Source organism: Myotis daubentonii, chromosome 5, assembly GCF_963259705.1.
Source record: "Myotis daubentonii chromosome 5, mMyoDau2.1, whole genome shotgun sequence".
Taxonomy (NCBI): domain Eukaryota; kingdom Metazoa; phylum Chordata; class Mammalia; order Chiroptera; family Vespertilionidae; genus Myotis; species Myotis daubentonii.
This window is the reverse complement of record NC_081844.1, coordinates 38000162-38288519: the sequence shown is the minus strand read 5'-3', so window position 1 is coordinate 38288519 and position 288358 is coordinate 38000162. Positions and strand designations below refer to the sequence as shown.

The following is a 288358-nucleotide window of genomic DNA, read 5'->3' as shown; positions in this document are numbered from 1 at the left end:
GGGACCCCTCAGGGGATGACCACCTGCTGGTTGAGGCCTGCTCACCAGGGCATTGGGCCTAAGATGGCAATCAGACATCCCTCTGGCAGCCTGGCAGCCCTCGGGGGATGTCCACTTGCCAGCGGGGAGCAGACTTAAGCTGCAGTCGGACATCCTAGCGCTGTTGAGGAGGCAGGAGAGGCTCCCACCACCACCGCTGTACAGGTCGCCATCAGCCTGGCTTGTGGCTGAGTAGAGCTCCCCCATGTGGGAGCACACTGACCACCAGGGGCAGCTCCTGCATTGAGTGTCTGCCCCCTGGTGGTCAGTGTGTGTCATAGTGACCAGTCATTCCCAGTCCTTATGCTGTTAGGGTCAGTTTGCATATTACCCTTTTACTATATAGGATAGAGGCCTGGTGCACAGGTGGGGGCTGGCTGGTTTGCCCTGAATGGTGTCCCAGATCAGGGTGGGCGTCCCCACTAGGGTGCCTGGCCAGCCTGGATGAGGGGCTGATGGCTGTTTTCAGGCTGCCCGCACCCCCTTAGGGTGGGGGTCCCCACTGGGGTGCCTGGTCAGCCTGGATGAGGGGCTGAGGGTTGTTTTCAGGCTGCCTGCACCCCCTTAGGGTGGGGGTCCCCACTGGGGTGCCTGGCCAGCCTGGATGAGGGGCTGAGGGCTGTTTCCAGGCAGGCCAAGCCTGCAACTGAAGCTCTCAGTCTCTTTTTTCTTTATTTCTTTTTTTATTCTGGGATTTATTTACCTTCTGTAATTGAAACTTTGTTGCGGCTCCAGCTCCGAGGCCGGCTGGCTGAAAGCAGGTATCTGGGGTTTGTTTAACTTCTATAATTGCAACATTGTTGCTTAGATTGGAGCTCAGAGCCGGACTGTGGCAGGCGGGGAACCTTGGCTTCCTCCATCACTGGAGCAAGCAAGCCCCTGTTCGTTTCAGCTGCGTGGCTGCCGGCTGCCATCTTTGTTGGCAGTTAATTTGCATATCGCCCTGATTAGCCAATGGGAAGCGTAGCGGAGGTATGGTTAAGTACCATCTTTGTCTATTATTAGATAGGATTGCTATTCAGAGGCCTGATGAAACTCATATTTCACAGAAGGCTATTAAGTTAGAAAAATTAACTCTAGCCTATTTTAATCTACTCTACTCCACAAATGCTTATAGGCCAAATGAGCCTACAACAGCAAACACTAAAAACAGAAGAAAATAAAGTACCCTGTTTATTGACTGTAGTAGGAAAGAGCCACCTGTACTCTACCTGAGCAGGACATACTCAGGATGGATGTAGAGGATAGCAGGAGTCACGTTAATGATGCTGAAACATGACTTTGCTGTGTATAGGACCACCTTTTTCCTTTTCCTAGAAGAGCTTAAGGAGGCTAGTTCAGTGTTAGGATGTAATCTGCACAGGATGGATGCTTCAGCCATCACAGCAGCCAGCTCCAGACTGAGATAGTGCCCCCTCCCAGGAATTGCTCATCAGTAGCTAACTGATTCTTTCTCTCTCGTTGGCTTAATTTCTCCTAAAACCTGTTTTAAAAAGAAGAGGCTGAGTCGTTATTAACTTGAATGATTTATCTTGCTTATGATGATGAAATGCAACAATAGTTAAGAATTGAAAAATCTTTATGGCCTAGTAAACAATACCAAATTTCTCTGTATGCTGTAAACTGCAGCATGCACCATATTTAAAATTATATATTTTCAACATGAATTTTACTTTATAATTGCCAATGTCAAATAATGAGTGTTCCTTCAGAGGTTCCCAAGTGGGAAAAGTTAGACAATTCAATGGAAAAATATATATAAATCAATAAACATATGAAAAGGTGCTCAATTCTATTGGTCATCAGTGAAATGCAAATTAAACCACCATAGGTCATCACTATAGGTCCCCTACCCCCAGGAGGGATAAAAGAAGCAGAAAATACTAATTGTGGGAAAGGATGTAAGCAACAAGAACTCTCAAGAAGTATGGGTGGGAATACAAATTGGTCCCACCAATGGAAGACAATTTGGCAATATCTACTGAAACTGAGTATACACATGGCCTGTGGCTATCAATGTCACACCTGGCTAAATACCCACAGAAATGCTTGCATAGAAACCTCAAAGATATGTACAAAATTGTTCATCGTAGCACTATTCACAAGAGCCCCAAACTGAAAACTACACAGACAACCATCTACACTAGAATATTCAAAGAAATCGTGATGTATGCCCCAATATCATACTATACAACATTGAGAATGAATAAACTACAATTACTAGTACATCAAAAATATAAATGTCATAAAAATAATGCAGGTTAGAAGAAGCCAGATGCAAAAGTGTACCTACTGTACAATTCATTTATATAAAATTTTAAAACAGGTCCCAGGGATTTAAGGTATTAGAATCCAGGCCTTTGTGGTCCTGACTGGGATATAGGAATATTCCTTTCTTCACCTGAGTGCAGCAGGTTCCATGGGTGTGTTATATTTGTGAAATTCATGAATTTGTTCCCTGATGATTTGTACACTTTTCTGATTGTTTAGTAAACTTCAAAAAAGGTTTTAGGACATTTTAATAAGGAATAAATTAACAACAAGAAAAGTACTGAAGACAGGGAATTTAACTAAGAGATTATTTCCATAGGAGACACAATGAATGCCCCTAAAGAGAAACACAGCAGACACAGAAACATGAAGAGGCTAAGGCATTGTTTTAATGGGATGATGCAGCTGAGAAGGATCTGGGTCTCCAGAGGAAATCAGGGAGAACCTCAGATACAACTATTTCCCAACTATAACAGGTAAAAATTTTGGGTTTACACAACACAGAAAATGACTATCACAAAAAATGTGATATTGTTCTTTTTTGCGACATGTCCTTCTGCAAGAACCTTTCCTTCGCCAGCATGAAGAAAAGAGGCTTCTTACATATGCATTCACTCCACTTCTAACTGCCAACAGAAACAAAGGTAAATAAATGCACAGTGTCCTGTAGGGTCGTGGTATCGTGGATAAATTAGATTGTAGGCTATACTTTAGAACTTTCTCACGGTGGGGGGGGGGGGCCGAAGGGAGGGGTAAGAGATCAACCGAAGGACTTACATGCATGCATATAAGTATAACCAATGGACACAGACACTGGGGGGTAGGGGAGGCCAGGGGATTGTCAAGGGTGGGGGGGGGGGAGGAAACATATGTAATACCCTATGTAATACTTTAAGCAATAAAACTAAACAAAAAACAAAAAACATCCCAGTCATGTTATAGCTGGATGCTGCTTTTTCAGTTGCTTTGGAGTTATTTTCCAGAGACCCTGTCACAAGTCTTTAGTTCCCATGCTCCCCACTTACATGTGCAGGTCACAGAGCCCAGCAGATTCAGCTTGGGACAAATTGCAATGGAAAGACCACTGTGGCCCTGGCCCGGTAGCCAGTTGGTTAGAGCATCGTCCTGATACAGCAAAGTTTCAGGTTTGATCCCCAGTCCGGGCACATACAAGAAGCAACCAATGAATGAATAAATAAATGACACAACTTCTCTCTCTCTCTCTCTCTCTCTCTCTCTCTCTCTCTCTCTCTCCTTTCCTCTCTAAAAATCAATAAAATAATTAAAAAAAAAAAAAGATCATTGTGACCTAGAAGAATTTCCAGGAGTTTTCAAGAGGCCCTAATGCAGGAGGCATGCAGGGTCTGAGACAGTGCCAGGCAGTTTGAGATTGTCACAGTGTTCGTTTGAAGAAGGAATGGTCACTGACCCAGAGTTAAGGAAATCCGTGGTTCTGGCCCTGCATTCCTAATAACATTTTCTGAGACTTTTTGTCAAGTGCCTTACTGTCTGCCTTGGCTGAATCTCAGGGTACGTGAAAATGTCGCAAGGGATAATGAGTGTGAAGTGGTCTGAATACCAAAACACATATCTAAATCTTTTGCTCATACTTTTCCTAACCTTAAGACCTGGGTGCCTCTGCAAGCTGAGGAGTAGGGGAGGAAGGCAGTTTAAGAAGGTCCCCTACTGAATTATCCACTCTGTGTGCTAAGCCTTAGTCTCTCCACCCAGCTGGTCCATGGACTTTGTAGGGTGAGGATAATCAATTTGCTTATGACCACAGGCCATTTGCAAACAAATTTTCCCTTTAGTCCCAGGGGATAAAGGAGTCCAGGGGAGGCACAATGCAAAGTGTCTGGAGGTCCTGCCATCCAGACAGCAGCGCAACAGCAGCAATCTCAATGCCATCCTCGTCTGTGCCTGTCTTTGGAGTACTTCGCGTTTGGCCCTTGGTGCAACCTTTTGAATATGCAGGTTTAGGGCCGCGGGTAAAAGCTGCAGACCCCAGCAAACCAGAAGCAAAACAGCTTTGGAGAACCTCCACTTTAGTGACTTAAATGGACCCTTCTCCATACTGTCAAGTGGCTGGCTTCTGTCCAGAGAACATAAATGCTGACCCTTCTAACTGATGTTCCATAGGATCCCATTATGCTGTAAGTGCATTTGAACAACCAGCTCTGTATGCTGATTCCACTCAGTATCAAATTTGCCTTCATTTCTAAGATGGTGAGAAATCATGCGGGTAACTGACTTTGGAGAGCAAATTCTAAGAGTCCTAAAGAAACAGCCTCTCCCCCCACCCACCCCGGCCCCCAAAATTCTACATGACCTCTAAAGGTCTCATGCTTTTGCACTGCTCCACTTCTGCCAATACCATCAGTCCAACTTTCCCCCTCTAACTTTACAAACTCCACAGACCAAAGTCCAGAACTCATTTCTCCTCTGAAGAGATCCACCTCTTATTTTGTGTCCTTAGCATCTTCTCTCCGTTCCCTGGAACAGCCCAGAGCACCCATCTCTGCTCACATCCCTCTCTGCTCCTGCTTTTTTCATCCAAGTCCTGCTTTTCTTCTCATCCTTCTAGAACCTCACATCCTCTTTCCCTTCACTATTTACAATCCCACATGGAGGGGATTCCATTTTACCTGGTGGAACATAGGAGAGCAAGACAAGGACCACAAGGACCAAGATTAAGCTCCTCATGGCGGAAGCAGTCAGCAAAGGGACAGCTGAGAGGCAAGGGACAGTCACTCCATATGTAGCTCCTGAGAGATGGGGGGCTGCCTGGCTAGTGAACCTTTCAAGAACAAGAACACCTGCTTGCTCCACTGAGCAGGCCAATAAACTAAAGGTCTGACTTTGAACATGACGTCCCCTCAATTAAAATACACTTCCTGAGCGCCACTTACTTGCTGCCAACTGAATTCACACTGTGTCAACAGCTCCATTCTAAGCCCTAGTAGGATGCTGTGTAGGTATCTTTGTATCTTCATTTTACATCCACTTAATGCCTATCATATGCAAAGAACCATAAGGTTACCTTATATAATTTACAAAGTGTTCTCAATCTCACACACAGAAAAAAACAAAACAGGTAGATATTATTCTCCCATTTTAAAAGCAAATAACATCAGGCTCAAGTGTGATAAATGACTTTCCCAAGTTGCCATGAATTGTAAATGGAAGCAACATGACTTACACACACATTTTCCTTACCTCCTGAACACAGGGTTAAAGTATGGCCCAGCCCAATTCTACTTCAGCTTTGATCTATTTAGAGATATAAGAGTTTTCCAAAGAGCATGGAAAAATCTCTATATCATCACCAACAAAAGTCTGGGGAGCACACTGAGCCTTACAGGTCCCAACTGGACATCCTATCTAATAAAAGAGAAACATGGTAATTAGTGTACAACCGCTACCCTTCCCATTGGCTAATCCGGGCAATATGCAAATTAACTCCCGGCCAAGATGGCGGCCGGCAGCCAGGCAGCTTAAAGCGAACATGAGGCTTGCTTGCTTCAGTGACGGAGGACTCCAACGTTCCCCGCCTGCCACTGCAGGCCTCTGAGCTGCAACTCTAAGCAACTATGTTACAAATATAGAAACTAAACAAAACCCCAGAAACCTGCTTTAGTCCGCTGGGCTTCAGCCAGCAGGATTGCAACATTGTTTAAAATACAGAAGGTAAACAAAGGCCAGACCTGCTTTCAGCAGTGGAGGCCTAAGAGCTGGAGCCAAGCCTCAAAGCTAAAGCTGGCCCAGAATAAAAAAAATAAAAAAAAGAAAGAAAAAAAGGAGCGGTTGGGAGCTTCAGTCACCCTTCAGCCTGAAAACAGCCCTCAGCCCCTCACCCAGACGGGCCAGGCACCCCAGTGGGGACCCCCACCATGAAGGATGTGTGACCAGCTGCAAACAGCCATCATCCCCTCACCCAGGCTGGCCAGGCACCCCAGAGGGGACCCCCACCCTGATCCAGGACACCCTTCAGGGCAAACCAGCCAGCCCCACCCATGCACCAGGCCTCTATCCTATGTAGTAAAAGGGTAATATGCCTCCCAGCACCGGGATCAGTGTGACAGGGGGCGGGGCCACAACCTCCCTATCCGCCCTGCTCTGTTCGTGACAGGGGAAGGCACCCCAACCCCCTGACCAGCCCTGCTCTGTGCCTGATAGGGGGGAGCTCCCCAACCCCCTGATTGCCCTGCAGTTCTGTGTGTGACAGGGGGCGGCGCCCCAACCCCCTGATCGGCCCTGCTCTGTGGGTGATAGAGGGCGTCGCCCCAACCCCCCCTCCCCCCACGGGCCCCGCTCTGTGTGTGATGGGGTAGAGCCATAACCTCCCCATCAGCCCTGCTCTGAGTGTGACAGTGGCGGTGCCCCAATGCCCTGATCGGCCGTGCTCTGTGGGTGATAGAAGGCAGCGCCCCAACCCTCTGATCCGCCCTGCTCTGTGTGTGACAGGGGGCGGGGCCCCACTCCCCTATCGGCCCTACTCTGTGAGTGACAGGGGGGAGCTCCCCAACCCCCTGATGGGCCCTGCTCTGTGCGTGACAGGGTACGGAGCCCCAACCCCCTTGATGGGCCCTGCTCTGTGCGTGACAGGGGGCAGTGCCCCAACCCCCAGATTGGCCCTGCTCTGTGCATGGTAGGGGGTGGCACCGCAACCTCCCCATCGACCCTGCTCTGTGCGTGACAGGGGCCGGCGCCCCAACTCCCCAATCGGCCCTGCTCTGAGCCCAACCAGGGACTGCACCTAGGGATTGGGCCTGCCCTCTGCCACCCAGGAGCAGGCCTAAGCCAGCAGGTCGTTATCTCCTGAGGGATCCCAGACTGCGAGAGGGCACAGGCCTGGCTGAGGGATCCCCCTTCCCCCCCCCCCCCCGAGTGCACAAATTTTTGTGCACCGGGCCTCTAGTATGTTATATGCTGAGTAATGTGAGATATACAGGAATTTATGACAGAACTCTTGCTTTGGGGAACTAAACATCAACAGTTTGATAGTTTACAAAGTATTTTAACCATCTGATATGTATAAAGACTATAGAACCCAGAGTCAGACAACTGACTTCTGATCTGGACTCAGCTTGATAGGGTTTTTTATGAGAACCTGACTTCACCTCTCTAAATGTCAGCTTTCTGTCCTGTGAAATTGGTTGTATACCCTCAGTGCCACCCATCACCAAAGCTTGTGTTGAGGTCAAATAAAATAACTCTTGTAAAAAGTCCTTTAGCCTGACCGGTGTGGCTCAGTGGTTGAGCATTGACCTATGAACCAGGACAGTGGTCGGCAAACCGCGGCTCACAAGCCACATGCGGCTCTTTGGCCCCTTGAGTCTGGCTCTTCCACAAAATACCACGTGCGGGCACACATGTACAGTGCGGCTGAAACTTCGTGGCCCATGCGCAAAAGTCGGTTTTCGGCCTGAGCAATTCTATTTTGAAGAAGTGGCATTAGAAGAAGTGGGGGTATGTTCACTGAGGTCGACCCCTCAGATTGAGGACATTTTTAGCAAAGGCCAGCTTAGGAGTACCCTAATTAAGTTAATAACAATGTACCTACCTATATAGTTGAAGTTTAAAAAATTTGGCTCTCAAAAGAAATTTCAATCATTGTACTGTTGATATTTGGCTCTGTTGACTAATGAGTTTGCCGACCACTGAACCAGGAGATCATGGTTCAATTCCCAGTCAGAGCACATGCCCAGGTTTCAGGCTCAATCCCTAGTAGGGAGCATGCAGGAGGCAGCCAGTCGATGATTCTCTCTCATCATTGATGTTTCCATTTCTCTCTCTCTCTCTCTCTCTCTCTCTCTCTCTCTCTCTCTCTCTCTCTCCCTTCCTTTCTCTGAAATCAATAAAAACATTTCTTAAAGTCCTTTTATAATGTACATATAAGGATCTGTTAGACACATATAACAGAAGAAGACATCTAAAACTAGAGATGGGCCCAGCAGGCATGGCTCAGTAGTTGAGCATTGAGGAGGTCATGGTTTGATTCCTGGTCAGGGCACATACCCGGGTTGCAGGCTCCATCTCCTGTGAGGGTCATGCAGGAAACAGCCAATCAATGATTCTATCTCTTCAGTGATGTTTCTATCTCTCTCTTCCTCTCAGAAATCAATAAAATATATTTTTTAAATAAATAAATAATAAAACTAGAGATTATACAGATAGGACTCTAACTGGAGGTGGAAGGGCTAGGACAGGAACCAATTTTTTCATCACTCTGTCCCATGTGTTTTTCACCACATTCAATATATATGTATATATTAACATATGTAATTATATAATTTAATCACTTTAGTGGAGTCTTGTTTTCTAACTTCAGGAAATCTGTGATGTGATTGGGATTACACATGTGAGAAGACTCATAAGAGAACTTCAATAAAAAAAAAATCACAAATCACTAAGTTGAAAAAGAATAGAAGACATGAGTTTGGAGGACCCCAAAGGGAAATGACCGAGTGAGTGCAAGTGTGCTAAGTAGTCCTGAGGACCACTCTCTAAGCTGGAGCACTAGGAACAACCAGATCTTCATTCTCTCAGTGTTCTGATCCCCTCTGGCTCTGATTCCCTCTTCTCCAACCAACCTTCTTGGCCTCCAGCTCTGCTCATACCACTGTGCCTTCCAGAACGCCAATTTCTTCTACTTCACATCTTCTCATCAAACTTTTCTACCTCTGAGTCCCAGTGAAATTCAGGGTAATCCTCTGAGGATACTGCTTCCTAGTAGCCTTTGCTGATTGAACACTATTCATCTGCTGGGGCTCCACACACCATGGGACACGCAAGCAGCATTTCACAATCTCTTAGCAGCCTCATACTGTTTCCAGAACAATACCAGACATGATCCTGACATGATCTTTTCCTCTACTCCACCTGCACCGAATTGATCATTAAATCTTACCAATTCTGCCTCCAACCTATAGCTCAGCCCCATCCATATCTCTTCATCTCCACTTTCACCATGCAATTCAAGGCATCGCCATCTGTCACCAATTAAATGGCTTCCTAACTGACCTCCCATATCATCTACTTATATAAAAACCATGGGTAGTGTTCATCACATCCAGAAGAACAGCCTCGACCAAGCAGAAGGAAGTCAGTCCTGCAGGGGTTGTCTTGGCAATGGCTGTGCCCTCCCCCAAGCTGTTTCCCAGAGCTGTTTCCTGTAAGGGTGGGGTTTGAGGCAGGAACCCACCCTGGGAGCGTGGAAGCCAGGGGTGAACCTGAGTGGGAGCAGCTGAAAGGCTTACAAAAGACAGACAAGAGAATGAAAGTTGGGTCTTGGTGGGACGCTGCTTCTCTGAGAGACAGCAACCACGTCCACAGCCATGCCTTTATTTTATAGCAGATGCTATGAGGCAAAGTAAGGGCATGACCAAGATGTTCACAAAACATTCTGCTGGGTTTCAATCCTACTCAACTACATGCACCTGAACTCTATCAAGCCTACATCACTCAGACACGTGGGGCCACATGTTCGGAACATAGCTTCAAGCTTACAACTACAGCTGTTGGCTATAATTGTGCTGGGAGGGCCCTGCCCTCCAAGCTGGGACTTGCATATGGCAATGAGAGGACTGTGCCCTCTCATCAGTCCAAGGCTTGAACTTGTCCAAAACACTGTAGTGTCTCCCCACAATAAAGTTTTAATTCTGTTTCTTTGTTACTAATGTTGTGGCCCCACCCCATAACAAAGAAACAATTTCTGGAGGATGAGGCCCAGGAATCAGGATTTTAAAAAGATTCCAGGTGATTCTAATGTGCAGCCAAGGTTGAGAACCACTGCTATAGATAATATTAAAAATATATCTAAACATGCAATTCTTTGTCCAAAAAATGAGCATGTTCAAAAATTAAATGAAGAAAATTTGGATATACTCGATGGAGATTTTCACACATATTTGAGTGATGATTCCATTGATTCCACGGATGATGCTGAAAAGGAAAACTTTCCCATCGAATTTCTTAATAGCATTACTCCTTCGGAAATGCTGTGTCATAAATTAAAATTGAAAATGGGTGCAATCATCATGCTATTGAGAAATCTCAATAGTAAATGGGGTCTTTGTAAAGGTACCAGATTTATTACCAAAAGATTACGACCTAACATTATCAAAGCTGAAGTATTAACAGGATCTGCAGAGGGAGAGGCTGTTTTGATTCCAAGAATTAATTTGTCCCCATCTGACACTGGCCTCCCATTTAAATTGATTTGACGACGGTTTCCCGCGATGCCAGCATTTGTGATGACTATTAATAAATCACAAAGACAAACTCTAGACAGAGTAGGCATATTCCTACCTGAACCCATGTATTTTTGCACATGGTCAGTTATATGTTGCTTTCTCTCGAGTTTGAAGAGCATGTGATGTTACAGTTAAAGTTCTAAGTACTTCATCACAAGGGAAATTAGTCAAGCACTCTGAAAGTGTTTTCAGTCTTAATGTGGTATACAGGGAGATATTAGAATAAGTTTAATCACTTTATTAGTCGTTGTTTGCATCACTGTTGTTTTCATATCATGTTTTTGCTGTTTTCATATCATGTTTTTGTCGTTTTTATATCATGCCTCTGTTGTTGTTATATCCTTTTGTTACTGTTTATTTATTAATAAATTTATATATGATTTTCATATACATTTTACTAATTTCCTTTCATCTCTCACACTTTTATTATAGAGAAAGGGCAAATAGCAATATTAAAATATCGCTGCTAATTAATTCCCTTTTTTAAAAAATATATATTTTATTGATTTTTTACAGAGAGGAAGGGAGAGGGATAGAGAGTTAAAAACATCAATGAGAGAGAAACATCGATCAGCTGCCTCCTGCACACTACCCACTGTGGATGTGCCCGCAACCAAGGTACATGCCCTTGACCAGAATTGAACCTGGGACCCTTGAGTCCACAGGCCGATGCTCTATCCACTGGGCCAAACCGGTTAGGGCAATTAATTCCCTTTTAATGTGCACGAATTTCATGCACCAGGCTACTAGTTTTTAAATATTTAACATTCATCCTTTATGCAGTAACCAAAATGAGCTTTATAAAATAAAATTGGATCATGCATTTGCCCTTTATAAAACTTTTCACTGGCTTCCTACTGGGCTAATGTAGAAAACTGCTTATGTCAGTAACAAGACCCAGGCTTATCTGACACCTGATTGCCTCTCCCAGCCCAACTCCTCTCATACATCCATTCCCTCACTGTATTCTATGCTACTTGACTTTATTTTTCTCAAACATGCCCAAAGCTTACACACATGGTATTCACACATCCGGGAAATCTGCATCACCCACCCACCCCAAGTCTTCACTTAACATTTATTCATTAAAGAGATGGTTTCAGTCTCTTCTGTAGCATAAATTTTCTTGAACACTTTCCACCCAAATTATATTCTCCCTTGTTCATTTCTCTCATGGAATACTTTTCATTGTTAGCATATAACGTATTAAAATTCTATATTCATGCCCTGGCTGGTGTGGCTCAGTTGGTTGGGTGTCATCGGTGCACCAAAAGGTTGCAAGTTCAATTCCCGGTCAGGGCACATGCCCACATTGCAAGCTCAGTTGCCTATAGAAGGCGTGCAGGAGGCAGCCAATCAATGTTTCTTTCTCCCTCTCTCTCATTCCATTCCTTTTTCCCTAAAAACCAATAAAGCCCTAGCCTGTTTGGCTCAGTGGATAGAGTGTCAGCCTGGAGACTGAAGCGTTCCGGGTTCAATTCTGTCAAGGGCACATGTTCGAGTTGCAAGCTCAATCCCTGGTAGGGGGCATGCAAGAGGCAGCCGATCAATGATTCTCTCTCATCATTGATGATCCTATCTCTCTCTCCTTCTCCCTTCCTCTCTGAAATCAATAAAAGATATATTTTAAAAAATAAATAAAAATCTTTTTAAATAATACTATATTTGTGTGTTTTCCTTGATTTAATATTTGCTTCCTCCCTTGACTCACTTATATCATAGTAGAGGCCCAGTGAACAAAATTTTGTGCACTCAGTGTGGGGGCAGGGGGTACCTCAGCCAAGCCTGTTCCCTCTTGCAGTCTGGGACCCCTTGGGGGATGTCCACCTGCTGGCTTAGGCCTGTTCCCTGGGGGATTGGGCCTAAACTGGCAGTCAGACATCACTCTGGCAGCCCGAAAGCCCTCGGGGGATGTCTTCTTGCCAGTGAGGAGCAGGCCTAAATGCAGTTGGACATCCTTAGCACTGCTGAGGAGGGAGGAGAGGCTCCCACCACCACCGTTGTGCTGGCAGCCATCAACCTGGCTTGTGGCTGAGCAGAGCTCCTCCTGTGGGAGCACACTAACCACCATGGGCAGCTCCTGCGTTGAGTGTCTGCCCCCTGGTGGTCAGTGTGTGTCATAGTGACCAGTCATTCCCAGTTGTTCTGTTGTTAAGGTCAATTTGCATATTACCATTTTATTATATAGGATAGAAGCCTGGTGCATGGGTGGGGCCGGCTGATTTTGCCCTGAAGGGTGTCCCGCTGGGGTGGGGTTCCTGCTAGGGTGCCTGGCCAGCCTGGGTGAGGGGCTGAGGGCCATTTTCAGGCTGGCCAAGCCCCCAGCGGGGACCCTCACCCCATGGGGGTGTGGCCAGCCTGGGTGAGGGGCTGAGAACTGTTTTCAGGCTGGCCATGCCCCACAGCGACCCAAGCTCCCAGCCTCTTCTTTTTTTCTTTATTTTTTTTTTCAGTGCCTCCTTGAGTGGAGGCTATGGCGGGCTGGAAGCTGGTATCTGGGATTTATTTATCTTCTATAATTGAAACTTTGTAGCCTTGAACAGAGCCCAGGGATGACCAGGGCAGGCAGGAAGCTAGGCTTCCTCCATTGCTGGGGGCAACCCAAGCCTCCTGCTCACTCCAGCTCCATGGCTACCACCATCTTAGTTGGGTTAATTTGCATACTCGCTCCTGATTGGCTGGTGGGCATGGCTTGTGGGTGTAGTGGAGTGGTGGAGTGATGGAGTGATGGTTAATTTGCATCTTTCTCTTTTATTAGGGTAGATATACATGACATCATAGCAATCAAATCCAATTTATTTTTCTAGGATACTGTATTTGTTTCCTAAGTCTGCCATAATAAAATGCTACAAACTGGGTGGCGTAAACAACAGAAATGTATTATCTCACAGTTCTAGAGACTACCAGTAGGTATCTGAAATCAAGGTGACTGAAAAGTGGTCCTTCTGAGGGCTTTGAGGGAAGATTTTGTTATGTGTCTCTCTCCTAGCTTCTGGTAGCCTCGGGCATTCCATAGCTTGAAGATGGTGTTCTCTCTCTATGTTCTTCACATCACCTTCCCTCTGTATGTTTCTGTATCTATGTCTAATTTTGCCCTTCTTATAATATGGTACATTGCTTTGTCATTAATTTCTTTAAATATATATATATATACTAGAGGCCCAGTGCACAAAAATTTGTGCACTCGGGGGGGAGGGGGGTCCCTCAGCCAGGCCTGTGCCCTCTCGCAGTCTGGGACCCCTCGGGAGATAACGACCTGCTGGCTTAGGCCTGCTCCTGGGGGGCAGAGGGCAGGCCCAATCCCTAGGTGCAGCCCCTGGTCTGGCTCAGAGCAGGGCCGATTGGGGAGTTGGGGCACCATCCCCTGTCACACTCAAGTCAGGGTCGATGGGGAGGTTGCGGCGCCACCCCCTGTCATGCACAGAGCAGGGCCCATCAGGGGGTTGGGGCACCGCCCTCTATCACCCACAGAGCAGGGCGGATCAGGGGGTTGGGGTGCGGCCACTCTCACACTCAGGGCAGGGCCGATGGGGAGGTTATGGCTCTACCCCATCACACACAGAGCAGGGCCCGTGGGGGGGTGTTGGGGAGCTCCCCCCTATCAGGCACAGAGCAGGGCTGCTCAGGGGGTTGGGGCCCCGGCCCCTGTCACACACAGAGCCGCAGGGCGATCAGGGGGTTTGGGCGCTGCCCCCTGTCACGCTGATCCCGGTGCCGGGAGGCATATTACCCTTTTACTATATAGGGTAGAGGCCTGGTGCATGGGTGGGGCCAGCTGGTTTGCCCTGAAGGGTGTCCTGGATCAGGGTGGGGGTCCCCACTGGGATGCCTGGCCAGTCTGGGTGAGGGGATGATGGCTGTTTTCAGGCTGGGAGTGACTGAAGTTCCCAACAGCTCCTTTTTTTCTTTTTTTTTTTATTCTGGGCCAGCTTTACCTTGAGGCTTGGCTCCAGCTCTTAGGCCTCCATGGCTGAAAGTAGGTTTCTGGCCTTTGCTTACAATGTTGTAAATCTGCTGGCTGAAGTCCAGCAGTATTTGTTACAATGTTTCTTAAACTGCCCGCTCAGAGGCCTGCAGCCGCAGGCGGGGAAAGTTGGTTTCCTCCAACGATCCTCCGTCACTGAGGCAAGCAAGCCTCATGAGAGTTTCAAGCTGCCTGGCTGCCGACCACCATCTTGGCTGACAGTTAATTTGCTTATCTCGCTGATTAGCCAATGAGAAAAGGGTAGCGGTCGTACGCCAATTACCATGTTTCTCTTTTATTAGTGTAGATATATATATATATAATATATATATATTACATATATATATATATATATATAACTTTTTTGTAAAATATATAACACAGAATAGTCACAGAGATGTAAATTACAGCATAGGAAACATATTCAGTAATATTATAATAATTATATATGGGATCAGGAGAGATCACTGTATGGTACATGATTGTCTAACCACTATGCGGTGCATCTGAAACTAATACAGAATAATACTGAATGTAAAGTGCAATTGAAAAGTAAAAAGAAAGAAAGAAAAAATGTGGACATCTGAAAGAACAGTCAAAAATGAAACTCTTTGAAAAAATAAAGTATATGTTTGTGCTCTTAAAACATAAAATTAAATATATAACACACATACAAAAACACACACACAAAATAAATGTAGAGCTTCATAAATCATTCTAAGGTTAACCCCATAGTAAACACCACCCAGATCATGAAATAGAACTATGCAGCCACCCCAAAAACCCTTCCATATACCCCCATCACAATCATAATTCCTCCAAGTTACCACTACCCTGACTTGTATTGGAAGCATGTCCTTAAATTTCTTATACTTTTATCTCCCAATTGTGCATCCTTACTAACTAACATTTCATCTTGCCTATTTTTATTGGATATGTTTTTTTGGTCTCTTTTTATCTATTTGTTCTCCCTCCTGCTCTCCTACAATTCATCTGTTGAAGAACTTGGGACACTTGATCTGCAAAATTACCCACAACCTGAATTTTGCTGATTGTATACTCACTCATGGTACAGTTTAACCTGTACCTCTGTCCTCATATTTCCTGAAAATTGGCAGCCAGATTCAAACACTTGATCAGATGAAATTACTATCCTGAAGAGATATCTGCACTCTCATGGCCTTTGCAGTGTCATGCAAGAGTAACAAATAAGATTCAAGACAATCCCCATTAAAATACCAATGGTGTATTTCACAGACCTAGAACAAACTCTCCAAATATTTACGTGGAATAAAAAACGACCCCAAATAGCTGCAGCAATCCTGAGAAAGAAGAACAGAGTTGGAGGGATAAGAATACCAGGTATCAATCTATACTACAAAGCTGTTCTCAACACTGCCTGGTACTGGCACAAGAACAGACATATAGACCAATGGAACAGGACAGAAAACCCAGAAATTGACCCAAGCCATTATGCTCAATTAATATTTGACAAAGGAGGCAAGAGCGTACAATGGAGTCAAGTCAATCTCTTCAATAAATGGTGTTGGGAAAATTGGACAGGTATATGCAAACAAATGAAACACCAACTTACACCATACATTCAAAATGGATAAAAGACTTAAATGTAAGACAGAAAACCATAAAAATCTCAGAGGAATCCATAGGCAGCAAACTATCAGACATATCTCATAGCAATGTTTTTTGATACATCTCCTAGGACAATGGAAACTAAGGAGAAAATAAACAAATGGGACTACATCAAAATAAAAAGCTTCTGCACAGCAAAAAGAAACCATCAACAAAATAACAAGAGAGCCCACTGCATGGGAGAACATATTTGCCCATGTTATATCCAATAAGGGTTTAATCTTCAAAATTTATAGGGAACTCTACAACTTAACAAAAGGAAGATAATCCAATCAAAAAATGGGCAAAGGACCTAATTAGATATTTTTCTAAAGTGGACGTACAGAAGGCCAAGAGGTATATGAAAACATGCTCAAAGTCACTAATCATCCAAAAGATGCAAATCAAAACAACAATGAGGTACCATCTCACACCTGTCAGAATGGCTATCATCAACAAATCCACAAACAACAAGTGCCAGAAAGGATGTGGAGAAAAGGGAACCCTTATGCACTGCTGGTGGGAATGCAGACTGGTGCAGCCACTGTGGAGAACAGTACGGAGTTTCCTCAAAAAACTAAAAATGGAACTTCCATTTGACCCAGTGATCCCACTCCTAGGAATATACTCCAAGAAATCAGAAACACCAATCAGAAAGAATACATGCACCCTATGTTCATAGCAGCACAATTTACAATAGCTAAGATTTGGAAACAGCCTAAGTGCCCATTAGCAGATGAGTGGATTAAAACACTGCAGTACATCTACACAATGGAATACTACACTGCTATAAAAAAGAAAAGAACTCTTACCATTTGCAACAGCATGGATGGAACTGGACAGCATTATGCTAAATGAAATAAGCCAGTCAGAGAAAGATAAATATCACATGGTCTCACTTATTTGTGGAATATAATGAACAACATAGACTGATGAAAAAAAATAGATCCAGAGATAGAGAAGCATCGAACAGGCCGTCAACCCTCAGAGGTAAGGCAGGGGAGGCTGGGAGGAGGCGTAAGAGATCAACCAGAGGACTTGCATGCATGCATATAAGCATAACCAATGAACACAGACAGTAGGAGGGTGAGGGCATGTGCTGGGGGAAAGGGAGCAAGTGGGAAGAGGTCAGTGGGGGGAAAAGGAGACATATGTAATACTTTCAACAAAAAAGAATTTAAATGAATGAATGAATGAAACGGGGGGGAAGAATTTTTAAAAAGAGTACACAAATAGGTATAAATCAGTGATTCCCAAAGTGGGCGCTACCGCCCCCTGGTGGGCGCTGCAGCGATCCAGGGGGGCGGTGATGGCCACAGGTGCATTTGGGGGCATATATCTTTCTGTTTAATGGCTATTAAAATTTTAAAAAATTAATTTCCAGGGGCCGCTGAGTAATATTTTTTCTGGAAAGGGGGCGGTAGGCCAAATAAGTTTGGGAACCACTGGTATAAATTATCAGATTTCGATAATCTGAATCTTGTTATATGTCCCTGTTTCTTATCATTATGTACTAATCCTCTTTTGTCTTTTTGCTCATAAACAGTTATTTTTCTTGTCTTAAATGCTCCTTTTGCTAATGTTCATGCAGCTTCACCAGATTTCTATTGAATACAATTTACCTGTGGTGGTAATTAGGATGTGATGTGATATAAATAATGAGAAACCCCTAAATAAGTGGGACTTACATAAGATAGGAGTTTTATTCCTCTCATATGAAGGAGACTTAAAAAGGAAGTTGAAATGGCTACCATATTGAGTAGCTGAAAACACTACATAGTAAAACCTTTTATCTGTGACACCATCGGCATCTGCACAGCTCAGCCTGGGGGGACACCATCTGCCTCCCACAGCGTCCTCTGTCAACAAACGGTTCAGCGCAGTGAGGAGCCGTCCCGTCTTCAAGCATGACAACATATAAGGTACGGAAGTGGATTCCATCCAGCAGATAAGTCTCAACATTAATATTATTTTCACTTTGGGAAGCATGTATTAAGATACAAACCAAGGAAAATCAATGTAAGATGTGTGGACTTTGAACCCATTTCAATAAAAAACATTCTCCTCTGGCCAAATCCTCATTAAGGAAATGGTGAGTATAAAATACTCCAACTGTGTCTATCCTCCAGCAAGGTGGGAGGGCTCATGCAAAGTACCCTTGCTATGGCCCAGCTGACATAAGAATGTTCCTACCACATGATAAATGTTTCTCATCATAAATTAATAAATTGTGATTCTTCATGTGTAGATCAATCTTAGGAGCCTGGTTTATGTGACCCTGGGAGATGGATATGCTTTGGGGGAGTGGAAAACCAAGAGATAAACCCTAGGTTATGGTAAATGCACAAATGTAATTGGTACCCCAGAGTAGAACCACTCTTCTTTCAGAAATTGACATTACCTCTCCTCTCAACCTCTTCATAGGTATTGCTCCTACAATATCACATTCTTATTAATAATTTTACTAGAGACCCGGTGCACAAAATTTGTGCATGGTGGAGAGGGTGCAGGTCCTTCAGCCCAGCCTGCACCCTCTCGTAATCCGGGACCACTTGGGGGATGTCTGACTGCTGGTTTAGGCCCGATCCCGGCAGTCAGACATCCCTCCTGCAATACAGGACCACTCGCCTGCCTGCCTGACTGATAGCCCCTAACCACTCTGCCTGCCTGTCTCATTGCTCCTAACCACTCACCTCCCTGCCTCATCACCCCTAACCACTTGCCTGCCAGCTTCATCACCCCTAACCACTCGCCTGCCTGCCTCATTGCCCCTAACCTCCTCTGCCTGCCTGCCTGATCTCCCCTTACCACTCTGCCTGCCTGCCTGATGCCCCTAACTGCTCGCCTGACTGCCTGATCACCCTTAACCACCTCTGCCTGCCTGCCTGCCTGATCACCCCTAACTGCCTCTGCCTCAGCCCCCCACCGTCATGGCCTTGTCCAGGAAGATATCTGGAATGACATCTGGAAGGTCGTTCAACTGTCTGGTCTAATTAGCACATTATGCTTTTATTATTATAGATAGTGGACACTCACTTGAGCAATGTTTAAGTGAAAGGGGAAAGTGAACAAAGGCATTGCTTAAAGAGCTGACTGAACAGTTGAAAAAGCCTTCTAACTTCCTGAACACTAATCTTGCCCCTTAAATTTATCCTGCACAGAACCGCTCAATGAATCTATCCAAGAGGCAAACCAGATCTTATCACTTCCTTGCACTCCACTTGACAGTGTCTCTTTAACACTTTCAGTTTACAGTTGCGAAAATTTCACTCCTGGCCCTTTGTAATGGCTCTACCTCCCTCTCCAGCCTCATCCCAAGTTCTAGTGATACATAGATCTGTGTTCATACCTGCACACACCAGACTCTTCTACACCTTTGTGCCCAGATCCTGTGGATTTATTGCATTTCCCTGAAACCCCCTTTCCTGTCCTTCCTGGCTAACTCCTACTTAGCCTTAAAGATTCTACTCCAGGGCATCATTTCCTCCAGGAACACTTCCTTGCTTGCCCCAAAGCTCAATTTGGTGCCCCAAGCTTCTGTAGCATTCTGTGCATAAAATTATTGTAGCTCTTACCTCATCATATTAAAATTAATGAAGTATCTGACTGTGAGGGCAGGAATCTTCTCTATTCTCTACATCCTTGAAGCCAGCACAAAGCCTGGCATGGAGTGCCACAAATGTTGGCCACATTGAACTGAACTGGGTGTGCCCGTCTTCTGCTCTCCAGAGCTCTCTATTTCCATACCCCATGCTGGATTTTTCCTCCACACCCACAGTGACCCCAGCCCTTGCATGTCTTCCCACATTGGATCTGTGCCTCGCTTCTTACAGTATGAATCTGAAGAGGGGAAGGGTGGATTGCTGATCTGTTCACAGTTGTAAATAAGGCTGAATATTTGTCATGAGTCAGACTCATGGCCAGTGTTGCAAAACCTCCTTTCTCTGCAGAAATTCAGGTAAAGAACAGCCCAATTTGCTACAATTGTGCTAAGAAATTTGAGGAGGGCAAAGAGACTTAAATGCCCAAAGGAAAAAATGATGTTGTGTAGATGATCTGGCAGACACTAAGAAAGAATGCAGACTAGACCTGGGGACTTCTGGGCACTGGTCCCAATGGCATGAGGGCGTCCAACCTTAAAAGCAAGCACTGAGGCCTGTCTTCCTTGTGCGTGACCAGTGACTAGCTCTAAGCCAGTATCTCCTCACAGAATGTCCTCAGACTCACAAATAATCAAATCTTGCTAAACATAATTAATCGATTCACCTGATTACACAGTTCCTCCAAGCAGATATGTCTCTTGATCACTGGGGACAACCAGATCTCACTGTCCTTTCTGAACGTCTCCAGGTGCAGGGAGCGATTTACTCTCCTGGTTTTGAAGTACGTGTTATGTATAATCAATCAGCTGGATTCTTCCTGCTTGGGTTTGGGCTTGAGTTTTGGTAAACTCTCAGAGCTTGTAGGGTCTCAGAGTGACTGGAACTATAATCTTAACCATCACTCTAAGCCCTGCCCCAATATATAGTTAGAGAAACACGGTGAAAGTGTGGCGGGGAGGGCGGTTCTGGACCATGTCCTAGGAAACCCAGGATTTAAGTCAGCTTTTGCCAGTAATCAGATAGTTGTGCTCAGCCCTTCATCCCTCTGGTCTGCAATGCCCCAGTTGCTAAGGAGCAGGCAGCAATATACTCTCACCTTCTAGCTTCCATGGGTTCTCCCATCAGTTCTACACGGCAGAATGGGGCCATACTTCAACCATCCACCCCAGGTTGAAGAAGGGGGTCTCCCTTTCTCCTACGGGCATTCTAACTCTGGGATCCCTTCATCAGACATGAGTGTCTATCTCCTTGTATTGACGCTGATCTTCCTTTTGACGTGTGTGCTTCCAGCTAAGGGGATGGATTCGAATGAAGCTGGGCCTTGGGAGTGTGTTCCAGGCCTCCCTGGCTGACTCCAAGGATTCTCTAGAGACGAGCTGAATGAGGGGACAAAGATCCTACAGGAGGAGACTGGCCTAGACACATGCATGAGCCCTCTTTAAACCTTATGATCCTCTCTTCTGTTGTGAAACCTTGGGGTCCTGGTCAGAACCTCAGGATTCTCCACTCCCAGGTTCCCTAAACTCCAGAGATGAGCCAGGGAAGTTAAGGGGTGGAAGTTCTGTGTGCCCGTTGGTGTCTCCTGGGATTAATGAGATGGGGGACAGGTCCCAGGAATTTTCACTGTATTATGGGAAGCAGAATCTCTTCCCAACACTATTTTGGATAAAGTGTTCATTATACCCTGAATATACTGAGCATTGTCCATGAAGGCAGGTGTACAGCAGGTTATACATCACACAAAAAGAACAGTTAAGGTTGTAACAGCATAAATATTCTGCTGTTGAAAGAGGGACAGAATCTCTTGGGGAACGTTGGCAAAGCAGCACTCCCAGAAGACACACCTGGGAAAGCTATTTCTTGAGCACCCATACCTTACCCTTATTTGAAAGTTTTCCAAAGATAAAAACTGTGTCTGGGAGCATAACCAGATTTGTAGTTATCCCATCTGAGAAGAGGAGTCTAGACGGGTGTTGGAAAGAGAAGAAATTGGCAGAGGGGCCCAAGTTCTGCAAGTCTTACCAGTATTAAAGAACCACAGTGCATTAGGGAAGTGCCAGCTTGCCAAAGTCTACCCTGTTCTTTTCCTAGCCCTCTCGCCTCATAATTCTTTTTATTTATAGGATTATACAAAAAAGGTCAAGCCAGTTTCCACTCCTTTTTACTCTTTTCCAGCAGTTGTCATCAGTTTGGCTCAAATAAACTCATAAAAATTCTTACAGGTTTGGACGTTTCTTACATTGCACCGGGTAACTCAGTTGATTAAAGTGATACCCCAAGGTTGCAGGTTTGATCCCCAGTCAGGACACATATAAGAATCAACCAATGAATGCATAAATAATTGGAACAATAAATCAGTGTTCCTCTCTCTCACTTTCTCTCTCTTTCTCTCTAATTTCTCAAATCAATATATTTTTTAAAGAAAAAGAACAAAAGAAAGAAAGAAAGAAAGAAAGAAAGAAAGAAAGAAAGAAAGAAAGAAAGAAAGAAAGAAAGAAAGAAAGAAAGAAAGAAAGAAAGAAAGAAAGAAAGAAAGAAAGAAAAGATGGAGGTGTAAGACATCTGAGCTAGGAATGAAGTAATATACCTGGGGTTTTCAAAAGGTCATTGCATCCTGGTGTGGCTCAGTTGGTAGAGTGCCGTCCCATGCACCAAAAGGTCCCTGGTTCGATTCCCAGTCAGGGCACATGCCCAGGTTGCTAGCTCAATCCCCAGTAAAGGGCATGCAGGAGACAGCCAACTGATGTTTCTCTCTCTCCTCTCCCTTCTTCTCTCTCTAAAAATCAATTAAAAAAACATATCTTTTTAAAGTCACTCTGAGATATTAAGAACATTTTCTTTGCCCTGTCCTATAGGTAGGTCAAAAGAAGTTATCTCTGATAATCTTTTATTATGGTCAAGGCCCCTGATTCAAGTTCTTTCTCTAGGTACTTAAGGGAGGGGCAGAAGTTTCTTTTGAGCCCATGGCTGAAGTCACATTTAGCTCAAAACAGTCTGCAAAGCACATCTTGGGGTGACTTGGCCTGAACCTCCACAGTTGACATAATAAAGAGCTGAGAATGCTAGGAAACAAAGATAAAGGAAGAAAACACCAACAGAGCACCACCAAAGGAAGAGAAAGAAGCCATTGTGCTCTCTGGCAGTTTTGCCCAAGAAGACCTCAGGCAAGAAACAGGGACACTCAGCACAACTGGAGGAGTTCCTGCCCAAAGGTTGGAATGGTGATTTAATCAGGACATGCGTGGGCAGAAAGGAAAGGGTCCATCCTGAACACATACTGTCTCGACATGCATTTTAGATCTGATTTTTAGAATTGTGTACAGGAGGGGCTCAGAAATATTTGGAAAATGTGGGGTTCATAACTCCCATGTTCCTGAATGCACGCTTGAACAATTTAAAATATATGGAGAACAGCGTTCCAGATCAAGAATCAAAAGAACTGAATATTTGATGGCAGCATAGCCAGAGCTTCTTTCCTTTGTGCAGCCCATTCATCAACCTGAGCCTTGTTTTCTCCATCTCTAAAGAATGAGGTGGTACCACTGAGCCTGTGCTATGTCCTTGGTGGCAGATGGTCAGGATAGGGCTTGCGCTCTAGGGGGTGGAATCACATGCCCAGTGCAGGGGGTCCTGGAAGCCTTCCATGGAGTCATGCAAGGGAATCCTCAGCCCTGATTTAGAACCGGTCTACCTACTTCTAGTCCAGTGGTTCTCAACCTTCCTAATGCCGCAACCCTTTAATACAGTTCCTCATGTTGTGGTGACCCCCAATCATAAAATTATTTTCGTTGCTACTTCATAACTGTAATTTTGCTACTGTTATGAATCGCAATGTAAATATCTGATATGCAGGATGTATTTAGGCGACCCCTGTGAAAGGGTCATTCGACCCCCAAAGGGGTCGCGACCCACAGGTTGAGAACCACTGTAAATCTAGTCTGTTACTCCACCCTCTCTCCCCATAGCAGGGCTCTCAGCTCTATACCCATTGTGGGAACTCCGAATTAAACTCTCCCAGTGATGTTTGACATTCACTAAGAAGTCTCTTAGAGAGGTTCTGAAAAAAAGAAAGCAACAGCCTGGCTGTGGTGGCTCAACGGTTGAGCGTCAACCTATGAACCAAGAGGTCATGGTTCGATTCCCAGTCAAGGTGCATGCCTGAGTTGCAGGGTTGATCCCTATTGGGGGGCATGCAGGAGGCAGACGATCAATGGTTCTTCTCATCCTTGATGTTTCTATCTCTCCCTCCCTCTCCCTTTTTCTCTGTAATCAATAAAAACTACTTTTTAAAAAAAAAAAGGGAAAGCAACACAGCTATACTGATGGAATTTAATAATAATTATGAAGGAGGTGGAGAAGGAGGAATTAATCTATACCAGGATGAGTTCAATGCATTTTGCAAGTTTTATCTCATTTCATCCTTTAAAAAACCCTCTGACCGTGCACGTTCTGAGAAGAGGAAGCTGAAGAAGTTCAGGGATGCTAAATAATCTACCCAAGGGCCTGTGACTGCAAAACAGAGTGTAACCAATAAAACCATGCTCTACTGCCCCTGCACAGACTCCAAATTCTACGGCCATGGGCCCCTTGACCCATGGTAAGAGACAAGCCTGCCTCCAGGCGCAAGAATAAAACCAATGTTAGTGTCTTCTCAACTCTCGGTCCCTCTCCACCACTTTAGCGGGGACAGACCTACTGACCCTTCCCCAGAGCTGCATCCCTATAGCTCCGGGGAAGCACTATCCTGCTTCACTCCTGACACAGGGCATCTGACCTTGAACATAGCACTGAACTGGCTCTTCCTGTGAGATACCAAGAGGGTTCCAACCCACTCACTCCAAAAAGACAACTTGTCCCAGAACTCTCCAAGTTCCCAGATTCTAGCCACCTTTTCAAACCAGCCATTTGAAAAATACAGCCTGGCCTTAGCCAGTTTGGCTCAGTGGATGGAATGTCGGTCCGAGGAGTGAAGGGTACTGAGTTCGATTCTGGTCAGGGATGCATATCTGGGCTGCAGGCTCGATCCCCAGTGGGAGTTCAGGAGGCAACCAATTGATATGTCTCTCTCACATTGATGTTTCTCTCTCTCTGTCTCTCCCCTCTCCCTTCCACTTTCTCTAAAAATCAATGGAAAAATATCCTCAGGTGAGAATTAACAAAACAAAAGAAGAGGAAAGGAAAGGAAAGGAAAGGAAAGGAAAGGAAAGGAAAGGAAAGGAAAGGGAAGGGAAGGGAAGGGAAGGGAAGGGAAGGGAAGGGAAGGGAAGGGAAGGGAAGGGAAGGGAAGGGAAGGGAAGGGAAGGGAAGGGAAGGGAAGGGAAGGGAAGGGAAGGGAAGGGAAGGAAAAATGCAGCCCGTTGGTGGAGTTTTCTAGGGAATGCGTTCCTGTAGCATGTGCGTCCAGCCCTGTGACCAAATCCGTCCCCCACAGAGAAGACTGTCTTTCTCCGCTATGCCTGAGCATCTACCTAAATCCTGGTCAGGCCAGTGGTTGACACCTTGAGCTCCTTTGTTTCTCGCAACACTTCAAGTTCTTGCTCACATCCTTTGTGGCCCTAAATGAAGCCTGTGTTTCATAAGGTCACTGCTCCGGGCCCCTGTGTTGTCAGTGGAACTCAGAAGGAAAGGAGAGACAAAGTTGACACTTTCCCTGCCCTGTTCCCTTCAGTATCCATTTGAAGTCACGGGGAAAGTGTTAGGGCCTGGGCAGGAGACAGCCCCTGGTCTCTGCTCCTGTTCTGCCTTGACTGTGTCCTGTGTCCCACGATTTGTAGAAGAGAACGTAGCATGGAATGGCCCACAGACTCTGTCCTCTAACCCTGAGTAAGCCTGTCTGCCTGGGTGCTCTTCCAGGTAGAATGAGGCCAGCCCCACCCAGGCTAGCCCATTTCTATAAAGGAGCCTCCCAGGCAGCCGCCCCCAGGAGGTGCCAGCTCTGTGTCCTCCTCAGCAATGAGGCTCCATCTCTCTGGGTTGCTCTTCCTCCTGGTGATCTCATTGCCTTCAGGTAAGACTGTGGGTACAGGTCTGACTGTGAAAGTGGGATTCTTTCAGGGACTGTGGTACTGAAAACCCCTGTGGCTATAAGCCCAGCAGGGGGACACCAATATCAGATGGACCCTCAGGCTGGGGATGGGGTTGGGTTAGTGGTCTTTGGTCCCTGCCCTTTTCCTCTGTGACTACATCCTGAAGGTCTACCAGAGCTTGAGCGGGGAGCCCATTTCATCCCATGCATATCACCGTTCAGCCATCCAAATTCCTCTTTCCCCTCACCTTCCCCTAATAAGCCTCAGACTAGGAGGCCCTCACTGTAATGAAGTAGGAGATGAGAGGACAGGGTCCCGAAAGTTAATCACAAAATAATACAGCATCCACCAGGAAGAGAAGACAGGCCTAGGATTTCACCCAACCTCTTGAAGCCTGACTTTTCTTTTTCGTGTTTTTTGTTTGTTTGTTTGTTTTTTTGTCCTTCAGGGAATGGTTTGATTGGAAATAATGGAGTAGAAGTTCGTTCCTGCACGGTCGTTGGTGGCAAATGTTTCTTTGGCTGTAAACCAGGATGGAAATGGATGACGTATTGTTTCAGCGTATTTTCTTGTTGCAAAGAACTGAATCTAAATCTCAAACCCCCCCAGGCCTTTGAGAACTGACTCTTGCTTTCTGAGTCCAATTAAAAGGATATGTGAATGGCTAAAAGGCCAACGTCTGCTATCTGTGTGTGAGCATCTTTAATAAGGCATGGGTAGCCAAACAGGCTCAGACTCTGATCAATTTACTGGCAAAATTTCAGAAGCAGGGTTTTTTTGTTTGTTTTTTTAAAATATATTTTTATTGATTTCAGAGAGGAAGGGAGAGGGAGAGAGAGATAGAAACATCAGTGATGAGAGAGAATCATTGATCAACTGTCTCCTGCACATCCCTAATGGGGATCAAGCCCGCAACCTGGTCATGTGCCCTTGACCGGAATCGAACCTGGGACCTTTCAGTCCACAGGCTGATGTTCTATCCACTGAGCCAAACCAGCCAGGGCTCAGAAGCAGTTTTGTAAAGGGGCAGGCTCTACGATGAAAGGCATCTCCTATTCTTTTCTCTGCCGGCCCATCTCCATTACTAATTCCTATTTCAAGTTCAAATTCAATTGATTAATACATATATGATGACAGGCCTAAGAATATAACACCAGGTGAGCCTAATAGCAATAGCTTATTATGTGGCAGTTACATTTTAATTGAATCACTTCATTTTCACAACAAAATCTATTATTTCTCCCATTTTACAGATGAAGAAACTTTCCAAGGTCACAGAGTAGTAAGAGTTAGTTAGCGCTGGGTTTGAACCCAGATAATCTTTCTTTTTTAAAGTCTTCATCCAAGGATATTTTTTCTATTGTTTTTTGTTTGTTTGTTTGTTTTTTAGACAGAGAATGGGAGGGAGGAAGGTTGGGGGAGAGAATGAGAGAAAGAGAAACATCCACATGAGAGAAACACATCGATTGGTTGCCTCTTGCACATGCCCAGACCCCGGGCCAGGGATCAAACCTGCAACCCTTCGGTGGGTGGGCGGACACTCTAACCATTTAGCAACACCATCCAGGGCCATATACCCAGATAACCTTTTTTTAATATATTTTATTGATTTTTTACAGAGAGGAAGGGAGAGGGATAGAGAGTTAGAAACATCGATAAGAGAGAAACATCGATCAGTTGCCTCCTGCACACTACACGCGCCCCCCTCAACTGGGGATGTGCCCACAACCAAGGTACATGCCCTTGACCGGAATCGAACCTGGGACCTTTCAGTCCGCAGGCCAATGCTCTATCCACTGAGCCAAACCAATTAGGGCGAACCCAGATAATCTTGATCCAGTGTCTTCACTGTTGAGCTAAACCCCCTCTCAACTATGAAGTATAGGAATCCAGCTGGAAATAATGGTTGTAGTTTGTAGTGATTGTACATTGCAGTCCAATGAGGAGTCAAGAATTCAGTAGATCCATGAAACACCAAGGCCCTCAAAACTCTTCCCCTGGCTTAAAGCTATAATGCTCCTGGTGGCTAAGTTGCTTTTGAGACTCTGCTTAGGGACTCTGATGATCCAAGCCCAGTGTTGCCTGACTGCTGCAGGGGTAGCAATGGCCCACACAGAACCATATAAAACAAAATGTCTCAGGGTCTGCAGCATTGTTAGCATTGTTCCTACCTCACTTCCTCACCAGCCCTACAGTGTCCTCAACCAGAGGCAGAGATCACAGATCTTCATCAAGACCCTGGTCATTATCTTCTCAGAAAAAAACCCAGTAGCTGAGTTTGGGGTTTTTCTTCTCCAACAATGTGCCTGAAGGAAGCACCTCCATTCTCCGGGAAGATCTACCTGCTCAGCCCCCTCCTTACTGCCAATCCTCAACATTCCAGCAAAAGAAGAAGAAGGAAGAAGAAGAAGAAGAAGAAGAAGAAGAAGAAGAAGAAGAAGAAGAAGAAGAAGAAGAAGAAGAAGAAGAAGAAGAAGAAGAAGAAGAAGAAGAAGAAGAAGGAGAAGAAGAAGAAAAAGAAGAAGAAGAAGAAAAGAAAAAGAAGAGAGAGAGAGAGAGAGAGAGAGAGAGAGAGAGAGAGAGAGAGAGAGAGAGAAGGAAGGAAGGAAGGAAGGAAGGAAGGAAGGAAGGAAGGAAGGAAGGAAGGAAGGAAGGAAGGAAGGAAGGAAGGAAAGAAGAAAGACAGAAAGAAAGAAAGAAAGAAAGAAAGAAAGAAAGAAAGAAAGAAAGAAAGAAAGAAAGAAAGAAAGAAAGAAAGAAAGAAAGAAAGAAAGAAAGGAAGGAAGGAAGGAAGGAAGGAAGAAAGAGGCTCTAGTTGGTTTCACTCAGTGGATAGAGCATTGGTCTATGGATTGAAGGGTCCCAGGTTCGATTCTGGTCAAGGGCACATGCCTGGGTTTCGGGCTTGATCCCCAGTAAGGGGCATGCAGGAGGCAGCCAATCAATGATTCTCTCTCATCATTAATGTTTCCATCTCTCATCTCTCTCTCCCTCTCCCTTCCTTTTGTAAACATTAAAAAAAAAAATCATCACTGGTCCACAGAGCTAGCCTCCTAGGGCATCTATTTGGGGTTATGTCTAGAGAGATTTTTATGACGTCAGGTACCTGTATTAGCTCATTTAAATCAGCCCTTAACCAAAAGAAAGGGAGAAGTGGTGCAAAAGCTCACAAAAGTAATATCAATGCAATGAGATTAAATAATAATAATAATAATAATAATAATAATAATAATAATAATAAAACAGAAAATAAGCAGAGAAAACCAGGGGATGGAAAATAGCAAATATTCTTCACCAGATGTCAAAAGGATTCACAATCCCGAAAATATGCTAAAAATCCTTACCCTTTTCTTGTGTTCCTCAGCCCACAATTATACCAGCCTGGGGTGTGATGTTGCTCTAACTTTGACAGTGAGATGCAAGAAGAGACAGTATGTGGCCTTTGATTTCCGTCAGCACAGCTTAGATAAGACTGGAACATTCCAAGTCATTCTTGCTGAAAACTCACTCTTATGTGAAGTAAATAAGAACGCTGAGTCATCATACATAGAAGCCATTATGTATTCACCTTGTAGCTCCAAGAGTGTAAGCTCAGAGGTAGTGGCCACCCCCTCTGAGGAAGTAGAGGACCCAATCTTTGCTCCCCATACCCCAGAGCAGTCATGGGGAAGGCCCATGGCTTAGGCTTAGGCTTAGGCTTAGCAAATCAGATGTCTGTCCCCAGGAACTGGACTTGAATGAATAATATCACTGCATTGGTGCCACTGGAGCATGCTTTGTACTAATGCAGCAGACGATTTCAGAACCATCACCCAGCCGTGTGGACCTTCAGGGCTTCTTCGTTTATGGCTCTATTCCAAGCCTGTTCATTGAGGTCCAGCTATCTTTCTAGTACATTCTCCTTCGGCTTAGAAAATGTGCGTAATTATTGTCAGTTACTGGAAACCGAGAAATCTGAATGATACTGAGAACTCTTACCGAGACCTCATCATTCAGTCATTTCAGGATTAGATAAGGCAATATATTAGATTATGTGTGTAACTTGCTTGGCACTTTGTCATCGGGCTTCAATATCCTGACATCGTGTTAGCTAGGTTCCAGTACCTAACAGAAGAATTGTGCCGCCCTTGGGGAAAGGCATTGAAGATGAGAAGCACCCCTAAACCCTAAACCCCAGCCACTATGAAGCCAGTGCAATGGTGTCAGAACAGGCACCTACAGATGCAAAGGCAAGGCAGATCTCAGGGAAAGAACCAAACACAGCCCCCCAGCATCACCATCTATACTATACAATTCAGTCTCAATGCTAAACCTATTATTGGTATTCAGTCTCAATTCTTTCTTCGGAATCAAACACAGAGGTTTCAAGTTTTGGCTATGTATTGGATTCCTGGTCTGCCCTAACAAATGACCACAAAACTGGGTGGGTTATAACTACAGACATTTATTCTCTCACAGAGCATGACCGTTTATAGAGAAACGGCTCAGAGTGGTCAAGCTGTCCTCTTAGCCACACAGCAAGTGGGAGTCAGAGCCCACATAAAAATTCAAGCCAAGGGTGACAGCAATTAGTGTCCTAACCATGGGCTGGTGGAGTGGTCGCAGTCTGGGCCAGGGTGTACCAAGGACACACACACCTCTATGCTGCTGGGTCGGACCAGGTGAGGCACTAGCTAGCCTGGAGAACCTGCTGCCCAAGGCAGCTCCCTCGTCTGAAACACACAGGCGCGCGCACACACACACACGCGCGCGCGCACACACACACGCGCACACACACACACCGATGCCTGCATCTGAAAAGACCCTTAGAAATCATCTCTAGATTGGAAAACTGAGGCCTGGTGTGGGAGGGAGTGGAAGTGCGGGAGTGGACTTGCCCAAGACCATTACTAGTGAGGCCAGGAACCAGCAACGGCCCAAGATCCTCTGAGAGGCAGCCCAGTGCTCCATGCTCCACACCATGTGTATTTAAGGAAGAGAGGAGCCAAAATGATTGGCCACAACTAACATTTTTTAAGTCTTTTTCAAGCTTGTCTATTTTGGAAAATGGATACTTGCCAAATTGGACCAAAATTAAATGCCATCCGATAATGGTACAAAGGAACTCAAGTCATGGAAAAGTTTCTTAGAGCCTTGGGAAGCTCCTGTCTAGCTCTTCTCACTGGTCCACGCTGAATGAAATAGCCGGCAGGTGAGAATGACACTGGAAACAAAGGCCAAACCAAGTGCTTAAGAGACTGGTAGGTAGAGTTCCTGTGTTTACCACTAGGGGGCGGGGCCTGCCTGTTTTTCCAGTTTGAACAGGCGATGAAATTGTCTACTGTTCTCCCATCTTGTTGGTATTTCCTGGGCCAAGAAGCACACTCACCACATTTTTCCACTTATAAGCGGAAACTTTAACAACTTTTGAAAGAGTGGGAGAGAAAACTGGCAAAGTGTGAGCTTGTATACAAACCTCACATCACACAGTAGGAGCGAGAGAGATGAACCTGTACATGGTTGGGGGAGAGGGGGGGGGGCAGCACAGGAGAGGGGCAGAGCATATTTATCCCAGTTTTGTAAAGGAAATCTATTTCTGTCTGTTTAGGAGGTGGAAATCATTAGCAAAGGTAAGTTGATGAAATGTATAGATTGGAAGTGTGGGGTTTTTAAATTGTACATTAAAATGTCTATAAAAGAAAAGAAACTGCCCGGCGAGTGTGGCTCAGTGGCTGAGCATGGACCTATGAACCAGGAGGTCACTGCTAGATTCCCGGTCAGAGCACATGCGGGGGGTTGAAGACTCGATCCCCAGTAGGGGGTGTGCAGGAGGCTGCGGATCAATAATTCTCATCATTGATGTTTTTATCTCTCTCTCCCTCTCCCTTCCTCTCTAAAATCGATAAAAATATATTTTTTTTTAAAAAGTGAGAATCTCATTGGAAATTCTGAAGAAGTGAAATACTGACAAATAGCCCTTCTGGATGTTAAAACCTATTACCGGTATTCAGCCTCAATAATTAAAACAGTGTGATAATGGCATATGACTAGAAAGATCACTAGACAATAATTAAAACAGTGTAATAATGGCATATGACTAGACAGATCACTAGACAATAATTAAAACAGTGTTATAATGGCATATGACTAGACCGGTATAGACCCAATACAAATGCGCATCTAGAAATGACAAAGAGGCCATATAACTAAGTATTATTCAGTAAATGGTGTCAGGAAAACTAAAGAGGCATCTGGAAATATTGTAAAGTTGGAACCTTACCTGTTATAGTTGGATAAATTCCAAATGGATCAAAGATGTAAAGATAAGAAGAAGAATTCATACAGCACTAGAGAAAAGTATAGGGCAGTAGTCGGTAAACTCATTAGTCAACAGAGCCAAATATCAACAGTATTTCTTCAAAATAGACTCGCCCAGGCCGAAAAAGCGACTTCTGCGCATGGGCCACGAAGTTTCAGTCGCACTGTATGTGCACACCCGCACGTGGTATTTTGTGGAAGAGCCACACTCAAGGGGCCAAAGAGCCGCATGTGGCTCCCGAGCCGCAGTTTGCCGACCACGGGTATAGGGTAATTATTTTATACCTGTCTACCTGAAATAAAGCACAGGTACTACTAGAGACTGAATGCTTGGGTCCCTCCCAAGTTTATGTGTTGAAATCCTAACCCCCAATGCAATGGCTTAGGAGACGGGGTCTTTGGGAAAATTATTAGGACATGAGAGTGAAGTTCTCATGCATGGGATTAGTGCTCTCAAGAGAGCCATGAGAGAGCTTGCTTCCTCTCTCTGCTCTCTGCCTGGTGAATACACAAGGAGAAGACAACCATCTACAAACCATGAAGTGGCCATCAACAGGCACCAGAGCTGCCGGCACCTTGATCTTGGACTTCCCAGTCTCCAGTCTCTTTATTATTTATCTAATAAATATTTGCTGTGTAAGCCACCCAGTCTATGGTATTCTGTGATAGCAGCCCAAACTAAGGCATCATTTTAAAGATAGTAAATAGACTACCCAAAACCAGTCACCTCTGCATGTAAAAGTCAAATAATTAAGTACAAGCTGGGAACATAGTTAGGAAATATAAAAAGCATGATATTTTTAGAAGTTGGAATAAAACTTGCAATTAAATTCTTTCAAATTTTTAATAAGACCTTTGAACTTATTTCTGAATATATATTCTTCATACCCGTTTCTATAGTTCCTCAAATTTTTAATAGTTACCATTTATGAGAAACCCTGTTCACACAAGTAAGTGATAAAAGCCAACTTAGTCCTAACCGGTTTGGCTCAGTCAATAGAGTGTCGGCCTGCGGACTGAAGGGTCCCAGGTTCGATTCTGGTCAGGGGCATGTGCCTTGGTTACAGGCACATCCCCAATAGGGGGTGTGCAGGAGGCAGCTGATCGATGTTTCTCTCTCATTGATGTTTCTAACTTTCTATCCCTCTCCCTTCCTCTCTGTAAAAAAATCAATAAAATGTGTGTGTTTTTTAAAATCAACTTAAACCATTTTTATAGCCACTCAAAAATTTGCAACAATCATATTCACCAATGATACATCTGATAAGGGGTTAATTTCCAAAATATATGAAAAACTCATACAATTCAACAAAAGGAAGACAAATTATTCAATTTAAAAAATGGGCCAAACACCTGAATAGACACTTCTCCAAAGAGAACATACAGATGGCCAATAGACATATGAAAAAATGCTCAAGGTCACCAATCATCAGGGAGATTCAAATTAAAACTACAATGAGGTATCCCCTCACACCTGTCAGAATGGCTACCATCAACAAACAACAAGTGTTGGCGACCATGTGGAGAAAAGGGAACCCTAGTGCACTGCTGGTGGGAATGCAGCCTGGTGTAGCCATAATGGAAAACAGTATGGTGATTTCTCAAAAAATTAAAAATGCAAACTGCCATTTGACCCAGTGATCCCTCTTCTGGGAATATATCCCAAGACTCCTAAAACACCAATCAGAAAGAATATATGACTTCTATGCTCATAGCAGCATTATTTACAATAGCTAAGATCTGGAAACAGCCCAAGTGCCATCAGTAGATGAGTGGATAAAAATGCTGTGGTACATTTATGCAATGGAATACTATGCAGCTATAATAAAGAAAGATCTCTTACCCTTTGAGACAACATGGATGAGCCTGGATATTATTATGCTAAGCAAAATAAGCCAGTCAGAGAAAGACAAATATCACATGATCTTACTCATATGTGGAATATAATAAACAAAATAAACTGACGAACACAATAGATCCAGAGACATGGAAGCATGGAACAGACTGACAGATATCAGAGGGAAGTGGGGCTGGGTGTGGGTATTTCTCTGTTTTTCCCCTCTACCACTGAGTGAGCATTGACCCATGACAGAGGTCATCAGTTCGATTCCCAGTCAGGGCCCATGCCCAGGCTTCAGGTTCAATCCCCAGCCGGGGGCACGTAGGAGGCAGCCAATCGATGTTGATGTTTCTCATCTATGTTTCTATCGCTCTCCCTCTCCCTTCCTCTCTTTCTAAAATTAATAAAAACTTTTTTTTAAGCCGATGGAAAATGTAAAGACAGATCTAGAGCCACTCCCTAGAGCAGCACCCCACCAGCAGCCTTCACCGAAAGTTTTACCTTCTCCCCTTAGCAGGGCACCTGGCACTTGGGCACCAGGAACACTACCTCCTTCAGCAGCCCCATGGTCCCTGGCCTTTCATGGGCAAGCCAGGCTCTGCAGTGGCCTCAGGTGAGTATCCAGGGTGGGAGAAGGACAGATGATTAGGCAGAACCAGAGGATTTTTAGGGAAGTGAAAATACTCTATATGGATACCAGCTTGGTGGCTGCCAGAGGGAAGGGGGAGGTTAGTAAAGGGTAAAGGGCATCAAATATATGGTGACGGAAGATGATTTGACTTTAGGTGGTGAGAAAACAATGCAATATACAGAGCATGTATCATAGAAATGATCCTATTAACCTGTATGATCCCATTAATCTATGTCACCCCAATACATTTAGTTAAAAAATAAATAAACACAACACAAGAAGAGACTCTGTATGATACTATAATGATGTCTACATATCATTAAACATTTGTCTAAATCCATAGAATTCACCCAGAGTGAGCCCTCATAGAAACTGTGAACTTTGGGTGATAATAAGCCAATGTGGGTTCATCCAGTGTCACAGTGTACCACTCTGGTGGGGATGTTGATGGGGAATGCTGTGAGTGTAGGAGGTAGCGGGGAATGGGAAATGTCTGTACCTTCTGCTCAAACTTTGCTGTGAACCTAAAACTGCTCTGGAAAAACAAAGTCTAGCCCTGGCCAGTGTTGCTCAGTGGATAGTGCATCGGCCTACGGACTGAAGGGTTCCGGGTTCAATTCCAGTCAAGGGCATGTACCTTGGTGGCGGGCACATCCCCAGTAGGGGGTGTGCAGGAGGCAGCTGATCAATGTTTCTCTCTCATCGATGTTTCTAACTCTCTATCCCTCCTCCTTCCTCTCTGTAACAAATCAATAAAATATATATATTTTTTTAAAAGTCTATTAAAGAAGGAAAAAAGAAAAAAGACTGAACTTCTGCTACTCATACAATACAAGCAAAGGGTGAGTCCCTCAGACATTAAGGTGAGGAAGGGACCCAGATACAGAAGAGCAAAGCCATGTGCTTCCATTGACATGAATTTCCAGGCCACACAAAACTATGACAGAAGCCGTGGGTGTAACTGGGTGGACAATGACAGGGAAGGAGCACAGATAAAGATAACCAGGTCTACGTCTGGATCTAAGCGGCATTTACACGGGTAGATCCATTTGTAAAAGCGCATCAATCTGCCAAAACCGGTTTGGCTCAGTGGATGGAACGTCGGCCTGCGGACTGAAAGGTCCCAGGTTTGATTCCGGTCAAGGGCATGTGCCTGGGTTGCGGGCACATCCCCAGTAGGAGATGTGCAGGAGGCAGCTGATCGATTTTTCTCTCTCATCGATGTTTCTGGCTCTCTATCCCTCTCCTTTCCTCTCTGTAAAAAATCAATAAAAATATTTTTTTTAAAAAAGCGCATCGATCTGTCCACATAAGATCTGCACACTCTACACCAGGAAGCGTGCTCACATCTCTCTTCATAAAAATGGATCTGAAATGCAAGCTTTGCTGAGGGACACAGAGGGAACTTGTGAACCTCATGGGGCTCCCTTAACAACAGTGACAAATGACAGAAGTGCCTAAAGAGCAAGGCAAAGAGTTTACAGTATAGACTGTCCTCAGGGTTCTTCTCTTCTTCTGTAGAAGGGCATATGGTCAAAAGGAGTGATCAGATCAAGAACTGATCATTCACAGTATCAGCGAGACAAAATTGGCAAGAGACCTGCAGACTCCTCCATCCCTGGCATTTCAACCAAACTCTCATTTTCTTTTCTTTTTTAAAATATATTTATTTATTGATTTCACAGAGGAAGAGAAAAGGAGAGAGAGAGAGAAACATCAACGATGAGAGAGAATCATTGATCGGCTGCCTCCTGCACGCCCCCAACTGGGGATGGAGCCAAAATCCAGGCATGTGCCCCTGGCCGGAATCAAACCTGGGACCCTTCAGTCCGCAGGCTGACACTCTATCCACTGAGCCAAACCGGCCAGGGCCAAACTCTCATTTTCTCTCCCTGACTTGCTAACAAAGCACAGACACTCCCCTCTAGTCCCCTGCCCCCTAGAGCCCGCACCCCACCCCCCACAATGGGCACTCCCCAGATAAGACGCAGGCTTTTCAACCTGTGGCGCCAGCCTGGGAAAAGCAGACAGAGCATGGGCCCTGTGGCCCCTCCGCCTGCTGCCCCCAGCCCTTCCCTTCCCTGGCACCAAAACAGATGACTTCATCTGTGGGTCCCAGCTCCTATCAGCTGCCGGCCTCCCTGGGACCGGAGCGGGGGAAGGAGCCTGGAGGCAGAGGCTGGCTGGAGCTCTGGTTACTTTGGCACAGGCTGGGGCTCTGTGGAGTGTCAGCCACAGCCTTCAAATCAGAAGAGCCCGGCCTTGTTCTGGGGGTTCCTGCCGACTGCACGTGGCCACCTCTCACAGCTTGGCCTCCACGCTCCTCTGAGCTGAACTTGGGTATGAGACCGCTGCAACTGGCAGCCACCACTTGGCCAGGCGCAGGACACAGGAGGCTCCCATTGTCCCATGAAATAAGAGTCCCGGCCCGGCCAAGGTGGCTCAGGGGTTGACCATCAACCAATGAACCAGGAGGTCACAGTTCAATTCCCAGTCACATGGGCTGCGGGCTCAATCCCCAGTAGGGGGTGTGCAGGAGACAGCCGATCAATGGTTCTGTCTCATCATTAATGTTTCCATCTCTCTTTCCCTCTTCCTCCCTCTCTGAAATCAATAAAAACATATTTTTTTAGAAAGAGTCCCGACACCACGATAGCAGACACCTTTATGTTTGCCCATGTTACTGTCTCAGGCCAGCCCAGAGCATAGTCCAGCTCAGGAATCAAAGTCCCCGTCACTGTCACGTTCAGTGTTCATGCTCCTGCTCCTCCACCCACCTCCTTAACAATGTCCAATGTGACCTCAGGGGGACCTGTGGGGAGCTCAGGAGAGACCTGCCCATGCAGGCCACATGCGGGGAAGCAGCTGTGTCCGGCAGGTCATGTCACTGCGCTGGTGACTTTGCTGCTGGTACCATTTCCCAGTCTGGCCCAGGGCTTCGGGGGTGCTGGTTATGCCCTGGCCAAGGTGGGGCTCCTGTCACCCGCAGAGGATGGGCTCTGGAGCCGGGCCACTGGCTTCCCATAGCCATGTGATCTTGAGCAAAGTTAGTTACCTCGTCTCTCCAGACCCCAGTGCCTCATCTGTAAATTGGGGATATGTGTTACTCTCTCAGACCACTGTTGCAGGGATCAAGTAGATGAATGAAGTAGTACTTCATGTCCAGCAGTAGCAAACACTCAACATGAGTGTTCCTTTTATTGCCTGGGTCAGTGGTCTCTGAGATAGCAGGTCCTGAGGAGGTTCTTAGGCGCCCAGGCATTCCCAGTGGCCGTCAGAGCCTAGCACACGGCAGGCCCTCAGGAGGCATTAGCAGGAGGCTCTTTTGCCTATCTCCCTCCACCCCCGTAAGTGGGGCTCTCTCATGCTGGATCCCAGGACTCACAGGGACCCTCTGCTCCCTGGGCCGCTGGTCTCTCCTTCCAGCCAGCACACATTGCGATTCCTGGGCCCAGGCACCTGCACCACCTACTGACTCCAGAAATCACTATTCGGAGAAGCACTTTGTCTAGCGGACATTTTTCAAATATCAGGGGCGAGTTGCATTGTGTCCCTTCCCCACCCCAGAGGGGAGGGTGCTAGTGGGTGAGGAATGTGTCATCTTAGCAGCTCCCCAAATACATAGTCTCCCCAGGCCCTCTCTCTCACTTTCTGCCCTCTGCCTTTCCAGAAAGCACCAGGCCAGTTCACTCCCTAGAACTGCTGTGCAGACTCAACCATGAGCCATGTCCAAGGAAGACCCTGCACTTCCCTCTTAGAGGTTGAATGGGAGACAGGTGGTCAGAGAGCAGGAAGGGCCTGGACAGTATCACCCCCTATGCTACTCTGATTTCACATTCTTACCCACCTCCTTCTAAGCACCTTTAGCAGCTACCTGCATTTTTTAAAATATATTTTATTGATTTTTTACAGAGAGCAAGGGAGAAGGTTAGAGAGTTAGAAACATCGATGAGAGAGAAACATCGATCAGCTGCCTCCTGCACACCCTCTACTGGGGATATGCCTGCAACCAGGGTACATGCCCTTGACCGGAATCGAACCTGGGACCCTTCAGTCTGCAGGCCAACACTCTATCCACTGAGCCAAACCAGTTAGGGCTCTACTTGCATTTTTATGAGGCTTCATCCTTCTGCATCCTGACGTTAGCATGCCTCATCTCCCCGACAGCAGCTCCGTATGTTGGAAGGGCAGTTTTAGATCTCCATCTTACGTTCATGAACACTGAGAAAGGAGAGAGCCAATGACTGGCCCAAGGTCACACAGCTTATTCCAGACTAGGATCTGGACCTTCTGCTTCTGGTTCTGGTTCTGTAGAGCCCTGTGTGTGTCCGGCTACTTCAAGAAAGGAGGCTTGCTCCCTCCTTTACGGACAGCGGGGCAGGGGCACATAGGCCTGTTGCACCTCTGCCTCAAGCTGAACCACTCTGCCAACACGCTTTCAGGCCACAGGAATACCTTGGGGTCCTGTGGTCACTCTAATTATTCTGATCTGCTGTCGTCAAACCCAGGTGATTCCCCAGCAATCATGGGTTAACCCCTCCTCCCAAGTCAGCATGACTCATCTTTCCCACTGACCTTCTCAGAGCTGTTCACCTGTCCCTGTCCTGGGCACAGCCACAGGCTGCAGACCCCAGACCCCAGCCCGATGGCCCAGGCTTCACCGAGGACCCGGGCTGGGGCTGCAGAGAAGCTGTCAGGCTGTGGTATTATTGTCCAGATCTGCGAGGCCACTTATCTGGAACGCCCACACGGGGAAGTGAGATAGTCCAGCAGCACTTTTCCCACCAATATCCTTATCTTGACGGGAAAGAAGGCTGTGTTTGTGTGTGAAGACGTGTGTGTGTGATTTTTACAAACTCCTGTGTGTGTGTGTCTACTTGAGTGTTTTCCACTCCATGACTTCTGAGCATATGGATAATGTTTGCGCAATTTTATGACTTGACTATGAGTCTATGAAGTATGTCCAAATCTTGTGTTGGAAGAAAAATAGATGGCAAGAAGGGAGAGAGGGATGGGAGATACAAAAGAGAAAACAGCATCAGGGGAGACATTTTAAAAAGATTGTACACAACTGGTTTCGGTGAAAGGATGAAGAAATGGTTATTTTTCTACATTGACTAGGAAAGTCGTGCAATGTTGAAAAGTTAAAAGTATCTTCACCTGTAAGTCTACTTTCCAGATCTACCCAAGAGATAGTACCCATGTACACAGAGATGTACAAGAATGTTCATTACGGAGTTATCGGAGCAGCAAAAATTATAAACAATCTAAATGTTAATTGATAGGGGAGTGGTTAAATATATTCAGTATAGCATACTATCAGTCAGAAAGAACAAAAAGAAATCTTTATACTAAAATGGAAAGATTCCCCCAAATGTGTGAGTTTAAAAAATACCAAATCACAGAATTTATATGGATTATGCTATATAAGAAACAAAAATATATATTTTTATAGAGATACAGATACATATCTATACTTACCTATATCTATAGCCATATGTATACAGATATACATACAGAGGGAGAGAGAAAGGCCTGGAAGGTGTACACTAAAATGACAGCAGTGGTTGCCTCTAAAGGAGAGAGTTGGAATTACAGGTGCATTATTTGCCCAGCTCGTGTGGCTCCATGGTTGAGCAACGTTATGAACCAGAAGGTCACAGTTTGATTCCCAGTCAGGGCACACACCCAGGATGCAGCCTCTATCCCCTGTGCAGGAGGCAGCCAATTGATGATTCTCTCTCATCATTGATGTTTCTATCTCTCTCTCCCTCTTTTTTCCTCTCTGAAATCAATAAAAAATATATTTTTTTAAATAAATAAATAAAGGTGTATTATCTAAATAGACCGACCATAGGTGTAAGTTTCTGTATAATTTGTTTAATTATAAACACTTTATAACTTTTTAAAGAAATCAGAAACACTAGAATCCACTCAATGTAGACCCTATGATCCAAACAAAAATTGGGCCCTAGATGTTTTGTTCAGTGAATAGAGCATCAGCCTATGGACCAAAGGGTCCCAGGTTCGATTCTGGTCAAGGTCACATACCTTGGTTGCAAGCTCCTCCCCAGCCCAGGCCCTAGTCAGGGTTCATGCAAGGAGCAACCAAGAGATGTGTTTCTCTCACATTGGTGGTTCTCTCTCTGTCTTTCCCTCTCTCTTCCACTCTCTAAAAATCAATGAAAAAATATCCTCCAGTGAGGATTAACAACAACAACAAAAAATTGGGAAAGGAAATCAATATCTTGTTTTCTGTGGCAAACCTGTGATTCAGCTGGTTCTCATCCTCCTGGTGAGAGGGAGGAGGGAGCAGGAGCAAACTGGAAGAAAGGCACCTTGGTCACCACACATCCTGCCCGAGTGTCCCTCGGGGAGGAATAGGCTTGTTTTTACCTGTGTTGTTCTTAAAAGTAGCTACCAAGGTAGAGTACCCAGGGAGGGTGGCTGAGGGTTTTCCCTATAGAGTTAGATCCAGAAAAAGGCTCCATTTGGGCAAATCTTCTTTTCTTTATTTTACCAATTAGGAAACTGAGGCCTGAAGAAGTAGAGCAAAGTAAAAATTAATTATTATGAGTCTACAATTAATTCTCTTCCTCTTTCTGGGCAGTGAAGGAGAGGAGGGCATTCAATCCACAGACATCAATAAAGATGTTCACTCCCCCACATGAGGGGAAATTCTGGCAAAGCTCCTGAACTTGAGCAAACCCATAGATTCTGCTGGAATAATCCCATGACCTGGGGAACGAGGACCAGGGATCCTAGGATCAAAAGGTGAAGACTGAAGCTCTCAGGCTCTACAGGCCAAATCGTCCCCCAACTCCCTTTGCCCAAGGTGCAACCTCTATTCATGAGGCAGGTGTCAAGGCCAAGCAAAACTAGTAAAGAACAGCCCAAGGCAGCATGGTTCCATTGGTTCAAGCATCGTCCTCTACACCAAACAGCTGCAGGTTTGATTCCTGATCAGGGCACCTACCCCAGTTACAGGATCGATCCCCTATTGAGGAGAGGCAATGGATCAATGTTTCTCTCTACATGGATGTTTCTCTCTCTCTCTCTCTCTCTCTCTCTCTCTCTCTCTCTCTCTCTAAAAATCAATAAAAGCTTATCCTTGGGTGAGGATTAAAAATGTATGTATTATCTAATCTAAGAATAGACAAACATGGTAATTGACCATACCTTTGCTACGCTTCCCATTGGCTAATCAGGGTGATATGCAAGTTAACTCCAACAAAGATGGCGGTTAATTTGCATATGTAGGCTGCAATGATGCGAGGCGGAAGGACGGAAGAGTGGTGATCAGAAACCCAGGCGGCAGGCAAGAGCCGGATGGCAGAGCAAAGGCAGCCCTGGGGGCCGCCTTTGCCCTGCCCCCAGCCCTGGATCAGAGAACCGGGGCTGCCCTTGCCCGCCCCCCAGCCAGTGATCGGAGAAGCCGGAGGGGGGCAGGAAAGAGGCAGATGCCAGCGGCCGCCTCTTCCCTGTCCCCCCGCCCCTGGCCGGTGATCAGTGACCGGCGAAGCCGGGCAGGGCAGGGAAGAGGCGGCCGCCAGCGAAAGCCTGCGTGCACTTCCTGGAGACAAGCCTGGAAGCCAAGAACGCCTGTGTCCTGCTGTTGCAGAGCCGACTGTTTGAGGAGCCCGAGCTGACCCAGTGCTGCTGGGAGGTCATTGACACGCAGGCGGAGATGGCCCTGCAGTCTGAGGGCTTCTGCGAGATCGACTGGCAGACCCTGGAGGTTGTCATCCCCTGGGAGGCCCTCAACACCAAGGAGGCAGTGGTCTTCGAGGCCATGCCCAACTGGGCCAAGGCCGAGTGCAAGCGGCAGGGCCTGCCCACCACCCCGCGCAACAAGAGGCACATCCTGGGGCCGGCCCTCTACCTGGTCCACATTGCGACCATGACCCTGGAGGAGTTTCCAACGGCGCTGCCCAGTCGGACATCCTGACGCTGGAGGAGACCCACAACATCTTCCTGTGGTACATGGCAGCCAACAAGCCCCCACTCGACTTCCCGCTGACCAAGAGGCGGGGCCTGGCCCAGCAAAGGTGCCACCGCTTCCAGTCCTCGGCCTACCGCAGCAGCCAGTGGTGCTATGGGGGGCGCTGCGGCAGCATCCAGTTTGCAGCGGACAGGAGGGTGTTTGTGGCGGGGCTGGGCCTGTACTGGTCCAGCTCCAGGAAAGCCGAGTACAGTGTGAAGATTGAGCTCAAGCACCTGGCGGTGGTCCTCGCCCAGAACCTGACCAGGTTCGTGTCCAACGGCTCCAGCAGCACCTTCCTGGTCTGGTTCGAGCACCCGGTGCAGGTGTAGCAGGACACCTTCTACACGGCCAGCACCATGCTGGACGGCAGCGAGCTCAGCTACTTCGGGCAGGAGGGCCTGACGGAGGTGCAGTGCAGGAAGGTGACCTTCCAGTTCCAGTGCTCCTCCGACAGCATCAACGGCACCGGGGTGCAGGGCGGGCAGATCCCCGAGCTCATCTTCTATGCCTGAGGCCGTGGACATGCGGGTGCTGGGGGACAGAGGGCCGCACCCTTTCCCCTCGGCAGGACAGGCTTCAGGACTCCTAACCGTTTGTGCACGGCCGGCTGTAGCCAGAGGTATAAATGAGACGTTTCTACACGGCCAGAGCCCGGTTCTGAATCCAGGGGGCTGTGCCTCATCACATGTCCTGCACATTGGGGTGCACACTCAGGTGGAGGGCGGATTTAGGGACAGAGGGCAGCCCGGACCCCATCAGAGGTACCCACGCCTCCTGCTTTGTGGCCTTGGCCGTCCCTCCCATCCTCCTAGATTTTGTTCTGAGTTGTTCTAAGCTTAAGACCTTCCCCCCAAATCTAAAACCTGGGAAAAGTCATTTTTAAAAAAATGTCAAGAAATTATTAAAAATACAGGTACTTTGAAAAAAGAAAAATACAGGTACTTCTCTGAACACTGGCCAGGGGTGGGGGGGTTGGGGGGGGGGGCAGGGAAGAGGCGGCTGCTGGCCAGGGGCAGGGCAAAGGCGGCCCTGGGTTTCCAATCACCATTCTTCCGTCCTTCTGCCTCCCATCATTGCGGCCTACATATGCAATTTAACCGCCATCTTTGTTGGCAGTTAATTGCATATCACCCTGATTAGCCAATGGGAAGCATAGTGAAGGTATGGTCAATTACCATGTTTGTCTATTATTAGATTAGATAGAGGCCTGGTGCATGGGTGGGGGCCGGCTAGTTTGCCCTGAAGGGTGTCCCGGATCAGGGTGGGGGTCCCACTGGGGTACCGGGACAGCCTGGGTATGGGGCTAAGGGCCATTTTCAGACTGGCCACACCCCCTTCAGGGTGGGGGTCCCCGCTGGAGTGCCTGGCCAGCCTGGGTGAGGGGCTGAGGGCTGTTTGCAGGCTGGCCACACCCCCTTCCGGGAGGGGGGTCCTGCTGGGGTGCCTGGCCAGCCTGGATGAGGGGCTGATGGCTGTTTGCAGGCTGGCCACAGCCCCTTCAGTGTGGGGGTCCCCACTGGGGTGTCTGGCCAGCCTGGGTGAGGGGTTGAGGGCTGTTTTCAGGCTGACCACACCTCCTTCGGGGTGGGGGGTCCTGCTGGGGTGCCTGGCCGGTCTGGGTGAGTGGCTGATGGCTGTTTTTAGGCTGGCCAAGCCCCCCAGTGGGGACCCTCACCCCATGAGGGTGTGGCCATCCTGGGTGAGGGGCTGATGGCTGTTTGCAGGCTGGCCACGGCCCCCAGCCACCCAAGCTCCCAGTGGAGTCTGGCTGGAAGCAGGTATCTGGGATTTATTTATCTTCTATAATTGAAACTTGTTGCCTTGAGCAGAGGCCACAGCCAAGCCAGGGCAGGCGGGAAGCTTGGCTTCCTCCATGGCTGGGGCAACCAAGCCTCCTGCTTGCTCCAGCTCCATGGCTGCTGACTGCCATCTTAGTTGGGTTAATTTGCATATAGTCGCTCTGATTGGCTGGTCGGCGTGGCTTGGGGTGTAGCAAAGATGTGGTCAATTTGCATGTTTCTCTTTTATTAGATTAGATTATAAACTATTTTAAACAAAGAGGTATGTGCAGAAAAACAGGTCACAATATTACCACCTCCAAGATTTAATAGATGTTAATATTTTGTCATATTGGCCTTAGATCTCTTTAAAGGAAAAATAATTATAGTGAAAACCCTTACTATGCTCTCCATTCCTCCCCTCCCCAGAGTAACTACTGTCTTAACATTGTGTTTATAATTTGCAAGAATATTTTACAGTTTTTCCACATGTGCATATATTCATTAATAACATATGGAATTGCATGCATTTGAAATTTTTACCTAAATTAAATGGCATTGGAATGAAAGGAATGACTGGTTAAGCCTCACACATACAGTGTCTGCCCATTCCAGTAGGTGTCACTAGTATTCCAGTCTTGAAGGGATATGGATTTCTGTTCTCAGGGTTTTCTTCTGTGGAAGTTTTAACTCATTTGCACTTTGAGATTATCCATATGCTTTATTTTTCACAACTTAAAAGCAGCACAGTTGCCCTAGCTGGTATGGCTCAGTGGATAGAGGTCAGCCTGTGGACTGAAGGGTCCGGGTTCAATTCCGGTCAAGGACACATGACTGGGTTGCAGGTTCGATCCCTAGTGGGGGGAGCATGCAGGAGGCAGCTGATCAATGATTTTCTCTCATCATTGATGTTTCTCTCTTTCTCCCTCTCCCGTCCTCTCTGAAATCAATAAAAACATATTAAACAGGGGGGGGGGGGGGGGAGGCAGCACGGTATGCAATGAGACCTCAGATTTTTTTTTAAGATTTTTTTTTATTGATTTTTTTACAGAGAGGAAGGGAGAGGGATAGAGAGTTAGAAACATCGATTAGAGAGAAACATCGATCAGCTGCCCCCTGCACACTCTCCACTGGGGATGTGCCCGCAACCAAGGTACATGCCCTCGACTGGAATCGAACCCGGGACCCTTGAGTCCGCAGGCCAACGCTCTATCCGCTGAGCCAAACCGGTCAGGGCTCAGACTCTTTTTTTTTTAATTCTTTCCCTAGAGGGAAGGCCAATGAGGTGTGGAGAAAGACACTGAGCAGAAAGGTGGGCGATACCACTGGTGTTCCCTCTCTGGTCCTGGTACACCCCCACTCCCACCCAGAATAAGGGAGGTGTACACATTCCAGGATAGAATATCCTTGCCTTTCCCACAAGGGCTCTGGTCCTTTGAGAGTGTCTTCCTGGGAGATGCTCTGGGCAGAGAAAGAAAAGGTTCCATAATCCACACTCAGTAGAGGGACTTTCAGCGAGCATGCCCAATGTGTGCCATCCCCAGAGGAGACAAGCCCTTCAAGTCCCTCCCAGCTCTAAACCACCTCCCATCCTCCCCTCGTGGCCTTGAAGCAGCCACAGCGATTTGCTGGCCTGGGGCCATGACCCTCGTTTTTTAATTTTAATTTTTTTGTTAATCCTCATCTGAGGATCTTTTTCCTACTGATTTTTAGAAAGAGTGGAAGCAAGGAGGGGAGACAGAGAGAAACATTGATATGAGAGAGACACATCAATTAGTTACCTCCAGCATGCGCCCCGACCAGGGACAGAAAAATAAGCCTGCAACCGAGGTACATGCCCTTGACCGGAATCGCACCCGGGACCCTTCAGGCCACAAGCCAACACTCTATCCAGAGCCAAATGCTAGGGCATGACCATCTTGATTACACACAGATTTCATTTTTTTCTTTTTTCTTTTTAAAGTGGGTGTGGCTTATTTTAAGTACCAGAAAGCTTAGTGAGATGGCCAATTCAGGATCAGAAACACAGAAGAAACTGGACTTCGATCAGACCTTGGTTTTTCCTGAAACCACAGAGCAGATTAACCCGGCCCCACCCACCCCTGCACAGCAGAGCCCAGAATGCTCACATCTCCTACATCCCCCCTCACTGAAATTAGTCAACAGATGCAGCAGATTTGACTCAACAAACAAACTCCAAAGAAGGAAGTGCTATCAGTTTGACATTTTTCTAGGGGTTCCTGCTGGTCAGTGACTTCCCATTAGACATCGGTCCTAACTGTTAGGCTTAGAGGCAGGAGCAAGGACAAACCGCGTGGGCCTTGAGCCTCAGGAGGTCTGGGTCCCTCTGTGGCAGTTTCCAGAGGACTCAGAGCAAACTCCTGGGCCACACTCCTCCCACTGGCCCCTCCCTGACCTGCCCTCTCTCTGGCCCTGGGGCCCTGGGGGAGGCCTGTGGAGGCCATGGGAGTTTGGCTACCATTATCCGGCCCTTATCTGAGCCCACTTAGTTCAATGACTAGGAGCCGACCTGAGGGTCACGCCTGTCTCCAGAGAGCCAGTGCTATCTTGGTGACCTGCAGCAACCTTGGCATGAGCTCATGTTTTCTGACGACAGAGAGGACCCCTGCCATATCTCGGCCCCACGGCCCCACCCCCAGCGTCTGGCAAGAGCTGGGTGAAGGCTCCACCATTACTCACTGAAATAGCAACGCTGATAACTGCAGCAGACAGAAATACATTGATGAATTTCCATTCAGAAAAAGGCCTCCTCCCACCCTCCCCTGTCTGCATGCGGTCCCACTCAGATGGACACTCAGGCACACAGGCTGGGCCTTTCTCAGACACAGCCTGGGAACCATCACTTCCAACTGTGGGGGTTCAGAGCAAGCCACCCCAAGCTGTGCCTTAGCGGTATGCAGATGACTTTGAGCTAAAGGCAACTTTAGCTGCAGGCTCAAGAGCATATTCTGCTCCTCCCTTTAACTACCTACAAGAATTTAAATTAGGGGCCTTGCCCATAAGAGATTATCACAGATAACTTCTTTTGACCTACCTATAGGGCAGGGCAAACTTCTATTTACTAACCTTCTGCTCTTCTTATCACCCTGCAATGACCCTTTGAAGCCCCCAAGGCACCTTACCTCATCCCTAGCTCAAGATGTCTTATGTGCCTGATCCCTCTTCTATCTTGGAACCTCTTCAGCATGTGGGGTCTCAGACTGTCTGTGTGTGCAGGGTTTTCATAAGTATTACTATTTTTCAAATTTTTATTATTGAAACTATTACAGATGCCCCCTTTTTTCCCCATTGACCTCTTCTAGCCCACCCTGGTCCCCCACCCCAGGCCTTCACTACACTATTGTCTGTGTCCACAGGTTATGCATATATTATTTAGTTGATCTATTCCCACCCACCCACCCTCTCCTTCCCTCTGAGACTCAACAGTCTGTTGAATAAGTATTATTAAATGTTGTGTTCTCTTGCTAATCTGTCTCATATCTATTTGATTATTAAACCAGCCAGAAGAACTTTGAAAGTTTGTTCCTTCCAAACACTCCCCATAAGGACATGGTGGACCTTAAACTTCTGAGAAGTATATAAACAAGAATTCATGCTAAAACATACTTTCTCCTCATTTAGGAAAACACAGTAAGGACAGAAACCCTGTTTTCCCATCTAGATGTTCCAAAGTCTGACACCGCCCAGCAAACAGTAAGCTGCTCAATATCAATGGACCGGTTGAGCTGCATGGGGTGGGGTTGACAGGACACAGGACTAGGAAACAGGTCCACAGAGAATTACTTCAGACATCTTAAAATCTGTCAGGAGCATTCAGTGCATTTACATTTAATGTAATTGCTGACGTATTACTGAGTATAAATTTACCACTTTTTTTTTTTATTGCTTTCTATTTGTCCTGGCTGCTCTACACTTGTACTTTCTCATCTTGCCTTTCTCATTACTTGACTTGGTCTTGACTTGGTCCATTTCATCATTCAGTGTTTCCGCTCTATTACCTTGGACATTATAAACCCTGTTTTTATCATGATTTTCTTAGAAATTACAATACGCAGAGCTAATTTCTTACCAAACTGAAGTTGAGCAATATGTTTAACCCACACCCAGACAATAGCACAACCTTAGTGGGTGAGCGTCGACTTATAAAACAGGTTTGATTGCCAGTCAGGGCACATACCCAGGTTGCGGGCTCAATTGCCAGTGGGGGACGTGCAGGAAGCAGCCAATCAATGGTTAGCTCTCATCATTGATGTATCTATCCCTCTCTCCCTCTCCCTTCCTCTCTGAAATTAATAAAGTACAACTAAAAAACAACAATAAATAATGAAATAAATAAATAACTGCCTTTCTCCAAAAAGGATTTTGCTTGCTTCTGTCACATTTCTCGGGGCTCTGTACCTCCAGCGCTACCTTAAACCAAGTTCAAACCTTAAGTTCCTTACCCATTCAGGCAATGAGGACCCCAATTGCTAACTCAACCAGGACTGATATATATCTGGTTCACCATTACTCCAGGAATATAGTCCTTTGTGATGACAGCATCTTGTGGGGAAATGTTTCTGTTAGACTTTCCAACATACATGGGCTTGGACTTTTATTTCCATTTCCCATCATCCAATCCATAAGGCTGCCAAAGGAAAGTCCAAATTTGTCAGGATCCGTAAATGTCCTCAAGGCAGAACTGGTTTTATAACCAAACCACCTGTCACTAGTTGAGCCAATTAAGCAGTGTTTATTCCAATACTGCCAGCAGTATGGGAGAGCAGCAGGTCATCCACAAAAATCTTCTCTGCACCCGCCATACACCAGCTGCTTATAAAGATTACATGGGTAAGTAGGGATTTCAGGCATGGGGAAGTAGGCAATTCAGGCTGGGGCCTGACTCCATAGTTTGGGCAACAAAGTTGTTAATCTTTCCAAAATAATAGGCAGTTCTTGAATGAGAATGGATCACATCCCAAGGTTGACTGCTAGGTCCAAGGTTGACTCCCAGCCAGATTAGAATGACCTTTTTTTAATCAGAGCAAAAACAATCACTGTTAACAGAACATGATTAATATTTATTGTAACTATAGCTAGTCCCCAATATTCTATTTTTGCTCCTAATAGTTTCCAGATTCTGCTTACATCTCTATGTACTTGTTTGCAGTTCAATATTGACCTGATAACTTGTTATGTCCATACCTAAATGCTTTTTTGGGGGAGAGGAGGGGGGAGTCTTTTTTTTATTTATTCCAGAAGATGTTGTTTTCAGAAAGAGGTAGTTTGTCCAAATAACCTAAATTGCCATGGCCAGATCCACTGAGCTTATTTAACATGTATTTACCTAATGGTTTGGTGGCTTTCCTCAACCAAAGACCATTCTGTCTCAGAGAAAGATTTAAAGACAGAAAACTGCATGCAGTTTCAAAAGGACGGTTTTTGTAACTTCTACCAAGATGTTTAAAACTAAAAGTATGTGTCTGAATCTTTAATTTACCTAGATAATATAACTCCCATAGTGTTTCATATTATTGTGGGGTACATCTGTATTTGCTACTTATTGCCACATCACAATCATCACAGACTTAAGGATTTAAACAACACATGTCTAGTATGTCCCAGTTTTTCTAGGTTGGAATCCAGGAATGGCTTACCTGAGTCATCTGCTTGGGGTTCTCTCCAAAGGCTGAGGTTGTTTCAGTCTGGGCTGGGGGCTCATCTGAAGGCTCGGCTGGGAAAGGATCTGTTTCCAAGCTCACTTGTTCCTTTGGGGATGGTCGACTGAAGACTGCAGTCCCAGCTGACTGTGGATAAAGGCTGCCCTCATTGCCTTGCTATGTGAGTCTCCCAAACTTGTTTCATCACAGTCAGAGAAAAAGAACAGAGCCTGCTAACAAGACAGAAGTCAAAACCTTTTGCAATCTAATCATGGAAGTGACATCCCCTGGTGTTGAGGCATTCAATTCATGAAAGCAAGTTATTCAAAGGGAGAGGATTAGGCAGGTGTGAATAACAGGAGGCAGAGATCATTGGGACCACCTAGGAAGTTGCCTACTGCAACATCTTCTGGGCAGGCCTCCGTGTATGGACAAGGGCACAGCCCCAGGAAGTGCTCAGTGCGATGCCTCCTCTCCACTGAGGGGACAGTTTGCTCCAAAGTCAATCATAGGTAAGAGTTCTAACTCTATCAAGTAACAGTTGAATGAACTTGAACAAATTATATAACCTCCCTGGACTTTAATTTCCTAACCTGTAAACTGGAACAAAAAATATCCTCCAAGGGCTCACGCCATCTAATATTCAGCCAGCAGGACAAGTTCTTAGAATACTTGTCTCCCTGAGCCTCCTGGAGGTTCCTTAGCCACCACAGTGCCCCTGATCCTTCCCCCTCAAGACCTTTCTGCACCACACGCAACCCAGCAAGTACAGGAATAATGTCTGGCACAACATTTCCCATCCTGTCCCATCCTGAATGTAAAATGTTTTATTTTTTTTAAATATGTTTTTATTGATTTTTAGATAGACAAGAAGGGAGAGGGAGAGAAAGATAGAAACATCGATGAGAGAGACACATTGATCAGCTGCCTCCTGCACACCCCCTACTGGGGATGGAGCCTGAAACTCAGGCATATGCCCTGACTGGGAATCAAACCCAGAACCTCTTGGTCCACACTCAATCCACTAGGCCACACTAGCTGGACCTAAGTGTAAAATATTTTTAGTATCGCCCTTGGTTGTTGGTATTGTATAAATGTTGAGGTCTCTAAGAGCACACGCAATAAACAGAACCTCACTCTCCTTCCTGCATTCTGAAACCTTTTGAGAAGTAAAATGTACAAGCCAAGATGGAGAGCCTGCTCTGAATCTACTCACCAAACACAGGCCTATTCGTGGAACCCCAAGTGAGACGGTCTCACCTCTCCGATCTCAGCAGTGGACCAGGGCAGTGGACTGGAGGCCACTTAGAGAAAGCCTCTCCTTGTGGAAATCAGGTGTGAAAAACAACATTCTTGCTTCTCAAGACCATGCAGGTAAACTGTCCGGCACGATTCATGGCATGACGTAGGAAAAGGCTTTTGCATTTGCATTTGGAGAAGAGGGTCTGTACCCCAGCTCTGGCTCTAGCCGGTGGTGCCGAATCTGAGTGCCTAGACTCAAATCCTCACCCCACCAGTAACTAACCATGTGACTTGGTCAGGGGTTTTCAGTGAGAGTTCTCTTGGGTCAGACTGCCTGGTTTGAATCCCAGCTCTGCTCCTTCCATGCTCTGGCCTTACGTAACGTGTGAATCCTCTCTCAGCCCCCACTTCCTCATCAGAGTTACCTCGTAGGGTTTGTGCGGAGACCCAATGAGTTCATGCATGGACAGAATTTAAAACAGTGTCTGCACATAGTAAGTATTCATTAAGTGTAAGCTGCTATTATTAAATACATAATCCAAATAAAGAACTTGGCACTTCATAAGCATCTACACTAATAAAAGAGAAACATGGTAATTGGCATACGACCGCTACACTTCCCATTGGCTAATCAGCGAGATATGCAAATTAACTGTCAGCCAAGATGGCGGCCGGCAGCCAGGCAGCTTGAAACTAACATGAGGCTTGCTTGCTTCAGTGACGGAGGAAACCAACGTTCCCTGCCTGCCTTGCCGGCCTCTGAGCCTGCAGTTTCAAACATTGTAACAAATATAGACGCTAAAAAAAAAAACACCCAGAAACCAGCTTTCAGTGAGCTGGGATCTCAGAGCTGGAGTTATACATTGTTTCGAACCGAAACAAACCAGATACCTGCTTTCAGGAGCGGAGGCCTAAGAGCTGGAACCTCAGAGCTAAAGCTGGCCCAGAATTTAAAAAAAAAAAAAAAAAAAGGAGCAGTTGGGAGCTTCAGTCCCAGCCTGAAAACAGCCCTCAGCCCCTCACCCAGACTGGCCAGGCACCCCAGTGGGGACCCCCACCCTGAAGGGTGTGTGACCAGCTGCAAACAGCCACCATCCCCTCATCCAGGCTGGCCAGGCACCCCAGTGGGGACCCCCATCCTAATCCAGGACACCCTTCAGGGCAAACCAGCCAGCCCCACCCATGCACCAGGCCTCTACCCTATATAGTAAAAGGGTAATAGGCCTCCCAGCACCGGGATCAGCATGACAGGGGGCAGCGCCCAAACCCCCTGATCGCCCTGTAGCTCTGTGTGTGACAGGGTGCGGGACCCCAACCCCCCCACACACGGGCCCTGCTCTGTGTGTGACAAGGGGCGGGGCCACAACCTCCCTATCCGCCCTGCTCTGTTCCTGACAGGGGAAGGCGCCCCAACCTCCTGATCAGCCCTGCTCTGTGCCTGACACAGGGGAGCTCCCAAACCTCTGATCGCCCTGCGGCTCTGTGTGTGACAGGGTGTGGTGCCCCAACCTGCTCCCCCCTCCCCACGGGCCCTGCTCTGTGTGTGACAGGGTAGAGCCATAACCTCCCCATCGGCCCTGCCCTGAGTGTGAGAGTGGCAGCGCCCCAACCCCCTGATCCGCCCTGCTCTGTGTGTGACAGGGGGCGGCGCCCCAACTCCCCTATCGGCCCTACTCTCTGAGTGACAGGGGGGAGCTCCTCAACCCCCTGATTGGCCCTGCTCTGTGCGTGACAGGGGGGAGCTCCCCAACCCCCCGATGGGCCCTGCTCTGTGCGTGACGGGGGGAGCTCCCCAACCCCCTGATCGACCCTGCTCCGTGCGTGACAGGGTACGGAGCCCCAACTCCCCTGATGGGCCCTGTTCTGTGTGTGACAGGGGGGAGCTCCCCACCCCCTGATGGGCCCTGCTCTGTGTGTGACAGGGGGCAGCGCCCCAACCCCCGGATTGGCCCTGCTCTGTGCGTGACAGGGGGTGGCGCCACAACCTCCCCATCGACCCTGCCTTGAGTGTGACAGAGGGCAGTGCCCCAACCCCCCAATCAGCCCTACCCTGAGTGTGACTGGGAGTGGCATCGCAACCTCCCAATCCGCCCTGCTCTGTGCATGACAGGGGGCGGCGCCCCAACACCCCAATCCGCCCTGCTCTGAGCCCGACCAGGGGCTGCACCTAGGGATTGTGCCTGCCCTCTGCCACCCGGGAGCAGGCCTAAGCCAGCAGGGCGTTATCTCCCGAGGGGTCCCAGACTGTGAGAGGGCACAGGCTAGGCTGAGGGACCCCCCTTCCCCCCGAGTGCACAAATTTTTGTGCACTGGGCCTCTAGTCCTGTATAATAAAAGCCTAATGAGCAAATCAACCAAAAGGCGGAATGACCAGTGGAACACCAGTCGCTATATGTGCACTGACCACCAGGGGGCAGATGCTCAGTGCAGGAGTTGCCCACAGGCCCCAGGCCAGCCAAGGTGGGTGCCAGCGGGGGGGCCCCTCTGATCACCCCACCAGTCTCTCCACAGATCAGCCGTGATTGCCGGCCAGGCCTGGGGACACTACCCATGCACGAATTTCATGCATGGAGCCTCTAGTCTGATTATAATTATTTATTTTACCTCAGTTGACTCACCTACAAAGTGGGAATAACAATATGTATTTCCCAGTGTATGAGAAAATGCTGAGTGAAATGCTACAGGCGAGTTAGTCCATTTCATTTAAATGTCTCATTTTACAAACATCAGTTATCCTTTTCCCAGGTGATGCTGTGTTGCAGTGATGAGGCTGGTTACAAATCTGAACAACCTGCCAAGAATGGGGCCCAGGAGATGAGGGAGTGGCGGGGGTGGGAGCTAACTCTGTTTCTTCCTGACACCACCTCCTGGCAGCCCACCCAGCTCTGCCACACTGGCTCTTTCAATAGAGCCCTTTCAAGAGCAGATCTGAAAAGTGTGCTTTTTACAAGTCCCCTGAAGAGGTCAGAGACTTTGACCACAGAGCTACAAGAGGCTGTGAGAGCACCTGTTCTGCACGCAGCAGGCTGGTGCCGTTTTGGAAGGGACCAGCTGACACACATCCCGAGTGCTCCCTGCACCAGCTGTGCTGACATCGCCTCGCAGGAGGAAGCGGTACAGACAGAGAGGCTGCAAAAAGTCATGAATGGGGCCTCGGGAATACCCAGACGGGGCAAGGTCCTGGCCTTGCCTTTATATACGTAGGCATCTTGAGTGAATCAAGTCACCCCTCTGAACCTTAATTTCTCCATCTGTAATGGGCATAAGGTCATTGCCCTGCCTACCTCCCAAGTGGACTGGACCTCCTACTAGATGGTAAATTTAAATGCTTGGTGTCTGAAGTATTTCACAAACTTGGGTCAAGTGCTCCCCCAGCTCTCAGGCTCCTCCCTGCCTACTCAAGCAGTAGGCACGACCCACCTTGGCCTCCAGAGCCTGCATGGAAAATGCTGGCCAATCCCAAGTCCTGCCGCCATTGTCATCCCAACAAGTGCCCCCTCTCACTGCACCCCGCTCCACCATTAGATGCCTCCTCAGACATACTAAATTGTCCCAGGAGCGTATTTCAGGGTTCACTTCCTACCCATTCATTCACGAAACTAACAGTGTGAACAGCTACTGCATGTGTCCAGCCCCATGCTGGCTCTGAGGACATAGAATAAAAATGGCCTCCTCCAAAAATTAAAAAATAAAAATAAAAAAGGCCTCCACCACCAAGGGAAGACAGTCAGCTCACCAGACCAAGAGTGGTCAGGGCAACAAAACAAAGTGGGTCTCTAGAACCATGGGGAGGGTACACCATCTGGCCTCAAAGGCCAGGACAGGCTGCCCAGAGGAGGAAGGCCCACACAGAGTTCTCAAGATGAGCGGTGCTGCCCAGCAAAGGAGGGCGGAAGGGCATGCCAAGAGGAACAGCCTGTGCGAAGAGAGGCAGGAGAGGGGGGAGACCAGGGTGGGGGGAAATGTCTCCCTGTCTCTGAGTGGGGAGGGTGGAGGGGGGCGGCCTCCGTTCAGAGGATGGGGAGCATGTCCATCTCCAGGGACTGAAGATAGAAGGTGCTCAGAGCAGGGGCAGCGAAACTGAGAAGCCACCTGCTGAAAATCTGGCACCCGGGCTCCATGTCGGGTCAAAACTTCAGGACCTGTCCCCAGAATAAGGCTCTCTTGTCCGGCCAGTGTGGCCCAGTGGTTGAGCATCACCTGGTTGCAGGCTTGATCCCCAGTGGGGGGTGTGCAGGAGGCAGCTGATTAATGATTCTCTCTCATCATTGATATTTCTCTCTCTCTCTCTCTCTCCCTTCCTCTCTAAAATCAATTTTAAAAATACATTTTTTTCAATAAGGCTCTTTTTTTTTTTTTTCCTTTGCCTCTGATCTTTGTAAATACCCTCACACATCCTCTCAGCCTCCAACCTCTGAGTCTTTCCTTCCTCAGGGCTCACCCCGGTCCTCTCAGTCAGGGATCCCTGGTTCCCCACCTCTACACACACATCGCTGCCCCCCACTCTCAGCTCTGTGTCTGCAGCCACATCGGAGACACGGCGTCTCTGAGAACAGGCAGATGTGTGGGGAAACCATGGGGAAACCAAGGGTTCGGGCAGGAAAGAAAAACAGGAAAGTAGAGGTGATAAGGAAAGAATTCCGAAGGAACTGGAGTAAGTTTTTTAAAACAGCAAGTTTGGGAAATCCTGGCCTGAAGAGCAAGCAGTCTCTGGTCGTCAGGGTGAGAGCAGAACTGGCCCAGGAATGCCCTCTGACCCAGGGCAGGGAAGGAAGACGCCTGTGTGTGCGGCTGGGAGGGACTCCTCCAGGAGGCGGGCCCATTCATTCATTGCATTCGGCATTCATGGAGGGCCTGTTTCTTTTATGTTTTGCACAGTTTCAAATCTGGCAGGTCCCCGAGGGCGAGGTGGCTGGGGAGCAGCCAGGCACACTCCTGCCTCAGGGCCTTTGTGGTACTTGCTTTTCTCTCCGCCTGAAATGCTCTTCCACAATATCTGCATCACTTCTTTCCTCATCTTCTTTGGGTCTTTAGTCACATGTCACCTTCTCCATGATGCCTTTCCTGACCATCCTATTTAAAATTACAGTGACAGCCTGAACCGGTTGGGCTCCGTGGATAGAGAGTTGGTCCTTGGATTGAAGGGTCCCAGGTTTGATTCCTGTCAAGGGCTTGTATCTCAGTTGCAGCCTCGATCTCCAGTAGGGGGCGTGCAAGAGGCAGCTGATCAATGTTTCTCATTTATGTTTCTGACTATATCTCTTCCTATCTCTCTGTAAAATCAATAAAAATATTTTTTTTGCCCTAACCGGTTTAGCTCAGTGGATAGAGCGTCGGCCTGTGGACTGAAAGTTCCCAGGTTCGATTCCGGTCAAGGGCATGTACCTTGGTTGTGGGCACATCCCCAGGAGGGAGTGTGCAGGAGGCGGCTGATCGATGTTTCTCTCTCATCGATGTTTTGAACTCTCTATTCCTCTCCCTTCCTCTCTGTGAAAAATCAATGAAATATATTTAAAAATAAAAATATTTTTTTTAAATAAAATAAAATTACAGTAAGAGCCACCGCCCGCCCCCTCAAAAGCCCTTATCATTATCTTCCCAGGCCAGCCCCTAACATTTATAGAGCTTGGAGCAAGAGTAAAAATGGTAGTTTCCAAAGTATTGCCCACCACCTTTCTCTTCCCACCACTATTTCTACCTGGCACCTCAAGGAGCTTCATACATACATGTGAACATCCCAGCACGGAATGTTCACATTCCCTGCAAGTATGAACACCTCAGGCTTAGGGTCCATACGCCTGTGCTGTGCTGCATTCCACTCCCTAAGGCAGTGGTTCTCAACCTTCTGGCCCTTTAAATACAGTTCCTCATGTTGTGACCCAACCATAAAATTATTTTCGTTGCTACTTCATAACTGTAATGTTGCTACTGTTATGAATCGTAATGTAAATATCTGATATGCAGGATGGTCTTAGGCGACCCCTGTGAAAGGGTCGTTCGACCACAGGTTGAGAACCGCTGCCCTAAGGTCAGACCCAGGGGAAACCCATACAAGCCCTGGATGTGGACTCAGCCTTTGGGCAGGAACGTTTGAAGTCCTGGGTAACCAGAGAGTGGTCTAGGAAAGGTGGTTCAGGCTCCCAGGTTCACATCCCCTTGGCCTGGCCAAACCCTCATGGTGGAGGAGGACCGGGGTGGGTCTGAGAGCAAGGGTTCCTCCTGCCCAGGTCTAAGGATGGGGCTGTCCCTTCTCTATTTTTCTCCATCTGATGGACTATGCATCTTACTAATTTATTTGGGTTATTGTCTTATTCCCGCCAGTAAAATGTAAACCTCAAAGATGGCAAGGATTTGTTATATTCTCTGCACTTATAACAGTGCCTACCACATAGAAAGTGCTCAATAAATATTTATAAAATAAATAATAGATTTGAGAGGTTTGAGATGCCAGGTAGAACCCAGGCTGTGGATCCCTTGTCTTCACAAAACGTCTTTGTTGTACAAAGGGCTTCTGGCAGCAAGAATGGTTGACATGGTGCCAGACTCCTTCTCAAGTCTACAAACCCTAGAGAAAAACTGAGTGTTACTCCTTTAGAATATAGCTAAAGCCTGGCCGGTGTGGCTCAGTGGTTGAATGTCCACCTATGAACCAGGTCAGGGGGGTTCCATTCCTGGTCAGGGCACATGCCTAGGTTACAAGCTTGATCCCCTGCAGGGGGACTGCAGGAGGCAGCTAATCAAGGATTCTCTCTCATCATTCATGTTTCTCTTTCCCCTTCCCTCTCTGAAATCAATAAAAATATATTTTAAAAAATAGAATATAGCTAAAAATACAATAATGTGTTTTAAGTATGTGCATAATATTTATTTCCATATGCAGGGTTGAGCAAAAATAGGTTTACAGTTGTTCATATGTATGGAAAATAACATAATAATTCATAAATAATAATACAAGAATAAACGGTGTTTTGCATAGTCACAACTGTATACCTACTTTTGCCCCACCCTGTACACAGATTCAGGGAATATGTATGCGACCAAGACGCTCTCCTTGACTGAACTTTAGACTCCTCTGAGCCCTCCTCTTGACTAGGCCTAGACCCCGGGCCCATTATGTCTTCAGGCCCTTAACCCAGTTTTAGGAACAATCCTGCTAAGTCAGTATAGGGCGAATCCCCTACCCTTGATATTCGGTCACCTGGACAAGTGATCACCCCGGATATCTGATCTATCTGATCAAGGTCCTCACACTTAGCCCTCATATCTAAGCCTTTGCTTGCCCTGCCTGAAGAACCCTGTTGGATCAGTTTAGCAAGAATTCCCTCTCCCTTATTGTTCTCTCTCTCTCTCTCTCTCTCTCTCTCTCTCTCTCTCTCTCTCTCTCTCTCTCTCTCTTGTTAATCCTCACCTGAGGATATTTTTCCATTGATTTTTAGAGAGAGTGGAAGGAAGTGGTAAGAGACAGACAGAGAGAAATATCAATGTGAGAGAGACACATCGATTGGTTGCCTCCCGCACGCACCTCAACCAGGGCTTGGGATCAAGCCTGCAACCAGAATTGAACCCATGACCCTTCGGTCTGCAGGCTGACGCTCTATCCATTGAGCAATGCTGGCTGGGCTATTGTCTTCTCTTAGTCATTTTTCATCCACTGACCTCCACCTGATCCTTGGCTGTAAATCCCCACTTGCCTTTGCTGTATTTGGTGCTGAGCCTGACCTCTCTCCCCTCCTGCTATGGTCGTGACCCCATTGCATTATTCTTGAATAAGACATTTTAACAAGTGGCAGAATAATTTCTCTCCAACAGTTAGGAAAACAGAAATCTATCAGGCAGAGTCCCCATCCTCAAAGAGTTCCAGTCAAGTGGGAACGTCAGATGCATAAACCAATAGCCAAATGCAAGATAAGTACTGTTATAAAACTATAGTCAAGGTGTTATCAACACCCACTGAGAGCAGCTATGACCGCCTGTGTGAATCAGAGAGTCCTGGGGCGGGGCGGGGGGGTGACATGGTTTGGGCTTTGAAGGGTGAGTAGGACTTCCTGCTTTCTGAAAGCTTAATAACCAGCTGCAGAAGCATAACTTTTGCACATTGAAGATGGTTAATATACATGATCTTATGTTTGTAAAGTACGTGAATTTGCACAGAAAAACACTAAGTCTAGAGCAGCGATTCTCAACCTGTGGATCGCGACCCCTTTGGCGGTCGAACAACCTTTTTATTATTATTATTATTATTATTAGTTAAGGTATTACAAATGTGTCCTCATCCCCCCTATTAACCCCCAACCACCCCCCCCCACCCCGCCCCGCACACTCATGCTCCCATCCCCCTGTTGTCCATGTCCATTGGTTTGGCTTATATACATGTATACAAGTCCTTCGGTTGATCTCTTCCCCTTACCCCCGCCCTCCCCTACTTTCCTTCTGGGGATTGGGTCGAACAACCTTTTAACAGAGGTCACCTAAGACCATCCTGCATATTAGATATTTACATTATGATTCATAACAGTAGCAACATTGCAGTTATGAAGTAGCAACAAAAATAATTTTATGGTTGGGTCACAACATGAGGAACTGTATTTAAAGGGCCAGAAGGTTGAGAACCACTGGTCTAGACTAGAGGAATATAATAATTAAAATTAAGTTAGAAATAGTAGTAGTTATATCAGAGAAGTAAAATAAAGGATGATGAATCTTTAAGTTTTCTTTTTTTTTTTTTTCTAAAACAGCACATATATTGATTGACCTTTTAGTTAGAAAACATTAAGATAATTAACAGACCAAATCCACACATTCAGCCTGAGCTTTTGGTCCTGGAGCCTGGGTGGCAGATGTCCTGGGAAGCTTGGGAAGTGAGCAGATTTAGGCCCAGTGAGCTGGGGGAGAGTGAGCTGGGGGAGAGTGGGCTGGGGGAGAGTGGGAAGATCCTTTCCATGCCAAGGGAATGACACCACAAATGGTGTGGAGGTGGGAAATCAATTGTGGGAAGGTTTTGGGGGACACCTGTCAGGGTAAGCCTGGAAGAGTAGGCTGAGGCCGTCCTATGGGATCTGGAATTGCAGGCACAGGTCTTTGTCCTCTAGCCTAGAGGGTCAGGGGCCCCACAGCAGGGCTTGGAGAATGCAGCCCATCAAGGAGGCTCTGTTTTCAGGGGTGAGACTTCTCTTCCCCGGTACAAATGATAGGATGCTCACATGTGACACATTTGTGTCTGGATCCCAAGTCTCTAGACTGCATACATTGGTTATTCAGCAGCCAGACAAACACCTGGGTGTCCAAAAAACTGAGGAGTTTAATGACAGAGGAGGAGGAGAAGGAGAGAGGGGGGAGGAGGACAAGGGAGAGGGAAAAAAGGAATAGGAGGAGGAGGAGGCAGGAATGACCAGGGAAGCCTGGAGGGAAGAAGAGGGAATCCTCACGCCTGATCTGTGAATGAGTTGCAAGCGCCGAAGGGAGGGTTCCAGACTGACCTCAGGACGGGGTTCCCCCAGGCACAGCCCTGGGCATGAATCCCACTCCAAGGGCGACGGGGGAACAGGAGAAAAGCTTAGGTCACAACAGCAGAAGCCTCCAGCTGGCACGCCAGTCGCCTTCGTCCTCCTGGGGGAGAAGGCCCCGCCCTGCCTAGCATGGTTTCCACCCAATAGGACCGGATCCGGCTGCTCCGCACCCAGAGCATCCCTCACTTACTCTTGGGCATGGCTACTGTTCTCCAGGTTGGCCGCAGGGCGGCGCTGCCGGCATTAACAGAGGGTACCACTGGGTTCCGCCGTCGCTGGAAGGGAAGGGTGAGCTAAGAAGTGCGGTAGATCCAGGTCCGGGAGCTTGGCGGGGCTGGTTCACGGAAGACCAAAGACCAAGGTTCGTGGTGACTGCAAGGACCCACCCGCAGGCCTGGGTTAGAAGCAAACACAAACTCTGGGCGCCCGCTCTTGCTGGTTTCAGGGAAGAATCTGCATAAAATGATAGGGCAGGAATGAGGGCTGCCGATTTCATAGTCCAGGAAACTGGTCCCTTGAAATTACAGGAATCACTCAAGTTTATTTAGCATCAAAGCCCAGTAAACACAATCGTTTCTCTTTTTTGTTGTTTATTGCACAAGCATGCACTGTCCACAAAAAATAAAAATGGGAAGGAGATTAGCAGGAAAAAGAGAGAAGACAGGCCTGAACCATATTGTCAGAGGTATGTGGGGGCTCACAAGGAGGTGATGCTAGAGCTTGCTCTGGGATTCACCCCGCTGAGGTCTGGCTGGACTGGAGAAGGGGCCCTGGCTGTATTACTCCCAACCCGTCAGAACATCAGTTGTTTTGCTGTGAAATGGGAACACTGACCAATGCCTTGCCCATCTCAAAGGGAAGGAATATAATAAGCAAGGACATGCTTTTAAACTGTTGCATGCTCAATCAGTGTAAAGAATTATTAATATCCTAATTACTGCAAAGTCATGGCCCAGGGATCCACAAAACTCTTTGAGGTGGCAGAGCAAAGGCCACCAAACCCACACTCCTGGCTGCTGCTACTTTACACAGACATCAGTTTGGAGATGGGATTAATCTGTGCTGTTTACCCTTCGCAGACACATTTCCTGGGAATTGATATGTCTGTAATTTGAGGGCATTTCAATCTGGAGCCATAGGAGGGCTGGAATCAAAGAGTAGAAAGAGGTGGCCAGACTCAGGGCATTCCCAGTCTCATGGGCCTTATTTCAGAAGTTATGATGCCGTAAGATGCCTGCCAACTTCATTTCCCCCCACTCTGCTGCCAGGTAACCCTCTTGACTGCATTTCCCACGTCCTGACAGTGCCCCACCACCGTCACCACCAGACTTATGGCCATGACAGGAGCAGCGGGCCATAGAAGTCAGAGGAAAACTAGACAGGGCTCACTGTCCCGGTGTGGATAACTCACATGTTTGTAACCTCTCTATACTTTGCATTTCACTCGCTCAGAAAATATATAGCCCAATTTCAACAATGAGCAAAGGGCTGGAGTAAACATTTTACAAAAGAAGATATATGAATGATCAATAAGCACATGAAAAGATGCTCAACACCATTACTCATCAGGGAAATGTAAATTAAAATCACAATGAGATGCCACTGCACACCCATTGGGATAATGTGGGAACAACTGGAACTGTCACCTACATATGACCTAGCCATTCCACTCTTAGGTATTCACCAAAGAGAAATTAAACTGTTCATTCCCACAAAGACTTGCACTTGGATGTTCATATCACCTTTCTTTATATTAGCCAAGAGATGGAAATACAAAATTGCATTGGCAGTGGATAAACAAACTGTGGTCTATCTATTTAATAGAATGCTATTTAGCAATTAAAAACTAAATAAATAAAAAAAGACTGGCCTGGATGGTGTTGCTCAGTGGTTGAGTGTCAACCTATGAACCAGGAGGTCATGGTTCAATTCTCAGTCAGGGCACATGCCTGCGTTGCAGGCTCCATCCCCAGTAGGGGGCCTGCAGGAGGCAGCCAATACAAAATTATCTCTCATCATTGATGTTTCTCTCTCTCTCTCCCTCTCCCTTCCCCTCTTTGAAATCAACAAAAACATATATATTTTTTAAAAAGGAACAGTCTGGATGGCATGGCTCAGTGGTTGAGCATCACCTATGAACCAGGAGGTCATGGTTTGATTCCCTGTCTGGGCACATGCCCAGGTTGTGAGCTTGATCCCCAGTGTGGGGTGTGCAGGAGGCAGCTGATCAATGATTCCCTCTCATCATTGATGTTTCTATCTCTCTCTCCCTCGCCATTTCTCTCTGAAATCAATAAAAAAATATATATATATATATTTTTTAATATATATTTCATTGATTTTTACAGAGAGGAAGGGAGAGGGATAGAGAGTTAGAAACATCGGTGAGAGAGAAACATCGATCAGCTGCCTCCTGCACACCTCCTACTGGGGATGTGCCCGCAACCAAGGTACATGCCCTTGACCGGAATCGAACCTGGGACCTTTCAGTCCGCAGGCCGACGCTCTATCCACTGAGCCAAACCAGTTAGGGCTAAAAATATATTTTTTAAAAAAACTAACCCTTAGGGAAAAAAAGGAACAAACTATTGATACACCGTGAAACAGCCACTCATAAACTAGAATGCACCACACAGTTCCATAATATAAAATTATTGAAAATGGAAACTAAAACTTAATAACAGACATCATATCAGTGATTTCCTGGGTACAAAGGAATAAGTAAGGATGGATTTACAAAGGGATGTAAGGAACCTTTTGAGGGTGATGGGAATTTATCTTCATTATGGTGATGTTTTCATTGATGTAGGCATATGTCAAAAGTTATCAAATTACACTACACATATATGTAGTTTCCAAAAGTCAGTTATACTTGAAGTAGTTATTTTAAAATGCATTAGAACATCAAAACTTATGAATGTAGTTGCTTGAAACACATTAAATCAAGAAAAATCCACAAGTTTAATAATAATGATCAAGAAAGAGAAATAAATCCAAGGCAATAAAAAACCACATTCATTTGTTACTATTTGAGGTGACTATTAAAACCAACCTCTTACTTTGAAAATTAATCATTGAAAGGGGAGGAATTAACATTTACTTTACTTTTCCATTGCAAACTATATTTTAGTTGATGATGAAGCTCTACTTTTTTTAAAAAATGCCAGCTAATTATTAAACCTAAAGGATTGATTGGATTGGAAAATTATTATTTTCCTATCTTAATAAGCTTGCTGATTCCATCACAGATTTTTCCTTAATGTTGAAACTATGAAATAAAATATAAGGGGGAAACTGGGCATATGTGAAATATCAAAGTAACACACAAACATAACTTGTAGCTACAAGGAGAGTAAGAGACCTGCCCAAGAGAATGGCCAGCTGTCAACTCCTAATCCAGGAGTTAATGTCAACACTGAAAGAGAACTGTTTCTCTACTCCCAACACCTCTGACACCAAATGGGAAGCGTTTTTACCTACACCAACCAGTTCCCCAATTGTCTGTGGACACCAACTGGGGTCCCACAATTTAATTCAGAACCCACAGGTTGGGAGCTCAGTCCCAGAGGACCACCCCCCCAACCCCCCACCCCTCGCCTACTTCAGATGCAAATTGCAAGTCCAGACCTCCTGTACTTCTGACCAACCAATTACAAATCAGGGGTTCCCCTCCTTAGGTTTCCTAATTTGCTAGAATGACTCACAAGACTCAGGGAAAGATTTGGTTACATTTTCTGGTGTAATACTGTGATTGAGTATATTGGGAAATGTTCTTTTAAAAAATGTATACACTAAATGTTTTACATGTTTAATTCATCAAATACCCGTCTCCCCGCCCCCCAATTACTATCTATATTTATGTTGATCCTTTCCAATGTTCACATTGTCAGTGAGAAAATCTCAAATCCCATTTTTACTATAAAATGATGAACACCTAAAAACTTTATGCTTTAAGAGTCTGGAACCCAGTTAACAATATGCTATCTCTGTATTAGGTTTTTTAGCAGCCAGCACCAACATTCCACATTGTTGGGTAAGTGTAATGTGGTACTCTGCCAGAAGCCAGTTCCAGCATGTCAGCAGGGATGAATCATCTGGAGATGGCAGAGGGCATTTCCCCAAACCTGAAAAGGATGCATGGATGATTGCTTGCTGCCAGGCAGCTGAGGGCATCTCAATCTACATGTTCTTGCCTCCTGCTGGCCAAACACCTGAACAGCCTAGGCAAATTCCCCCAATCTAACAATGCCCACCGTATACCTAACCCTACCCTTTGAAGTGTATATCTACCTTGCCTTAGGATAATTTGTATTAATAAATAGCAAGGGGTCCTGAGACAAGAACTTGGTTTCTTTAGCCAAGCTCCTCTGGCCCCCCCAAATGCCTTTCAAAATTATGTTTCGTCTCTGGACTCTTGGTTAATTTACACACAGTGCTTCTCCAGATTCCTGAACGCTTCTAGATGCTGGATTAAGACCACCGGCAGTACTCATCGTCAAAAATGGCCCCAAATAATTCTGCCTCCCAGTTTTCACTGGCTATCATACCCTCCCATATTGAATAGGGCTGGTGTTGCAACCAATGGGATGCTGCAGAAATTATGATATGGCTTCTGAGGCAGAGTCATAAAGGACATTGCAGCTTCTGTCTTGCTCTCTCATGAGTCACTCACTCAGGGAAGCCGGCTGTTATGTTGTGAGGACACTCAAGCAGCTGAGGCCTCCTGCCAACAGCCAGCACCAACTTGCCTGCCGTGTGAGTCAGCCACCTTGGAAGTAGATCTCCAGCCTCAGTCGAGTCCTCAGATGTCAGCAGCCCCCAGCCAACATTTTTTTTAAATATTTTTTAATTGATTTCAGAGAGAGAGGGAGAGAGAGAGAAACATCAATGATGAGGGAGAATCACCGATCGGCTGCCTTCTGCACGCCCCACACTGGATCAAGCCCACAACCCAGGCATGTGCCCTGACCAGGAATTGAACTGTGACTTCTTGGTTCATAGGTCGACACTCAACCACTGAGCCATGCCGGCTGGGCCCCAGCCAACTACTTCAGTGGGATTCCCTGAGAGACCTAGAGCCAGAACAGCCCAACTACCACTGCTCCCAAATTCCTAATCCATAGAAACTGTGAGGTTGTAAATTGTTGTCATTGTTTCAAACTACTGAGCTTTGGGTAATCAGCTGCTCACCAAAAAGTAGCAAATATAGGTAGTAGGCAAAAGCACTACACATGAGACAAAACTGAGTTTCAGTTCCTGCCCTTCTGTTTATTGCTGTGTCACTTGACTCTTTAAACCTAGTTTTCGCCTTCGTCAGCTTGGGCGGCTTAAGCAAAACACATTTGTTTCTTAAGCAAAACACATTTGTTTCTCACAGCCCCGGAGTCTGGGAAGTCCAAGATCAGGGTGCCGCTGACGCAGAGTCTGGTGAGAGCCCGCTTCCTGACTGGGGGAGCCACCTTCTCACTGTGTCCTCACATGGCAGAGCGCACCGGTCCCTTTCTCTTCTAATACGAACACTAATCCCATTATCAGGGAAAGAATTTCCAAGCCTAAGGAAAGGTTTCAAGAGTGTCTTATGAGCCAAGGGTTTAGGGATTAGTCCCGGAAGTCAAATCTCAAGGGGCGGAGATCATGCTCCGGGAAAACAGCAGTTTTGCAGCTTATTTGAAACATTAGAATCAAAGGAGTTACCTAAGGAAGGTTACATGAAACCCATCAGTGGAGGCTTAAGGAGGCGGGAGAAAGCAAAGCCGGGAAATCTCGGGGATTGGATAAAAGTAAAATAGAGAGCTACATACTTCTTTTACATCGATGGGTGCAGAACAGTTCACATTTCCCATGCATAGTGTACAGAAGCACCCGGGTAAAAGATAACAAGGAGAAATGTTGGGGCTGTCTCGCCCCAAACCAGGGTCTGGAGAAGAGATTATCTGGCATTTTAAGTATGTTATTCTAGAATCTAGATGGATAGGGCTTGTTTGGGGTAGCGATTAATCTCTCAGATAGGCCTTGGGTCATGACTTCTCACCACAACTTGCTCAGTTAAGATTTTTTTTTTTTTTTTTTTTTTATGATGGAAGCTTCCCCTGTGACTACTTTTAGTGCTTGAGCCTGTCAGGCTTGCCAAGTCGCCCTTTTTGTCACACCATCATGGGGCCCCACTCGTATGACCTCATATAAACTTAGTCATCTTCCAAAGACCCCACTTCCTTTAGCATCCGTTAGGCTTTCGGGCTTCAACACAGGAATTTGGAGGCGAAAATAAACATGCAGTTCATATCAATTATCTCTTTTAAAAATAATAGCTTGAAAATATGACTTGCTTCAAGTTTGTTCAAAGGATCAAGGTGAATGAAGCACCTGGTGCAGGGCTGGGCCCAGGGAAGAGGCTCACGAAATGCTGGTTGTCTTCTCTAACCACACTTTCTCATCCTCCCACTTAGCAATCAGTGCACCTTCTCCTGTCACATGAACTCTGAACGCCTACCTCCCAGGGGACTCAGATGGGAGCATGTGTTTGCAGAGACTTCGGAAACTCAACTCCTCCCCAGGTGCTGTGATGAGCAGTTAAGGGCTTGTCTCAGGAGACAGGTGGCTTCCTCTATCAGAGGGTCAAGTCGGGGGTCCACGGGGAGTCATTGGGATCATGTGGCTGTGGATGGAAAGCCACAGAGAGACTTCTCCTCGCTGCTGACATCAGGCCCACCCTCCAGCTATTGCCAAAGAGCTGGGGCATGATAAAGCTCAAACTCCAAAGTACAGGAAGGCATGTGATTCCACAGTCAGGAGACACTGAGTGGGGCTGAGAGCCAGAGAGGAAGCAAAAATCCAAGAATAGCGATGGCTCTGAGGAAACACGAGGAGTTTCACTGAGCTGTGAAGTCTGTGGCTGGCACTGAGCAGTCCAGCGCCCCCCACCCCCATCCATACCCTCAGACTCCCCTGAAATAGGAACTGAAGCATCCATCGTATATAAAAACTGCTGTTTGAAATGTTAACCCTGCATTTTGGCTTCTGTAATGCTTGCTGGCTTAAATAATAAGGAAAATAAGACTACTCCCGTTTCAGAGAGGCCATTAACCCTTCTCCAGACAAAGTTATCAGTGCTGGTGTCAGGCCAAGCCTTTGGTTGAGGTCTCAAAGTCCCAGCACATAGGGCCCTTTAAGAGCTTGCAAAGAGAACCAGAGAAACCCCATATTTGGGAGACAAAGAAGGTAAAATGGTATAAATACAGGAAAGTTTCCCTGTGATTTTGCCCAGAATTTGAGAGACATTTTCCTCTGGGCCCGAGAGTAATAATAATAATAAATGTAACTCCATCTCTCTAAGCGTTGCTTGGTTCATCTCCGGTTTTCTGTAACAGAACAGGCATCGAGGTGCTCAGACAAATCACGCCCTCATGGCAGGTGGGGAAACAGGCAAACTGGGGAAGAGAGAGAGAAAACAACCATGACTTAGTCAAAGGATGCTTGTAAGTCCCTATTTGTGAAAGTTTTGTCCTAAAAATTTTGCCTCAAAATCTAGATTTCTCCCCCCACCCTCACTCCTTTATTACAAAATACCTAAATAAAGCCATGAATGAATACACTTAAAAAAATGTATTGATTTCAGAGAGGAAGGGAGAGGGAAAGAGAGATTAAAAACATCAATGATAAGAGAGAATGATTGATTGGCTGCCTCCTGCATGCCTTCCACTGAGGATCGAGCCAGCAACCCAGGTATGTGCCCTGACTGGGAATCAAATGGTGACCTCCTGGTTCATAGGTTGACACTCAATCACTGAGCCACTCTGGCCAGGCTGAACGAATACATTTTAAAGAGCAGGCTATACATCAGTGTCAGCAAATAAGGTACACATATATAAATCAGCATGTGAGAATATTAGGTATATGATATTGAATCAAACTAGGAAACATGAGCATTCTAATAGGCCTCTAAATAAATAGAACCACACAATTGTCATGTGCAGCTTCATTATTAACATCATACTATATTTAAAAAGCAAAATAGTGATACAGAATAGTCAGTTTTGAATAGTTGTTATCTCCAAGAGGGAGGGGACAGCTCGGGGAAAAGTATTACAGTTGCTGTACTGGATAATATTATTCTTCTTATGTTGGGTAGTGAGGTCACAACCATTCCATAACCTGCATGTGTCTCACATTCTCCCTTAGAACCTGGATTTCTTTTCCTCAGTTTCCTATCACCATTTCCATACACGTGACAATAAACCCATGAAGAACTTGTGAGTAATTTAAAGGGAGAAAACCCTGCACAGTCCTACCATGCTATTTGTATTTCAGGCTTCCTTTTCCCTATGCAGAAGGTTCCTTCTTAACCTAGCTACAATCATACTGTACATGCTTCTGCTTTCAGCTCTTAACATTGTGTCATAGGTGGTTTTCCAAATGATCTAATATCTTCAGAAGCATCCTTCTTCATGGCCACATTATGAAATATCTATAATTTTCTGTACAGTATATATGAGCTTAAAAGAAAATAAACATGCTGTTGCATTCATCTTCTAGGGCTGCCATAACAAATTACCACAAACTGCATGGCTTAAAAAAAATAGAAATGTATTCTCTCATAGTTTTGGAGGTCCGAAGTCCAAAATCAAGGTGACAGCAGGACCTCCCTCCCTTCAAAGGATCCAGGAAAGAAGTCTTCTCACCTCTCTCCCAGCTTGTTGTGACTCCTGGCAATCCTTGGGTTCCTCAGCTTGTAGCTGATTGCTCTAATCTCTGCCTCTGCCTTCACATCTCCTTCCCTGTGTGTCTCTGTATGTCCTCCCCTCTTCTTATAAGGACATTAACTGTTGGATTTAGAGGCCACCGTAACCCAGTCCGATCTCAACCTAATTACATCGGCAAAGATTCCTAATAAGGTCACACTCTGAGGTTCTGGATGGACGTGGATTTTAGGGAGATACTCTAGGTGCCTTCTGCAAAAATTTTCTAAAACACCAAAAACTGACTTTTAAAGAAGATATCAATGGGCTGCCACAAGCCAACCAATGCAGATGTACTGGTTGTGGGCTCTTAATCCATATATTGTAGAAAAATTGCACTGAAAGAAATCTTGGGGATCTTTCCAAACTTCTCATGTCATCAGTAAGGAGTTTGTGAGGGCGGCATTGGTATCCCAAAAGACTCAAATTTTCAGTTATATCCAAAGAGTCCACCTCAGGCCGATGCTAATTGGGCCCAAGATAAGCTTCGGTCTACAGCTCAAAGAGTGCCGGGGTCCAACCCCAGCAGGTCCAGGGGTTCCCAAAGGTGTGGACGGAGTCGGCGAAGAAGGAATGACACGGAGACAGCGTTCAGTTGATCAGCAGCCTAGCCAGGATCTCCAGCCAGGATCTCCAGCCAAGTTCTGGTCTGGATCTCCAGAGAGGTTCTGCTTCGGATCTCCAGCCAGGTTCTGTGGCCATGTTCCCTCGCTAGATTCTCCAGCCAGGTTCAGTCACCAGGTTCTAGTCAGGTTCTCTTGCCAATTTCTGTAGTCAGGTTCAGTCCAGGATCTTTTGCCATGTTCTCTCCAGCGAAGTTCTTCTGTCTGTAGGTTCTGTGTAGGTTCTGTCTTCTTGGCTCTGTCTTCTAAGTCCTGTCTCCTAAGTTCTGTGTTCTAAGTTCTGTCTCTTTCTGTCTTGTTACATCTGTATTTATACCAGTTGATTCAATCCTATCAATCTCTATTACAAAGGTTAGGGCGTTTCTTATCTCCATTCCAGGGAGTAAAGATTATGTAGCTTAAGCATGATTGTCTAGGCTGCTGATCAACTGAACACTGTCTCCGTGTCCTTCGTTCTTCGCCGACTCAGTCTATGCCTTTGGGAACCCCTGGACCTGCTGGGGTTGGACCCCGGCAAAAGAGCTTTTCAGTATTGTACTATTTATCCACTGCTGAGTAAAAATCAGCACATACTTAGCGGCTTAAAATAACACACATCTATATCACACAATTCCCATGGGCCAGGAATCTGGACATAGCTTTGCTGCATCTTCCGCTCAGGGCCTGTCTCAAGGCATTGGCCAAGGTTAAGGTCTTATCTGAAGTGTTCAGCTGGGGAAGGATCCTCCTCCAAGTTCACCTACATGGTTGTCAGCAAGATTCAGTTCCCTTTGGGCTACTGGACTGGAGGGCCTTCGTTCCCAGCTGGTTTTGGAGGAGAAGCCATCCTCAGTTCCTTGCATTGTGGACGGAGCTCCCCACAGACTGGGTGACCGAAACAATGGAAACTTATTTTCTCACAGTTCTGGAGGCTGGAAATCTGAAATCAAGGTGTGGGAAATGTTGGTTTCTTCTGAGGCCTCTCTCCTTGGCTTGCAGATGGCTGCCTTCTCACTGTGTCCTCTCACCGGGTCTTTTCCCCTCGTGTGAGTGCTTTTCTGGTACCTACACTTCCTCTTCTCGTAAGAACACCAGTCAGATCGGATTAGGGCCCACCCTAAAGACCTCATTTTAACTCAGTCACCCCTTTCAAGATCCTATCTCCAAATACAGTCACACTCTGAGATACTGGGAGAGTAGGGTTTCAACACAGAAATTTGGAGGGTGGGGGAACACAGTTCAGCCCACAGCAGGGACCTAATCCCATTTCAGCAGCCCTTGTTCTCCTTACTATTCAGACTGCAGCCCCTGAGTCCACCTGACTGAGGAGAGTTCATCGGCAGCCTCAGAGCTCTTGGGAGACCCTTATTGTGGGGGAGAATCCAGGGGCCAGGGGGTTACTGCATTCCTGTGTCATGCCATCGCTCTGGTCTTTTTTATTCTGCAGATCAACCCACCACTGGGGTCCACAAGGGATACCTCTGGACAGCTGTTTTCCCTACTCCACAAATTCCCACTCACTCCTCAGGACCCTCTCCCCGACACCCTGGCCCTCCCTGAATGGCTCCTCAATCCCTGTTCCTAAATGCTGCCTCACAGCTCAGCTTCACCCCCTGGCCTCCCAGTGACCTTCAACTCAGCAGATCTGAGGGCAGATCCAATCAGGCACAAACCAGTGACTGTAGATCTCTCTGAGACAGTGTTCTTCACTGGAATTGCATGAGGAGACGCCCTCCTGTTTGTACTCCTCTCCTAGCAGCTTCTTACTGATTCCTCCTTGTATCCCTGACCTCTTAAGCTTGGAAAGCCTTCAGTTTCACTTCCAAGACTTGGTTTTTGGCTATTCTCCATACTTTGGTGAGCTCACTGGGTCTCGTGGCATTAGATACCATCTATGCACTGATTACTTACAAATCTCTATCTCCAGTTCGGCTGCTGTGAACTCCAGGCTCAGCTCTCATTCAATATCTCAGCTTGAATGTTCAATAAACTGTCTCATTCTGGACATGTTCAAAACTAAACTCCTGGTCCGCCCCCCCCCCACCCCAAAAAAACCCCACATCCTCCTCTGAAGTCGTTCACACCAAACTTTATGGTGTGGATGAAAAATGGGGTTCTATGAAAAATAACCTCACGGAATGATCTGATCACAAATTCCTTACTAGACAGGTCATGGCAGGTAGTCACCATGACCTGTCATATGAATTTTTTAGTAAAAGGTCTGTCTTTGCCCTAAGCAAGCCCTGCCCATTGTTTCTATGCATCTAGGTTATCGCATATTTGAAATAAGGGTGATAACCCTCAAGAGAGCACATAACCTTAACTATCCTGTAATCCAATCCCTGCCTTGCTTTCTCCCACCTTTAGGTAAATTTCCTTATATTCTGTCCTTAACTCCAAATGCATAAAAGAACTGCAAATCTGTTATTCTCTGGAACATTTGAAATCTTGCTCCCAGTATATGCCGTCTGTTTTGATTCAAATAAACTTATAAAAATTCTTTACAGGTTTGGCAACTCTATTCTTCCAGTTGCTTAGGCCAAAAAATCTTGGAGTCATCATTGATTTTCTGCTTTCTCTCTCTCATAGCTCACATCAAATTCATTGACAAGTCTTCTTGGCCCTGCCTTCAGAATCTTCCCATTTCTCACCACCACCTCCACCCCATCCCCCTTCCCCTCTCTGCAACCGCCCTGATCCAAGTCACCATCTTCTCTCACCCAGGTTATTACAGCAGCTTCCTAACTAGCCTCTCTGCTACTGCCCCTACTCTTCCTTTTTTATTTTATTTTGTAATATATTTTTATTATTGATTTCAGAGAGGAAGGGAGAGGGAGAGAGAGAGAGAGAAACATCAATGATGAGAGAGAATCATTGATCGGCTGCCTCCTGCATGCCCCCTACTGGGAATGGAACCAATAATCCTGGCATGTGCCCTGATCTGGAATCGAACCGTGACCTCCTGGTTCATAGATGGACGCTCAACTACTGAGCCACACTGGCCAGGCACCTCCTACTCTTCTCCTCGTCATTGTCAACACAGCAGCCAGAAGACATCTATTAAAACCTAAGTCAAATCACAGCACTTTTTTTGTTCAAAACCCACCAGTAGCTCCCACAGAGCTCAAAGTAAAAAACCCAGGCTCAGAAAGTAGGAGGGTAATGACCAGGGGCTGGAGGAAAGGGAGGGAAATTTAGTGTTTAAGGAGTGAAGGGTTTTAGTTTGGGAAAATGAAAAAGTTCTAGAGGTGGGTGATGGTGATGGTTGCACAATGATGCAAATGTATTTATTACCATTGAACTTACACAAAAATGGTTGAGAAGGTCAATTTTATGTTTCCACAATAAAAATAAGTAAATAGATAGGTAGCTAAACAGATTTTTTTTTTTAAACCAAGGTCGAATGCACTCTAACTCCCTTTTGTTTCCCTGGCTTCATCTCCTACCATTCCCCATCTTACTCATTCCCCTTCATTTTACACATTCCCCTTCAGTCATGCAGACCTTCTTACTGTTCTTCACACAAACTAGGCATTCAGGGCTTTTGCATTTGTTAATCTCTCAGTTGAATTGAAACGATCCTCCCCAAGTATCTGAATGGCTCAATAGCTCACTCTCTGGGGGGTGAAAGGCCTTCTCATGCCATGGTATCTAAAATTGCAAACCATACCATACACATTGTGTTTTATTTTTTCCTACAGCTTATATCACCTGACACAACATATTATTGTTTATGCATCTTTTTTTTTAAAATATATTTTATTGATTTTTTTACAGAGAGGAAGGGAAAGAGATAGAAAGTTAGAAACATCAACCAGCTGCCTCCTGCACACCCCCCACCGGGGATGTGCCCGCAACCAAGGTACGTGCCCTTGACCAGAATCGAACCTGGGACCTTTCAGTCCGCAGGCCGATGCTCTATCCACTGAGCCAAACTGGTCAGGGCTGATTATGCATCTTTATTATTGTTTGTCTCCTACCACTGCCAGGTGAGTTGAGATTTTTATCTGCTTTAGTTACTGCTGCATTTCCAGTTCCTAGAACAGGGTCTAGCCACACCATAGATACCAAACAAAATTTTTGAATTAGTATTTATTGTGGCAGTGGTGATTTTTTTTCCAACTAGAAATATTATCAATTCATGACAAATCTGCGAACAGTAAAAAAAGAAAAAGAAAAAAAGTGAGATCATGCAAATGGCTGTCGCACCCTCGTGCCCTCACGCCCTCACGCCCTCATGCCAGGGCTGGAGGATCTCAGGCTGCACCCCCCTACCCGGGTGCCAGAGTCAGGGGACCTGAGGCTGCACCCACCGCCCTGTGGGGCTTGATGGGGGTGGGCCTGGCTGGGTCTGGGTCTTGTGCGATTTAGAGGCACATGCAGGTGGACAGGGACTTGACTCTGGGTCCCATGGCACTCCTCAGACTCTGATAGGAGGGATATTTTCATATACATGTTACTAATTTTCTTTCATCTCTGACACTTTTATTATAGAGAAAGGGCAAATAGCAATATTAAAATATTTCTTCTAATTAATTACCTTTTAATGTGCACAAATTTCGTGCACCAGGCCACTAGTCTATATATATATAAAAGCTTAAGTGACTGTTCGACCATTCTACCATTCGACCAGTAACTATGACATGTACTGACCACCGGGGGCAGACGCTCAGTGCACAAGCATGGAAACATGGAACAGGCTCATGAATCTCAGAGGAAAGGGGGTGGGGGAAGGGCAGGAGGAGATTAACTAAAGATCTTATATGCATACTAGAGGCCCGGTGCACTAGTGGGGTCCCTTGGTCTGGCCTGAAACCAGCCCAGTGCACGGATCCTCCCTGTGAGGATCGGGTCAAAACTGGCAGTCCAACATCCCCCAAGGGGTCCTGGATTGTGAGAGGGTGCAGGTCAGGCCGAGGGATCCCACCAGTGCACGAATCCATGCACCAGGCCTCTAGTATAAAAATAAAGGGAAATGTTTACAATCAAAGTGGAGGTGGCTATGTACATTATTATTGCAAGGGCCTAAAATATTTATTCATGTGGACAAGAATGGAAAGAAATGTACAAAATGAGAATAGTTAGGATAACCAGAGTATATTTTGTCTTAGAAATAAATTATTGTTGTTTTTTTTAAGCTTTAATTTTTTTCAATTACAGTTGACATACAATATTATATTAGTTTTAGTGTACACCCCAGTGATTAAACATTATGTATAACTTACTAAGTGATCACATTGATAATTCTTGTACCCATCTGACACTGTACAGTTATTAGAATATTATTGACTATATTCCCTATGCTATACTTTACATCCCCATGACTATTCTGTTACTACCAATTTGTACTTCTAAATCTCTTCACCATTTTCACCCAACCCCTCAACCAGCCTTCCATCTGGTAACCTTCAAACTGTTTTCTGTATCTATGAGACTCTGTTTTGCACACTGGGGCCAGATGCTCCTTGTTGGAGAGATTTTAGGAAAGTAGGAAGCATGACCCAATATAGGCCATTTGTATTAAAATGCCACTGGAAACATCTTGGGTGGATCTGTAAGTCAATGGGGTGGGGTATCAAGGAATCACCAGGGGAGGGGTGAACAGTGTGAGACAGGTTGAGTGAGACTCAGATATGGCACCTGCCAGTCAGCTCTGTGCAAGAAGGGCTCAAAAAAGGAACAATGGCCTCTGCCTGTAACTGAAATCCAGATTTGGCTGCCTTCCACCACAGAAACCCAACTCATGAGACCTCAGTGTAGGCAGAGGATTTTAAAAGAAGGGAGAGGGAAAGCAGAACAAAGAGATCAAGGGAGAGGGGGTTGAAAATTTCTCTACGTGCAGACCAGCACAGTCCATTCCAATAAGGATCTCGAAATAGATCAAATGGTCTGCTGTGCATCATCCTGGTCTTTGTCATTCTGGTTCTACGTCATCCTGGTTCTATGATTGAAGGTCAGCAAATCTCCTGGAACTGGGATGACTGAAGATCAGAATCTGTATCTTCTGGTTAATCCCTAAAATTTTTATACAAACACTAGAGGCCCGGTGCACAAAATTTGTGTACGGGGGGGGGGGGGGTAGAAGGGCCCCTCAGCCTGGCCTGCACCCTAACACAATCTAGGACCCCTTGGGGAATGTCTGACTGCCGAGGGATCGGGCCTGAACTAGCAGTCAGGCATCCCTCTCGCAATCCGGGACCACTGGCTCCTAACCACTCACCTGCCTGCCTGCCTGATCAACCCTAACCACCTCTGCCTGCCTGCCTAATCACCCCTAACCACTCGCCTGCCTGCCTGATCACCCCTAACCACCTCTGCCTCAGCCCCCACTGCTGCGGCTTCATCTGGAAGGATGTCTGAGATGATGTCCAGAAGGCCATTTGTCTGTCCGGTCTAATTAGCACATTACGCTTTTATTATTATAGATTATTATTATAGATGCTATTTATCTACAAGCTTCATATTAGTCAGAGTCAGCATTTGTAGAAACAATGTCAAAAGAATTGTAGGGTGGGCTATAATTCCCATTGTCTGGGAGAAAGCTGCCCACTTCATTTCCTCCCTATACGTCCCTGGTGCTTTTTGAGCTGCTACCCCAGCGCTAGAATTCAGAAGGAGTGAGTCTGAGTAAGTTTGAGTATGGGCACTTTAAGAGGAACTGCCTGGGACTCCAACAGCCCTTCGTCTCACTCAGCTGCAATCCCCGCTGGTTTTTACAGCAATTTTCTTCATCACTCCTGTGAATGGTGCCTCCTAGAGTAGTGCAGTGAGCAATTTGCACAGCTGTTCAGTGCATTCTGAAGGCACAAGAAAGATACAGAACCATGAGAGCAGGGTGGGCAGGCTATGGCCCCACATGGGACCAGCAGGGCACACTAAGGCCAACAAAACCAGAAGAAGATGAATGAGGAAGGCTGGGATTGTGATGTCAGACCACAGGAGAAAATGAATGCACTTAATTCTTCCTGCTTTCATTTTCAGCAGAGCACGTGGTTCTCAAAAGGGAGAGGGCAAGCACACATCAGGAGGCCTCTGAAACCCAAGGTTAGCGATTTGCACCTTGCCCTTGTTGGCACTGGCTGGAAGCTGGGGCTTGCAGAGGAGTCTGGACTCAGGAGCATAGAGGCCAAACTGGCCTCACTGGGTCAGGCCCCACCTTGATGTTTTCCATCATAGTAAAGAGGAAGCTATGAGACAGAAACCAGACACAATGTTCTGTGTTCCCTTTATTTCCTGACCACCAGGCTCTCCCTTGGCCACAGGGTGGATCTTGATGGGTGCCTGGGTCTTGCAGCCAAGCTCCAGGGGTCCTAGAGCTAGTAGCTTCAAGCCTTTTTTCCCTTTCCCTTGGTCAGAAAGGGGACTCATGAAGTCATGCTGTCATAATTTCAAGACCACATTTGTAATAATGAAGGGCAAGTGCTTGTCTTTTTAACTGTCCAACTGAAACATTAAAAAGCAAATCCAGCCAGCATGGCCCAGTGGTTGAGCGTCAACCCATGAACCAGGAGGTCGAGGTTCAATTCCCAGTCAGGGCACATGCCTGGGTTCCAGGCTCAATCCCATGTGAGGCATGCAGGAGGCAGCTGATTGATGATTCTCTCTCATCATTTTTTAAAATATATATATATTATTGATTTTTTACAGAGAGGAAGGGAGAGGGATAGAGAGTTAAAAACATCAATCAGCTGCCTCCTGCACACTCCCCACTGGGGACATGCCAGCAACCAAGGTACATGCCCTTGACCAGAATCAAACCTGGGACCCTTGAGTCCGCAGGCCAACGTTCTATCCACTGAGCCAAACTGGTCAGGGCCATTTTTTAAAAAATATACTTCTAGAAACATCAATGATGAGAAAGAATTATCGATTGGCTGCCTCCTGCATACCCCCGACTGGGGATCGAGACCAAAACCCAAGCATGTGTCCTTGGCCGGAATTGAACCCGGGACCCTTCAGTTCACAGGCTGACGCTCTATCCACTGAGCCAAGCTGACTAGGGCTCTCTCTCATCATTGATGTTTCTGCCTCTCTCTCCCTCTCCCTTCCTCTCTGAAAGCAATAAAAATATATGTGTTGTGTGTTTTTTGTAAGGCTATTTTGTAGACTCAGATGGGCTTCTGCAAGAGATTCTGCAGGCAGGAGGCTTCCTCCTTTCTTTGCCTGGTATATTTTCTGGGAAAGTGAATACCAGCCCTGATGAGCGGGTCTCAAGACCAGACAGCAGTCACAGCTTAGTCCTACCTACTCCCCAGCGAATAATGAATGTGTTGCACAGTGAGCACCAAAGCCTTTTGGGCTCATGGGAGATTGGCAGAGGGGCTCCCATGGCAAGTTCAGGGACTGATTTAGCAGCAGGGGGCTGGGAAGGCTGGGCTGGGAAAGGAAGCAGGATCAGCACTGGGTGCCCACGTGCAGGGCCAGAAACACGCAGTGGACAGAAGCAGGGCCTCATCTCTCCCTCCCAGGGTTCCCCAGGGCACAGGGGCTCAAACAACCGCAAGGGGACTGGTAAAGTGACCACTGAGAAGCTAGCCCAGCAGCCTCAGAGAGGGAGAGTGCACTTCCTGTCACAGGGATCAATAACCTCTTCAGAGAAGAAATGCATTTATTCTTAGCCTGGAACTCTGAGCTGGAAATGGAGAGGGAAGAGCATTTGAAGTCAAGGGCACAGCAAAAACAAATTTCAAAGGTGTGGCTGTGAGAGAGTCTATGTGGAAATTGTTCTCTTACCCGTGTCCCTTCCCCATGTTGATCCCCCTCCCCCAGGTCCCACAGGCTGGCCACACACCCAGCCTCTTCAGGGATGTGCCATGCCCTGTCCCTCCCCTGAAATTTGTTCATGCTGTTTCCTGGCCTGGAAGGATCTTTGGCATTTACTCCCATGGCTCCTCCTCCTGGGGAAATTCTACTGTCTTTTGAAGAGTTGGAAGTCTATTTGGACACCCTTCCCTGCTTCTCCCAGTCAGAATCTGAAGGGCAACTCATCTGGTTTCCCAACCAGAGCACCACCTGGCACCACGCGTCTGGGGCTCTGCTTTCTGTCCCCCTGGCCTGTGTGCTCCCTGGCACTTGGCTCAAAAACGGCCCTTGGTTGGTCTTAGACCTGCTCCCGACTGACTGCTGAATCCCAGCGCATGAGCTCAGTCCATGTCCTGGCTTTACTACTAACCAACTCTGGACCCATTAGCTCACTCTCTGTGCCTCAGTTTCCCCAGCTGTTAAAAGGAGTTACAGGGTTGGTGTAAATACTGGAGGGTATTATTCATTGAAAGTTCATATTGGCTATTGTTGTCATTTATGTTTACTTACTATGTATACAGCACATATATTTTAAAAATCTGTCTTTGAGAATCCCAAAGTCCTTTTCACCTTTAACCCAGAGATAAGAATTTATTTCAATGAGCAAAAGATACTGACCTGTCTTCGGGCTTACATTGACCTGGGATGATTCTGGAAAGACAAAGGAATTCCTGTCATTCTCTTTACAGGTCAAAGCACAGATCTGGTTTTTTAAAGTCATAAATAGTTAGAATAGGGCCTTTGTACATCAGACCTTTCGTCGCTGGTCAACATTTTTATCAGTAAATGAAAAGTTATTATCCACGATAATAAAAAGGATGTGAGAAATGTGGCTTCATTATGCCACCCTAATGCGGAGAAGAAAGAGCTGAAATGACCTAATGGAGTGTCTGAACATTAGAAATTTCAGGGAAAAAAGACTCTTGCTTTTAGAAAAACTACCCATGAGCCCTACTGGCATGGCTCAGTGGTTGAGCATCCAGCTATGAACCAAGAGGTCATGGGTGGATTCCCAGTCAGGGTACATGCCGGGCTTTTGTGCTTGATCCTACGTGGGTCATGCAGGAGGCAGCTGATCAGTGATTCTCTCTCATTATTGATGTTTCTATCTCTCTCTCCCTCTTCCTTCCTCTCTGAAACCAATACAAATACATTTTCTTAAAAAGAAAACTATCCATGAGCTCTCTGCTTCTGGAGGAGGAAGCACCTGGGTCTCAGTGGGGAGCACTGACCACCCCCCCCTCCACCCCACGGCTGCACATTCTGGAGGCCATGCTTTCTGGCAGGCAGTGGCCAATGGTGAAACAATAATGAGGATTGGTCAGGTCTGGGAACCATGTCCCAAGAGTATGAGCCAATGGAACCAGGGCCACTGGGCCCTCGCTGGGTAGAAAGCGATATTTGTATTGGGGAGTGGGGTGGGGCGGGTAGGACAGAGACCCAACTTTTATCAGGAAATTCAGAAACCAGAGAGGCCTCCTGAGGTAATGTGCATCCCAGCACCACAATGGTTCAAACACAGGGCAGGGACCACAGCCAGGGTTCGCAGTATGTGTAGAAAATGCTGCTGCCTTGCAAACCTTTGACAAGAGTGAGGGATGTTGTGGAATGTTGACTTCCTTCAGAGCAGAGAGCCTGCCAGGGCCCTCCCCGTATCCCCAGTGTTCAGTCCAGTATCTGCCCTCAATCATGTGTGAGGTGACTGTCAATTTTAAGGTCACTTAGATTCTTTCAAGGACTATAACATAAATAACAATGCCAGTGAGAGAGACCTTCTCAGCAAAGAGAGTCCACTTATGCGGCTTTATAAACAACTGCTAAATACCCTTTCTCACTCATGCAGCGAAGAACTGACCACAAATGGTGTAAGAGGTGGGCTGTAACCACAGCGTGCTTTTGACCTGATTGCAACACACAGTCCAGACCCAGCAGGTCATTTCTCAGTAAGAACAGCCCAGGAGAAGCCCCTGAGGGCAGACTCTGCTTGGAGGGTGATACTGAGCAGGCTTTTCACATTCCTCTCTTCCTGCCATTAATTGGCTTTTACTACTAAACTCTGTAAAAAATATCAGTATCACCCCCTGTAGAATTACCAACTCCCAAACCACAAAAACAGTCCAGAATTAAGAGCAGGAAGAAAGGCTGGGGAAAGAAATGATGGGCTATCAAAATAATGAGCCCCTATGAGGACCACTACTTGGCTAGCTTTACCTGGTGTCATAGGAGGCATTGTGCCCCCTCAAACTTCTCAGTTGAAGCCCTAATCCCTACCTGTGAATGTGACTATGTTTGGAGGTAGATAGAGCCTTTAAAGATGTGATGAAGTTAAAATGAGGCCTTGCCTTCAGGGTGGGCCTTCATTTAATCTTAGAGGAGATTTGAACACTTAGAGATGCCAGTGATGCTCAAGCACAGAGGAATGATCATGTGAGGGCAGAGAGAGAAGGTGGCTGTCTGCAAGCCAAGGAGAGAGGCCTCCTCAGAAACCAAACCTGCTGACACCTTGATTTTGGACTTGCAGCCTCCAAAACTATGAGAAAATTCATCTCTATGGTTTAAGCCCCCTGTCTGTTGTCATGGCCGCCCTAGCAAACTCTTGTACCTGGGATACTCCATTTCATCTTTATAAATCCTCCCATTGGTTTCCGTATTCTGCAGAAGAAATCGAGATGTCAGTTAATTTGCCCCAGTTCTCACAACGGGTGAGCGGTAGAGCCAGGAGGATTTGATATCTGGTCTGAGGGTTGCAAAACCCATATTCTTTCTATTACACCAAGTTGCTTAGTCAATCTAATCTCCTGGACATGCTTCACCACCACCCACAGCAGTGTCATCTGGACCAGGAGACCTGATAGCAACCTGAAGGGAGAAGCCCCATCAAGTCCTCACATGGTATTAGAACAGTGATGGCGAACCTATGACACGCGTGTTAGAGGTGACACACAAACTCATTTTTTTGGTTGATTTTTCTTTGTTAAATGGCATTTAAATATATAAAATAAATATCAAAAATATAAGTCTTTGTTTTACTATGGTTGCAAATATCAAAAAATTTCTATATGTGACACGGCACCAGAGTTAAGTTAGGGTTTTTCAAAATGCTGACATGCCGAGCTCAAAAGGTTCACCATCAATGTATTAGAACCACACTTAGTCCAATAAGCTCTGGCAGGAAGCAGTTGGGGGCGGGAAGGGGACAGGCATTCTTTTTTTAAAATATATTTTTATTGATTTCAGAGAGGAAGGGAGAGAGATAGAAACATCAATGACGAGAGGGAATCATTGATTGGCTGCCTCCTGTGCAACCCCTACTGAGGATCAAGCCCACAACCTGGCATCTGCCCTTGACTGGAATCAAACCCAGGACCCTTCAGTCCGCAGGCCGATGCTCTAGCCACTGAGCCAAACCAGCTAGGACGGGACAGGCATTCTTTGCACTCTCTGATGGAGACACTATTATATAAGACTGATCTCAGCCCCTAGCCTCATGAATATCAGAGAATGGGGCCCCTTACTTAACAATTATGATGCTAACCATTATCTACAACTTCCGTCTACCACACACTATGCTTAGGCACTTTCTAATCTCGATATCTATCATGTGAGGTAAATACTGCCCCCGAGTCACAGATGGCACAGGATGAAACTGAGGCTTTAGAAAAGCTGAGTGGCTTGCTCAAGGACACACCAACTAGCAAGACACAGAGCCCGAATTCCTGCTCCCCCAAACCTGTCCTTCCTCTACACCACCCTGCTTCACACAGAGAAATCAGAGGACATACTGAGACACTCCTGTGCAGCTCACTAGTGCTGCTCCAAAGACCCTAAAAAGACCCCAAAGCAGCTGATCAATGAGTCTCTCTCATCATTGATGTTTCTATCTCTCTCTCTCCCTATCCCTTCCTCTCTGAAATCAATAAAAGTATATTTTAGAAGAAAAAAAAAAGACCCCCAAGAGGTTTACATGGGGGGACTACTACTACAGGAGCAAGGACACCTCCAGAGATAGCAACCTCATTGTCCATGTCATTAAAGCAGGAGCACAGCCAGGAGTAGATCAAAGACGGCTTACAGACTGCACATTCCTGCCCAGCCATCTCGCTGGCTCCTAGTACCCTGCTTCTTTCAGCCCCAAGCCCTTGGCCCACACTCCAGCAGGCAGCCAAGAAATTAGGGAAGCAGCCAGCAGCTACCCTATGACCTTGGCTTTTGTTAAGGCTGGCCCTGGGAACCCCAGCTGGATGATGGTCCCTGTCAAGTGATTGCCTGGGCTATGTTTGTGGGCACACATAGCATGGGGTGGTATCCGTTATCTGAGTGTGCCTCAAAGGACAGGCAGCATGGGCAGAGGATTCAGATGCATATGCCTAATCCAGGAACCTGGGCCCTGGTAGTGTTAACGTAAGAAAACATTCAAATCTGTAAAGAATCTTTGTGAGTTTATTTGAGTCAAACTGCCAATAATTGCCAGGAAGCAGAATCTCAACACACTGGGATAATGCTCTGTAGAGTGATGGTTTTTTTCCACCTTGTTTTGTACATTACAATCAAAGGAGGAGACCTAAGTGGGTTACATGAAATCCATTGGTGATAGGTTAAGGAGGCGGGAGAAAGCAAAGCAGAGAAACCTCTGGAATCAGATAAAAAGTAAAATGATAGACACATGCTTCTTTTACTTAGGTGGGTACAGGATAATGAACACTCAAAATTACAATGAAGGAATTTGTGGTCTCTTTCCCAGCGCCTTGCAGCATTGGTTGTGCCCGGAAGGAGTCAGGGAAAAGGTAGGTTACAAGTCACCCCGACATTCCAATGAGATGTTATCACAGATGCAAAAGACAACAGACAGGCTTAGTTAAGGTAAAGACTGAGTTTTGTCAGGGAAGAATCTAGCCTAGGACGTGACTACCTGCCATAAACTGCTTTTAGTTAAAAAGTTTTCATTTCAGACCATCCTTTGTGGTGGTTACTTTAGGTCTCTAGAGTTTGCAAGGCTGTCACACAGGCCTTCCTTGAGCTTGTCAGGTCATCATGTGGCCCTTTTCGTCCACATTAGTTTGAATAAGTTAGTTGTATGTCCAAGTTATTTTTCTAGGACTCAGCCTCCTCAATTCTTTATTAAAGGATGGTCTGAAATTAAAACTTCAACTAAATGCAGTTATGGTGGGTAGTCACATCCTACGCCGGTATCTTCCCTGACAAAGGTCAATCTTTACCATAACTGAGTCTTTAAAATGTCAGGGTGTACACGGTAGAAATTAAGGTCTAAGCCTGGGGTGACGCGGAGGTCACGTTGCGATGCCACCGCCCGTGAGTGAAGTCTGGTCTGGGGAGCCCAGGGCGGCTCGTGGACGCCCGCTGTGGGGGTGGGAGCCCGGCCGCCTGCCCTCGGGAGGGGGACCCTGTGGCTGGCCGGCCTGCCTTTCCATTTCTAATGGGATACAGTACTTTTTTAATAAGGAGCCATACTTTTTTTTTTTAATTTGAGAAATGAATGTGATTTCTAATTGTATCAGACATGAATGTTTGAAAGCTGTAACAAAGTTTAAAATGTCTACATTTTGTTTTTCATTTATTGTAACTGTTCTTTTATCTATTAAATTGTATGTGAGTGGGGAAGTTCTGTATCTCCTCTTAGCATTTGTTTCTATAACCCAGTGGTTCTCAACCTTCCTAATGCCACGACCCTTTAATACAGCTCCTCATGTTGTGGTGACCCCCCAACCATAAAATTATTTTCGTTGCTACTTCAGAACTGTAATTTTGCTACTGTTATGAATTGTAATGTAAATATCTGATATGCAGGATGTATTTTCAGGGGCCATGACCCACAGGTATATACGGTATAACCAGAAATAAAGTTATATATAAAATAAAATAAAATATAATGTTAGGGTAACTTGTAACTTACCTTTTTCATCACCCCTCAGGGCACAACCAAATGCCCTCGGCACCAGGACTGATACCCCAAATTCCTTCACTGTGACCATGTTAATTGTGACTGTTAACTCCCTGTACCCACCTAAGCAAAAGAAGCATGTGCCTACTATTTTACTTTTTATCCAATCCCAGAGGTTTCCCTGCTTTTCTTTCTCCTGCCTCCCTAATCCATCACCATTGAGTTTCATGTAACCCACTTACATTTCCCCCTTTAGTTGAAAACTGCCATTCTCTGGAGCATTATCTCAAATCCGTTGAGATTCTGCTTCCTGGCAATTGTCGACAGTTTGGCTCAAATAAACTCACAACAATTCTTTATAGGTTTGAATGTTGTTGTTTTTAGAGGCAACAAGCATTTATTTGTGAATAATAAATATAGCTATTCTGGATGCACTGATTCAGGCAGAAGCCCAAATACTGTCCCCATTAGAAGACAAAGGAAAAGGATATTTATGAGAAAGGGAAGGGGAACAATTATATCAATAGAAGGAAGGCATTTCTATTTGTGCATATAATATAACATAGTGATATGAATTCTAAAGAATGTTCTTAATTTGGGGTTCACTAGTCATCAATCCAGTAGCCATAACTGCTTTCTTGTTATGTTTGCACACGGTTCACAGTAACTGCCCTAGGCCCAGTCCAAAGGTTATTTTGCTCTGTTTTAACACCCCAAAGTTTTAAGGCATATGACATGCTAAGTTTCTCTGGCATGGCAGTTCTGGGTCCATTTTAAAGTGGCTCTATTTATTTATTATTTTTTGCATTTTCCTTCTTTTAAAAAAATTCTTTGTTGTTTAAAGTATTACATATGTCTCCCCCCCCCCCCCCCCCCCCCCGCCATTGACCTCTCCCTAGCCACTCCCACCCCCAGGTTTGAATGTTTTTACATTAACAGAGGGTTAAGCTCAATCATCTTTGAAGATCTTTAGAGCATTGGTGTTTTGGATCCAATCCCCAGATTGCATCACTAACCCAGAGTGGCTGCACCAAGTTTCTTATAATAGGCAGGGTTCTCCAGAGACACAGAACCAATAGGATGTATCTATATCTCTATCTGCATATCTATCGAGAGAGTGAGAGAGAGAGAGAGAGAGAGAGAGAGAGAGAGAGAGAGGAGGAGATTTATTACAGGAATTGGCTCACATGGCTATGGAGGCTGAGGAGTCCCATGACCTGCAGTCTGCAAGCTGGAGACCCAGGAAAAGTTGATAGTATAGTTCATATTCAAAGGCCTGAGGACCAGAGGGAGCTGAAGGTGTAAGTCCCAGTCTTAGGTCAAAGGCCTGAGAACCAGAACGTCACTGGTGTTGAGAGGATTTTAGAGACAAGAGAGGCAGTTAGGGGAAGGAAGGTCCATGAGAGAAGAATGCATACTTACCAGGCAGAGACAGCTCCAAGCCACCAGATTGTTAACCCTATATACACAGAGGACAGAAAAGATAAGGGGAAGAAGAGGGGGGCACCAGGTTCAACTGACACCATGCAGGGAAAGGGGGAACGTGCCAATTAGGAAAAGCACGGGAGGACATAAAATGGGGAAGGTTCCAGTTAGGAGGTAGCAGGTACGAAGAAGCTGCCAGCATTTTTAAACCCTTAGACAAAGAGACTCACAGGTTTCTCCCTATTTGGAGAGAGAGCAGGTTTTTCCCATTTTGGGAACCCCTCCATAGGGGGTCTCCCATTTGGGGATCCCTCCCCACATGGGAGTTTGTGTATGCTTGCAATAAACTTCCACACTTTTGCTTAAAATCCTTTGTCCTTGAAATTTATTCTTCAAACTTCATGAGACAAGAACCCACACTAGAGTTCCAGCCTGCCGTTCGGAGTATCAGTGTCAGTCGTAAAGTCCAAACACCTGAAAAGCAGGAGTTCCAATGTCTGAGCGGCAGAAGATGGTACCCACGCAAGAGAAGAGAAAGACTGTCCTTCCTTTGCCTTTTTGTTCCATTCAGGCCCCCAATGGACTGGATGATGCCCACCTACATTGGTGAGGGGATCCTCTTGACTCAGTCGATTGGATCAAATGCTAATCTCTTCCAGAAACACCCTCACAGATACACACAGAAATAACGCTTACCAGCTACCTGCTTCTCCCCCCTCCCTCCCGTTAGGAGAGTCAAGTTTACACATAACTGACAATCAAACTCCAAGTCAAACTTGATAGATCAGACACTTACCACCTCACTCGGTCATTCACACTATGTCTACTCAGTGTCTGCAGTGTGAGCCAAATCTTGGTAAAGCCACAGAGCGTCCTGAAAGGGTCAGAGAGCTCCTAACAGCCCTGCTTACCAGACCCATGAAGGGATGCAGCCTCCAGAGAAACCTCATGGCCGTGGTGTTTTCAGTGGTTGGACTGGCTGCTTACCATTCGTCTGTCCACCTGGATCCTAACTTCCGTATCAGTCATGCTTACCACTCAATTCCCGAAGCTTGGTATAGAGCCTGGCACAGAGGTAGGCGGAAGAATACACTATTGTTATGTTAATACAACCATGATTGCATTATGAGTGAAAGTCAAGCTTCACATTCAATTTTTAAAAATATATATTTATTTTTATTGATTTCAGAGAGAAAGGGAGAGGGAGAGAGAGAAACATCAATGATGAGAGAGAATCATGGATCGGCTGCCTCCTGAACACCCCACACTGGGGATTGAGCTCTCAACCCTGTGCCCTGACCGGGAATCGAACCGTGACCTCCTGGTTCATAGGTCGACACTCAACCACTGAGCCACACAGGCCGAGTCACATTCATTTTTAAGATGAAAACTTTGGGGCAGACATGAGGGAGGGATGAGTAATTGGAGCCCAGAGGACTTTTAGAGCAATAAAACTACTCTGTATAGTTGGTCAAGATGGTTGCACAGGTAAACACGGCACTGGCAGCCTCCCACACACACATCAAAATTACAACTAAAAAGGACAACCATCACTCAGAACCATCTGAAATCTGGCTGAATAGTCATAGGCATGTAAAGTTCAGCATGAGGGACATAGTCAATAATACTCTCATAACTGTCTGAGGCAGCGGTTCCCCACCTTCCCAATGCCGCGGCCCTGTAATACAGCTCCTCATGTGTGGTGACCACCAATTTCATTGTTACAAATGGAACATAATTAAAGCATAGTGATTCATCACAAAAACAATACGTAATTATATGTGTGTTTTCCAATGGTCTTAGGCGACCCCTGTGAAAGGGTCGTTCGACCGCCAAAGGGGTCGCGACCCACAGGTTAGAAGTGCTGATCTAAGGTGTAAGATGGGTACTAAATTTATCAGTGTGATCACTTGGTAAGTTATATAATGTCTAATTACAGGGGTGTACACCTGAAACTGATATAATATTGTATGTCAACTGAAACTGAAAAATGCAAAATGATTTAAATTTTAAAAATACTCTGTATAATACTTCATATTGGTGAATACATGTCCTTATTCATTTGTCCAAACCCATAGAATGTACAACACCAAGAGTGAACCCTAATTTAAACTGCAGACTTTGGGTGATAATGATGTGTCAATATTGGTTCATCAATTGTAACAAATGTACTGCTCTGGTGGGAGATATAGATCATGGGGAAGGTTGCCGAGGGAGCAGGGGATAAATGGAACATTTCTGTACCTTCCTCTCAATTTTGCTGTGAACCTAAAACTACTCTAAAAAGTAAAATCTATTTAAACACACGAGCGCGCGCGCGTGCACACACACACACACACACACACACACACACACAAATAAGCCAGGCCAGTGTGGTTCATTGGTTGACCTATGAACCAGGAGGTTAGGGCACATGCACTGGTTTTGAGCTTGATCCCCAGTAGGGGGCATGCAGGAGGCAATTGATCAATGATTCTCATCACCGATGTTTCTATCTCTCTCTCCCTCTCCCTTTCTCTCTGGAATCAATGAAAATATATTTTAAAAAACACACCAACAAATAAAAAACTTCAGGGCAAGTTTTCTTTCTGGGTACATGTGTCTAGACCAGGGGTGGGCAAACTTTTTGACTCGAGGGCCACAATGGGTTCTTAAACTGGACCGGAGGGCCGGAACAAAAGCATGGATGGAGTGTTTGTGTGAACTAATATAAATTCAAAGTAAACATCATTACATAAAAGGGTACGGTCTTTTTTTTTTTTTAGTTTTATTCATTTCAAATGGGCCGGATCCGGCCCGTGGGCCGTAGTTTGCCCACGGCTGGTCTAGACTCTAGTATATGTTCCCTCTCCTGGGGGAGCTTCTGAAACACCCCACACCTAACACCTACGCCAGCTGTGGGGTTCCCCTGCTGGCGGGCTCATCTGCCTTCCATGGGCACAGCCCAGCACTGGGGAGGCCAGGACAAGGTCGGGTCTCCAGGCATGTGCAACCAGCAGTCCTCATAGGGGTATGAGGATAGAATCAAAATGTGATTTTTGGCCCTAGCCAGTTTGGCTCAGTGGTTAGAGTGTCAGCCTGTGGACCAAAAGGTCCTGGGTTTGATTCCGGCCAAGGGCACTTACCTTGGTTGCAGGTTCCTCCCTGGCCCAGCACATGCGTCATTGTCATGGTTCTTTCTCTCTGCCCTTCCCTCTCTCTTCCACTCTCCCTAAAAATCAGTGGAAAAATATTTTTGGATGAGGATTACCAACAACAACAAATATATACATATGATTTTTGTTTTTCCCCTCTTTCCTTTCTGTTTCTTACCTTTCCCTCTCTTTTCACTAACAGAATATGTACTTGATTAATTACCTACATATGTTTAACCGTATGTTCAGGCTAAGACTTGCTGCAGTTTCCAGTTGACCAGGCAAGAACACAGAGGCTTTTAACTCAGCCCTGAACTTGCATGCCCGGCCACCAGGAATGCGGAGGGTGATCAATTAGAGGAGGGTGATCGATTAGATCTCAGAAACATCGGGATGAGGCACACTGCCTGACCGGTTTCAGAACGCTGACCATCCTGTTCCGGGGACCAGTAAGGAAGACATTCATCAAGACCCAAGACTCCCACAGGGACTCAAATTCCAGGCCGCAAATCACCAAAACCCCCTTGTAGGAATTACCCACATTCCTTTTCCCGGGTTCCCTGAATAAGCTTTCTCCAATCGACTTTAAGGGGAGTGTGGATGTTAGGGTGTTTTTATTGTTTCCTATCACCTTCCCAGATTTCTGGCACCTGGTATTATTAAACAACACTTATAATCCAATCCCCGTCTCAACTCCCTGGCTGGGTGGTGACAGGTAGCACAAGCCCCGGACTCGGTTGACTTCTGGTTTCATCCTGACCCCCTCAATTCAGCTGAGTAAGGTTGAAATTTCCAAAAGGAAATTTCTAGGGAAGTGAAATTTAAAAGAGAAAGCACAGCTGGCCCCTAACTGGGCTTGAACGTTCAATGCGGGCCAGGTCCAGCCTGAATCCGAGCTCAGTTTAATGCCTTTCATTCAACCAGAAAGTGGCCTTCGATTTTGGAAGGGGTCCTTCAGGGAGTTACGAACTGGGACGGGGACTATATTTAGCCTGGAGAGGTGAGGTCGGGGTAAATGAGACCTCCCGGGATGATGTCAGCAGCAACTCAGACTTCAGAGAAGGGGGAGATGGGGAAGGACTGGGCTGTTTTGCCACTGAAAGGGAAGGGGAGAGATATGTGGAGGGGGGAGGGGCCCCAAAGATGGAGAGATCGGGACTAAATGAAATCCAGCCCGGGGAATTCACCAAAGAACGTGTTCTGAAAGGAGATGCTCTGCGCTCTGAGCGTATTTTTGCAAGGTAAAATCCGCCCCCACCTCTTGGCCACCCCCCGCCCATCCTCACTGCCTACTCCCAAACCTCCAGGAGGGTCAACCACACTCAGGGGGATTTGTGTGAGCTTCAGTTGCGATGCCTTAGGAAATCAAGCAAGGGACGGAGTTTTATGTGTGCAGAAAGCAAACACTCCCTCCTCCCCCAGCACTCCTCCGGCACCTGAGATTTGCAAACATCTTAGGGAAAGCTTTAAAAAGGAAGGTCTCCATCTACGCTATCTGGATCTCAAGGGAGGGGAAGCCCCAACTGAAAACCTAAAGTGCATGCAAGAAAATAGAACATGTGAATAAAGATAAACAGTGACCAGAGCACAGATACTTTGTAAAAAATGTTTTATTGATTTCAGAGAAAGGGAGAGGGAGAAAGAGATAGAAACATCAATGAGAATCATTTGATTGGCTGCCTCCTGCACACCCCACAATGGGGATCGAACCTGCACCCTTGATATGTGCTCTGACCAGGAATTGAACTGTGACCTCCTGTTTCATAGGTCGATGCTCAACCACTGAGCCATGCCAATCGGGCAGTGCAGATATTTTTGCTTTAATGAATTCAGGTTGTCTTAGGCACACAGACCCTGGTTCTCCTGCCCCTGATCCTGAGATCATGCACTCGTTTATCACCAAACCTGGCCACAGGCTTAAGTAAATATTCCTCCTTGGCTTTCTGACCTGTATCTGGCTCAGTGGTAATAGCAGACTCTGGTGACAGGCCTGCTCATGCTAGAACCCTGCCTCCCATACATCATCTCCCTCTGTTGGCAAGAAGCTACATTCTTTTACAGGTTCACGAGCCCGTAACTCCCTGAAGGACCCCTTCCAAAATCGAAGGCCACTTTCTGGTTGAATGAAAGGCAGTAAACTGAGCTCGAATTCAGGCTGGACCTGGCCCTCATTGAACGTTCAAGCCCTTATCAGCTCTTGTTGCAAAATTCACCAACTTCCCACACCTGTTCCCTGAGGACGGCTCCATGGCTTCCCTTCACACAAATAAGATGATTAACAGTCGAAAAATGCTTTATACAATCAGTCACAGACACACATACCAAGTAGAGGAGGGCCTCTCACCTACACAGAACCCGGGGCAAACAAATAAGGATGGAAGCTCACGCAGGTAAACATCTGGAGGAAGCCTGGGAGTTCATGTCTCACGATGGGTTTCTGAAATCCGAAGTCATCCTCAAGCAGAAGCAGAATGCACAAAGCATTTACAGCATGAGTCTTTGAAGGTCAACTGATTTTTGAAAATTACTTGCTGGCCACCAGTAGCCAATGAGCCAACGTTCCCAAAATCAATAGAGATATTAGTTCATGCTCCACGGCTGATCTACTGCGATGTAAAACGCGTCAAAGCAATGGTTATGCAATTTAAACGGGAACAGTTTACTCTTTCCCATTCCTTGGCCAAAAGAATCTCAGATGCAGGAACTATTTCTGCGGGCATATAGTATTAAACTTTTCTCCCTTTTGGACCACAGACTGGGCCAGGAGTGATGGAGAAATCCTGAGTTGGGGTACTTTCCTACCATCACTCCTGACAGCTTTGCTGACGGGATGCTCAGCATTCACCGCTGATGGCAGGGAGCTGCTTTTGCACAGAAAGCTAAGTCCATAGGTCTGTCCCCTGAGGAAATTTAGTACCTGGGACTAAAATACTCTGAAACATTCCATGACACCTTAAAATATGGGGCCCGAAATAGACTCCCCGGTTCTCTGTAACTCAGGCCCTTTTTACACGCTCCTCAGCTGCCTTGGAGTGGGTCCAGAGGCCCACACTGTGCTAAAGGTGATGAGTGTGAGCTCAGGAAAGGAGACGGGAAGCACACTGGACCGAGTCAGGAGGCTGAGCTGCTTAAGTGCACGTGACTTTGGTGAATTGCCCGGCCTCTTCTCAGTTTTCTCATCTGGAAAAAGCCTCCCTCATGGGGAGGTTAAGAGGCTCCCAGTAGAAAGGTTTATGAGGGTGAGAGAGTCTTGTAAACTCTCAGGAGCTAGATGAGTGCAAACATGCTCACATGTATTGTCAGGACTTCTGATTTGGAGCAGGCAGAATGATAGAGCATGTTTGTTGAGCTCGCTCTGTGCTGGGCCCTTGGTGCCTCACATGTATTACCTCCCGGCCACGGACTGAATTGCGTTCCCCCAATCTCATAGGTTAACACCCTACCCCCAATGAATGGTATTTGGAGATGGGGTTTTGGGGAAGTAATTAGGCTTATTTATTTATTTATTTTTAAGTCATGAGAGTGCCCTAATAAGAAAGAGACACCAAAGAGCGCTCTTTCTCTCTCTCTTTCTCTCTCTCTCCCTCTCACCACCCCCCTCCATGGAGGAAAGACCATGTACAGGCACAGCCACAGCCAAAAGGTGGCCATTTGCAACCCAAAGGGAGAGCTTTCATCAGACACCAAGCCTGCAGGCACCTTGAGTTTAGACTTCCAGCCTCCAGGACTGTGAGAACTGAAGTCCTGTTGTTAAGCCACTCAGTCTAGAGTATTTTATTACTGAAGTCTGAGCTGACTAAGACACTCCCTTGATCTCCTACCATCTCTATAAGATCAGCCCTGTCATTACTGCCCTTCTACAGATGAGAAAAAAGAAGCCCATAGAGTTTAATGAACTTGCCCAAGCGGTGGAACCAGGATTATGAATGCACAGCAGAGACCAGCCAGAGCTCACCTAACCATTTCTTATTTCCGGGCAAAGAGCTAAACCTTGTTTCCCAGCTGTTACATCCAGAGAGTTTTCTTCAGTGGAATGCATGTGAAAGTTTTCTATACCGCTCGTAGGATAGGGAGGGGAAGAGAACATGGACAGTTTCCCCATTCTCTTGGCGGGGACCATGTGTAGAAGACGGCAGCACAAGGAGGGAGCAGTTTGAGTCCCTCAGTGACGTTGTGAAGCAGGGCTCCTCCTTCCAACCAACCCCCACTGGTCTCCAATTTTAATAATAAGAAATGAACTGTTGCCCTGGCTGGTTTGGCTCAAATGATAGAACGACGGCCAGTGCATAGAAGGGCCCCGGGGTTCAATTCCCGTCAAGGGCGCATGCCCTGGTTGCAGGCTCAATCTCCCATAGGGGGTGTGCAGGAGACAACTGATCAATGATTCTCATCATTGATGTTTCTATTTCTCTCTCCCTCTCCCTTCCTCTCTGAAATCAATAAAAATATTTTTTAATCATACATAGCATTTAGTGTTGTCACTGTTTCCAATAAGACCAGATCTTTTATACTATATCTGCCTCTGGGCGTTAGAAAACGGGAAGGGCTTTGCCATCACTGTCATCAGTAAGCATGTATTGCACTGCGGTTGGTGCGCACTATGCAGAAGCTACTGTGAATTTATTCCTCATAACATGTTTGGAGGCTGGGAGAGGTGACATAACTGGGGAACTAGGATTCAAACCCAGGTTTTTCTGGCTCAATTTTCTTTTCACCTTGGCTAAGACTAGTGAAACCAGATGGTGTTGAGAAGGGAGATTCCTGTGCAAGGGAGTGTAGTCAACCTTTTCCCATTGGTCAGAGCCCTCCAGGAAGCTTAGAAGATTCTGGTTCATGGGCGAATCTAGGGTTTCTGGCTCTGTAGGTTTTTTTATTTTATTTTATTTTATTATTTATTTTATTTTATTTTTGGCCCTGTAGGTTTAGCTGAATTGGGGCAGGGGGTGGAAGAAAGGTAAAAGAGAAGAAATTCTTCTCTAAACACTTGTTTCCTTTGACCTGATAGAGGTGAAGGAGATTAAGCTGTCAGGCTTATAAAAGGAACGAAGGGAGAATGAGGGGCCCAAGGAGACCTTCAAAAGGTCTTATCTGCTGCTCTAAGCCTTCGAGGGAAGGAGGGAAGGAACCTCTGGGGCTAAGGGGGACTAGTTGCAACTCAAATCTCAATACAGTTCTGCTTGGCTTGAGTAACAGGAGCAGTTTCATCCAAAGAGAGCGGAATCTGTCCCGGGAGAGCACCCGGATTTATCTGAGCGACTGTGTCAGGGCTAGGATTTGGGATACAAAAGGAGAACAGAATGGATGGAGTCCTGTCCGTTTAGTGCTCACAACTGTATGAGGTAAATACAACATCTTCATTCATCAGATGAGTATCTGAAGAAGAGAGGGTTTAAGTCATTTATCCAAAGACACACAGTTCCAAACTCTGTCCACCTCCTGGTGGAAAAGAGTGATTGATGCAGGGTCTGGAGAAGCACAGGCAGCGATGGCAAACCTATGACACGCGTGTCAGAGGTGACATGCGAACTCATTTTTTTGGTTGATTTTTCTTTGATAAATGGCATTTAAATATATAAAATAAATATTAAAAATATGTCTTTGTTTTACTATGGTTGCAAATATCAGAAAATTTCTATATGTGACACGGCACCAGAGTTAAGTTAGGGTTTTTCAAAATGCTGACCCGCCAAGCTCAAAGGGTTCGCCATCACTGGAGGAGCTGGATGCTGAGACTTCTGCTCCTAAGGTCCTTCTCTGTAGAAATCCTGACGCAGATCCTGCAATTAGTGCTCAATGGTATTAACTACCGCTTTCGTTATATTAACGTTAAATAAGCCTTTTAAAGCTCTTCTGGTAGTCCTGCTGTCTTGATACCCCCAACACTGATTTCTTAATGAATGAAATAGCGGACAATAATCCCCTCCCCCAAGCAGGGATCTGTGGGGTTTGAATGCGCTGCGTCCAGGCTGCGGCGGCTCCTGGGTAATTTTGCTAGGCTGGGCGGAGGCACGTAAGGACACCCCCAGTTCCATTGTGCTCCCCGCAGGACCCAATCCGCAGGGTTAGAGGCCGGCGGAGCTCAGGGCCCCTCTTCCCTGGCCGGCGCGCCCACCCACAAGGGGATCGCCAGAAGCTCAGGCGGGCGCGGGGCGCGCGGGGGAGACGCGGATGGGGTGGCGGTGCGGCCAGCAGGAGGAGGCGGTGGGTAGGGGTGCCGGGCTCAACGGGGAACCGGGGGTGGGGATGGTGTGCAGCCAGCCGGAAGGGCAGGGGGAGGGGTGCGGGGGTACCGGGCTGGTTGGGCCGGGGGTGGGGCCGCGCGGCCACAGCGGTCACGTGAGGAATCAGCCGGGCACGGGGTGGGGCCCGGCTCGGGGCGGGGCCGGGGCGGTAAAAAGGAGCGAGGGCGGCCGCGGGGGAAGCTACCGACGGCGGCTGCTCGGGCACAGACAGGGCACCGACAGGGCACCTTGCCGGCTGCAGGCCCAGGCTCTCGGCGGTGGAGCTAGGTGAGCTGGCGGGGGGGCGGCGGGCCGGGCGTGGGCGCATCGCCACGCGGTGGGATGACCTTGGCGGGGGGAGAGGAGGCTGGGGCCCTGTGCGCCCCCGCCAGGCCCTGGAGGCGTCTCGGGGGACCGGCGGGTTGGGGGGACTCTCTGGCCGTCACTGCCGGCCGCGGGGGTGGCCGGCGCACACTCCTAAGACGTCGCCCTGGTTAAGGAAAGCAGTAAACAACCCGCGCGCGGGCAGCCGGGCTCCCTGCCCCCATTGGGCTCGCGCCCGCCGGTTCCTCCTCCAGGGCTGTGTCCCGGGCCGGGTCATCCCGACCCTGTAACCCGCCCGTCCCTGGGGCTGGCCGGGGAGACGGCCCAGGCGGAGCCGGGCAGTTTGCTGGGGTGAACCTAGGGAGGAGCCTGCGAGGAAAGGCTTGGCCCAGAGCCCGGTGACTTTCGGTTAGATTCTGGCTCCCGGGCCCTGCGTCGATTTCTGGGCTTCGGTGTCCGCAGCAAACTGCTGGAATAACAGTATCTACCTGCATAGATTTGAGGTGTTTTCTTATTCCAGGGAGTTTGCCTGGGCAGCTTTCTGCACCCAGTCACACACAATTCCAGGAACCCCCGAAGACAGAAATGAGGAAACAGGAACCTGGGGCTGGGTGGATTCAGCTGGAACCCACCGAAAAAGTTAAATGCACAGCAGGGAAGGAAAACGAAACAGCGAGGGAGACGGTGCCTCAGGCCCAGGGTGGTGTGGGAAGGGGGACAGCAGGGCGGAGTCCTGGGGCATCACCTCTTCCCTCAGTTAATGACCCCGAGGGCCTGGGAGAGGGAGCAGGTAGGGAGCAGTGTGGGGTAACTGGGTTTGTAGGGCTCAGCCGCAGGCAGTCCAGATAGCTGTGAGCTGGATTTGCCCCTTTAGTGGGCTCAGGCCAACCCCCTTCCCTGGCCACTGAGGAAACCAGCGGGCACTGGGAGGAGGACAATAGCCCAGTCCCCACATAGTGCCTGGCCCAGTAGAAACCCTCACCCAGTGGAGGGTAGGTGGTGGGTTCAAAGGGAGGCCTAGCACCTTTTATTACCTTGGAAAACCTGATCCCCAAGTGCCTCCACTCCCAGGTGAGTGCAGCTGAGATTCATTCATCTAGAATCCAGATGAATCTGTCAGTGCAGAGTGAGGGAGGAGACAGGAAAGGCTGAAGGAGGGCTTGGGCTTGGCCAAGGCTACTTTCCTTTTCTTCCATAGAGTCCTTTCCTTAACGGAGAATTGTTTTCTGTTGGCACTGGTGACGGTGACCAAGGGTCCTTGAGCATAGAAAAAGAGGCTGGGCCCTAGCTGGTTGCTCAGTGGTTAGAGCATCAGCCCACAAATGAAGGGTCGCGGGTTCAATTCCTGTGAAGGGCATGTACCTCCATGGCAGGCTCAATCCCTGGTTGGGGCATATGCGGGAGGCATCCAATCAATGTGTGTCTCACATCCATGTTTCTCCCCCGCCCTTCCACTCTCTAGAAAAATCAATGGGAAAAATATCCTCAGGGCAGGATTAACAAAATAAATAGATAAATTTTTTTTTTTTTTTTTTTAAGAAAGAGGCCCTAGCCAGTTTTGCTCAGTGGATAGAGCATCGGCCTGCTAACTGAAAGGTCCCAGGTTCGATTCCAGTCAAGGGCACGTGTCCGGGTTGTGGGCCCGATCCCCAGTGGGGGACTTGGAGGAGGCAGCTGATCTATGATTCTCTCTCATCATGGATGTTTCTATCTCTCTCTCCCTCTTCCTTCCTCTCTGAAATCAATAAAAATATTTTTTAAAAAATAATAAAAAAAAGAAAGAGGCTGAGTTGTTCCCGCCCTGTGTGGCTTTCCCAAAGAGAGTTGAACGTTCCTGGAGAGAGGTTCTACACAAACCTTTTTTGGGCATTTGTCCCAGAACTGGGTACTGCCCAGTGAAGAGGTACAGATCTCTCACCTGGGGTCTTCTCAGGCCCAGAGGGTGGCAACACAGGCCTGACACAGCCTGGCTCCAGTAGCTTCCTTGATATTCGGTCTGGACAGCCCTATTTCCCAACTGGTCAGAAGGTGAGAGTGGAAGCTTTTTGGCTCCAGGAAAAGCCTGTCCCTGTGCTGCTGACTCAGCATCTGACACTGAGGCCTGGTTCTTCCTTTCTCCACGTGCTAAACTAGGGAGTCGGAGTAGGAAGTTGCTCACATCTTAGGGCGGGGCATGGCGGGGGGGGGGGGGGGGGGAGGTATTTTGTGTTACTATGGGCCGGCCGCTGGATTGAGAAGTAAAAGCGGGGAGAGCGTATGTCAGAGGAGCCTTGAAATGTCTGTTGAGTGACTTTCTTAAATGTGAGTGGTGGCTGTGTAGATTCCCTGCCATTGGGAGAAAAGGACTGAAATATTTGGGGATGAAGACTCACCATGTCTGCCTCCTGTTGGTGAGAGTTTGGCATAAGGAAAGTATTAGAGATATGTGAGGTTGAACTGGATGAAATGGGACATTGTGGACGTCAAGGATGGAAATTGGGCATTTCATAGGGTCCAACCTCATGTGTGGAGAGATGATGGGGTTGAGAGTAAGTTGACCCATCAGGTTGAGGCACATACAGATGTGATTGTACTCACTGGATATTAGGAGGCAGTCAGCAGTCTGGTCCCATATCATCATCTCTTTGGTTTAAGTTCCCTACACATACTCCAGGAGCTGCCTAAGAGAGGGAGATGAATCCTGAGTCCTTCCTTGGTTGTTAATGTTGATATTCCACCCTAGTTTGGCTAGGGAGGGAGGTTTAGGGATCAAACACCATTACATATCTAGACTTTAACTGGTCTCATTTTTTAAAAAAATATATTGATTTTTTACAGAGAGGAGGGGAGAGGGATAGAGAGTTAGAAACATCGATAAGAGAGAAACATCGATCAGCTGCCTCTTGCACGCCCCTACTGGGGATGTGCCCGCAACCAAGGTACATGCCCTTGACCGGAATCGAACCTGGGACCCTTGAGTCCGCAGGCTGATGCTCTAGCCACTGAGCCAAACCGGTTAGGGCTAACTGGTCCCATTTTAATCTGAAGCCTCATCCCACTCCCTTTCCACAGCACCTAGGCCTCCAAGTCTTAGCTCCCCTTTGCAGGGAGCATGTTTCACTTTCTTTGACCTGCAAATCATTACCACTTGGTTCTGATCTTCCTGAGGGACAGTGTAGCTCCTTTCTGCTTTTCTCTGTATAGTTCTCCCATACTTTCTTTCCCTACATTTAATCCATGAACGGTTCTTAAAATTGACAGAAGTGCCTTGACCGGTTTGGCTCAGTGGATAGAGCGTCGGCCTGCGGACTGAAGGGTCCCTGGTTCGATTCCGGTCAAGGGCATGTACCTTAGTTGCGGGCACATCCCCAGTAGGGGGCGTGCAGGAGGCAGCTGATCGATGTTTCTCTCTCATCGATGTTTCTAACTCTCTATCCTTCTCCCTTCCTCTCTGTAAAAAAAATCAATAAAATATATATATTTTTAAAAATTGACAGAAGTTTAATTGTAATGCAGGTACCCTTTCCCACTGGTGTTTGTGAGTTATTTATGTTGATACATACAATTCTAGTTCATTCATCTTAATCTACAGTATATTTATCTACTGAGGGACAGTTAGGTTGTTACTGATTCTTCAGTGTTGCTCACGGGGCTACTAAATATCTTTGGATCTCTCACTTTGCAAGAGTTTCTCTAGGACAAAGGCAGAAGTTAAATGAATTGCTGGGTCATGAGGTGTGTGCATCTTCTATGTGGCTAGATTCAGAGTGCTTGGAGGTAAAGTGAGGTTTTACCTACCTGTACTCCCAGCAGCGAGGAGGGTTTCTGTTCCTCGTGTTTCCCAACGCTAGATGTTATCAGACTTCGATTTTTCTCAAGCACCACTTTCCCTCACCTGTAAAACATAAGCTCACACAAGACTTTTCCAGGGTTGCTGTTTGATGAGTGCTGGGTGCCGGGAAGAAGGCATTTCTGCATTCCTGACTGTGTTACCTGTCTCTGCCAGGCCAGTAACTCATTTAGCCTGGTCATCAAGATAACCTAGAGTTAGCAGCAAGGACGGGGAGAAGAGGATGGGGCAGATACCACCAAGATAGTACACTGGCTCAGTACGGAGCAGTCTGGAAACACCTAGATATTCTGCCAAGAGACCCCGCAGGCGCTGGGCTTTCTCTATGACCCTCTGACCGGCTGACCTGGACTCTGGGCAGAATGTGCTCACACACACCAGAGTCACATGGCTTCTGGGCTTGCACAAGACCTGGGAAGGTGGTGCCAGCTAAGGGCTCTGTCACTCCAAGACTGAGGCATTCATTGTCCCACGTCAGCTGGGAGCCATCTGCCACCCATTCTCGAGCCGCTTCACCCTGCGGGTGTTCGGGAGGTACTTGGTTCTGGTGTTCAAGATAGCAGAACAAACCATCGTTTGAGTACTTGTCACTATAGTTGGGAGGATCCTAATTTTTCATCCACACTGGGGTACTTCGGAGAATAAAAAGAATTACCCCGAGACGTCAACTGGCCTGTGGGCAGGGAGAGGCATAGCACTGCACTAGTGAGCGAGAGACTGTTTCCTAGTGGCAGTTCATTGTAAGGGCTGCTGCTCAGAGACAAGCAGCATGAAAGGCTTTTGGGAAAAGAGCATCTTCTGTCTCCCCACAGCCTGGTGAGGTGAGTATCTTTTCCTGGGGCCCCAGGAGAGGAAACCAAGACCAAGCCAGAGAGACGAAGCCTTTCTGTTACTCACTTCTGTGGTTTCCAGCATCTCGGCCACGCGGGCACCCATCCGGCAGGGAGATGTAATTTAGCCTGTGATTGAATTAGGGAGCCGAGTGCTCCTGCCAGCCGGGGAAGCATGGGGCACTAATCTCATCCACATCCCTAAGGATTTTTATAAAGTAGTTGCAAGGTCCTTCAGAGTCCTGGCAGTATGCCCATTTTCGGAACTGAGACATGGGGATGCTGAGCCCCATGCAGCATCTCAGGCAGTCCACATCAGTTGGTGAGCAAAAGCTTCCAGAACTTTCCAGAACTTTGTCCGAACTGTGTCTTGTTTCTCAACAATATAAACTTTTTCGACTCATTGGGACCTTCCTGGGGTTCACTGTTTTAAGCGTAAGGTAGTCATTTGCTCCTGTGTGCAACATGTGGGCTGTTGTGGCTGATCTTAAGCAATGTTCCATTTGTGGGTTCTGTAGCCCCGTGGTTTGCAGGCAACATGGTGGGAGTTAGTCACTTATTTTGGAGAGATGACTGGAGGTGGGCAGCAGGGGAAGTGGCCAAGGCAAGCGGGGCCTGCTCACAGGCTCTCCTGGTTCCCTTGGAACCTGCAGGGCTGATGAGGCGCGATGCTGGCGGCCACCTGCAGTGGGTGCCTTTTTCTGGGTCACACAGCAATTGCTTTGGGGGGGGGAGGGCGCGGGGAGACACATTTCAGCTGCAGGGAGTCAGGTTCTAGGGGATGGATAGCCAACCTGGTGCCTCTTCATCCTCACACACAGCGTTTGAGACAGGTAACAACTAGGAGCCCTTTATGTTTTTTGTTTTTAAAGATTATAAGCCAAGAAGCAGTTAACCAAGTTTGCCTTAGAAGCAAAGCCATAAAACAGAAAAGACCAGATCAAAGGCTGAGATTCTGAGTCAACAAGGAAAGGCCTGGGGTTTCCTTCAGGTCGAGCAGAGCCTATTGGCGCTTGTCACCACAGTGCCGCCCGACATTGAGGTGTAGCTGGGCAAACTGAAGTTTAGGGGAAATGAAGGTCCGCCTCCTTTTGTTTGTATGAAAGTGGTCAAAAGTTTAGGAATAACTGCCAACAACAGCCAGAGGCAAGACAAGTCTTTGTGGAAGAGAAAGAAATGTACAGAGTTCTTTAGCAAGTCACACTCAACCTTCACACCCCTCCTGCCTTCCCACCTACAAATATATAGTGTGTGTAGGTGGAAAGGCAGCCGTGTGTGTGTGTGTGTGTGTGTGTGTGTGTGTGTGTGTGTGTGTGTACAGATAAATATGGCACAACTTTAATTTGTGACTATTGGCAGCATGCAGGCACTCGATTTTTTTATTCTTTAGAGCCAGCTGTGAAAGAGGTGAGCAGTGGATGGGCAGCAGCAGTGGACATGGAAGAGCAAACTACCGGGTGTGAAAGACTTGCTGGACATTCATTCATCTTTTTTCTGTGTTAGCCAGGAGATGGCAGCTGGCTTACTTGGAAAGTTCAAGTATATATGTCCTGTCTCATCAGATTCAATACAGATTTGGATTCCAGTCTTACCCGAGGGCTCCATAAACACCTTTTTGAAAAAAATCAAGGCTGGTGGCAGCCAAAACTGATTCTGTGTCTTTAGGGATGTCAGGGTTTGAAGTCTCTCAGGCGTCAGCGCCTCTCCTTCTGTGTTCATTCAATCTCTTTCCAGAGTCCCAAGGTCCTTGTTAGTCCCAGGAATGGCTTCAGGGTAGTCTGGAGACCGGTTCTGCAGTGAGGGGAGGGGGAGGCAGAGGTAGGAGTACCTGGCCACAGGCCCTTTATTTTCACATGATATTCTCAGAACTGCAGTGGGATGTACTTTCATATAAACCAGGAAGTGCTATAGGGATATGGAGAACAAAGAAATGAGAGAACGCCCCCTTTCCCCCCCCCCCCCCCATTTTTTAGCTAGATATTAGCTTGGAAAGGGGGAAGGAGGGTGTAGTGGAATCTACTCAGGCGGTCCAGCTGACTAGGACAGAACAAACATCTGCCCAGCACACTTCCTTCCACCAGCCCACACCCTGAAAGGCAGGTGGTGACTCCAAGCATTCTTACCCTGTTGGGTCCCTCTCCCTCGTGAAATCAGCACTTTCTGTTCATTCTGTCTTGTAATCAAGGAAGGGAATGCACAGAATTGAGAGATGAAAGGGAAGTGTTTGCCAAAAAGAGGGGAAGTGAAAGCTGTGGTTTCGTGCTAAGGCCACAGGACCCAGGACAAACAGCACAGCCTGTTGCTTTAACCATCTGTGTGTAGTTGGTCCAGTGTTCACGATTCCTGTGGAGGTGGGGAGAAAGAAAGCTGTCTGGTGCTCACTCAATGACATCACCACTGCTCTGGGGATCTCTGTTTTCCCTCTGGGAGGAGAAACTTCATACTCTTTGGGCTCAACAGTCCCAGGACCCTCAGAATGAAAGACTATTTGGAGGTTGATTGAGGCGAAAGCCCCAATTTTAATTCAGACTCTTCTTTGCGATGTGGAGGTATTGTGGACGGGTTTGGAGTGGACTGGGATTCTCTGGCACAGGCCATAGGTGGAGGAAAGAAGAAAGAGGGAGGGAAGGCAGAGGGTGGTGCGTCGGACCTGGGAACTGAATGTGCCCGAAGGAGCAGCCCTGCGTTGCCTTCTCACCGTAGGGCAGCCACTGTGCCAGGGGCCTTGGCCCACCTCATTACACTCTGGACTTGCACCCGGAGAAATTAGTGGCCATGAGCTCCATGCTACAGGTGGTGAAGCTGAGGCTCAGTGAAGGTTGGTGCTCCAGGCTGCACAGCTAGTGAGTGGAAAAGCCAGGTTCGGAATCCAGGTCCCCTGACGCCAAGCTCATGCCCACCCTCACTGCTGGTGATGGTGGCTGTTGACCAATGGATCCCAGCCCAGACTCTCTCCTCAATGCCTTGGCACTGGGCTGGGAGTCGGTGGTCAGAGGCCCTTGGTTCACGGGAGGGGACCCTGGTTCTCCACTGAGGTTATAAGGGAGGAGAATAGAGTTGACAGGAAATATAGAACCAAGGGACTAAGCAGGGTGAGTGCTTGAAAGACATGTGGTGCAGGAGCTCTCGGGGCCTGGCAGGACTCCCTCAGGACTCCCGACTCAGGCTGGGGGACGGCCATGGCAGTTGTCAGTGCAGGAGCTGAGAACCATCTGGAAGGTGGGAGGTGCCTCCTACCACAGACACGGGAGAAACAGTGCTTTAAAATCTGAGTTGCCATGGAAGTGCTCCCATTCTCCCCCTGCTTATGAGTTAACATCTCTGCAGATGTCTGATCCCTCAGGGGGCACCTGGGGACACCCCCATTGTCATTTAGGGAGCCTTCCACTGGGACCACCTCCTGCACTGGGTTCTCCTCTAACCGACTGCCTTGCTCCCCAAATTGCTCTTTGCCCCCTTCGCCATGTGAGGCCACAGCGAGACATTTACCTAACAGTTTGGAGGTTGTGTGGGTCCCTGACATGTGGTCATGTGAGTGGCAGCCTCCCCATGAGTCACCAAAAATGGGAAAGTCAAGTGTTTTGAGCAGGAAGTCCCTAGGGAGGAAGCCTCATTGGTGTCTGCGGAGATGATTGTACGTGCACCTGGGGGCTCATTGAGACCGTGTTCTTGCCCTGGCTGGGGTGGCTCCGTTGGCTGAGCCTCAGTCTATGCACTGAGAGGTCCCCAGTTTGTTTCCCGGTCCGGGCACATGTCCAGGTTGCGGGCTCAGTCCCCAGTAGGGGACATGCAGGAAGCAGCCAATCAGTGATTCTCCTCATCACTGATGTTTCTATTTCTCTCTCCCTCTCCCTTCCTCTCTGAAATCAATTAAAAATATCGATTTAAAAAATAAGTAAGTGTTCTTTCCTCAGCTTGGTGGCATGGGGTCTTTGGTCGCCCTAACCATTCTTCCTAAAAGAGCAAAGTTTCAACCTTCTGGGCCTTTAAATACAGTTCCTCATGTTGTGACCCAACCATAAAATTATTTTCGTTGCTACTCCATAACTGTAATGTTGCGACTGTTATGAATCGTAATGTAAATATCTGATATGCAGGATGGTCTTAGGCAACCCCTGTGAAAGGGTTGTTCGACCGCCAAAGGGGTCACGACCCACAGGTTGAGAACCGCTGATTTAAAGGATGTATAATGAAAAGTAAGTTCCCCTTTTGCAGTTAGTTATACTGTTGTGTGTGTTTCTTGATGTTTAACATGTAGTGGCAGGAATCTACTTGGACATTGCTTAGTGGGTTCGTGCGCGTACATTACCATGACTCACCTGCGGTGTGTGTCTTGGCCATATTTACTTTATCGGTATAGTATGATTCACTTCAACTAATCCATCTCTTAAAGGCTGCTTTGTATTCTATTATTTCACTATTTACTGTAACTTAACACGTACTCTGTTATACCACCCTTGCTTGGTTTCTGGTCTTCTGCTAATACAAAGAATATGTAGGAAGCATCTATATACCTGTACCTTTGCGTTTTGAGGCCGGTATAAATCTAAATGTCAGATTGCTGAGTCAGAGGGCATGCAGGTGATAGAGACGGTCCCTGCCACGGGCAGTGTGACATCTCTGCTTCCCCACATCTAACACACACATCCTGCCCCCGTCGAGAACTATTAGACTGTCCCGCCTTTGCCACTCTGGTTGAAGGCAAGTATCTCCCTAAGTTTATCTGTAGCTGCCTGTGGTTGAGCATTTTTTAATACGTGTTGGCCATTCGTAGTTCTTTACTTTTTAAAAAAATATATGTTTTATTGATTTCAGAGGGGAAGGGAGAGGGAGAGAGAGAGATGGAAACATCAATGATGAGAGAGAATCGTTGATCGGCTGCCTCCTGCATGCCCCACACTGGGGATTGAGCCCACAACCTGGTTATGTGCCCTGACCGGGAATCGAACCATGACCTCCTGGTTCATAGGTCGACACTCAACCACTGAGCCACACCGGCCAGGCTGTAGTTCTTTTTCTATAAATTCACTGTGTGTGTTCTTCTACCATTTCTCTATTACATTGTTTCTGTTCTGATTTTAAGAGCCCTTTGGATAATAAGAAAACAAAGCGTTAAGTATATGTAAGCACTAATTTATGTTTGCTTGCCACTTTTTGTTTTTCTAGAAGAATATTTTCATGTAATTAAACATCCCCCCCCCCTTTTTAAAAAAATATTTTCCCTTTTAAGGTTCTGTTTTATGTCAATCTTAGGCATTCCTCACTCCACTATTACATTTTTTCAAGTGCATTTATTTTCTTCCTACAGCTTCAGTGCTTTTATTCAATGCCTTTGTTCCATGTAGCACTTTACATGTGCAAGAAATCAAGTGTAAAGATTCAGCCTTACACTTTTTTTTTTTTCTCAAAGTGCGTAGGCAGTTGTATAAGCATCATCTACTGAGATAAGCAATTTTCTCACTCTACCACATGCACGAAATTCTCACACAGGATATGCTTCTGAATGGTCTGTCAGTTTTGTTGATCAGATTGGTCCTGGGCCAGCATCACCTGGAGGTTATAATACATTTACTCCCACGAGGGCCACGCCTTCATTCTTGCTTTTTCCCCCCACAAATGTCATGCTATCCTCTCCCCCCCCCCCCCCACCCCGCAGCTATTCTTACGCATTTATTCTTCCAGATGAATTGTTGCTTAAGCAACAGTTAGGTTTAAATATTCCCTCAAATACAACTCACTGTGTGGGTGGCTGTCACCCAAGACATGTCATCTTCATGTAACCCTCACAGGGACTGTGACCTGTGAGGACAGGAAATCCCCCAGCACACACACAAACACACTCAGTCCCCGCTGTGTGGGCATCTCACAGGCCTGGAGGTGGTGCGGCATCAGGATGCGTTTCTTGTTTTCATGGATCTGCTGGCCTGACGGCATGCTTCAGAGGCTGAGCTGGAAATCGCTGTCCCCTGACTCACTGGCCGGTCCCAGGTCCGAGGGCCGGGCCGAGGGTGAGGTGTGGAGGATTCCCTCCCTGGAAGCCCATCTCTGGCACCGGAAGCAGAGGCCTTGGCTGGCTAGAAAAACCGGAGAGAATCCCAGGAGACTGGTGCCGCTGGCCAAACCAGCCCTGCTTCCCCGGTTCTCCGGAGATTGGCACACGCCCGCCATAGCTTGGCTTATGTTTTGCTTGTTTTGTATCCAAATGGTGGCTCATGAAATTTGTTTTGTTTTGCTTTTTTTTTTTTTATCCACTTGTGACATAACCCACACGGACAGACTATTTACTCTTTCAGAGCACTAACTTGGGAAAAGTCTCAACTTTGTCCTGCAGATCCATGGCGAGACAGCAGGGCGGGCACTGGACTCAATTTAGCCTGAAGATGTGGCTGTCTTCATTCGTGTAGGACAGGCTTGATCCTGCTTGTTGCCGGGGTCCTGGGGTTTGACAGAGCAGCAGGTCAGCCCTGGTCCTCACAGCTCACAAGATGTCTGGGCCACAGACCATCCAGTGAACAGCATTTCAGACTGGGAGCTTGGTCCTTGCAGTAACTGATCGCCCTAGAGACCCAAGCAGCACACGTCCCAGCCCTCAGCTGCCCAGGAGCCTCCCTGCAGGCATCACCACCCTCCGCTTTCCCTGTCCTGGCTCCAGCCACCTGGAGGAGAAGCGCACGTGGTCTGTCTTAGCCCATTCAGGCTGCGCCAACAGAAGACAGACTGGGTGACTTCTAAACAGACATTTATTCCTCACAGTCTGAAGGCTGAAAGTCCAAGTTCAGGGCACCAGCATGGTTACGAGGGCACGCGTCCCAGTCACAGACTTCTCGCTGTGTCTTCACAGCAGAAGGAGCAAAGGCTCTCTCTGGGGTCTCTCTTATAAAGGCACTGAGCCCATGTATGAGGGCTCCACACTCGTGACCTAATGGCCTACCAAAGGCCCCATGTCCTGATACCACCACATAGGGGGCTGGCATTTGGGGGTGACACAAACAGACCAGAGCGCGGTCTTGTGTGCTACAGGCACAGGTTGGGACTTTGAGACTAGACCCGGGAGCCCACAGGCACTGTGGGTCCTAGAGTGTTCTCTGCTGCTCCACCCCGCCCCCCCCCCCCGCCCCCTAACCCCCCCCCCCCCCCCCGGCTTGACGAGGAAACAGGAACAGAAGGGGACAAGCGGAAAAACATGGGTCTTTTATCCACTGGGGTATTCCTGGCCCCAGAACCTCGTTGTGTGTGGACCTGAGTGGAGGAGGAGCAGCCTCTGATGTCTTGTGTCCTTTCCTTTCTAGGTGAGTCTAGGATCCAGCTTCCAAAATGTGGCGGCTCTTGGCCACCCTCAGCTGCCTGGTGGTGCTGACCAGTGCGCGGAGCAGACCCAGTCTCCAGCCCCTGTCAGATGAGCTGGTCCACTATCTTAATAAGAAGAACTCTACATGGAAGGTGAGCTGTGGGGGCCGCTTCCTGCACGTGTCCCTCCCGAGGGTGGTCGGTCTGGGCACCCTGACTCCCAGCAGAGGTGGCCCACAGTACAGTTGAAAATCGGATTCAGAGTCATGGCCGCTCAAGACCATGCCCACCTCCTCCCTGCCCCCTTCTGTGTGTGTTGGGGGATGGGGGCGGGGGGGGGAGCGTGCATATGTGAGCGTGTTGGAGGTGCATGGGAAGGTAAATAGCTTTGGAAGTGTTCCTAACTGAGCTCCATTGTGGTAGGTGTTGTGGCTCATCAATACTAGCAGCTCCTTGGTTCTGCCCAGCCCTGAGGCCTGGGACTTCGGGAACAAAGAAATGAGGAACAGGTCATGTTCAGGGCTGTGGGGGTCTCTCTTGACATGAGCTGAAAAGAGGAGACCCCCACTGGTCTGAGAGCTGCACGCTGCCCACGGGGTCCCTCTGAACTGGTCCTGGCTTGCTCTGCAGGGAGCCCATCTTAGACTATTCAGGCTGCTACAAAATGCCACATATTAGGTGGCTTATAAACAAATCCATCATTCATAGTTCTGGAGGCTAGAAGTACAGGATCCAGGTGCCAGCAGCGTCAGGTTCTAGTGAGGGCCCTCCTCCAGCTTGTAGATGGCTGGCTCCTCTCGGTACCCTCACGTGGTGGGCGGGGCAGGGGAGCTCTCTGGCGGTTCCTTTATCTGGGCACTAATCCCCTGCATAAGGACTCCATCCTCATGACCTGAGCACCTTTCAGAGTCTCTTCCAGATATCAGCACATTGCAGGTTGGTTTCAGCATGAATTTGGGGGAAATTTGTTGGTCTATAGCAGTAGAGCAGCCCCCATCCTCTGCTGAGTTGGGAGGGACCCCTGGCCTTGTCCGGCCTTGAATGTGAGCAGCGTCCTAGTCTCATCCCCACCCTGTCCCCGGAAACACCCCCTCTGTTGGTGGGTGACTGTTGGGATGGGCTGTCTTCCAGGCCGGACACAACTTCCGCAACGTGGACATGAGCTATGTGAGGACTCTGTGTGGCACCAAACTGGGTGGGCCCAAGCTGCCCGAGAAGTGAGTATCTGCTCCCTGGGGCATGAGTAGCAGGCGTTGGTTTGGGAGAGTGGGAAAGAGGGAAGAGAGAAGGCCTCCCTGGTGTCTGCAAGTCTCACTTCTCCCAGAGACTCTACTTGAGGGCAGGGCTCAGCCCCAAAAGCCAGTGTTTCCCACATGCTTCTCCGGGGGGGAAAGGCCCCAAGTCTGGGTCTCCACAAGCTAGGTGGGCCCAATCTTGAATAAGGAAATTCTGGGAAAAGCCATGTGATCTGCCCTTGATGTTTGACTTTTCTAGAAAATTCTGGACAGTTTCATGTAGGCATTATTACTCTTGTAGGAAGCAGTAAATCAATCTTGACCGTGAGGGTGGGTTAGCGAAATTATAGGACATCACACAGTGGCAAAGATATTAAAAATGATGATGTGAGGAGCCAGGGCAGATGTATGATTGGGAGTGGGGCGGGGGAAGCAAGAAACACAATTATCTGGACCCTGTGGCTAAAACTCGTGAAAAACATCCACAAAATAAGTCGAGAAAGAAGGCTGTGGGGTGGTAAGTTGTGTTAAGCAGCAGAATCAGGTTTTGTTTTCTAAACTTCCAAGAGGACATCCGTCTTCTGTATGTTGTGTGCCTCACTCCCTTCCTCGGGGACGGCCCGCAGGCAGCTGGCCTTTGCAGGGATGGGGTAGGATGAGCAGCACAGGTGGTAAGATGCAAGTTTATAATGGAGATCTTCCTTTATCCAGAGTGTGGCTTGCTGAGGACATAACTCTGCCTGAAAACTTCGATGCCCGGGAAAACTGGCCAAACTGCCCAACCATCAAGGAGATCAGAGACCAGGGTTCCTGTGGCTCCTGCTGGGTGAGGCCCTGCTGTTGGGAATGGCTAGAACAGGGAGGGGGTAGTGGAGGGGGGTCCTGGGAGTGACCAGGGGATTGGAGTTGGACCAGCTGTGACTGGGTACATTACATAACTTTCCTGAGTCTCAATCTCCAGCAGTACAAACAATCAAAACCCCTGTGATCCTGAGTTATTACAGAGGCTAGGTGGAAGAAAGGAATGTATAGCCCAGCCTGTGTGGCTCAGTGGTTGAGTGTTAACCTATGAACCAGGAGGTCTCAGTTCAATTCCTAGTCAGGGTATATGCCTAGGTTGACCCCCAGTAGGGGGCGTGCAGGAGGCAGCCAATCAAATGATTCTCATCATTGATGTTTCTATCTTTCCCTCTCCCTTCCTCTCTGAAATCAATAAAAAAATATATTTTTTAAAAAGTGTATAAAGCCCTGTGCACAGGCCACGGCCATGTGTGGGTTGTGAAGTGTTTTTATTTCTGTTTGACATGCTGTCTTGAGCCATCAGCAATACCCTTAGTTTTGACCTCCACTGTGTGTCATGAAGACTCAGTGACTGTCTTAATTTTGTTTTTTAACTGTGGTAAAATACACAATATAAATGTAACCATCTTAATCATTTTTTTTTTAATATATATTGATTTCAGAGAGGAAGGGGGGAGGGAGAGAGAGAGAGAGATATCAGTGATGAGAGAGAATCATTGATTGGCTGCCTCCTGCACGCCCCCACTTGGGATCAAGCCTGCAACACGAGCATGTGCCCTTGACCGGTTTGGAACCTGGAACCCTTCAGTCTGCAGGCTGATGCTCTATCCACTGAGCCAAACCAGCTTGGACTTTTTTTTAATCCTCACCCGTGGACATGCTTAGAGAGAAGCAACATCAATGTGAGAAACATCCATCAATTGCTCCCGCACTCGCCCTGGCCAGGGATTGAAGCCGCAACGTGGGTTTGTGCCCTGACTGGGAATCGAACCTGCCACCTCTTGATGCATGGGACGATGCTTCAAACAGCTGAGCCACACAGGCCAGGGCTTAATCATTGGGTTTTTTTTTAAAGAAGCCTTATTTTATTTTATTGATTTTTTTTTTTTTACAGAGAGGAAGGGGAGGGATAGAGAGAGAGAAACATCGATCAGTTGCCTTCTGCACACTACCTACTGGGTATGTGCCCGCAACCAAGGTATATGCCCTTGACCGGAATCGAACCTGGGACCCTTGAGTCTGCAGGTCAACGCTCTATCCACTGAGCCAAACCGGTTAGGGAATCATCATTCTTAAGTATATAGTTCAGTGGCATTAAGTATGTTCACATTGTGTGGCCATCACCACCATCCATCCACACAGCTCTTGTCATCTTGTAAAACTGAAACTCTGTCCCCATTAAACACTAACAACCCCATCCGCTCTCCCCTTTGCCCTCAGCAACCACCTTTCTATTTTGTACTTTCTACTATGATTATGACTAGTCTGGATACCTCATAGAAGTGAAATCAGAATGTTTGACCTTTGAGCTGTGTTTATTTATTTATTATTTTTTACTTAAATCTTTGTGGTTGAAACTATTGCATGTGTCCCCACACCCACCCCCCGCCTGAGGCCTCCACCACTCTTATTGTCTGTGTCCATGGGCTATGCATATGTGCATACAAGTTCTTTGGTTGATCTCTTCCCACCTACCCACTGAGCCCCACCTTCCATCTGAGATCTGATAGTCTGTTCCATGCTTCTGTGTCTCTGGATCTTCTTTGTTCAGCAGTTTACTTTGTTCATTAGATTCCACATATGAGTGAGATCATGTGGTACTTGTCTTTCTCTGACTGGCTTATTTTGCTTAGCATAATACTTTCCAGGTCCCTCCATGCTGTCTCAAAAGGTTAAGAGATTCTTTTTTACTGCTGCATAGTACTCCATGGTATAAATGTACCATAGCTTTTTTTAACCACTCACCTCCTGATGGGCACTTGAGCTGTTTCCAGATCTTAGCTGTTATAAATTGCACTGCTATGAACATAGGGGTGCATACATTCCTTCTGATTGGTGTTTTGGGTTTCTTAGGGTATTCCTAGAAGTGGGATTACTGGGTCAAATGGCAGTTCTATATTTAATTTTTTTAGGAAACTCCATACTATTTTCCATAATTGCTGCACGATTCTGCATTCCCATCAGCAGTGTACTAGGGTTCCTTTTCTCCACATCCTTGACAGCACTTGTCATTTGTTGATTTGTGGATGGTAGCCATTCTGACAGGTGTGAGGTGAAACCTCATTGTGGATGATCAGTGACTTGAGCATTTTTTATATGACTCTTGGCCATCTCTACATCCCCTTTGGAAAAGTGTCTATTTAGGTCCTTTACCCATTTTTTAATTGGATTGTTTGTCTTCCTTTTGTTAAGTAGTGTGAGTTCCTTATATATTTTGGATATTAACCCTTTATCACATGTATCCTTGTCAAAAATGTTCTCCCATACAGTGGGCTCCCTTTTCATTTTGTTGATGGTTTCTTTTGCTGTGCAGAAGCGTTTTGCTTTGATGTAGTCCCATTTGGTTATTTTCTTCCTAGTTTCCTTTGCCTTAGGAGATGTATCTGCAAACATATTGCTACGGAGAGATTTTGCTGCTTATTGTTCTAGGGTTTTTATGGTTTCCTGTCTTACGTTTAAGTCTTTTATCCATTTTGAGTTTATTTTTGAGTATGGTGTAAGTTGGTGGTCTAGTTTCTTTTTTTTTTTCTTTTTTGCATGTATCTGTTCAATTTTCCCAACAACATTTGTTGAAGAGACTATCTTGACTCCATTGTATGCTTTTGCCTCCTTTGTCAAATATTAATTGAGCATAATGGCTTGGGTTGATTTCTGAGGTCTTTGTTCAATTCCATTGATCTATATATGTCTGTTCTTGTGCCAGGTACCAGGCTATTTTGATTATAGTGGTTTTGTAGTATAACCTAACATCTGATCTGGTATTGTGATTCCTCCAACTTTGTTTTTTCTCAAGATTGCTGCGACTGTTCAGTATCTTTTTAGGTTCCATATAAATTTTGGAGTATTTGTTCTAGATCTGTGAAATAATGCTGTGGGTAATTTTATATATATATATATATATTTTATTTATTGATTTTTTTACAGAGAGGAAGGGAGAGAGATAGAGAGTTAGAAACATCGATGAGAGAGAAACATCGATCAGCTGCCTCCTGCACACCTCCCACCGGGGATATGCCCGCAACCCAGGTATATGCCCTTGACCGGAATCGAACCTGAGACCCTTCAGTCCGCAGGCCGACGCTCTATCCACTGAGCCAAACCGGTTTCGGCTGCTGTGGGTAATTTAATAGGGATTGCATTGGATCTATAGATTGCTTTGGGTAGTATGGACATTTTAATGATGTTGATTCTAGCAATCCATGAACATGGTATATTCTTCCACTTGTTTATATCTTCCTCTGTCTCTTTTTTCAACATCTTATAGTTTCCAGAGTACAAATCTTTTACATCTTTGGTTACATTTATTCCTAGATACCTTAATTTTTTTTTTGTTGCTATGGTAAATGGGATTGTTTAGTTTCTCTTTTGAGAATTCCTTATTGGTATATAAAAATGCCATAGATTTTTCAATGTTAATTTTTTGTACCCTGCTACATTGCTGAATTGCTTTATTATATCTACTAGTATTTTGGTGGAGTCTTTAGGGTTTCCTATATACAATATCATGTCATCTGTGAATAATGAGAGTTTTGCTTCCTCCTTTTCAATTTGGATGCCCTTTATTTTTTCTTCTTGTCTGATCGCTGTGGCTAGGACTTGCAATGCTATCAACACTAATAAAAGAGAAAAATGGTAATTGGCGTACGAGCTACCCTTTTCATTGGCCAATCAGGGCTATATGCAAATTAACTGCCAACTAAGATTGGCAGTTAACTGCCAACTAAGATTGGCAGTTAACTGCCAACAAGATGGTGGTTAATTTGCATACGTAGGCACAATGCAGGGAGGCGAAAGGGAAAGCAGGAAGAAGCCCCCTGCCACTGACAGTGATCGGAAACCCAGGGGGGGAGCTAAGAGCTGGGGGGCAGGGCAAAGGCGGCCCTAGGGCCGCCTTTGCCCTGCCCCCCAGCCATGATCGGAGAATCAGGTGCCTTTTCCGCCCTGGCCAGTGATAGCAGGAAGTAGGGGTGGAGCCAGCGATGGGAGCTGGGCACGGTCAAAGCTGGCAGTCCCAGGAGCTAGGGGTCCCTTGCCTGGGCCTAAAGCGAAGCCCACAATCATGGGGCCGCTGCAGCTGTGGGTCCCCACTGCCCGGGCCGGACGCCTAGGCTAGAGGCGTCAGGCCTGGGCAAGGGGCCGATCCTGCGATTGGAGGGTGATGGGGGTCAACGCCTGAGGGCTCCCAGTATGTGAGAGGGGGCAGGCTGGGCTGAGGGACACTCCCCACACACACACACACACACACCCAGTGCACGAATTTCGTGCACCGGGCCCCTAGTCTATAATAATAAAAGCATAATATGCTAATTAGACTGGATGTCCTTCCAAATGAAGCCGGGGCTATGAGGGCCGAGGCAAGCAGCAGTGGCTGCAGTCAACCAGCAGGCTGTGGTGGGTGGGCGGGGCCTCCCTCTGTGAGTGAAGCCCTGGTCTCGGAGGGAAGCCAGTGCCAGCAGCCAGAGGAAGGAAGGCCTACTCTTGCAAGAATTTTGTGCATCGGGCCTCTAGTTTGAATAAGAGTGGTGAAAGTGGACACCCCTGTTTTGTTCCTGTCTTAGGGGAAATGGTTTTAGTTTTCACCCATTGAATATGATGTTGGTTGTAAGTTTATCATATATGGCCTTTATTATATTGAGGTATGATCCCTCTATTCCCACATTGCTGAGAGTTCTTTTATCAAAATGGGTGTTGGATTTTGTCAAATGCTTTTTCTATGTCTATTGATATGGTCATGTGATTTTTCTTTCAGTTTGTTTATGTGATGTATCACGTTTATTGATTGCAAATATCGCTGGAATAAATCTCACTTGGTCATGGTGTATGATCTTTTTAATATGTTGTTGGATCTGATTTGCTAGAATTTTGTTGAGGATTTTAGCATCTATATTCATCAGGGATATTGGCCTGTCGTTCTCTTTCTTTGTAGTGTCTTTCTCTGGTTTTGGAATTAGGATAATGCTGGCTTCAAAAAAGAGCTTGGACGTGTTCCTTCCTCTTGAATTTTTTGGAATAGTTTGAGGAGAATAGGTGTTAGTTGTTTTTTTTTTTTAATGTTTGGCAAAACTCCTCTGTGAAGCTGTCCAGACCAGGACTTTTGTTTGATGGAGTTTATTATTATTATTATTATTATTATTATTATTATTATTATTACTATTACTATTATTATTACTGCTTCTATTTCATCAGCTGCTATGGCCTAGTCAGGTTTTCTGATTATTCCTAATTCAGTTTGGAAGATTGTATTTTTCTAGGAATTTGTCCATTTCACCCACATTGTCCAGCTTGTTGGCATATAGTTACTCATAGCATTTTCTTACAATTCTTTCTATTTCTGTGGTGTCAGTGGTTACTTCTCCACTTTTATTTCTGATTTTATTTATTTGGGTCCTTTCTCTTTGTTTCTTACTGAGTCTGGCTAACAGTTCATCAATCTTATTTATCTTTTCAAAGAACCAGATGCTCGTTTCATTGATCTTTCGTATTGTTTTTTAAGTCTCTGTGTCATTTATTTCTGCTCTCCTTTATTGTTTCCTTCCTTCTACTTACTCTGAGCTTTTCTTGTTCTCTTTTTAATTCTTTAAGTTGTTGGATTAAATAGTTTATTATTAATTTTTCTTGTTTTTTGAGGTAGGCCTGTAGTACTATGAACTTCCCTCTCAGAACTGCTTTTGCTGTGTCCCAGAGATTTTGGGTTATTTTGTGTTCATTTTCATTTGTTTCCAGGAATTTTTTTTAAAATTTCTTTATTGATCTCATTGGTAGCCCATTCATTGTTTAATAACATGCTATTTAGTCTCCATATGTTTGAATGTTTTTGAGTGTTTATACTGTAGTTGATTTCTTTAAAATATATATATTTTTATTGATTTCAGAGAGGAAGGGAGAAGGAGGGAGAGATAGAAACATCTTTGATCAGAGAGAATCACTGATTGGCTGCCTTCTGCATGCCTCCTCCTGGGGGTTGAGGCCGCAACCTGGACATGTGTCCTGACCAGGAATTGAACTGTGACCTCCTGGTCATAGGTCGATGCTCAACCACTGACCCATACCAGCCGGGCTATAGTTAATTTCTAATTTCATTCCATTACAATCTGAGAATATGCTTAATATGATTTCAGTCTTCTGGAACTTGTAGAGACTTGTTTTGTGTTCTAACATGTGACCTATCTTTGAGAATAACCCAAGTTCACTTGAAGGTATATTCTGCAGCTTTGGGGTGAAATGTTCTATAAATGTCAATTAAATCCATCTGATCCAGTGTGTCATTTAGTGTCATTGTTTCCTTGTTTTTGTCTGGAAGATCTATCCAGTGAAGTTAGCGGGGTGTTAAAGTCTCCTACTATGACTATATTGCTGTCAATCTCTCTTAAAGTCCTCCAGAAGTTTTAATATATTTAGGTGCTCATATACTGGGTACATATATGTTGACCATTGTTATATCCTCTTGTTGCATCAACCCCTTTAGTATTATGTAGTGACCTTTATTGTCTCTTGTGATGGCCTTCATTTTGAAGCCTATTTTGTCAGGTATGAGTATTGCCACTCCGGCTTTTTTTTATTTCCGTTTGCATGGAAATTTTTTTCCATCCCTTCACTCTCATCCTTTGTGTCTTTTTTCTGAGGTCTCTTGTGGACAGCATATATTTGGGCCATGTTTTTGTATCCATTCAACTACCCTATGTCTATTGATTGGAGCATTTAATCCATTTACATTTAAGGTTTTTATTGATAGGTACTTATTTATTGCCATTTTCTTTCTTTATGCCTGTATTTCTCTCTGTTTCTTTTTCTCATTACAGCAGTTCCTTTAGCATTTCTTGCAATGCTGGTTTGGTGGTGACAAACTCCTTTAGCCTTTTTTTGTCTGGGAAGATCTTTATTTCCCCATCTTGAGATAGCCTTGCTTTATTTTTAAAAAAGATAATAATATGGATTATTATTTTTAAAAATATTTTTTAATTGACTTTAGAGAGGAAGGGAAAGGGAGATAGAGATAGAAACATCAGTGAGGAGAGAGCATCATCGATCGGCTGCCTACTTCATGCCCCCTACTGAGAATTGAGTCCACAACCTGGACATGTGCCCTGACCTGGAATCGAACCGTGATCTCCTGGTTCATAGGTCAATGCTCAACCACTAAGCCACACCACCTGGGCAAATGTGAGCTGTTTTTTTTTTATGTTAAAAATCAAAGCTACATATTTCAGAAATGAACTGAGTACCCAGGTAGAGGATTAAAGATTAAACGAACTTTAAAGCTAAGTTTGAGTGCCAGGACCCTCGCCTGACACTGAAAAAGACTAGTTACCAAGGAAGTCTGAGGTGCCCACTGCGGCCTTCCAAGGTCCAGGGGTGGGGCTTACCTGGGTAGGGACTATTTCTGCAGGCGTTTGGAGCTGTGGAGGCCATTTCTGACCGGATCTGCATCCTTACCAATGGGCATGTCAACGTGGAGGTGTCTGCCGAGGACCTGCTCACCTGCTGTGGCTTCCAGTGTGGAGAAGGGTGAGTCTGAGGCAGCACCTTCCATGAGGGAATGGCACCTGGGAGACCTGGGCTGAGGCCTCCTCAGGTGGAGGGTGACTGAGGCTCCCTGGGGTGGGAGTGACATTGAGGACAGATGTGGTCGAGGCACTGTGGGAATCTGGGGAATCTGGAAGCAGGCCCTAGTATGGCTGCTGCTTTCTGGAAGGCTCCTAAACCCAGGCTGGCCCCACAGGGCTGGCTGTGGGTGGTGGGGTCTGGGCTCAGGATTCGTGGTTAAATTTCTGATCTCAGATCTGATTTTTCTGCTCAAGGCAATGTTATAGCCTCAGGACCTGTTTCCTTATCTGTAGTTAATAATGGTTCTCCAGATTGGTCACACTGCCTCGTGTGCTGCCCTCTAAAAAGAAAAAGGTGTGTCCACCGGTTAAGTTTGAATTTCTGGCACTGGTGTTTTGGTTAGTACCCTGGGGAATTCGGTGTGCTCCCTCATTGAGAACCCCTGTTCTAGAAAGGACACAACCTGGTTTGGTGTAGACAGGAATCCGAGTGTCCTTCTGTCTTCTCGAGGGTCTTGGTGGGTGGGGTGGAGAGCTTGGGTGATTCCCTGGAAGGGACAATCCAGGGGAGGATGAATTGGGAGTCTGTTGGGACCTGGGAAAACTGTTGGGCCACTTGCTGAAGGCAGTGGTGGCTCCACCAGGCAGTGGTCTGGGAGCAGCTAGCACCTCTCTCACGATGACTTTTAATGAATGGCTCTTTTCTTAGCTGTAATGGGGGCTTTCCCTCTGGTGCTTGGAACTTCTGGACAAAAAAAGGCCTGGTGTCTGGTGGCCTCTATGACTCCCATGTAGGTGAGTGTCTGCCCTGAGTCCCTATCTAGCCAGATGGATTTTATAAGCAGTAACTAATGATGGTCTCATTTTCTACTCTAAAGAAGATTGAGGGTTGAGGGTGAGAGTACTGGGCTGGAAAACAGGGTAGAAGACAAGCCAATCCTCTCAATGGCAAAATTAGCAATGGGGGGAGAACAGACCCAGGCTGCAGACTTGGGGGTATCTACTGTTCCTGTGAGTCATCATCCTAATTCTTTCTGGCCTCAAAAAGTCTCTGTAGGGGCTGTTGGCCAAGACCTTCCTTTCTACTTGGTCCCTACAGGTTGCAGACCCTACTCCATCCCTCCCTGTGAGCACCACGTGAATGGCTCTCGGCCCTCATGTACAGGGGAAGGCGGGGAAACCCCGCAGTGTAGCAAGATCTGTGAGCCGGGCTACACCCCATCCTACAAAGAAGATAAACACTACGGTAAGCACACTGGGCCTGAGACCCGCTGACAGCCTTCCCAAGCCAAAGGAAGAGGCCAGGGCAGCTGAGTCTTGAGTCAGGAACACGGGATGGAGCAAGGAAGGGCACTAATGCCTCTTGCCTGCCTGCTGTGTTTTCTGTCTCCACCCCGAATTCCATCTCAGGGATGTGGTCTTAGGAGTCAGACCCTCAGAGTTGGAGGGGACCAAACCCCTTGTACAGGGGAGTGACCTGGTTCAGTCCTGGTCCAGTCCCACTCTGCCCTCAGGGCCACATTCTCCCACTTCTCAACTTCCAGATCCAGTCCAATCACTCCTCCCTCGGGGTTCCTGGGCACCACCACCCCTCCCGTCCCCCCCTCCCCCTCCCCAGACTGGGCAAGTCCCCTGGATGCTCAGTCTTCACTTGGTGGCTCCCCGTAAATCAGTGAACTGGCTGGTGGAGCCTCTGGAGGCACGTCTCACCCCACCTGCTGGTTTTTTGCTAGGATGCAAGTCATACAGCGTCCCCAGTAGCGAGAAGGAGATCATGGCAGAGATCTACAAAAATGGCCCAGTGGAGGCAGCATTCTCCGTGTATTCAGACTTCCTGATGTACAAGTCTGGTGTGTATTGGCCCCAGATGGCCACGGCAGGGGGGGTGGGGGTGGGGGGGGGTCTGGGTTCAGGTGGGCCAACAGGACCTGATCAAAGGGGGAAGGCAGGGTATCCAGAAGGGCAGTGCCAGGCCTCCCCTCACCGGGCTCTACAGACCCCTCAGCAGCTGCCTATGCTCTGCTTTCTTGCACCTGTTTGCCTCTTCTGCACATGCTGTTCGGATCCCGCTGCAATGTTTTTATATGGCTAGTTCCTGCTCATTCCATTCATCCCTGAATAGCCAGCTCAAAGATCTCCCAGGGTAGTCTTTTCCCCCTCCCTGGAGCCTCTGGCTCCCGCCTCCATTCTCCTCCATTGCTCTGTCAACATATCCATCACCTTATAACTGCAGATTTTGTGTCTGGGTTGAGTGACCTTCTTTATTCATCTTTTCTTGGCAAAGCCCTAGCCTTATGCCTACCACCCCCATGGACAAGGAAACAGGGACTTGGCCAGTCCTTGGCCCGAGAGCTGTCTTAGAAACCCCTCACCCCCGATGAACAGTCTGTGCTGACCACTTCTGTCTCATGTACTTGCTGCTAAATTGAAAACTCCACAGCTCTCAACTCTTAGAAAGGATTAGACCAGTGGTTCTCAACCTTCCTAATGCCGCGACCACCTCATGTTGTGGTGACCCCCAATTTCATTGTTACAAATTGAACATAATTAAAGCATAGTGATTAATCACAAAAACAATATGTAATTATATATGTGTTTTCCGATGGTCTTAGGCGACCCCTGTGAAAGGGTCGTTTGATCCCCAAAGGGGTCTCGACCTACAGGTTGAGAACTGCTGGATTAGATAAAAGAAGATGATTCTGACAAGGAAAAATACTATAAAGCTGGTAATTAAAAAAAAAAAATACATATATATATCTTTATTGATTTGAGAGAGGGAGAGAGAGAAACATCAATGATGAGATCCATTGATTGGTGCCTCCTGCACACCCCCTACTGGGGATCGAGCTTGTAACTCAGGCATGTGCCCTGGACCTGAATCGAAATTGGTACCCTTCAGTCTGCAGGCTCACGCTCTATCCCCTGAGCCAAACCAGCTAGCGCTAAAGTTGGTAGTTCTTAGCACAACCCCCATGTTAGTTAAGAATACATTTCCAGCAAAGTGACTCACTAGGGTACAGCTGGCTGGCCAGCTCCCTGAGCACTTTTTCTCTCCCATTGATTGACACTGGCTCTACCAGCTCAGTTCTTTTCTGCATCTCCTCTCTGGTGACCCCAGAGCAGCAGGTGAACTCTCCGCCACACACTGCTTTCGACAAATCATTACATGGAGTCCTAGTATGTAAAACAGACCATTGGTATTTAAACGTTAAATTTTAAATTCTAATTTATAACTTTAGTTTTAAAGGCAACCAACAGGCATGTTTCATTGGACTCCCATTTTAATGGTTACTCAACATAATTGTGTGTTGGGCTTTCAAAAATATATTCAAATAACTACCGAATAGAGAACCCCTGTTTGAAGACAACAGTAGGCCTTCTGGGTCCCGATTATCCTGCCTGGGGAGCCGGCTGACGTGGAGGGGTGCTGTGAGGGATGGGCAGTGGCTGGGTCTCAGCCTGACTGGTGTTTTCCTCTCTCAGGCGTGTACCAACATGTCACTGGAGAAATGGTGGGAGGCCATGCAGTCCGCATTCTGGGCTGGGGGGTAGAGAATGACACCCCCTACTGGCTGGTAGGCAACTCCTGGAACACCGACTGGGGTGACAATGGTGAGTGCCGCTCCCTTCCTGCTAAGAATATAGTGTTACGAGCCAGAACACAGTTGTCATCTTATCTTCCTCTGCTCTACCCACTGCACAGCTCCAAACCCTAGGCTTAACCGTGACCTTCCAGGTGCTAGTGGGCTAGTATTTCCCAAGGGCAGCTTCTGATCCTGGGAGAGGGTGGTAGGGAGCAGGGCCCAGCTTCAGATCGCCGTGCCTCCCATCCCCTTGGACCAGGTGCAGGGACAGGTGACATGGGGTTGATGTGGAGCGGGGTTGCTGTACAAACAGTGGAAGCTGATAAAGCACTCTGATGCTGGTTTGGTGTCTGGTGACTTTCGCTCCTGGGTCTTTCAGGGATGAGTCTGAATATGTTGGCAAGGCCCCAAACCCAAGGCACACTTTAAAGGCATCTTACTTTTGCTTTCCAGGCTTCTTTAAAATCCTCAGAGGACAGGATCACTGTGGAATTGAGTCGGAGATCGTGGCTGGACTCCCCTGCACGGACCAGTACTGGAAAAGGATCTAACCTGCTGTGGGCCCTTCCAGCCAGCCCTGGGGCAGTGTTTCCTGAAATATAGCCAGTGGGGCTGGGGTGACATGAGGGATAGGAATGTCTTTTATTCTTTGAGTACAAATGGGTTTTAGACAGGGCCTAAAGGACTGGATTGGGCCAAACCTTGTGTCTACCATGAGAGCAGTCTTCCAAGGAGACACAGCCAAGGCCTGGCTACCTCCCAGGCCACTCAGTGGACTGTTGTCACAATGCATTTAAACCACTGCTACACGCAACGCAAGTCCTTCCCCCTTAGACTAGTGTTGCTCGGCTCTTCCTGCAACCCCTCCACATCCTTCGTCCTCCATCTGTGCATCACCAGGGAGCATGATAGGCCAACAGGGTTCGCATTTTTTTCAAAGGAACGAAAGGTGGATTTCCTAATCGTAGCTTCCCATGCATCCCACCATCAGCGGTACCTCTGAGCAAGCAGCTTTCTAATTTGGAAATAGGTTGAGAAGAGAAATAGTGGGGCAGCCCTTTGGAAAAAGCCACTCTCCTGGGGCTCCTGCATCTGTCGAGCTTTGCAGTGTTGCTAACCTGCTCTGATCTTGGCATGATTTTTAAATAGAAGTTTTATTTTTGTGTGCACCTCAGCTGATCATGAGAATGAGGTAGTCTAATGTTGGAAGAGCTGTACTAGTTTTACCAACTGTCTCCTTAAAACAAACTGGGTGGTCTTGATTTGACTGACTGACTGACTGACCTCTTAATACAATGAAAATAGAGAGAAACCAGCCTTTATTGTTTAAAAATCACTGCTATACCCTATTAAAGAAGGAATACTGTGCCAATAAAAGGTTTCTCCTTCAATGTCAGGTCTGTTCTGGTGGGACCTCGAAGATCATTTGTAGATTCGTGGCTGCTGTCTATCCTTATCCCACAGACAGAAACATGGGCTCATGGGTCTGGGTGCTCTTTACACTCTAAGCAGGGCGTCAGTCGAGGGGAACAAAGTAAATACCTAATTTTAGCTTCTCTCCACTCCAGCATCCGTTCAGACCACAGCTTCTCTCTTTTTAGTCCCTGTCACAGCCCATGTCCTACTGGAGGACCAGCTTTCCCTGGCGCCTCCCACTGCTGGAATGGGGTGGAGGCAGAGCCTGGTGCGCTCCTTTGCAAGCTCCCTGTGACTTTAATTTACTGCTGGTTAAGAAAGATTCCTTTGGATAGGCCTAGCTAAGAATCATAAGCCACGAGGTACACCAGTTCTTGAGGGGAACAGAGGCAACCTGAAGAATCAATACCCATCCCACTGGCCTGTCAGTGTCTTATTTCCCTTCCCCACCTGAGAGTTGGACTAGCTCTTCCCAAAATCGTGAAGTTTGACTTCTGATGTGACTCGGAAGAATCAGAAGCTCCTAAGATAACTTCTTAAACACCCAGTGAACACTAGGAAAAATCTGTGAAACCCAGCATAGCATTTACCAAAGCTATAAATTCATAACATTTTATTAACATTTAGATGAGAATATATTCATAACCTCAATGAAGTTATTTACCTACTCCCACACTGAGTTGAATAATTCCATTTTCACGCACTTTCTCCTACCTCCACAGTGTTCCCTGCAACTCCATCCTCATCCCAGAAGCCAGGAGCGATGTGCAAAATGATGTAATATGATGGTCATCTTCACATTTGGCTTAAGGAGTTTTTGTTAGAAAAAAATAGGGATCAGCATCAATAAACCTCAAGTTATCGCCATTGATCATTACCTCAGCTACCACTGTGAGGAGGAATCAGGTAGACTGAATGCCAGGAATGCCATACATTTTATTAATTACATTAAAGTGTGGTATAAAGGGCGGGGTTGCCAGGTTCAGCAAATAAAGATACAGGATGCTCAATTTGATTTGAATTTCAGACAATGTTTTTAGTATGTGTGCTGCAAAAGCGAACAATTTTTTATATAAATATATCTCATGCGATATTTGGGATATAATTATACTTAAATTTATCCGAGTTTTAACTGGGTTTCATCCTGCATTTCATCTGGCAGTTTTAGTAGAAAAACATTTAAAAGGAAACATCTGAAGTCTCAAGAGGTCTAAGACCTCTACCCAAGTCAGTGACGTAAAAATTCCACCGCTTTCCAGCTGGGAGGGGCCTAAGGTCACCAAACCACACAAGCTGGCAAGTCACACAGGTCGTGGCTGAGCCACAGGAGAAGCTTCTGGGGTGTCCACCTCAGACCAAGGCTCTGTCCACCATGAACTTCAGAGCTCACCTTAGACTTCACACAAATTCTTAACCCGTCCTGGAATCTCAAACCAAGTTGTTTTTTTTAAAATATATTTTATTGATTTTTTACAGAGGAAGGGAGAGGGATATAGAGTTAGAAACATTGATGAGAGAGAAACATCGATCAGCTGCCTCCTGCACACCCCCTACTGGGGATGTGCCTGCAACCAAGGTACATGCCCTTGACCGGAATCGAACCTGGGACCTTTGAGTCCGCAGGCTGACGCTCTATCCAGTGAGCCAAACCAGCCAGGGCTCAAACCAAGTTTTGATGCTTTAAACCTCTTGGAAGATTACTATTGAGTCTGCTTCACAGCTGAATGGTGGATACATGGCAAGTCAGCAGTTTCTCCAGGGCTGAGCCTCAAATGAACCAATTATCTGAAGCTTCCCTGGACCAAAAAACTAAGCCAATTGTCCGGTGGCGGCTGTCACAGGAGGAAAATCAGTGTGGGCATGTGTACAACAATGCAAATCCAACACCATTGCTGGAAAAACCTCAAATTCACCAAGTCACACTTCATAAAGGACTGCAGCAAAGAGTAGGATATATGCTATATGCGCCCAGAGAGCACTACTGGCTTCTAGGAAGCACTGGGCCGCGCCCTCCCCGCGATTCTCAGCCTGAGGGGCTTCAGGCTCCCCTAGTGCGGCTGGGTCCCTCCCTCGTCCAAGCTGAGATCTCAGCGCGTCACTGGGTGAGAGTACATCACAAAACGGCTGTGCTGGGAAGGAGGAAGGTGAACAGGGCGCTAGAATTGGGCTGCGCACCATTCAGCTTTCAAGCCAATCACCTGAACATGGCTTTTGCCTTTCTTGAGGCTTCAGTGTATAAACTGGTAACGAAAAGAAAGGAAAGCTGAGTTTAAAACCCTGGAAAGCAGCTAAGGGAACTGGCCAAAAGCAGAGAAGGCTGGCAGCTAATCAGGCTACCGGCTGGAGCAGCGCAGCGGCTGCCATGGGCCCCTTCCCAGCTCCCAGTGGGCCATCATGCAGGGGCCAGGCAGCTGTGTCCTTATTGGTACTGCACCAGGTGGCATCATGGTGCCATCCGTCCCTCAAGCACTAATTCCACCCTTGAGTTCCTTTATCTGCCACACTCACCCAAGCTTTCAAGTGATCTGCATTTGACCACTGCAGAGTAATTCATTATTTTACAAAATCAAAAACGGCCTTAACAAGACCAATCTTCAACAATGGGGCTTAGGCAATCTTTCTGAAAGGTAACCTCATCAAAGAAGAAAATGCTACCAGACACCATGAAGTTAATTCCCAGCCTTCATGTGCAGAACATGGTCTGTATTCGTAGGAAACGGAAAAATTACCCAGAGGTGTAAACTTCACAGCTATTACCTTCAAATCAACTGAAGAAAAAAATGAGAGAAACGAACATGAAGAAAATTCAGTTCACTTTTCTACTAGGATAAGAGATCAAAGGTTCCTTTAAATTAAACACATTTAATTATAACTAATCAGGATGCACACAGATCTGTCAGGAGTCCCAGGGCAACCACTTCCCGACCTGCACCACCGAGTGCACCGTCAGCCACCATGTGCAGGTGAGCACAACCCACAGGTACCAGGTGCTGAGGGTGAGGGATCCTCTTTTATTCTCTTCTCAGCTGCACCTCAGTTTCTCAGGGTCCAAGCCCACAGAATTACAGGATTAAAGCAGGAGGGGAGAAAAGGGGAAGCCAATATCCCTCTTTGAAAAAAAAGGTCAGTCTACTTCATGGTGAACAGATCAATGTTCTCCGGTCTGGACATAGTCTTCTGTGACCTGAGATAGGGTACTCACATACTGCCAGCTCAGGGCAGCCAGGAGCATGAGAAACGACAGGTAAATGGGGGAGTAGTGGCTTCGGGAGGTCAGCTGACAGCTGGGAAGATTCTGTGTTCTGATGGTGGAGATGATCTGCCTGGTTTTACTGGAAGATGAATCTGAGTTGGGGATTCTGTGATAGATCTGTTAACAAAAGGAAAAGACAGTAAGTGCTACTACTTACTGAGTCCTAGGACCTATACAAACGTAGTGTGTTGACTTCTTACAACTCCAAACAGGTAGGGATTTTATGCCCATTTTACCAAACAGAACATGAAGTAATAACCCCAAGTCACTCCACCAATAGGGCAGGCTATCAACCGAGGCCTGTGTAATCCCAAAGCCTGCCTTCCGGAGCAAGCAGGGAGGCCTGAGCCATGCTGCACCGGGAGCTACTGGTCCTCAATGATCATCCATCCCCACACCTCCCACAGCCAGGAGCACAGTAGGTGCTTGGTAATGTCAGCATAGTTTCTAGGCTGAAGCAGCATACGACGAAGGGGAAACAATACCAGAAAGACTAGCAGACACAGCTTAGGCCAAGACTGAATCTGTGGGATGGGCAACAGACTGGATGAAGAAAGGCAAGAACAGAAACAGGTCACCTGAGTCATCCAAAAGTCCTCCCTGCACCGCCACACCTACCTCCTCTGCAAACCTCCGAAACATCTGCTGAGCCCACTCCTCCACATGCCTCCAATTACTGCCTCTGGTTAGGCCCCCAATGACTCTCCCCAGTGACTCTCCGCCTCTAAATTGAGCTCCTGCCTCTATGCTGGACTAACAAAATCCACTCGTCCGTTCTCCACGTTGTCAGAGACCTAAAACCTCCACTGACAACCTCAGCGGCTCCCGACTGCCAGCTGAGGAAGGTCTGAGCCCCTGACGTAGAGCGCAAGGCCGCAATGACCGGGGCCGCCATACCTCCCTTCTTCACACTCGAGAAACAAAGGCCTGTGTTGTTTTACACGTGCTACTGCTGCACACTGTTCCTTTCTTTGCTCACACCACTCCCTCTGCTGGAATGCCGTTCCCACACTCCTTTACCCAGCTCTTACCTATCGCCCAAGACTTAAGTTTGCCATTATGTCTTCTAGAACAGCCGCTGCCAACTGGTGGTCCGTGAGGTCCGAAAGGTTGGCGACCACTGTTCTAGAAAACTTGCCTTGACCCCCCGGTTGGGCCTAGTGTCACTCTCCTGTACATAGTCCTACCTTACCTCTTACACTGAAATCATCTAGCTGCTCCCTAACTAGACTGCAAGCTCAAAGGCACTTCCTCTAATTCATCTTCTTACCTCCAACCTAGCACTGTGCCTGGCACACAGGAGGCCTCCATAAATGTTTACTGACTCAAACTGACAAACCAGTTAGGAGGTTAATAAGATGGGAAGTGACAATGATCTGAGCTGAGGGGCAGGCAGTGGTTGAAGAGCACAGAGCAGGATTTTTTAAAAAATAATTGTTTTCCAAACTTTACATTACGTAATGGGTATTTTTTCTCACAAATATTTATTCTTGCCGTCTTCCTTCTTCCCCACCCAAAAGCACAGCTGCAATTTCATATAACGAAGAAATAAAAGAATATGCTTACAGGAATATGCTAGTTTTGTCTAATATCTAATATTATGTTATAAAGGACATCTATAGAGAGAAAACAGAGATAGGGATGAAACTACAATTCTTCAAAACAAAATTTAGATGGAATTATGCCTATAAGAACAAGGAATACAAAAGTAAAATAAAAGGTCAAAATCCCCTTACATTCCCTCCTCAGCCACGGGCTAGTATAGTTACTTTTACACCTACTCTCGTTATACCTTTATAAGCCTCTATATGTTAGAATGCATAAAATGTCATATATGTTAACAATACTCAGACACATTACTTTAAAAAAATAAGTGATTGCCGAAACCGGTTTGGCTCAGTGGATAGAGCGTCAGCCTGCGGACTGAAAGGTCCCAGGTTCGGTTCCGGTCAAGGGCATGTACCTGGGTTGCGGGCATATCCCCAGTAGGAGATGTGCAGGAGGCAGCTGATCGATGTTTCTCTCTCATCGATGTTTCTAACTCTCTATCTCTCTCCCTTCCTCTCTGTAAAAAATCAATAAAATATATTAAAAAAAAAAAAAAGTGATGCCCAAAATCAGAGGCCAGCAAATTTTTTCTTAAAGAACCAAAAACTATTTGCCCTGCTGCAGCTACTCCATTCTGCCACTGTGTTACCAGCAGCGGACAATATGTAAAGCAACAGGTGTGGCTTTATTCTAATAAAAAGTTATTTACAAAAATGAGGTCAGCCAGCCATGGCTGGCCCACTTTTACCAACTGTGAATAACACCTAGAATTTCATTCCAATAGTTAAGGAAAACACCAAATAAAGTAAAATTTTAATATAGAATAGCCTACAGTATTTTAAGAAAAGGTTTTCTAAAATCAGTGATAAATAAAACTGTGAAACTAAAACATTCCCTGAACTTTGTACTACAGAAAATGTTTGTAATTCATATAAAATGAAGAAATAGTGCCAGAATGAATTACAGTCATCCCTTGGTATATGCAGTAGGTTGGTTCCAGGACCCTGCAAAGAGACCAAATTCCAAGGACATTCAAGTCCCTTATATAAAACTAGAGGCCTGGTGCACGAAATTTGTTTACTCAGTGGTGGTGGTGGTGGGGGGGGGTCCCCCACTCAGCCCAGCCTGTGCCCTCTTGCAGTCCAGAGCCCTTGGAGGGTGTCTGACTGCTCCCCGCAGGGAGCGGCCTAAGCTGGCAGCTGGACATCCTTAGTGCCACCGCGGAGGCAGGAGAGGCTCTCGCCACCGCCTCTGCTCTCGCCAGCCGTGAGCCTGGCTTCTGGCTGAGCAGCACTCTCCCTGTGGGAGCACGCTGACCACCGAGGGGCAGCTCCTGTGTTGAGCATCTGCCCTGGTCAGTGAGCATCATAGCAACCGGTCATTCTGTGGTTTGGTCTATTTGCATATTAGCCTTTCATTATATAGGATGCCATAGTATTTGCACATAACCTAAGCACATCCTCTTGTGTATACTTAAAATCATCTCTAGATTAATTATAACATCTAATATAATGTAAATGTCATGTAAATAGTTGTTAGGGAATTGTTTAGGTAATAATGAGAAAAAGTCTGCACATCTTCAATATAGACACACCCACCACAGATTTAACTATACTGTACATGTCAGCAACAACCTAACTTTTTTCCCTAATTACTTTTTTAAAAAAATATATTTTTGATTCAGAGAGGAAGGGAGAGAGAGAGAAAGAAACATCAATGATGAGAGAGAATCACTGATGAGCTGCCTCCTGCACATCCCCTATTGGGGACCAAGCCTGCAACCCAGGCATGTGCCCTTGACCATAATTGAACCCAGGACCCTTCAGTCCACAGGCCGATGCTCTATTCACCAAGCCAAACCAGCTAGGGCCCTAATTACTTTTGACCTGTGGTTGGTTAAATCCCAGATGTGGAAACAGAATACGGAGGGCCAACTGTATCCAGTGTCAAAAGGTTAATTCAACCCCTTAGCATCATGAACATCATGAACAGAATAGGTTCTGAAGTCAGGAAGACCTGGGCCCAAATTATGGCTCCAGTGGGCTCAGGGCCTCAAGTTTCCTTCACCTTAATAGTATCAATCTATTCAGTTGCTATGCCAGGCACATAGTAAGCCCCAAGTGCTGCTGGACTGTCCCAAGTATTGTCGGCAGCAATATTTTGGTCAATGGCTGAACACTCATCCAGTCACTAAAAGAATTTTAGGATTTTAAAAAAATTTGGTCATCTCTTGTACCTTCTACAGGTGCCTCTGGTATAAATACTGGGGTCCAAAACTTGACATAAAAAAAAAGAGCGGAAATACAAGGAGTATGTGCAATGTGCAATAGACATCAGAAGAAATAATAGTTTGCAGAATTCTGTTTTGGATGATCCCGCTGTTATAAATCACATCCCTGTAAAGGCATAACCAGGGGACCGGAAGGATGTGGAAAACTATTGAGAGAGGTGATCTCTGGGAAGGGAGGAATGAAATGGGTCATTTCATGTTTTCAAATACTTCTGTAGTATTTCAATCTTCAAAAGAACAGATTAAGGCCTCCACTCTCCAGCTGGCAGTGGCCACCCCGGCTCAGTTGACAATCAGAAATGTCTCCAGATATTGCCAAAGGTCCCCTCATGGAAGCAAAACCACTCCATCTGAGGACCACCATTCTAGGGCCTCGTGATGAGAGTTTTAGCCTCAAAAAAAAAAAAAAAAAGTTCTTTTGAACCTAGTTATATTTTATTAGAGATTTGACTTAAACCAGCATTTGTTTTATGGTTTTGGCATTTGAAATGGCATTTGTGTTAGAAAACTTAGAAATAATTACAACTTGATGGTTTTCCTTTGCCAAAATTTCCTACCGTGGTTTTTCAATTGAGGCCCATGATGTAATGGCAATTACGGAGGGGTGTCAGGAAATAAGGTCTGTGGTCCAAGAACCACTCAGTCAGACAATGCATTAGCATACACAAGCCTCAGCTTCACACACCTCACCTGTAAACCAGAACTTTGACTGACCTCTAACATCATCTCCTAGCTCAAAAAACAGGATTGAAAAACAGGATTCTTCATAGGAGTCCCAGCAGGATTCTACATAGGAGTCCCAGCCTTGCTTCATTTAACTCCTCTCACCGGAGTCAACAACCAGCTCCCTCCCTGTGTGCACCCCCGCTCCCGCTAAAGGCCACCAACTCCTACCTCTTTACTACATAACACAGTGAGTTATTAGGGTCATCTAATACCCAAATGACATGGTTAAAGTGAACACTATTTAAATCATAAAAATAGCTACAAATTATCCAGGTAGCTCAATAGCCCACCTCTTCCATATATTGGTATATTATAGCTTTGACAGCTGGCATGTTGGTGGCATCCATCATCAGGGTTACTGCTTGTCCTTTTCGAATCTTCACTACCCCTTTGAACACCTGCTGATTATTGTAACAGGCAGCCAAAGTAGCAATGGCCATTACCTAAAGACAATACACAGAGGACAAAAACACTAATTAATTCATTTCATTTCATTTCATAAAACAAAGGAAAGAAGTGGCTCTGTAGGCCATTTCTTCATCATCATGAGAAGGTAAGAAAATCTTCTACAGAATGAGAAAGAGCTGCCAAAGAGCTAAGATGTAACTAATAACTAACAAAGAAAAATTTCTCATAAAGAAAGCATGTCCAGACTTTTACCTTTCTCACTCCCCCTTTCTCAACAACACACAGAATAATCAGTGGCCTTTGCAGTCTTAAAGGATTCCATAGTTTAGTCATGAAAGTCCTCTTTTTATTGGGAAAAAAACCAAATACAAACCAATGTAACATTTTCCATGCTAGTTATTAGATCTGAAAAATAATCTCCAAAAAAAATCTAGTAAGATTTTTCTTTTTCTTTTTTTTCTGTTTTTCCTACAGTGAACATAATCATTATATGTTTAAAAATATCATAATGGGGGGAGGGAGACAAAAGAAAACCAAAGGTAGTTTCCCATGCTCAAAAGTAAATTTTAGGATAAATGAAAACCTAAATCAGGCACACAGGTCTTAGTTCCAAGAACCATTCAAGCTTGGCTATCAGAACAAGAGTAAAGCAAGTTTCCAAATCAGTGAAATCCTCTTTCTTCACTTAGTTCAGTTAAAAACTGAAACTGCCCTGGCCTGTTGCTCGGTGGTTAGAGCACTGGCCCATGGACTGAAGGGTCGTAGGTTCCATTCCCATTCAAGGGCACATTGGCGGGCTCCCGGGAGGCAATCAATTGATCTCATATCAATATTTCTCTCTCCCTCTCTCTTGATCTCATATTGATGTCTCTCTCTCTCTCTCTCTCTCTCTCTCTCTCTCTCTCTCTCTCTCCCCTCCTGCCCTCCCCCCCTCCTCTTCCACTCTGTCTGAAAATCAATGGAGAAACATCCTCAAGTGAGGATTAAAAATAAATAAATAAATAAATAAACTGGTAAAGGCATTTTTCTTAATTGATTTCAGAGAGGGAGAGAGACAAACATCAATGAGAGACACATTGATCAACTGCCTCCTGCACGCCCACATCCCCTACTGGATGGAGCCTGAAACCTGGGCATGTGCCCTGACCGGGAATCAAATCCAAGACCTCTTGGTCTATGGGATGACGCTCAATCCATTGAGCCACGCCAGCCGGGCTGGTAAAGGCATTTTCACTGTAAGCTCCTAAAACATCAAGGGGCTAGATCCATAGGATCAGTTTCTGTTAGCCTGAGTCTTAAAAATAGGACAGCAAATTTTAGGTGCTTAATTAAGACTTTTCATGATAATAGCTTCACCTACTCAGCATTCCCCATAAATCTAGGGAAGGAGCAGACTTCACCTTGAAGCTTAGTTGAGTGTGGTGGTTGTAAGGCACAGGGGAGGTGTTGTGAAACACTGCCTGCCCCCCAGCCAAAGAAAATAAACTAGAGTCATCTTTTTAAAGAACCATATTCCTGAATATAGCAGACCAAAATAGTAGATGCATTCTACCCACCCCCATCACTACCACCATCCCACTCCCTTTAACCTCTACCTCCCATATACAACAAGCATAGCCCTATTCCATACCTGAGGAATAGCGCAAAAGTTAAACACACTTTGGTTTCTAAGTCTGGAAAGGTAGGTGATGACATCTGGAATGTGATGTAGAGCATTGGTTATAAGTTCATTCAGACACTGTACGGCCAAGTCAATATTCTCCGGCTTAGCAAAATCACCCAACTTCTTAACATACTTGCTCCAAACCTAGACAGATAAAAAGATCAAATACAAATCAAGATGTGCATAGAGGAAAAATGTACAAGCAATATGAAAGGATCTTTGTGAATAAGAACTATTGGTACACAGCTGAATCTTCTTTAGCTGCTGCCTCATCTTTCACCAAGATTTAGGCTCTTTTAAGCTACACCCAATGGCTATTTATAACTACAAGTGAAGGACTAATCACAACCTAAGAGTACATAAAGTACTTGGGAAAGTGTCCCTTTGGGACAATTAGTGCAGCATGTACTAAGCCAGTGGTTCTCAACCTTGGCTGCACATTAGAATCACCTGGGAATCTTTTTAAAATCCTGATTTCTGGGCCTCATCCTTCGGAAATTCTGTTTCTTTGTTACTAATGTTGTGGCCCCACCCCATAACAAAGAAACAGAATTTCCAGAGGATGAGGCCCAGAAATCAGGATTTTAAAAAGATTCCCAGGTGATTCTAATGTACAGCTAAAGTTGAGAACCACTGGTCTAACCACTATGCTATACAGCTGAAACTATTACAAAATGAAATTGAATGTAGCCACAACCGGTTTGGGTCAGTGGAGAGAGCATCAGCCTAAGGACTGAAGGTCCCAGGTTTGATTCCGATCAAGGGCACATGCCCAGGTTGCAGGCTCGATCCCCAGTAGGAGGCGTGCAGGAGGCAGCCAATTAATGATTCTCTCTTATCATTGATGTTTCTATCTCTCTCTTCCTCTCCCTTCCTCTCTGAAGTCAATAAAAGTACATTTTTAAAAAATTGCCCTAGCCGGCTTGGCTCAGTGGATAGAGAGTCAGCCTGCGGACTGAGGGGTCCCAGGTTCGATTCCGGCCAAGGGCACATGCCTGGGTTGTGGGCTCGTTCCCCAGTGGGGGGTGTGCAGGAGGCAGCCAATCAATGATTCTCTCTCATCATTGATGTTTCTATCTCTCTCTCTCCTTCTCCCTTCCTCTCTGAAATCAATAAAGAAATATATTTTTTTTAAAAAATACATTTTTAAAAAATTGAATGTAAAATATAATTGAAAAATAAAAGTAAATAAATAAAAGTACTTCGTCTTAGGAAACTACTTTATGGAAAGCAAAAGGTAAATGCTGGAATAAAATCAGCAAATAGTTATAAAATTGTCTAGCTTTCCTTCTGAATAAAAATCAATTTGTCAAAGCCTTCCCTTTTCCCGTCTACTTTTTAATTGTTAAAGATCAACTCTTATCTGTTAAATGAGCATCTGTAGTTTTTGCCTATCTAGCATACTTTCCCTCTATTTTTTTAAATAAATCTTTATTGTTTAAAGTATTACAAATGTCCCCCCCCTTTCCCCTATTGACCCGCTCCATCTCAGCCCCGCCCCCGCCCCAGGCCTTCAGCACCCTATTATCTGTGTCCATCTTTCCCTCTTCTTGCCCTAGAACCCTTCTGGCTTAGGGGGGGTGGAGGCGGGCAGGAATCCATTCTGTGTGTGTTGGGAAGATATAATCCGAGTCTGGATAGAGTACTCAGCCCTCTGGTTCTAGTAACTGGTTGAGGGAATCATGCCCTGTGAATCAGACCTCCCTAAGAACTTTTTTTAAGCTAGTAGGTTGTGAGTCATGGGTCGTTATAGCCACCACTTGGAGAATGCCTGCCAAGAGAAAGGACACAGAGCCTGATTACATAGTCTGAATCCCTGGATTCAGCCAATCTACTTACAAGAAGCAAACAACATCTTAACCTACTTTATACATTCTCTTATGTTGCTTAGAGACTTTAATTTGCATTTCTGTCACTTGCAACCAAAAGGGTTTAATGGGGTTTGTTTTCAGAAAGTGTTTTAAATTATTTTCCCCCAAGTCCCCTGAATTTGTTACCTCTTGAGGCCAGAACTCTCTTCCATCTTGCTGATCTTCCAGATAATCACGAATGATGTTTGTTTTCTGCAGAAACAGGCCCATGGAGTTGGCACACTCTATGTCTTCACCAACTAATGGGTCTTCTAACTCTGAGGCCGAGAACAGACGAGAAAGGCCAATTCCCACCAGCCCGGCAACATAGTGGCAGTACTGTAAAAGATTAGTTTTCAAGTACTTTAATAATAAATATTTTACTAAAATGAAAATGCTAGAGATCATTAGCTACAAAAGTACAGGCTCCAAACAGTATGTGTAAGATCTCATTTTGATTAAAAAACACAAATATACACTATGGACATGTAAGGACATCCAAGAAGGATTGCACAAAAGATTTAACAAAAGTAACCTCTGGCTGGCGTTTTCTTTTTTTATTACTTGCATTTTCTTTATTTCTAGAATAAAAGGTTATTTAAAAAATAAACTAGTAAACTTTTTATATCAAAAAGTGGGAGTGAAGGCAATGAGGAAATAAAATATATTCTAATAGAAACTTGAGTACGGAGTCTAATCTTGAAGGCATTTCAAGATTATGCAGTATCTCAAAATCCTCATTATACAGAAAAACAAAGTACTACCAGGATGTTCTTGAAACTGTTTTAAGCACTCTGTACAGGGTGGGGCAAAAGTGAGTTTACTGTTTTGAATACTCAAAACACAGAGTATTATTTATTAATTATTGTATTATTTCCATACAAACTGTAGACCCTACTTTTGCCCCATCCTGTATATACAATCCTCACAAACACTGTATGCAGTACATACTATTATCACCCTTTTACAGACGTGGAAACGGACGCAAAGAAGTTGATTAACTTCTCCAAGATTACTCATCTGGGAAGTTAAGGCCACACATCTGGGAAGGCAGAAGCCAAGGATTCAAAGCCAAGTAGTCTGGCTTAAGAGACAGGCTTAACAACCTTGCTAAAACGGCTAGTCTCTAAAGCAGCGGTTCTCAACCTGTGGGTCGCAACCCCTTTGGGGATCGAAGGACCCTTTCACAGGGGTGGCCTAAGACCATCGGAAAACACATATATAATTACATATTGTTTTTGTGATTAATCACTATGCTTTAATTCAATTTGTAACAATGAAATTGGGGGTCACCACACATGAGGAACTGTATTAAAAGGTCTCGGCATTAGGAAGGTTGAGAACCATGGTTCTAAAGGGGTTTTAGTAAGCTAATAATTATCCAAGTATTTACCTATAAAAGTCGTTTGTCAAAGCTATCCTCCCCTGAAAAGAGTATTCTCCAAAGCAACTTAATGCAATGCTTTTCTAAAAGGAATGTCCACTACACAATCAGAAGTGAAGAGTAGTTAAAGAAGGTACCCTCTGGAGAGGAGTTACGCAAAGAATAAAGTATCTCTGGTTGAAAGTAATACAAAGCCAGGTACTAGTCAAGGACCCACTGACATGGCAAGGAGAAAGCACTTGAAATATGTTCCAGCAGAGGAAGCTATGCAGGAATTAGAGAGCAAGAAATGAGCTGTGAGCAACTATAAAAATTTTTAAAAGAATTACTAGAAATTAAAAACATTAGTACATCCATAGTGTTGTCCAAGGAGAAGTATATTTTATTTTAAGGTACTAGTTCTTTGAAAAGAAATACTCCTAGAATGGAAGTATTCATTGTTCTCCAAAACTGAAGGAAAAAATAAAATCCTTTTAAAGTACTCAATTTTATCTGATCAGAACTTCTATTTAACAACCTATAATTGAGTTTCCTGACAGATCTGCACAGCAGAAAAGGAAATTACTGTGCAGATAACCAGTGCTGATTCTTGGCCAGAAGTTTTAACTTTAACTTTAAATTCATAAACTGATATTCCAGCAGCAATCACCCACGCTTGCTAACTTGGGAAGCATCGACCTACAGTTTCAAAGATGTTGACATCGAGTTCTGAAGCTTGAAAATTAAGATGGCAGACCTTGGATTTGTACTCACTCAATGAATATGTAGTAGCATCTATTTGTGATCCTAAATGTTTGAAACGTCTTTGCTTCCAATGAGGTGATGAATTAAGTCTCACAAGCACCACTCCATGAACAATGGGCAAGCCCCCTTCCTCCTACCTTGTGTTTTGATAGTTAAGTCACTTTGTCTAGGTAAGCACTCTCTCAGCCCCTAACTCCTGCCCTGGTCAACATCCTTCACAGCTCTGCGTTCCAACACATATTTGCTTATAACCACAATACAAATTGCGGGATGTCAAGAAACCTGGAACATCTCATATTGTCATATTTCTGTAAGGAGATGGTAGGAAAGGAAGAAGTACTAGAGAGGTGCTCACCCCTTAGCATCTATAATCCAAAGTCAATACCTGTGAATTTACATGAACTACTTTTATTTCTAAGGAAAAATATATAATCTAACAGTTTAGAAGTAATCTTGTATTAAGATGGAACTTGAAATGACTCAGATACTAAGATATATATATACACACACACAGTCCATAATGGAAAGAATAACAAAAAATACATTTTTAAGATCTGAATACTAGTATCTCTATACTACATGAAGTAATCTGGCCATTTACCTAAAATTTCACAGCAAGTCAGAGACACTTTTGTAAGCTTAATGTCTGTACCTCTGAGATGAGTTATATCTACTTTGGCCTAATTTAATGGTAAACTCTCTATAGCATGAATTATTTCAAGTATTAGACTATATGCTCTTATTAAGTGTTTATGATGAGACAGTCTAGCTAAACAGACAGGTTGTGGCCCTGGCCGGGTTGCTCATTTGGTTAGAGCGGTTAGAGCATTGTTCTGATGCACCAAGATTGTGGGTTCAATGCCCGGTCAGGGCACATACAGGAATTAACCAAGAAATCTATATACTAGTATATACTTATATATATAAAAGCCTAAGTGACTAGCCGACCCACCAATAGCTATGATGTGCACTGACCACCAGGGGACAGACACTCAAGGCAGGAGCAGAAACCACAGGCATGGAAACGTGGAACAGACTGATGAATCTCAGAGAGAAAGGGGGAGGGTGGGAAGAGATTAACCAAAGATCTTATATGCATACTAGAGACTCAGTGCATGAATTTGTGCACCAGTGGGGTCCCTTGGCCTGGTCTGTGGGGATCCGGCCAAAACCGGCTCTCCAACATGCCCCAGGGGGACCCAGATTGCGAGAGGGTGCAGCACAGGCCAGGCCTCTAGTACATAAATAAGTGGAACAACAAATTAATGTCTCTCTCTCTCTTACTAATTATCAGTAAGTAAATTTTTTTTAAAATATCAAAAAATGAACTGATGGATTGTAAAACCAGAAAACCTGGAACGAGTGGACCACTTTCTCCTTCTGAACTTCATGATGAGGACTGCCAGCCTGTCTTATGCCCCCCACACTGCTTTATAGGGACACTAACCTTGTCCCACTCCTCTTCAGAGGTCACGTGCTTATCCAAAAACTCGGCCATCCCAAATCCCATTTTCCGGCAAATGTCGACAATCACTGTTTGATATTTCATAGCCAGATTTCTGAATTCGAGGGAGATCTGAAAGGGAGATATAAAAAACAGAAAATGTGTATTTACAGTGGGAACCAACATGGATGGTACCTATAGATCATAAAGCAAAGCAATAGTAAATTTATAAAGATGCCCAAATGATTCATCTATAAGCCTAACATCTAGATTATGCCTAACTAACATCAGCATTTGTACATATTGAATAATAAACCCAGCAAATTTAAAAAATATTAAAATAGAAGGGTCTAAAAATGCTAGTTTCTAGACTCAAAAGAAGATTCAAAGTCTCACTATACACTCATCTTTCTAATATTTAATACATGAAATGCTTCAACATAAAACTGAGCATAAATATAAGAATTTTAGGAAGAATGCCTCATTTCAGAAAAACCTCATAATAATGAAAATTCATTTGTGCTAATGTATTTAGTATTTCCTATGTAATAAGCACTGTCTAGACATGGGACAAGCAGCCAGAAATTAACAGAAACTCATTATCCTGCAGAGTTTATATTCCAGTGATCAGTCGACCATATTCTATCATCAGCTCCCAAATTTCTATCACAAAGCTAGTGTCTCCTCCACTATAAGGCCACACTTTTTAACTTTTACACAACTCAATTTGGTTCATTCTGAGACATGCTACCCAAAATTTTTTTCCATAGTACTTATGTAGAAAAGTACTATTGATGTTTTTAAAATTCATTGCTACTGCATAAATACCTTAAGTTAAAGGAAGTGTTTATAAGTTACTTTACTCTGCATCAAAAGTGAGAAATACCTGGTCTATGTTTACAGAAAGGTTAGAAAAACTTCCTCAGGCAACTCCAAAATTTAAGGACCTGGGGGAAAACCAGCTGGTTGCAGGGCACCAAAGGGATTCAGAAGCCTAAAATACTTTAGGATTATTCTATGAGCTTCAACTTACATTCCCGCCCCGCCCCCACCCCCCACCCCCCCACCCCCGCCCCTAAATCCATAAAAAATCAACCCACTCTCTCCAGAACTTTCTTTCCAGAACAGCTGTTCCAAGCAAAACCAAAGGTAATTCCTGTTGTGGACTGAAACAAATGAGCAAGTCTACCAAAGGTTATTTGGATCCCTGAATCTCCCTAAGACCGGTTCTTTCAACAGATCTTTGGCCAGGCCAGTTCTATTTATAAGAGAGGAAAGGCCAGTGGGGTGGGGGAGGAGCAGCAGCTCAGACTTAAAAACAAACACTCCAAAATAAACATTTCACTGCTGAATTTGAGCCATCCCCTCCAACAACTCTTTGGTACTTGTTACATAATTATATACATTCCAAAAATGAAAACAAAAATATCTAGGAAAGAGTGGCAATGAGGAGCTTTGTGTTTTCCCAGAAACTTGAGGGAAGGAGAAAGCATTGCTGACTCGCTCCAAATTCAGTAATAAGTTATGCCTAATGAAGTGAGCCAAGACCTATTTTCTTTTTACCCTCCCAGGTGATTCTGTTTCACAATTACTACAGATTCCCAGGTCCTTGGGGTGATCCCAAGTGCATGAAGAAAGGATACTAGGTAAGCCCACTAGTATAACCGAGAAAGGTGTGAGCTCTAATTCCTCACCTAATTATTTCTCAGATTCTTTTCCTTTCTTCTTCTTTTATATTGTATTGCACTGTATCAACTCTCATTATTTTTAAGACTTTTTTCTTATATTTTGTATAGTATTTTTGGCTATGACACTGAAGACATGATATCAGTAATCTGAACCAGCCCTTGCTCCAAAGGAGTCTTTCTCAAACATTCTTTTGTAATGGTGGAGTCTTCCCCTCTCCACTCAGGAATATAGATTTCTTTCAACAGCAAGAGCCACGTAAGAAGCATTTTTCCCTAAAAATTCTGGCAACTATGTACATACAGAAGGGCTTCTTTGGGCTATTAGGGAACATGAGACTTTGCTAAATCAAAACTTTGTAAAATATGAGAGAATCACTTATTTACGTAGGTACGCAGGCTAGTGACATTGCATCATGCAAACCCAGAAAAGCAGGGCCTTAACCCACTTTACTCCAACAGAATGGACCGAACACCTAATATTTCCAGAATACTCAGTATGTGCCAGGGACTATTCTAAGTACTTTAGACACATGAGCTTATTCAATCCTTGCAGCTTTAACGTTACAAATGAGAAAACTGAGACACCAAGAAGGAACTTGTGCAGCACCACACAGCTATAAGCCACAGAGGAGCTCTTGCTTCTCAATCCTCACCCCAGCTGCTGCGAGTCTGCTCCCTACACCACAGCTGCTACCCATCTTGAGCAGCACGCCCATGCCATCAGGCTTAGAGTACCCAAGCCAGTAGCGCCACATATGTAGACTGCATTTGGCGAACAGGTTTTGTGGGTTAGCTTGAGCATCCATCCTTTATGACACTGGAACTGGAATGCATCTTTCCACAGGAGTAAACATGGGACTTCCAAACAGTCTACCAATAATAATAGTAGCTAACAGCATTCTAAGAGCTTTATTGATATTAACTCTTTTCATCTTCACAATACTATGAAGTAGGTACTATTATTATCTCTCTGTTACAGATTTTAAAAAGTGAGGCCCAGACAGGCTCTGTAACTAAGCACCAGTTAGTAAGTGGGAGAGTTGGGGCTCTAACCCAGGCAGTCTAGCTTAGCAATCACATTCTATTATGTTGCCCTCTGATTGCTTATTTAACCGTCTCTATAGGTACGCAGGCTAGTGACATTGTGTCAATAATAAACATGACCACAGGCAGAAGAGATCTGTGATTCCACTACCGTTGGGAAGTCCTCCAGCACTTGTCGATGCTTCTCCTTGCTCTCCATGAACCGCCAGTCAGGTTCGTAAAGGTAAGAGTGAAAGTTGTGTAACAGTGGGACTTTTTTTTCTATACTGATGGTCATGTCATCTTCCAGAGTGTCCAGAGCTCGGAGAACCAGATAAAATATACAGACTGCATTGCTGTAAAAAAGGAAGAACTATTAATGTATTGGAACAAACTCCCAAATATATTTATTTTGAAATAACATCTCATTTATACCAGGCCATTTTCTAAACCCTTAACTCTACAGAACTTGGAAAGAATATCCAGCCTTTCATACTTGAGATATCTTAGCTTTCTTTTCTTAGATGGCAGCAATGGACTTCTGTAGTTTATTTATAAAAATAAAATAAAATAAACTTATCAGCTGGATGTCATTACTACTCCCAGAATGAGTTACAATTAACTAATGTAGAATTGTACAAAGGCCAAAAGACCAAATGTTTAGATGGAACTAATATTTTTCAGATAAAAAATTAAGTCAAAAGACACAACTTCTTAATATAAATACTATCATACATAAAGGCAATTGGCTTAAATTCATGTACATATGTAATATGCACAGAGGCAACTTGTGAAGAATTAACCCGGCAAACTAGAAATATAGAGAAGCCTAAGTGAAGCCAAGAAAAATGCATGGCCTGCTCAGAGACAAGTTTGCTCGCTAGGGCTAAGAAAAGTTAATAAACACCCCTCCTCCCCCCTGAAAGAGCTGGGCCTGCATGAATAATATTAGATGGCAAGGTGCCTGGAAGGGCAGCCTAAAGTAAACACATGGGCACTTCGACAGGGAACATTTCCTTTATTCAAGTGGCACAAAGTATGCTTAACCAACCACCAACACACAGTGCAATGCTAGTGGCGATCTATGTCAACAAGTTGCTTGTAAGGACGCTAAGCCCTCTGGAAAGCTTTCCTTCCCAAGTCAACAGGGGCTACCCCCGCTACTCACCGCATTTCTTCATCCAGCGCCTGGATAACGGCTGCGAAACTGCGACTGGTCTGATGCAGGTACTTGTAACAAGTCTTCAAGCTGCTGCTGAGCGAGTCCTGCGGGCAGAGAAGACAGACGGAGGTAGCAGTTGTCGAGGAGCAGGAGTGGGACTGGGGCAGGAAGCCGGCAGCCGCTGGACGCCGTAGCCGAGCGCAGACGCCCTCTCCCCGAGTCCAGTCCTTGGAAGGCCAGGGACAACAGCGCGAGGGGGTGCCCGCGCCCTTAGGCGCCGCGGCGGGGCTCAGCACCAAGGTCCGCTTGAAGAGGGACATGGCCTTGGTGCCGCAGGCGGCTGCGGCCATCAGAATTGTGCGGCTTGCGCCAAGTTTTCCTCCATAGACCCAAGCGGAGCTGGGAGGCGCCCACCGAGGGGGCGGGGCGGGCTCTCCCTCCACCCCAATAGGCTGGGGGCTGGCCGAGCTGGGAGCAGGCGTTCGCGTGCCCCGCCCCGCCGCCCCCCAAACGCGAATCCCGCCGCGCGCCCCGAGGCCGGCCACGCCCCACGGTTGGCCAGGCCCCTCTGCATTCCCCTTCTCCCCAGAACCCACAGGCTGCTAATGAAACAAGTCCACTTTAAGCAGCTTGCTTTTTCCTCCCTGACAGCATCTCTCCGTGGGCAAACTTTAGTCAGACTCCTTTGAATCCTCCACATTTCCACTTGTGTGTCTATCTTTGCATCGCCCAATTTTAGCAAAAATCCTGCTAAACTGCTTTGACCAAACTTACCAAATCTGGGCACCAGATCAGCCTCGGTCTGATCGGGCTCCTCCCCCGCCATCCCCCAGCAAGAAACCCATTAAGTCCTTGTGCCTGAAAGCCCTTGTCCCAGATGTTTCCTCTTAGAAATTTTCTCTCCATCGTCCCTTCCACTCTGCCTGCTCCTTGACTATAAATGTCCACTTTTTCTTTTATTCAGAATTGAGCCCAGTTCTATACGGAGGTTTCTTTCCCCTATTGCACTAGCTTTTTTGAATAAAATCTGTTTTCACCACTTTAACTACTTGTTCAGCTGTTTTTTCTTGAACACTTGGTAAACGTATACCATTCTCTGAAAAACTAGTTATTCCTTTTAAGATTTCTAATCGTCTTTTCCCTTTCAAATCAGTGAGCTGTAACGAGCTGCTTCGTGAATTTTATTCTTTCTTAGAGAAAACAAGTACTGTTTTTCCAGAACAAAACAAAAAACACAACAAACCATATTCTGATATGCAAGCATAAAAAAGAAAGAACTGCTGTGTATGTGTGTGTTTTATAGAGACTCTATATTTTAGAGTAGTTTTATTATTATAGGAAAATTGAATTGAAAGTGTAGAGTTCCCATGTACATTCCTATATGCCCACAATCTCCCCCACTCTCTTTTTTTTTAAAAATGAGAAATGGAAAATATTTGAAGTATCTAACAGGAGAGGTTAAAAAAATACATATGGCATATCCACTTGGATATCCCATAGTCACTTTGGAATGTTAACAACAAACACTAGACCCTGGTGGGGTCTAGGTCAGCTATGTTCTTATTTGTATACTAGAGGCCTGGTACATGAGATTCGTGCACTAGGGATGGGGGGTGTCCCTCAGCCCAGCCTGCACCCTTTCACAGTCCTGGAGCCCTCAGGGGATGTCCCCATAGCGCTGCTGGGGAGGCGGGAGAGCCACTGCTGCTGTGCTTGCCAGCCATGAGCCTGGCTTCTGGATGAGCAGCGTTTGTGGGAGTGCACTGACTCCATGGGGCAGCTCCTCCATTGAGTGTCTGCCCCCTGGTGGTCAGTGTGCATCGTGACCAGTTGTTCCACCGTTTGGTCAATTTGCATATTAGCCTTTTATTATATAAGGTATTTCCTAGAATGGATGCATATTATTAAAGAGTAAAGCTTTTTAAAAAATCACACAACCACCCTAACCGGTTTGGCTCAGTGGATAGAGCGTCAGCCTGCGGACTCAAGGGTCCCAGGTTCGATTCCGGTCAAGGGCATGTACCTTGGTTGCGGGCACATCCCCAGTGGGGAGTGTGCAGGAGGCGGCTGATCGATGTTTCTCTCTCATCAATGTTTCTGGTTCTCTATCCCTCTCCCTTCCTCTCTGTGAAAAATCAATAAAATATATTTTAAAAAGTGTTAAAAAAAAATCACACAACCAGGAGTATTTAATTTTATTGCCATGGTCAATAAAAAGATATTATTAAAGCCCTGGCTGGTGTTCTGAGTGATTAGAGCGTGGGCCCTGCCCTAGGGCGCTTGCTGGAGAGGGAAGCAACAAATCGATGTGTCTTTTTCTTTTCTTCCCTCCCCCCCCCCCAATGTGTCTCTTTCACATGGGTGTTTTTCTCTCTCTCCCTCCCTCCCACTCTAAAAATCTATGGAAAAAATATCATCCAGTGATAATTAACAACAACAACACAATTATTAGTAAAAATTATATACTGAGCACCTTATATTAGTAAAATCAAATACACAGTGAAGGTTTGATTAGTAAATAAATACATTCATAGAATATTTAAAAATGATTCACAAACTCCTTCCCAAGACTTCATAGTAAAAGAGGAGGAAGAGCTACTTACTAAGCTCCATGCCAGTTCTTCACGTAAATTGCTGTTATCAGGCTGCAATGATTTCCTTCTGCATTGCCAGATGTTTAATCCTCTGTTAAATCTAATGGTTTGGGGCTGATGTCTAAACTCGAGCTTCAATAAACACAATGTTGCAGTCGCACTGGTTCTGAAGAGCAACTCTCTTAAAGAACACACTACACCTCCTTTCCAACACACCTCCTGCACTCTCAAAATTGAAGAATGTGAACTAGCTGGTTTGGCTCAGTGGATAGAACATCGGCCTGCAGACTGAAGGGTCCCGGGTTAGATTCTGGCCAAGAGCACATGCCCAGGTTGCAGGCTCGATCCCCAGTAGGGGGCGAGCAGGAGGAAGCCAATCAATGATTCTCTCTCCTCATTGATGTTTCTCTCTCTGCCTCTCCCTTCCTCTCTGAAATCAACTAAAATATTTTTTTGAAAAATGAGAGAATAGATCTTAAACAAGTATAATTAGGGATCTGGACTGACCACAATTCTAAGTCCACAAGATGAAGCAAATACAGCAAAAAAAACTTAATATAGCCGTAGCTGGTTTGGCTCAGTGGATAGAGCATTGGCCTGGGGACTGAAGGATCCCAGGTTCGATTCCAGTCAAGGGCACATGCCTGGGTTGCAGGCTCAATCCCCAGTGGGGGGTGTGCAGGAGGCAGGTGATCAATGATTCTCATCATTGATGTTTCTATCTCTCTCCCTCTCCCTTCCTCTCTGAAATCAATAAAAATATATTTTAAAAAAACTTTATAGTTAATCTTGAGAGACACCAGTGGTTTGTTGTAGTATTTTTAATACTTTCCTATTTGTTGGAAATATTTTATAATTAAACACATTTTTAAAGTTAAAGCAATCTTAACTTATGTTAATTAGAAATAAAACATCCAAGGCTGCCTGTATATATTTTGTTGTTGTTAATCCTCATCCAAGGATATTTTTCCTCATTGATTTTTAGAGAGAGTGGATGAGAGGGATGAAGGGGGAGAAAGAGAGACAGACAGAAACACAGAAACATCGATGTGAGAAAGACACATCTTTTTAAAAAAAAAAAAAAAAGAGAAAGAGAGTGGAAGGGAGGGGGAGAGACAGAGAGAATCATGAAACATGGATGATAGAGAGACACACTGACTGGCTGCCTCCCGCACGCACCCTGACCAGGGCTGGGGATTGAGTCTACAACCAAGGTACGTGCCCTTGACTGGAATCGAACCCGGGACCCTTCGGTCCACAGAGATCCTTCAGTCTGCAGGCCAATGCTTATCTACCGAGCCAAACCAGCTAGAGTTTTGCGACATTTCTTGTTAAGCACTATGATACTCCCCCACTGAAGTTCCTCACAGATGTAGAGAAAAAAAACAAGAAACATTAAGTTGGGATGTCTAAGGAATGAGACAAACCACAGACCTGCTTAAGACCTTTTTCTTCTTTTTGAGCATGGACAACAAATCTTTTATGTTACTGGGGTCATAAATAAGATTTTAACTTAAAAAAATTACAACATCCATAAAAAATAAATTCTAAAGTCTGAAATAACCAGCCCAGCCCTAAAGTACTGTTCAATTTTGAACAGTAGATTTTAGAGAGAGAGAGAGGCCAGGATGGTAAATGACCTGGAAAGAGCGGTAGATTTCAAGTGGAAGAACACAGAACGTTTGGCTTGTATATCACTCTTCTTAGAGAGATATGAGACTTCTCCTAAAACACTTCAAGTACTGTATTACAAAACAAGGATTAGACTCTCTGGCTCCAGAGAGAGAACAAAGAGTGGAAGTTCAGCTCACTTTAAAGTAACACTGCCTAAAAGCCAGAGCTGCCTGGAGATGGAGTGTGTGGACCTCTGAGGTAGTGAATTATCTGTCACAGGTGTTCAGGAGATTGTACAACCGGGATTGTAAAGCAGTGACTATTTATCTGTTTTATGTCACAGATCCCTGGGAGAATCTGATAATAGTGGACACCATTCTTCCCCCTCCCCTCAACGCAAATTTACAATAACATAAACATTTGCAAACAACTTCAGGAAAGCTCCAAATAAATACTTAGTAAGAATCTCTAATTAAACAAATATCTATTGGGCAAGGCACAAGAGCAATTTAAAGCTGCATTTCATTTAGGCATTCCTCAGAAGATTAATCCCCTATCCCAGCCAAAAGTGATTTTTCACTTCTGTGAATTTCCTTATGGCTTTTAGTATTATCTGCCGCATTTACTGATGTTTATCTTGTTTAAAAAGCTAGATGTTTGAGGGCAGTGCATACCTACCTTTTGTTCATTAATTCACTAAAGGTACATCGAGCAAGATTCCTATTTTCAAATTGCTTAAAATCCAGAATCTTAAATCTGAAAGGGATTTGGGGAACAGAAAGCCAATACACAAATAACCACAATGCAAGACTGTGGGACTGATAGAAGGTAAAATAGTGCCAGAGAAAATGGTTAAGGGAGGCTCACAGGTGACATGAAAAGGCCTCTCATGAGGGTGCCTTCCTAAGTTTTCTGTGAACAATTTTATAACATTTTATTGACCTGACAAGGTGGTGAGTTCTTTGAGTGTCTTATTTGTCTACACACACCAGCCTGCCATGCTGCACCCTCTACAATGCCTAGCACAGAACAGGTGTTTAATAAATGACCACTGAATGGTTAAGAGAGGTGGCACTCACTCAACCTGGACCTTGAAAGATGAGGGTTCTAAGTCATGAGACAAATGAAAAAAAAAATGTTCTGATGGAAAATCAAAGTGTTTTAATGAAGGTCACCAAGTAAGGGTACATTTAAACAAGTAACAGTATTTCCTGGGATACTGCCATTGGGGAAAAGAATTTAAAGCTTTTGCTATAACCCACGAATTCAGCTGAAGGTGTTTATTCATTCAATAATCACTTCAGAACAGTTTTCCTGTTGGAATAAATGCCTTTGTAAGCATTCACTTAGCAAAGGGTACAGGAATGAGGCAGATGAAATATAAATAAAGCCAGGTCTCGCCTTCAAGAAGCCAACAATGCAGGGAATCAACAGACACGCAGGCAACCATGTACTGAGAACTCGGAGGAGTAAATAAAGGTAATCAAAACCTAGGAAGACGGGGGAAGAGGGGATTGACCAGGCTGCAGGGAAGTGAGGGACGCTTCTGCAAGAGTTGGCAGGGCTCTAGAAAATGTATTCATTGATAATATCAACACAGTACGTTTTGTTCACACGGTCCTATCCAGGTCCTCTCACACTGAAATTACCCACACAGCCTGTTTTGTAAACCAGGATTAGAACACAAATAAACATCCATGTGAAGAATAAAATTTGATGCAAAACTACCTGAAAACCAATGCTCTGACCGAGTAGACACATGTTTAGCAGTAGGACATCTGGGGAGGAGGGTCGGGGCGAGAAGAGGAGGCCTGCGTGGGAGGCCGAGCCTGGCTGGGCGCGACGCGGAGTTAAAGAGAGGAACCTGGCTGGGCGGGTGGGGCCCCCTGCCGGGGCGGGGGTCTGCTCCGAGGGCAGGCGGGGGCCTGAGGCGTCCGGCACCCGCTCGCCTCGCCGCGCCCCTCGCCCCCGATTTTGGGTCCGCCGGGGCAGGGATGCAGGGATGTTCAACCCACCTGGTCCATCTTGGGTATCACCTTATGCCGGCCCCCCATCCGGAAGCGCAGCAGGTTGTAAAACTCCTCCGGGTGCCCCAAGCACTTCACGAACTCCATGTTGACGGCAGGATGCCGGGCCGCGGTGATCACCTGGCTAATACCTCGGATCGCACCCGACACCAGGATAAGGCACGGGAGGCGCGGCGGGCGGGGCAGGAGCGGAGGCGGGCCCAGCGCGGCGCCACCACGCCCACTTCCCGCCCATCTTAACGGGCCTCGGGCTCTCGAGCTGCTTCCGGCAGGCTTGTGAGGTGGACTGACAAGCGCTGATTGGCCAGGGCGGTTCGCACCAGGAAGATGCCGACCAATCGGCGGCAGGATCGGCCTGGCGTGATGAAGACGGGCTGGAAGCTAACTGAAGGGTGAGAAAGAGGCAGACGAACCGGATTGGCGCTCCTCCTGGGGGGCGAGGCTTTGCTCTCCTCCGCTGCCCTCCCCGGGGCTGGGGGCGCGCACCCCGCAGTCCCCGACCCCCGCGTTGGACTCTGCCTCCGGTGAGGGCTCAGCGTAGCCGAGCGGAGCGGCGAGGGTCCGCCGCGATTTTTGTCAATAAGGCCTCCACGTGTCTTGTCTGTCCTGCTGGCGCCAGACTAGCTCTTTCGTGGCGGGGCGCGCGGTGTGGGCGGTCGCGCCCGAGTGGCCAACGTTTAAAAGGCAGGTGAGCCCACCCACAAGCGGTCGGGCCTTTGTCAACAGCACGCGAAGCGACAGCTTGGCCAGCTCACCTGTGAGACGAACACCCGTTTGTCCCGCAAAGCGCGTTCACGTCTCTGTCAATCAATCGCTCTGTTGTGGGCGGCGGAAGGGCACCGGTGTCTGGCCAGTGGGATCAGACCAATCCTGGGTTCGGCCACCTCAGCACTCGAGTTTTGGCCAAGAAAAGAATTCAGAGCCAAGACTCAAACTCGCTAGAGATTGTTTTGGGCAAAGAGAAAGCACACTGGAGAGAAATTTCCAGCGGGAGGCCTCAAAGAGCAGCCCTGGAGTGGGGCAGGGCTCCTTTTAATCCCTCCCAGGGGTTAGCTGCTTTCTTCTTCCAACTGACCTATTAGGGCCTGTCCTGCGGATGGTCCGCAGCCCTTGCTTGGGGAGTCAGATGGAGCTCTCCTTCATCCCTAGTTCTCCTCTAAGGGTGGGGGCCTACCACATGACTCACCACATGGGCATCTGACCTGCATGACCCTAGGCTTCTAGGGTGTAAGAGGCAAGTTCTTGAATAACAATACTTATCTCCAATACCTGCCAATCTAGGGTGGAGAGGACATCATCTTAAGGGCAAGATCTTGAATATCTCCAGTATCTGCTCTACCAGTTTTTTTCACTTCTAGGTGTCCAGGTCGGTCTGCCCTGGTGACTTTCTGTAACTGGCCTGTCGTTCTTGCTCTGCTCATGTCTATCTGCCTACCACATCTCCACTGGAGTTTCAGCTACTCTCTTCTAATTGTTTATTTTGGACCCACTTAGTCCCCCCAAAAAGGATTTGAAGTGTAGACGAAAGGGGCCACATGCTAACCTGACAAGCACAGGGAAGGCCTGCATGGCCGTCTTACAAACTCAGAGACCTAAAGTAACCACAACGGATCCTCTGAAATTAAACTTTAACTAAAAGCAGTTATGATCAACAAATCAACAAACAAGTGCTGGAGAGGATGTGGAGAAAAAGGAACACTTGTGCACTGCTGGTGGGAATGCAGACTGGTGCCGCCACTATGGAAGACAGTATGGAGTTTCCTTAAAAAACTGAAAATGGAACTCCCATTTGACCCTGTGATCCCACTTCTAGGAATATATCCCAAGAAACCAGAAACACCAATCAGAAAGGATATATGCACCCCTATGTTCATAGCAGCACAATTCACCATAGCTAAGATCTGGAAACAGCCTAAGAGCCCATCAGTAGATGAATGGATTAGAAAACTGTGGTACATCTACACGATGGAATACTATGCTGCTGTAAAAAGGAAGGAACTCTTACCATTTGCAACGTCATGGATGGAACTGGAGAGCATTATGCTAAGTGAAATAAGCCAGTCAATGAAGGAAAAATACCACATGATCTCACTCATTCATGGATAATAGAGACCATTATAAACCTTTGAACAATAATAGATACAGAGGCAGAGCTGCCTCAAACAGATTGTCAAACTGCAGCGGGAAGGCCGGGGAGGGTTGGGGGGCAGGAGGTAGGGGGGTAAGAGATGAACTAAAGGACTTGTATGCATGCATATAAGCATAACCAATGGACATAAGACACTGGGGGATAGGGGAGGCTAGGGGACTGTCTAGGGTGGGGGGATAAAATGGACACATATGTAATACCCTTTGTAATACTTTAAGCAATAAATAAAAAAAAAATAAACGTTTTAAAAAATAAATAAATAAAAGCAGTTATGGTGGGTATTTATATCCTAGGCCATATCTTCACTGACAAGGTCAACCTTTACCTTAACTGAGCCTATCTGTCTTTAAATAAACGAGGCCTGTGGCCCGACGGCTACGAGTTTGACATGCTTGGTTTACTCCACTCTCCCTGTGATGTTTTCCCCAGAGATATCCAATTGGCTAATTCCTTCACCTCCTCATTTAGGCCCACCCTGGTCATCCTATCACCACCTCTGCTGATCCTCCATCCTACTCTAAAGTTTTCCGGGAATATTTGTCACATTCTAATTTACCTATGATGTTTAGTGGCTGTTTTCCCTTGCTAAAATGTAAGTTCAATGACAACACGTCTTTGTTTTGTTCATGAACTTACCCCCAAGCATCTAGAATCATGCCTGGCACATACTAGGTGCACAATGAATACTTACTGAATAGCGATGCCGTCTGAGCCCGACAGAGAGGAGACTACAGTGTGTGTGCCATCGGCCCTTGTTAACAGTGTGACTCTAGCAAGTTCCTTAGCCTGTCTAGACTTGTTTCCTCATCTATAAAACAAAGGCAGTAAGAGTGAATACCTATCTTCATGTGTTTTGTTCTTGTTGAGTTTTATTGCAGCTTACATAAGAACTAGGCTAAATGCTTTACATGGTAAGCAGTCAGTACATATGAACTATTATACAGGTTATATAGGTCTGCCTGAAGAGGCTTCCCCACTGTTGACAACTCTCAATTCCTACGACAGAGGAGAGAAAAGAAAAGCCAGACATATCAGCCACTGTTTTTAATTCACCCACAAATAATTGTCTTCTACATGCCACAGACTGGGGCCACAGGAATAAAATCCATCTCTGCTTCCCCAGCTCTCCTGCCACTGCAGTGCCTGAGGGGCAGAAGGGCAGGTGTGCGCTCACCCCTTCCCTCTCCCCCACCTCGTGCCCCCTGCCTTTTTTTTCTCTTTCCTTTCTTACTGAATTTATTAGGGGACACTGGTTAGCAAAATTATACAGGTTTCAGGTGCACAATTCCACAACACATCATCTGTACACTATACTGTGTGTTCACCACCCCAAGTCAAGTATCATCACCATGTATCCCCCCTGTACCTTCCTCCACCTCCCCTAATCCCTGCCCTCTTCCTTTTAAGTGGATCCATCAGCCCACTTCAACAAGTCCTATGCAGCCAAAGAACTCAGTTACTTATATTTTAAGGACTATTCCTGCCAAATAAAGATGACAACAGGAAATGTCAAAGAGCTTTATTTAAATGTCCTAGTTTCTTCCAGCTATTGCTAACACCTTTACACTGTATCTCCACAACCTTGATTCCTGCTGGTTCCACATAGCAATGGTCACAAATATATCACCTTAGGAGGAAACAAGTAGCTTTGCTCTAAAGCCCACTGGGCACATCAGAAAGGTGGCCAGCTCCCCCGGCCCCCGCCCTTTCTCCTGGTGTCTCCATCCTATGGAAAAGGACCCAGGCAGGAGGCTGAATCCCAGCATGACCCTCATGCTACTCCATCCTCATCCCTGGATCTCTCCAGGGGGATGAAGAAAGATTATTCCATGTTCCTGATTCTCAAATGGAGGGCCTTAAAACAACCAAAGTTTCAAAACCAAAACCAAACCAAACAGAGCAATGGTGGGGCACAGCTATTTTCCACAGACTTATATTTTCATTAACCCACTTGTTCTGGGAGGCTTTTCCCATAACTGTCAACATAACTTTTCTCATCTTTCACAATGGCAGAATTAGGAAGAATTAACACTTAAAAAATAATCTAACCCTGTGAAAACTCAACTTCAGTGAGATGACTATCAACAGGACTGATAGCCCCCTGACCACCCTCACCTCCAACTCCTGCTCCTAGTCCCAATCCCTGCCCACACCCCCTTTCTTACACTCAAGCATCAAGCTCCCAGAAGGGCAAGGTTTTGTGAAGGGGCCCAAGGGCCCTAGGGAAGCTGGACTTGTTCTGGCTCGTCAGGTGGCAGCCTGGGCTGGCACTGGGGGCACCACCAGGTGAGCCTCTGGAAGCCACCTGGAGGCCCAAAGGCCTCCTTCCTGACCTGGTGCCCAGCAGGGCACTGCTCTTTCTGGTAGATCTGTGTGTGATTCTGTCTGCCCTGGAACTTGTCCTGAAGCCAGTCTGTACTGAACTCCACCACATGATCCACGAGGATCTCAAGTTGCCGAGGACTGAGGAGTGAACCGAGAGAAAGGGGATGGATCCCAGCTCTGTACAAGGCTTCATTCTTAATGATGTTCCCTGAAAGAAAGCGGGGAGAGGACAAGGGAAGAGTCAAGGACACGTCTATAATGAAGCCAGCCCACAAAGTTAATGAAGCAGACTGAAGCTGGTGTGAGGGCAGCAGGGGAGAGCCTGAGGAAGACGGGAGCCAGCTCTGCCATGTTCGGAGGCTCTTGGGTAAGTCTCGTAATCCTCAAGTTGATGTCCCTGTCTATAAAATGGGTTTGGTTTCCTAGCCGGTTTGGGTCAGTGGATAGAGCAGGGGTCCTCAAACTACGGCCCGCGGGCCACATGCAACTACAAATATTGTATTTGTTCCCATTTTGTTTTTTTACTTCAAAATAAGATATGTGCAGTGTGCACAGGAATTTGTTCACAGTTTTTTTTTTAAACTATAGTCCGGCCCTCCAATGGTCTGAGGGACAGTGAACTGGCCCCCTGTTTAAAAAGTTTGAGGACCCCTGGGATAGAGCATCAGCCTGTGGACTGAAGGGTCCCGGGTTCATATCTGATTAAGGGCACATGCCTGGGTTGTGGGCTCAATCTTCAGTGGGGGGCGTGCAGGAGGCAGTTGATCAATGCTCTCTCTCATCATTGATGTTTCTATCTCTCCCTCTCCCTTCCCCTCTGAAATCAATAAAAATATTTTAAAAAAATAAGTTTGGTAATACTTACTTTTAAGGTTGTTGTGAAGATGAAAGGAGATAAAATATGCATGGCCCATGTTACAGCAAAGTGGTTATCAAAACAGGCTCTGCAACCCGACTGACTACCCAGCTCATCCAGATCCTAGATCTGTGGCCCTGGCAAGTTTCTCCGCTTCTTTAGGCTTCAGTTTCCTTATCTGTAAAATGGGATGCTACCTAGCTTTTGTGAGCAGTAAAGAGAATTTACACACACAAATGCTGAGCACAGTGGCTGGTATATAGAGTAGTCAATAAGTAATAGCTATTATTATTGTTTAAAATGTCAAACATAATGCCTAAGATATAAAAGTGTTTAGGAGGTATTATTTTATTGTTTTTCTACTCCTGCTTCATTCCCTATAAAGCCAGCCTTGATCCCTTCTTCCAGAGTCAATAATTCTCTTCATAATGTTCCAACAATGCACTTTCTTTAATCTCTACCAGGCATTTATTTCTGTCTATCTCAAGTTACAGTGAACTAAAGTCCATGCTTGCTGAGCCGTTAAACAATAATCTCCTTAACCAGCAAAGGCTGGGCTTGGTAGAAGGCAAGCGTTCAGCACGTGTGGAGTGAATGGATGAATGAAATCACTGTTCTTTCCAAGAGCTTCATAATCACACTCATGGCTACACACAACACTTCTCTCTAAAATTCACTGGCAGACTACCTGGATTCCTGTCTCACTGTACCACTTATAGTAGTATGTCCTTTGCTTTAATTTCTTCACCAGAACAAAGGGAACACTAGTAAATAACCACCCTACAGAATAGCAATACGGATGAAACCTTAGCATATTAGAGTCACTTGAAAAATGTTGGTGCTTATTAGTATTGTTCATAATAACGATTTGTTAGTAGAGCACTAGCTCTTGCTATATATACCCTAAAGGCCACTTCTGCAAGACCCTTTGCTTCTCAAGGTGCAGGGACTCCCATGGTCCTAACATAAAATGCAAGGCCACTGTCTGGTGACTAAACCAGTGGGCCTCGTTCCCCCTTAGGAGGTGAGCTGCACCTGCAGCAGAAAAAATGTTGTCTTGGATATGGAGGTGACTGTCATCATTAGCTCACCCTATTGCCTCAGCAGCCAATCATAGGTGCCCCACTGCTGGAAATAGTCCAGCTAATTAGCTGTCCTAATTTTCAAATTGCTCAACTCTTCCCTCCTCCTCAAAATGCGCAGTTTCACTGAGCAGGAAAAGAGTTGGGAACGTGCCTCTTCACTTGTGTCTTATAAAATCCTAATGTAGAGCTGAGACATCTCTGCTTTGACTAGCAGGCAGCTCCATCTGCCCGAGAGCAGCCCCCATTAGCAAATGCACCGCTATCCATTAGCAAATTGCATGGCTTGGGGTTCCTAACAGACACCTATCAAGTACCCACTGTGTCTCAGGCACAGTGCTAGGCAGGGGAGGACTTAAGGGCAGATGAGACATGATTCTGCCTTTAGGAGGTCACACACTATGCTGTCAGGCAGACCACTACTGATAACAGAATTAAGATATGAATTCTGAAGCCAGGAAAGAAGTCAGAAACTGCCTAATCCAAGTGCCTCAGTTTAAACACGAGGGAAGTGAAGCTAAAGAGGGTACGTGATCACTGCAAGACCAGCAGTATTCACATGTGGGGTAGGTCTCCATTTTGTGTCTCCCAGATGAGTGACTTTTCTACTAAATAACTTGGTGGGGATCATCCCTTTCGCATCGGTCCTACCTAAGCCTGAGAAGCATCTTTGGTCCAACAGTGTATAGCAGACAGGCTGCTCCCGGCCCAGAGCTTCCAACGCTTGTCCTCGATGGAACTTTTCAGATAAGATGTCAGAGGTGGGCTGGACCACGGGGGAAGAGCTCCAAGACATCTGACAATTATAAAATGCCAGGAAGCCACCACCGCCAAAGTGCAGGACCAACCTGAGAAGAAGGAAAGATCGTAAGCACACAGAGCGCCCACAGTATTGTCAGGTCAAACGTCCATACTGCTCCCACGCCCGCCAGGGTTAACCTGGGGAAGCTAAGGTCCCTAAAGAGAAAAGGGATCTTTTATGATCATAAAAATTTCAGGGCTAAGTGGAGTAATTAAAAGAAAACAGATATATAGCTCTTCGTTTTTCTGATAATACATGTTCACTGAAGACAACTTGGGGTGAACAGAAAGGCCTAGAGTTCAGGAGCTGTGGCTACTTGCACAAAACAGGGCTTATTGGAAAGACAGACAGATGCGAAAGAGGCATCACTCCCAGTTTCAGGCAAGATTTACTGAGAAAGACACACCCAAACATACTTGCATGGGCTTCCTGAACCGCAAGGACAGAGGAGAAACTTTATGAACTCTGATAGGGAAATAATGGGTTACTTTGTAAGGGAAGATAATGGGGCTGGAACTGGACTCCACATTGGAAGGAGAATGCTATTCATGCAGCTGACCGGGATGATACTCTTCTGTGAAAGTAAAAGGGCGACTTTAAAGCAGTGGTTCTCAACCTTCCTAATGCCGCGACCCTTTAATACAGTTCCTCCCGTTCTGGTGACCCCCCAACCATAAAATTATTTTCGTTGCTACTTTGTAACTGTAATGTTGCTACTGTTAGGATTTGTAATGTAAATATCTGATATGCAAGATGTATTTTCATTGTTACAAATTGAACATAATTAAAGCCTAGTGATTAATCACAAAAACAATACATAATTATATATGTGTTTTCCAATGGTCTTAGGCGACCCCTATGAAAGGGTCGTTCGACCCCCAAAGGGGGTCGCAACCCACAGGTTGAGAACCGCTGCTTTAAAGGAACAGGAACTCAGAAACATCTATGCATAGTATCTGATGTGATTAATTAAATCAGTAAGGATCTCAAGACGGAGAGATGAAAAGGGCAGGCATAATAAGCAGCATTGGGTTTTGTAATATTGTGAAATCTAAAATGGATTAATTATGATAGTGCAACTGAAAATTACAAAACAAGTGTTAGGAAAGAATGATTTGAAACAAAATATACCTATTTTAATATGTTTTTCAAATATATATATTTTTTACTGATTTCAGAGAGGAAGGGTGTGGGAAAGAGAGAGACATCAATGATGAGAATCATTGATTGGTTGCTTCTTGCATGCCCCCTAATGGGAATTGAGCCTGCAACCCGGGCATGTGCTCTGAGCAGGAATTCATAGGTCAATGCTGAGCTACTGAGCCACACTGGTCAGGCAATATGTTTTAAATATTTATTAGTTTGGGGTTTTTTTGTGAATAAAAACATTTATTTTGCATTTTATACAGAACAACCTGGAATCTTCAACATGACTGTACAAGTCACCAAGGGGTTTATAGACAATGTATCCACCTGAACAGTGTGGTTCTGGGAGTTGGGGAGCCACACAAACACAGGCAGGAGTTGTAAGGTAGGAAGGGGGCACTGCAGAAGTGTATTTTGACCCTTTCTTAAAGAAAAGGCAGTAGAGCATTCTAAGTCACTGAAAACCTGTGCAGACGGGGCTTCTAAAACCAACACTATACCCTGAGCTCTTAGGGATGGGGCAGGCAGGATAAGGACCTTGATACATAAAGGGATACTTTCTTGTGGCAGGGGATGAGGAAGGAGGCTTACCATTCTTAATGCCCTCAGCCCTAGGACCTGATATTCAAAGGAGAGCATGTCAAACTTAAGTCATTTCCCTGCTCAAAAAAAGGTGCTAGTAACCCTGGGACCATCAAAGGGACATGATGGTCATTCCCAAGTTCCTATTCTAAGGCCCACACGTACTGAAATAAAGGGGGGGAAAGTCAGAGAGTAATGGCCAGTTCATGTTAAGCGCTGATAAAGCCGAATGACGGGAAAGACCCATCATCAGACAGTGGTTTCTACAACCCGCTGAACGAGGAGGTCTCTAGTAGGGACCAAGGCAGGGAGGTCCGGAGCATCCTCAGCTTGAGGTGCAGCATGTACAGAAAATCTCAAAGGAGGCATTAAAGTAGTGAGGACTAGAATATTTCCAGATCTTAACTTTTTATGGGATTATTTTTAAAAGAGAAAAGAATCCTGACCAGTTTTACTCAGTGGTTAGAGTGTCAGCCCCAGGACCCAAGGGTCTAGGGTTCAATTACAAGTCAAAGGCACATACTTCGGTTGCAGGTTCCCCAGCCCCAGTAGGGGCACATTCAGGAGGCAACCAACTGATGTGTCTCTCTCATGTTGATGGCTCCCCCCCCCCCCCTCTTCCTCTCCTCCTCTTCCTCCTCCTCCTCCCACCCTTCCACTCTCTCTAGAAATCAATGGAAAAAATATCCTCAGGTGAGAATTAAAAAAAGAGAGAGATAAAAATCAAATAGAAACACCAATCAGAAAGGATATATGCACCCCTATGTTCATAGCAGCACAATTTACAATAGCTAAGATCTGGAAACAGCCTAAGTGCCCATCAGCAGATGAATGGATTAGAAAACTGTGGTACATCTACACCATGGAATACTGTAAAAAAGAAGGAATTCTTACCATTTGCAACAGCATGGATGGAACTGGAGAGCATGTGTGACCTCCTAAAGGCATAACCCTATGCTAAGTGAAACAAGCCAGTCAATGAAAGAAAAATACCACATGATCTCACTCATTTATGGATAATTAAGACCATTATAAACTGATGAACAAAAATAGATACAGAGGCAGAGCAACATCGAACACACTGTCAAATTACAGTGGGAAAGACAGGGAGGGTTGGGGGGGTGGGTAAGAGATCAACTGAAGAACTTGTATGCATGCATATAAGCATAACCAATGGACACAAGACACTGGGGGGTATGGGAGGCTAGGGGAAGGTCAAGGGGAGGAAAAAAAAAGGAGACATATTTAATACTCTTTGTAATACTGTAAGCAATAAAACAATTTTAAAAAAAAAGAAAAATTAAATTAAATTAAAAAATCAAATACCGGGTGCCAGTAACAACGAATTTCATAACCATTATAGTCACCTGGAAGCATAAAAAAATGTCCAAAGCATGTCCAGCTAACTAGGAAGTGTCTGTGCACATGGGAGAGGGCAATGGGGCTTGGTAGAGCTGACAATCCAATAGGATTCCTATGGAAACAGAAGGGGCAGAGTCCTGGTCTGCTGGCCTACTGAAGGCTGGGCGGAGTAGAACCAAAAGCTCTGGAGTAACTACAGATTCTCTGCAATCGGCTTTGACACAGGGAAAGAGGAGCCAGATTCTCACTCTAGAGATGGGGGCGGGGGGGGGGGGGGGGGCAGATCTAACCCACACCACATGCATTAGTCCTGGTCATCCTACAGCTCATGGGCAACTCATTCCCATCAGGGGAAAGGAGCTAGTTAGGGGAAAAGGGGTCACTTTTCATCTTTTAAAGTCTTCATTTATATTTTAACCTCAAATGTATTATCCGTGTCTCAGATTCAATTTAATCTTAAGTCTTTAAAAGCTCCCTGAAACAAAACCATACTTTTTTTCAAAGTTCCTTCACTTCTGGTAGTTTTCCCTCAGTCCCCAGTTTTGCCCCGACTTAGAATTACAAACTTCATCAGACCATCAGTGCCCATGGACTTGGGCCTCTCTAGAGGGAAGCCTAGAGACTGGCTCCGGATGAGCTGTGCCAGTGCATCCAATGCTCATGACACCCCAAACAGACTGCGTAGTTCTCTTTTCTGTCATGCCATCATACTAGGGCATCATCCACATTGGGCCAAGGATTCCTGGCCTTCACCTGCTCTAAGAGGGCACTGGGCACCATCTTGTACAGCTGAGCAAGCAACTTAAACATGGGGTCATGAGGCAGGTGTTTCAGAGCAAACTCTTGCTGACACATGTATCAGGATCAGTCTTCCTTAGTAGTGCATGGCCATAGCCTGGGACAACCCATCCTGAATTGAGTGTGTTCCAGATGTAGTCTCATCTGACACACCTTTGCCAACTTCCTTCTGTAGATGCGTCAGCCAAACAAGCACTTTCTGATTTGCCAGTCCATGCAGGGGCTTTGCTGGCCCGTTCATGGCTGCTGTGAAGGACAGGCAGGGATCTGAAAGGGCACTGCCCGTAAGTGTGGTGGTATGAGCACCTACACTGCCAACTTCATGGTCACTGTGGGTGGTGAGGTACAAGCACATGAGCTCAGTAAACTGAGCATAGGCATAGCCTAACATGTTGGTGAAATTGTGGGACGAGTCTAGCTTAGTCAATGGCCCAGTAATGCTGCCTCCCAGTACAGATTCTAGCAGATCTTTGCAGCAACACAAGGTAGCGTTGCAATCAGATCCACACAGTTTTTGTAAATCAGAGTCAATAATTGGTTCTGTTGACACCCTCTGCATATGCTCAGGCAGTTACTTCCACTGTTGAGGGCTGTAAGGACTGCACGGAGCTGAGACATGGGGTGTAGATTAGTGGGAACGTCGTCCAGCATGGTGACCATATGGGGAGGCTGAGCTGCCCTCTTTGTCCACTCTTTTGAAGCCAAGATACCTGTTCCTCTACTGGGATTGGCCCAGTTACCAGCAGCCAAAATAAGCCCTCCTGCAGGGGTTCTTCCCCACCCTGCCCTTAGCCTCCGACAGCAGTTTCTGGCATTCAGGGATACTGTAGCCTCAGAAAAGGATCAAGAACTGATGTTTCCTATACCAGTTTCTTCATGCCTCTCATGCCACCAGACATCCTGTCCACAGTAATCTGACCACCACCTTACTTTTCAGAACAGCCAATAGGTCTTTCAAATTCATGCCTTGCAGCAAAAACAAGACAGGATATATTCTTGGCTCCAGGCAGAGAGTGGGGAAGAGCTGCTGCAGAAATGAGAGCAGCTGCTGGTGAATGAGGTTCTTAATTAGTTTAATTATATATAATTAACTACATAATCTAGTTAATTAACAACCTGGAACTAAAATTCACTACTTTAGCAAATGCAGGAAATGGGGTGGATGTGACAGAAAAGAGATAGGGAAGCAGAAATATGTTAACACATTGTTTGCGGGTAGTTTTTATCGCGCGCTAACAGGTGGCGCGGGCCATTTTTGCTAATTTTTTGCGCAAATGGCAATGTTCAGTAAAATTACGATAACTTTAGTTTACGTATTTATACGTTACCCGCATTCTACCGCTAGTCTATAAAAAACGTATTAATACGTGTCCCGCGGAGAACCAAGATGGCGGCATAGGTTAACGCCGGAGTTTGCTGCTTTGAACAACTACTTCAAAAGTGAAACTAAAACACGGAAGGGACATCACCCAGAACCACAGGAACGCTGGCTGAGTGGAAGTCCTACAACTAGGAGGAAAGAGAAACGCATACGGACACTCAGAGGAGGCGCAGTGCTGAAGTCAAATTCTGAGGTGCGGAGTGCGCGGAGCGGGCTGGCGGCGGAGGGCGCGGTTGTTGTTTTCAATCGGGAGGGAGTCGCAGACTCTGAGCACCAGATCCAGGCGAGTCTTTAGGGACCCAGACTCAAACGGGAGAAGCGGGACTGTCTGGCTTCGGTCAGAGCGAGTGCAGCTTTCTCTCTGAGCTTTGCAGCGGGTGCTGGGACTCAGAGAGGCAGAGCCCCTGGGGACAGGACTGAGAGCCGCCATAACTGCTCTCTCCGGCACACCCTGTTGATCCTGTGCGACCCGCCCTACCCAAGCCCTGCACAGAGGCATTTGCCGGATAGCCTCAGGCAAAGGCTAGATTAGCACCTCCCTAGAGGACAGAAGTTCTCTCACTGCTGACACAGCTGATTCTCATAGCCACTTGGCCTGGAGGTCAAACCCTCCCTGGAATTAGCTACAACAATCAAGATTTATCTATAAGACTGCGAACAAAGACCACTAGGGGGTGCACCAAGGAAGCATAACAAAATGCGGAGACAAAGAAACAGGACAAAATTGTCAATGGAAGAAATAGAGTTCAGAACCACACTTTTAAGGTCTCTCAAGAACTGTTTAGAAGCTGCCGATAAACTTAATGAGATTTACACGAAAACTAATAAGACCCTCGATCTTATATTGGGGAACCAACTAGAAATTAAGCACACATGGACTGAAATAACGAATATTATACAGACGCCCGACAGCAGACCAGAGGCGCGCAAGAATCAAGTCAATGATTTGAAATGCGAGGAAGCAAAAAACATCCAACCGGAAAAGCAAAATGAAAAAAGAATCCAAAAATGCGAGGATAGTGTAAGGAGCCTCTGGGACAGCTTCAAGCGCACCAACATCAGAATTATAGGGGTGCCAGAAGATGAGAGAGACCAAGATATTGAAAACCTATTTGAAGAAATAATGACAGAAAACTTCCCCCACCTGGTGAAAGAAATGGACTTACAGGTCCAAGAAGCACGGAGAACCCCAAACAAAAGGAATCCAAAGAGGACCACACCAAGACACATCATCATTAAAATGCCAAGAGCAAAAGATAAAGAGAGAATCTTAAAAACAGCAAGAGAAAGAAACTCAGTTACCTACAAGGGAATACCCATACGACTGTCAGCTGATTTCTCAACAGAAACTTTGCAGGCCAGAAGGGAGTGGCAAGAAATATTCAAAGTGATGAATACCAAGAACCTACAACCAAGATTACTTTATCCAGCAAAGCTATCATTCAGAATTGAAGGTCAGATAAAGAGCTTCACAGATAAGGAAAAGCTAAAGGAGTTCATCACCACCAAACCAGGATTATATGAAATGCTGAAAGGTATCCTTTAAGAAGAGGAAGAGGAAGAAAAGGGTAAAGATACAAATTATGAACAACAAATATGCATCTATCAACAAGTGAATCTAAGAATCAAGTGAATAAATAATCTGATGAACAGAATGAACTGTTGATTATAATAGAATCAGGGACATAGAAAGGGAATGGACTGACTATTCTTGAGGGGGAAAGGGGTGTGGGAGATGTGGGAAGAGACTGGACAAAAATCGTGCACCTATGGATGAGGACAGTGGGTGGGGATTGAGGGAGGAGGGTGGGGCGGGAACTGGGAGGAGGGGAGTTATGGGGGGGGAAAAAAAAGGAACAAATGTAATAATCTGAACAATAAAGATTTTTTTTTTTAATATATTTTATTGATTTTTCACAGAGAGGAAGGGAGAGAGACAGAGAGAGTTAGAAACATCGACGAGAGAGAAACATCGATCAGCTGCCTCTTGCACATCCCCCACCAGGGATGTGCCCGCAACCCAGGTACATGCCCTTGACCGGAATCGAACCCGGGACCTCTCAGTCCGCAGGCTGACGCTCTATCCACTGAGCCAAACCGGTTTCGGCTGAACAATAAAGATTTAATTAAAAAATAAAAATAAAAATAAATATTAAAAAAAAAAGATTTAAAAAAAAAAAAAATACGTGTCCCGCGCTCTACTACACTGGTATAACGTATAAATACGTAAAACGTGTAAACACGTTTCCCGCATACAATGTGTTAAAGGTCTCATCTCAGAGGGGTGGAGGAGAGTGACCAAAATGCCAGTTTCAATAATAAGGGAGAAGAGTTATTAATGTAATGCTATTTAAAATTTTTATGGTTAATTGTCAAATGTAACTGAAAAATAAATTTAAAAAATTTTAATTTGCTGGTTACTAACTCAGAAAAAACATGGGTATAATTTAAAGATAAATTATTACCAACAGAAGGAAGTTAAATAGCAATACTTCTAAATTAACAGGGGGAAAAAGCAGAAAAGAGACAATAAATCCCACAAAAGAAAAGGAACATGGTATAATGAAATGTTAAGTAGAAGAAAATCCGAACACCACAGTTACCCCATCTGAAAACAAAGAGTTTCAGTTTGAGTTTAAAGAGATACAAAAGCCTGCCTTGCAGTTCATAGGAGACATACCTACAACTAAGTGAGAAAAGACCACTGGGTGGGAACAGAGTGGCACTATTAACATCAAGAAAAGTAGAATTCCAGATGAAAGAGAAAAGTGTCCTTGCCCTTTCTGTCTGTCTGATTGTGGCAGATAAGACTGAATGGGGAAATACAGGAGGGAAAAAAAATAAAAAGAAGAAAAGCAGAATTCAAGACCAAAGGCAATGAGAGGGGATGCTGTTTAAGAATGAAGCTGTAAAGAACCTACAAGTCAGGGAGCCCTGCTGCCTGGGACCACAGGTCAGCAAAACACATATAAAAAATGCTTAGAAAGACAAGAAGACACTTTCTAAAACCACGACTACCCTGGGGGACTGGAACGCTCCTCTTCCCACGCTGGCATATTAAATAAACAAAAAATAAGCAAGGACAGAGAAAAGTTGAGTTAACTTTTAAAAGCCATTAACCTGCTCTTAACATTTACAGAATGTTTTACTTTGAAGGAATACTGGGGTCCAACCCCAGCAGGTCCAGGGGTCCCCAAAGGTGTAGACGGAGTCAGCGAAGAAGGAATGACATGGAGACAGTGTTCAGTTGATCAGCAGCCTAGCCAGGATCTCTAGCCAAGTTCTGGTCAGGATCTCCAGCCAGGTTCTGTGTCCATGTTCTCTTGCTAGGTTCTCCAGGTTCTCCAGCGAAGTTCTGCCAGTTTCTGTACAGGATCTTTTGCCATGTTCTCTCCAGCGAAATTCTTCTGTCTCTAGAGAATGTTCTGTGTAGGTTCTGTGCCTAGGTTCTGAGTGTAGGTTCTGTGCCTAGGTTCTGAGTGTAGGTTCTGTGTTCTGAGTTCTGTCTCTTTCTGTCTTGTTGCATGTGTATTTATACCAGTTGATTCCAATCCTATCAATCTCTATTCCAAAGGTTAGGGCGTTTCTTATCTCCATTCCAGGGAGTAAAGATTATGTAGCTTAAGCATGATTGTTCGTAGTTAAAATGATTAATTACCCGCCTAGCACTTAGTTGAGGGGTTTTATTCCCTCCCTAACTTCAGGGGAAAATCCCTACCTGGGGAAACAACCTTTCTCAAAGAGGTGACCTTGGTTAAAACACATAGTGCCAAGAAGGTGAGCCAACATATTAAGAACCATATGCCATATATGCCAGGTCCCTTGAAACAGCAAGGATGGACCGGCTCCCAGCAAAGGAACATACTACTTTCATTTATGTACATAAAGTATAAGCAAAGGTCAATTGTGTGTTCAGCTGCAAATCTCAATGCCAAACGTAGAAAATGTACAAGCTTTGATCATAATACTGACCATCCTATATAATAAAGAGGTAATATGCAAATTAACCCTCACACCCTCACAAGATGGCTGCCTATGACCAGGCCAGCAGGGGGTTTAGTGAGGGATAACCAAATGACTGAACAGCAGGCTGTGTGGGGTGACCAGGCTGGCAGGGGGGCTGTGAGGGGCAACCAGGCCAGCAGAGAAGGGCAGTTGGTGGCGACCTGGCTGGCAGGGTGGGCAATAAGCAGCGAGCAGGCTGGCAGGGGGGGCAGTTAGGGATGACCAGGCTGGCAGGGTGGGCAGTAAGAAGTGAGCAGGCCGGCAGAGGGGGCAGTTAGGGGTGACCAGGCAGGCAGGTAGGTGAGCGATTAGGAGCCAGCGGTCCAGGATTGTGAGAGGTCAGGCCTGACCCCAGTCTCCGGGGTCAGGCCTAAACCGGCAGTCAGACATCCCCCAAGGGGTCCCGGATTGGAGAGGGTGCAAGCTGGGCTGAGGGGACCACCCCACCCCTGCACGAATTTCATGCACCTGGCCTCTAATAACCCAATAAAAATGATGACCCAAGCCCTAGCTGGTTAGGCTCAGTGGATAGAGCATCGACCTGCAGACTGAAGGGTCCCAGGTTCGATTCCAGTCAAGGGCATATGCCCAAGTTGTGGGCTCGATCCCCACTGGGGGGCATGCAGGAGGCAGCCAATCAATGATTCTCTCCCATCATTGATGTTTCTATCTCTCTCTCCCTCTCCCTTTCTCACTCTCTCTAAAAAAAAAAAAAATCAATAAAACATATTAAAAAAAAATGATGACCAAACACTCAACCATTTGGACAATTAGGAAACACTCATTTGAAGGGAGAGGGGATGGTTAATCATCACCCAAGAATATTTTTCCATTGATTTTTCAGAGAGAGCGGAAGGGAGGGGGAGAGACACACAGAGAGAAACATGGATGTGTCACATTAATTGGTTGCCTCCCACATGCACCCCGACCAGGGCCTGGGATGGAGCCTGCAACTGGGGTACATGCCTTTGACCAGAATCGAACCCAGAACCATTCAGTCTGTGAGCTGATGCTCTATCCACTGAACAAAACTGGCTAGGACAGGAAATACTCTTACATATAGAGTATATAAAACTAACATTATTTATTTGAAAGACCAACAATGTAGATAAAACTCTGGCAAGCCTAATTAAGAAAAAAGGTGTTGGGAGACAAAGTAATATATAAAACCCAAAAAATAAGAAGGGAGACATAACTTGACAAGACTTTAAAAGTAAGAGAATTGTATGTGTTAACTCCATGACAAATCTGAAAACCTAGGGGTGAGCTCTGTTAGTGGAAGAGCATTTAAATTCCCCTAGTTGGAGATCATTTCAGAAATCAGCCCTGAGCCGGCTTCAGGCAATGAGAGGTTTGCTGGGGGTTTCTGAGAAAGCTCTCCTTGTCAGGACGTTCAGAAAGAGCCCTCTCTCTTCCTCTTTCCTCTTTCTTTGTGGACATAAGGTCTGGAACTGCAGAGCCTCTTGCTGCTGGTCGAAGGACAAAAGCAACACGTGGAAAAGTGCAAAGACAGGAGAATCACAAAGACCCTCAAGCCAAAAGCTGGAAACTGAGTCGACGCCAAAGTCCACCCTCCCTCTGAACTTCCAATTATGTGAACCAAAAAAATCTCCTCCCACTTTAAGCCAGCCTGAGTTATGGTTACAGTCCAAAGATCCTACTGCCCGACATCATACCACAAATAAAGACTATAGTTCTGAGCATAAAAAAAAAAGAGAGACTTTAGAAAATAGAAAAGCAGTGTGACTTGGATAGAAGAGGCCTTCTTTAGCAAGAGGGGTCAACTTAAAAGTTATCAAGAAAAATATGGACTTATCGAGGTGCTCACTTGGTAAGTTATATAAATGTCAAATCACTATGTTGTACACCAGAAACTAATACAATATTCTATGCTAACTGTAATTGATGGGAAAAAAAAAGCATTTTACAAAACACTGACATTGACTACATAAAAATTAAAAATCCTGAATGCCCACAGGCACATTGTGTCAAAGGACACAGACAGGAAACCATACTGGGACCACACACATCACAAAGGCTAATACACAATATCCAAAAGCTCCTACAAAGTGATCAAAAGCACACAAACAATCCAATGCTAGTAAGAATTCAGCAAAGCGAGAGAGCACCTTTGCAAGGCCTTAAGAATGGTCCACAGGAAGAATGCTCATTCTCTTGGACCAGCAATGACTCCTCTGGATGTGTACAGTAAGGAAATAACCCTGAACATGCAGAGAGTTTTATGAACTAAGGTAGACTCAACATTAATAGATTAAGAACTGGGACGATTCTGTCCCTAGATTCAGAGGGCACTCGTCAAGCTGTCCAATGTTCTTCAGAGACCTCCACCCCCCAGGACCACGTCCGTTGGGAAGATCTCCCCTTCGCTAAGCTGACCCAGGATGTGACCCTTCCTCTCCGGGTGCAGACCACAGTCTACTTTCTATGACAAATAGACAGAAAATTGTCTTCTCTCTCCTTGGATGCTGACTGCCAGAAAGCAGGTTGGACAGCCACCTGAGTGTGCCATACCCTGGGGGCCATGTTAATACTGCAGACCCCACTGAGACGCAGACAGACACAGCCCACAGCCCACTCCACCACACCATTACCTTGGAATGGGGTCCCTCCAGTCACCCCTCTTGTTTGCTTTCTTTGCTCTGGAGAATTCGTTCACCCAAATGCTGCCAAACAGACCAAAGCTGACCTGCAGCCACCTCTCAGCACCTCCTGCTGGGCTGTCTCCCCCCAAACACTCAGAACCATTGTCTCCACTGTCGGACTGGGAAGTCTGGTCTGAGATCTTCTGACTGTCTGGACCCAAGGTCTGCTTTTGGTCCCCAGCCTCTTTCTTCCTCTCTCCTTTTCCTAGAGGTTCTGGCAGTGGGTTGTTGCTGGGAGACTTGGTTTCTTCATCTGGATCAAATCTAAGGAATAATTTCTTTCGGTGGACCTAGAAAAAAATAACGTGATCTAAGCCTTTGCTTAGAGATGTGTTTGTACACCACCCTCTCCCCCCCCCCCCCCCCGAAATTCCTATGTTCAAACTGTAACTTGCAATGGGATGGTATCTGGAGGTGGAGCCTCTGGAAGGTGATTAGGTCTTGAGGGTGGAGCCTTCATGAATAGGATTAGTGCTCTTGTCCCTTCCACCATGTGAGAACACAGGGAGGTGACCATCTATGAGCCAGGAAACGGAATCTGCCAGCACCTTGATCTGGAATTTCCAGCCTCCAGAACTGAGATATAAATTTCTGGATTTGTAAGCCACCCAGTCTGTAGTATTCTGTTACAGCAGCACAGAAAGATAGAGGCTTACAGACCCAGAAAGAGGAAGACTAGAAGAGGTGGATGAGCCATTGTAACATGAGCCAACAAGAATGGGGGCAGAGTTGGAAAATAAAGGAAGACTTGCTCAAGCAGGGGAGCAGCATGGCAAAGTATGGGCAAGGAGGACTGTTAGAGGAGTTCCAGAATGTTCAAGATGATTGGAAGAGAGATCTGGGGCAGGGGCAGAAGTGTGCTAGAGAGGGAGGCACGAGTCAGACCTCAAGGGAATTCTGACTTACACTCAGGGCAAAGGTGAGCAGGCTGGAAATGACATCAGAAGGCTATGCTCTTTCCTTACATCCTTGCTGGCCTGTGGGACTAAACATGGCTCCCAACCAAAGGTGCACATCAGAGTCAGCTGAAGTGATCTATCTCCAGCTTGTGTATTTTTTATAGTTTCATGGGCCACTGCAACGCCCACTTCTGGCTGAGAAATATCAGACTGAAAGAGGAGCTGCATGGAGTCCTAGCATGGTTGTCTTAGGCTCAAGGAAGTGATGGCGTGGAAAGTGCCGAGATAAATTCTAGGGGCGGCATAGGATATGCTGAGGGAGTCGGTCCACCTGTGGGAGGTATGACCACCAGACGATGATGGACTCACCTGGGTGTCCTGGAGCCACAGGGACTGGAAGCTGGCAGGGTTTAGCTTCTTACTGCTGCCCCCTGTCTTGACCACCTGCTGCCCCACAAAGGGGGAGGTCAAATGGTGAAACTTCCTCACTGATGGCCCTTCTGGCATCCCTGCAGGCGGAAATGATGTAGCTAGTTTCTCTCTAGCACAGTGATGGCGAACCTTTTGAGCTCGGCGTGTCAGCATTTTGAAAAACCCTAACTTAACTCTGGTGCTGTGTCACATATAGAAATTCTTTGATATTTGCAACCATAGTAAAACACATATTTTTGATATTTATTTTATATATTTAAATGCCATTTAATAAAGAAAAATCAACCAAAAAAAGGAGTTTGTGTGTCACCTCTGACACGCATGCCATAGGTTCACCATCACTGCTCTAGCATCTCTGCTGGGTGTCAAGCTCTGAGCTTTCAAGCAGCTATTTTTTGCCACCAACTTTTAACAGTATATATGACCAAAAAGGGAGCGTGGCTTGGGAGGAGGGTCAGATCAGAGAGCGGAACCAGCTGAGCCAGCTTCCCAGGAAGGGTTTCCTTCCAGCTCCTCTCCCCCTTCCTCATGTGGCAAACAATTGAGCACCTACAGAGTGCTAGACAGCGCTTCAGGGTACCCTCTATTTTGATCCTGTGGCAGCTTGAACAGGAGTGGACCCCTGTTTCCTTTTGCCTGGACTGTGGCCTCTTACTCATCTCCACACTGTCTCTGGCCTCCTCCTTCCTCCCCCAAAACCAATCCAACCCACTGTTGCTGATGTATTCCCCCCTCCTTTTTTCAGGAAAGAGATGGTCACTCTAGGGAAAACTGTAAGGGACACAAAGACACAGATGTGGATTGAGCCCTCCCAGGACCCCCTCACAATTAAGGGTGCTGTGTATGTGACAACCACAGTGCAGAGCTCAGAATCATGACAAGTGCAGACACAGAGTCATGTGGGTTCAGAACAGGGAGGGGTCACTTCCAGCTTAACTACAAATATTTATCCCTGGTAATGGATAAACAGCTGGGGTTCCATTTTAACCCTGAATCAAATCCCTGCCCCAAATCATCCAAGTTCACTGAGAGCTTGTGTAGGAAGCATTCAGATGTTTGAGTCTGAGGTCTGCACCCCAGCTTCTCAGACACAGGAGTACCGCCCCCTATCCCCCTACCCAGGACACGCTATGTAACTACCTGTTTCCTCACCTGCACAGGGACTCTATACGTAAGGATGAAAATCCAAAACTCCAAGTGGGTACCTGGCATGGTGGTAGCTAGTGTATTTCAGCAATTCTAAAAAACATTTTAAAATCCCTGAAATGGGGATGCCTCTTACAAGCCATGCTTTCTCATAGCTTAATTAGTAGTGCATTCAATAAATGTGCACTTTAAATTTGATGGTGTCTGAGAGTCACTAAAATGTAGTAATATTCCCCTAATCAGGCCTTCAAGACACTCAAGAGTCTATAGCAGCGGTTCTCAACCTGTGGGTCGCGACCCTTTGGGGGTCAAACGACCCTTTCACAGAGGTCGCCTAAGACCATCGGAAAACACATATATAATTACATATTGTTTTTGTGATTAATCACTATGCTTTAATTATGTTCCATTTGTAACAATGAAAATACATCCTGCATACCAGATATTTACATTATGATTCATAACAGTAGCAAAATTACAGTTATGAAGTAGCAACAAAAATAATTTTATGGTTGGGGGTCACCACAACATGAGAAACTGTATTAAAGGGTCGTGGCATTAGGAAGGTTGAGAACCGCTGGTCTATAGGTACAAAACTGGAAACTTGCCTTAGCTGGTTTGGCTCAGTGGATAGAGCGTTGCCCTGTGGACTGAAGGATCCCAGGTTCAATTCCCATCAGGGCACATGTCCGGGTTGCCGGCTGGATCTCCAGTAGGGGGTGTGCAGGAGGCAACCAATCAATTATTCTCTCATCACTGATGTTTCTATCTCTCTCTCTCTCTCTCCCTCTCCCTTCCTGAAATCAATAAAATATATTTAAAACAAACAAACAAAAAAACTGGATACTTGCAGCTGACCTTACCCTCGGCCAGCTCTCTGTGCTCAGGTCATCTCCAAAGGAGGAAGCTTCTGGACAGGCCTCCCTCTGACATGCACCTAATCCTTAAAGTCCCTAGACCCAGGGCATGTTTAAGTATATTTTTGGAGATGGAAAACTGAGCAGCAAATTGCCTCTACCATAGCCTTAAAAGATTAAAACGAGAAGGGGCACATTTTTTTAACCCTCACTGGAGGATATTTTTCCACTGATTTTTAGAGAGTGGAAGGGAGGGAGGAAGAGGGAAACATTGATAGGAGAGAGACACAAGGCTAAGTTGCCTCCAGCACGCCCGCCACTGGGGTCCAACGAGCCTGCTACTCAGGTTTGTGCCCTTGACCAGAATCTAACCAGAACCAGCGACCCTTCAGGCCGAGGACCACGCTCTGTCCACTGAGCCCAAGCTGCAGGCGGGACGCAGGTCTGAAGGGGAACCCACGCCTGCCCTCAAGCCCCCTCAAGGCCCGGCTAAGGGCTCGCAGCGGACCCACTGCACCAGGGGAGAGGAGCGTCACCGTCCTCCTTTCGAGGGAAATCGCTCCCTCCCGTGGGGAGTCACAAAGGAGGCTCTCCCCAACTTTCTGGAGGTGAGGGGGCTGAGAGGTGGGCGCAGGGACCAGACTGAAAGGCCCCGAGGAGCCTCTGGGAGGAAATGCGGGGAGGCGCGGTGGTAAGGAGCCCCCCGAAAAAAGAAATTTGGCCAGGGGTGCGGGTTCCTTGGGGATGCTTCTAAAATTTTCGTGATTCGAGTTTTTCCGCTGATAACAAAGTGACGACAACGCGCACGGGCAGCGGCAAAGCTCGGGACAGGGGGCCACTCCGCGCACCTCCGAGGAGGGAGCCACCGCCTCTCCCGGCCCACGCGGAGGGCGGGCGGCTGCACTCACCGGCTCCGGCCCGCAGCCCCGGGGCGGGGGCGAACGCTGTCCCAGGAGCAGGGAGCCGGCTCCAGCCCGAGGCGGGGAAGGGGGTGTAGCGAGAGGGTCCTCACGCTTGTGTGGACACGTGACTGTTTGGGGGGCGGGCGTACAGCGGGGCTCCGCCCCCGGGCGTGCGTAGGAGGCGGGGCTCGCCTCTGTGAGTGGGCGGGGCTATTGCGTCAGTCGGGGGCGCGAAGCTCTGGGAGCTCGGCGCCGGGGGGCGGGGTCTAGAGCGGGACGGGGCCCGGAGTGGGGAGGGGACTGGAGCGGGGCGGGGCGGGGTCTAAAGCGGGACGGGGCGGGGTCTAGAGCGGGACGGGGCGGGGTCTAGAGCGGGACGGGGCCCGGAGTGGGGCGGGGCCCGCCTTTGGTGGGGAGAGTAGGAGGCTCCCGTGGGTGTCCTCCAGGTCCCGAAGGAACCAAGGTTGGGGATAAAAAGCGGGCGTGGAAGAAGGACAGTCAGAAACTGAGAATGAGCGGACGGTGGAGAAGAAACGCAGCGCCTTTGGAACGTTTATTGTCTAACGAAGACAGAGAGTTACAGGGAAAAGTTAAGTGACTTTGTAAACAGGAGGACTTGGGGTGGTTCAGGCAAAGGCAAGCCTTTAAGTTGCTTTTGCTCAGCTTCCGAGCCTAAGTGAGGTCATTGTGAAAAGGAAACAAGTTGTCAAGAAGTTCTCATGACATCCTTAAAGGATGGGATCTTTAACTTTATATAACTTGAATATTATAATTGAAATTTTTTCCATAAACAAATGTTACCTTAAAGATCATATTTGTATATTAAAGTTTCATTTCAAAGAATAAAAAGATAAAATAGTAGACTGTTTAAAAATAATTATGTTCCGTGTTGTTAGTTCTCCAAAGAGCGTGGGGAACCTGCACAGGAAAGCAGGCACCATGGGCCCCAGCTGGGAGGGCCCTGCGGGGGGAGAGGGGCGGTCTTGGCCAGCACAGGAAGTCAGGCCCAGTCCCTCCTTAGATGGTGTCCTGCTGATTGGGAGGGAGCCGTATAGTATAGATGGCCTTCTAGGGAAGGGGCTTGGGCAGGAAGTGAGGAGAGAAAGGCTGGGATGGCTTGGGATACGGCGGGAGCTCAGCACAGAGGAGCCTAGAGACAGACTGGATGAGGTTTGCAGGCATGCAGTTTCCAGGAGGTATCCAGCCTGCTGGTCTCTTTCCATATCTGGCCTCTTCTGGAGACCAACATCGTCACCACAGGATGGCCCCTGCTGTAGGATCAGGCACACCCAACAATAGCTTTCAGAGCCCCTAATTCCCCATTCTGTAGACTCTGGCTGAGCTGGGAAGGACCTACAATCCTTGGCTCACTGCTTGGAATGAATGCCTGGTGGCTAAGAGGCCTCTGCTGAGAAAAGCAGAGTTGAGAAAAGCAACGGTTCATAGCTTGACCGTCATTTATAACAATAGTTGTTTGTTGAGCACATATTATGTGCAAGGCACTCTTCTAAGCTCTTTACATAGATTGCCTCATTATTAGTTGTGGGAAGACAAGCAAGTCACAATACCGCAATCTACCCATGTATTAAAGTGGGATATCTATTTCATGATGTTTTTATGGAAATATTAGAAAGCAGGGATTCTCAAACTTTAATGTGCATATGAGCCAGCCTGGAATCTTGTTTAAATGCAAATTCTGACTCAGGTTAGGAGCAGGGCCCAAGATTTTGCCTTTCCTACAAACTGCCAGGTGCTGCAGCTGCTGCTAGTTCAGGGACCATATTTGGAGAAGCAAGGACTTAGAGCACAGTACTTGGCAGTTGGTAGGCACTCAATAAATATTCTTTAAATGAATCATTAAATGAGATTATTAGATGGGAAGCATCCATAAATTGTAAAGCGCTGTGCAGGTGTATAGAATCATCATTCTAGGACAGTCAGACTGGGAAATCTGCCTGGAAAAGGGCAGACTCCTAGGAGAGTAACTGTAGAATAGTACCTTAGGACATTATTTCTGCATCAGGCTATTGGGGCCCACATCCCATCACTCAGCAGGCATAGCTCGAGCAAATAATTTAACCTTTTTCGTACCTCAATTTCTTCATCTGTAATATTTGGTGAAATGCCTACCTCGATGGGCTACTGTGGGATTTATTGAGATGATACATCAATCCCTTAGCACTGGGCCTGGCAAAGAGTAATAATAAATAGCTATATATGTTTTAGTTATTATTATTTGTCCCAAATCCCACAGGAGCCTGCGGGGTCAGCACCCAGCCTTCTAAGGGCTATGGAGCCAATTTCTCTCTCATTTGTGCCCCTGATTTCTCCAACAGGGTTAAAGTTATAATGCTCATGAAAATCTATTAAAATATAGCCACCTCCAAGACAGCAAATGAAGGAGAAAAGCAGTATGAATTAAATTGCCAAGGAACGAGTTTGGGGATTCTGGACCACATCAAGGAGGGTTCATGTGTCTGTAGAGACCATTGGGGAGCACCAAGGGCTGAGAGTGAGGCTCCTGGGTTTATTCCAGTTGGCCGTCTTTTGGGCATGTGACTATGGACAGTAAGCCCTATTTCCCAATGGTTCTAGGCCCTTCTTTCATTGTGTCTAAATTGGGAGAATTGGAGAATTTGGAACCAAGGATCCTCCCCAACTTCTAGAAAAATGTTGAAAGACTTTGTCTTGGAGTGGAACCTAGACTCAGACTGCGCAGGGTTATCCAGCTCTTTAGGAGAGGTACTTGTGCAGGGTAAAAGCCCCAATTGTGGAGTCAAATAGGCATCAGGCTTGAATCCTGAATCTGCACAAATTAGTTCTGTGATCTTCATTGAGTTACTTAAAATCTGTGGGCCAGTATCTTCTCGGTGTGCAAACCGTGATTGTGATTGTGATTGTGACGACATATGAATGTTTTATGTGCATATAAAGCTACTAGGAGCGTCTGATGTGCAGCAGGGCTCAATAAGCAGTAGGTACTCTTTTTTAAAGCAGAATTTCTGGGCTGATCTCAAGTTGCTTGAAAATCAGGTAAACATTCTGAAGGAAACAAGGAGTGGGAGGGCGCAGGCGCCCCCTTGTGGTGAGTGAATTAACTGCAAGGACAGTATCTTGATTCCCGACTCAGAGCCTCCCTTGTGAGGGTAGGTGCTCAGTGAGTGCAGCTTTTCCACACACCAGCTCTGTGGCCTTGGCAAAGTTCCCTCCATGATGGTGAGACAAGAGGGTTTGGACTAGGTAATCTCTGGGACCCCCTCATGATCTCCAAATGTGTCAGGTACCCAATCCAGGCATCCCTTTTCCTAGTGGGTGGGGTTCAGTTTTCTTCGATTCTCCCAGAACAGTTATTGGAAATCTTACCAATACTAGCGTCCCCAAATCCTTAGCAACTGGTGTCCTGTAACCCCATTGTACTCTTATAGACTCCAGCCGCATACCCTCCTGTAAGGAATGGACTACCAGGGATCCTCAGCCCTGTCCTTGTGTGGACAGCTAGATTTTAGGCTGCAGGACCTCCCAGGAGCCTGGGACAGCTCCAGGACCTTGACAGCTGCCCTGGGACTGTTCGACTGCTCGACTTTCATGGCTAAACAGGAGTTAGTTGCCCCGTTAAGTGCTAGGCCATGCTAGATGGAGCTGACCTAGTCAGTTTGATCAACACAGACTTGTAGCACAGGTCTAAACCAGAGCCCAAGAGCAGGAGTCTTAACCTGGGGATATGGAGAAGTTTTCAGAGTCCCAGTGGTGTGCAACATCTCAGGCTATGTGCGCCTTTCTGGGAAAGTGGGCACATAACCCGCAGTCCTGCTCAAATCTCAACACAGCTGGGCAGTGAGGGAAGACACCAAGGTCGTAGGAAAACACACCAGAACTAAAACATGCTGTCCCCTTCAGTGTGGCAGCCACAGAAGACCTGAAAATGTTTCCCATCACTTCTGCTTCCTTCCCTGGGATTGATTAGCTTTCAGAGCCTAAGAGCGCATTCTTCAGTAGCTCTTCACTGGTGGCAAATGTCTATACTTTAAAGGGGCATTTAGAATTAAGATCAGTGACAAAAAAAATTGGTCAGGTGATGGAATTCTGTTTGGGATTCTAAACTAAATGTGGTTAAGAAGCCATAAACCTGGTTCTCCTAGGCCGATAGGAGGAGGTTCTGGACAGCATCTAGCAGTGGTTCTCAACCTTCCTAATGCCACGACCCTTTAATACAGTTCCTCATGTTGTGGTGACCCCCAACCATAAAATTATTTTTGTTGCTACTTCATAACTGTAATGTTGCTACTGTTATGAATCGTAATGTAAATATCTGATATGCAGGATGTATTTTCATTGTTTGCGACCCACAGGTTGAGAACCGCTGGCTACAGGGAGTCCCAGCATGTCTGCAATTTTGGAACGTGGTTTCCTCGGTGGCTACTTTGAGACACAGTGCTCATGTGAATGTGTAGCTTCCAAACCATTTTTAAGCCTCATTACTCGGGTCACAATACAGGTACTGTTTTCCACTTGGAGAACATCAATCTGGAGTCTCCAGGAGGAGCATTTGGGGGCCCCAAGGTTTCATTTTTACCATAAGACCCAGCGAGACCGGAGCCACTTTCTTCCAACTCGTGATTTCAGAGCTGCTGGCCCAAAGCCGGGGATGCTAGCCCCAATTCAGTGTGACTCTAATGCGGTGGAACGCTCCATCTACATGGTTCACATCTCATTGCAGTTCATTACATATGAGAACATCCATTTTCAAGAAGGGGCAGCACAAATGACTACGGTCGTTGTAAGAGGAGTTTACGAGTGTGTATTAGTATCGACTAACTAGAATCAACGTCTTGAAATCAGATTCGCTGATGAGGAATTGGTAACGGCCCAGTGATTAGTAAAAACCTCTTATAAACCCAGTCGGGGACAGGGGGCGGTCACATGTTTATTTCTCAGGTGAAGCAGGGCCACCGCACTGGAGGGCAGAAGGCAGTCACGAGAACAGAGGTGTGTGTGTGTGTGTGTGTGTGTTTCCTTCCCTAGAGAGGAAAACCTCCCCACATAGGGGAACCTCCCGGGCCCAAGAGCACCGGCTGCCTCGCAGGCTTTTTCTGATTCCTCTGTTCCTGGTAACCCAGAGCACAGCTGTGTGGTCACCTCTCCACAAAACTAAACCCACAGTCTCCCAGGCTCCAGCCAGAAGAGTGAGCTAGCAATGCACAAACCCCAGGAAATCTGGACTTTGAAAAACTAGGTCTATTTTAATGTCACCTTCAGTCTTTTTGCAAATGCCACTGCCGCAGCCACTGGAGGGGAGATAAGAGTCACCCCAAGCCTAGACCCAGAGTGGTACAGAACAGCAGCACTCCCAGGAGGCTACGGGTCAGAAACCAAAGCCAGTGCCCAGAGGCAGGGAGACCTGGAGGTCCTGCTTCCCACGCTAAGCCTTGAAGCTTGAAGGCTGGTCCTTGGTCACGGGATGAGGCATTTTTGTGTTCTAGCTTCAAGCAGGGCAAGGATGCAATCTGAAGAGTAGAGTTCATTGTCACAAAATGACTTAAACAAAAACCCAACCACCTCCACCCCAAAAGCAGCTTTCCAAATGGCTGCTTCTCATGCACTCAGCATCCTAGTCAGTGTGTCACGTGCCAGGGACTCAGGCTGGGGGTGGAGTCATCCAACCCCCCTCCCCCGCTTCCCTGCTCAGCTCCGTTTAGTGAATGTTCAGTCAATATAAACTTAACTTGCACGGCTGTCAACCCCAAGCCAAACATAACCACAGCTAAATCTGCTACTACTCACCCCCTAAAGGCATTCAAAAGTCAAATATGCAGGAGTAACGCTCTCCAGCTGTCACAATGACTTGACCTGTGCTTCAGGTTTTCTCATGGCTGGAGGTGAGACTAAGGGGATGTGAGGGATTTATCTGGACACATGCTCCCTGGCTGCTTCACACAGCATATTAGGCCCCTCATTTATTCTAATGATGCTAGAATTGCTAGCCTCCCCCGCTCCCTGCATCCCCCCCCCCTTGTACCGTCCCTCCCCCCTCCCCCCCCCCCCCCCCCCCCCCGGCCCCAGCTACTCCCCAACCATCTGGGAACTGCATCCTTTAGAATATCAAAATCCACCTCCTCTGAGGATACATTTCATCTGGGAAAGGAACCAAGTCTGGTGAGCACGGAGGCCGAGACAAGCTGGGGAGCCCCTCTGCAGGAGAGCAGTCCTGACTATATAAGGTCTTCTCGGGCTGTGTATGACTTGGTTCTGGAAGCCATTCCTCAAGGGAAGTGGCAGCACGTCTTCAGCAAGGACTTCATCGTCAGGGAGCATGCGCCTCACAAGGCCAACGTAAATCCTGGGTTTGGGGGGGGGGGGGGTGTTTTTGGTTTTGAAGCTCTTTTTTCCTCGTAGTTGCTAGAGTTCTCCCTCTGGATGGGCCCTACGTTCCATAGGTCTGGCTGTTCCTGAGACTATTTAAAAGCTTTCCTGATTTGACAGAGCATGGCGGTTAGAGTGGGGTTTTTTCCTGAGCTGCTCAAAAATAGCAGGGGTGCTGTGAAAAGTCAATGGCCACCAGCTGCCCAGTGGGTTCGGCATAAGCCAACTGCGAGGCAGGCGGCCACCGGACACAGTACTGAGTGGGGGTGGATTTTTTGGTCTGGGTCCCTTCCCCCTCCCCCCCCCCCCCCCCCCCGTCCTCACTTTTAAGATGAAGCAAGTAAGCAATTCTGGAGCCTAAGAAGGTGAAGACAAATGGATAAAGGAGACATTCTCTCCTCTCCCATTGGTGTGGAGCACTGCTTGCCCCTCAAAGGGCCTGTCTGAATGGCACCGTAAAAGAGAAGAGGAAGATGGAAGGGCACCTCAGGGTGACCCTCGGCACACACCTCAACTCAGGTGGCTGGAGCGATCACTGCCCCTAAGCTTTGCCTCGTGTTCCGGCCCTGTGATCCCTGAGGGGAGCGCTAAAAACGGCCACTGGGCATCAGCTGATGGACCACAGGAACCACAGTTAACTGACCGTTGACCCAACCCTCTCTCAGGAAACCAAAGCCTAGAGATGACCTGTCCAGGTCGCAGGCTAGTCAGTGGCAGGGCCAGGAGGCATGTTCCTTTCAGCCGTCACCGCCACAAACAGAGGACCTGGCCAACTGCAGACAGTGAAGGAAGGAAATGATCTTCGGTGCCACCTGTGAGCGGATCGGCGCAGGGGCCGCTGTGACTCAAGACTGCCTTGCAAAGGGCATCATAAAACCTCCCGGGAAAGACAACTGAGGGAGGAGGAGACGGGAAAGAGGAGTACAGATAAATTTATTAGTTAAATACTGATTTTACAGCCATTTCACCTTAAGACAATGTTAACGGGCTAGGGAAAGAATAGGAGGGTGGCCTTCAGGAAAGAAAGCAATGTAAATGATGATTAGAGCAGAATCTTGGTTTAGAGATATTCTCTGCTACAGCTGTAGGATTTGGGCGGGGGAGGCCTGGGTGTTGGGGTAGGACGCAGTAAGGCCACAGTCTGCGGCAGCTCTGTGGATAAGGAGGACACGGAGGGAGGAGCCTGTGAGCTCCGGCATCACAGGCAGAGACAGCAACGGGGAGCTAAGAAAAAGGCCAATTCCAGTCCAGCCCCGGGGAGCCCTCAAGGCCCAACTCAGTCTCTCCTCTTAGCAGTCGTCATCTTGCTTTTCATGAGTTTTGTGGTGTTTGCTTTGAATTTATGTTGCAAAAGCGCTAGCTTTTCACCTCCTGGACAAGGGATTTCTGATGCCGGGAGGGCACGCTGCCCGCCTTGGGCGGACTCGCTGCCTGGCCCAGAGGCCCAGCTCCGCAGAACAGAAGGGGCGCCAGCAAGATCCGAGTGCAAGCGAGTCCGAATCCACGGAAAACCCCGCTCCCCGTCCAGTGCCGGCCCAGCCCAGGGCCTCCGGACAGCCTCTCCAGAGGGATCTCAAGTCTTAGGTAAGTGTCGGTCAAACTCGCTTTAGCAGCAGAACCTTTTTTGTTCTCACTCAGAACTCCCTGTGCATGATGGGGCGGAGGAAGGATTTTGGGGGGCAGACTCGGGGGGTGCTGCTGTTCGGCTAAACTGCTGAGCTCCTGTTTTGCTGAGGGAGAGACACGGCCAAGCCAGAGGCAGGCTGACTCGCCCGGACAGTGGAAGGGATTTTTCTTTTCAGAGGCCTTGTGGTCAAGAGGAGGAGCGAAGGGATGACGCTGTGAGCCGGGAAAGGAACATGGGGGAGGCAACATCGCCAAGTTGAGATTTTGCGAAGCCATACTGCATGGTGGGTGAGGCAGCTTCCCCTCCGTCTCCCCACGGAGCACCCAGTAACAGGGGCGACGCCCAGCGTTCCTGGAGTCAGGATTCAGTCCTGAGGGGAGCGGGGGTGTGTGCTGGGCCTGAAGGGGAGTGTTGGGCATGGGCAGGAGCTGCCTGGAGGGGCCTGTCACAGTGAAAGGCACATGGATGCCCTGGCTCAGGCTGGAGCCGGGTCGCAGCACCTGCCCCTCTCCCCACCCTCAGATCCTGGTGCCGGGAACACCAGGGGAAAACCACCGTCTTAGGCCACAGAGATGGAAGGGTAGAGAAGGACAGCTCATCTCTTGTCAGGGTGGAGTGGGGCAGAAAACGAGAAGGAAGTCTCCAGCTCCATGGAAGGGACTTGAGTGTGCTCCTCGCGAAGGGTGGGTGCGTCCAGATCAGAGTTCTGGGCCCGTCCCAGCCCCTCATCTTGAAGAGGCATCTGATGAAATCCTACACCCACTCCCCTCACCAAATCATCGACTTCAAGTTTCTTCCCAGTTGTTCCGGAGTCATTCCCAGACAGAGCAGGCTGGCCGCTGGGAGCCGCCCTCGCCTCCGCGGTTCTCTAAGTCCCAAGTCTGTGCAGGAATCTGAGGAGGGAGGGAGGTGACATTATGCAGTGATTATGTCCCCGTGATTGTCGGCCAAGGCCAGGCTGTTCCAAGGGTCCTGCTTGGAGCTGGCCTGCGGTGACTGGCTGACAGAAGCTGCGTAGCCTTGTGGAGAGAGCTTCAGGGACGAGAGGACTGGGTGGATGGAGGACCCGTGGCCAGACATGGCGCTGACCGAGAATGTCTGCAAAGCAAAGAGGGCAAGATGAGGTCAGTGGGGTCACTCCTGAGGGCTCAGGAGGGGGAGCCCCGTTAGGTGATGTCCCCAGGCTGGCTCCCACGCCTAGGAGAGAGACCAGAGGAGCGGCCAACGGACAAGGGCAGGACCCAGGACCCAGCATTTCCACTTCCTCCACGGTGTGCTGTGGGTACAGAGGTTCTGTGTGATTCATTAGCTGCCACTGAGCACCATGACCAGTAGGTTGCGACTACTCTGGTTTCTCTGAAGGCTCTGATAGTTACCTGAGACCTTCGCTACAATCTCATCACCATCAGCGCCCCACTTGCAAGCAGTAGCCGTCTTCCCATCTGGAAGGGGCTCCTGGCTCTGCTGGTTCTACAGAGCCAGCTGCTCTTCACCCCGACAGCAAAGAGCTGGTTAGACATGGCCTCCCGCAAGTATGGGCAGGGAAGAGGTCAGAGTTAATGGGAGACTGCGACCAGGAACATCCCAATCCCAAATGAGGGGAGCCACAGAGGGAAGGGGGTTCAGGAGCAGGGATGCCATCATTTGCAAAAGAAGAGAATGAGGGGACTGCTGGTCCATCTTCTGGGCACACGAGAAAGATGGCTCTGCAGCTGGCCCTCATGAAAACGGCATCCTGCCTGTGACCTCCTCACCACCCCCAACCCACCCACCCACCGGGCCCTCTACACTTCCACGCCTCTGCCCATGCCAGAAGGGCCCCCCTCCTTCCCTTCCTCCTCCTAACATCTACACATCCTTCAAGGCCAAGGTCAAACCACCCCTCCCTTAGGTGACAGAGGAGCTGCCCAACATTTGTCTCTCACAGGCGTGTCCAGATCACTGTGGCTTGATCGGATGTGCAGGCAGCCCCCAGCCTCGAGGGGGGCCCTGAGGGCAGTGGGCAGCAGACAAGTCCCTCAGTCACGTGCTCCAGACCCCCGTGCTGGCCTGGCCACCTGGTACTCGGGAACCTACTTCCCCACGGGCAGTCCTATTCCCCGCTCAGGGGCGCACCTGGGACATGGAGCTGCTGTGGCCGTAGTGGGACCCCAGCCCGGGCTCTGTCTTGATGGGGCGCATCTCTTCGCTGCTGCTGGTGGTCGCGGTGCTGGAGTTGCTGGAAACGCTGCTGGTGGGAGGGAGGCTCTCGCTGCCCGAGGGACCTGGAACAAGGCAGAGTCAGGACACCCAAGCAGAGCAGAGGCAAGGACAAAGGGGTGGCCGTCCTTTGAGACAGCCGGGGAAGGTCCATGCTAATGGCTTCTTTATATTTGCTGGGGCGAGAAGCAGGGGTCCTTCATGGGTGGAGGGCATCGGTTCCCCAAATGAGATTTTTAAGAGAATGTTTTTTTGAAATGACAGGGGCATCACCCCTTATCCCAAACCCCTTGAGGCCGCAGGTGTTTCAGGACTCAAAACTTTTATTTTTAATTTTTAAAAGGGCATATACTGTACATTAGAGGATAACTCCAGTGAGGTCCGGGACAATACCCACATTGAAATGCATGAATAGTTCTACAGCAAAACATGGGGATATTCACAAGTGTGGCAAATAAAAGACGATACATAGCCTGTGTCTGTTCAGATTGGGTTTTGCTGCCAAATCTAGCCCCCTGGACTTTGAATTTCAGATAGGGGATTGTCCATCTGAACCAAAAACCTGCTCTCTGGGGTGGGGTGGGGTTACTTATGAACAGTGCGGACCACAGGGGAGAGACACTGAAAGGTCTAATGCAGTGGTTCTCAACCTTCCTAATGCCGCGACCCTTTAATACAGTTCCTCATGTTCTGGTGACCCCCAATTTCATTGTTACAAATTGAACATAATTAAAGCATAGTGATTAATCACAAAAACAATATGTAATTATATATGTGTTTTCCGATGGCCTTGGGAGACCCCTATGAAAAGGTCGTTCGACCCCCAAAGGGGTTGCGACCCACAGGTTGAAAACTGCTGGTCTAATGAGACACGGCTGCCAGAGTGGTAAGCACTGCTGAATCCGGGAAAGGACAACTGTGATCGTGTTCTTGGGAGCGGAAAGGGGAATTTATCTGACTCTGCAGGGCCAACTTCCCATCAGATCTGCTGGTTTATTTTGCTGTGACTATGGCGTTTCCCAGTGAGATCTTTCCTTTGGTAGCAGCACTGAGGAGGAAGGGCTCTGGGAGGGAACAGAAGTAGTCCTCAGCCTTCATCTAGAAATTGAGAAGGCAGGGTGGTACCTTAAACAGCATTTGGACCCTGACGTGTAAAAACACGGGTCTAACTACCCATCCACATCTGTGTGATTCTGGTTAAGCCACTGCCCTCTCTGAGCCTCAGCTTCTTGTTTGTAAAATGGAAATAATAAGTGGGGTCTCATGGGGGGGGAGGGTCTTTAAAGATCAACGAGAGAATATTTGTGAAGAAATTTTCTAAAGTATAAAGTACTATGTGATGTTCATTATACGCTGGCTTACAAACCAGCCTGTCGTGACCATGACTAGATCCCAAAGATGGGGGGACTGAGGACGGTTCCCTTTTCCTTCAGGCCCTCGACCAGTCCGGCTGGCCCACTGCGGCCTTTGCGACCGGCGATGATCAGGCCACAACTTGGCCAGAGCCTGCTTCCGAAGCTCCAATATGTCCCATGGTGATGTTCCTCTTCTACGGGGTTCCTCATTGTGTCCTGAAAAGCTCGGGATGGATGAGGCCAACGTTACACCTTGACTCCCTGGGCCGGCTCCCCTTACCACGAACACGTTCCCACACATTCCACGGACGTCAGCCTTATTCATGTAATTACATGCAGCTCTCTCCCTCACCTGCTGGTGTCTTAGCTTTATTCAGGTTCTTGGGCTTCCGTTTTCTGGTTTGAATCCCCTCTTTCCGCATCGCAAGAGGCCTGGGAACCTGAGATGACAAGTCGATAGATATGGTTTTCCATTTGTACATGGTCAGCTACAATATTTCAATACACACACTATGGGAACACAACATCTAAGCAATTCCTCTGTAAACCGTGGCGCCGAGACTAAGGAAATCAGCCCCTGGAACTTCTGCCAAGAAAGACATCAATTCTGTTCTTTTTAAAAATGTATTGAGCACCTTTATGACATCCTGGGTATTATACTAGACCCTGAAGAAACAGACCGAAGGACACAGATCCTTCCCTCCAGAGGTTCAGGTTTAGTGGGAAGGACAGATAACTAGAAAATGACCAGACTCATCGGTGATGGGGCAGAACTCTGTCCTGGGCTGGGGTGGAGAGGGAATGGCACATGAGCTCATCAAGGAAGGCTTCCCTGAAGGGGGGACATCTGAGTTGTAGGAGGCTGTGGAGCAGACGGGGGCAGCAGGCACAGTGTGTGCCAACGCCTTTCATTCATCAGCCACATCAGGACACCGTGAGAGTGAAAAGGCGGTGCTCTTCTCAGTGACGATGCCGAGAAAACGGGCATCAACTGGGACAGTCCCCGGGAGTGAGGATGTAAAGACACGCTGCCTACAGCAGCTCTTCACTGCACTGAATCTGACCACAGCCAACGGCGGTGTTCCCATGGGAGCAGCAAGAGATGATGCTGGAGAGACGGGCCTGTGGCCAGGTGCTGAGATAAACTGTCCGCGGACAATACGTTTACCGCATCTGACTCCTCATAAACGTGCAGTGACTGTCAGCTGTCACTCACAGAGGCCTAAACCAGTGCCTGGGGAGCAAGCCTGCATCTTTCTAATGTTTGTCAATGCTGTGCCTTCCCCACATCTGGTTTCTTTTAGGCCCGGCCCACAACAGCATAGTTCCTGGTCTACGCTTGTCTCCCATATGGGATTAATAAAGGCCACACCTGCAAACACTGAAAGAAAAGCAATCACCCCTTCAGAGATGTCAACACCGAACGGTTAAGAGAAGTGCACCAGCATCCATGAACTTGAACTTGCCTTTTAGTCAACTGAGGGTCAGATGAGATAGCACTCCCAACTTTGGGGGAAGTGTACTCAGGCCCTGGTAAAGCCCATCCCAACTTCAGAGGAATCTTGCCCTCTTCTTTATCCCCACCCACCCTCAGTACTTACTTTTTAAAATTGTGGTAAAATACACATAACAGCCCTGACCAGTTTTCTCAGTGGTGAGAGAGCATCAGTCCAAAAACTGAAGGGTCACAGGTTCCATTCCTGGTCAAGGGCATGTGCCTCAGTCGTGGGTTTGACCCTGGCCCCCTGGTTGGGGTGCATGCAGAAGGCAACCAGTCAATGTGTCTCTTTCACAACGATGTCTCTCTCTCTCTCTCTCTCTCTCTCTCTCTCCCTTCTACTCTCTCTAGAAATCAATGGAAAAAATATCCTCAAGTGAGGATTAAAAAAACAACAAATACACATAACATAAAATTTACCATCTTAACCATTTTTAAAACATATTTTTGTATTGATTTCAGAGAGGAAGGGAGAGGGAGAGAGAGATAAAAACATCAATGATGAGAGAGAATCATTGATTGACTGCCTCCTGCAGGCCCCACACTGGGGATCCAGCCCGCAACCCGGGCATGTGCCCTCACCAGGAATTGAACCGTGAACTCCTAGTTCATAGGTTGATGCTCAACCACTGAGCCACGCTGGTTGGACACCATCTTAACCATTTTTAAGTATACAATTCAGTGGTGTTAATAAGCACAGTCACAATGTTGTGCAGCCATCACCACCATCATCTCCAGAACTCTTTTCATCTTGCAAAACTAAAACTCTGTCCCAGACCCTGGCAACCACCATTCTACTTTCTGCCTCTGAATTTGACCACTCTTGGTACCTCGTGTAAGTAGAATTGAATAGTGTTTGACCTTCTGTGACTGACTTATTTTACTCAGCATAATGACTTCAAGGTTCAACCATGTTGTAGCATGAGTCAGAATTTTCTCTTAAAGGCTGAATAATATTCTATTGCATGTATGTACCACATGTTGTTTATCCATCCGCCCATCAATGGACATACGGGTTGCTTCCACCTTTGGGCTATTGTGAAAAATGCTGCCATGAACACGAGTGTACAAATATCTGTTCAAGACCCAGTTTTCAATTCTTTTTGGCATTGAGAAGTCTCAGAGATGGGACTGCTGGGTCATATGGTAATTCTACTTGTAATTTTTTAATACTGCGTAATATTCCTCTATAATATTACCCTCCCCCACTCCCCATTGGAGAACCACTGTTTCTTTAACCATTTTCCTCCGGGAGCGTTTTCTCCATTTTTACTATTACAGTGATTCAACAAACATCCTTATATACATTCATTGAAGAATACGCAAGTGTATTATCTTATGAATGTTCTTAGAGATATTTTAGCCACTTTTTGCTCATTAAGATGAAAACATGCATGAGATTAAGTTCATAACACCCCTCCCAGCCCACTACCATCAATCCTGTCCCCATGAGGCAACTGGAGAAATAGACTGTTCCTTACTGTGTTCCAATACAAACACTGCAGCAATAAATACATCAAACATCATGTATTGATTCTTTTATTGTTTTATAGGCTAGTTTCTCAAACTTGTATGCACTTATGCATATCTATACATGCATGTATGTATGTACTCATCCATCCTTCCATCTGTGTGTATGTCTAATGTACCCTCACCTCCATAGTATAGGGTCATACTATGTATATATTTCTTTGCAATATGTTTTTTCATTACTCCAGATCAAGACACATTCCTTTTTTAATTTCTGTGCAACAGTGTACCTTATAGGATGTGCCATAATTTACTCAACCGTTTCTTTATGAGGCTTGAAGATTGTTTCTATTTTTTGCCAATACAAACACTGCAGCAATAAATACTTCAAACATCATGTATTGATTCTTTTATTGTTTTATAGGCTAGTTTCTCAAAAGTAGAGCTGCTACATCAAAAGGTATGTGTGTTTTTAACCTTAGTAAGTACTGCCAGCTTAATTTCCTGAAAGAATATTTGTAATAACTTACATACAAATCAGCAATATACAGTACGAGAGTATTTGTTTTCCCAAATCCACACCACAGCTATATTATCACGCATTTTAATTTTTGCCGAACACATGGGCAACACAGGGAACCTCAAGGTTGTGTTAATTGACATTTCCCTGATTTTTAGTGAGGCCCAGCCTCTCTGCACATGTTCAGTGGCTAACCAGAGCGGCTTCTGTGAATTATATGTTTATTTCTTTTGCCCATTTGGGGAAATGGGGGAAGATGGATTGTTATTTTCTTATTATTCTGTAGGATATCTTTTTTTGTTTGTTTTGCTTGTGTTGTTTTAGTTTAACTTATATTTGAACAACTAAGACATGCACCAACTAAAAGTTACAAAGGGAGTACACAGTGAAAAAACAGGTCCCTCCAACTCTCCAGTTACTTCTCCTAGAGCAACCCATGCTACGTGCTACCAGTTTCTTATGTATTCTTCCAGGTGTTCTCTGTGTAAATAAACAGCGACATATAAATTATGTTCTTTCTCTTTCTTCATAAAAATGGTGCCATACTGTGTACAATATTCTACACTGACTTTTTAATGGAGATTGTTGCAAATCAGAACATGAAGAGCTTTGTAAGCTCCCTGTATTCTGGAAATATGAACCCTTTTGCTGATATGTGTATTGGTTTTTACTTTCCTGAGGTATCTTTTTTCTGTACATTGATATTGAATGTTCTAGAATCAAATATATCTGACTTTTATCTTGTGGTTTAAGAGTTCTGAAAACTTGTCTAACAAGTTCTCCTCTCACCCACAAGGTTACACAAATATTATCTCCTACATTTTCTTCTCGTGTTTTTATTGTCTCTATTTAAAGATATTTTACATTTCATATCTTTAATTCACCCAAGCTTATTTTTGGTTTTGGTAGGAGGTGGAGGTCAAGCTTTGCTTGTGTTTTCCAGATTTTATCAATATGATTATTCTTAAGCTATCCTTTATCCATTGAATTTGCTACCTTCGTTTTTTCACACTAGCCATATATAGAGACTACTCTGAGTCTCCTCATCTGTAAATGGGAATTAGACTTATATAATGTTAAAGATGAAGTGAGTGGCAATGTTTCTGCTATGGTATGAAATTCTGTGTCTCCCCAAAATTCATGTTAGAAACCCATCCCCATAGGTGATGGTTTCAGGAGGTGGGGCCTTTGGGAGTTGATTAGGTCATGCAGGTGAAACCCTCATGAATGGGATGAATAGTCCATAAAAGAGACTCCAGAGAGCTCCCTCATGCCCTGCATGTGAGGAAAAGTCTGTGACCTAGAAGAGGACCTTCACTCCACTATGCTGGTACCCTGATCTCCAACTCCTAACCTCCACACTGAGAGAAATAAATTTCTATTTAGAAGTCACCGGTCTGTGGTATTCTGTTGGAACAGCCTGAACGGACTAATGTAGTCTGTATGGTTCCTTCCATATCTAAATACTCTGTTAAGAAGGAAAAAATAGCAAAGCCGTGGAGGCCATTTACCCGATATGCTATTCCATACATAACCCTATACTGTATACTTTATGTATCAATAAAAAAATTTACAGTTTTTAATTATAAAAAAAGAAGGGAAAAATAAATTATAGTGTGAAGGGAGAAAGACGAGTGAGGACTGAGTGATGGGTATGAGAGAGCAAGGATGCTGGTCTAGGTGGTGGTCCTGCAAGGGGGGTGGGACTACTTACGCCGTGGAGCTTCATGTACAGGCCGCAGGCGTTGCACACGGGCTCGCCCTCCGCGTTGCGGCGCCACAGCGTGGTGGTGGTGGTCTGGCAGTTGGCACAGGAGAGGCCCACTCGGCGGGAAGCGGACTGCAATACAGGAGACAAACCCTTCAAGCCCAAGTAAAAGGCAGGCACTGCTGCTTCTGCCTCACAGGGAGGGAGTGCAGCAGGGCTGGGCCTCCCCTATGTGGGTGGCGGGAGCAGGTGATCGTAATCCTGTGTGAGCATCTCAGGCCAGCCAGAGCGCCAGGGCCTCCCTTCACCCGGCCGCTCCTGGGGCGGGTGGGGTGGGGAAATGTATGCCCTGGGAGAAGAGCGAATGCTAGTCCGGACTGTGGCTTAGCGACGTTATTAGTCATTCATTGTTAGATGGAAAGTCCAATGAGCACTGGGCACTGGAGGCAGAAAAGCAGAATTAATATGGTTTTCAAGTGGTGGGTGAGGATTTATTGTATCCAAGTGTCATCAGAGACTGGATGGGCCGTGGGACCTCAAGAAAGGAAAACATCAGGGTTGATCTCCTCTGTTCTTCCCTCCCTAATATACATGAAAGCCAGTATGTATTGGTCAAAATCAAACCATAGTAAGAAAAGCCCACGGAACAAAGAACCAAAAACTCAATTCCAAACTCTTCCTCAGCCACAGGTCAGGTACACACTGTTTAACCTCCCTGGCATTTGGGTTGATCAGTTGAAAAGCGGGTAAGTAACAAAGGAATAAAGGAAGAGTTGACCTTCCTCATGGAGTTGATGGGAGCACAGGAGACGTACAAGAGAACGCTGGACTGGGAACCAGGAAGTCTGGACTCACTCATCTGTGACCCCAGGCAAGCCACTAGCTTTTCTGAGCCTCACTTTTCACTTCTGCATAATTAAGGGCTTGAATTAGATGTTCTTATGAAGATTAATAAATAGAAACCTCATTTAAATTGAAGCTGGGAGGGGCTGTCAGGGGAGTCTCATGTGGTACACTCATCATAATTACTTCAAACAAGAGACATATTTTCCATCTCCAACAGGAAGAAGTTTTTCTACTCTACTACTCCAGCAGGTAGAAGGAGGGTCTTCTCCTCCCCCCACAGGACTTACAGCTCAGCCAATGAAAAGCCACAATACTTCTAACTCCCAGTTTCCTCCAATGGACTCTTTGTTTACAACAGCTCCTCCTTCCTCTATGAAAGAATGTTCCTCTCCTTGTCATCTGGACTTGGCATGGTTCACCAGTGGACCACATGCCCTGAATTACAAATCTTCGTTGTTGCAGAATAAACCCATTTTGCCAGAGAAATATCTGGCTCTTTGCTCAAGGTCAAGTCTGGAAAACCTTGTAGCTCAAGCTAACTTAACTCTAAAGGTGTGAGAAATTACTATGTAGCCTACACCCATCGACCCAACCCCTCAAACCATACCTTCTTCTAAAGATGACTTGAAATCCAAAATTCAAAACCAGTTAATGTCCCACCAAGGTAGGAGCCAGGGGCTGAGAAGAGCGAAATGTGCCCCACCCCCACCCCAGGCTGTTGGACTTCTGTGGTCTGGGTACTCGCTTACCAGCCGGCGCTGGGGCTTGATGAGGGGCCGGTTGATGCCGTTCATCTTGTGGTAAAGGCCACAGGCGTTGCATAGGTAGTGCCCTGTCCCATCCCGCCTCCAGAGTGGGGTAGACATGGCCCCACAGTTGACACACTCTCTGCCTTCCGAGAAGTCATCAAACATATCTACTGGGTGGGAAAGAACACAGAGGATTAATTATTTGTTTATTCATATTAACCTCATGTCAGAAAATCTAGAGACCAAAGAAATAATGCCCTTTCCTTGCAAGGAGTGCAGGATGGATAGCTTTGGGGCCTCACTTTGACCTTAACCCCTGGGGATCTATCTGCTCCAAGGACTGTCATGGGAAGTGGACATGTTTACTGTCGGACATCCCAGACGCAGCAGGGCTCTCCCCAGTCAGGAGACAGGAAGAAAGTCTGGCAGCAACCACCAGCAGCCTGATTTTAGTCCCTCATCTCTCCTTCTGAGCCTGTAACTCTGAGGTTTTTATCTAACACTCAGATCCACTCTGACCTTCTGACTCTCTCTCCCTTTTTCCTCTCAAAATTAAGATTCCTTTGAATAAAAATTATAAATATTTACTTCAGGAAAATAAGAAAACACTGCAATGTGTAAAGAAATATAAATTACATATAATCCTATAACTCGAAGATCACCAGTGTCATTAGCATTTTGTTCTATTATATCCTTTGGAATACTTTATATAAATTGACATATATTTTTGCCTGGTTGAGGTCAAGCTATATAATTTTGAGCCTGTTTTTTCACTTAATGCCAAAGCCTTTCCCACATTAGAAAATCTTCATAAGCTCATTTTGAGTGCAGTATAAGATCCCATCACATAAATGGGCCATCCTTTGATTACCATCATTGACCTTTACTTAATCATTACCCAGTTTTTCACTTTTATTTTGTAAACATGGCTCATTTTGTACACAGATGTTAGCATTTCTGGCTATTTCTTAGGATACTCCCCTAGAAGTAGAATGAACCAAAAGGGAGTACATTTTCTGAAAGTTCTTGAAATTTTAAACTGCCCTGCCCTACCCCCCCCCAAAAAAGGCTGTAATTCATTTCCTCATTTCAATATGCCTGTATGATATTCTGAATCACAATTTGACATATTTTCTTGCTTATTGATACATAAAATAAAGGTACATGTGATAGCAGTGGTGACGGAGTTGATCACACGTCTATGGGAAAGTTGCCATCATTTGTCACTCCCCTGCCCTCCCCCAGCCCCATTACCTTTATCTTCCACGCCTATAGAATTTTACACTTGGTAAATTCCACTCATGTCCAGTTCAGTTGCCCTGGCGAAATCGGCTGGGCCACTTTTGTTATCCCCTGTGATCTATATAAAGCCTGGCTTGGAACTTGCAGAAGTCTCTCTGACTCCGCGAACATGGCTTCCTATTTTGAAAGATGTTTATTATATCTTTTCCGAATGTTCTCTGTCCCTAAATATAGCTACTCTGGTGTCCAGCTTGTCCTTGTCCTACTACCAGGGGCAAGAGTGGATTCTTCTCTAGTAAGGGGGGCAATATTTGAAAGGGAGGGTTCTTTTAATATATTTTTATTGATTTCAGAGAGGAAGGGAGAGGGAGAGAGAGATAGAAACATCAATGATGAGAGAGAATCATTGATCAGCTGCCGCCTGAACGACTCCCACTGGGGATCGAGCCTGCAACCCAAGCTCGTGCCCCTGAGTGGAATCGAATCTGGGACCCTCCAGTCCACAGGCCAACGCTCTATCCACTGAGCCAAACCAGCTAGGGCTGGAGGGGAGGGTTTTTAAGAGCTCTCCCTCCATCAGGACCCAGCCCTGGGGTGTCAGGCTGCACATTCTGCTATTTCTGTGACCCCATGATACCTGCTCTAAGGAAACAGTGGGCTGAAGAAGAGGATGGCCCTCCCCTCAACTCTGGGTACACAAACAGTCATTCGCACCTGCAAACAAGTAGCTGTATGTCTACACCGAGTCAACAGTGTGCAGGTGTGAGGGGCTGTTTGCTCAGGCCAGGGAGCTGAGCACACACTGGTCACAAGAGAGGCTATTTTTGTACCTGGGTCACACTGGGAACCCTGCAGCAAGGTCACCTGCCTGCACAGCCGCACATGAAAAGGAGACTCCGCTCCACAGCTTGCTTCCCCAAGCCTGGGGGAGGCGTGGAGTGAGGAGCAACCTGCCACCACCCTCACTACCATCAAGGCCTCCTCCACCTTCACTTCCAGGCAGGCTCGTACCTGCCCTTGTCTGGGGTTGGTAGCCCTGCTCCCTCAGCCCAGGCCTTCCCTGAGGGAACTGGAAAGGCCAGGAGAGTTCACAGAAGGGCCTTAGACTACCCAGGGGCCCTTGCAATGTCATCATTTTGTTGAGTGTTTGTAATAAACACTAGATGGCACTACAGCCTCAAAATTGAAACAAGACACTGGCTTCTGGTATAAAATCAGGCTTGGGAAGGAAGGATAAGTCTCACCAGTCCTAACCTAGGACAACCCTCTTACTCTTTTTTTTCATGAAAAAATTTAAACATATTCAAAAGTGAACAGAATTTAAAGGTAAACTCTTTTTTTTTCTTTATTTATTTTTTCTTTATTTATTTTTCTTTATTGAATAAGATATTACAAATATGTCCTTAGCTAAACTCTTTTTTAAAAATTACGTTTTTATTAATTTCAAAGAGAGGAAGAGAGAGGGATAGAGAGATAGAAACATCAATTGGCTGTCTCGTGCACTCCCACCACCGGGTATTGAGCACATGCCCTGACCAAGAATTGAATCGGTGACCCCTTGGTTCATAAGTCGATGCTCAATCACTGAGCCACACACCAGCTAGGCAAAATAACTCTATTTAATAATTATTCAGCTCCCAACAACGTGTGCCCACTTTTGTCTCCTATACCTCCACCCACTTCCCCGTCTGGCAGAACTGGAGAAAATCCCACACATTCTACCACTTCATTCACAAATACTTCAGTAAGGAGTTCTCAAGGGTGGTGATCATCTTCTTTGTAAAGATAAGCAATCTGGCTTCTTTCCTACGTTCCGGAGACAAAAAGTGCATAAACCGTTCCTCTTTCTTTCATTTTTTTTTTAAATATACTTTATTGATGTTTTACAGAGAGGAAATGAGAGGGATAGAGAGTTAGAAACATCAACCAGCTGCCTCCTGCACACCCCCCACTGGGGATGTGCCCGCAACCAAGGTACATGCCCTTGACCGGAATCGAACCTGGGACCCTTGAGTCCGCAGGCCAATGCTCTATCCATTGAGCCAAACCAGTTAGGGCCGTTCCTCTTTCTTTTCCCTTCACACTTACTGTTTTATAGTTGGGCAGACTCATCTAAGAGGCCACCTAACAACCCTCGGCTGGTTCCTGGCCTTTTACTGCTTTGAGAAGCCAACACAAAGGTTTGCCTAAGGACAGTGATGGCGAACCTATGACACGCGTGTCAGAGGTGACACGCGAACTCATTTTTTTTGGTTGATTTTTCTTTGTTAAATGGCATTTAAATATATAAAATAAATATCAAAAATAAGTATTTGTTTTACTCTGGTTGCAAATATCAAAAAATTTCTATATGTGACACGGCACCAGAGTTAAGTTAGGGTTTTTCAAAATGCTGACATGCCGAGCTCAAAAGGTTCGCCACCACTGCCTTAGGAACTCCTTCAAGCTTGCCTCCCAGAATGGGTTACACAGCCAAGCAACTATTTGACTGGCCAGGGAAAGGCATTGGAGGCTGGTAAGTACGTACAACTATTTACCAAGCATCTGCTATTTAAGCACTTGTACAGATGTCATAGGGGCTAAGGTGAGTCTTACTCTCAGAATGCTAATGACCTAACTTGGGAAATTGAGCCAGAACACCAATTTCGAGTAACAACGTTACTCAACTCATTTTCAGAACATACCTTAACCAAGCTGGGGCTTTGGGTGGCAGAAACTTCTTGTCTAGGGTGGAAAGTGCAGAAGTCCGACTCAGATCGAAAGGTCGGGGGGTCACACCAGCAGCCACAGGAAAGAACTGAATGGGAGGGCAAGGCCATCCTTCCTAAAGGCACTCCCCCCACCCCACCCCCACCCCCATCAGACACATGTCTTCCCCACAACCCCTACATCTTCAAATCTGCACAAGTCCATATTCTCTACCAGAAAATTGCCGTCCAACCTACCCAATGAACAGTTATATCATTTTAAGTGATTATTATAAAGACCATGTGCCAATAGAGGAAAATGCTTATCCGACATGTTAAATAAAAAATGCAGCACACAAAATGCCATGTAAGGAACTTCTGTTAGGCTACTTGGATTGTATGAACATATATATATATTGATTTCAGAGAGGAAAGAGAGAGAGAGAGAGAGAGAGGAATGATGAGAATCATTGATCGGCTGCCTCCTGCATGCCCCCTACTGGGGATGGAGCCTGCAACCTGAGCATGTGTCCTTGACCGGAATCGAACCCAGGACCCTTCAGTCCACAGGCCAATACTCTATCCACTTAGCCAAACCAGCTAGGGCTGAACTTATCTTTAAAACAACAACAAAAACACCATTCTGTAATGTCATAATTGCCTGTTTTTAAAATCTGACCAAAAAAAAATTAAAATGAAACAAAAATAATTTTGATCAGACTACCTCAAGCAACTCCCAGTCCACTATGGAGGAAGGAACTATTTTACTCTCTTATATTTGACACGTGTCTCTCCTGCACCCCCACCCCTTGGACTGAAAAACGGAGAGAAAGAAGTGCAAGCCCTGCTGCTTAGCACCCACTGGGGAAAACGGGAGGTGACAGGCTGTGAGCCCCAAACCAGCACTAGTGTCTAGAGGTGTGTACCTTGGTAACAGCCACCCCTTATTCCCTCATTAGAAATGGGTAGGGCGGGACTTCCTGAGGGCAGCGGGCAGCAGCCTGAAGCCAGTTCCTAAGCCTGATTTCTAAGGCAGAAGGGCACAGCTATGGCCTTGACTTAGGAAAGCCCCACCCACCGGGTGCTGGGCACCATGGGAATCGGCCCTGCCACTGAGAAGGCAGGGGGAAGCCAGCTCTGGGGAAGTGGGTCAGCATCACCCCACATCCAGAGGAAAGACTTGTAATAATAATTGTGAAGTACTTTGCAAATAAAAGGAAAAACTCACAACAATGGCTGTAAAGTGCTTTGTAAACACCACATGAGATAACAATGATGGATTATTGTTAGGGTTGGAGGGGTTGAGAGGGAGTGGGGAAGACCAGGGACAAACTTTGGTGTGCTGCGTTATGGGGGGAGAGAGGGGACAAACAAAAGAGCTAGAAGATTTGGGGATCTGTTTTTTTCTCAAACCACTGGGGCCATGCTCGGAACTGTAAATCTCTATCGCTCTCACGCTCCTCCAAGTTCGAGAATACAGGCAGGGAATGAACTGGCAGCAAGGTAGACAGAATATATGTAAGAGGTCTCACAGCTGCTGCTCATGGGAAATATTAATTCATGATTATTTCAGCAAACAAAAGCACAAAATGAATTGAGCCCTAACCCCAAGAATGGGACTCTAGCGCCTCACTTCCATCCATGCCCCATTATAGCAGATGTTTTTCAAAGAGGGAAACAAACTCAGCCTGATTTCTTAGGCATCCAATTTAGAATGAATCTTCCTGGGAATTAAGGCAAAATACTCTCCCCCAAGTGCCTGAAAGAAAAACGTGGGCCTGGAGGTAGAAGGATCCCCCCCCGCCCCCCCCCCCCCCCGCCCCCCATGACTTCCCTACAGAGAACTGATGCAATCAAGGCAAGGACTCCGACCTCTCCCCTGACCTGCCCCATCCATCTCAGGGAACCACCCACAGGCAGGGTAAGAGGGTGAGACAGTAGGGCTGGAAGAAGGAAAGGTCAAGAAGAAGAGGGGGGAAGCAGGAGGAAGAAGAGAGAGAAATCAGAGGCCAGGGCCAGGGTTGGCAACACCCACTGGGCACAGCCCAAAGGCTGGACTTGTCTTCCGACTGCAGGAGAGAAAGCTCAGGCTGAGATGCTGCCGCATGTGTGCCAACCCGCTGGGCCAGTGGCACAGAGCCTGGCTCTGCTCTGCGGCAGAGGTGCCCTCAAGCCCTCCCTCTTTTGAGGGGCTTCCTCTTGCTACCGGGAAAAGCTGGGTCTTGAGTCAGAACCCATGGTGGAGCAACCTTGCTCTGTTCACCCTCAGAGGCTGGGGGTATCTGGTCTTAGGCCATCTACTGTTTCTGGATGTGGGGCACTGAAGCCCAAATGTGTCTGCTCCGCTTGCCCCTGTGAAAGTGCTGGACATAGATATATATGAGACAAACTTGGGGCAAAATCCCTGCCCAGCCCAGTTGGCGTGGCTCAGTGGTTGAGCGTTGACCTATGAACCAGGACAGTGATGGCGAACCTATGACACGCGTGTCAGAGGTGACACACAAACTCATTTTTTTTGGTTGATTTTTCTTTGTTAAATGGCATTTAAATATATAAAATAAATCTCAAAAATATAAGTCTTTGTTTTACTCTGGTTGCAAATATCAAAAAATTTCTAGATGTGACACGGCACCAGAGTTAAGTTAGGGTTTTTCAAAATGCTGACACACTGAGCTCAAAAGGTTCGCCATCACTGAACCAGGAGGTCACGGTTTGAGATCATATATATATATATAAATTTATTTATTTATTTTTAAATCCCTGCCCAGAGTTGTTTTGGTCTAGATGGGGATACACACCTCAAAACAAATAATTATATAACACAATGGAAAATACCCATACCCAGGGCAGCTAGCTATTCAATGCTACAAAATAGAGGCCAGAAAGGATCCAAGGCCTGGGCAATGAGAGGGGAGGGGCCTGCCCAGAGACCTCCCCAGGAGCCAAAGGGGCTTCAGGAACAAAGTCTCTAGCCCCACCCATATGTCCCCTGCTGAACCCTAGACCCGAGTCCCATCCAAAGTTCACCAGAGATTGTGCATGGATTTCCTGACAGGCCCAGATCTGTCCCCGGGGCTGGCGCCTGGGTCTGGGGCATGGGGAGCAAACAAATCCTGAGGTTTTTCTGGCAGCTCCGGAGCCTTTGGTCTTCTGGGCTTTGTCAGGCTTGGCCTGTGACAGGAGGCTGCCGAGGGGAGAGCAGACACAGCTCAAGCGGCGTCCAGGCTGGCGGGGATCAGAGCACCTATTTTGGAAGCTCCCACAGCCGCTGAACAGAAGCGGCTCTTGCCACAGGCTGGGCCAGGGTTGCCCTGTGGAGTTTGGGGCCTCTGCGTCTCAGCGCCAAAGAACAAAATGCTGGTGGTTCATAGAGATTAGCCCGTACGATTCGGACTGCGGTTTCATGAGATGCAGAACATTTTTACAATTTTACAAACAAGGACACTGAGAACAGTCCATATGAAATTTTTAGCACACTACATTTCTTTTTTTAAATATATTTTTATTCATTTCAGAGAGGAAAGGAGAGGGAGAGAGCGATAGAAACATCAATGACGAGAGAGAGAATCACTGATAGGCTGCCTCCTGCATGTCCTCCACTGGGGACTGAGCCGACACCCCGGCAAAGTGCCGTGACTTCCTGGTTATAGGTCGGAGCTCAACCACTGATCCATGTGGGCTGGGTGTAGCCCACTACATTTCTTAATAGCCACTGGAAAATATGACTCCTCCCCCTCCCCCCCATCTCTCTCTCACACACACACCCTCTAATGCTGATCTAAGAGCCTGGGTTTGGGCTTAAGGTAAGAGTTAAAGAATGTGACATTCAGGTTTTTTAAAAAAATCACAAAGAAGCAAGGACATTCTGAAAGGAAGAGAAAAAAGCACCAAAAACAGGGAGGGAGGGAGAGAAAGAAGGGGCTACTCAATGATTGAATTGTCATAATTTCTATATTCAAAACTTGCCCTTATGCTGGTATTTTGTCCTTCTTGGTGTTTTTGTGAGCACTGTTTTGCCCAGCTGTCTCCTTGTCCTCTGTGGGCTTTCTCCCCACCTCCCATCCACCACTGATCAGTGAAAGAGCTGCCTGGACCTCAGGAGGAGCTGGACAGGCTGCTGTGTCCAGAAGACGCCTGTCCTACTGCCCCCACCCTCCCAAACCTGGCCTCACCAGCTTCCTCTTTTCTGCCACTCCTTGGTGCTGAGAAGGATGCCACATAACTCATCATCCAGAACGGGACACTTCTGAGGAAAAGAGGCTTATTACTAACTAGAGGCCTGGTGCATGAATTTGTGCATGGGTGGGGTCCGGCTGGCTCCGCCCCCGATATGGGGGTGGGGCAATCAGGGATGGGGCCAGCCAGGGGGAGGGACCGTGGGCAGTTGGCTGGCCGGCCAGCCCGCCTCCTGGTCAAACTCCAAGTCGAGGGGACAGTTTGCATATTAGCCTTTTATTATATAGGATTATTCTGGGACAAGAGGCTTAAAATACGGATGTGTGGCCACTCTCAGCAGCACTCCAGGGGTGAGGCCCACATCCCTGACATGCTTACTCCCTCTATGTTTCCCTACACACTGCTTTCTCCTCAACATCAGCATCTGACTACGAAGTGGGCTGAGTCACCACTTCCCAGATAAGGTGCATGCAGAATGCAAGGAAAGAGGTGCATGAAATGACTCTAAATGCCTGTGCTTAGTTGGCCATTGACATCTCACAACCTCCTGGTTCAGCCTTAGCCTCTGCTTTAGTCATGGGATTCCTGACTGAGCATCAGCAATTGAAAATGTTTGCCACTTCCTGGACTCTGGGTTCTAAGTTTAAACTGTGCCCTCTGTTCACTGGACCCTACCTCGTTCAGTGGCTATGACCACCCGTTATCCCCTAATCACTGCTCCCCCAGTACTGGCTTATCTCAATTGAGGCTTTAAGGCTCTTGGAGGGCAGGAGGCAAAATTGGAAGTGATGCCCTGGCCGGTGTTGCACACCGGTTAGAGAGTAGGCCAGCACACCAAAGGGTCTCGGGTTCGATTCTGGGTCCAGGGCACAAACCTGAGTTGCAGGTCTGATCCCAGACCCCAGAGGCAACCAATCAATATGTCTCTGTCACATCGATGTGTCTCTCCCCTCACACACACACCTTCCACTCCCTCCAAAAAATCGATGGAAAAAATATCCTTGGATGAGGATTAACAAAACAAAACAGCACTGGAAGTGATATTTGGATGATTCCATGAACATGCAGTAGAAGAAACCAAGGTTCAGAGAAGGTGAATGACTCACCTAAGCTTCTAGGATAGTGATTTTCAACCTTTTCATCTCGTGGCACACATAAACTAATTACTAAAATTTTGTGGCACACCAAAAAATAGAATTTTTGCCAATCTGACTGAAAAAAGGTATAATTTTGAATCAGATATTGCATGTTTTAAAATTTTTTTCAGTACACCAGTTGAAAATCGCTGTTCTAGAACATTCTGTAACCTGATCCTCACCACACTGCCCTCAGGCTGGGTCACTCCTACGGTACTCAGCACACACCAGAATCCCCATGCACATTGACCAATCAGATTTCAACAAAAGCCAGAGCCCTAATGTATTTTAATGAAGCATCAGTAATGCCAGCAGGATGGTTTACATCTGAGGGCTCTGCTCCCGGCCCATTTGACTGCCTGGCCACTGAGATGCCATGTTCCTGGACACACACAATAATTCTTCTGAGAGAATTATTTACGCAGGCCCAACGGTTTTCATATATACATAATGTGTGTGTATATAATTACATGTAACAGATGGATGGGTGGATACGGAAAAGTACTCCATGATGCATTAAAAACCAGCCCACTCTTGCTAGTGATAAAACTGCCCTAATTATTCATGGGACTACATCAAAAGGATACACCCTCCTCCCCCCAAAAGAGGAAGACAGAAATGTTTATTTTTAAGATATTCATGGAAAAATACTGGAAACAATCCAAATATCTACTGATAGGGAATAAGAAAACTAAGTAGTAATAAAAATATATGAACGTTTGGTTTTTTAAATGACAACTACATAGACTATGTTAAGATTTTCTCTTCCTGTAACATGATTTAAATTCATTAAATAAGCAGCCAATGAAGTAGCATTTCTATATCTGGGGAAGAGTGCTGAAGGCAGACGGAACAGCACTGCCAAAGCTCTGAGCTTCAGGGAAATGAACAGTTAATAATAACATCATGCAACATGAAAGAAGCCAGTCACAAAAGATCACTGGAGGTCTTCTGTCCAGAATGGACAAATCCCTGGAGACAGAAAGTCGATCTGTGGTTGCAAGAGGCGAAGGGAGAGGGAAATTGGAATGATTATAAATGGGTACGAGATTCTTTTGGGAGTGGTAAAAGAAATTGTTCTAAAATTATGAGCTGGCCTGGCTGGCATGGCTCAGTGGTTGAATGTCAACCTATGAACCAGGAGGTCACAGTTTGATTGCTGGTTAGGGCACATGCCCGGGCTCGATCCCCAGTGTGGGGCATGCAAAAGGCAGCCGATCAATGATTCTCTCTCATCATTGATATTTCTATCTCTCTCTCCCTCTCTGAAACCAATAAAAATATATTTTAAAAAATAAAATAATGAGCTGGATACACGACTCTGGAATGTACTAAAATCCACTAACTATACGCACTTTACATGAGTGAACTTTATAGAATGCAAATTACTTATTAATGATGCTGTTACAATACAACTAACAAGAAATTAAATTAAATTTTAAAAAAGCATCTCTGCTTAGGAGTTAGAAGATTGGAGATATCTACTTTCTTTCTTTAAAAAAAATATTTTATTGATTTTTTACAGAGAGGAAGGGAGAGGGATACAGACCTAGGAACATCAATCAGCTGCCTCCTGCACACCCCCTACTGGGGATGTGCCCGCAACCAAGGTACATGCCCTTGACCGAAATCGAACCTGGGACCCTTCAGTCTGCAGGTCGATGCTCTATCCACTGAGCCAAACCAGTTAGGGCTCTAAGCAGATTCTTAACCTCACCTACCCACTGTCATCTCTCACGGTGCCCTGGTTCCTGTCCTGTCCCCAGAGGCCCCCAGCCCAGCCTTCACAGGCAGACGCAGTTCCCAGTGGATCTGGCATGGCTTCCAGTGCTCAGCTCTACACACGCACGCCGCCGATTCAGACCTTGTTCCTTTTACTAATTAGGAAAACCGAGCGGGAGCTTTGGGCAGGCCCTCTATCAGCGCCAGTACAGGAGACTTAAAGCAGGCCCGGCTGCACCGCCCTCTCCAGCTTGTTACAAGCTGGCAGGATGGAAAGGAAATTCTGAACAAATTGCCAGACCAGCTCCCTCAGGGACCAAGACAATGGGTCTGGAGGGAAAAGGCCTTTCCTTCCAGCCCCGCAGCCGTCAAGAGGAAACAACTTCCCTTTCACCTCCTGGAATGGCAGCAGCCAGCCAGCCAGCGGGGGAGATTTATGGAGATATAATGTGACCTCTTTATTGCCCTGAATGCTAAGGAGGCATTTCAGGGGAGATTTACGCCTTTTAGAAGGGGAGGGGGGCAAGGGTGTAGAAAAACATAAGCGCTAAGCACGAGACTGTTTTCCCCTCTGGGGGTTTCTTGGGGATTACTTAATCAAATCAAGGTTAAGTTCAATCGCCAGCACTTTACATCTTCCCCTACTAATCCACAGTTACCCTGCAAGCTTTTTGCACAAAATGTGGAGTCTAAGGAGAGCTGGCAGGGCTCTGTTTAGCTCTGAGTTCAGTTAACACAAAACAAAAAGTAAAGATGAAGATTATATACAGAACGGCCAGGAGGCGTTTCCCCTCCTAGCAATGGACCTGGGGAGTGCACATTTGACTTGCCCACGCTTAGCATCTTCTTTGTAAAATGAGGGTGTCCGACCACATGATCTTCTAGAAAATGACCCCAGGTTAATATCAGATCAAATGTGTAAATTACTCTGCACCGGTGTTGTTTTCTGAATCCTTTCTTCAAAGAAAATCTTACTTGCGGAAGCCTGACATAAAAAGACAGAGAAGTGGAGCTGATTGGGTGAAAAGATAACCAGGCCCTTTCCAAATCCCCTGGACATTATGTCCACATAGTGGTGTCCTTGAGGAAGGTCCTCCAACCGCTAGAGGGTGCAAATACAGGAATGTTACTTAGGACTCTTCCAATAATATGAATGTGGCTCATTCGCTGCTTCGACACCAAAGACTACATTTACCAGATTAAAGGCTGGGATTAATAAGATCCAATTCCAGAATTAATGAGGTGGAAATGTTCGCCAACATTAATTTTACCTCTCTTGCTCTGGTCTCCACAAATCAAAAGTGAAGTATTTGAAGAATAAGATGATTTTGGAATCATCCAACTTGGCACTATAGTGTAACTCTTCTCATTCACATATCTAAAAAAGTTTCCCCCTAATTATGTTTAAAGTATGCAATTCATAATTGCTATAAATATTTAAACAGTACAGAAGGATATCAGATTACCAAATTACTATTATCCCATCCCCTTAAGGAAAAAGTGACTAACAAGTTTTCTATTTTTCTAGACATTTCCTACTTTATTATAATTTTTATTTTTAGAAATTACGAAAAAATATCAACAGCAATAGAGCAATCCCTTTTATTCCCTGTCCCCATCTCTTAATGCAGCTATTATTCTAAATTTGGTATACAACTTTCCAACCCATTTTCATACTTTTAGATACCTCTGAACACTGTAATGATTTTTGTGCTTTTAAAATTTACTTTAATGCCATCATACTATACATCACATTTACAAATTTACTTTTAAAATATGAAATGGTTCAGTAACTGAGGGAAAAAAAGAATAAAAACACTCTTGTCTAGCTGGCATGGCTCAGTGTTTGAGCATCGACCTATGAACCAGGAAGTCATGGTTCGATTCCCGGTCAGGGCACATGCCTGGCTTTTGGGCTCAATCCCCAGTGTGGGACGTGCAGAAGGCAGCCAATCAATGACATTTTCTCATCATTGATGTTTCTATCTCTCTCTCCCTCTCCTTTCCTCTCTAAAATCAATTTATTTATTTATTTATTTTTTTAAATATATTTTATTGATTTTTTACAGAGAGGAAGGGAGAGAGATAGAGAGTTAGAAACATCGATGAGAGAGAAACATCGATCAGCTGCCTCCTGCACACTCCCCACTGGGGATGTGCCCGCAACCCAGGTACATGCCCTTGACCGGAATCGAACCTGGGACCTTTCAGTCCGCAAGCCGATGCTCTATCCACTGAGCCAAACCGGTTTCGGCTAAAATCAATTTAAAAAAATAAAAAGAAAAACACTCTTGCACCCACCACCTAGTTTTGCCAGATCTTAACATTTTGCTATATTTGCTTCAGATATTTCTTTTTTAAAAAAATATATATTTTATTGATTTTTTACATAGAGGAAGGGAGAGGGATAGAGAGTTAGAAACATCAATGAGAGAAAAACATCGATCAGCTGCCTCCTGCACGCCCCCTACTGGGGATGTGCCTGCAACCAAGGTACATGCCCTTGACCAGAATCGAACCTGGGACCCTTCAGTCCGCAGGCCAACGTTCTATCCACTGAGCCAAACCGGTTAGGGCTGCTTCAGATATTTCTAAAAAAAAAAATGAAAAATTGCAGAAACAACTGATTCTTCTGTGTATCTTGTCATCCCAGTCTCCTCCTTCCCTCTATCCTGAATGTGATGTTTGATTCATATAAATGTTTTTCCTCTTGCAATATGTGTATATTTTTTCAAAAACAATACATATTTTTGCACATTTTAAACTTCATAGAAATAACATGCTATATGTATGCTCTTTCAAGTTCTATTTTTTTGAGTTTTAATTATGCTCATACACGTGCAGCTACTTTGAGTTGCTTTGTAGTTTTCTATTATATTGACATATATTTAATTTGTTTATTTCCTCATTGATGTATATTCAGGTTGTTTTTAATTTTTGCTATAATAAATGCTGCAACATGCATCCTGGTACATATTTGTTTATACACATGAGAAAAGTTTTTCTAGGACACATTACACATTATAAAAGTGTTAAAAATATATTAATAAAACAAATGTTTGGTTTTGGTGCTGTTTAGCAATGCATCTGTCAGTTTTTGCTAGGTTATACTATAACAAATAATCCCCAAATCTCAGTGCCTTGCTATATTAAAGATTTATTTTCTGCCAAAACCGGTTTGGCTTGGTGGATAGAGCGTCGGCCTGCAGACTGAAGGGTCCCAGGTTCGATTCCGGTCAAGGGCATGTACCTCGGTTGCGGGCACATCCCCGGTGGGGGATGTGCAGGAGGCAGCTGATCGATGTTTCTAACTCTCTATCTCTCTCCCTTCCTCTCTGTAAAAAATCAATAAAATATATTTTTTTTAAAAAAGATTTATTTTCTGCTCTTCTTATTACATGTCAGTTGCAAGCTGGCTGAAGTTCTATTACATGTATGTGCTTCACTCTGGGACCCAGGCTGAAGGCAACACCTCTATCTATCTGAGTCATACCAGCCTCGTAGCAGAGGACATCAGAAAGTGATGTCAGACCACATTATGGCTCTTAAAGCCTGTGCTTGGCAATTGCACAAGTGGCTTCTACTCACATGTCATTGATCAAAGCAAGTCTTACAGGGAAGCCCATGTTATCAGGTGAGGAATAGAATCCTCCCCTGAGAAGGAGCAACTGGGAAGAACAGTGCCATCTGCCTTGAACACAACTGGGATCAGACCATCACACTCTTTATAGCTTGGTTTCTTCATGGAAGCACATTTATTTGGACATTTTCCAATATCTGTACAGATCTACCTCACTTTTTAAAGAGAATTTATTAGTTTTACAAGGTAAAGGTATATAACATTCTTTTTTTCTGATTGCTGTCCATTCCCAGCTGCCAGCTCAGGGCGTATTTATTTATTTAAATGTATTTTTATTGATGTAAGAGAGGAAAGGGGAGAGATACAGAGAGAAACATCAACGATGAGAGAGAATCATTGATTGGCTGCCTCACTGGGGATTAAGCCTGCAATGCAGGCATGTGCCCTGACCAGGAATCAAACCCAGGACCTTTCAGTCCATAGGCCAAGGCTCTATCCACTGAGCCAAACCGACTAGGGCAACATTTACATTCTAGTCCATGATTCCCAAAGTTGTGTAGCTGCACTTTTGAAAGGATCCAATGCTCAAGCCTTCTTTCTAAAAATTATCTTGGCTATTTTTGCACAGTAACTCTTCCATGCAAATATTACTAGAGGCTTGGTGCACAAATTCGTGCATGGGTGGGATTCGGCTGGATCAGGCTGGGCTGGCTGGGGGGAGGGGCCACGGGCAGTTGGCCGGCCAGCCCAGCCCCCTAGTCGAACTTCTGGTTGAGGGGATAATTTGCATATTAGCCTTTTATCATATAGGATAATCAGCTTGACAAGTTGTATTTAAGAAATCCTTCTGGGATGTTTTCTGGGACTGCACTAAATTTATAGATCTGTTTGGGGGTATTTGTAAGAAAAAATACCGCTAAATTTCCAATCCAAGAACACTGTCTTTTCCCATTTATTCATGTCTTCTTAACGTTTTATAGCTTTCTCCATAGAGACCGTACATGTTTACCAAAGTTAACCATTCTTTCACCTGCACATAATGAAACATTGCTTCTTCCTTTCTAATCTCATTTACTTTATTACCAGGAAATTTACACCTGGCTGGAGATCTAACAGGTATAGGTCGGCTCTCAAAGTTTTCCCCTCAATGTGGTATGAATTTCTATTACATTTCACAGTATTTCTGTAATTGGGGTATGATTTGTTTCCCACTTCCATGGATGATGAAAATTTTACCTTATATTGGGGGTTCTTTTCATCTGACTTGTTGGTGTTCAGGAAGGAAGGGGAGAAAGCACACCTTTGCTATGCTATCTCTCACAGGAAGTCTTCACAATGCACACATCCCCTCAAACCTATTGCCTGTTCTTTCTCGTCCTATCACTAGCCTGCCCAGGCTACCCCAAGTTTTCCATGGGTTTATTAGGCAATTAATCTCATCGATCTTGAATTACCTATTTTATCCTTGTCTTCTAGTATCATTTAGATCTTTGGGTGTTATTTCATCCTTTTCTCCGAAACCATATTTTCTTCCTAAGCCAAATTATAAGCACAAATGAGATCAGGGTATATTTTATACCTTGTTCATGGGGTTAGTTTTATTTTCTTTCTCTTTTTTTCATTCTAGCCTCAGAATTCCGTAGACAAGCAGACATTTACAAATTATACACACACAGAAATGGAGCTTCTGGGCACTGGGGACCACACAGAGCCCAGCTCTCAGCCTCTTCCTCCCCCCGAAGCACCACAGCGGAACCCAGGGCCACTGGAGCATATTTGATGGCAAAGGTCTCATAGTTCCACCCATCCTTTTACACACAGTACATCCTTTCCTGTCTTAGGAAAGGTCTGAGCTGCTACAGAAAAGCAATCTGATAGGACAAATTCAGGCAGAATAAGTACTACCAACTCTCACATTAATAGGGCTCACACCTTTGGGGAGGAAAACAGAATGTGGTGTCAGGATGGAGAATTTTTGCAGTTTACTCTCTTCTTATTAATAAGCTTTTGCATTGTTTCTCTATTTTTATTATGATCAATTGTGGAAAAATCCACATAACATGAAATTACCATTTAACCATTTTTATGTGTACAATTCAGTAGTGTTAGGTATATTCATATTGTTGTGCAATCCATCCCAGAATTCTTTTCATCTTGTTAAGCTGAAACTCTGTACCCTCCACCCCCAGCCCCTGGCAACCACCATTCTACTTCCTGCCTATGATTGACTGCTCTAGGTATCTCATAGAAGTGGAATCCTACAGAAATTGTCTCTTTGTGTCTGGCTTATTTCACTTAGCATGATGTCCTCAGGGTTCATTCATGTTGTACATGAATCTCCTCCTTTTTAAGGCTGAATAAATATTCCATTGTATATATTAAACCACATTCTGTTTATCCATTCATCTTTCTGTGGACACTTTGGTTGTGTATGTAAACGTACCCCCTCTATAGAAGGAATTATAGATATTAAACAAGATATTGGGTCTATGTCCCTAAATGTAGATTAATATTGAAAAAGAAGGTGAATTCTAACTGATACAAAGCCTTTTGGCTACTGTGGTGCTCTCTTTTTCATCAACAATGTATTCAACTTTACAAAAAATAAAAAATCAGGAACAAATGTGAGGCTGTGCACTGAACAGCAAAATCAGTCAATCAGACCTTGACCACTATGGCTCCCATTTGCTGACCGAGCTGGGGAGACTGCACAGGGCAGGGTACTCGTTAGACTCGATCTTCTAGAAAGAGGCTCAGAGGTAGCAGTAGCTGCAGAAAAGCCAGGGCAAAGGGGAAATCTCTGGCAGCAAGACTCTGAGGAAAGAAGAAGCCCCGTAGCCCAGCTCCCACAGAGCTGTGTATGCACATGTGTGGTGGCCTCAGCCTCCATAGTTCCCTGAAATGGGAGGGTGCGTGCCATCAGTGCAGCTGGCATTAGGGAATGGGAAGGACACCTACCCAGGAAGTTAGGCTGACCTGAGTCCTGCCAGCCTTACCCCCTGTGGCCCTGAGCACCCTGTAACCTCGGCTTCTTCATCTTCCAATGGGTATTGCAACTCCTGCGTGCGGGACAGTTGTTGGAATCAATAAAACATTTCAGAGGAGAGTGTTTGCTGGGCTTCGATGCCACCACCAAATGTCACAACTTTCTTCTAAACTGCTCATCAGCTAGGCAGGCGGGATGTGGCTGTGGGTGGGGTCCTAGGATTCATCCTCTTGGACGCCTGTACTACCTCTGCCCAATACTGTCCTCAGAACCTAATGGAGGGGCCAAAGGCCCCTGCTCCTGATGGTAACAGCACAAGTACTCATTCTTCACTTGTTCTTGTTTTTCAGACGGTCAGAGCCGAAGGGCACATGGATACCAGAGGTGTCTGCTGCCAATTTAGTCATTTTTATAAAGGAATCGGAAGCCTGGGAAAGCCCATGTGGACCATGCAGTTTTCATCAATACTCCTTAAAAGACAGCTGATCACTTCCTCTAGGACAGACACCAAGTCCACATCACTCCTAAGTAGAGAGAGAGGCACAAAGAAACCTGGATCCTGGTTGTATCCCATCAAACTACTCAGAGATAGGAATGCACAGGAAGGTGCATAGATTGGGTTATTTTAAAAGCCAACAACTAATAAACAACTCCTCCATTTCTTCACATCCATCTCCAAATCCACTGAGAATCCAGCAGCCACTATGGGTTAGATGCCTTTCCTGGTGGAAATCCACAAGGCAGTTGATTTGCCCGCTGCTTTTCAATAAACACAATTTAGCACCATGATAATGCTAACCACAGCAATGTGTGATTCAGACCCTAGGAAAGACTTGACTCTACTGAAGCAATTCAAGGAGAAAGAGGGTCTCACTTGTTCTCAGAGTCCCAGAGACAGACCTGCCAGGGCTTTCTCCACAGTTTCCCTACACAATCGTTCCTTTCTGAATGCAACCCAAGTGGTTTCTTCATTTTTTCCTTTTGTTCAGATCTCGCTGGAGGTAGACAACTGGTTCCAACTCCCCTAGGAAGATTTTTAAACATTCTAAAGCTATGACAAATGTCACTTCTTAGGTATCTATAACCCTAATTAGCCTCTGCTTATGTAAATGTGCCCCCCCACTCCCCATGTAGAAGGAATTATAAACATTAAGTTGGACATGGGATGTATGTTTCTAAATGTAGGTTTTTACTAAGAAAAAAGGTGAGCCCTAACCGATTTGGCTCAGTGGATAGAGCATTGGCCTGCGGACTGAAGGGTCCCGGTTTTGATTCCGGTCAAGGGCATGTACTTTGGTTGTGGGCACATCCCCCGTGGGGGATGTGCAGGAGGCAGCTGATCAATGTTTCTCTCTCATTGATGTTTCTAACTCTCCCTTCCTCCCTGTAAAAAAAAATCAATAAAATATATTTTTTAAAAAAAGAAAGAAGGTGAATTTTAACTAATAAAAAAAGAAAACTACACCTTCCTTTAACTCAACTTGGCAGCCTCCTGTGCAACCTAACCCTTTATTAGTGGAACTGAAAAGATTGCATTTGAAATAATATCTTCTTTAATGATAATAGCCACGGTGAACATTTATAAATGGGTGTCTAATGGCTAACACTGAAAGGTGTTTACTGCATGTCAAGAACTATGCTTCATGAACATCATTTCCTATTACTCGAAACAACCCTATGAAGTAGCTGCTATTCAATTTTATGAATGTGAAAGCTGGGGAACATTGTAAGGGGAAGAGCTGGAATTTGAAATCAGGTGTCTGACTTCAACCCGCTCCCTTAATTAGAAGACTCTCCTGCTTCTCTTTTATCAGCTGCCAAATAGTAAAATGTTGGAGGTCCCAACAAGGAATATAAGCAAAAGTTCTGAAAATGATGGAAAAAAAGCCTGGCTAATGGGCTCTGCCTTCACCATGTCAACTGGTTAGATGGTCCATTTGGCCAGCTCTCCCCTCCCCAGCATCCGTCCTCTTCGTCCTTCTCTCCCCCACTGCCCCTTCTGCTTTGTCCTGGGAAAAGGGTCCCCTTTATTAATGCCATTCCTGGAGATGTGTTTACACTGGGCAGGAAACTTAATATCAACATTCCCTGAAGGAGAGTGTCCTGTCACTTCTGTGAAGCACTTCAGGCCGGCAGAGTCCAGCCTCCCAAATCAACAGGCACTTACGCCCTTTAAACAGAATCTGATGGGAGAGTTTGTTTCTACAGAGAATCTTTGAGTTCCTGAGCCCGTTTGTTATGATGAGTTGAGAGGTGGTTGCGGTTGTGCATACCCCAAACTCCCTCTGTTGCCTCAAGAGACCCTCTAAGAAGGATCTCAGGGAATCTCAGCAAGGTAGGGAGGAGGGAAAACAGTGGACTTAGGCACTCAACGGGTGGGAAAGGACAAACCTGATGAGTGAATTCTGCAAGTCTCTATCAACTGGCAGAGGATGACTGCAATGGATCTGGCTTCAGCTTCATAACACTGATAGGATGTGAAAACTTTGGGGGCCTTAGAAGCCCAAAGGGACACACACCATCCGAGCCCAGCAGAACAGCATAGGATCAAGGAATAAGTCCAGGTGGCTTTTACAAGGTAAAACATGAGGGCACCCAATTATCCATTTTCTCAGCTTCCTTGCTTGGCTCCTCGTATCCAGCATCTGCATCTCTGTCACCCTGCCCTGCACCACTCTCCCCTCCCACTTTCAACAGACGCAGCTCTCAGAGCTCCTCTGCCCCACGTCACTCTCTACCCTGGAGGCTCTGTCCTGTTTTCAAGTGATGGCTTCAAATAGAGCGATGAGCCTCCTGGACATCTCACCTGCATGTCCCTCCTCCATGCCTCAGACCCACCATATCCAAAATGTTGGTCCCACCTCTAAGTGCCCTGTTTCTTTGTTGTTACCTTTGAGAATACCATTGGAGTTTTCTATGCTCTTCTCTCTTCTCCTGGCCTTCTAGGCTCTCGCTGCGTCTGCATGATTCTTACAGCCTCTCAATCTCCTCACTACCAGCCCTGCCCCAGAGCTCTACAAGGTCCCCTCTCTCTGTAAACCTGATCATGGATGGTGACATGCCCAATCCTGGCCTCTGCAGCTCAGGTCAGTCTCAACAGTGCCAGACTGCAGTATGAATATGGTGCCAAAGGGCCTGTACATCTTAGGGTGAATTCCAGACTTTACCTTTTCAGAAAATGAACATTTATTTTGTATTTAGCATGTAATCGTATCACAGACCCCAAAATGAATGAGGTATACTTCTTTTTGCATATACATATACTTTGAAATATGTATGAAACAAAGAAGGGAGAGGGAGAGAGAGATACAAACTTCAATGATGAGAGAGGATCATTGATCAGTTGCCTCCTGCACGCCCCCTACTGGGGATCGAGCCCACAACCTGGGCATGTGTCCTGATGGTGAACACTCAACCACCGAGCCACACCGGCCGGGCAATGAGGTCTAATTCTTGCCCTGGAAACACTTCCAGTCTAGTGGAACTATAATCCAACTACAAGGATAGCACAATAAGTTACAGTGAAAACACTGGCCATGTCCGATTCTTGGAAATTTTGCCTGGAGCCTTGTCAGAGGCTGCAGATGCCCATAGAGAGATCCCCATGAGAGATCCCACCCAGCTTTCCTGTAATTCACAAGAGCCAACTCTGCTTCCTCTCTACCATCAAGAGGCAGTGTGATCTGTTTTCTCTGATTCTTCCTCGTTTGCTTCTAGTTCTTCCAAACTCAGGTGAGTCAGAACAAGAGGTAAAAGTTGCCTGTGTCGCCGAAACCGGTTTGGCTCAGTGGATAGAGCGTCGGCCTGCGGACTGAGGGGTCCCGGGTTCGATTCCGGTCAAGGACATGTACCTGGGTTGCGGGCACATCCCCAGTGGGGGATGTGCAGAAGGCAGCTGATCAATGTTTCTCTCTCATCGATGTTTCTAACTCTCTATCTCTCTCCCTTCCTCTCTGTAAAAAATCAATAAAATATATTTAAAAAAAAAAGTTGCCTGTGTCTAAAGCATTATGGAATTATTAGGGTAGAAAGAAAAAAAGAGACCATCAGGTACCAGATGGATTGCCAAGGTGCTGAGTCATAATGGCTAACATTGTGCAGCACTTTCAGTGTGCCAGGGCTCCAGCATCCATGCTGTTCCCCACCATGATGACGGAGAGAAAGTCTCTCTCTCTCTAGTCAACAGCTAGACTCAGAAGATCTAATTACCCTGCCTGAACAAGACTCACCAAGCCTAAGTGGTAAAACACAAGGGACTCCAGAAATACAGTAGAATGTGCTCCTCTCTCCATAGAAAGAAGTCAAATAAGAGCCTCCCAGTTCCTGCACGGTTCCTCCCTAGAAGTGCCACTTATTTCCCAGGCTGTCCAGCAATGAGTGGCTGCCAGGCAGAAGGGGGAAGTGATTAATCAGATTCCCCAGCCCTCGGACAATGGGGGAGGCTCAAAAGGAAATGTGGGGTGAGAAATTCTACTCAACAATTGACTCAACTTTCTACTCAAAAGTTCCTCCAGACTTTTTCAATCCAGCAAATTAAGGTGTGTGTGTGTTGGGAGCGGGGGGCGGAGGGGGGGACGGGACTACAAATTCCTGAAGGGAAAGTGGAATCCCACAGAAGTGAAGAAATGTTATTGGCCTGGTCCATATGACTGGTCAGTAATGTGAGGCATCAAATCCAGGATTCCTGCCTTGATCCAGTGTCTCATGTGCTACCAAGTGTTCCTCCTTTTCCTCATCTCCACCCCCACAAGGAAATTATCAATGAAGCAGGAGGGCCACACAGTCTAAGGAGAGATTCTCCATGACAACATGGAAGAACAGCTTAGAATCCAAAAGAAATGACGTAAACTCAAATGCCATCTCTGGGTGGGCAACTTCAGAATGACCCGCTCCCCAGGCCATGTCAATGGGGGGGATGAGAAGTTGTCTTACACATACCTTCCCACAGCTCTTTCTCTTCAAACTGTGGCTATAGGGGCTCAATAGAAAGATAATGACCCCTGTCTTCACCCATGCCCTTCCTTGGCCAGTTTGGCCTGGTGATTTCCCCTTGACTTTTCTTCCATGTCCTCTGCCATCACTCACTTGTTCTCCAGGCTAAAGAATGCTGCTGACAGCCTCCCTCTGAGTCACCTGCTGTCTGTCTCCATGCCAGCCATATCTCATCTCCCCCCCCCCCTCTCTCTCTCTCTCTCTCTCACACACACACACACACACACACACACACACACACACACACACACACACAGTGTGTATATATTCCCAGCCTACTGATTCAATCATATTTGCCATCTATGCATAAAGCCCCAAACACCTCAGCCTGATTTTCAAGACCCTCCATATCTGGTCCCAACTGTGTCAACCTTGCCAGTCCCTCCAGGGGAACCAAGCTGCCGGAATGCTGGGAAAAGGCCCAACATAGGTGGCCATCTGGGGTGGAGCACTTCATGGAGAGGTGAGAAGTAGAGAGAGTCCACTGTGAGCAACCCTGCATGTGTACCTGAAGAGGAGTTCAAAGCCAAGAGCTAGTAACACTGGTGGTAAACCCAAAGTAAAAGGTAAGGAATGGCTAAAACCGATAAAACTGGTTTCAATAGTAGACTGTTAGTGAAAGTGCTGATATTGTTTTGATGAGACTCTATGGATGCTATGGCATAAAGTGAGTGAGGAGTTATGTGGTGTTTTTGAGAATGGATTTTTTGTGTGGATGAAAGACTTATAGATGTAAAGAAGCATAAAAGATATAAAGTGGAGAAACTGCCATTGAAAGTATTATTGTAGTTTTCAGAACCTCACAGAATTACCATACAATCCAGCAATTCCACTTCTGGGTAAATACCCAAAAGAATGAAAGCAGGGATTCAGCAGATATTTGTACACCATGAGAAACAACATGTGGACAGAAAAAGCGGCTGTACAGGAAGTAATGTCACGGGGGTGATGTGTCATAAACTGGGCAGGTCATGGTGGGTAGTCATGCTCCAGGCATATAACTTCTTTAGTAAAAGATTTATTTTTGCCTTAAGCAAGCTCTGTCCATTGTTTCTATGCATCTAGGCTCACACATCTTTGAAACACCTCCTTTTGGACACCTCGAAAGGGAAACCACCCTGAAGAGAGCAAGCACTGAGTCTTGTAAACTATCCTGTAATTCAATTCCTGCCTTGCTTCCTCCCACCTTCACGTAATCTTCCTTATGTTCCCTCCCTCATTCCAAATGCATAAAAGAAACTGCCAACTGTCATTTTGGGAGGCATTTTTTTCTCAGACTCTTGAGATCTTGCTTCTAGGCATATCCTCTGTTTGACTCAAGTTTTTATAAAAATGTTCTACAGGTTTTAATGTTCTTACCTCAACAAGCATTATTCACAATAGCTAAAAGGCAGAAGCACCCCAGATGAATAGACAAACAAAATGTGGTAGATACATACAATGGAATATTTTCAGCCTTTAAAAGGAAGAAAATTTGGGTGGAGGGTACAACATGTATGAATCTGGAGAACATTAGGCTAAGTGAAATAATCCAGACACATAAGGACAACTTTATTATTTTTAAAAAATATTTTTTATTGATTTCAGAGAGGAAGAGGGAAAGATAGAAACATCAATGGTGAGAGAGAATCACTGATCAGCTGCCTCCTGCCTGCCCCCTACTGGGGATCAAGCCCACAACAGGGGCATGTGCCCTGACTGAGAATCGAACCGTGACCTCCTGGTTCATAGGCTGATGCTCAGTCACTGAGCCATGCCAGCTGGGCAGGACAAATCCTTTATGATTCCACTAATATGGATATTCAGAGTAGTCACACTCATAGAGATAGAGGGAGAAGGGTGTTTTTCAGAGGCTGGGGAAGCAGGGATAGAAACAGAGTCTCAGTTTGGGAAGATGAAAAAGTTCTGGATATGGATGGCAGTGATGGTTGCACACAATGTGGACACTTAAAACCACTGAAATGTACACTTAAAAATGGTCAAAATGGTCAATTTTATGTTGTGTATATTTTATCAGGTTTTTTTAAAAAATTCATAATGGGAAGTAAAACCCTTTTAGACCTAAATTTGAATTGAAAGTATTGGGATCAACACATGATAAATTTTATCTTATCTTTGGGTGGGGTTGGGGAAGTACTTCCTAACCTCTATACTGAATGACTAACCCAATATCCAAAAGCTCACTGGCAGAGCTAGCTCTAAGAGTGGTGTCCAAATACTATTCCTCATTAAACGGAGCCAGGGCTTCTTGGAGAAGTGGCCAAATCCAGGTCTGGGAGGAGAAAATGCCTAAGAAGAGCCTGGAACATTTTGTAGTATGGAAAGCAGGAAAAGGTCAAACAAAGATTTTGTAAAAAAAAAAAAAAATTCAGGAACCAATTTGAACAAGTTCCCACTGGCAAAGATGGAACAATCTGAGCATCAATTAGGATAATAACTACATGGATTAAGAGACAAAAAAATTCATTTCAGTGGTAATTTTTGAAGGATGCTAAGGGAAGTTATTATTTTAAATGCTGAAAAGTAAAGCAAAAGAAGTAAGCATTTCAACTGCTTTTCATTACAAACTGTATTTCAGAGTTACCAAATATATATGTTATATATATATATATATATATATATATATATATATATATTATTGATTTTACAGAGAGGAAGGGAGAGGGATATAGAGAGTTAGGAACATCAAAGAGAAACATTGACTAGCTGCCTCCTGCACGCCCCCTACTGGGGATTGAGCCCCACAACCAAGGTACATGCCTTTGACAGGAATCAAACCAGGGACCTGAGGCTCTACTCACTGAGCAAAACTGGTTAGGGCAAATATTTCATAAAATACGTTTTTTTATTGTTATAGATGCATTCCAGATAATAAATGAGAAAGGAATGAGAGCATTAGAACGTCACCATTTGTAACCCCCTAATGAAATAATGGATCTAGGCAGTGATCATCAAAGGCTGCTGAATGTGATTAAGTCTGTTTTTCCAGTCACAGATTTACAGGAGATTAAGGGACAGAAACATTAAATGTCACAAACAAAACAATCAACAAAATCCGGATATAGGAAACTCTACAGGAAAAGCATAGTATCTTTAACAAATATATTGAAAGAAGAAGAAAGGGTGAAAGGGGAACCTATAGCTAAAAAGAAACTTAAGAGGCAACAGATAGACCTTATTTATTATTTACATCTTATTTTGAACAAATGTTAAAGAAAACTAGACAAATGGGAAATTTGAACACTGACTGTATATTTAATGAGATTAGTGAGTGATAGCTAATTTGTATCAGAGGGATACTTGCACTGGGGCTATATTTGTAATACATGCCCTTATATCTTTTGGAGATATAAGTATTTATACATAAAACAGTAAATTGTCTGGAATGCCCTTCAGAATAACATCATTTGGGGGACGGGCAGAGGGGATGTAGATGAAATACAGCTGGTAATGAGTTGATATTTGTTTAAAGCTGAGGGATGAAGAGTTACTCTCTACTTCTGCATATATTTGAAATTTAACATATTTAAAATTTGTTTAAAAGGCAAGAATTGAACTTAAAATCTTTATCTTCACCTCTATACCTCCTGGTGCTCTGGCTAATCCACCCTAAAGTGTCTTGTGATGCTTACCCGCATAAACAGCATTTTCGCCTGTAATTATCAATATTCTATTCAAGGCCACTCCCATCATTGACCTAACTATTATCACAAAAGAAGGTGGGATTATAAGAGGGTGGGACCCAGCCTCAGAGATCAGATTAGCCACGCCCCTCTTCCTTCCCTGGACAAGGAAGGTAGGATCTGCTTTGGAACTAGGATCAACCTCAATTTTTGGCCCTTCTTCCCATCTCAGCATGGACACAAACCACAGGCTGCGCGGTGTCCTACTGCCAAAGCACATGCACTTGAACTCCTCTGAACATCCTTGCAGCATGCGCTTGCTTCCCATCGCAGCTCTTTCTCTAACTGGGGACGAGTCAGAAATGCAGAGGAAAGGCAGTCATCCCCTTGCAAGAGTGAGGCAAAACAAAACAAAATAGAAAGCCAGTACTTTTTGCCTGTCTACACTCTAACCAAAGTTATACCCAGAATGCTACTCCAATCCTGCCACCCCACTGTTCTCCTTTCATGTCTTCTCTCCCAGAGGCCAAGTTCAAAGTCTTTAGATGCCTCTGCTTCCTTCCCAGCCTGATGCCCTCCCACCTTACACAAGGGACTAGCCAGACTTGAGACATCCTCACCCTGGAAAATCCTTCCCTCTATGCAGCAAACTCCTAATCATCATTTAGGACTCAACACAGGAATCCCCTCCTCCAGGAAACCTGGTCTGAACTTCTGGTTCCAAGGCCAGTTTAAGAATCCTAGGGGCTCCCGTGGAAGCCAGATTGACCCTGTTACAGCTCTCCATACACTGAGACTGCGCATTCACTTTTATCCCCCCCCCCCCCCCCGCCCCACCACCACCAGACAGCGAGCTGCTGGCATGCAGAGACCATCTTGTTCATTTCTGATCTCCGAAGTCTAACAAGTGCCCCGCTCACAGGAAGCAGGCAGAAATATTTGCTGGCTGGTTGTTGGATGGAGCAAATGTGTCTGGTACTGGTGTGTGCAACAGAGCTCTACCCTCTGTAGATCTCTACTGCCTCCCAGGAGCTCAGACACTGAATGGGTTTAGTAATAACCAAAAAGCAAAGGAACAATAAACTGAGACCAACTCTGAGGTCACTTAACCCATGGCTTCCTAAAGCTATTTTTACATTTCAGTAGCTATGGATTTTATTATTATAAGAAAAAAATAGCCCTAGCTGGTTTGGCTCAGTGGATAGAGCATCAGCCTGCGGATTGAGGGGTCCCAGGTTCGATTCCCGTCAAGGGCACATGCCAGAGTTGTGGGTTCCATCCCTGTGGGGGACATGCAGGAGGCAGGCGATTGATGATTCTCTCTCATCATTGATGTTTCTATCTCTCTCTCCCTCTCCCTTCCTCTCTGAAATCAATAAAAATATATTAAAAACAAACAAAAATTAAAAAGAAAACTGAGCCATCAAACCCAAAATTTCACAGATACTGTCGCTTAAAATGAGGCAGGTTGCCTTGGAAACCTGCTTTACACAGACTGCATGGATTTGAGTGTGATGCAAGCCCATAAAGGTTATGTGTTACTATGGTAGCTTTGGTATGGGGAAGGTCAGCCCACATCAGCTATTATCATGGGGATGCCATAAGACTCTGGATTTTTAATCTCCCAAAGGGCCCTAGAGCAGCCCTTTTTAGCATTTCTGCTCCTGGCTGATTTCTTAACCTTATAAATGCAGACATTCGAGCTAAGAGAGGCATATAAGTGGTCCAGAGTCACCCAGCACGAAAATGAGAGCACAGGACATGATTCTCAGCGCCTTTGGTGCCAGACCAATGTGGTTTCACCTCAATGATCTCCCCTAAAAAATGGGTTGGGAGCTACTGCTCACATCTCCCAGCAAATCGGAGCTTCACAAATCACTTCAAGGGGGCAACTGTTGAGAACTTACAAATATGCTCAAGCTTTAAACCGGCTCTATCTAATATACCGTAAGATTAAAAAAAACTATGTTTTCACACACAACTCTCCCGTTTGATTGGCTATTTATTATTGGCATTTTTGTCAATCAATTCCCATTTTTGCTCTATTTAAGGCAGGGGTGGGGAAATCTTTTTTCTGCTGAGGGCCATTTGCATATTTATAACATCAGTCGAGGGCTATTAAATTATCAACTTAAAAATTAGCCTGGCCCTAGCCGGTTTGGCTCCGTGGATAGAGCGTCCACCTGCGGACTGAAGGGTCCTGGGTTAGATTCTGGTTGCAGGCTTGGTCCCTAGTAGGGGGCATGCAGGAGGCAGCCAATCAATGATTCTCATCCTTGATGTTTCTCTCTCTCTTTCTCTCTCCCCTCTTCTCTGAAATCCATAAAAATAATATTTTAAGAAATTAGCCTGCTATATTTGGTTAAACATTTAATTAACTTACCCCTAATGCGTTGGCAGGGTCAGACCAAATGATTTCTTGAGCCTTATACAGCCTGCAGGATGGATGTCCCCATCCCTGATTTAAGGGATCTTCTGCAGGAGCCAGACTTGGTCACTAATCTTATTAAAACTTTCTTCAATGATGAAATAACTAAACAGTAACTTTTATGGTTGTTTAAACATATAGGTATACACATGCCTGCATATGTATGGTAACTAAAAAGTCAAAGGATTAATGCTTAACAGTGGTTATCTTTGGATGGTAAGATTATCAAATATTTGTGCATTGGTTTATATGAGTTTTTCATTTTTCCATATTTAATAAAACAAGAATTAACTTTTTCTGATACCATTGGAAAAATATGTTTCTTTCTGAAGGCATCTTTTGACCTGGAAAGCATTTTCTTTTTTCAAATAAGTAGTCTTTTCCTATTAAGTGTGCACTCCGTGAGAACCACATTCCTTCTTTAGGGTCAAGTTAAGTTCTCTCCATATGCCAGGGAAAGGTTTTATTTGTTGTTTGTTTTCCCCGCCTACTCAATTTTGAGGGTAACCTGTATTATTGCCTCTCTTTACCTGGTTTGATTTATGGTCTTGGAAGTCAGGTCATTCTTTGCTAGGTCGAAGAAAAAAGAAAAAAAAGAAGGTTTCCCCACCTAATACCTGATAAAATATCTGAAAAGGTCATTGCAGACCTTGACAGAAACACATACAATTTCAAGCCAATCTGATAAAACAGCAACTAGAAAACTTTTATCAGAAGAAAATGTAACTTGCCATTTCCCAGCTCGATTGACTGAACTTTTTTATCTGAAATGACAGACATCATAAGATAGGAAAAGCTGGAGATAAGAAACCAAACTGTGTTGTCTTGAATCAGATCCGATTGTCTGCCCCCGGTTCAAACTCCCACACCTGCTTGAATGGGTCAATGAGCGTCTCTTGGCATGGTCCCTGCGGGGTTTGGAAACATCGCGAAAGTGGTGAACTTTGAGACTTCAGCGTTTATTCTGTGATTATAATTAACCTGCTCACCAGTTGCTATCGATCAATTCTGAATGGAGGTGATAAAGTTTGACTGGATTGCTAGAAGTAGAAACGAAGATTGGAACCGGGAAGAAAAAAGGAAGATTAAGAAAATAATGTAAGGACTGCATTCAATTTTAAGAAGCCACGCTGGGTCTGTGATTGGTTTACTAATCCTCAAAACTTCCCACCAAATTCTGGTAGTGACTCCTGGATTTACTGTCCTCCAAAATAAAGTATATCTGTGACTATTCAACACAGAGTGAAAGACAGCCTGGCATTCCACACCTGCAGAGGCCTCTCAATGACTTTAAACATATGGAATGACTTACCTGCCTGGATTATATTCCTCCTCTGGGGAAAAAGAAGATATTTAAAGACATGAAGTCAGTTTGGGAGATTCTGCAAAATGCTGAAGGCCAGAAAAGCAAATTCCCTTCATTCAGATAAGAGGCTTGAATATCCCAGTTCAATTCTGATTACAAAGCGGTAATAGATAAAACCATAGGCCCCCTGCCAGAAACAAGAAAGCTTCCACCGATGGCTTCTGTGTTCAGCTCAGAGCAATGCCACACGGGTTGTCTGGTTGGGGTTTTATTCACTTTCTTGATCCATACCCCTACTCCCACCTTCATTAAAAACATAATTACTGCCCCCCCATCTTCTCTGCTCCTCCCACAAATACATTTGAATCTACAGAAAAGACTGTTTTCATTTTTGTTTAGGAAAGGTATTTGAGAGCCATGTGGTTTTGCTCTTATGCAGCCAAACTACCCCCCCCCCCCGCCTCCCCTGAGTCTCCCCTCAGTGAGAATCCTCTAGTGTGGAGGGTCTGAATTCTGGGAAATCTCTCTGTAATTCTCTGCACACCAGAATCAGGAGGCTGCAAAGGAAGTTTGTGCAGGGCAGGGATTCCTAACATTGCAAGTTCTGCAGCATCAGAATGAGATGGACGGTCACTCGGGAAGACATTGCACTGGAGAGACATTGGGGGAAGCCGGAAAACACAGAAGAGAAGCTACACCGGGGAGAGGGAGCAGGTGGAGAGCCAAGTAATAGAAAAGCCTAAGGTTTAATTGAGTCCTTCCACCAACACACATCTTCTGTTTCTGCAGGGATACGGGCTACTGAAAAGTGTGGCAAATGGGGGAAAACACGGTCCGGGAAGTTGGATGTATGTGGGTTCTAAACCAGAGCTGCCGTGTTCTACCAGTGGGAGCTGGGGCAGATTACTTAATCTTTCTGAGCATCAGTTTCCTACCCAGCAAAATGGAGATAATATCTACTTCTCAGGAAAGACTTAAAAGTCCTTGACAACTTCCTCATTGACCCTTAATAAAGGACCCAACTTCTTATATAGAAATTGCACATATATAATGCAAGATACGGGCATATATATGTAGCACAGGATATAGGCTACTATCCCTAAAAAGTTATTAGCTAGCCCAGCCGGTGTGGTTCAGTGTTGAGTGTCGACCTATGAACCAGGAGGTCACTGTTCGATTCCTGGTCAAGGCATATGCCCGGGTTGTGGGCTTGATCCCCAGTGTGGGGCGTGCAAGAGGCAGCCGATAAATGATTCTCATCATTGATGTTTCTATCTCTCTCTCCAAAGTCAGTAACAAAATTTATTTTTAAAAAGTTATTAGCTAGTTTCCAAACATTAATGCACCCAACCTTGAACTTTTATTTCATACAACTTAAAACAGACCAGAGGTTATTCCTATTATAACCCCACTCATATTCTCTTTCCTACCTTCTTTCTTTAGAAGGAGACAAAGGAGTAGCTCCTAGGTAGCCAATAAAATGTTTAAATAATTCTTCATGGAGTGTGTTACATGAGACCAAGGTCCATACAATAGAGACACTCATTCCCAAACCATGAGAGAGCATGATTGCCCCTTATTCAGAATGTTCAGGCCAACAAGGCACCAGCAGGCAAACACTTTCAGATGTCAAAAAAGGCCCCTTCAAGTTTTTGAAGCAGCAGCAGCATCCCGGGTCTTCAAGAATTGCCCTCTTCTGGAGCAAAGCAATGATAAAACCAGCGATCCTGCCTCTTTCTTATGCAGACAGAAGCAGCAACATTTGTAACTCGCTTCAGCTCTAAATTGCATACAACTCAATTGTCTTAAAAGAACATGCTGAAAGGAATTGGCTAAAGGATTTACCTTGCCCTGGAAAACAGTAATTTGTTTTCTAACACAATCCCATCATTGCCCTAGGATAGTGGTTTTGAGGAAATCTAGCCCCAATATAACCCGAGGCAGGGAGAAGTGCTCACACCTGTGAATGTGCCCAAGAGGGGAGCCATGTCAGTGTGGGGGTGGGGGCAATTGACAATTGCTGCCTGAGATCTGCTACCCCATAGATACTGAGAGTAGGAAAAGGGTTTTTGTCCCTTCAGTAAAGCAATCTGTTGGATTGCAAAAATCAAAAGCCGAATTCAATAAACATTTGTTTTGAAGTACTTTTCCTACACATCCATAAACTAAATATAGAACCCCATTAAAAAAAGGGGAAGTTAATTCATGGCTACTGTATGCCCCTTTAAAAACTTAATTGGTTTAGCCCTAGCCGGGTTTGCTCAGTAGATAGAGCCTCAGCCTGCGGACCAAAGGGTCCTGGGTTCGATTCCGATCAAGGGCATGTACCTCAGTTGCAGGCTCCTCCTGGCCAGGGCCCAGGTTGCCTGCTTGCAGAAAGCAACCAATCGATGTGTTTCTCTCACATCGATATTTCTTTTTGTCTTACCCGCTTTCTTCCACTCTTTCTAAAAAAATCAATGGAAAAATATCCTCTGGTGAGGAGATATATATATATATATATATATATATATATATATATTTTTTTTATTTTTATTTATTTATTTTTAATATTTTTATTGATTTCAGAGAGGAAGGGAGAGGGAGAGAAAGAAAGCAACATCAATGATGAGAGGGAATCATTGATCGGCTACCTCCTGCATGCCCCCTACTGGGGACTGAGCCAGGAACCCAGGCATGTGCCCTTGACCAGAATTGAACCAGGTTCAGTCCACTCTATCCACTGAGACAAACCAGCTAGGGTGAGGGTGATCTTTAAAAACAAAAACTTTATTGGTTTAACTTTTTAAATTGGTAATATACTCACATGGTTCACAAATGAAAAGGTTGCATTTGTACATTCATGTTCACAGCAGCATTATTCACTAGTCAAGAGGTGGAAACAACTCAAGTGTCCAAGATGGATGAATGAATACACAAAATACATACAATGGACATTTATTCGGTGTTAAAAGGAAGTAAACTCTGCCATGCTACAATAGAGATGAACAGTGAGGACAGTATGCTCAGGGAAATAAGCCAGTCATGAAAGGACAAATACTGTAGTGTACGATTCCACTTATATGAGATACTTAGACTAGTCAAATTCAAGGGGCAGAAAGTAGACTGATGGTTGCCAATTCCTAAGAGACTGGGAAATGAGCAGATGTTTAATGGGCACAGTTTCGGTTTGGCAAGAGGAAAAAGTTCTGAAAATCTGTTTCACAACAATGCGAATATACTGAAGACTGGTGACCCATACACTCCGGGGTAAAATAAAATAAAACGTAACTTTAACCTCCCTGTATTCTAAATGGATTTTCTTGTTATTTAAGGGATTCAAAATTAAGCACAAAGTTACTGTTAAGAATGGTTAAGAAGTTTTAAAAATTCAAAAAGTTCCAAGGTATAGAAGGTGAAAATTCATTTCCACCCTTATGCTTCACTGGCCCTGCTATCCCCGCCATGAGCAATCAAGGGTACAAATTCCCTGTGCATACTATTTCCAGAGGTAAACTAAGTCTTTTCAAAGACATATAACCTTTTTTATTTTTTTTTACACAAATATTGTGCCACACACACATCCTGCACTTACAATATCTTGGAGAGGACTCCATACCATAAACATAATGAACTTCTGAATGTTTATGCTTTCATGATATCCTATTGTTTGCCTGTGCCATATGTATACAAACAGCCCCTTAATAACGCACACTTAGAGTATTTCCATTTTTTTTTTACTACAATGAGTGCTGCAACTAATATGTGCCAGTTTATTTCTAGAATAAATTCCTAGAAGTTGAATTTCTGAGTGAATAGTAACCTACTTTGTAATTTGTTGGCTATCACCAAGGGCTCTCATAATGGTTGGACCAATTTACACTCCCACCCACAGGTATCAGACTTCCTGTTTCCTCGAACCTCAGAGTATGTTTGTTTTCTTAGCGAATTTAAGTAAAAAAATAAAAAATTTAAAAAAATGGGGAGGGATACAGAAGAAAGTGTTATCGAAAACTGTCTCCTGTGCATGCATCATTCCACCTGAGTGCTTAGAAAGTGCCTAGCAAATGTGGCCTGACCTTTTGATGAGACACAATTGGGCAGGTGACAGGTCTCCACACACCTTTCCCATTTAATTGGTTCTCAGCTGAGCACCACAGACCAGCCCAAGGCTGACTGACCTGCTCAGGGTGGTAACCGGAAAGTTAAACAACTTTGGTTTTCTCAAAGACTGACAAATCATTCTCTAGCCAAACACATTACTTTAAGAGTTGGGACAAAAAAAAAAAAAGTTGATCTTATAGTGTTTCTTTTATAAATGAACTGGCTCTGAAAGCAACTGGCCTCATTGATAAGCAGTCCCCAAAAGATCAAGAGAACACCTCAGAATTTTCCTCCGACCTACACCATAAACTCAGAATACAGTGAAAGAGGCAAAGTTTTTAAAGAAACCATCCGGGTAACATAGCGTCATATACAAGTATTTCATTGTATTGTTAATTTTTTTAACCAACCCTTTAAATCAGTGGTTCTCAACCTTCCTAATGCCGCGACCCTTTAATACAGTTCCTCATGTTGTGGTGACCCCCAACCATAAAATTATGTTCGTTGCTACTTCATAACTGTAATTTTGCTACTGTTATGAATCATAATGTAAATATCTGATACGCAGGATGTATTTTCATTGTTACAAATTGAACATAATTAAAGCATAGTGATTAATCACAAAAAACAATATGTAATTATATATGTGTTTTCTGATGGTCTTAGGCGACCCCTGTGAAAGGGTCGTTTGACCCCCAAAGGGGTCGCGACCCACAGGTTGAGAACCGCTGCTTTAAATGATTCAAAAATTTTGAAATCCTTTGAAAATATTATAACTGATTGTTTCTCTATTACACAAAAGAACTGTCATTTTATAATAAATTATATTTTAATAGTGTTTCCAGTAACATCTACCAAAATGCCATTTCCTTCAAGGCATACGTACATATAATTTCCATTGTTCCCTTTTCAGCCTTATGTATTTACAAACATTCATAGGTACAAAAACCAACTTTGGGTTGTAATGTACATGCAATAAAATCTTCGTTTTATTAATAGTACCTTTCCACCAGTTTTGACAAATTGCTCTACCTGTGTAACCACTGTGATTGGTTTCTTTAAAAGAAGGCAGATACATTACCCTACTATAGCTACTTCACATGAACACGAACACAGACCTGCAACATAAAATGCAAGAATTCCTTGCACAGCTCCACTGGCCGATGGCAACGCAGTCTCAGAACTTTCAGTGCCCAGGGGTTTATTATTAAGACAAACCATGTCCCTATTCCATTTCAACAACTACAATCAAGGGTGAGAAAGTGTTCTCAAACTTAATACCGGCTCACCTGGAGCAGCACAAGGTTAGAAGGCCACAGACGTCTGCCTTTTAGATATCTGTGTACACAGTCACTCTCACCCTCACTTATCCACCCCGTGACTTCTGCAATCTCAACAGTTCCAGTGGTTTCCCAAAGTTTCCAGAACCTTCTCCCATACTGCTCACTCTTTTCTGAGGCTCCCCAGTTGGCCTCCTCAGTGGCCATTGTGTGCAGTTTGACCTGGGCAGCGGACTGAGGCAATTGCCTCCTAGATCTCTTCTCAAATATTTGCTAAGTGCCTGGCATGTGCCAGGCACTTAAATATGAGTAAGACTCTGTACCTGCCCTCACTAAGGTCACATAATTCCATTAATGCAGCCTAATTAACGATTTCAATTGTTGTTTTAGGGTCAAGGCTCATATTGAACTTGGAATGAATTAAGTTCATATACATTGCAGTCAAGGTAGAAAAATTCCTTCCAACCTAAGTGCAGGGCTTTACAGAGGCCTCTATTAGCTTTTATTACTTTGATTTTTACCTTATTAAAAATCCAACATAAGTATTCTGGCAAGATATTGTTAATACTAAGGAGATTCATATTATAGAAAAAATAGAGGTGTGTTCTTATTTTTCCTCATTAAAATCACAAACAGTTTTGGAGTGAAGGGTGAGTTAGTCTGTGTGGTTTTACCTATGGTGATAAATACCAAGCTATGTTGTATCATTCATGGTACTACAGTGTGATAGTAAATGGGCATAACTTTTTTTCTTTTTTCTTTTTCTTCTTCTTCTTTTTTTAATCCTCAACCAAGGGTATTTTTCCAATAATTTTTTTTAGAGAGGGTGGAAGGGGTGGGAGGGAGAGAGGGAGGGAAAAAAACCCCACATCGATGTGAGAGAGACACATGATTGGTTGCCTCCTGCACTTGCCCAATTGGGGCCAGGGATAAACCTGCAACCCAGGTACATGCCCTTGACCCGAATCAAGCTGGTGACCCTTCAGTGTGCAGGTCAACATTCTAACCACTCAGACACACCGGCCAGGGCTTCTTTTTTCTTTTCAATTTGCAGGTGCTTTTCCTGGCAAACTCCTACTCAACCTTCAAGGCCAAATGGAGATGGCACCACTTAGGTGCAGGCTTCCAGATTCCTAGACAAAGGGAAGAACAACCTCTTTCTTCTCTCCTTTGCTCTGAGCTCATTACTGTCGCATGCTGCTGGGTCACTTACCCATTTTCATGTCTGTTTAGGGTGATCAACCATCCTCATTTGTTAGGGACTGTCCTAGGTTTAACATTAAAATTCCCAAGTCCTGGAAAACCCCTCAGTCCTGAGCAAATCAGGAAAAGTGGTCACTCCACATGAGAGTGTGAGACTGTGTAATGAAATAGCCATCGTTAATGAGGGGTCAAGTACTTCACAAACATTACCTTGTTTTTCTTATTTAATAGAACACTAAAAGTAGTTACATTATCCTTTTCTAAAGAGAAAGAGAGGAGACAGAGAGAGGTAACTTGCCCAACCAAGACCACAGGGACACGTGAAATTGAATCTAGGTTTGCCTGAGTCACACCATCACACTATATGGCCATCTTAGGGCCTGGTGGCAACTCTACACAGCCAGCTCTCAGTAAACACTGAAGAATCAGTACTTCTTTATCATCATCCTGCTATCAGCCACTGCCAGCTAATGTGCCAGGATTGGTCTTGAGAAAGCTACCAGGCATTTTCAGGAGGATCCACGTGATAGAAGGAACATATAAAAACCCAGTGACCCATGCCCTAGCTGGTATGGTTCAGTGGATAGACTGTCAGCCTATGAACTGAAGGGTCCCAGGTTCAATTCTGGTCAAGGAAACATGCCCAGGTTGCAGGCTCCACCCCCAGTGGTGGGGGGGGGGGGCATGCAGGAGGCGGCCTATCAATGATTCTCTCTTATCATTGATGTTTCTATCTCTCCCTTTCCCTTCTTTTCTGAAATCAATAAAAACCATTTTTTTAAAAAAAACAACAACAACACCCATTTACCCTAACTTGCTTATATCTAAGTGCCACCTGAAGATGTGAATGCCAACCAATTCAACCTGCTTCATGTTCCCTCACAATTATAACACGGAATCTTTCATGACTGGCCCATTTAAAACACTTGGCTATGTGCAGAAGAGACAATCAAGTTGTTAGACCAGACCCAAGGGCTGTCTTCAGGTGGGACTTCCTGAGCTGGTGGGACAGAGCAGAGTGCTGGGAAGACAGCCACACTTCTTGGCTAGAGAGCACTCTTTGGAGGTCATCTTGCCATCTGATGAGACTGGAATTTGGGAAACATTACTTCTCCAACAGCCTCCTGCATGGTATGGGCTACATTTTAGGATCGAAATACTCACTGCCTGCACTCACACCGTTTTTGTTTTCTGCATGGTTGCAGTTGTAATTCTGATGATCCAGGAAGTATCGTCCATTTTTAGCTTTTGACCTCTTTTTTTCCCCTAACCAAACACTAAATTCTCCTCCAGGATTATAGGGGTTAGGAATCAACCTCCCCACCCCACCTCCAAGTTAAAAGAAGTGGAATTAGGGGACACTTTTATTTTATTTTTATTTAGTTGAGAAAGAGAGAAACATTGATTTGTTGTTCCACTTATTTATGCATTCATTAATTGATTCTTATATGTGCCCTAACTGGAGATGGAACCAGCAACCTTGGCATTTCAGGATGATGCCCTAACCAACTGAGCCACCCAGCCAGGGACCTCTTTTAAAACAGAAGTTAGAGAGAAAGCCAGAGTTCTAAGAATGCAGGGCAAAGTGCCCCACCCCACCCGCACAACCACCGGAGCGGCCATTGTATGGAGATGTGGGGCACGCTATCTCTCTCGGGTCCTCCCAAAGGCTCCGGAGGTCTCCCTCCTCCCCTGGGGTGTGCCGTCTGGCTCCCCTGCGAGGGGGAGGGGGAAACGAGGAGCCACAGACCCAGCTCCGGCGCCACTTGCACGGTTAATCAGTTCACATGAGATGTGTATTTGGCTGGATTCCCCGGGGGACCTTCCCTGGCCACCCAGGGTCAGAGAATAATTTAAAAGCTCTTCAAAGCACGGGTCCTTCCCCGAGCCAGCCCAAGACTGGAAACCTGGGAGGGACAGGCTTTCCTCTTCAAAGTGAGAACAAATGTGAAAGGATTTAGCACTTAGTAGGCAGTCAATAAATGTTAACTTTGTTTCTCCAGTCTGGGCCTCCCCTCCCCCAGAGCCAGCGCCGTCCACACCCTAGCGCGGCCCGAGGTCGTTTGCATTTTTAATCAGAAGTTGCCACTTCCCTTCCCCAACCAGCCCAAAGCACCGAGGCCCTTTCTCAGATTTCATTTTGTTCATCTATAAATCAGGGCAGGGGGGCACGCGCCTGGCGTCTTTCCCAGGTGTGACATTCAAATGAAATATTACATTGTGCCCATGATAATGATTAGTTCTAACCGCAGCCCGTGGATACGGAGGCGGTCTGCGTTCACGTCGGTCTCTGGTCTCTGTTCAAGGCGGGTATGTATGATTAAAGAAACCTCTCTGAGTTTCCCTTGTTTCCGGACACTGACCAGCCTGCCTTTTATAGATACTCCTGGGCACATGGGTCCCGGCAAAGCGACAATACGCTCTGGCCCGGAGGCCCACGCCTGAAGCCGGCCCCAGTTCCACCCATCTCCATCGCTCCGGTCCCGCCTTTGTTCCGGGTGTGAAAGCCCGGCAGCAAAATCATCTGCCACCCCGAGGGATCCTCCAACTGGGCCGCCAAATGGCCCAGGAGATCTTGGCTGCCAAGCCCGACGTAATCGGTTCCCTGCGGAGGACCGAGCGAGGGCCGGGAGGAAATGAGGCAGAAACCCAGCGATCGCCAGCGCTGTCCTCCGGGGGGCTCCCGGCTGCTCCCCTCCCGGAGCCCGTCCGCCTCCCGCAGGCACCGTGCCGGCCGCTGCCCCGGGCGCACTGCACTCTGCCAGCCCCGAGGTCTGGGCTGCTCGGAGGACTCCTTCCGACTGACACCTGCGATCTCCTCTCAGGGAGAGCCTGTCCTCACTTGGCAGAATGTGGGTTCCTTGGGACTGCGACCTTCACCCCACCATCGCCCCACGCCACCAGCTTCTACCTTTCTGGTTTGCTTTGCTTAGAAACTCACGCGTAATAACACACCCCACGACCCTCCCCACCCTGTGAAAATTAAATGTCCCAAACAGGGCTCTGGACAGCCTCTGCTCTGGTCCCCATCTGGCTCCGGGATTCGCATCAGTACTCACCGAGATTGGGGTGTCGAGCGGCGGGGTTGGCGCGTCCGGGCAGGCTGTGCAGGACCGGGCTGTCGAAGGGACCCGCGGAGGCGGCGGCGGCTGCGGCCCAAGACGCCCCCACGTCGGCCATGTAGGCGGGGTACGGGCTGGAGTAGGAGCCCGCGAAGCCGGCGCGGCCGTACTGCTCGCGCCCAGCCAGGCCTGCGCCCGCTGCCCCGCCGCCCGTACTGTAGGCGGCGGCTTCCCGGGCCGCGGCGGCAGCGGCGGCAGCTGCCAGGGACCCGGTGGTGCCCGGGAAGGAGAAGCGCGGCGACACGGGCGGCGGGGTATAGGCCGCTCCCTCCTGGCTCCAGACGGGGCTGCCCTGTTGGGTCCCGGGCCCAGCACCCGACGGGGCCGCGCCCGTGCTGCCGCCGGAGGTGGCTCCGGACGCGGCGCCCCCGCCTCCGCCCTGGAGGTAGGACAGGCCCAGCACCGAGGAGGGCACCCGCGGCGTGGGCACATAGACCGGCGAGGACGCGGCGCCCGCACCGTGCATGAAGGCTCCGGGGCCGCCCGCCTCGTACGCCCCAGGAGGGGGCGCGTGGTTGGCGGCCATGGCCAGGCTCTGGTACATCCTCCCTGCGAGCGAGCTCTTGGCTTCTGAGTCCTCTCACTCGCGGGTCAAGGTACAATGATCGGAAAGAAAAATAATCACACAAAAAAAATGTACAGGTGAGGGAGAGACTGTCACAAAAATGAAGATCAAAAAACCAAATGCTGCTTCTCAAATCCTTCAAAAATATATACGCATGGAATCCATCATCGAGCAAAAGACTTGTTTACTCAAGAAAACCCCAAATTAAAGGTTTGGTTCTTCCCGGAGATGGTGGTGAAGGGGCCGAATCCGCCCCGGGGCCTGGAGGTCAGGAGCGCCTAGGGGTGGGAGATGCCAGGCAGGGGGTCTGGGCTGGGGTGTGGGAAACCGGGCCTTCGGGTCCCTCCAGAGCCGTCGCTGCTCCGTCTTCAGGACGCCGCGGCCTGGGGCGCGGGCTCAGGCTGCCTCCTTTCCTGCTCGCAGCAGTCGCTGTCCTAGAGGGAAGAGGAATGGGAGAGAAGTTCAGCCCGAGCTTTCAGCGCCCACTTTCCCAGGCTTAGTGGCTTCTCCCGCACCGCAAACGCAGTCGCCACTCTTGGGTCCAGCTCTTGAAGCCACGCGGTTCCAAGGAAGAGGCAGTCTTTGTTTTTCGGAGGCCATGGGGGATCTGACGAGTCCTGGGGAGGGGTCCCTTGGAAACGTGGGCTTCCCGATGATTGGACATGGAATTATTGGTTGTGATCTAGGCCAACTTTTTTTTGTATTGATTGCCAGGAAGGATTTTCTTTTACCCTATTATTAACCATATTATTGTCCCAATACATATTTTATATATCCAAGAATTTAAGGTTTCCCTGGAGTGCCTGGGACCCAGGAAATTTCACTTATCTTCTCTGTCCCCCTACCTATTCCTACGTTTACCTGGCCACGAAAGAACTTTACATTGCCCACGGAAGACAAACTTTATTAAAACCCAGCAACCCAAGAAATTTTTGTTTGTAATTTTCAACTAGAGGTAGGATCTAGTTTCAATAAACGACCAGTGTCTGTTACATCTCAGTGAAAAGGATTGTGGAATCTCACACTATATACCATGTGGATATCACATCAGACAGGATATATGTTTCTTGCAAATAGTTACATATTTTAGAGATGTTGCAGATTGGATAGTAAGACCAAGAAAGTAAGAGGAACATAAACTGTCACTTTACAGAACTAATCACTGGCCCATTCCAATTGCACTGAATGGATTTTCCATATAGAATCATTGGTCCACCCATGTCTGGAATCAGAACACCAAAGAGAGCGGCAAAGAACAGTTCACAGGACTTGATTATATGCTTATATGCTGTGTTTTGATGTTATCAGGCACTTTTTCTGATAAAATAAGAGCTCCCCGTTCTGAAGCACCTGTTCTGTTTAGGTCCCTCTCTCCGCAACTCCACTAAGTAAAAGCGTCTCTCCTCCTTTTACAAAAGAGGGAACTGAAGCCTCGGAAAGTTTTGAAACTTGTTGAAGATCAAAGTACAGGGGAAGGGGTGGGGGAAGGGGAACTGTAGGGCTCCAGGGGTTTGAGGCCCTCCACTACACTCCGTCTTTTCTCCTTCAGAGGAGGCAGCTACCCCTAACAGCGGTTTCTCTTTCATTGTAACAGTAAACTTACAAAGATATTAACTGAACTATCTACTAAACCCAGGCTTTACCACTGACTGCATGAATGACTTTAAACACCTTAACTTCTTTCTCGGAGCCTCAGTTTCTTCATTTGCAAAACTGCAAATATTAAAGGTATCTGTCTTAGAGTCATGGTAAGAATTAAAAATCAATGGATGTAGAGCTACTTATACGGGGTCTATTAAAAAACTGTTATAGAAAGCACAAGAAAGTTCTACATAATTGTTGGCTATTATTATTATCACAGATTTCTAATGTACCATAAGAAAGTGCCTCAGATATAATGATAAAGATAAATGGTTATTATTATGAAAAATTCTGGGGATGGAATCTTCTAAGTGCTTTTAACCATTTTTGCAACATCACTAATAATAACAATGAAAATAGCACTGTATGATATAGTCACTTACTGACTCCTAAATATTTGCTTTCTAAACTATACAATAAATTATTGGTTTGGTGGACATTTCCTTATAGTAAGAAGTTTGGTTAGAGGGTGGATACAAAAATTTTGACCTGAGATCACCAACTTTCCCCTTTGAAAATGAAGGTAAAAAAAACCCAAAAAACAAAACCTAATACCTCATAGAAATTTCTGCATTTGAGTAAGTAAATACATAGGTTTATCTTAATAAAATACCCACTATTTAATTTTTAGATCAAGTAGTTGACCTATTTCATTATATTTTCTGTAATACTCAACTTCTGCAGTTCTGAAACATAACATCGTGAGTTTTTTCTCACATAACTGCAGGAAAGGAAGGTTTATAATTTTTGCAATCCAACTTTCAATAGATGCGAACTTACAAGTTTTAAAATGTAAACGCTAAAAATGTCATAAATCTAACATTTGTCTTCCATTCTCTGTCTTTTTAAATGGCCCATGCATTGCCTCAGAATTGGACTACTGGACAATAGAAGGTGGAGAAAATAACTCTCTATAGCTTCCTGAAGAAAAAAAACACACCCACCAATAAATTAACTATTTCCTAAAAAACGACTCTTGCTTTTTTCAGTAACTGAGCACTGGTCCAGGCATCGGTCTGACCGCCGGCGGAGGGAGCCCCGGGAGCCCCTGAGAATAGCAGAGGTCTGGCCTCACTGTGAGGGCCAGGCCTATGTCCCAGTTTTCCCTCTATTTCTGATCACTCAATCCAGTTCACCCCAAATTCACAGGCCAGACAGGAAAGGCTATCTACCGGGGCGAGAGCAACCCACAGCCCTTTTCGATCTCTTTCTGAGAGCGGGAGGATTCAGAGCGCCAGAATGTTCGCGTCCATTTACAGGTCACTCCTGCTCTTTGCGCTCAGCTCGCACCTTCGCTCTGGGCCTGCTGCGTGGAAAACTGTCACACGCAAACGCATTCAGAAGTGTGGGGGCATCACCTCGTCACCCGCAAGAAAACCTTCCTGTCTTCAACAGCCCGAAACCTGCTCCTGCTGCCAATTCCCTTTTTGAGAAGCACAGGAAAGACTTCCCCTGGCGCTTCCCCAGCCTTCCCTGCTTCCCCAACCTTCCCGGCCGCGTCAGCCTTGCTGCCCGATTCTCCCCAGGCCTTGGGGTCCCTCACCACCCTGTTCTCCCAAGTGAAAGGCCCTTCATTTCCTCAACACGGTGGCAGTTCACCACTGGGGCGACCTCCTCTCCCCTGGATGACCCTGCACCCCCACGCCAGCCCAAAGCCAAGAGAACCAGATCCTGGATCTCCTCCGCAAACCGTGGCCAGCAGAGGGACGTCACTGCTCTCCGCCCAGGTCCCGGCCCTAGCTAGTGTCACCCAGAAACGCTGTGGATGGGTAGGGCTGCTTTGTGGGGGCGTTTAGCTCCCGGCACCCCAGTCAGAAAGGCGAGGAAGCTGGTCCGAAGGGCATAGAGACAGTCTGGGCGTTCAGCAGTCCTTTTGGACTTCAGAGCGCCTCCCTGGGGCCTCTGTCCCCCACAGCCACTGCGCGTCCCGGGATCGCCAACGGGCGACACTCCTCGGTCGGACGGAGCCCCTCCGCGTTCGAGCTGGCGTGTGCCTGCCCCGGGGTCAGCGGGTCAGGGTGATTTCTCACGGCCATCACCACCACCCGGGCCCTGGCCTGCGAGGTGCAAACAAGGGCTGGAGAAACTGCACGCGGGAGCGGGATTAAAACCGCTCAAGTTTATACCAAAAGAAGCCAAAAGCAACTTCAAAGATCTCTCTCTCTCTGCTTCCCCCCCCCCCCAATCTTACTTTGTTTTAAAGAAGCTGCTAAGCCAAAGGCAGAGCAGGCTTTGGCAAATCTGGGGGAAGAAGAGTGACCAACATCTCCTTTCCACCTACTAGTTACCTCTCTGTTCCCAGGCACACCAGCGCGGGGAGCTCGCAGTGCCGCGATAGGCGCGAAAGGGCAAGGTCAGGAACGAAAAAAGCCGTACCTGCGGGGGCTGGAGCTCCCAGGAGGGCTGCGAGCGATCTCCCGGGCCCAGAAGCTTTGGCCGCGGCCGCGGCGGTTCTCGCAGCCACAGTGCCAGCAGCCTCCGAGTCCCTAACTCGCCGCCTGGGTCCCCTCGCCCCTGCGCTCCAGCTCGCCGCTGCTGACTGGCCTGTGGGAGTCACGTGCAAGGGCGGGGGGCGGGGGTGAGGCCAGCCTGCAGTACCTCTGCTAGGCGTCCGGCTGCAGGGCTGCTCTAAAAACTACCCCAGCAGGCAAAGTCCAGGCGCAGAGATCTCCTTGCCAAACGCCAAAGTGCGGCCGCCAGGGCGCGTGGCTTCACCCACCGCCTTGGCGGAGGTCGTTTGGATTTGCAATTTTGCCCAGGGTCAGCTTTATTAATGAACTCCTCTCTCCCCCTCCCCCGCCTGCCTCCCGGTGACCCGGATCCGGCTTGGCCCTATACTCTCGGCCCTAGACTCGGTGGGCAAGGGGCAGGACTGATGGAGGGGAAGGTGACCCCCAAGCGGGTATAGGACACTGGGTCACTAGGAGTGCCCAGCCGGCTATAGATCTCCAGGGGGTAGTGGATGGTGGGGAACCCGCCTGGCCCGGGATTCTGGATAGGTGTAAGAAACACCAAACCTGGGACTGGCCCCTCAGATCTAGGTTCAGAGACGGGAAGCCTCCTTTTCCCCTGCTCAGCAGCTTCCTAGGTTGCAAGGCGCTGGCTCTAGTCCTCGATTTTACGTATTTATGCAAAATGTGCACCCAGCCTGGCGAAGCTTCCCATCTCCTGCGGACTCTCCTTTCAGATCTTTCTGATTTCAGAGCAGCCTGCGGCGCCGCTACACTAATCCCAAGGACGTGGCGGGGCGGAGGGAGGGGGGTGGTGCTGGGGAGCTCCGCAGTCCAGCAGGACTTCTCAGCCGAGAGGGCTCTCCCTACAGCCTCAGCCTCCTCCCTTAAGCGGGGGCGGGGAAGGTGGCTGGCCCAGGTTTGGAGTCGGCGTCAGTGCCTAAAGGCCCCAGCGCAGCGGGGCTGTGAGCCGGAGAGTCCCTCAGACAGGTCTAAAGGTTAATAGAGCAATCACAGGGCCCTATTACTGCGTAAAAATAACCCATCGATTACCGCAGCCTTCAGCTCCAGATAACAGCCGGCCGGTGGCTCTCACGCTTTCTGTTAAAGCTCCCACCACCACCACCACCCCCGCCGCCGCGTTTCTCTCCCCAGTGCAGACTTCGCATACCAGATTAGAGGGTCGGGAGGGGGTCGGGATGCCACCCTGCATGAAACCTGTGCGGCTCCGAAGGAAGAGTAGGAGTGACACCGCTTCCGCAGTGGGTGATCGGATCGCCTGCCTGCGCGAGAGTAACCCCAGCGCTGAGGACGAGGCTAGGACGCGGGGGCTGATGGAAAGGAAACCCCCAAAGGAATCGTAGCCAACTCGTGGGGATTCTTAGGAAAATCCCAGAGGAAGGACTGAGCGCGGCTGCGCAGGGAATTCTCTTTCCTGAGCTCAAGGTGCGGAGGTTCAGAGGGGCCTGAGAGCCAGTTCCCTCTTACCGGGGCGGGCGGAGCGGCAGAAGGTCTGCGCGCCAGAGGACGCCCGCGCCGACGCCGCAGCCCAAGCCACTGCCCTGGAAGCTGGGGGCGGGGGTGGGCGGGGGTGGGGGGGGCTTAGGGTCCTTTCTCCAGCTCCCCCAGCTCCTCGCCGGAGGCTCTGCAAAATCGGGCGCTGCAGATCCCAGGCCTGAGAGCTTAAGAGGGAGGGGACCTTGGGAAAGGCAGATTCACGAGGACACTCAGACCTGCACACTTTCAGACGCAGCGGAGGGGAGGGGTGCTCGCTCCCTGCGCTGTTTGAAAAGGGCCCCGTCAACCTCCTCGGGTGAGCGAGAGAGGCTCCAAGCCAAAGCCCTGCGTCTGGGGCCTACGAAGGCTTTCTGGAGAGTTGAAACTCTGTCCTCGGGAGAGCGGGTAGCTGCCCCGGCCCCTCTCTCTTCTCCGTGGAGATTTGTGTCTCCAGTGATGCCCAAGGTCTCACAGCCGCGACCCTCAGAGGGCGAAAGGGGCTGACCTTGGGAACGAGGCAGTGAATTTTTCATTTTATTTTTTTAACAGCAAGCCAGGAGCTTGGGGCAGAGCATCTGGAGGAGCGGCCATCTGAGCGTCCTCCCCTAAGCCAAGGACAAAGGCCGCTCCCACGAGATCTTCCTCCAGTCGCGCAGCGTGGACCAAGGACCGAGGGCGCGGGTGCTGAGGTTGGCATTAGCTGGGTGACCTGCAGGGAGTCTCCCTTCACTCCCCCCCCCCCCCCCACCTCCAGCCTCTCGGAATTTCAGTCTCCTCCTCTGTACAGTGCTGGGGGCAATACCAGGCCCTTCTCTCCGTGGCCTGGGTTATGAGAACCCTGAAGAACGAGCTTGCTTTTTCTAAGCTATTGCTGGTGAGGAACCCCGTATTCACAGCACCCACCCCCACTCCTGGCCAGGCCCGGGACAGAGCGCTCCCCACACCTCCCGCGGGCGCTCTCCTGCTGGGCTGAAGCCTGGGAGCTTGGGTTCGAGGAAGGCGCCCTGAGATGGAGACATTTCTGTTTCCTGTGGTGTTTTTCGCTGGTTCCAGCGCCCCTATTTTCTCCCCAAAGGCCCAGCTCAAGGACAGTCCAGAGGGTGTTTGGCGAGCAGCCGGCTCTTTGGGGTGTTTCATTTTCCCTCGCTCTCTCCCGCCTTCCTTCATGGTCTCCTCCCTCCCTTGGGGAGGCAGGAACCTCCTTGGCCGCCGTGCTGCGTTGCCAGGAGCGGGGAGCATTTCAAGGCCTCGCTGGCCCGCCGGCCTGGAGGAGGTTTATCGGTAGGTTCCCAGGCTTCTCCCTTGTTCGGGAGGCCGCTGGGAGGGGGAGGGGATGCTCTGGGGTTCGAAGTCTTAGGCTATTTTTAAGGAGGATGTTCCTAGGCTGCTGGGCTGGGATGTGGCCCAACCCCACTCACGTCCTCTTTCTGCTTTTCTTTCCCAGGCCCCGCAGGGAAATTTTAATACTGTGAAGAGTCAAGTCGTGAGATTTTTAGACAAATAAGAATTACTTAGATGTACTGTAAGCTTTTTAAAAATTTCTCTCCAGGACACAAGAATAAGTTGTGTTTCCTTACTCCGTTAAGGCCCTCGGGACTTGAGCCAGTCCACACCCTAGCAGAGGTGCAGTTGTAGGCTGGACATGGTGTACAGAGAAATCTGTACCCTAATTTCCTGGGGGGCGGCGGGGAAAGTTAATAAACGTGGAACTTACAGTGACACCAGCAAGGGTCTCCCTCGCAGTACAGTATTCCCCAGGTTTCCCGATGGGACCTGGGCGGCTTGCTTTAAGTGCCACGCCAGGTGCCACAGTCTCACCTTCTGGCTGGTGAGGGCGTTGGGCACCCTGTGAAAATCAGCCTTGGCTCCCACCCTACCCGAAAACCAACGTTGCCTTAAAAACACGGCCCCCAAAGTGTCATAATCGGGAACAAGAAGCCCAGACAGAGCACCACAGAGGGGACCACAGAAGTCACCTCTCTTCCTGTGTAAGGAATTCCTTCTGAGATGTAGACGCTTCTTCGCGGACTTGTGCGCAAGGACTAAAGTTCAGACAAGCAAAGTGACCCGTGTGGAACGTATGCCGCTCCCGGTCCCGACCTCACGAACTTCGAATCCTTGAACCACGCCTGGGCACCGCTGGCCCGATTCCACCTCCCTCTGCCACACTCGGTGCTCACTTGCGCGTGGCCCGCCCTGCCCACCCTGCCCTCCGTTCAACTCCCCGCAGGCGGAGCAGAGAGAGCCAAAGTGCTGAGCGAGGCTGGTCCGGCTGGTGGAAAAATGGAGAACGAAACAAGCTGCCTTGGACACCGGGAATTCTTTGTGGGGGCGGGGAGGCTTAGAGACCCTCGCCTCTTCCTCTTCGCCCCAGGTACCTAGCTCAGCATCCCTAGAAGCGCCCATCAGCCCTCCCCCTCCCAGCAGGCTATCTTGAAGAGAGAAGGCAGCACGCTTTTTTATTGTCGAGCTTTTAAAAAGCCGAATCTGTGTTGCAAAGTGAAGCCAGGCTCTTCCTCACAGACCTCCGCAAATGCTTCCTGGTGTTTCCGGCCCTGAGGACCAGAGTTTTTGGCACACCTCTTCACATTTATAGTCATTTCCAGATTACAGAACACTCTCAGATTCCATTTTCTCAAGGAAACAACAACATCGCCAGAGGGAGAGAGAGGAGGTGTTACCGTCCTCTTCCAAACGGAACCCCAACTCGGAGACCCAGAGAGGGTAAGACTCTTGGCCAGGTGACAACGCTTAGTTCTTTTTTCCATTCTACTTAATATCGAGTTTCCATAATGAAACACTTTTTAAATCCTCGTTTGCCTTTCAAATATTCCTAAAGTTTCTTTAAGGAGTACGTCTGGCATTTAAACATTAAAATCAATTTAAAAATAAAACAGGTTGTTCTCATAGTCTATGCGCTCGTGGGAAAGAAAAGCAAAAAGGAGTTTCCACATTTTCATTAAGTTCGGGAAGGATGCCAGAGACTTTTAAATGGGAGGGCAAACTCCTCAGGTTCCGAGGCACCAGCGGCCAGAACAGAAACCTAGTCCTGGCACCAGCACCGCAAGTCCGAGAATTCAGAGAGTGTCCCTGGTCCCTTGCCCTGCTGCCCCGCTGACTGCGGCTCATATGCACCTCTTACTCCTCCCAGCTTGGCTCCCTCTCCCTCTCCTCATCCAAGGGCCTCGAACAAACAGCAACCGGGAGCTTCCAGCACCCACTGCCCACTGTCCATCTGGGGCACACACTGCAGGAATGAAGCTGCCAACTCAGGAATCATCTTAGTGGTGTGGGCCTCAATTATTTCACTGGGGGGTTCTCCCTTTCCACGCCCCCTGGTTGCAATGCTAAAGGTGCCCAGTCCCGAGAAAGAGCATGATAAATGTTCTTGGAATATATAAAATGTTAATTTGCACCCTAGCTGGTTTTGCCCACTGGATAGAGCATCAGCTTATGGATTGAAGGGTCCTGGGTTCAATTCCGGTCAAGGACACGTACCTCGGTTGCAGGCTCCCTGCCCTGGTCGGGGGCATGCAGGAGGCAACCAATCGATGTGTCTCTCTCACATTGGTGTTTCTCTCTGTCTCTCCCTCGCCCTTCCACTCTCTCTAAAAAATCAATGGGAAAAAATCCCATTAAAAATGTTAATTTGCTTTATTCATAGGCCTTATGTCCTTTGGCTGGCTATACACATTTATCTGTGGTTGGTTATCCACATCTCCTCCCCCCCCCCCCGCCCCCAGGTAAGCTCTTTGAGGTCAGTGACCAAGCTGGCATGTAGTAGATGCTCAATAAATGTATGCTGCGTGGTTGACATTACAAAAGGTATTGCTAATAGCATCTGTCGGGGTTGGAGAGAGTTGGAGAATGGAACATCCCCTCAACAGGAAATCTGTCCCCAGGTGCACAGTAGATGCCTAGCATCACCACCATTTCTCAAAGTAGGATGCTGGGGCCCAGGGCAGATATGGAGAAAGTGTCCTAGTCTGTGTCAGTTCAGTCACTTGGCCAGCGTGCAAATCTCCCACCTAAATTTTGGCTGTCCCTAAGGAAACCAGCGCCCTGGGCTCTGGGCTCTGCAGGAAGAAGGACATTTTCTCCACTGCTTTTCAGAGAGAGTGAAAGGGAGAGCGGAGTAGGAGAGAGAAACATGGAGTTGAGAGAGACACCTGGATTGGTTGCCTCCTGCAAGCGTCCCCACCAGGGGCCAGAGCAAACCTGAAACCCAGGCTTGTGCTCTTCAGTGAGCAGTCTGATGCTCTAACCACTGAACAACGCCATCCAGGTCCCAGTGTGTAGGGTTTTGGAAGTCATGTTCAGCTAGAGAACCCGCATTGGCACCCAGGCAGTGGCGATCAGCGAGGGAGGCCGAAGGGCTCCTCGGGGACAAAGATGGACAAAAGTCGCCAGATGCACATTCTCCCCTGGCATGGAAGGCCCAGACCCATAAATCCTGAGAAGGTGGAGAGACCCAGTCAGACACCAGGACCAAAAATACTTGGGGGGATGGCGATGAAAAGAGACAGAAAGGAGAAAAAGGGGGAGACCGAGGAAGACAAGCAGAGAGGAGGCTGGAGGAAATACTTGGGAGCAACGGAGCCAGCGTGAGACAGGCCTGAGAACACCAGAGAGCCGACAGGACTCATTCATTCGTTTATTCATTCATTCTATATTTATTGAACACTTACGCTGAGATTCAGCAAGGAGGAAAAAGAAAAGGCTGCCGCGGGCAGCTTATATTCTAAAAGAGGAAGATGAACAGCAAATAGCTCAAATATATAGTGGTAAATGGTGGAGTGTTATGGGGGGAGGGGGGAGGGAACACATCAGGCATGGACAGGCAGAGAGAGCAGAGAGGAACCTCAGGCCCAGAGAAAAAAGACGAGATAGGAGTCAAGGAGACCTGGAGACGGAAATAGAGAATCTAGACTCCGAGAGAGAGGGGAAAGCAAGCCAGAGAAATGGGAGGTAAAGGGCCTGGGCCAGATTGGAGTAGAGGGCACCGGACAAGGGCATGGTGGATCCATGGAGAGTAGAGGGCGCCCTGCCCCCACCGCCAGGCTCCCGGGGAGGGCAGGGATGGCGATGGGGACCCTGGCAGTTGGAGCTCTGCCAGTCTCCTGACTCCACGTGCATATTGTGTATGGGGGGAGGGGGGCCTTGTGGGGCCACCAGAGACGTGCGTTCCCAGCGCCAACTCGGCCGCTTCCGCACCCGCCGCCGCCTCCCCCTCGGCCTCGGCACCCTTCCCCTGGCCCCGGAGCCGAGGTGACCCGGCGTTGGAGAAGCCGCCCAGGCAGGCGCCGAGACTTGACGCAGCCAAGTGGGAGACAGGAAAATGTCACGGAAGCGCGAAGCCCAAGTGCGAAAACAGCGTCTCTCGCCGCTGAAAGCCTCGCCTGCAGGGGGGGTGGGGGGGACGCGGGGGGGGGGGGGGGGAGGGGGGAGCTGCGGTCCTTCAAGGCAGTGAGCGCCCACTCCAGACAGGCCTGGGCTTCCCAGGAATGGACAGTAACATCGCCTCACATGCCCCCCCCCCCCGCCCCCCGTTACAGCAGGGGCCCTAGAGAGTGGGCTGCCTTTTGCCTAACACCCATCGTGCTTGAAGGTAGTTATTGTTGGGAAATAATTAGTTTCTTGCAACAGTAGAGGAGGGAGGGAAGAGGCATGTTGCTTCCCATGGCTAAACCGACCTATTGGAGTGAATAAAAGGACTGGAAGATCCCTGGCATTGTATTTCTTTTGAGCTCTTTTCGACTTTAAAATATATATATATAAGTTTTACTGATTTCAGAGAGGAAGGGAGAGGGAGAGTGAGATAGAAACATCAATGATGAGAGAGAATCATTGATCGGCTGCCTCCTCCACACCCCATCCTGGGGATCGAGCCCCGAGACCCAGGCATGTGCCCAGACCCGAGAATCAAACAGTGACGCCCTGGTTCATAGGTCCAGGACCACTCAGCCGGGCCTCTATTCGCCTTTTCTCCACAATCACTGTGTATGTGTGTGTTCGGTTGAAAGACAAGGGCGTGCTACCTTGAAAATTTGCTTTCTTCCACAGCCCCGGTCTCTCTGCAGCTAATGCTAATGAACAGCAAATCGTCAAAGGGCAAGGAACTGCAGGAGAACGACGAAGAAGCAAAGGGTCTGAGCGAGACTGAATAATCAGCACCTAGATGACGGGGAGCTGGCAGGATTTCCCTTATGGAGGTGCAGAGCTAGCCCCAGGGGTGTGGGCTAAGCTTGTCCTGTCCTTCCTCCCCCATCTCATACCCCCTCAGCACAGGGGCTGGCCTTTCCCCTGTGAGAGGCAGAATCTCCCCTCACCCATGAAGTCTCTGCAGTGCCCAGTTCCAGTAGCCCACAGTGGGCTCGAGGGTGGGGTGGAGAGCTCAGAGCAGAGAGTTTAAGACAATGCCTTATCAGTGAAGAGTGATCATTTTGCCAATCACCAAGTGAGAAATTTGCTCCACTTCAAAAGCCCTAAATTCTCATCCCTCTCCCCCCCTTTTCTCTCTTCCCTTCCCTTCCCTTCCCTTCCCTTCCCTTCCCTTCCCTTCCCTTCCCTTCCCTTCCCTTCCCTTCCCTTCCCTTCCCTTCCCTTCCCTTCCCTTCCCTTCTCCCTCCCTCCCTCCCTCCCTCCCTCCCCTTTCTTCCACACAGCATTTTTGTCAGTAACTCTGACAACTTCACCTCAAACTCTGTACGTAGCTGCTTAGCAAATGTCTTAAATGGAATAAGAGCATTTCTGGTATCTTTAAACCCTGCAGTTTTATTCATAATGGCCCTAAATTGTGAACCACACATATGATCCTCAACAGGAAAATGGAAAACCAGATGAGGTACATCCATACAGGGGAACACTAATCAGGAACGAAAAAGAAAGAACTACAAATACACCCAACAACATGAATGAATCTCAAATGCACTACAGCTGCATACAAGAGGCCAGACTCAAAATTCTAAAGGAACCCAGGTATATGACATTCTCATGTGGGGACAGAAAACAGATCAGTGGTTGCTGGTGCAAAGGGTTAGGGACGAGGCAACTGCACAGAGGGAGGAGGAGGAAATTTTGTGCACTGTTGGAAGTATTCCATGTCTTGCTTGTGGTGGAGGTTACTCCTTTGGTGTATTTGTCAAAACTCATAGAACTATACACTAAAAAGGGTGAATTTACGTATGTAAATTTCACCTCCATAAATCAGACTTCTAAAAAAGCAGGAGGAAAAGAAAGTATGGCTGGGGCAAGATAAGAGTCTCAGTCAGTTCTCTCTCTCTCTCTCTCTCTCTCTCTCTCTCTCTCTCTCTCTCACACACACACACACACACACACACACACACACACAACTTGCCCATCCCCAGTCTTTAGGGAGACTCCACATCCCTGGTACATGTTTGACTCCCACCTAAAATACTTCAGAAGGATGATTTATCTACAAAAGAAATCTCTGCATCACTTTAAAAAGGATCCAGCCCAGTCCACTGCATGGCTCAGTGTTTGAGCATCAACCTATGAACCAGAAGGTCATGGGTTTGATCCCTGGCCAGGGCACATGCCCGGGCTGCAGGCTTGGTCCCCAGTGTGGGACTTACAGGAGGCAGCCAATCAATGATTCTCTCTCATCATTGATGTTTCTATCCCTCTCTCCCTCTCCCATCCTCTCTGAAATCAATAAAAAAATATTTAAAAAAATAAATAATAAATAAAAAGGATCCAGTTTCCAAGGTTGGTCTTCTGCATGCTCTTCAGCAATGGTCACAGCAGACAACCCTGGATATAGCTCAGTGTAAATTTGATACACACACATTCATATTTCACAGCGGGCTGTAGGTAGGGAAGGTGGCATCTGAGGGAGGATTTTTTTTTCTATTTCTCCTCCTGAGAGTCCTGAAGCCAGGCAGCAGGCTCTAGGGATTGCTAAGTCACTTTCTTTCTTTTATTTTTTTAAAATATATTTTTATTGATTTTAGAGAGGAAGGGAGAGGGAGCGAGAGACAGAAACATCAATGATGAGAGAGAATCACAAATCAGCTGCCTCCTACATGCCCCACGCTGGGAAGGGAGCCCTGCAACCCGGGGCATGTGCCCTGACCTGGAATCAAACCATGACCTTCTGGTTCATAGGTTGATATTCAACCACTGAGCCATGCTGACCAGCCAGCTGGGCCATTGCTAAGTCACTTTCAACAATGCTGCCACTCACTAAGCAACCTGTTGGTGGAGGATGGAGCATGGGAGACCCAGGGGCCAGAACCCAGTCAGTCAGGGGAGGCTGGGTTTTGTCCAGCTGGTCCCATGAGGCAAGAGTAAGCCAAGGGCTGACTCTGAAGGAATGAGTTTGCCCCTGAGAGTAGGACTGTATTTCTGAATGGACTATGGGAAAAGCATTTGGTGAAACATTGCCTTTCCTGTATGAGGTCTTATTCAAGCCTCACAACAGTTCTGCAGAAGTTGTTCTTTAACTCTGATTTTTACATCAATCAAACCAGCTGTCCAGCTGTAGCTTGTGATGTGCACATGGCTACCATGTAGGTGAATGGTAACTGGAAGACAGTGTGTGCTGTGCCAGATAAAACCACACTTCGTACCTGCATTTACAAAAACCATAATCTAGTGGGCATCATGGAGAGCCTGGAAGCATGAACTCCTGGGCTACAGGATGGCTTTGCGGCTTTGCTACCTTCCTCTTCTGCTCAATAAAAATGGTGTGTGTGTGTGTGTGTGTGTGTGTGTGTGTGAGAGAGAGAGAGAGAGAGAGAGAGAGAGAGAGAGAGAGAGAGAGAGAGAGATTGTGTGTGATCATTTCAATCCTGCCCAGAGTTGTTGATATCACTGTTTCTAACTCCAATCAAACCATTGTGGTAATAGAGGGAAAATTAGCGTTAACAGACACCCAATGGTCAGCAGTTTTATCTCACCTTCTTCCCTTGGATTAAAAAAAAAAAATCCACACTAATAAAACACCACCATCAACACAAAAAGAACCCCCACAAAATATTGTGTTTCCTGTTAGGAACAAAGCACACAGTTTGGTTTTGTCAATTTCCCTAATTCTCTCATCCCCTTTTAGGAGAGCTTGCTAATTAAGCAGTGGAAGCACCAAAAGGTGGGAAGCGAAGAAGTGAATCCACCCTGGGAGAGCTTGGTGGACCAGCAGCGTTGGGGGTGGGGTGGAAAACACTGGGGGCCACCATAGATCTGACCTTACCCGCTGGGTGGCTTTGGGCAAATCAAAGCCCCAGAGGCGGCCAGTCTCCTTCTTTGGAAATGAAATGAAATCGGATACCATGCTCTGAGAGTTCTCTCAGCCTCCATGTCCTCTGGACCTGAATGATTTGAATTCCCTTCTAAGTGTTGCAATTCATATAGTAAACATTTATTGAATGCTTACTACGTGCCAGGCACCATGCAAACTCTGGAGATAGAAGGATGAACACACATTTCCACCTTTAAACTGTTCGGACCAATGAGGAAGAGTCCTGACAACAAGCAACGGGAGCAAGTGCTGGAGCAGATTAAGGGCACGAAGAGAAATGTTCATTCCTTTGGGGGAAAGGGTTGCTGGGAGGATTCAGTAAATGAATTCTAGGACCCTCGCCCCCCTCCCCCCCCACACACACACTTTTGCCGCATTTACTATTCTTTTTCTGGACATCCATCGCGCGCGCACACACTCATGGTGACCAGACTTGGGGCAGGAAATGTAGAGCTCATGCAATGACAGGCACACCCGCAACCTACGACCTGCACCCCTGCGTATGGGTCCTGGGTCCCGCAGAGCGCCAATGTGGCCGCGCTCGGGCTGGGAGTCGGGGATGCGGGCTCCAGCGTCCATCTCCACCTGGCCCAGTGACCTCAGGCATGTCCAGCCTCCCACTCTGCCTCCCAGTTTCCCCGTCGATGAACCGTTCGGGTGGTGCTCGAGTGGCTCTAAGCTTCCTTACAGACCTTTAATAACAAGTGAACACATCCCTAAAAGACACCACGGTTCAGAGGTGGAAGAAAAGTCAAATCTTTGTTGACAGAACAGTGCTGTCTGGGAGCCACACGGGTCTATCCGGGGCTTACACATAGTCGGCCCGGCCGCCCGGTGCACCCGGGCGTCTCCCCGGGGCGGGCCCTCCCGCGGAGGCCACCGGCTCCCGAGCCCCGCGCGCCCGGCCCCGCGCCGCCGCCCGCCGGCGTGATGGATGGCCGCGGAGCCGGCGGCCTGTCAGGCCTTATTGATGAGGTGCGCGCTGACGGCCGCCGCGTAACCCGAGGCGGCAGGAGGCGAGCGCGGGGAGGCGGGCGGGCGCAGACTCGGCGGCGCTCGGGGTCAGCCCCGGCCGGCCGCCCCCGCCCCGGCGGCGCGCCCCGGCCGGGCTCCGCGGAGGGGGCGGCGGGCGCGGAAGCGCGTCCCGGGCCAGGCGCCCGTGCGCGGCCCCGCTTCCTCTCCGCGGGCGCCTCGCTCCCCGCCCCGGCGCCCCTGCCCTCGCGGCCGCGGCCGCAGCCCGGTCCCGGTGCCGTCGCTCCCTCGCGGAGCCCCCTCCCCCGCTCGCCCGCGCCCGCAACTCCGCTCTTACCCGGGCGCCGGGGCCGTGCCAGCGTCCAGGCCGCGGCGGCCGCCCGCGCTCCCCCGTGGGTCGGGGCGCGCCCTTGAGGCGGGATCCGCAGCCGCTAACGTAGCCGGGGCAGCGCAGTTTAGACGGAGGACGGCCGGTTTCACGGAATCGCTCCCGCGAGACGTGCGAGGAGGAAAATCAGGACGCCGGGGAATGCGCCACCGAGCTCATCAGAATGTTAGAACAGCGACCGATAAGCTAAGTAGGTCCACAAAAGTAAATACACCTACAGGGAAAGACGGCAAGTTTCCAGCGTGCTCCCCCCTCCCGTTTTGTGCAGTTTTAATTTTCGAATTGAGCAAGAATTCTTTCATAAGAGCGAAGACGCCTGCTCTGTTTGAAAATACAGGATCGCGCTGAGCTCGGTCTACACCTGCCCTCTGGCTTTCTCCAGTTCGCCTCCCTCCATCTTGTGTTTGTCCCTTTTTCCTTCCCATGGCCTCCTTCCCATGGCCCTTCCAGCAGGAGAAGGAAGGCTGCCACGTCAGTATCCCAGCGCCTGACCGACTGCAGGTTGCCTTAGCTCCTGTCTGCCTTTCTCGTGAAACCCCCCCACGGCCACCTTCTCTGTTGGCGACACTAATGTCAGGATCGCGAACCTATTACCTGCAAAGCATTCTCAGTTCATGAGGCGTCAAGGTGTAAGTCAACACTGGTGACAACTTAATTCAGACCTTTAAGGGGCTCACGTTTTGGGTCCCTCCCCTACTTTGAGTCCAGGCCTAGCCCGGCAGGTAAAGGGCCCTAGTTCTACATTAGATGTGACTTAAGAACTGGAGAACAGGGAGTCTTTTCTCTGGAGCAGAGTAGAGAGAGGGCAGGGAAAGATGCCAGGTTGGTGTGTCCAGGGCACTCACTATACAAGGAGGGTCAGGGTCTAGGCAGCAGGTGAGGATGATGCAAGCGCATTGATCTGGGAATCAGGAGTCCTGGGTTCTAATCTCGACTCTGCCGCCACAGGCAAATCACCTAACTTCTTGAGCTTTAGTTGATGATGATGAAGAGACTGGATCCCTTCCTACATCGACATTTTGTGACTTTAAGGTTTCCCAAATGGATATCACCAAATCCTGCCAGTCTATGCCCCAGATGATTCTATACCAAGGGGCTCCTTCCTGGCCCTGTACACTGGAAGCCCAGGACTGCCAGGCCTCTAAGTCTGAACCAAATCATAGCCCTAGTGAGGAACCAAAAATGTTAGGCCAGTCGGAATGTGTATGCTAAAAGCTTAGACTGCAGATAAAAATTTCAATCCATTTTCTAGGCAAACAGTTATTAACAGGTAACCCTGGGCACTTAGGATATGCAAGACATGGTGACAAGTGCATTGCATGGATTATCTTATTTATCTACAAAATTACTCTATGTCCCCCACTTTACAGATGAAGAAACTGAGGCACAAAACTATTAAATAATTTGCCCCGCTTTCTAGGTGGCAGAGTCAAGATTTACAGGTAGTTTGATTCCAGAACCCAAATACTGCCACTGGTACTGTGAGGAATATAAGAGGGGAAAACAAGGACTTTCTTCTTACATATCCTCCTCTGTGTGTGTGTGCTTTGTTAATCTTCACCCAAGCATATTTTTCCATTGATTTTTAGGGAAAGTGGAAGAAAGAGGGAAAGACAGAAAGAAACATCGATGTGAGAGAAACACATCAATCCGTTGCCTCTTGCAACCCTTGACCAGAATTGAACCTGGGACCTGTTGGTTTGCAAGCTGACACTCTAGCCACTGAGCCAAAATGGCTAAGGCACATATCCTCCTTTTTTTTAAAAAAAGTCCTTTTTATTTTTTAAACTTCCATTCCCACAATCAATCCCTCTCCCCACTCTGATTCCATAGCCTTTAACACCTTATATTTAAGTATATTATCCACATGTCTGCCTGTCTACATACCCCTCCCTCCCAAATTTCAATCCTCTTAAGTGAACAAATCCCATGTTTGGTATTTTTGTGTTTTCCATAGTTTCTAACATGTAGTAGATGTTTTTAAAAGTTTGTTGAACTCAGAAAATTGGAGTTTCCAACTTGTGCTTACACTGTGTAAATCTGTCCTTTATGACTGAAGATGTAGTACCAGGCATGTGGCTGAAATACACGTGCCGTGGTCCCTTCCACTGTGTGCAAACAGAGAGAAGCTCACGTGCAGAAGATGCCACGTGATGTCTCACTAGTACCTTAGCTTGTGTGCCTCTGTTGGTGGGGTGACCATAACCCCAGGTACCTTTGGCCCACATATCAGTCAGCCTCTCCCTGACAATGACACCCAGAAAGGGCTATAGATTTATCTGGAGTCACACAGCTATTCAATGGCAGGGCTGGGAGTGGGTGCCCTGGGACCCTAGTTGTACCCTGCTCTTCCAGATCAACATGCTGCTGTAGGAAGTGATATCGCTGTCTATAAATCTGCATCCCAAGGCCAAGCTTCCCTCACCCTGATGCAATCACCAGGGGCAGAGGATTAGCGATAAGCCAGCAGTGAACTCTGAAGTAGTCTGGGAACCTGGTTACCGCTGCTGCCCCCACTCTCTGCAGGAAGATGGAAACAGTGACCCTGGCTCAGCCCTGGGCTGGGGGTGGGTGGCGGTATGAGGATGCAGTTCCAAGGAGTCATAGACATTCAAAACTGTCATTTCACGTCCCTCATAGACCATCTAAAAGGGGCACTCAGTACATATTACATTTCTAGACTCTTCCAATCTTTCTGAGGACTCATAAATATCTAGCCTTCAAAATAAAGAAAATAAGGCAACAAAGTGTGTGTGTGTGGAGGGGTGCATAATGGGCAGGGTTCTGAACTTGGTCCTTGTTCTGACTCATTGTTTCCTAGGGTGATCATATGTCCACTTTATGCCTGCTGTCCTGTGTCCTGTGTGAGTATTAGTACACACATTCACTCATAGTTTCACATAAGTTAAATGGTTATTCTTTGTCACTTGAACTCTTTGAGCCTTGGTTTCCTCATCTACAAAGGAAAGGGTTTTGAGTAAATATCTTTCAAGTTTTCTTTTCACTGGAAAATGCTTCAATTTTATGAATGTGGGACTCATGGAGGAACTTCTTTTCTCTGAGCAGCTGAGAGCAAAGTCATTTATGGTTTTGTGACTGCTCTGTTATTGACATTGAACTTTGGGCCTCAGATTTGATTAAAATAATAATAACAACAATAATAAAATAAACAGCTCTTCTGAATAACACATGAGAATTTATTAGAGCTCACCTCCCAAATCAGCAAATCATCTGTTAATTTTGTTCATTTTTGGCATATGTTACAAATAGTATAACTGCCATTGGCATCCGAATACTCCCACTCCCATCTCCCCACCAGTTTGCTTGTATTTAACATCTAAATGAAGGATTGGGTTCTTAATTAGGGCCATCAATTCACTGTCCAGTTTTTATCCCCCTCCCGCCTGTGACATTTTCTAACCTCATTCACAAGATAAAGAAACGTTGTTGGGGACAAGGTTGTGGCAAGGCCACCTCCTCAGTGAGCTCCTTGTTGTGGCTACTGCAGCAGTCAGGCAGTCTCCCCTTTCCTCTATTCCCAAGCACACATTCCATTTACACTGGATGACTATGCCAGGTTCCAGCGTGTGTGTGTGTGTGTGTGTGTGTGTGTGTGTGTGTGTGTGTGTACTCTATTCTGTCACTTTGTTAAGCTTTAAAAAATCCTTGATAGCTAGGATGATATTTAATAATTCTCCATATTCCCCACAATACCCTGCACATAGTAGGTGCTCAGTACATACTCAAAAGAATGAATTAATAATTGAATAAATCTGGAGGCCACATATGGAATTCTGTGTAAGAAATGTGCCTATTTATAAAATGCGAATAGTTTTCCTGAATATCTTTCTCTTTTTTCCACCGTTCAGAAGCTCTCAGGCACGGCCACATTCTAAATGGGTGCCTTTGCAGGCCACTTGGGTTTCACTGTTTTGATCTCATGGGGGAGGGGGGTTCCTTAAACTGCTATTTGTGTCCCTTTATAACTTGCACCTTGGAGAGCCTGGATGATAAATGAGAGATGAATAATTCCTTATTGCTACTTATCTGCTGAATCTATAAACTAGTGTCAGCATTTACTCAGTTGGGTTTAAAGCTGTGCCTGGTATACTTATTAACCTGCTTAAAATAAGCCATAAAAATGGGCTTGGTAGGCAGTTGTTTTAACTAATTTTTAAAAATGACACTGGTCATTTCCCACTAACTCATGGGGTGACCTTTGGCAAATCGCTTAACCTTCCTGAGCCCCACCTGCAAAATGAAAGGGGCGGGGCTGGATCAGCTTTAAGAGGCTCGTGGCCCTGTCATTCCTTAATTCCATGATTTTCAGATGACTGAAATAAAGGATCCTAATAATACCTATTAAAGCAATGACAAACCAGTTGTATAGACTATCTCATGAGTCCCTGGAGGGTGAGGGAAGCAGTGTGTGGTAGTCAGAGCAGGGCTTTGAATTTTATTCTTTTACTAGTGGTGTGACCTGTGGCAAGAGTACATCTCTGAGTGTCAGTTTCCTCATCTATAAAATGGACATGATACTCTAATACTCACACTGATTACCCCAGAGACCAATCAAATGTGAGGGTCAGAGGGAAAATATATGGAAGAGCACTTTGAGAAATGCTTTTCATTGTCCTCAATTTACAGATGAGGGCATTGATTGAAGTACTCTTTGGTTAATCAATTTGTAGCAGGCTTGTTTGACTTCTCTGATTCTATCTTGATTATATGTGGAAATCATTTAAAAAAACTATATAAAGATCAAGCACTTAAGATGCTTTTCTGAGGTCTATGGGTGTTCAAGAAAAATCTGTGCCTGATGAGACATTTCTGGCATGCTCAATGGCACAGTGATAAGAAAATTAGTCAATATCTTACTGGCCCACAGACCTAGGAACTCCTAACTAGATAGAAAACAAAGCATTTTTCGAAGGCTTTGGAAATGCACACCCTATCCAGCTCCAACTTTCCTCACTTCTCATACTCCTTGTTTTGGGATGCACCTTGGCCATGTCTAGGGTACCTTGGTCTGCTCAAGGCTTTGGGTTTGATTTCCTTCAGAGACATGTGCAGAGAAACCAGTTGTTGCAAGGGATTTTTGTTGTAGAGAATTCAGTCAGCAATGTGTCTGGAACATGCTCCTGCAAAAATCGTTCTTCAGACTAGTACTTACCCCCATGCCTGTACAGTATGGGGGGCTGGCATATGTGGCTCAAAGATCAATATGACGCCTGACTGGACCCCGCTTGCAGAGATGAGCTGACTCAGGTCTAAAAAAAAACCCCTAAGATTTTGCAGTTCTATCCAAATTCTATTCATATCCCTTTACCAACAACCAACCAACCAACCAACCAAAGGCTGACCTTGACCTTAAAAAAAAGTATAGAGCTAAGAGAGAGATAAAAGTGGGATTTTAAGTCCATAACCCTTACTGTACTCAGACTACAGTTTTTTATTTGCTAAATGTTTATTTCCTAATTAATAACAATGAAACTGACCTCCATGTTATTTTTACCTTTTGTTGATGAAATGTGTTACATTAAATTAAAAATCTCAGTGCAAGATCTTTTGAAGTTGCCCCAAATTTATGGTGGGATTTTGTTTCTATTTCTTTTTGTTACTACTCTTTCCCCAACCCCATCCTACACTGTGTTTATAAAGTGGGAGGAAGGCACTCTTTTTTATTTTTATAAACAGCTGATTATTTCTCAAGAAATTAAAACTATTTCCGTTTCAAAAATAGCACCAGACTTTCATTAATACTTGCAATTCATCTGGTCATCAGTTGAATTCTTAGTAGTTGACTTTCTTGCTTTTACAATGGTCTTCTCTTCTGAACACTCTCTCCAGCTTTTTGGTCACCACTAAAGGACCGTCTCTCCTCCCCTGCCCAAGTTCCCTCCTCTTCTCCTGGGGTCTGAATAATCAGCTTTTAGTTGCAGCTGGACCAGCACCTGGCCTTAAATTCCACCACATCCTTCTGCCAGAAAAGGGAGTTGTGAGGAGAGAAAAGGTTACGAGAACTTTAGACTATTGTTTTCAATTTCAGAAACATTCAAGGTTGCAAGTGAAATTCTGGGACAATCTGGATGGTTGTGGAAACATTTTCTACAGGGGGAGGGAGACCTCTGTAGAAAAATCACTCCCACCACTTCTAAATGTCTCTAGCCAGGAATCAACAGTCCAAAACTATTCTTGGAGTTTGAGTCCATTGAGTTTTGAGAATTCTAAAGCTGACTTTTCTAAAATGGATGTTTGTCATAAGCAGGATAGTCATGAAATCTTAGGAAGTATGACATATCTTCAATCTCATCAACCCTCCCTGTCCTCTCAAAATATTTCTTTTCTCTAATTTCAAATAGACAAGAACTCATTGTAGTTCATTTGGAAAACACAGGAAAGCATAGCAAGATAAACAAAATCCATCTTTAACCATAGAGAATATTAATGTTCTCTCTTTCTTTCTCTGCCCATCACCAGTTTCACACTGTAGAGTATTTTGCTATCTAGTTTTTATTTTTTTTAAAAAAACCCATATATATATGTATATATATATATATATGTTCTATTTCATTAAATATTTTAAGGAAACAGTTTGATGCTACATTATGGATTCTTGCATAGTTTATGTAAGTAAGCTCTGATTGTTTGGAGTATATGTTAGTCTCTATTTTTCACTACAATAAATAAATGATGTTTGGCTCTGGCTGCATAGCTCAGTTGGTTAGAGTATCGTCCCAATATGCCAAGGTTGTGGGTTCAATCCCCAGTCAGGGCACATACAAGAAGTGACCGATAAATGCATAAATAAATGGAACAGGGAATCAATGTTTCTCTCTGTCTTCCTCTCTCTATAACATCAATAAATAAAAATTATTTTTAAATGTTTGATGTGTACTTGTCAAATTCACATAAATTTTTGATTAGTATAGCATCTTGTAAACTTCTATTTCTTCGGGGTCAATTTCTACTACTGGAAAAAGTGGATCAGAGGATATGAACACTTCTAGAAAGTGTTCTTCTAGAAAGGTTGCATCCAAAATCCCCACTACCAGCAACATTCAATTTTGGGTAAGATCATTTAAATATATATTTATAAATTTGTTAGGTCAATTTCTACCTCTTATTAAATAAATATAATTTCTGAAGTGTTTTGAAGCCACAGGTAAAAAAACAAACAAAACCACACATCCAAAAACTAAACAAAGCCAAATAAAACCAAGAAGTATATTGATGCCCAGCTGGAGGAATGACATGTTGGAGATCATTTCAGAGGACTCTGTCCTCTGAGGTTTGTGAGGATTTCAAAATATAAGAAAGTGAAGCACAGAGATGCTTATAATTTGCCCAAGACATAGACATGAAGTTGTGGAGATAGATTCAAGTCACATTATTGGAACACTGGAGTCTAAACCAGGGGTGGGCAAACTTTTTGACTCAATGGGTTCTTAAACTGGACCGGAGGGCCGGAACAAAAGCATGGATGGAGTGTTTGTGTGAACTAATATAAATTCAAAGTAAACATCATTACATAAAAGGGTACGGTCTTTTTTTTTTTTTTTTTTTTTTTAGTTTTATTCATTTCAGCTGTAGTTTGCCCACGGCTAGTCTAAACTCTTATACTGACCCAGGGACAAGGCACACTTAGTATGGCATCAATTCTAAGGTTTCCAGAATGTTCTTTGTGATGAGCTTATTGTCCAGAAGTTGTCTTCCATAGCTTTTAAGTTTTTAACTGTCTAATGAGAATAATCTCAGATTAGTTCTGAGGGGAAATTTAACCTTTGAAAAGGTGACATCCTCAGCTATTGAGAAACACATTTTTATAACTTATTTGCAGAATGTGCCAAAAGTAGAAGTGAAATAACGTGTTGGAGGTCACCCAGCTTGGAGGTGGGACTAGAATCTAGGCTCTGGTGATTTGGGCTACTGCCTATACAGCCTTGCCTCTGACCAGGCAACAAATACCCCCAGGGGCAGGGGAGGAAGGCCAGCTTGACTAAAGCCTATGGCACCTTGGGATGGAGATCTGAATGAGAAGTGGCACAGCCAGGTTAGTGGGGCATCTGGGGGGAGCGGGGATGGCAGCATGAGGGGCTTAGCACACTGAGATTAGGGGTGGGCAGGGGAGACTGTCTTCTCCCAGGGAAAGACCTTCCTTTTCACCAGCCACTTTCAACTGGGAAGCCCATGGGCGAGTAGAGGGTAGAGGGCTAGGGACTCTCATTGCCCGCCTTCTGGGAGGGGATTCCTGCATTGAATGGAAGGGTGGACCAGATAACCTCTGGGGCCCTTCCAACTCTCAACATCTCTGATTTGTATGTCTTGAGGGAAAGAAGTGAGCAGTCATGGGACTGGAATCATTGATTTAGGGGCCCGCCCCAGTGGTCAGCCTAGTCCTCATCTTGGGCAAATAATTTAACCTGTCAGTACAAGGCACAATGCCTGGTGCAGAGTAAAGCTTTGTAAATGTTTGCTGAATGAATGAATGAATGAATGGGTGGGTGGGTAGGTGGATTTAAGACTCCCATGTCCCCAGGAATACTGGTGAAAATTGGAATCTTACAGAGAGCCTTTAGGTTGGTATGGAGTTTGAGTGAGACAATGTAAAGTATATTGATCTTAAAAGAAAATGGGATTCCCCCAACCCCAAAAACGTTCTAATTCACCCTGACATCGACCATGGGTAGAATTATAATTTACCAGCATCAGTAAGCATTTTACACAGTGGTGAGTTTTGAGTCCACACAAAACTATTTCATTAATCCCTCCCCCGCCGATGGGGCAGATCTGTGCCACCCAGGGCCGGGTGGGGCACTCCAGCCCCCGTCCCCGCCCTCTCCTCCCTCTTCCCGGAGAAATACCAAGGTCTAATGGATTGTTCTTGTTGCTGTCCAGATTAGATAGCGAGCCCCTTCGTTATCGCGGCTGGAGCAACACGAATCGGCCACCACGCTGAGAGCTTTCTAAGGCTGCCCGGCGCGAAGCCTGGGGAGTCTAGAAGGCAGGAGAGAGCAGAGAGCCGCTGACAAGTCCTGCTCCCTGCCCCGGGCTGTTTCCAAGGAGCCCTCTTCTCAGAACTGGCCGCTAACCCCAAATCCTACCCCCACTCCCACAGCATTTAACGAGGTATCCGCGTGATCCGCGGCTGTTATCTGCTGAATTCTGGGGAGTGGTTCTAAGACAGGAACTCCTTGATTCTGCACGTTAACCTTCCAAAAGCTAGGAACACCCCCCTCTCCGCTCCCTCCCCAACACCAGAGAGGTGCTTTTGCACCAACTGGGACTTCCACATCCCACCAGTAGGGTATTACTTTCCTGATGTTTGCTGTTCTAGAATCATCGCAGGAGAAGCATAGCTGACTTTCTCACCTCCTGAATCCCCCATGGTTAAGGGGCTGCCTGTTAGTGATCCTGTTTCTCCAAGGAAAGTTTCTTTAAAGTTTTATTTCCGTTTCTTAAAGAAAGAAACCGTAACACGTTTTATTTTTCTCTTATGAGGTATTTTTGTCTCCAGCAATCTTCTTGAAAGCAAAAAGGACATACCAGCACCATTATAGAGAATAAAACGTTCACGCATGCTCTAACAAACTCTGCGTAAAATAAATAACAAGTGCCCCAAATCATTATTTATCTACAAGGAAAGACTAATCGTTCTCTGATTATTATGAATGATAGAACTGCAGTGATATAACAGAAAGCAAATAGAATCTGAGCGAATGAACAAGGAATAGTTATCTATTTATATCGTATCAATTTCCTTTGGAGTTAGTGGAAAGCCATAGTGAATGGTATGACACGACAAGTCATCTGGCTCAGTCATAAACGTTTCCACAATATTAAAAATAACCTGCACCGTGTTTTTTTGAGTGAATTAACCTCCATAGACACCCACCTAGCCCTTGGAAAATGATTTTGTAGTGCGCTATTCATTTAGAGGTGGGAATTGAAGAAATTCCTTAAGGGCGACAAAACAGCTACTATGCAGTTTAATATTCAGGAAATCGGTAAAAAGGAGGCTTCTGATTCACCTAACAAGACATCATCCTCCAGTAACTTCTGCACGCAAGCGGTACACCCGAATTATTACAAACGAATTTATTATGTGGGGTAAGAGACTTGAGTTGGGATGGGAAAATTTTAAAGGTGAAGCATGTGTCTGAGAGTATCCTGCGGTCACTGAAACCAGCCGGGGCTGCAGCCGGCCAAGAGCTGGGGTAAAACAGAAGGGCCCACAGGGAGAAAAGAAGAGCAGATTATATAGCTAAAGAGCAAAGGGAGGGGTTTGGATTCAGCAAGAAAGGGAAACCCTGGAAATGAATTAGAAGAAAGGCGGAGGGGAGAGACAAAGGAAAAGCGAAAACAAGAAAATGTAATACTAAAGGAATAAAGAAAATCCTTAAGAACGGGCGGCGGGTACGGTCCACGAGGGCAAAACAACACGTCTCGGTATCTGGTCTCTAAAGAAAAAGCAGCAGCCAGCGACCCCTAGGACCGCCAATCCCCAGGAACACCGCCCCAGGCGCCTGGCCATCGGCCCCCTGCTGTGGGCATGAGCGCGGGGGTGGGGGGTGGGGGGGGAGTTGTAGCTACTGCCCCGGGCTTTTAGCGACAAGTGGTATTGGAAGGGTCTGCCAGGATTTTTTCTAAGACCAGGAGGCATGCTGGGGAATTGTTGAATTTGGGGCGCGCGAGCGCGGGCTGGAAGTAGTTACAAGGCAATGAATGCCCTTCAGCAGAGCCTCTGTGTGCCCAGGCCAGGAATCTGAATCTGATTGCCCCTCCACAAGCCCCAAGTCCAGAAGCTTCGGGAAATCTCTACCTCCAGCTCCCGCGCCAGCCGGTGACAGTGCCAGAAATATGAAGGCTCTTCAAACCGAGCCGAGGGAGACTCCCTGAACCAGGCGTCTGTGGCCACTGAGCCCTCCAGCCTGGGTGCCTGCCACCCATGCCCCTCAATAACCCTCCAGATTCCGCCCAAGAAAGGACTGACCCACGGCTTTTCCCATAGAGTCTGGGGTTCGCTAGGTGGTGGGTGAGAGGTGTCTCCCCACAAGGGAATACTGAGAGCAGAGCAGCCTAACTCGGGGTGTGTGTGTGTGTGTGTGTGTGTGTGTGTGTGTGTGTGTGTGGCGGTGGCGGTGGCGGTGGTGGTGGTGGTGGTGGTGGTGGTGGTGGTGGGTGTAAGAATAGCCGTTTTGATGTACAGCGGGCGTTGGGGCGAGCAGGTCCCGGTTCGGGCTACAGCCCAGCGCCTGGACAGGGGCGCACAGCAGCCGGCGGAGCTCTGCCCACCTTCTCCTCCGAGCCCTGGCCTTGGGCTTCCCCAGGGGGGTCTCCCGTGCAGAGGGCGACCCGGGCCGCTTTTTGAGCAGCGCCAGGCCCAGGCCCAGGCCCGAGGTCACACGACGGACCGAGGCGCAGACCCTAATGCCTGTGGCCCGGGCTTTCTCGCCCATCAGCCCGGCGCTCCGGATGCTGGGTCTCGCCGGGTTCCAGAGGCCAGGGACGCAGCGCGCCACACCCGCCCGAGGTGACCTGACACACGTGGCGCCATCATGGCTGAAATGCATTCAAACCAGTCCGGCCTCGGTCTCGCCAGCAATAGACACCTCGAGAGGAGCTCCGCGCGTTCGTGGGCCGAGTGCGGGACTCGAGGGATCTGCTTGTTTACTTGCTAAGATCCGCGGGTGCTCGGGTGCTCGGTCGCGCGCGTCGGCAGGGGGTCCTCCGGGCCCCCAGTTTGCTGAAGGAGACCTCGACTACCACTGCCTCCTCCTCCGGCGGGCCACCAGGCTTTGTTTGCCCTGACGGCGCCGGCGCCGGCGGGGGATGCGGGGTGAGGGGGACGGCAAAGGGCAGGACAGGAGATTCGGACGTTAACCGGCCCCTTAGCACACAGCCCGTAAGGGGCAGCGCGTTCTTTCAGGCTCCTGTGCCAGGCTGCGCGGGCTGCGTGCTTCTCACCGGGGCTCTGTCCTGGGGAGGTCTTCTCTGATGACCAGCGGTGTAGCCACCGGTCCCAGCCCCTTGGCGGGAGACCTCCGCGATGTAACGCTGGGCACGGCAACTTCTCCCAATCTTTTCATTCCCCCCGCCACGCGAGGAGTGTGAGAAACAACACTTCAATATTAAACGAATCCACAAACTTTCAATCGCGACACACACGGGATTAAAATGGATCCGTAATGATCGAAACTGTTAGGCTCATGCTAAGTTTTCTTATTTTGGGACAAACGTCTGCCTCTTTGACGGGCCCCTGAGGCTTTATGGAATGGTCCCATGATCTGAGAGTCTCCATTCTTATCCTCTGCTCCTTACAAACAACAGAAAAGTTACTTTTCGCTCTCTTTGCTGAACTTCAGCGGGGTTAGGACTGTCCACCAGGCCCGGGCCCGCGGGGGGAACCCGGGGTATTTTTAAGTTCGCCGTCGCTTCTGTTGGGTCGCCCCGCGGGGCGCACACCCGGCTGGCGGCCGGCTCCCTCTCCGGCTGCGCGGCCCTGGGCGCACGGCTCCCTCCCTGGGCGCCAAGGTCCCCGGTCATTTTCTTTTCGCCGGCACCCTGAAGACGGCTCCCTTCCTCCCCGCCCTCGTCCTCTCGGACCCTCGGCCGGAGCCAGACGCCGCCAGGTTTATTGACCTTAGGTCGGCTTCGGGGCCTTATCAGACCCGGCGGGGCGTCCCGCGGCGCACCGGCCCCTCTCTCCACGGGCGCGGGGCCGGAGACCCTTTTAAGTTTTCCGGGAAACCTCTCCTTCCTGCCCCATCCCCGACTCCTTTCAAAGAACTTGCAGAAAAATCGCCCGAATTCGGTGATCCAATTCGCGCGATCGCGGAGTGAACGGAGGCGGGGTCCCCGGGGCCACGGGCATTTCCCGGTGTTGCCCCTTGATTATCTAGATAATGCAGGTGAAAGTGCCTCCCTCCCCTCAATTATTCGGATAATTGCCTCGACTCTCCACCTGGTGCTCTGTTTAGACAGGTGGCGATGGATCGCTCGAATTTCTCCAGTCTCGGTGCTGCCCCAACCCTAAACCCCCTCCCCTCCGCGGCCCCAGCCCCCAAACATCTCTGCACTTGCGCGGCAAACGGTAATTTTCCGTCCTGTAAATCACTTGGCAAATATAACAAAGCTTTAGAAAGTCATTTGAGATGGGTATTTCATTGGGCTTGAGAAATAGAACAGGGATAAAGAACAACTTACTAACATTTCGTCAATACCAATCACACAAAACTGTCCCCCCTCCAATCGAACTCGAGAATGAAAATCACTGTGAGCGACAAAGTTTGTTAGAAGAGGAAATGTCTGTGTGGCTAAAAAATGAATTCCAATGAATTACGTTTAAAAAAAAGTTTCATAAAATGAGCTTTTAAATATCCTTTTACTCAAGGCTAATTTATCCAAATCAGACTAGCAGAAACAAAACACTACAGCTTCTAATAAAACTAAACCAGTTTTGTGATGATAAACCGTGGGCGTCTAGAAGCCTTCTATAGTGAAGTCTCCTCGCAAATCAGAGCAGCATTACCCCGATTTTGCCCAGCGAAAAACCTTTCAATTTCCCTCAATTTTGTCTCCAAAGTGCAGAGGAGTGAGCATATCAGTCCTGGGGGGAAACGAGGAGGGGGCAGGAAACCAGCGCTGGGCAGCGGAAAGATAAGTGAAGCAGATGAGTGCACGTTTTGAGAAAACTTTTCGAATTCGACCGGCTGGAAGCAGCAGCGCTTCGGGGGAGGGGAACGGACCAGAAGGAATAATTTTCCACTCCCTGCTTTGCAAAGCTAATATTTGTGGCAAACGCACAGACATTGAGACGCGTTGCAGTAAATTCTACACGGTTCCAGAAGGGCACTTGCTTAGTCCTCCTAAGGTTACAGAGTTAAAAGATGCCATTGCCTGTTTCCACCCTTCGGGTAAGGGGGGAAGCTCACACAACCTGGTTGGTTTCAACTCTCCCACAGCCTTAGTTCAGCTCCGTTTCACTCTGAACTCAGGTCTGCTCATTCTCCACCCCAAAGCCTCCCCTCTGCCTTCCCCTCTGTTTCTCTTTTTCTTTGGGTTCAGCGCTTCTCTCAACGACAAAAATGAGTCAATGCTCATTTGCTCAAACTCTGGATTGGCAGGTAGCAGAGGTACCTTTGGTTTATATGCAAAAGCAGATGCAACCAAGCTCTTCAAAGCACAAGTGAGCTGGGGAAGAAAATCACAACCACCTCCACCAGTCCCCCCCCCCCTGCCCCCCAATGTCTCACTCCAGAATAAATGAAAAAATTAAGCCCCACACCAAGCCTAGCTGACCCTGGGCCTGTGAATAGGCAAAGAAAAGTATCAGATCCTGAAGGCCTTGAGGCCTTCCCACTACCTCACCAATGAGGCCAACAGGAAAGCCAGTGAGATGTCTGCCCTGCAAGCACCCTGGGCAGGGCTGGCACAGATCAGGCAGGGTGCTCCTAAGCTTTCCAAGGGGAGCATCGGAAGCTGGGACCCTAGGGGGGAAACCATGTGACCTGGGTGTGCTGGAGGGAGAAAGGGCACAGGGTCCAGGGCCCCTCCCTGGTCACATCTATTTGATTTTTGTGTGTGGGATGTATATATTTTTTCTGGAGACACTGACCATCCCCACTGATTTCTGATTGTTGGAGCAGGACGCTAAACCAGGAAACAGAGAAACAAAAATGCTGCCCAATTGTAAGAAAGAGAAACCAGCTAGAGAAACTGGGAAAGGAAGCCTTGCCTCTGTGGCTAGGCCTGTGAAGAATCTCATCCTTTCTTCCTGTCCCCCTAGGTCCCTTGCAGGTCTTCAGTCACACACTGCCGAGTCCCTTCCCTCTCCTCTTTCCCCACCTCCCTCTCCTCACAGTCTGACATTCAGCACGCTCCCCTCCGACTTCTGTTCCTCCAGCCCCACAGCTCCGGGCCCACCGCCCTCCGGCCTTCCTCCCGGCTCCCTGGGTGCGTCTCCCCCTCTGCCTTGATGGAGGGGCCACCAGGAGGGTCTGGAGGGGACTCACCCACGATGGGAGTGGTGTCCCTGCAGCTCCGGCTCCTCTCAGCTCGGCGCAAGGCAGGATCTCAGGGACAGTCTAGGTCCTTTGCTCGGGGATTCCAGGCTGTTGTCAGCGGGGTGGGAGGGAGGCGGTGTGAGCTACGTCTCCCAGCTCCCTCCGAGCTCCCAGCTTTCCCTTCAGAATTAGATAACAGGGAAAATAGATAACAGAAGTGGCTAATTAATTCAGCAAGCTTTTTTTTCTTTTTCTTTTAGGTATGTGTATGTAGAAGTGGAAGGAAACCCTGTTAGGGAATGAAGCCCTGGCTGGATATATATATATATTTAAAGTCAATGTTCACAGGGTTCCAGAGATGCTTCTGGAAGGTCACTCAGAAGGACTCAAGATTGACAGGAAACAAACCTAAGAAATCAGCATTCGTGGCGGAGAAATGCTGACTTCACAGCTTGTGGCTTCTCCACCCCAAGTGTGTCTCAGACACCAGTCCTGCCTTTCTGACCAGTGGGGAGGGCTGCTTTGTGGTATTTGCTTAGGTCATGCAATCGTCCTCTGAAAGTAGAGATAATAATAACAGCAGTCCTGCTCTTCCTGGTATGGCAATAAAACATGACAGGTTTCAAAGCGCTTGCTTGTGGTCTTTTCTGGGCTCCTCACAACAGGAACGGGCAGGCAGATTACATAATAATAAGAGATAGCTGAGACAATTGAGCTCAGAGAGGTCAGTAATGTGTCCATGGAGGACACGGCAAAGAAGAGCTCCCCTATTGGATTCCAGGTCAATTGATTCCTAATCTATCTATATAATAAAAGCCCAGCGACCATTACAGAGGGACGACCGGACAACCAGAATGACCGGTCGCTATGACGTGAACTGACCACCAGGGGACAGCCGCTCAATGCAGGAGCTGCCCCCTGGTGGTCAGTGTGCTCCCGCTGCTCAGCCAGAAGCCGGGCTCACAGCTGGTGAGTGCAGCGGTGGTGGCAGGAGCCTCTCCCGCCTCCACTGCAGCGATAAGGAGCAGTGAGCCAAGTGGTAAGGAGCAGAAGGCGGGAGTTAGGAGTGAGGGGTCCTGGATTGAGAGAGAGGGCGCAGGCTGGGCTGAGGGAACCCCTCCCCCCTCCATGCACGAATTTCGTGCATTGGACCTCTAGTCTAGTAATAAAGAGATCAGTGGGTTCTTGGTATTGGAAGAGACCTCAGAATTCCAATCTCCTACCCAAAGCAGGAATCCCCTGAGATGTGATTATCTGTACTCTATTTGAATACTCCCGGTGGGCACCTCATTGCTCTACATTGCATGAATGTTCAGTTCTACTGGTCATCCCACTTCTCTGCACCCCAAATGACCTAGGATTTAGGGACTGCCAGGCACGCAGAATAAAACAGAGTGGCGGCTGGAGTGTGATTTGAGGAACCAGGCAAAACAGATTTCTCTTGACAGGGCTGCTGTGGAATTCTCTCCTCCCATGACTGGCGTTATTTAGGGTAAGGCTGCCTGTGGAGTCAGTGTTTTCTAAAGGCAGTTCTTTTTTTAAAATATATATTTTTATTGATGTCAGAGAGGAAGGGAGAAGGAGAGATAGAAACATCCTGCACACCCACAGACTGATGCTCTATCCACTAAGCCAAACCGGGTGGGGCTAAAGGCAGTTCTTAATAATAAGAAGAATAAACACAACACCTTTATATTTTAATATATTTTCAATTTCCTAGTCTCCTAGAATCTTTTTTTTTAAAAATTATTGGTTTTAGAGAGAGAGAGAGAGAGAAACATTGATCTGTTACCTCCCATATATGCCCCAACCAGAGCTTGAACCTGAAACCTGGGTATGTGCCCTGACTGGGAATCAAATTGTAACCCTTGGGTCCATGGGATGATGCTACAACCAAATGAGCCACACTGGCCAGGGCTCCTGGAATCTTTACAACAATCTCTGCAAGGTAAGGAGAGAACACACAAATCATTTCCATTTCCAATTGTAGACAAGAAACTGGAAACAGAAAAGGTAAGTGGATTGCCAGAAATCAAAGACCTTTATCTCTCTGGAAAAAGGAACCAGAGAGACGAAGGCCTGGGAAAAGTACTCATTTTTCCCTTCCAACAATTTTTAGTTATGAATATTTTTGCAAGTGATGAATAAGATGTCTATTATAGTTATCTGCCTTTACACTCTTTCCCTGCCAAATAACTTGCAGAAACTATGCTACAGGAAGATTTTAGTGTAAAACTCCTTGTAGTGTCAGATCATTAAAATTCCTCAAGAGTGAGCTGAACGGTATAAGACATAAATGCAGAAGCATGGGCCACTCCTTTCTCCTGGGGGGTCTGTTTTTTCACCAGAGGTCAGCCTTGTTCTCATGTCTTTTCCCATTATGGAGTTTAAAAAAGTTATGATGATTGCCCTAGCCGGGTTGGCTCAGTGGATAGAGCTTTGGCCTGTGTACTGAAGGGTCCCAGGTTTGATTTAGGTCAGGCGCACATACCTCAGTTGCAGGCTCAATCCCTTGCCCTTGTCGGGGCCCCTGTGGGAGGCAACCAATCGGTCTCTCTCACATCAATGTTTCTTTCTCTCTGTCTCTCCACCCTTCCTTCCACTCTCTCTAAAAATCAATGGGGAAACATTATGATGGTAAAATATATATAATGTCACATTTACCATCTTAACTATTTTGAAGTGTACAGTTCGGTGGCACTAAGTACATTCAAATCGTTCTGCAGCCATCACCACCATCCATCTCCCATCTCCAGAACTTTTTTACCTTCCCAAACTGAAACCCTGTCTCATTAAACACTAGCTCTCCATTCCCTCCTCCCTTCAGCCCCTGGCAACCACCATTCTACTTTCTGTCTCTATGAATTTGACCACTATAAGTGGAATCCAACAGTATTTGTCCTTTTATGACTGGTTTATTTCACTTAGCATAATATCTTCAAGGTTCATTCACGCTGTAGCATGTGTCAGAGTTTACTTCCTCTTTAAGGCTGAATAATATTTCATTGTATGGATATACCAGCTTTGTTTACCCACTCATCCATGGATGGCCACTTTGGCAATTGTGAATAATGCTGTTATGAACACGGGCATGCAAACATCTATTTCCTGCTTTCAGTTCTTTTGGATATATACCCAGAAGTGAAATAGCTGGATTATATGGATCAGTCTATGTTTAATTTTCTGAAGAGCTGTCATACTGTTTTCTATCCCTTATGGAGTTCTGATCTACATTTTCAAGAGGAGGTATCTCCATCCTCCTAAGTAGCAAAGAACTGGGAGCACCAATACCCACTTACACTGGCTGGGGTTCTATCCAAGGCAGGCTGTCTGCCTGCTCAGATTTTGCAAAAGCGAAGAAGGTGGAAAATGAAGTTCTCTTGAGAATTACACTGGAGCAGAAAAAACACACACTTCTTTACCAAAAGTTTAAAGGGGATAACTTCTAGCACCGTGGTCGGCAAACTGCGGCTCACGAGCCACATGCAGCTCTTTGGCCCCTTGAGTGTGGCTCTCCCACAAAATACCACATGCGGGTCCGCATGTACAGTGCGATTGAAATTTCGTAGCCCATGTGCAGAAGTTGGTATTTTGTGGAAGAGCCACACTCAAGGGGCCAAAGAGCCGCATGTAGCTCGCAAGCCATAGTTTGCTGACCACTGTTCTAGCATCAAAGTGCACTTAAAAAGCACCTGTATTTGAATTTCAGCTCTGAATGCTTTTTGCCTCAGTCTTCCGCATGTGACCACAAGAACCTGGGGGCCTCAGCATCACTACCAGGACCAGCAAGGTCAAGGAACGAAAAAAATCACAGGTAGGACATCTTTGTGCTCACATATTGGAAAAATAAAAGTAATCATGGGAATGTTAATGAGACTTCACATATTTTCATTTCTCCCTACATTTCTGAATTTTTTTTTTTGTGAGGTGGAGGGAAACCCATTTTTGCCCCTGTGGTTTCAAACTTTCCGTAGGTTTTATACATTTTGGGGAATCTGAAACCTCAGTCCTGAGGGTTTGGGGCTCTATTAATCCAGCAAGGCCTGTGTAAGCCTTTCTTGAGAATAATAATAATAATTCTTATCTAATAAGGTCCTGTGAACATTAAATGAGATGACAAAATGAGAGTCAATTAGTGTGATGCCTGGTTATATATGTATACTAGAGGCCCAGTGCATGAAATTCATGCACGAGTAGGGTCCCTAGTGGCTGTGGTCAGGGCCTTCCTTTGTTCTGCGCCACCTCCTGGTGGTCAGCGTACATCATAGTGAGCGATGCAACTCCCAGTTGGTCAGACTCTCGAGGAAACAGTTTGCATAATATATATATATATATAGCTGTGGGCATGAGAAGAAGCTTTCATTCAGCCCAGTGACCCTGAATCAGATAAATGGAATCTCTTTTCTTCTTATGGAAGAAGAAGGTACAATCATTGTTCTCATGCCTGTCATCCATCTTTCATTAAACTGTGAGGAAAAGATTCTCATCAGAGCCCAAATGCTTTCTTTACAGTCTTTACTCATAGAAAAGTCCCTTGTTGGCTAATTCATCACTGATATAGTCACAGGAAGATGCTAAGACAGTACAGAGATCATCCATGTACTCTTTGCACAGTTCCCCTCAATGATTGCATCTTACATAATTAGAGTGTGGCATCAAAATCAGGAAATTAACATGGTGCAGTGTGTGTACAGTTTTATGCATTTTGCCACATGTAGGTTCATGTAATCACCACTTCAATCAAGATGCAGAACTATTCTATCGCCAGAAAGACCCCCTTGTGTTACTCCTTCACAGTCATACCCACCTACTCCCCGGAAATATCCCTAATCCCTGGCAACCACCAATTTTCTCCATGTCTGTAATTGAGTTATTTTGAAAATGTTATGTAAATAAAATCATGCAGTATGTGACCTTGTGAGATTGGCTTTTAAAAAATCAGCATAATGTCCTTGAGATCCATCCAAGTTGTAGCATGTATCATTAGTTCTTTTCATTGCTGAGTAGAATCCAGGGTAGGAGTGCACTGTTTGTTTAGCCATTAACCTACTGAGGGATATTTTGATTGTTTTCAGTGTTTGGCCATTACAATTGCTGCTAAAAGCAATTGTGCCCCGGTTTTTGGGTGGATATACATTTTCATTTCTCTGGGACAAATGCCCAGGAGTGTGATTGCTGGGTCATATGGTAAATGTATGTCTAGCTTTTTTTAAAAAATATATATATTTTTATTGATTTCAGAGAGGAAGGGAGAGGAAGAGGGAGATAGAAACATCAATGATGAGAGAGAATCATTGCTCGGCTGTCTCCTGCACAACTCCAACTGGGCATTGAGCCTGCATCTTGGGCATATGTTCTGACTGGGAATTGAACTGTGACCTCCTGGTTCATAGGTCGATGCTCAACCACTGAGCCACACCAGCTGGGCAGTGTGGACATTTTAATGATGTTTATTCTTCCTATCCATGAACACAGTACTTGCTTCTATTGATTTGCATCTTCTTCAAGTTCTTTCTTCAGTGACTTACAGTTTTCCTAGTACAGGTCTTTTAACTCCTTGGTTAAATTTATTCCTATGTATATTTTTTGGGTACAATTGTAAATTGGATTGTTTTCTTAGTTTCTCTTCCTGATATTTCATTGTTGGTATAAAAAATGTCAACTGATTTCTGAATATTAATATTGTATCGTGCTCCTTTACTGAATTCATTTATCAGTTCTGGGAGTTTTTTTTGTTGGAGTCCTTAGACTTTTCTATATACACTATCATATTTTCTGCAAATAATGAGAGTTTTACTTCATTATTTCTAATTTGGATGCCTTTTATTTCTTCCTCTTCTCTGATAGCTGTGGTTAGAACTTCCAATACTATGTTGAATAAGAGTGGTAAAAATGGACATCCCTGTCTTGTTACTGATCTTAAGGGAAACACTTTTGTTGTTGTTGTTGTTAATCCTCACCTGAGGATATTTTTGCATTGATGTTTAGGGAGAATGGAAGAGAGAGGGAGAGACAGAGACAGAGAGAAACATCGATGTGACAGAAACACATTGATTGGTTGCCTCCTTCATGCACCCCTACCAGGGCTGCGGAAACTGCAACCAAGTTACTTGCCCTTGACTGGAATTGAACCTGGGGCCTTTCAATCCATGGGCCAACACTCTATCCACTGAGCCAAACCAGCTAGGGTCACTTTTTTTTTTTTTTAAACAAAAGGATCATGTCTAGCTAGTTCATGCCATCTGCAAATAGGCCTACTTATAGTTCTTTGTGATCTGTAGTCCTTTTATTTCCTTTACGTGCCTTAATGTTCTGGCCAGAACTTCTAGAACTATGTTAATCAGATGTGGTGAGAGTGGAAATCCTTGTCTGATTCTCAATCTTAGGGAGAAAGCATTTAGTGTTTTGTCATTAAGTGTAACATTAGCCATATGTCTTTAGTAACTGCTCTTTATCAAGTTGAGAAACTTCTGTATTTCAGATTTTCAGAGAGTTTTCATCATGAATGCGGGTCAACGCTTTTTTTCTGTACTGACTAATATTATCATATGATTAATCTTCTTTTGCCTATTGATGTGGTGGATTACCCTGATTTTTAAGTATTGACCCAGCTTTGCATCCTGAGAGTAAATCTCACTAGTTATAATGTATAATTCTCTTTGTATGTTGCTGTATTCTATTTGCTAATACTGTGTTTTGTTAAGAATTTTTAATCTATGTAAATGAGGAATATTGGTTTGTAGTGTTCTCTTTGTGTATTTATTAGTTTTATTTTGGTTTCAGGGTAATACTAGCATCATAAAATGTATTGGTAAGTGGCCCCTTCATTTCTATTTTCTGGAAAAGATTGTGTAGAACTGTGTTATTTTTTCATATTTATAGCATCTGGTATAATTCTCCAATAAAATCCTGGATATTTCTTTTTGGGGAATTTAAATTACAAATTCAATTTTCTTAAGAGTTATAGCGTTATTAAAATGGTCTATTTCATGTTAAGTAAATTGTGATAGTTTGTACTTGTTGACGAATCAGTCCATTTCATCTAAGTTGTCAGTTCTTATGTGTGTAGAATTGATACCCTTATTATCATTTGATGTCTGCAGGTCTGAAATGATATACCTTGTTTCATTCCTGATAATGGTAATTGGTGCTTTCTCTTTAAAAAAAATTTTTTTTAGTTTTTCTGGAGTCTTGTTAATTTTATTGATCTTTAAAAAAAAAAACACTAGCTTTTTATTTCTTTTTCTTTTTCTTTTTCAATTTCATTGATAAAGCTCTTGCGTTTATTTCCTCTACTTCTTTCAGACTTATTTTACCCTCATTTTTTTAACTTATTGAGGTGGGAGCTTAAATTATTAATTTGAGCTTATCCCTCTTTTCTCATGTAAACATTTAATGTTATAAATTTTCTTCTTAGCACTGCTTTAGCTATGTCCCCAGGTGGAATAAATGGCGAAACATACTGTTCTTAGATTAGAAAACTCAATATTGAATAATACATAAATATTTTTTAGAAATTCACAGAAGTATTCTAAAAATTATTTGAAATAATAAATGGATGAAAATAGCCATATATTTTGTGGTTTTTCTTGAGACTTCTTCTTTGAGCCATGGATTATCTGGAGTATATTATTTAGTTTCCAAATACATAGAGATTTTCCAGTTATTTTTCTGCTATTAATTTCCTGTTTGATTTCCGTGTGTCATCTTGGTTGATTTTGTGTGTGTGTGTTTAATCAAATTGACTTTTTCCTGATTCTTGGTATAATGAGTGATTTTCAGTTGAAACCCAGCCATTTTGCATATTATATTACAGCACTGGATTTTATTTCAATCACCTGTTATAGGTCTCTGGCACCACTGGAAGTTCAGCTTCCCACTAACCCTCTACTGAGGCAACCCTGTCTGGGGTCATCAGAGGTGTCTTGTTACTGGTCTCCATGTGGCCTCCACTCACACAAGAAGAGGAGTGGCCTTGTTATCAGTGTGTGGTGGTGAAAGTCCTGACTCCATTAGGCTTCCTCTGACACCATGCCAGCAGAAAGTGTGGTTGTCTCATTACTACTGGGTGGGGTTGTGAGTCTGGGCTTCCTGTGTGGTCTTCATTGCCAATGCAGAGTGGGGGCCTCATAAAAATTTTAAAATTCTATTAAGGGAGAAAAAAGAGGTGGAATAAATGGTGAAACATACTATTCTTAGATGAAAAGACTCAATATTGAAAGATACATTGATATTTTTTAGAAATTCACAACTCTACCCTAAAAATTATTTGAAACAATAAATCAACAAAAATAGCCATGAGAAAAGATTAATCATAGGGGACTTGACCATCAAAATTTAAATTGCATTACAAAGCTAAACGCTATAATGAGAGCCAATGTGGCACCAACTTAATAATATGTAGATAGATCAATAGAATAGTAATAGGTAGTCTAGAAATATATATATATATATATATGTATATATAATTATATATACATATAATTATATATAATTATAATTATATATATATTTTTTCAGAACGAACAGATTATTTAACAAATGGTGCTTGGATAATTGGCTACCTATTTGTAAACAGTATAGTGACTAATGTTACCTCATATTGTATACATAAATAAATTTTTATTGGATCAAATATATAATCTAAAAAATTTAACCATAAAAGTTGTAGGAAAAAGTATACTGAACATTTATATAATTTAAGGGTAGGAAGAACCATTCTATGCATGGCATCAAAGTTAGAAACTATATGGAAGAGCATACCGTGTTCATGGATTGGTAGAATCAACAACATTAAAATGTCCATACTACCCAAAGCAATCATCTATAGATTCAACGCACTCCCCATTAAAATACCAACGGCATATTTCACAGACCTAGAATGAACTCTCCAAAAATTCACCTGGAATAAAAAAAAAAAGACCCTGAATAGCTGCAGCAATCCTGAGAAAGAAGAACAAAGTAGGAGGGATCTCAATACCAGATATCACGCTGCATTACAAAGCCACTGTTCTCAAAACTGCCTGGTACTGGCATAAGAACAGACATATAGACCAATGGCATAGAATAGAGAACCCAGAAATCGACCCAAACCACTATGCTCAATTAATATTTGACAAAGGAGGCAAGAGCATACAATGGAGTCAAGACAGTCTCTTCAATAAATGGTGTTGGAAAAATTGGACAGATACATGCAAAAAAAAAAAATGAAACTAGACCACCAACTTACACCATATGCAAAAATAAACTCAAAATGGATAAAGGACTTAAATGTAAGATGGGAAACCAAAAAAATATTAGAGGAATCCACGGGATGCAAAATCTCAGTCATATGCCAAAGCACTATCTTCACCGATACAGCTCCGACCTAGGGCAAAGGAAACTAAAGAGAAAATAAACAAATGGGACTACATTAAAATAAAAAGCTTCTGCACAGCAAAAAAAAAAAAAACCCAAAAAAACCCAAAAAACAAAAAAACAACCCACAAACAAACAAACAAAAAAACCATCCACAAAACAACAAAAAAGCCCACTGCAGGGGAGAACATATTTGCCAATGTTATCTCTGATAAGGGTTTAATCTCCAACATTTACAGGGAACTCATACAACTTAATAAAAGGAAGATAAACAACCCAATAAAAAAATGGGCAATGGACCTAAATAGATACTTTTTGAAAGAGGATATAAGGAAGGCCAAGAGACATATGAAAACATGCTGAAAGTCACTAAGAATCCGAGAGATGCAAATCAAAACAACAATGAGGTGCCCTCTCACACCTGTCAGACTGGCTATCATCAACAAATCAACAAATGACTAGTGCTGGCAAGGATGTGGAGAAAAAGGAACCCTTCTGCACTACTGGTGGGAATGCAGACTGGTGCAGCCACTGTGGAGAACAGTATGGAGTTTCCTCAAAAAACTAAAAATGGAACTCCCATTTAACCCAGTGATCCCACTTCTAGGAATATATCCCAAGAAACTAGAAACACCAATCAGAAAGGATATACGCATCCCTATGTTCATAGAAGCACAATTTACAATAGCTAAGATTTGGAAACAGCCTAAGTGCCCATCGGCAGATGAGTGGATTAAAAAACTGTGGTACATCTACACAATGGAATATTACGCTGCTGTTAAAAGGAAGGAACTCCTACCATTTGCAACAGCATGGATGGAGCTGGAGAGCATTATGCTAAGTGAAATAAGTCAGTCAGAGGAAGATAAATATCACATGATCTCACTCATTTGTAGAATAAAAGTGAACAACATAAACTGATGAACAAAAACAGATCCAGAGACAGAGAAGCATTGATCAGCTGCTCAAACCTCAGAGGGAAGTTAGGGGAGGGTGGGGGTAAGAGGGAGAGACCAACCAAAGGACTTGTATGCATGAATATAAGCCTAACCAATGGACACAGACACCAGGGGGTTGAGGGCATGAATAGGAGTGGGGTGGGGGGGATAATGGGGGGATAAGGACACATATGGAATACCTTAATCAATAAAAAATATGAAAATGGGGAAAAAGTAGAAACTATAAAGAAAAATATTTATAGATTTAATTAGATAAAAAATTTAAACTATGGCCAAAAGCTTTTTTGAGACACTGGAAGAAACTGTTTGCAACTTACATATCAGGCAAGGGCCAACATTTAAATATATAAAAAGCTCTTACAAACAAGTAAGAATAAGACAAGACTCCAATAGAAGGATATGAATAGACATTTCATACACACACAAAAATAAATAAAAATTGCCAATTAACATGTAAAAAAAGTTAAATTTTACTAATATTTTGTATAAATGCAAATTAAAACATAAATGAGATACTATGTTTGGTAATTGGATTAACAAAGATGAAAGACGGCCAGTGTGGCTAAAAAGTAGTGTAAGGTGGGAGGGGATTGGATCACAATGAGCCAGGAGAGAGTACTGGGTCAGTTCATGGGCATGTAAGCCACGGTAAGGGTTTTGGATTTTATCTCTAGAAAAATAAAAAGTCTTTGAAGAGTTTTAATCAAAAGAATCACATGATCAGGTAGATATTTTGAAAAGCTCACTTTAGCTAAGGTGTGGTAAATATAGATTAAGCAGGAAGATCAATTATATATAGAGGCCCGATGCATGACATTCGTGCACTCGGGAGCGGGGGTGGGTGGGGGGGGCTCAGCCCGGCTTGCACCCTTTAGCACAGCCGTGGGCAAACTACGACCCGCGGGCCGGATCCGGCCTGTTTGAAATGAATAAAACTAAAAAAAAAAAAAAGACCGTACCCTTTTATGTAATGATGTTTACTTTGAATTTATATTAGTTCACACAAACACTCCATCCATGCTTTTGTTCCGGCCCTCCGGTCCAGTTTAAGAACCCATTGTGGCCCTCGAGTCAAAAAGTTTGCCCACCCCTGCTTTAGCAGTCCAGGAGCCCTCTGGGGATGTCTGACTGATGGCTTAGGCCCTCTGCCCACCATCAATGGGACATCTTAGCGCTGCCACGGAGGCGGGAGAGGCTCCCACCACTGCCACTGCACTGAGCAGTGCTCCCCCGTGGGAGCACACTTACCACCAGGGGGCAGCTCCTGCATTGAGTGTCTGCCCCTTGGTGTTCAGTGCGCATCATAGCGACCGGTCGTTCTGCCGTTCGGTTGATTTGCATATTACCCTTTTATTACATAGGATATATATAAAATATGTATAATTTACCTCACACACACATATATGTATGCATATACCCATGTTATCTATTCATGTTGGAAAATGTCTGGAAATTGATACAGTTAATTCTAACATATTAACAGTGGTTGTTTTGAGTGATGACATATTTGGTGGTTTATAAATTTTTCTTTGTCCTAATTCATACTTTCTGATTTTTCTGCAGATTGTGTATTACTAACCTACTTTTTATTTTAAATCAGGGATGTGTGGAGATGCAAAGGCACAGCATTTACAACCAGAAGATCCTGGTTAAGACCTGGTTTTCTCACTTACTTGCTGTGCTGCTGTTGAATAAGATACACAATTCCTTTGAACCCCTCCTGATAGGCAAAGTGTCCCTGTGAATAAAAATAAAAATAAACTAACAAAGTTTTCTCACTTAAAAATGGTGATGATAATAAATGCTTGCCTTATAAGATTCTTATATTCCATTGCACAACACAACTAGAAAGTTTTTTATAAACTACAAACTATACATATATTAGTTATGATGATGATGCGTAGTATTATCCACAGTTATACAACACATGGTTGAGATATTTAAACAGAGATATCTGGTAAGATATCCATGTCATTTATTTCAAGGACTAAATGAGGTACCACTGCACCTTCTTGACTAATTGTGCAAAGGAATTATTTCTAGTTTGTACATTTTTTAAAAATTTATTTTATTGATTTTTTACAGAGAGGAAGGAAGAGGGATAGAGAGTTAGAAACATTGATGAGAGAGAAACATAGATCAGCTGCCTCCTGCACACTCCCTACTGGGGATGTGCCCGCAACAAAGGTACATGCCTTTGACGGGAATCGAACCTGGGATCCTTGAGTCCGCAGGCCGATGCTCTACCCACTGAGCCAAACCGGTTAGGGCGAGTTTGTACATTTTGATGGGGATTTTTTGGATGCTAGGAGAAGTTGGGTAGTATTAAGATTATGACAAATTTTGGAGGTTTCAAAATTGATCATTTGTTATTTAAAGTAAATATTACTAAGGAAGCTTCTATTTCTGAGTTGGTGCCACCCATTCTTCAGGCTATGCTTTTATAAACAAATAAAATTATCAGATAAAATGATGACATAATGTAGCATTGGGATAGAGTTGCCAGATAAAATTCAGGAAATCCAACGGAATTTCAATTTCAGATAAACAACAAATCACATTTTAGTCTAAGTATATTCTAAGTATTAAATGAAACATTTATGATTTATTGTTTATCTAAAATGCAAATTTAACTGGGTATCCTGTGGTTTTATTTGCTAAATCTGGTGACTCTAAATATGAAGAACCTGCTATAAGTGTAAGAATCTGGGTTGATGGATGGTGGTGTGTGTTGATGGAAATGGTGTGTAAATAGGAACTTCTCATACGTGGGGTGGTACATGGGTGCCATATCATGAAAGTACCCTGGTCAAAGTTTGGATCAGTACCTTATAAAAACCCAGAGTTGAGAATAAATGAATATTTTATAAAGATGGTGTTTGGATTGAGTCATGAAGGATGGTGGGTTTCCTAGGAATATTTTTCATTCATAAAACAATAATATGTTGGACATCATGCCTGCCTGCTCCACCTTCTATCCCCATGATTCTAGTTTTATGATTTTGTTTCTCAAGCCACTCATGTACACTGACTCACCGATATCCCAGGGCCTCCCGTCATCAAGCTGGCCTCTGACTAAGCCAGTGGATTCTGAGTCCACAGGCCAACACACTTGGTGCCTTTGGGCAGAAAGGCTGTGCCATGAGGAGCCAGGCTGAGTCAGTGTTTTATGGTAGTAAAGTCTCCCCTTAGGAAGGTGAATGAACTCTGTTCTCACCCCCCTCCACAAGTCACATTTTTGGGGCTCTTGATGGAGCGTGCACCCACCTTCCATGGCTTGTCACAGAACGATTTGTTCCTGGTTGTTGAATACTGATACCTTAGAGTCACCACCCCACCCCCTCTACAATGAAAAAGCACAAGATACAAACATTCAGATTTAGGTTGTGTCTAAAAAGGTTATCCTAAGAGAGTGGGATTAGGAGATTGGGGAGTGAGAGTGTGGGAGGTACTTATATTTTTTGCACTTTGTGCACTTCTGTGTTGCTTTCAGGGGGAGTGGATCTTTGCAAAGAAAACATCATTTTTTTTTTAAATTAAACCAGTAACAAACTAGTAACGCTGGAGACCAAATTTTAAACTAAACCCCACTTCCAAACACAACTGTTTTCATTCATTTTGAAATATTGCTTTTCCAATGCACACATATATATATAGCATGGTTGCAGTCACAAGATGTGTACTACTTTATATTCTGCTAACATTTTTTGTTTTTCTTGAAGTTAAAATAATTTAACTTTAAAATCTAATTTAATTAATTTACTTTTTATGAATTCTTGTCCAAAGAGATATAAACATATCTCTTTTTAAGAGAGCGGAAGGAAGAGAGAAAGGGAGAGAGAGAAACATTGATGCATGAAACATCATCGATTAGTTGCCTCCCAACTCAGTAGCGCCCCCACTAGGGATCGAACCTGCAAACTTTAGGTGCACAGGATGAAGCTTCAACCAACTGAGCCACACCAGCCAAGGCCCAATTTTCATTTTTTACATTCAATATTATTTTCTGTTGGTTTCAGGTATATAGCACAGTGGATAGACAATAAGATGCTTTACAAAGTGTTCCTCCCGTATTTCCAGTACTGCTACGTTCCTTAACGCTTTATCACCGTTACTTCTCTGTATTGCTGAAAATTCTAAGCATCACTTTTCAGGGCTAAAAGGGTGGACATGGAGTTACCAGTGACTTGCAGCCTGAACTTGTCTTCCCTGGGTACTGACTTGACAGCTGAGATGGAGAGGGAGGGAGGTTCCTCGCTATTTTTTAAAATTCGGAATATGAGGCACTGGAAGTATGTTCTCTCTAGAGTCCCTTCCACATATCACCTATTAGCTTCATGAAGCACATCATAAATAACAATCATTTGGACATAATTTTTTGTAAATCTTTATTTAATCCACCAGCCTTCCTGTTTTAAGATCAGTTGGCGTAACACAGCTCATTTATCCTCATGATAGATACATGGTGCTGGATATAACTTTTCCTTTCATAGAAGGAGAAACTGAGGCCGGAGGTGTGGGATAATTTATTGCATCATTGGCCTCTTATCAGGGCAGCCCTGGGTTTCGGCTGCCCCGTGTTATGGCTGATGGATAGCAGACCAGATCTCCAAGAGCAGACAATTGGAGGCGGCTTTGGTATGATTATTAAATAGATCCATCATTTTCCTGCCACCTCCCTTTTTTGCTCTTTGGATTCCAGGTCACTCCTTCTCTGAGGCATTTGGGACATATTCATGAATGGACCCTTGAAACCAGCCAACACACACACACACACACACACACACACACACACACACACGCACACACACGCACACACGACAATTTGGTCACACCTATGAGGCAGATAAACTGGAGGGAGCCTGCAAAAGGATCTGTAGATAAAAAGTCCAGTATCTGGGCAGGTAACACCTAATTACAACAGAGCAGTGTTGACTTACACTTTTCCTTATCCGGGGATCAGGTATTCGTGTAAATCAGAAAAGGGTTTGATGGATGCTACTTCACTGGAGTTTCTAGACGAAAGACAAGTTTGGTTAAACAAAATATATATTCTCCTTATCTACAGTGGCAACTATCATGCAATTCCCGTCTTCCCTTCCACTCCCCGAGCCCTATAAAAATGAGAGCCTTATCTGGAGTTTGTAAGAGCCTAATGCCTAGCAGGGTCTGTGCTAAAATCACTCTGACAACGCCACAACTCAGGCCCAGCCCAAGCCATTTGGGCAGACAGATGATCTTTCCTTATCTCCAATTGTCTTGGCAATAAATGTCTATTTCTTAAGATGCGTGTTTAGACTGCCCCAGGGGAAAAGAACAGGTACCATCTCGCCTGATGGGAGAATTCTTTAGGATTTGGATGGAGATTTAAGAGCTGGTCCACTTGCTTGTGAGTTTCAAGGGCTGTGGTGGGAGGGAGTGCAGACTCGAAGGAGGAGCACCTGGGCAGTGAACTTGTTCAGAAAAGAGAAAGCCTATAACAATCCTGAGAGATGGGGGGGCCTCAGCAGAACAGGAAGTCTGAATTTGGAAAAAAAAAAAAAGAAATTAGGATGGGGACTGCCACCGAGAGGGGAAGAGGGTCGAAGGAGGGAGAGCGGCTGAGGTTGTTAGACATGAGGAAGTTGTTGAGATGTTGGTGCCGCTTCTCAGAAACGATGGTGGCCTCTCAGGATTGTTGGTGTCAGGCAGGACAGCTGGGGATGGTGAGAGGACGCAGTGTGGTGCAGTCAGAGACCTCTGCCTCTAACCTGCCGGGAGGCCTGGAACCAGGCCCTCTCCATCTCAGGCCTCCAGAGCTGGTCTCTAGAGAGTGTGCTCCATGGTGCCCCATGGCCACAGGTGCAGGGGGTCCCCGTCCTCAAGGTGCATGGTCTGGAACTCACACGGGGTGCGTGGGGAGTGCGTGAACACTAACTTGCCCTGATCCTTTTCCACGCACCTAACACGAAGTTGCCTTTCCTCTCACTCCTAGTGCACTTGGTTTTTAGGCCCAAGTAATGAGCTGGTCAGAGTGACAGTTCTGGAGGCCACCGAGTTCAGCATCCTGTGAGAATTTGCACATCATCTCCAGCTTCCCTGCTTGAAGGAGTGTCTGATTTCATGCACCCTAATGAAGCAGAGGCCTCCTCTTCCTGGGTGCACGGCTTCAGATTGCGCGGGCCTGTCCACGTCTTCCCGTCAGCTATGTAGCCTAAATATCCTTTTGTTCCTTAGTTTTGTTATTTTTATTAAAAAATATTTTTATTGATTTTAGAGAGGGAGAGAGAGATAGAAACATCAATGATGAGAAGTCATTGATTGGCTGCCTCCTGCACGCCCCACACTGGGGATTGAGCCCGCAACCTGGGCATGTGCCCTTGACCAGAATAGAACCTGGGACCCTTCAGTCTGCAGGCGGACGCTCTATCCACTGAGCCAAACCAGTTAGGGCAGTTTTGTTATTTTTAAAATATATTTTTATTGATTTCCGAGAGGAAGGGAAAGGGAGAGAGTCAGAAACATCAATGGTGAGAGAGAATCATCCATTGGCTGCCTTTTGCAGCCCCCACACTGGGGACTGAACCTGCAACCTGGGCATGTACCCTGACCGAGAATCAAACCATGACCTCCTGGTTCATAGGGTAACACCTAACCACTGAGCAACACTGGCTGGGCTCATTCCTTAGTTAAAAAAAATTTTTTTTTAGATGTAGTTGGTACAAAATTTTATATTGGTTATATTACTTCTCTTCTTTGGTTTTGTTTAGTATTTTCCTAATGATTAGTGATGTTGAAATCTTTTCATGAGCTTGTTGGCCCTTTGTATGTCTTCTTTGGAAAACTATCTGTTCAAGTCCTTTGCCCATTTTTTAATGGGGTTACTTTTTGTTGTTGAGCTGTAGGGATTCTTGATATATTCTGGATATGAACCCCTTGTCAGATATAGGACTTGTAAATATTTTCTCCCATTCTAAGGGATGCCTTTTCACTCTGCTGACTATATCTTGGGATGCACAGAAGTTTTTAAGTTTGCTGTAGTCCAATTTATTTTTTTTCGTTTTATTTTGTGATTTCAGTGTTATCTTCCTTAGTTTTTAACCCATTCTTTTTGGTCTGGAAGGCAACCAGGGCTTGGACCTTAGCCCAGCTTGGAAAGAGAGGCCTCCTGTCACGCATCTTTGTGACATTTACTGCCCTGCACTGTACATGGAGGGACTGGATGGCAACAACCTTGAAGTCAGGCTGTTCTCTCTCAGCAGCCATGGGCAAGATGTGAGATTCATTCTTGGTGTTTATTTCCTTTCTGCTCAGCCAGCCCAGTTTTATTGCAATGATATGCTGTCATTTTTCTTCCCAGGGCCACAATTTCCCACATTGTGTGACCTCTTGCTTTCCCAAGAGGCACACATGCAGAGGCCACACTTGTAGACAACTTCAGGGTCCTATGGTGTCAACTGGACAGACTGAGATGTGGGCTGGTCTTGGAGTGTCAGGGACATTGGACTTCCATGAACAAGGGACCAAGGCAGTGTGAAGAGCACACCGTTACAGCCTGGTTCTCTCCCTGGTCCCATATCTCCTGTGTGTGTGTGTGTGTGTGTGTGTGTGTGTGTGTGTGTGTGTGTGTGTGTCTGTGAGAGAGATAGGGGAGGAGGGACTACTTAGTCTCTTCCCCCATGGAAGAGGCAAAACTTTCTGTTTATATCTGGGTTACAATCTGTCTTTTCCCTTCAAGGTTGACTCTAAGGTCAACATCTTGCTCTACTTCAGATACCAGCCTGTTATCTATGTGACTTTTTGTTATAGAAAATTCTATTTTAACTTTAAAATTAATTCACACTCTTTGAACAAATTTTGGAAAATATAAACATACAAAGAAGAAGATAGGAACCACCCATAAAATTTTTGTTCAGACATAGCCTCACATTCATTCTGATGTATTTCTCTCCAGACTTGGTGGAGGGAGAGGAGGGTTGGTCTTCAGATAGAGAGTTAGACAAGCAATGTAGGTACATATTTTCATAGTTGATATCACCCTATATTTCATTCATTCTTTCCCCCCAGATCTCCAGCACCTCCTCCTCTCTCACAGCTTCTTCTCACATTGAGAAAACAGAAGCCATCCATGTGCTCCCACCCCTGCATTTGCCCACCTATCTCTCTCTGGGCTTGTCTACCCCCCTTCCCACCATGCACATCTGTACTGTCCTTGATCTTACAAAAGCCCATTCCCTCCTCTCCATGTGGACAGGACCCCATTCCTTCCTGATGCTCAGGATGTGGTTCCAACAATCCTCCCTTCTCTCCTTCAACTCATCCACTCATTCTCTCCTGGATCATTCCCACCACCATCAGATACAGCATCATGGCTCTTCCTTCTTTTAAAAAATAAAATTCTCCCTTATTTAATCCCCCATTACCCTGAAAGAAGGATAGAGACCATGCACATTCTACAAAGGACAGGGGCATTAGGCTGTCGTTTAAGGTACTTGTACTTAGGTTGTGGGAGGCGATTCTGGAAGGGGAGGCTGGGGTTAGAGTGCTCAGGGCTTCAAGTGCCTGATTCTATAGACAATAGGGGTCATTCAGGGCATTTGAGGAAGAAGGCGGAGTCGTTTTTCAGGCAGCAGCAGGGGTGGGTGGTCCATGGTGCCACCTGGTGCTTAAGAGGAAGTAGGGAGGCGGCTTATGGGGAAGTCCTTAGTTTTATTCTCCTTCACTTACACACAAGTTGAAAGGCCCCATAGAGGAGATTTCCTGGGGAAGCAGGGAGAGGGTTCTCGAGAAGGGAGAACTTCCCCAGTCTGGGGTTCTGGGAAGGAAAATGGTGGTGGTGGCGAAGGGTTCGGTGCAGACTAGCGACAGCTTTGGACAGTTACAGGTGACAAGGCAGCCAGGAGTGAGAAGGTGGGAGATGGGATGGAAGATGGGACGAGATGGGTGCCATAGAGGAGTCCTGCCGAATTCGCAGGGGGAGGAAGTCCTTTAGGAATCAGACAAGACAGGGCTCAGAGGGGAGCTGTTGAGCTCAGGAAGGCCTCTTGGGTTCCTTTCCTTATTTAGGTGAAAGGTGATATTTTCACTTCTGAACTTGGAAAGTAGGACCCTCCCAACCTCTCCCCTGGAAAGGGAGCGCCAACGGCCAATTGCTTATTTATTTCTTTCCAATCCCGTAGTTTTATGGGGCCGTAAATGAGGACAGCAGGGAATTAATGAAAAAGGTGTAGCCAAGACAAACAGCAGAGTCCTTGCCCATGTGGCACTTGCAGTCTAAAGGTGTGCATGATGCAATCCCGTGGCCCGTGTTCCCAGAGGGCAGAGTGGAGCTGCCCTTGGCAGCCTGGGGCCGCCAGGAGGTGGTTGGGAGGGACAGGCGGCCTTGACCCCCAAGGAATGATGGACGGAGGTCTTCTCCCACAGCACGTTGGCGCAGGTGGGCACAGGCAGGCTGGTGGAGTGGGTGGAGGAAGCAAGGCAGGGAGAGGCCCAGAGGGCATCTTTATTTCACAGAAGTAAAGAGAGGGGTTAGAGGTTGAGTGGAGGGAGCAAATGAGCAGAAGACAGGGTAAGGCCAGCCCTAGCCAGTGCCCAGGTTGATGGCAGACGCTACCGAGAGCCCCCAGATTCGGGAGGCAGCTGCTGAATCCAATGCCTTCCCCGAGGGAACCACCCCGGGAGGTTGGGGTGTGTTTAATCCTAATAAGATCAAGGGGCCTGTGCAGCTCTCATCTCCCAAAATGAACAAGTGAAAAGTCATCTGGACATGTAGGGACTTTAGCAAGGTCTGGAAATGGGTAGAAAGGAAGAGGAAGGCTATTCCCTAGCCTGACTTTATTGGAGGTGTGTTCTGCAGGGGGAGAAGTGGGGTGGGTTTGTGGGTGGGTATCTAGCCCAGGGAAGTTGGCATTTGATCCCTAAGCAGAGATGGGTGAGTCACCAGGACACAACTCTTTGTGCAAGAATCTCAAAAATCCCTAAATTCAACCTAGGAGACATTATACTCAGTGAAAAAAGCAGCCATGGGCCACTACTACGATTCCACTTACATGAGGTACCTAGAGTGGACAAACTCATAGAGACAGAAAATGGAAGGGTGGTTGCCAAGGGCTGAGGGGAAGGAGGGGTTGGGAGTTAGTGTTGAATGGGTAGAGAGTTCCACCTTGGGAAGATGAAAAAGTTGTGGAGACGAATGGTGGTGATGGTTGCACAACAATGTGAATGTACTTAGTACCACTGAGCTGTGCACTTGAAAACAGTTATGATGCTACATCATATGTTATGTGAATTCTACCACAGTAAAAAACAATGCATTAAGAATCCCAACTTCGCCGAAACCGGTTTGGCTCAGTGGATAGAGCGTCGGCCTGCGGACTGAGGGGTCCCGGGTTCGATTCCGGTCAGGGGCATGTGCCTGGGTTGCGGGCATGTCCCCGGTGGGGGGTGTGCAGGAGGTAGCTGATCGATGTTTCTGGCTCTCTATCTCTCTCCCTTCCTCTCTGTGAAAAATCAATAAAATATATTAAAAAAAAAAAAAAGAATCCCAACTTCACTTTGCATGGACTTTCTTTGTATCAAGCTGGATGGGACCTTGATTTGACTTCCTAAGTCATTCCTGTCACCATCTGGTCGTAATAAATAGATAAAAACTACTCTGTTTTTAAGTTAGTCTCCTCTGAGTTGTGGTCAAGCCTCCAGATCCCGCTCGCTTGTTGGGGAAAGCCCAGCCCTGAGCCTGCAAAGTGGAGGCCCAGCACTTCACCCCCTTCCCCTCTCTCCGCTGCAGCAAAGGGTCCGGGAGCCGGAAGGAGACGGTGTTGGTCAGCAGCAGCTGGCCATTGGGAAGCAGCACGGCTTTTGGAGGCTGGCATGTGTGGGTTTGCATCACCATCACTAATGGGCAAGCTGCCAACCCCCTGGAAGCCTTAGCTTCCTAATCTGTAAAACGGGCTCAATATCACTTATCCCTCAGGGTGGTGAGAGTTCTAGAATATAAACTATATTGAGCACCGAGCATGGTCCTTACAGAGAGTAGCTGTTCAAACGATGCTACCTACCTTCCCCAACCTCTCACCCCTCACCATTTTTTAGAATGTCTTAGAGTATTCAGAATCCTATAGTAAAATGCTGCAGACTGGGTGGCTTAAATGACAGAAATTTCTCACAGTTCTGGAGGCTGGAAGTCCAAGATCATAGCGCTAGCAGATTCACTGTGTGATGAGGGCCAGTTTCTTCACAGACAGCGGTCTTTGCCCTGTGTCCTCTCATGGCCAAAAGGGTTAGGAAGCTCGGTGGGGTCTTTTTTTTATAAGGGCACTGATCCCATCCATCACCTCCCAAAGGCCTCATCTCCAAAGATTTTGGGGGTTAGGATTTCCACATACGTATTTTGAGGAAACAAGTGTTCAGAGCACAGCAGTGTGATTTGAGAAACACACAGAAAGCTCTTCTCTTTGCCTTGAGGTTTCGAAAAAGAAAGCGAATGTCCTTCTGTGGAGTTTTGGAGGCAGGGTGGGGACCGATTGTCTTCTGAAGTCCTTTACCCCTTAATCTCAACTCTCATAGGGGTGCCTTTTTATGTGTGGGGGCTACTTTGGGGTGTCTTTTTTCTGATGAAGCTTGTGAATATCTGTGAAAGCCCCACATTCCACTAATGAGCAGAGGTGGGTTTTGTTGTTGTTTTTTAAAGCAAGTCAGCAGCAGAGGTGAAGACCCCTCAAGAGCCCTCGGCTCACAGCCAGCCCTTTGCAAAGGTGAGGCCTTAGGTTGGTGGCCATCAGGACAGGTGCCCGACCCACCTATGTGCAGGTCAAAGTAACCTCCTACCAGCTCTGGGCCAGAGCCAAACAAGATGAGGCAGGATGTATGAAGTCATCTGGATTTTATTTTACAGGATGTCAACCATCTGAGAGCTAGGGATCATACAGACATGAGGAGTTCTGGAGGAAAAACGCATTGGAAGATTGAACTTTTCTACATTTCACCGGCATAAGTAGGAAGAGATTAGGAGCTGTAGTGAGGTTAAAAATTGCTGGGGAAACAGAAAATAACACGTGTTGGTGAGGATGTGAAGAAATTTGAACCTTGTGTCCCGCTGGTGGAAATGTAAGATGGGGCAACCGCTGTGAAAAACAGTATGGCAGGTGCTCAAAAAATTAAATGTGGAATTTCCATAGGAGCTAGCAAATCCACTTTCAGGTATATACCCCAAAGAAATGAAAGCAAGTCACAAAGAAATATTTGCACACCCATGTTCATAGCCGCATAATTCACAATTGCCAAAAGGTATCCACCGCCAGATGAATAGAGAAACTAAATGGGGTATATCCATACAAGCAAATATTATTCAGTCTCAGAAAGGAAGGAAATTCTGATACATGCTGCAACATGGATGAACCTTGAAGACATTGTGCTACATGAAATAAGCCAGACACAACAAGATATATACTATATGATTCCACTTACATGTGATACCCAGAGTAGTCAAATTTACTGAAACAGAAACTAGAATGATGGTTGCCAGGGATGGGGAAGCAGAGAAGAAGGAGTTTGAGTTTGGGAGATGGATGGTGGTGAGGGTGTACAACAATGTGAATGTGCTTAACGGCACAGTTAATTTTAAAAAAAGAGCTGGGGACTTGAAAATGAAGAGAATTTACTGAGGTGGTTGGGAGGGATGGGTGGCCTCTACCCTTAAGGAATGACTGGTGGAGGGTCTTCTCCAGAGCAGTGAGGGGGCAAATGGTGGGTCAGTGCAGGTGGGCACAGGCTTGGAGCAGAGGGGCACAGTGGACCAAGAGAGGCTTCCCAGAAGGACGAGTGGGTTTTGAAGGATGAATAGGAGTTTGAAAATTGGATGATGCCACAGGAGGACATTCTGGACAAAGAGACTGGCACCTTTAATGTACGTGATGACCTATCCCATCTCACCCGTTCCTTTCGCCACAGCACTGTTTGCTGCAGCCTGCGTTCCGCTAGGCTTAGTTTACTCTTAGCTGCTGAGAGTCTGTTATTCCAGGCAGCGTCATCAGGGTTGTTCTGATGGCAGTGCTCACTAGAAAAGAGTACACATTTCCCCCCTCATAGTCCACAAATTCTGATGCTGAGGATCGTTGGGAGGGGGGGAGAGTGCATGAGCAGAGGGAATGGTGGGAAGGCATGCAATATGAATACAGGTACCTCTGCAAAGGGACATAAGGAGACTTAGTGGTGACACATATGCTCATTATTGGGACTGGTGATGGTGCCTATCAAATTGCACGGTTAAGTGCAGTTTATTGTATATTGTACATAGGTTATATTTCCATAAATCTGTTAAGAAGAGTACAGCCACTTTTAAAAATGTTAATTCTTCAGTACAAAATTAATATAGGATCACCAGAGAAATTTAGATAGTCATGAAAGCAAAAAAGAAAGTAAATCATACGTTGTCCTTTTTTTTTTTTTTTAGTGTAGGGATCATTATTACCAAACCAAAAAGATGTACCTGGGCTCACCAGTGAGCAAGGCTCCTGCCCAAGATGCTTAGTCATACTGAGTGGAGAGTCACTTTGGGGCCTGCGTCCTGCAGATGTCTAACTGCCCCCACCCCGGGATTCTGGCCCACTGAGTCTAAGAGAGACCCAGAGTAAAGTGAGCCTCCCAGACTACTCTGATCCAGGTGGTCCACAGTCTTCTTTCTGAGAAGTGCTAAAATAGAGGATGAATCACAAAGCCCTGGTGGTCCTTGATCTTTTCTTCTTTGCCTCCAACCATGCTAGTAATACCCCAGATACAGTGATGGGCTCCCAGCTGTGTGGTGAGGCAGACCTGGCTGAATCCAGTCTTTTTTTAAAATATATTTTATTGATTTTTTACAGAGAGGAAGGGAGAGGGATAAAGAATTAGAAACATGGATGAGAGAGAGACATTGATCAGCTGCCTCCTGCACACCTCCTACTGGGGATGTGCCCGCAACCAAGGTTCATGCCCTTGACCGGAATCGAACTTGGGACCCTTCAGTCCACAGGCTGACGCTCTATCCACTGAGCCAAACCCGTCAGGGCGTGAAGCCAGTCTTGGGAAGCCTGTGACAGCAGCAGCAGGTGCAGCAGTAATATTACTGGTAGCAACAGTAGTAGTAATAGTAGTGATACTTGTAGAATGGCAGTAATAATAGCAATAATACTAATGGCAATAATAGTAGTGGTAACATTAATAGTAATAATAGTGATATTAATGGCAGCAATAGTAGCAGTAAACAGTAGTAATATTAATGGCAGTAATAGTAGTAGTAAATAGTAGTAATATTAATGGCAGTAATAGTAGTAGTAAATAGTAATATTAATGGTAGTGACAGTAGTAATAAATAGTAATATTAATGGCAGTAATAGCTAACACTTATTGAACAGTTAATGCAATTGAGGTACTGTTCTAAGAGCTTTCCATGTGTTATTCAGTGCTAGTGGTTAAGAGCAAGTTCAGGAAGTTACATGTTTGGGTGCAAACTTCACCCTGCTACCATTAACTCCATAGCCTTGGGCAAGTTACTTTAAAGTCCTAAGTTTCACATTTTCCCCAAGAAGACATACAAGTGGCCAACAAGTATGTGAAAAGATGCTGAACATCACTAATCAACAGGGAAATGCAAATTGAAACCATAATGACATACTATCTCACACTCAGTAGGATGGCTACTATCAGAAAAACAAAAACAGAAAATCAATGTTGGTGAGAATGTGGGCACCGCTGGCGGGAATGGTTGCAGCCATTGTAGAAAACAGTATGAGCTTCCTCCAAAAATTAAACAGAAAATTACTATTTGACCCAGCAATCCCACTTCTGGGTGTATACACAAAACAACTGAAAGCAAAAACTCAAACAGATGTTTGCATACATATGTTTACAGCAACATTATTCACAATAGCCGAAAGGTGGAAACAACCCAAGTATCCGTCCATGGATGAATGAATAAACAAAGCATGTAGTATGTACAGTGGGATATTATTCAGCCTTAGGAAGGAAGGATATTCTGACACCTGCTACATCACGGATGAACCTTGAGGACATTATGCGAAGTGATGTAAGCCAGTCATTGAAGGACAAATACTGTGTGATTCCACTTCTATGAGGCACCTAGAGGAGTGAAATTCATAGAGACAGAAAGTAAAATGGTGGTTGTCAGGGGCTGGGGGAAGGGAGGATGGAGGAAGGCGGTTAGTGTTTAACAGGTATAGAGTTTCAGTTTAGGAAGATGAAAAAGTTCTGAAATGGATGGTAGTGATGGTTGTATAACAATATACTTACCATCACCAAACTGTATATAGAAAAATGGTTAAATGGTAAATTAGTAAGACAGTAAATTTTATGTCGTATTTTACCACAATTAAAAAAAGGGAGAAAAGTGCTAAGTTTGAGTTTCTCCTTTCTAGAATTGGGCAAAAGCCTCACCCACCTCCAAGGTTGTAAGGGTTGAGCGTGTGAACACACAAACAGCTGAGAAAGGTGACCAGCCCGGGCAAGCTGTCCGTGATGATGACAATTGTGATGGTTGTTACAACCAACCAGCTAGTGCTCGGGTGCAGCCCTTTCGGGGCGGCCTTGTGCACATCCCTGTGCCTTTCTGGGCCTCAGTTTCCCCACACAGAAAAGAGGGCTGGTCACTGCCAAGGTGCCTCTCCTGCCCTGACTGTGACGCAACTGTGGGCTGCCCATCAGAATCACCCTCCTAGATCCTGGAACCAAAATCTAGGGGCTGGGCCTGACCCTTCTGTTCTGATGGCAGCGAGGGCTGCCCAGGCCCTGCTGAGACCGTCAATGCTGGGTCGCGTGGGGTAAACCAGGCTTTGTGACTCATGCGTTCCCCCCTGGAGAACCTTAACCGTGGCGTTTTCTGGGCCTTTCTCCCATGGCCTATGACAAATGGTCCCGGTGTCTGCATGAGTGTGCAGGCGTGTGCCTGACTGTGTGTGCACATCCCTGTATGAGCATGTTCTGTCTCTATGGGGCATGGCTGGAGGAGGAAATATGGAGGGGAGGGGTGCTGTGCTGCATGTCACTCTCGGCAGGGACAGGGACAATAGAGTCTTTATGACACTTGTAGATGGCAGTGTTTTTCAACCTTGGCTGCACACCGGGGAGTGTTATAGAATACTGGTGCCTGAGTTCTACCTCTGAGACTCTGCATTGGCCTGGCTGGCCCAGGTCCCAGGATTTTCAAAGCTCCCTTGCGAGTAGGGGGTTACTGTGCAGCCAGGTTGGGAGCTGCTGCTCCCTGAGTCTGAGGAGAGGAGGCCCCAGCCCGGACTTGCTGGAGCTGGGCCGTGTCCAAGGGCTGAGGAGGCCTGTGTGGTGTGTGTGAGAGGCTACCTGTAAGCTGTTTATTGCCTGCTTGAATTACTGGGTAAATATTGACCCGAGGTTCCGGTGTCCCAGGAGCTACCTGTCGTTTCCACGGGCACATCTCCGGCGCAGTGTGGGCCCATGTGTCTGGTTTGGGCTCTGCCAGAGAAGACATGGGCAACACAGGCAAGGGACACTGTGCCAGGTCCTTCAGTGGAGACGGGGCTTTGCAGGCAGGCACGTTGATGTGTAGGAAAAGGCTGGGCAGTGGAGTCAGGCTAATGATGAGAACTTTGGCAAGTGTTTTCAACTCTCTGAACCTCAATCTCCTAATCAGTGCAGCAAGGATAGCAGTAGCTGCCTGCAGGGTTACTGTGAGGAAGAAAGGCATGCTTCATGCAATGCACTTTTCACATAGTAGTTGTTCGATAAATGCACCCCCCGCCCCCGCTTTAAACTAGAGAACTGCCTGGTCTGTGGGGAGTTGCTTCAGTCTTCCTGCCATCAAGTCCGTGTGTGTTAACAATGAGAATCTGATGGCTCCTGGGCAATGGTTGGAAGAGACAAAGCTCATTCTTCTCTCGTCATAGGCTGAATTGTGAGCCCCATCCTCAAATTCCTGTGTTGAAGTCCTAACTCCCAGGACCTC

The 288358-nt window shown here is 46.2% G+C and overlaps 6 protein-coding genes, 1 long non-coding RNA gene and 2 pseudogenes across 10 annotated transcripts; 4 read left to right on the top strand and 5 right to left on the bottom strand.

The window, feature by feature from the left end:
• Positions 1–2766: 2766 nt before the first annotated feature.
• DEFB135 (defensin beta 135) lies at positions 2767–5013 on the bottom strand. The gene is made up of 2 exons (XM_059695280.1): positions 4956–5013; positions 2767–2936 (listed from the first exon to the last, which is right to left on the bottom strand). Exons 1-2 carry the CDS (start codon positions 5011–5013, stop codon positions 2767–2769), a joined length of 228 nt encoding a protein of 75 aa, XP_059551263.1.
• A 20699-nt stretch (positions 5014–25712) lies between these two features.
• On the top strand, positions 25713–26410 carry DEFB136 (defensin beta 136). Its single transcript, XM_059699505.1, has 2 exons — positions 25713–25767; positions 26235–26410. The coding sequence occupies exons 1-2, from the start codon at positions 25713–25715 to the stop codon at positions 26408–26410; spliced, it is 231 nt and encodes a 76-aa protein (XP_059555488.1).
• An 8095-nt stretch (positions 26411–34505) lies between these two features.
• On the top strand, positions 34506–43411 carry LOC132236099 (BTB/POZ domain-containing protein 6-like; annotated as a pseudogene).
• Positions 43412–95665: 52254 nt separating this feature from the next.
• Positions 95666–122586, top strand: CTSB (cathepsin B). Its single transcript, XM_059697615.1, has 10 exons — positions 95666–95830; positions 107815–107965; positions 108944–109029; positions 109759–109873; positions 117455–117573; positions 118321–118406; positions 118711–118857; positions 119345–119461; positions 121095–121223; positions 121649–122586. The coding sequence occupies exons 2-10, from the start codon at positions 107840–107842 to the stop codon at positions 121744–121746; spliced, it is 1023 nt and encodes a 340-aa protein (XP_059553598.1). The 5' UTR covers positions 95666–95830; positions 107815–107839; the 3' UTR covers positions 121747–122586.
• Positions 121844–148210, bottom strand: FDFT1 (farnesyl-diphosphate farnesyltransferase 1). 2 transcript variants are annotated; one of them, XM_059697614.1, is made up of 8 exons: positions 148018–148210; positions 141801–141898; positions 140805–140988; positions 137925–138053; positions 134497–134688; positions 132467–132643; positions 130719–130871; positions 121844–125981 (listed from the first exon to the last, which is right to left on the bottom strand). In XM_059697614.1, exons 1-8 carry the CDS (start codon positions 148114–148116, stop codon positions 125760–125762), a joined length of 1254 nt encoding a protein of 417 aa, XP_059553597.1. In that variant the 5' UTR covers positions 148117–148210; the 3' UTR covers positions 121844–125759. The 2 variants fall into 2 exon arrangements, with proteins under 2 accessions (XP_059553597.1, XP_059553596.1); XM_059697613.1 differs by lacking the exon at positions 148018–148210 and having other exon boundaries at positions 141801–142215.
• On the top strand, positions 138980–143203 carry LOC132235365 (uncharacterized). The gene is made up of 2 exons (XR_009453005.1): positions 138980–139865; positions 140734–143203. It is a non-coding gene; the product is annotated as an uncharacterized LOC132235365 (long non-coding RNA).
• Positions 148211–151682: 3472 nt separating the features above from the next.
• NEIL2 (nei like DNA glycosylase 2) lies at positions 151683–171552 on the bottom strand. Its single transcript, XM_059697616.1, has 5 exons — positions 171423–171552; positions 168449–168588; positions 167130–167470; positions 155093–155289; positions 151683–152711 (listed from the first exon to the last, which is right to left on the bottom strand). Exons 2-5 carry the CDS (start codon positions 168584–168586, stop codon positions 152398–152400), a joined length of 990 nt encoding a protein of 329 aa, XP_059553599.1. The 5' UTR covers positions 168587–168588; positions 171423–171552; the 3' UTR covers positions 151683–152397.
• LOC132235364 (citrate synthase, mitochondrial-like) lies at positions 158312–159988 on the bottom strand (annotated as a pseudogene).
• A 7139-nt stretch (positions 171553–178691) lies between the features above and the next one.
• Positions 178692–230130, bottom strand: GATA4 (GATA binding protein 4). 3 transcript variants are annotated; one of them, XM_059697609.1, is made up of 6 exons: positions 229252–230130; positions 189749–189918; positions 188160–188285; positions 183310–183397; positions 181519–181667; positions 178692–180501 (listed from the first exon to the last, which is right to left on the bottom strand). In XM_059697609.1, exons 1-6 carry the CDS (start codon positions 229856–229858, stop codon positions 180319–180321), a joined length of 1323 nt encoding a protein of 440 aa, XP_059553592.1. In that variant the 5' UTR covers positions 229859–230130; the 3' UTR covers positions 178692–180318. The 3 variants fall into 3 exon arrangements, with proteins under 3 accessions (XP_059553592.1, XP_059553595.1, XP_059553593.1); XM_059697612.1 differs by having other exon boundaries at positions 178692–180296; XM_059697610.1 differs by having other exon boundaries at positions 189749–189915.
• Between the last annotated feature and the right edge of the window lie 58228 nt (positions 230131–288358).

Excerpts from the sequence above, each read along its gene's own strand:
- DEFB136 (XM_059699505.1), top strand. The coding sequence starts at position 25,713 with ATGAGGCTCCATCTCTCTGGGTTGCTCTTCCTCCTGGTGATCTCATTG. Across the intron at positions 25,768-26,234 it reads GGTGATCTCATTGCCTTCAG|GGAATGGTTTGATTGGAAAT; the intron begins GTAAGACTGTGG and ends TTTGTCCTTCAG.
- FDFT1 (XM_059697613.1), bottom strand. The coding sequence starts at position 142,144 with ATGGCCGCAGCCGCCTGCGGCACCAAGGCCATGTCCCTCTTCAAGCGG. Across the intron at positions 138,054-140,804 it reads TGCTGGAGGACTTCCCAACG|ATCTCCCTCGAATTCAGAAA; the intron begins GTAGTGGAATCA and ends TCTCCCTTTCAG. Across the intron at positions 130,872-132,466 it reads ACTTTTGCGCTATTCCTCAG|GTAATGGCCATTGCTACTTT; the intron begins GTATGGAATAGG and ends TATTGTCTTTAG.
- NEIL2 (XM_059697616.1), bottom strand. The coding sequence starts at position 168,586 with ATGCCAGAAGGGCCATCAGTGAGGAAGTTTCACCATTTGACCTCCCCC. Across the intron at positions 155,290-167,129 it reads TGGAGGGACCCCATTCCAAG|GTTGGTCCTGCACTTTGGCG; the intron begins GTAATGGTGTGG and ends CCTTCTTCTCAG. Across the intron at positions 152,712-155,092 it reads AAGATGCTTCTCAGGCTTAG|GGAACATCATTAAGAATGAA; the intron begins GTAGGACCGATG and ends GCTTTCTTTCAG.
- DEFB135 (XM_059695280.1), bottom strand. The coding sequence starts at position 5,013 with ATGAGGAGCTTAATCTTGGTCCTTGTGGTCCTTGTCTTGCTCTCCTAT. Across the intron at positions 2,937-4,955 it reads GCTCTCCTATGTTCCACCAG|TTAGAAGTGGAGTGAATGCA; the intron begins GTAAAATGGAAT and ends TTCTGTTGGCAG.
- GATA4 (XM_059697609.1), bottom strand. The coding sequence starts at position 229,858 with ATGTACCAGAGCCTGGCCATGGCCGCCAACCACGCGCCCCCTCCTGGG. Across the intron at positions 183,398-188,159 it reads TGTACATGAAGCTCCACGGC|GTTCCCAGGCCTCTTGCGAT; the intron begins GTAAGTAGTCCC and ends TTGTCATCTCAG. Across the intron at positions 180,502-181,518 it reads ACAGCAGCTCCATGTCCCAG|ACATTCTCGGTCAGCGCCAT; the intron begins GTGCGCCCCTGA and ends TTTGCTTTGCAG.
- CTSB (XM_059697615.1), top strand. The coding sequence starts at position 107,840 with ATGTGGCGGCTCTTGGCCACCCTCAGCTGCCTGGTGGTGCTGACCAGT. Across the intron at positions 109,030-109,758 it reads GGGCCCAAGCTGCCCGAGAA|AGTGTGGCTTGCTGAGGACA; the intron begins GTGAGTATCTGC and ends TCCTTTATCCAG. Across the intron at positions 117,574-118,320 it reads GGCTTCCAGTGTGGAGAAGG|CTGTAATGGGGGCTTTCCCT; the intron begins GTGAGTCTGAGG and ends CTCTTTTCTTAG.